General features: G+C 41.4%; 4 protein-coding genes, 1 long non-coding RNA gene, 1 other non-coding gene and 3 pseudogenes across 23 annotated transcripts; 3 read left to right on the top strand and 6 right to left on the bottom strand.

The window, feature by feature from the left end:
• Positions 1-433: 433 nt before the first annotated feature.
• Positions 434-1200, bottom strand: LOC129042789 (small ribosomal subunit protein eS1-like; annotated as a pseudogene).
• A 7124-nt stretch (positions 1201-8324) lies between these two features.
• On the bottom strand, positions 8325-8432 carry LOC129043253 (U6 spliceosomal RNA). Its single transcript, XR_008504358.1, has one exon. It is a non-coding gene; the product is annotated as a U6 spliceosomal RNA (small nuclear RNA).
• Positions 8433-31166: 22734 nt separating this feature from the next.
• LY96 (lymphocyte antigen 96) lies at positions 31167-76975 on the bottom strand. The gene is made up of 5 exons (XM_054499603.2): positions 76750-76975; positions 63523-63612; positions 58287-58415; positions 33401-33453; positions 31167-31289 (listed from the first exon to the last, which is right to left on the bottom strand). The coding sequence occupies exons 1-5, from the start codon at positions 76859-76861 to the stop codon at positions 31191-31193; spliced, it is 483 nt and encodes a 160-aa protein (XP_054355578.1). The 5' UTR covers positions 76862-76975; the 3' UTR covers positions 31167-31190.
• Positions 76976-83725: 6750 nt separating this feature from the next.
• On the bottom strand, positions 83726-86621 carry LOC129042798 (small ribosomal subunit protein uS10-like; annotated as a pseudogene).
• Positions 86622-86759: 138 nt separating this feature from the next.
• Positions 86760-92566, bottom strand: TMEM70 (transmembrane protein 70). Its single transcript, XM_054499109.2, has 3 exons — positions 92127-92566; positions 89760-89865; positions 86760-87468 (listed from the first exon to the last, which is right to left on the bottom strand). Exons 1-3 carry the CDS (start codon positions 92334-92336, stop codon positions 87002-87004), a joined length of 783 nt encoding a protein of 260 aa, XP_054355084.1. The 5' UTR covers positions 92337-92566; the 3' UTR covers positions 86760-87001.
• A 3490-nt stretch (positions 92567-96056) lies between these two features.
• On the top strand, positions 96057-122961 carry ELOC (elongin C). Of its 11 annotated transcripts, none has more exons than XM_063668897.1 (5): positions 96630-96682; positions 97971-97995; positions 108802-108855; positions 112542-112685; positions 121756-122961. In XM_063668897.1, exons 3-5 carry the CDS (start codon positions 108852-108854, stop codon positions 121944-121946), a joined length of 339 nt encoding a protein of 112 aa, XP_063524967.1. In that variant the 5' UTR covers positions 96630-96682; positions 97971-97995; positions 108802-108851; the 3' UTR covers positions 121947-122961. The 11 variants fall into 11 exon arrangements, with proteins under 11 accessions (XP_054354896.1, XP_054354895.1, XP_054354894.1 ...); XM_063668896.1 differs by having other exon boundaries at positions 96637-96682; positions 97943-97995; XM_054498916.2 differs by having other exon boundaries at positions 96637-96682; positions 97940-97995.
• A 34037-nt stretch (positions 122962-156998) lies between these two features.
• LOC129042366 (glycogenin-1-like) lies at positions 156999-166697 on the top strand (annotated as a pseudogene).
• Positions 166698-167296: 599 nt separating this feature from the next.
• Positions 167297-194262, bottom strand: LOC129042365 (uncharacterized). The gene is made up of 3 exons (XR_008504113.2): positions 191678-194262; positions 190278-190413; positions 167297-167368 (listed from the first exon to the last, which is right to left on the bottom strand). It is a non-coding gene; the product is annotated as an uncharacterized LOC129042365 (long non-coding RNA).
• UBE2W (ubiquitin conjugating enzyme E2 W) lies at positions 193331-281778 on the top strand. Of its 8 annotated transcripts, none has more exons than XM_054498264.2 (7): positions 193518-193574; positions 202098-202130; positions 238866-238957; positions 244094-244196; positions 258697-258852; positions 263584-263659; positions 275125-278641. In XM_054498264.2, the coding sequence occupies exons 1-7, from the start codon at positions 193560-193562 to the stop codon at positions 275136-275138; spliced, it is 489 nt and encodes a 162-aa protein (XP_054354239.1). In that variant the 5' UTR covers positions 193518-193559; the 3' UTR covers positions 275139-278641. The 8 variants fall into 8 exon arrangements, with proteins under 8 accessions (XP_054354241.1, XP_063524962.1, XP_063524964.1 ...); XM_063668891.1 differs by lacking the exon at positions 275125-278641 and adding an exon at positions 281633-281778 and having other exon boundaries at positions 193526-193574; XM_063668893.1 differs by lacking the exon at positions 275125-278641 and adding an exon at positions 281327-281626 and having other exon boundaries at positions 193526-193574.
• Positions 281779-288358: the final 6580 nt, after the last annotated feature.

The following is a 288358-nucleotide window of genomic DNA, read 5'->3' as shown; positions in this document are numbered from 1 at the left end:
TCTCCTTTTGATCCCTGCCATGTTTGTTAGCTAGGAGTCTGTGCTTGGGGCAAATGGAAGTGATGATGATGCTACCATAGAAAGCTAATGCTTACATAATAACTTAGTTGTCTATCGCTGCCATAACAAGTTACCACAAAACTAGCAGCTTAAAACAACACAGACTTATTACCTTGCAGTTTTGTGGGGTCAGAAATCCAGTGAGCTCAACTAGTTCCACACTCAGAGTCTTACAAGGGCAAAATCAAGTTGTCCACCTGCCTGGACTCTTCTCTGGAAGGCTTAGGGGGAAAATCCACTTCAAAACTTATTCAGGCCCCTGTTTCCTCACTGACTGCCAGCCAGTGTTGCCTTTAGCTCCTAGGGGACTCTCTCCAGTTCTCCTCCTCACACACAACAAGCAAGACTTTTGTCACCATTAAAAGTCTGAATATTAAACAGGTTCTTGAACTGGTGGCTCATATCTATCTGCTCATTCAGCTTTCCCACCTGTCTCATCCCCAGTAGCTTTTCCAGAACTGCTCCCTTCACCGTGAAGCTCCCTGAGTTTTCTCAACTCAAACTTGAGCTTTTTTAGCATGTTTACTTTTCTAATGAAGACCTCATGGACAGGGTAACTAGACTGGCAAGGCTTTCTATGTCTTTCTAGTGCTGTCTAAAATCAATTTATTGATTGTCTTTTTTAAGACATCTGTCTGCACCTCTGGGATCATGATTTCCATCATCTTCTTCTGGATTTGTCAGACCTGTTGGTGCTGAGCATAAGCAAAATGCAAACTGATTGCTGGCTCAACACAGAACAAATGAAGCAAATAACCACAGGTAGCCTGAACATCAACATGAGCTTCAGTCATGAACTACCATGGAACACATTTTGTCACGGATAAGATTCATACCATGAAAGCTGGGCAGGTGGTTTTTGCCCTGAACATTCTCAGTAATTAGTTTGAATTTTCTAAATGCAGCTTCATCATTCTCCAACTCAGCAAGACTTACCTCAATATTCCAACCCTTGAGGCCAACAGATGCAGTTTTTGTTCCTTGTATCCCTGGGACTAGTGTTCTACCAATATTTCTTACATTGAACATAGCTGGTGCTTTCACATTGTACCAGTCTTCTTAGAAAATGTTATCAACCACTTTCTTCTTGGCTTCCTTTTTGCTGCTTTTTGTAAAGCACTTATTCTTGCCAACCACCATCATGCTGCTTAGAGAGCCAAAAGAGGCCAGTCCTTGCAGATGGCCACATGGCCTCCTACATCTTAGGGCCGGCAGTGCTGACGCAAATGCTTCTCATGCTTGGAATCTGACTTCTCTTTCTGCTCCATCACTTTTGCTGCCAGCCAGCAAAAGTCTTCTGCTCTTAAGGGATCATGTGATTAGATTGTGCCACCTGGATGACCTAGGGTAATCTTCCCTGTCTTAAGACCTATGACGTTGATTATAACTGCAAAGTCCCTTTTGCTGTGTAACATAACATATTCACAGACTCTAGGCTTAGGATGTGGGTATCTTTGAGGGACCATTCTGTCTACTATGCATAGTGTGTCTCGTGTTTGTGCCACATAATGTCCTGGGTGCTCTACAGACAGCAATTGATTTAAACTTCACAAAAACCTTATGACTGGCACTTTGAATATCATAACAATCTTACAGATAGGGACCAAGGTAAAAAGCTTAAATAACTTGCCCAAGGTCATGCAATTTTTAACTAGCACTAGTGAGCTTCAAATGCAGAGAGACAGAGGGAGACCCTGTCTCAATAAATAAATAAATAAATAATTAGCATACAGGCTTTACCATCTATGTATAAACAGGACATAAAAATTCAGCCAGCCATAGTATCTGTGCCCTTAAGAATGATACATGATGGCCGGGTATGGTGGCTCACACTTGTAATCCCAGCACGTTGGGAGGCTAAGGCGAGCAGATTGCTTGAGCCCAGGAGTTTGAGGCCAACCTGGGAAACATGGCAGAACTCTATCTCTAGACAAAGTAGAAAAATTAGCCAGGCATGGTGGTGCTGGCCTGTAGTGCCAGCTACTCAGGAGGCTGAGGTGGGAGGATCACCTGAGCCTGAGGAGGTCAAGGGTGCAGTAGGTCATGATCAGGCCACTGCACTCCAGCCTAGGCAACAGAATGAGACCCTGCATCAAAAATTTTTTATAAATAGAGTGGTGCATGAATTTTTTATACTCCCAAGTTTAGAGACCAGCCTGGGCAACATAGAAAACAATTTTTTAAAAAATTAGCTGGGCGTGGTGGCACATGCCTGTGGTCCTAGCTACTCAGGAGGCTGAGGTAAGAGGATTACTTGAGCCCAGGAGGTTGAGGCTGTGGTGAGCCATGATCGCGTCATTGCACTCCAGCCTAGGTGACAGAGTGAAACCCCATCTCAAATAAAAAGAAAGAAAGAAAGAAGGAAAAGGAAAGAAGAAAGAAAGAGAGAGAGAGAAAGAAAGAAAGAAAGAAGGAAAGGAGGGAGGGAGGGAGGAAAAGAAGGAAGGAAGGAAGGAAGGAAGGAAGAAAGGAAGGAAAGAAAAGAAAGAAAAGAAAGAAAAGAAAAGAAAAGAAAAGAAAAGAAAAGAAAAGAAAAGAAAAGAAAAGGAGGAACCTCGGTTCCAGGTGACATCACTGAGTCACTGAATCAGACCAACCCTGAAGCCTGCCCTACCACTTTTGCATAAGATAATAAGCCTCCTTAGTCCATTTTCTGCTACTATAACTGAGTACTACTGACTGGGTAATTTATTTAAAAAGAAGTTAGCCAAGCACGATTGCTCATGCCTGTAATCTCAGTACTTTGGAAGGCTTGGGGTAGGAAGACTGCTTGAGCCCAGGAGTTTGAGACTAGCTTGACCAATGTGGTGAGACCCCATTTCTACAAAAAATCTTGTAAATAGTTGGGCATGGTGGCACACACCAGTGGTCCCAGCTACTCAGGAGCCTGAGATGGGAGAATCACTTGAGCCCAGAATGTTGAGGCTGCAGACAGCCCTGTTCACAGCACTGCACTCTAGCCTGGATGACAGAACAAGACCCTGTCTAAATAAATAAATAAGAAGTTTGTTTAGCTCACAATTCTGGAGAGTCCACAGTCACAATTCTGAAGTCCAAAAGCACAGCACCAGCATCTGGTGAGGGCCTTCTTGCTGCATCATAAAATGGTGGAAGACATCACATGGCAAGAGGGAAAGTCCATGCAAATCAAATCAGATCTCTCTTCTTCTTATAAAGCCACCAGTCTCATCATGGGGGTCTTACCCTGACATCCTTATTTAATTCTACACTCCTCCCAAAAGGCTTACCTCCAATCAACCTATGAATTCTGAGATTAAGTTTCCAACACATGAAATTTGGCAGACACATTCAAATCATAGCATTAGTTAAGTCCATTTGAGTTGGGGTTTGTGTTATTTACAACTGAACACATCCTAATACAGAAAGGAAAGCGTATTCATTCTAGGTAAGAAGAGCAATGAGAGTAAAGATAGAGAGTAATGAAATAGTATGACCCCTAGAGGAGCTGTGGATGATTCAGTATCTGAAGCATAGACAAGGAGGAAGGCACTGCAAGGAATGAGGCTGAAGTTGCAGGCAGAAGTCAGTATATGGAGCTAAACATGCTAAATCACACTGATTTTATTCTATAGGGAGTGGGGGAAGATGGGAATTTAGAAGGCAGGGCTTCAATGCAATGACTTGCTTCAATTTTTATTTTAGACAGGTCACTAAAGGATTAGAAATGGGTGAGAAGTGACTGAGATATGGGTTAGATCAGCAAAGAAATTGTGAAAATCTAAAAGACATTGAGAGTAGGAATAAAAAAAGGGGACAAATATAAGAGACAGAGATTTCAGGAGGCTAAATCCACATGGCGAAGTCATGTATCAAAAGTAAGGAGTGGAGTAGAGGAGGAGTCAGGGCTCATGCCCACCTTCCTAGCTTGGGTTCCTGGCAGTCTGTGGCACCACTTGCTGAAATAGGGACTACAGATGGAGTTCCATTTTTGACATGTGGAGTTTCAGGGGCCGTGGGATGTGCAAGGGTTGCTTGGCAGGTACAATAATGTCCCACATGGTGCTGTTAAACTTTTAAAATCAATTGCCAACATTTTATGATTAAATTTTCACATAAAAATCTAATTTACCCCTTCTTTTCGAAAATCAGAAGATCTGACAGCATTGGTTCAATATTCCCACATGGTAAATGTAAACTCTGCGTGTGTTCTTCTATTCACCACAATCGTACCCGTCCTTACTATCCAGCTATTATCCATCCTACTGTATCTGGTCCCCTTAGATCTGAATTTGCAGTCCTTCTAATGTATGCAATTGATGTGCTGGAATTAAGCATCATCCCCTGAATCAAGTTCCCATCACTCACATATACCTTACTTCCTAGGTGCATTTCTAGAAGCATATGGAGCTCCTGCCACCAGCTTACCAACACCAAAATCTCTGGTCACCATGCCACCAACAGGCCACAGTTCCCTTCTTCTATAGTTGGGCTTGCTGCTACAACTCTGTCCCAAAAGGAGTCTCCAGTTTCCAGGTCTCATGCCTATAATATCTGAGCCTTAATCTAGTATTTTTCTCTTCCTTTGTCTATTTTTCCTCTTCCTACTTCCAATAAAAGAAAAGTAGGTCTATATTAGATGAGGAAAGGAAGAGTCAGAAACAGACCAGCCTAGACAAGGCCAACAGGCTAAACTGGGGGAAACTAAAGGTTACAGCCTTTCTTCCAAGTATCTGTGTGCACACAGGGTTGCCTGGCACCCTAACTGAAACTGTGACGGAGGCAGTTATGTCACACTTCTACCTTCTTTTCTTAGCCCCTGTTGTCTAGCACTCCCACCAGCCCCTGTGGGCCTCCCACATGCACACTCATGGCACGTGCTGACATACACAGTTCCCTTCTACTGGCAAAAACCTTCCATCCACCAAAACCTCCTTCTCTTCTCCAAAATAACCTCTTCTCTCCCCAACATATTGCCAAGTATTTTTCTTTTTCTTTTATTTTTCCTTTCTTTTTTCTTGTTTTACACCTTCAGCTGCACTAAACATCTGTAGGAATAAATTTTACTTATACAGCTGCACTAAACATGTATAGGAATAAATTTTACTTATACAGGAGTTGAACTTGAAAATTCAATAATTTGAATTAAGGAGTGAAATTGAACCCCACTGTCTTAGTATGTAAGAACTGCTATAATAGGATACCATAGACTGGGCGGCTCAAGCAACAAACATTTATTTCTCCCAATTCTGGAGCTAGGAAATCCAAGATCAAGCCACCAGCAAATTCGGTGTCTGTTGAAGGCCGACTACCTCATTCACAGACAGCCAACTTTTCACTATACCCTCATGTGCTGGAAAGGGAAGAGCACTCTCTGAGGTCTCTTTTATAAGGCACTAATCCCATTCAAAAAGGCTCCACCCTCACGACTTCATTACCTCCCCAAGACCCTGCCACCTAATACCATACAGTGGGGATTAGGATTGCAACACAGGAATTTTGGGGAAGCCACACAAATGAATTTGGGGGTACATTCAGTCCATGGTACCTGCTAAAAATTTCAGCATCATGAGAGAGAAGCAGGAATTACTAAGATAATTACTAAGAAGTATATATGGATTGGAGAACCTAACTACAGTCAAATGCATTTCTGAGCAGTCACTGGACAATTTAAGAAGCTACTCTCAGTCTTTTATCTCATGCCCAAGTTACACCAAGAGCAAAACAACTGAATTCTCGAGCACTAATCCTTGGTTATCTGCACACCAAAGCCTGGTGTGTACTTTTTGCCTGAAAACATGTTGTTCTCATTAGCAGTTATATCCAGATCGGGCCGACTCATGAACATTAAGGAAACAGAAGCTCTTCCCTTGCTTTGAATTACCGCTTCCTCTCTTGGCTCTGAGAATTATAAATGAATCTTATACAGGAGAATGTGTCTTCTGTCCATTGGCCACATTCGTGCTTATGTTTAGAACAACCCCATCTTCTTTCCTCTACTACTAATAGTATCTTATGGGTCTTAGGTAATTTTTTTTTTTTTTTTTTTTTTGAGACAGAGTCTCACTCTGTCGCTCAGGCTGGAGTGCAGTGGCACGATCTCAGCTCACTGCAACCTCCACCTCCTAGGTTCAAGCGATTCTCCTGCCTCAGCCTCCTGAGTAGCTGGGATTACAGGTGCGTGCCACTACGTCTGGCTAATTTTTGTATTTTTAGTAGAGACAGGGCTTCACCATGTTGGTCAGGCTGGCCTCAAACTCCTGACCTCGTGATCCACCCGCCTCGGCCTCCCAAAGTACTGGGATTACAGGCATGAGCCCCTGTGCCCAGCCGAGTCTTAGATAACGTTTAAAAGAGCATTGCTAACAGGATTGGTGGTGGTAATTATGTTTTGGTGATGGTAATAGTGATATAATTTCATTTAATTAGCAACAATATGAAAACAACGTTAAAGAAGAAATGTTAAAATAACAATAGTAAAATTGAAAGCCCACCACTTTCACATACTGTTTCCATTTTTCATATGGCTTCATTAAGAGTGTCCATATTAAATACAATATTTTATATTCTTATTATTACAATATGGTAATGATAAGCAAAACATCTGTACCTGGTGACGGATGGTGGAGTGGATGGGTGGGTATGTGTTATGGGTGAGGTGGCCATCATTCACACCAAGTCTTTTTTTTAAATATTTTAATTCATACTTAATTTATTTTAACTTTTTTTTTTAATTGAGATAGAGTCTCACTCTGTTACCCAGGCTGAAGTACAGTGATGCTATCTCAGCTCACTGCAACCTCTGCCTCACCTGTTCAAGCAATTCTCGTGTCTCAGCCTCCTGAGTTGCTGGGATTACAGGTGCCCATCACCATGCCCACCTAATTTTTGTATTTTTAGTAGAGATGGGGTTTCACCATGTTGGCCAGGCTGGTCTCTAGCTCCTGACCTCAGGTGATCCATCTGCCTCAGCCTCCCAAAGTGCTGGCATTACAGGCATGAACCACCATGCCTGGTCATACTTAATTTATTTAATTGCATTTATTTATTTATTTAAAAGATGGAGTCTTGCTCTGTTGCCCAGGCTGGAGTTCAGTGGTGCAATCATAGCTCACTGCAGTCTCAAATTCCTGGGCTCAAGCCACCCTCCTGCCTCAGCCAGCAGAGTAGCTGGGACTACAGATGCACACCACGATGCCGGGCTCCACCAAGTCTAAATTAAACTTATTAATTGATCAATACAATATTAATCTCTATTGACAGCTGCAAGTCATGGATAGTCCATTAATTAGCAACTTAAAATACCATCCTTCTAGATTCTAGACAGCGATTATAACATTTAACTCTTTACTTCCTAACTCTCATGGAAGGCTGAGGTTTGAGAAACAGCACTCATGTAGAATTGCATGAATGCCCTAATTCAAGTATCTATTTCACTCCTCAGCAAGCAAGTCCCTGGGTGTGCTGCCTAACTTGGTCCTTTTTGTTTGTTTGCTTTTTTCTTTTTGCACTTTTTTTCCTTTTGCCCTTATTTTTTGATTGAAATCAGCCGCATCAACCTCTTCATGTACCTCGGTTGATGTTATCAGAATTGACATGCTATCATGTCAAATCTCAAAATGAGAAGTATAAATAAAGACGTGAAAATGTGTATCAGCTGAAAACTCACCAAAGAAATGTAAGCAACAGTGAGATGACTATGTTTGTTTACTGGATTAGCAGTGATTTCTTTTTAATTGATAATGAATACATTACTAGGCAATCACAAGTGGTGTGGTCTGGCTGGAGTGTCAAGCATGACAGGGATAGCAAGAGGGAGGAACCTGATCCATTCACTCATGTATTCAACAAATATTTGTTAAGATCCTACTGTGTACCAGGCACTGGAATAGATGGTAAGGATACAATGGTGAGCAAAAACACATACGGTTCCTGCTCTTGTGGAGATACAGTCTAGTGGGGTAGATAGCTATTAATCAATAATCACACTAATTAATCTAAGCTGGGCGTTCTGCTCCAGGGACCACTAGGTGTCCTCATATCCACTCACTCTATCTACAATAACAGAGCTCCAGGTACACAGCTACGCACAAGGCAGCTAAAATAAAGGCTAATTTTCTGAGCCTCCCTTACAGCTGAGTGTAGCCACGTGACCAAGTTCATTCATTCGTTCATTCTTTTTCTTTCCTGCTTTCTTTCTCCTTTTCTTTCTTTCTTTCTCCTTTTCTTTCTCCTTTTCTTCTTTCTTTCTTTCTCTCTCTCTCTCTTTTTTTCTTTCTTTCTTTCTTTTTCTCCTTCCTTCCTTCCTTCATATGGACCACTTCACGAATTTGCATGTCATCCTTGCACTGGGGCTGTAGCTAATCTTCTCTGTATGGTTCCAATTTTAGTATATGTGCTACAGAAGCAAGCACGTGACCAAGTTCTGGTGAGTAAAAGTAATGAGTGCAATTCCTGGGTCATGCTCTTATAAGGAGTAACTGTTTCCTCCCTTTTCTCTTTCTTCCTTCCACTGTCTGGAATGTGGATGTGGCAGAGCATTCTCCCAAAGCATGCTAGGGAGCCCAACAAGGCAGAAGGGTCCTGGGTTCCCAACACTGGAGCCTCCAGACAAGTCCTGGGCTGCTTAGGCCCACCTGGATTTAAAAAAATTACCTGGGCACAAAAATTACCTGGGCATGGTGGCAGATGCCTGTAATCCCAGCTACTCAGAAGGCTGAGGCAGGAAAATTGCTTGAACCTAGGAGGTGGAGGTTGCAGTGAGCCAAGATTGCACCACTGTACTCCAGCCTAGGTGACAAGAGTGAAACTCTGTCTCAACAACAACAACAACAAAAAAAGAACTAAAAGAAGCCCACTGTGGCTTAGAACCTAGAGTAACAATGTATTAAAATAATGGTGGGAGGTGATGCCAGGCTTCAAGGACTTGAAGGCTATATCAGAGATGTGAGTCTTCATTCTAAGACCAGAGGGGCTTGAGCCCAAGGAGTTCAAGACCAGCCTGAGCAACATAGGCAGACCCTCACCCAAAAGAAAAGTTAGCTGTGTGGTGGTGTGTACCTGTGGTGCCAAACACTCAGGAGGCTGAGGTGGGAGGATTTTTTGAGCCAAGGAAGTCAAAGCTGCAGTGAGCTGTAAGCTGTGATTATGCCACTGCCCTCCAGCCTGGGAGACAGAATGAGACCCTGTCTCATTAAAAAATAAAATAAAACAGTGGGAAATGGTTAAAATATTTTAAGCAGGATAATGATATTATCAGATTTGTGTTTCAGATACATTGCTCTAGTTGGGATTAGGGTTAGGATTGTGGTTTGGATAATACTGCAGCAGTCTAGAAAAAAAATTCACAACCACCCGTGGTGGTATTATTATTAACTGTATTTTAGAGATGTGAAAACTCTGGCTCTAGGCACACAATTAGTGGCTGAGCCAGGACGCAAAGCCAGGTCAGAGAGTGTTCTACCAGCATTGCCATAATTTATTTACCAGTCCCCTGGCATTGCACTAGGGTAGCAGAATAGCTTTTCTCTTGTATCTTGTGCACAAGAATTATATTACTGGGCATGATGCTTTACCCAACTTTCAAAGTAGACAGCCAACTTAATCTGCTAAGATGTTCTTCCTCCTGTACCCTGATTCTGGTGGAGAAATGCTCCTGAACCCTCTGCCTCCACGTCTACCCATAAGTTGTGGGGACAGAAGCACAGTGTGAGAAACAGACTCCACCACACCTTCTTGGCTGTGCAAAGAAGTCAGATGATGTTCGAGTCTGTGCTATTGTGCCAGAAAGCATATTAAGGAAGAAATAGTCCCTCTAGTGCAGAAAACGGGCTCTTCCACGAATTCAGGACCAAATCTTTTTATATAGAAAATCCATGTAGAATGAATGGGTCAGGACCGGGCGCTGTGGCTCACGCCTGTAATCCCAACACTTCGGGAGGCCGAGGTGGGCAGATCACTTGAGACCAGCCTGGCCAACATGGTGAAACCCTGTCTCAACTAAAAATACAAAAATTACCTGGGTGTGGTGGCGTGCACCTGTAATCCCAGCTACTCAGGAGGCTGAGGCAGGATAATGGCTTGAACCCAGGAAATGGAGGTTGCAATGAGCCAAGATCGTGCATCTGCACTCCAGCCTGGGCGACAGAGCAAGACTCAGTCTCAAAAAAAAAAAAAAAGAATGAGAATGAGAATGGGTGGGTCAGGAAAAATGTTCACCTCCCCCAAAAAGCCATAAGAGATAAGTTCTAATTTAGAAAAACATTCATGTAGGAAAGAGAAGGGGGATTGCTGGAAGAGAAGGTGAAGGATTATGAAGATAAATTCATAGTTTACCCTTCACAATTAGCAGAGGGTGCATTATTTAAGAATAGCCTTTGTTTATTAGTATAGCCTTCTTGGTCTTTGTTATTGATCATATGCCACCAAAAAACAAGTTCAGGATGGCTTTCTGTTTATTGTTAATAGCAGAAAATGTTCATGTATCCTGTCTGGGGTTTTTCTGTGTGGGGGCTGTGCATATTTATATTCTGTTTTGAAAAAACACAGAAGAGTACTTTTTGGTATGCAGAATTTTCTTCTTCCACTTACACTGCCTTACTAACTTGAAAAATGTGTTCCTAATAATAGCAAGATTTTTGGTGGGTGTGCTGTTAAGGTTTTGCTATCCACATTCGGTAACCATTAAATTACCAGTTCTAAGAGTTGTCAAATATTGACTGGAAAGGTGTTGCAAAGGTCTTTGCGAACACTTGACTATCAGATTTTTGGTCACTTAGTTGTTCTAGGCATCTTCTTTTTTTGAGAAGGAGTCTCACTCTGTCACCCAGGCCTGAGTGCAGTGGCACAATCTCAGTTCACTGCAACCTCTGCCTCCCGGGTTTAAGTGATTCTTGTGCCTCAGCCTCCCAAGTAGCTGGGACTACAGGTGCATGCCACCATACCCAGCTAATTTTTGTATTTTTAGTAGAGACAGGGTTTCACTGTGTTGTCCAGCCTTGTCTCGAACTCCTGACCTCAGGTGATCCACCCGCATTGACCTCTGAAAGTGCTGGGATTTCAGGCACGAGCCACTGTGCCCAGCCTAGTTCTGGACATCTTCCATTCACCCCTCAAGATGCTCTCTACCCTTCTCCACTGTCCTCTGTGCTCTGGGAAGCTGACCACTATAGACTAGGTCAGCTGGCTTCCTTGTCTTCTGGTTACTGCGGGTCCAGCAATGGGGAGACCAGCAGGAGATCTGAGGGTTTAGCAGTGTGATCCCTCCCTGTAGGGTTACTTCCAGCTGGTCTAGTTACATAAAGGAGGTGAGAGGGGGCGGTCTTTGCTTTTCGCTTCCATCAGACAGGCCCCTGTCTCCTGGTTCCCCCCGACCCTTGACCCTTTAGACTTAGAGCAATAATGGGGCCCCACTGCTACTAGCCCTGGGGGACTGCACTATTCATGGTTTCCTACACCTGGTCCACACCTCTGTAAACATTCCCTTTATTAAACTCTCCTTAAGTAATCCCAGTTTAAATGTGTCTTCTGTTTTCTTCAAGGTCTCTGACTGACACAGTAATAATACCTTACAGCTAAAAGCTTTTACAGTGTCTCGCTAATGTATTCAGACTTGGATAACATTTTTTGGATTTTTTAAACAGTAGACCTAGAACCTTAAAATGTGTCAGGGTTTGATTCCTAATCTGTCTGCTGTTAAGTAGAACCGAACAGTGCCTTTGTTTTTGTCACTGGCATTTATTGTAGCCTTCATGTTTTTATTTTCATCTGTTGTTCCCTGTATGGTTTTTATATTTATGTCATGTTAAGGCATGAAACAGCTTTTTCCCTTTGATTATTGTTGGTTCATTTTTTATCCTCTCTAATGCCCAGACTGACAAGCCTGTGAATGCCCAGAAGACAAGGATCAAGTGTTCTTCTGTTTGTATCCTCTGCATGAAGCACAGGACAGACATTTTGAATGAATGGAGAATATCATCTATTCTGGATTTCAGTTATTAGGGAGCAAAGATTATCAGACAGTGCTCTGCCCACCTGGGCACTACCCAGTTATGCTCTGAAGCGCCAGCAATGGCTGACAGGAATTTTATACATTCTCACAGCTTAACCACAGAGGTTGTATAATGTGAATCAAAAATCAGAGATGAACCCAAACCTACTTTCCACTTCGAAGTAAAGTTTCTTTCACAGAGAATAAGGGATTCATAGGAATGTAAAAGAAATCCTTCAACTTGACAACCCACTGACAAGACAGCTGAAATGTATGAGACAGAAACCATTTTTCTTCTTTGTATTGAAAGTAGGTTAATGTGGTTAATTCATGAATGTTTAAATGGGATAATTTGCTCAGAGAAAAAAAAATTGTTCATCTTTGAATTTTTGAAGGAGAAAAGAATGAAAAGGTAATGTGAGTCTGTGAGCCCCTCAGCTTCCGAAGGTCCCTCACCACCGTCTCCATTTGCTTTGCCCTCTTCCCATGCTCTGATCAGCTCTAATTTTTTTTTTTACACTGCCAGCATCTTGATTTTATCTAATTTTTGACTCACATTATACAGCCTCTCTGGCTAAGCTGTAAGAACATATTACATACATTGGGATGGGTACAGTGGCTCACAGCTATAATCCCAGCTTTAAGAAGCCAAGGCAGAAGGATTGCCTGAGCTCAGGAATTCGAGACCAGCCTGGGCAACTTATCAAGACCCCATTTCTACAAAATAATTTTTTTTTAATTAGCTGTGCATGGTGGTACATGCCTGTAGTCTCAGCTACTGAGGAGGCTGAGGCAGAAGAATCGCCTGAGCCTAGGAGTTGGAGGTTACATTGAGATATAATTGTGCCACTGCACTCCAGCCTGGGCGACAGTGAGACCCTAAAAAAAAAAAAGAAAAAGAAATAAAATTTTTTTTAATGTGCAAAAAAAAATAACATACATGTTTCCACCTTGCTTACTAAGTGTTGTTTACCTTTCTCCTGTTTGCTCTGGCACTGACCATTGTTTTAAACTTTACAATGCTGGTCTGGCTTGGTGGCTTATGCTTGTAATCCCAGCACTTTAAGGTGGAGGCAGGAGGATCCCTTTAGCCCGTGAGTTTGAGATCAGCCTGGGCAACCTCCCAACTACTTGGAGGGCTGAGATGGGAAGATCGCTTGAGCCTGTGAGGTCGAGGCTGCAGTGAGCCATGATGGCACCATCTCTTTTCAGCCTGGGTAACAGCCAGACCATGTCTCAAAGATAAAAATAAAACAATATTAGAATGCTAAAACTTTCATTTTTAATTTTACATGCCTAAGTATCCTCCTTTAATTAATTAGGCATTCATCAACTTTTATCATCTCAATTAAATGATGAAAGAGTTAATTTACATCATTAATTTTTTAAGTTAATTTATATTAAGATCTTCATAGTATTATTTATATTTTCAACCAGTGTATGTAATCCGAGTATCCAACAATAAGTAGATATGCCAACTGAAGCAGATAAGGCCAATTAAAAAATGACAAATATACATGTGTCAACCTCCTTGGCAACTAATACGAGCAAATTCCAGTCAACCTCAACCTGGAAAAAGACCACTGGCAATGGCAGTGTCCCCACTGCTGCTGTGTGGTCTATCCCAGCTGCAGTCCCTGGCTGAGTATTCCAGTTCACTGCTTTTGGGTCTAAGCTTGCATCTTACCTCTCAAAAGCCCTGAATAAAGCCCTACAGAATTCTGACAGCCAGAACACAATCTTCACACATCTGTGGCACACAGGACTTCAGAATTAGTTCCAATTGACAACCTCTTCATTCACTGAGAATCACTTCAGCTAACTTATCTCACTGGCCCACACCTCCCTACCCCTGTTCCTGTATTGCCCTGTAGACTTATTTTGAGTTACTGATCCTAATCATACAATATTTACTGGCACCTGCTATGTGCCAGACGTTAAGCATTGGTGAATGACAGGATGTGGTTGCTGTATCAACCCTCCTGTGGGCCTTTTCTTCTTTAAAAGGTAACAAACCAGCCAGGTGCAGTGGCTTACGCCTGTAATCCCAGCACTTTGGGAGGCTGAAGCGGGTGAATCATGAGGTCAAGAGATTGAGACCATCCTGGCCAACATGGTGAACCCTGTCTCTACTAAAAATACAAAAAATTAGCAGGGCATGGTGGCACACGCCTGTAGTCCCAGCTACTCGGGAGGCTGAGGCAGGAGAATCTCTTGAACCTGGGAGGTGGAGGTTGCAGTGAGCCGAGATCACACCACTGCACTCCAGCCTGGCAAGAGAGCAAGACTCCATCTCGAAAAAAACAGAGATAACAAACCAAAAGTTCTCCAGATCCTAAAGGCTAAATCTTAACAAACTCTTAAGGACTACTAAAGACTAGAACCTAGACCTCTGTACAAACAGGTTTTGTTTGGTTTGTCTAAAATTAAGAAACTGCCTCTACGAGATTCCAGCACTCATTCATTCCTAACATAACCTCTTACCTCAGTGCTATGCTTGTGTTGGAAGAGTTGGTGCTCTTGTGTAAAAAAGCAGAATTTTGAGTGAGTCCAATCCCAAATTTTTTTTTTTTTTGAGATGGAGTTTCGCTCTTGTCACCCAGGCTGGAGTGAACGATCTCGGCTCACTGCAACCTCCACCTCCCGGGTTCAAGCAATTCTCCTGTCTCAGCCTCCTAAGTAGCTGAGACTACAGGCACCCGCCACCACGTCTGACTAATTTTTTGTATTTTTAGTAGAGACGGGGTTTCACCATGTTGGCCAGGCCAGTCTCGAACTCTTGACCTCAGGAGATCCACCCGCCTTAGCCTCCCAAAGTGCTGGGATTACAGGCGTGAGCCTCTGTGCCCAGCCCCAGTCTCAAATTCTGTTAGTTTGACTGGAAAGTTACACAGTAATGCATGCATGCCTCTGTTATTTTTAATTAACTTAAAAATGTTTATTTTTAGCTAATTTATTGGGGGAACCTGCCCCCAATATTTCAGTGTAGGTTCTTTCTATTTTCCATAAGTGTCGGCCAGCTGAGAAATAAAGAGAAAGAGTATAAAGAGAGGAATTTTACAGCTGGGACTCCAGGGGTGACATCACATATCGGTAGGACCGTGATGGCCACCTGAGCCGCAAAACCAGCAAGTTTTATTAAGGATTTCAAAAGGGGAGGGGGTGCAAGAACAGGGAGTAGGTCACAAGATCACATGCTTCAAAGGGCAAAAAGAAGAACAAAGATCACATGCTTCTGAGGAAACAGGACAAAAGGCAAAACAAAACTACTGATAAGGGTCTATGTTCAGCTGTGCATGTATTGTCTTGATAAACATCTTAAACAACAGAAAACAGGGTTCGAGAACACGGAACCAGTCTTACCTCAAATTTACTAGTGGGGGTTTTTTTCCCCAACCTAATAAGCCCGACGATACTGCAGGAGACCAGTGCATATTTCAGTCCTCATCTCAACCGCATAAGACAGACACTCCCAGAGTGGCCGTTTATAGACCTCCCCCTAGGAATGCATTCCTTTCTCATGGTCTTAATTATTAATATTCCTTGCTAGGAAAAGAATTTAGTGATATCTTCCCTACTTGCACATCCATTTATAGGCTCTCTGCAGGAAGAAAAATATGGCTCTATTCTGCCCAACCCCAAAGGCAGTCAGACCTTATGGTTGTCTTCCCTTGTTCTCTGAAAATTGCTGTTATTCTGTTCTTTTTCAAGGTGCACTGATTTCATATTGTTCAAACACACATGTTTTACAATCAATTTGTACAGTTAACATAATAGTGGTCCTGAGGTGACGTACATTCTCAGCTTATGATGATAACAGGATTAAGAGATTAAAGACAGGCATAAGAAATTATAAAAGTATTAATTTTGGGAACTGATAAATGCCCATATTAAAATGAAATCTTCACAATTTATGTTCAGAGATTGAAGTAAAGACAGGCATAAGAAATTATAAAAGTATAATTTGGGAACTGATATATGTCCATATTAAAATGAAATCTTCACAATTTATGTTCTTTTGCCGTGGCTCCAGCCGGTCCCTCCGTTTGGGGTCCCTCACTTCCCGCAACACTAATTTTAAATAAATATTTAAATAATTTCAGATTCATAATAGTTTCAAATTTATAGAAAAGTTGCAAGAAGGTAGGTGGATCATGAGATCAGGAGATTGAGACCATCCTGGCTAACTTGGTGAAACCCCATCTCTACTAAAAATACAAAAAATTAGCCAGGTGTGATGACATGTGCCTGTAGTCCCAGCTACGCAGGAGGCTGAGGCAGGAGAGTCACTTGAACCCGGGAGGTAGAGGTTGCAGTGAGCTGAGATCACGCCACTGCACTCCAGCCTGGGCGAAAGAGCAAGATTTCATCTCAAAAAAAAAAACAGACACATAGAGTAATGGAATAGAATAGAGAACCCAGAAATAAATTCATACATCTACAGTGAACTGATTTTTGACAAGGCTACCAAGAGCATACATGGGGATAGAACAGTCTCTTCAATAAATGGTGCTGGGAAAACTGGATATCCATAAGCAGAAAAATGAAGCTAGACCTCTATCTCTCATTATGCACACAAATCAAATCAAAATAGATTAAAGACAAATCTAAGACCTCAAACTATGAAACTACTACAAGAAAACATTGAAGAAACTCTCTAAGACACTGGCCTAGGCAAAGATTTCTTGAGTAATATCCCACAAGCCCAGGAAACCAAACCAAAAATGGACAAATAGGATTGCAGGTGAAAGATTACCTAGGTGCCAAGGCAAGAGACTAAAGGCACAAACTCTTTCAGTATAATAAAGAAAATAGTTAGAATAAGAATAGTTATAATACAAATTAGATATAGAGATGATCATGGACATTATCAATCATTAGTATAATCATTATTAATCATTAGCTTTTAATATTACTCTTTGTTGCATTACTAATATAACCTAGGAATAACCAGTGGGTATAGGGTCAGGTACTGAAGGGACATTGTGAGAAGAAGTGACCTAGAAGGCAAGGGGTGAGCCTTCTGTCATGCCCGCATAATGGCCGATTGAGGGCTCCTTGGTCAAGCGGTAATGCCAGTGCCTGGGAAGACACCCATTACTTAGCAGACTGCAAAAGGGAGTCTCCTTTCCTTGGAGGAGTCAGGGAACACTCTGCTCCACCAGCTTCTTGTGGGAGGCTGGATATTATCCAGGCTTGCCCGCGGTCATCCAGAGGCCTAAACCCCTCCCTGTGGTGCTGTGCTTCAATACTCATGCTCCTTGTCCACTTTCATGTTCCTCCCATACTCCTAGTTCCTCTTTGAAGTTCACAGTAGATAGCGGTAGAAGAAATAGTGAAAGTCTTAAAAGTCTTTGATCTTTCTTATAAGTGCATAGAAGAAAACGCTGATGTATGCTGCCTTCTATCTCTGCTTCAGCTACCTAAAAGGGAAGGGCCCCCTGTCCTATGATCACGTGACTTGCTTTACCTTATCAATCACTTAGAAGATCCACCCTCCTTATCCTGCCTGCCTTGTCTTGTATGCAATAAATATCAGCGCGCCCAGCCATTCAGAGCCACTACCGGTCTCCGCGTCTTGATGGTAGTGGTCCCCTGGGCCCAGCTGTTTTCTCTTTATCTCTTTGTATTGTGTCTTTATTTATTACAATCTCTCATCGCCGCACACAAGGAGAACACCCATTAACGCCCCTAGGGCTGAACCCTACCTAGGATCACATCAAGTTAAAAAGATCTGCACAGCAAAGGAAACAATCAACAAAATGAAGTGACAACCCACAGAATGAAAGAAAATATTTGCAAACTACCCATCTAACCAGAATATATAAGGAGCTCAAATAACTCTACAGGAAAAAAATTTAATAATTTAATTTTTAAATGAACAAAAGACTTTAATAGACATTTCTCAAAAGAAGACATACAGATGTTAAACAGGCCATATGAAAAGGTATTCAACATCATTGATCATCAGAGAAATGCAAATCAAAACTACAATGAGATATCATCTCACCCCAGTTAAATGGCTTTTATCTAAATGTCAGGCAATAACAAATGCTGGCAAGGATGTAGAGAAAAGGGAACCTTCATATACTGTTGGCGTGAATGTAAATTAGTTGGTGTGAATGTAAGTTTAGTATAACCACTATGGAGAACAGTTTTGAGTTCCTCCAAAAACTAAAAATAGAGCTACAGTACAATCCAGCAATGCCACTGGATTACTCAAAAGAAAGGAAATCAGTATATCAAAAAGATATCTGCACGCCCATGTTTATTACAGCACTATTTACAAAAGCCAAGATTTGAAAGCAACATAAATGTCCATCAACAGATGAATGGATAAAGAAAATATGGTACATTTACACAATAGAATACTATTTAGCCACAAAAAAGAATGAGAGTCTGGGTGCACTGTCTCATGCCTATAATCCCAGCACTTTGGGAAGCCAAGACAGTAGGCCTCCCTTGAGGCCAAGAGTTCAAGACCAGCCTGGTCAATATAGTAAGACCCCATCTCTATGTAAAAATAAAATTAAATTAAAAATTAAAAAACAAGAGCAAGAATAAGATCCTATTATTTGAAACAACACGAATGGAACTGGAGGTCATTATGCTAATTGAAATAATCCAGGCACAGAAAGACAAACTTCACATGTTCTCACTTATTTATAGGAGCTAAAATTAAAACAACTGAACTCATGGAGATAGAGAGTAGAAGGATGGCTACCAGAGGCTAGGAACGGGGGGTGGCACAGAGGAGTGGGGTTGGTTAATGGGTACAAAAAAAATAGTTTAAAAGATGAACAATACCTAATATTTGGTAGCACAGCAGAGTGACTACAATAAAAAATAATTTAATTGTATACTTTAAAATGACAAAAAGTATAATTCGATTGTTTGTAACAAAAAGGATAAATGATTGAGGTGATGGATACCCCATTTACCCTGATGTGATTATTACACATTGCATATCTGTATCAAAATACCTTTCTTGGAAGTCTATTTTGATTTAAAAAAAATTTCTCATGTAAACCATAAATATATATACCCACTATGTACCCACAAGAATTAAAAATTAAAATTTTTTTTAAACAAAACATTTTTGAGGACCCTAGGCACGGTGCTTACTCTACCTAATGGATAAGTTAGCCCTGCAACCATTAGCAAGAGAAGGGCTGAAAGCAATGGGAAAACTCAGAAGGGAATGGTGGGAGGGCTAGAATCTGAAATTAGCCTAAGTTATGAGATGAAGCAGACAATTTAGCTGTGAATCAACAAAAATGCTCTCAGGTGCAAGTAACAAAATTCTGACTCCAACTCACTAAAGCAATAACCAGAAAGTCCAGAAGTATGGCAAGACCCAGGCTTGGGTGATTCAATGACTCCACAGTATCTGCAATTTGAGTTATTATTTTTTTAATTTTTTAAAATTATTTTAAATTTTATTTTTGAAACAGAGTCTCACTCTGTTGCCCCAGCTGGAGTGCAGTGGCACAATCTCAGCTCACTGAAGCTTCAAACTTCTGGGCTCAAGCTATCATCTCACCTCAGCCTCCTGAGTAGCTGGGACTACAGGAAGGTGCTGCCATGCTTGGCTAATTTTTATTTTATTTTTTGTACAGACAGGGTCTCACAGTGTTGCCCAGGCTGGTCTTGAATTCTTGGGCTCAAGCAATTCTCCCACCTCAGCCTCCCAAAATGCTGGGTTTACAGGCATGACCCACCATGCCAGGCTCTTATTTTTTTAGACTCACCATTCTTCTGTTCACAGTATCATCTTCATCCAGAGGCTAATCCCCTTTTATGGTCATCAGATGATTGTCCACAGAAATGCAGGCAACACTCTGTTTACATCTAGTCAGACAACCAAGGAATTTGAATCCATCCCTTCTGATTGAGCCAACCTCAGTCATGTGGCAAATCAGACCAATAACCATACCCTGGGAATACTTCACATGGCTGACCTAGCAAATCAAGATCCACCCTAGAGTAGAAATGTGTTGTACATCAGAACAAGAGCAGGAAACAGGACATGTCTGATAACACATTTCACAGCTCTGAACCCTGTCCTAACATCAAGTATATAAGAAAATCAAAGAATCTTTTAATCCAAGAGAAAATCTAAGAGAGAGGATTTGCAGAGGATATTTTGAGAGAAAGCTATGCTGTGAGTCCTGTTTCCAAACCCCTCCCCATAAGGAATGAAACAGGGTTGGGTAAAAACCAGCTCTACCTCAAAGCTAAGTGAAGGGGTACTCCACAGAGCTACTCAGAGAGCTTAATGTGTAATCAATTGCCTGATGGGTTCTTCTTGCCCACTGCAATTCACTGAGACCATGGCACTGCAGTAAGGAAAGTTTAATTAATATGAAGGAGAACTGGAGTTACCATTCAAATCAGTCACCCCAAAGGCACAGACGCTAGAGTTTTTATGGACAATTTGGTGGGCTTGGGGCTAAGGAATGGGTGCTGCTGATTGGTTGAAGATGAAAGTATAGAAGTGTAAAAAATAATTCTCATGAGCTGAGTCTACATCTGGGTGGGGACACAGGACCAGTTGAGTAATGAGTCATGAGTCTGGGTGGGGTCAGTCTGAAAGATATCTCAAAAAAAACATCTTAGGTTCTATAATAGTGATATTACCTATAGGATCAACCGGGGAAGACACAAACCTTGTGATCTCTGGCCATGTAACTCCTTAGCAGTACAGGATTACAGAACTACACCTATCCTGTGACCTCTGACCCCGCTACTCCTGAGTAGTAAGGGATTACAGAAACTACATCTATCTCTTAGCAGAATTCAGGCACCTCCCATAATTCTAATCTTGTGGACTTTCATTAATTTTACAAAGATGGCTTCAGCTCCTGAACCAGGGAGGTGATTTGTTTTGGGGAAGGACTATTATCATCCTTACTTCAAAGTTAAACTATAACCTAAATTCCTCCCAAAGTTAACTTGGCTTACACCCAGGAATAAACAAGGACAGCTTGGAGGTGTGAACCCAAAAGTATCCCTGAGACGAGTCTCAATTTCGAAAGTTTATTTTGCCAAGGTTAAGGATGCACACATGACACAGCCTCAGGAGGTCCTGATGACATGCGCCCTAGGTAATCAGGATACAGCTTGCTTTTATACATTGTAGGGAGACATAATACATCTATCAGTACACGTAAGATGTACACTGATTTGATCTAGAAGGGCAGAACAACCCAAAGAGGTTGAGGGGCTTCCAGGTCATAGGTAGATTTTAAATTTTTCTGATTGGCAATTGGTTGAAAGAGTTATTGTCTCTCCCTCTCCCTCTCCCTCCTTTCTTTGGTCTCCCTCTCCTTCTTTTTTCGGTCTCCCTCTGTTGCCGAAGCTGGACTGTACTGCCGTGATCTCGGCTCACTGCAACCTCCCTGCCTCGGGCTCTTGTGACTCTCCTGCCTCGGCCTGCCGAGTGCCTGGGATTGCAGGCGAGCGCCGCCAAGCCTGAGTGGTTTTTGTATTTTTGGTGGAGACGGGGTTTCGCCGTGTTGACCGGGTTGGTCTCCAGCTCCTGGCCTCGAGTGATCTGCCTGCCTCGGCCTCCCGAGGTGCTGGGATTGCAGACGGAGTCTCGCTCACTCAATGCTCAATGGTGCTGAGGCTGGAGTGCAGTGGCATGATCTCGGCTCGCTACAACCTCCACCTACCAGCCTCCTGCCTTGGCCTCTTAAAGTGCTAAGATTACAGCCTCTGCCCGGCTGCCACCCCGTCTGGGAGGAAGTGAGGAGCACCTCTTCCCGGCCACCACCCCATATGGGAAGTGAGGAGCCCCTCTGCCTGGCCACCCCATCTGGGAGGTGAGGAGTGCCTCTGCCCGGCCGCCACCCCGTCTGGGAGGAAGTGAGGAGCGCCTCTGCCCAGCCGCCCCGTCTGGGAGATGAGGAGCGCCTCTGCCCAGCCGCCCCGTCTGGGAGGTGAGGAGCACCTCTGCCCAGCCGCCCCGTCTGGGAGGTGAGGAGCGCCTCTGCCTGGCAGCCAGCCCGTCTGGGAGGAAGTGAGGAGCGCCTCTGCCCGGCTGCCCCATCTGGGAGGTGAGGAGTGCCTCTGCCCGGCCGCCACCCTGTCTGGGAGGAAGTGAGGAGCGCCTCTGCCCAGCCGCCCCGTCTGGGAGATGAGGAGCGCCTCTGCCCAGCCTCCCTGTCTGGGAGGTGAGGAGCACCTCTGCCCAGCCGCCCCGTCTGGGAGGTGAGGAGCGCCTCTGCCTGGCCGCCAGCCCGTCTGGGAGGAAGTGAGGAGCGCCTCTGCCCGGCTGCCCCATCTGGGAAGTGAGGAGCGCCTCTGCCCGGCTGCCCCATCTGGGAAGTGAGGAGCGCCTCTGCCCGGCTGCCCCATCTGGGAAGTGAGGAGCGCCTCTGCCCGGCTGCCCCATCTGGGAAGTGGGGAGCGCCTCTGCCTGGCCACCCCGTCTGGGAGGTGAGGAGCGCCTCTGCCCGGCCGCCGCATCTGGGAGGTGAGGAGTGCCTCTGCCTGGCCGCCACCCCGTCTGGGAGGAAGTGAGGAGCACCTCTGCTTGGCTGCCCCATCTGGGAAGTGAGGAGCGCCTCTGCCTGGCCGCCACCCCGTATGGGAAGTGAGGAGCGCCTCTACCTGGCCACCCCGTCTGGGAGGTGAGGAGCGCCTCTGCCTGGCCGCCATCCCATCTGGGAGGAAGTGGGGAGCACCTCTGCCCGGCTGCCCCGTCTGGGAAGTGAGGAGCGCCTCTGCCTGGCCGCCACCCCGTATGGGAAGTGAGGAGCGCCTCTGCCTGGCCACCCCGTCTGGGAGGTGAGGAGCGCCTCTGCCCGGCCGCCACCCCATCTGGGAGGAAGTGAGGAGCACCTCTGCCCGGCCGCCCCGTCTGGGAAGTGAGGAGTGCCTCTGCCTGGCTGCCACCCCGTCTGGGAGGAAGTGAGGAGCGCCTCTGCCTGGCCGCCCCGTCTGGGAAGTGAGGAGTGCCTCTGCCTGGCCGCCACCCCGTCTGGGAGGAAGTGAGGAGCACCTCTGCCCGGCTGCCCCGTCTGGGAAGTGAGGAGCGCCTCTGCCTGGCCGCCACCCCGTATGGGAAGTGAGGAGCGCCTCTACCTGGCCACCCCGTCTGGGAGGTGAGGAGCGCCTCTGCCCGGCCGCCACCCCATCTGGGAGGAAGTGAGGAGCACCTCTGCCCGGCCGCCCCGTCTGGGAAGTGAGGAGTGCCTCTGCCTGGCTGCCACCCCGTCTGGGAGGAAGTGAGGAGCGCCTCTGCCTGGCTGCCCCATCTGGGAAGTGAGGAGCGCCTCTGCCTGGCCACCCCGTCTGGGAGGTGAGGAGCACCTCTGCCCCGCCGCCCAGTCTGGGAAGTGAGGAGCGCCTCTGCCCGGCCGCCCTGTCTGGGAGGTGAGGAGCGCCTCTGCCCGGCCGCCACCCCATCTGGGAGGAAGTGAGGAGCGCCTCTGCCTGGCTGCCCCATCTGGGAAGTGAGGAGCGCCTCTGCCCAGCCGCCACACCGTCTGGGAAGTGAGGAGCACCTCTGCCCGGCCGCCCCGTCTGGGAAGTGAGGAGCGCCTCTGCCCGGCCACCCCGTCTGGGAAGTGAGGAGTGCCTCTGCCTGGCCGCCCCATCTGGGAAGTGAGGAGCGCCTCTGCCTGGCTGCCCCATCTGGGAAGTGAGGAGCGCCTCTGCCCGGCCACCACACCGTCTGGGAAGTGAGGAGCGCCTCTGCCTGGCCACCCGGTCTGGGAGGTGAGGAGTGCCTCTGCCCCGCCACCCAGTCTGGGAAGTGAGGAGTGCCTCTGCCCGGCCGCCCTGTCTGGGAGGTGAGGAGTGCCTCTGCCCGGCCGCCCTGTCTGGGAGGTGTACCCAACAGCTCCGAAGAGACAGCGACCATCGGGAGCGGGCCATGAGGATGATGGCAGTTTTGTTGAAAAGAAGGGGGGGAAGTGTGGGGAAAGGAAGGGGAGATCAGATTGTTGCTGTGTCTGTGTAGAAAGAAGTGGACATAGGAGACTCCATTTTGTTCTGACTAGGAGAAATTCTTCTGCCTTGGGATGCTGTTGATCTATGGCCTTTCCCTCAGCCCCGTGCTCTCTGAAACATGTGCTGTGTGAACTCAGGGTTAAATGGATTAAGGGCGGTGCAAGATGTGCTTTGTTAAACAGATGCTTGAAGGCAGCATGCTCTTTAAGAGTCATCACCACTCCCTAATCTCAAGTACCCAGGGACACAAACACTGCAGAAGGCCGCAGGGACCTCTGCCTAGGAAAACCAGAGACCTTTGTTCATGTGTTTATCTCCTGACCTTCTCTCCACTATTATCCTATGACCCTCCCATATCCCCCTCTCCGAGAAACACCCAAGAATGATCAATAAATACTTCATAAATTAAAAAAATAATAATAAATAAAAAAATAAAATAAATGGTATCTAAAAAAAAAAAAAAGAAAGAAAGAATTATTATCAATAGAAGGGAATGTCTGGGTTATGACAACAGGTTGTGGAAACCAAAGTTTTTATCACACAGATGAAGCCTCCAGGTAGCAGGCTTCAAAGACAATAGTAGATTGTAAATGTTTTTTATCAGACTTAAGGTCTATGTTGCTGTTAAATGTTGGTTGGCATTTCCTGAATTCCAAAAGGGAGGAGGGCATACTGAGGCATGTCTGATCCCCTCTTCCTGTCATTGCCTGAACCAGTTTTTCAGGTTATCTTTGGAGTACCCTGGCTGAGAGGAGGGAGTTCATTCAGGTGGTTGGAGGTGGGCTTTAGAATTTTATTTTTGGCTTACATTCTCCCTCTTATGACCAAGATTTGCCAGAGGCAACATCGATGGCCACCAAATCTTTATTTTGCCCCATAACATTGCCAGGGTGGCGTGGCTGCCTGCTCTGGGTCCATCCTGTCCCTTGGTATGGCCAAGGGACTTAGTCAAAGGGACTCTAAGCCAAGGGACTTAGAGTCAAAAGACTTATAGCCAATTGAAGGGCCAGATGGGAATGGATGTGGACAGGCATTCATTATCCCTTAAAAAAAAAGTTTTTACATAAAAAGCCAATAAACAAAAAGCCAAAGGGAAGGTTACAAAACTGACTTACCTTTAACTTCTATGCCTTGAGTACAGTAATCTTGGGTTTAGTTACAGACTTTTAGCAATTAGCTATACAAAATATAAACATTGTTCTGAAACAGAAAGTTTTTAAATATATATCTATCTTCGCAACTCATAACTGGGAGTTTTGTACCCAGGAGGCTTTGTCACAAGGTATCTTTATCCTGTCAGTAATTATCTTCCTTTAATTCTACAGGAATTAGAAAATGTGTCACATAACAGCTCAGAAGGCAAAGTCCCTTGTTTTACTGGCTGTTTAGGCATCTTTGTACCCATCCTTGATTTGGAGGATCTGACCTTGACTTAATTCTATCCCTCAAAACTGGCCCTTACAATCTCACATGCTCACCCCTTCTGTGACAGTCCCCGGGCCTAGAAGGAGGGTGTTTGTATAGTCTTAACAGCAGGGCATTTTCAGTGAAAAACAAATTGGACCCAGTGTGATGCCAAATGAGGGAGATTCGCATCTCTACTCTTCAGAATACCACGATTCTGGTTTCCTTGGAGGTAAAACAAGGAAAAATAAATAACAATATTTTTGAAAATCAAAAGAGTATTTGTGTGTCAGAATAGAAAAAGGAACCTATTCCATTAAGGCACCAACTAAAAATATGAAGAAAAATTATAACCTGGCACTCTTTAGAGGATTATATAATTCATGATTCAATCTGCACTCAAAAACAAAAGTTGGGGCTGAAATCTAATAAAAAGTGTTACACTTCTCCTTTGAAACAACCTCTCTCTCTAGTTCTCCTTTTCTATTAAAGAATTTTTTTTTTTTAGGGCACAGAGTCTTGCTTTATCACCCAGGCTGGAGTGCAGTGACAGGATCTTGGCTCACTGCAACCTCCATCTCCCAGGCTCAAACAATTCTCATGCCTCAGCCTCCCGAGTAGCTGGGATTACAGGCATGCACCACCACACCTGGCTAATTTTTGTATTTTCTAGTAGAGACGAGGTTTCTCCATGTTGGCCAGGCTGATCAAACTTCTGGCCTCAAGTGATCCACCCACTTTGACCTATGAAAGTGCTGGGATTACAGGTGTGAGCCACTGCACCCAGCCTAAAGAGAAATTATAGTAAGACCAATTTAAGTGCAAAATAAGTTTTAGGCTTATTATACTTGGCCTGATTATTCACATAAAGTGCAGCAAGAATTAATTGGCCACATAGGCTCCTTTTAAGTTGGCTTTGCTGGAAATTTACCTAAAAATATGTTATTCTAGTCAAAGCCCTGGTTTGAAAAAAAAAAAAAAAAGGTGTCTCCAATTGTCCTGTTTTGAAAGAAATGAATCTTACTACACTTATGCAAATAACTATATTGTCATAAAATCAGAATACCCATGAACAGTTTCTGAATTCTAGAGAGCTCAGAGAGAAAAGTAAACTTGCTCACAAAAACATTCTTCACTTAATTGCGCTAAACTATAAATAATTCAAAAGAAAAAGATTTGCTTGACTCCTATTTAACCACAGCAGCAGCCTTCCAAACAAGATGTCCTTTGTTCACCTTCGAACTTCACAACTGAAACAGCTCTGGTTAGATGGGAGCTGTCTATCAGGCACTGCAGAATCTAGCAGCTCCTATATAGTTAGAATCAGTCCTAGGGGAAAAAGAGGCCCCCTGCTCATAAGTATTCTCCTCCTTGCATTCGTCAGGTAGCAAGACCCTATATCAAAAGGATATGGGCCCCCAGCAGGGGGTTGGGCCAAGGGACTCAGTCCCTTTTGTCAATCTTTATCTTAAATTGCCCCAGTATTGCCCCAGGCAACGTAGCATTCTCATTATAACCACTGTCTTTGGATTTTTCTTAAATTTTCCAATATGGGGCAAATAGTGTTTTAAAGTCCTTTGTTTTAACTCCCTCAATTTTCATTTTATTTATTTCATTTCTTAATAACCATCCAAAAAATTCTATCACACTTCTGGGGTAAGCTCTTTTAATCCTTTTCTCCTTGCCCATCTTTTTTTTTTTAATTACCCCTGATATTTTATTAAGCATCTGTAAGACCCACAAGAGACAGCAAACTTCATAAGGCTTCTCAAATAGTCATATGATTCTGCCGGAGTAATGTCACCCAGGTGCCCATGTAAAAAGGGCCCCCTAAACCCCAAAATTTACCATGACGTGGGTAATAGAAATTTTTATGGGAGAATATTTGGGTCATCATAAAGCCAGTCCCCCATGGCTTGCATATGAAGCATATCAACTGCTTCATCTGGGGTGTTCCACTTGGCATTTTATAGGGAGAGTCGGGCAGTCTCCTTCTCAGGATAAACACTAGGCTGGTTGTTCTCTCAGGAATCACCTCCTGTGTATTTGGATCACATATATTCACCAGCAATTGTTTAATATTGAGCTGTGGGTCCTGCATCAACCCAATCAAGCTCTTTCATTCTGTAGCATTTAACATTAAGGATTCTATCCTTATAGTAGTTATTTTTACAATGTATTGTGTAGCAGGATGAGCCGCAGACAAGAAACCCTCAAACACCAAGTTGTGGAAGGAAAGGGCTTTATTCAGCTGGGAGCACGAGGCAGACTCACGTCTCCAAAAACCGAGCTCTCCAAGTGAGCAATTCCTGTCCCTTTTAAGGGCTTACAGCTCTAAGGGGGTCCACGTAAGAGGGTCATGATTGATTGAGCAGGCAGGGGGTACATGACAGGGGGCTGCATGCACAGGTAATCAGAACACAACAGAACAGGACAGGGATTTTCACGCTTTTCCATACAATGTCTGGAATCGGTCAAGGGTTGATCTTTAACTACCAGGCCCAGTGCGTGGCACGCTGGGCTGTCTGCCTGTGGATTTCATTTCTGCCTTTTAGTTTTTACTTCTTCTTCCTTTGGAGGCAGAAATTGGGCATAAGACAATATGAGGGGTGGTCTCCTCCCTTAATTGTAGTAAAGGTTTCTCAGGGAGATGATGATACCAATCTACAAAATGGAACAATTCCTTTACACGATACTCTGTGGCTTTTCGGGTTTTTTGTTTGGCTGGTTGGTTGTTTTTTTGTTTTGTTTTGTTTTGTTTTTTGAGACAGGATCTTGCTCTGCCACCCACGCTGGAGTGCAGTGGCACAATTTCGGCTCACTGCAACCTCCGTCTCCCAGGTGCAAGAGATTCTCACACCTCAGCATCCAAAGTAGCTGGGATTATAAGCGTGCGCCACCACTACCAGATAATTTTTGTATTTTTAGTAGAGATGAGGGTTTCACCATGTTGGCCAGGCTAGTCTGGAACTCCTGACCTCAGGTGACCCACCCACCTCGGCCTCCCAAAGTGGTGCGATTACAGGCAGAAGCCACCATGCCTGGCTACCCTCTGGTTTTAATGGTTGCTTCATTTTGCCCTTCCTCCACATTGACTGTCTTCTTGGTAACCACAGGTCTCAGAGGTAACTTTGTTGCCCGGGCTCAGTTTTTCTCTTTATCCATTTAGTCTTATCTGTGTAATTTTTCCTTTACTCTAAAGCAATTCTTAAATAGTCACTTAACTGAAAAAAATTACTTTTTTTTTTTCTCACTCTGTCGCCCAGGCTGGAGTGCAGTAGTGGCATGATCTCAGCTCACCGCAACCTCCGCCTCCTGGGTTCAAACAATTCTCTTGCCTCAGCCTCAGCCTCCTGAGTAGCTGGGACTACAGGTGCCCACCACCACACCCGGCTAATTTTTGTATTTTCAGTAGAGACGGGGTTTCACCATACTGGCCAGGCTGCTCTCGAACTCCTAACCTTGTGATCCACCCGCTTTGGATTCCCAAAGTGCTGGGATTACAGGTGTGAGCCACCACACCCAGCAAAACTACATGTTCTTTAGCAAAAAACACAACCTTGTGTCTTTTTGTTTTTTGTTTTTTTGGAGCAGAGGTTTAATAGGCAGAAGAGAAAAGAAAGAGAAATAGTCTCCAAGCGGAAAAGACCAGCAGGCGGCATATACTCCGGATTTTACACAGAGAGGATGAGAGATATGGTGGTCGTGGACAGGAAAGGAGGAAATTACAATAGGAAAGGTGGAGATCCTATTACTGACACCCTATCAGGTGGTCAGAAGCTGGGGTCAGTCCAGAAGCCTTTGGATGACACCAGGGGTAGCCCCAGCCAGAAATCCTCAGTTGCTCCAAAACCTCTTCCAGCCCCATGCAACAGCTAAGTCCTCTCTAAAAGTAAGCCGGTTCAAACAGGGCCAATATGCCCAGCAACCCATGGGTACTCAGGGATTCTCCATGTTCTCTCCAGAAAGCCTGTCCTCCAAGTCTTATAAGGCTGGCAGCCATGCTAATCATTTTTAAATGGCTGAAGGTGGCCCAGTAGTTGGTTTGATTTGGTTCTTAAATGGAGGCTGACAGCCTTGAAATGAAAGGACAGAGTTGGAGTCTGCTCCTCTGCTCACCGTTTCAATGAATGTTGTACTTTGGTATCCCAGATGAACCTCCAATATGAAGCTGCTACGTTGTCTGGAGTATAAACCCAGGGTTTATCATCTTGCACCAGGAAAACTTAGGACACAAACACACACGAGGAGTTTAGGAGTGGAGGTTTAGTAGGCAGAAGAGAAGAGAAAGAGAAACAGCTTTCTCTATATAGACAGAGGGGTCTCCAACAGAAAAGACCCCATCCTTTTGTTTTTATAAACTTCACCAAAAACACCTCTGTCGCCAGGCTGGAGTGCAGTGGCACAATCTTGGCTCACTACAACCTCTGCCTCCCGGGTTCAAGTGATTCTCCTGCCTCAGCCTTCAGAGTAGCTGGGATTACAGGCGCATGCCACCAGGCCCAGCTAATTTCTGTATTTTTAGAAGAGACAGGATTTCGCCATGTTGGCCAGGCTGGTCTCAAACTCCTGACCTCAGGTGATCCGCCTGCCTCAGCCTCCCAAAGTGATGGGATTACAGGTGTGAGCCACTGCACCCAGCCTTTTTAATGTAAATTCTTGGTAAACAACGCAGAAACTCCCTCTTCTTTCCCTTTAAAAACTCTCTTGTAACTGCTGCTAATTTATGGAGTATATATTCAGGGCAACTCAAGTTGCCATGCTCCCAGGATGCAGTCCTCAAGCTTGGCCCAAATAAACTCTCTACTTACACTAATTCTGTCTCAGCTTCTTCCTTTTAGGTCAACGCTGCTGTATTAGTCCATTCTCACGCTACTATGAAGAAATACCCAAGACTGGGTAATCTATAAAGGAAAGAGGTTTAGGCTGGGCACGGTGGCTCATGCCTGTAATCCCAGCACTTTGGGAGGCTGATCACCTGAGGTCAGGAGTTCAAGACCAGCCTGACCAATATGGTGAAACCCCATCGCTACTAAAAATACAAAAATTAGCCAGGTGTGATGGCAGGCGCCTGTAATCCCAGCTACTTGGGAGGCTGAGGCAGAAGAATCACTTGAACCTGGAAGGCAGAGGTTGCAGTGAGTTGAGATGGCGCCACTGCACTCCAGCCTGGGTGACAGAATGAGACTCCATCTCAAAACAATAAATAAAATAAAGGAAAGAGGTTTAACTGACTCACGGCTCTGCGGGGCTGAGGAGGCCTCAGGAAACAATCGTGGCAGAAGGGGAAGCAAACGCATCCTTCTTCGTATGGTAGCAGGAAGGTGAAGTGCAGAGCAAAAGGGTGGGTGGGGAAGGCTCCTTATAAAACCATCAGATCTCATGAGAACTCATTCACTATCAGGAGAACAGCATGGAGGTAACTGCCCCCATGATTCAAATACCTCCCACTGGGTCCCCCACGACATGTGGGGATTATGGGAACTACAATTCAAGATGAGATTTCAATGGGGACACAGCCAAACCATATCAATTACTTACCCTACCTTGCCCATTGCTTCCTATGGAAAACATAATAAACACTCTTGCCCACATTTTTCCCCTCCCTCCACGTTCTCACAGACACTGGTGCTTCCCCAGGTGGCTCTGCATGGTGCACCATGCCTCCGTTTCCTAGAGATCTGTGAGGATAAGCTTCTTTCTTCATGACAGTCATTTCTGTGTCTTCCTATCCTACCATATCTGATTAAAACAAATCCTGGGTACCCTTAAAACAGGAACAATACCTTTAAAATTTTTTTTAAATACTCAATTTATTCTAATTTGAATTAGGTTGGTGTAGGATGACAAACTCCAAGCAAAAGAGCATTTCTTCTGGGCTCCCAGAAATAGCTTCAACAACACATTTGTATTTTCCCTAAAATGAAGTATAAGAAATACAAGTAATACAAAATGTTAGATGCTACTATTTCAGAGGCTTTGTAAGAACTTTCTCTTACTCGCAGAAAGCCATTTAAATTGGATTGATTTTATTAGTTTTCCAATGAGACGAAATTTTCCATGTCTTTGAATTAAATGAGCATAAAGCCCATTTATTTCCCAATTATAAGATTATGTTATTTTTAAAAACTAACCTGAGGTTTTGAAATATTAGATATTAGTTTATAACAAAATAATGAAAGAATATGCATTATTAAATTTTATTTTAAAATGGTCACCAAAAGTAAAACGCATAAAATTTCATTACTAGATATGTCACGCAAATATCTAAAATCACAATGGTATTATTCATTGAGGCAGCAATTATTTTTACAAAGGCATGGATGACCAGACTAAGTTGCCAAAAAAATCTTGAACAAAATAAGTCTGTAATTTATGTGATTTTTATTCTCCTAAACAATGTTCACATTATATTTACATGAATAGTTATAGAGATTTACTGGCTTATACACAGTGGTCATCCAGTGCTTTCATCTGAAGACTGTTCAGCAGATTAGTAATGAGCACTTGCATTCAAATTACTTTTGCCCATGTATGTTAGAGGGAAAAAAATGAAGTGGAAAAAAATGCTATCTTTTGTGCAATTTTTCCATAGTCTACAGAAAGAAAAAATACCAAAAGACCTAATACTAAGACTGGGTGCGGTGGCTCACACCTATAATCCCAGCAGTTTGGGAGGCCAAGGCCAGGTCTCACTAACAACTGTTTCAGTACTGACTGAGTGGTTAAGTTAAATATTTAAAGCCAGCGCCCTTATGCAAAGGATGGGATGTAACAAAAGCCCATCAGGAGTTTTGCCCAGCCCTTTCCTTTAAGACTTTCTTAAAGCATAACAAAATAACTAAGAAATTCTTAATAGGACCCATTTAGGATCAATCAAGTTTTACTGTGGGTCCGAAGAAACTCCCCAGGCTTCCACAACCAAGTTTACTGGGGGTCTGAAGGAACCCCTCAAACCTCCATGATTTAACAGGAGACAAGATAAAGGTAATCACCCCAGCACCCAGACCCATTTAGATTAAGTAGTTACTGAGGCTCCAGAGGAAGGTCTTCAGAACTCAAATCTTAGTTATAGATTAAAAGAAGTTCATCACTTGTGTCTTCAGATGAATGCACATTTACACATAGACATATACCTTAGAATGTATATAAGCTCTGAAAACTTTGTAATTTTGAGTTGGTCTGGCGATAATTTCCAGACCTTCTCCCTGTAACCAGTTACAGAAATAAAAGCTCTCTTCCTCCCCGGTTCATCTGCATCTTGTTATTGGGCTGCAAGAAATGGCAGCCCGACCCTCAGTTTGGTCCAGGAAAAAAGGTAGGTGGATCACATGAGGCCAGGAGTTTGAGACCAGCCTGGGCAACATGGTGAAACCCCATCTCTACTAAAAATAAAAAAATTAGCTGGGCATGGTGGCATGTGCCTGTAATCCCAGCTGCTCGGGTGCCTGAGGCACAGAATCACCTGAACCTGGGAGGCGGAAGTTGCAGTGAGCCCAGAACACACTTCACTCCAGCCTGGGCAACAGAGCAAGACTCAGTTAAAAAAAAAAAAAAGCTAATTCTAAATAAAAGTAAAAGAAAAAACCCTGAACATCTTAATCTTGAATTGCTATTCATGAAATTGTCAGCTGGGCACAACTGCCCATACTTGTAATCCCAGCACTTTGGGAGGCTAAGCGGAGTGGATCACTTGAGCTCAGGAGTTCAAGACCAACCTGGGCAACATGGTGAAACCGCGTCTCTTCCAAAAGTACAAAACATTAGCTGGCATTGTGGCGTGTACATGTAGTCCCAGCTAGTCAGGAGGCTAAGTAAGGCAGGAGGATTGCTTGGGGTGGGGTTGGCGGGTGGAGGTTGCAGTGAGCAGAGATCGTGCCACTGCACTCCAGCCTGGGTGACAGACTGAGATCCCATTTAAAAAAAAAAAAAAAAAAGAAGAAGAAGTTGTGAATTGCTTGTTTCAAATGCTTAACATGTCTATTACTGCTAAAGGTTAGACAGTACAAAATAAATATTGAACAATACCTTAGAAAATTTTATTCCCTTGAAGGAGAATGATACTGTTGTATTCACAGTCTCTGCAAACAAAATATAAAATACAAAACGTTATTGGTCACGGTTAGGTGATTTTTTTCTTGGTAGCATGGAGTATAACTTTATGGCATACACTTAACTACTGACAGAGGCAGTCCCAAGCAAAACTGTAGAAAAGTAATGAACCTTTTATACCCTGGCTGCTGTTCTCCTGTGGCTTCCTTTCTCCGCCCCTAGAGCCTCTCTGTACACCTGCCCCTACCTTATCCCTTAGGGGACACAAACTATTAAGACCTGCTGGTCTCAATAATTAATAAACGATGAACAAGCTAGTGCTAATATGCTTCAGATCAAGTTACATATGTGCATTGTAAACTAGTTTTCAGAGATATTGATGCACATTAAGCTGGGTATAATAGAGAACAATCTTGCCAAAGACAGATGAGATATTTTGGAGGCAGCCAGAATACTGAAGCTCCTCCCAATTACACCACGGAGAAGCTCAAGTTAGCTTCTGTTTAAGTGCATAGCCATGGGCCTGGCCCCACACAAGCTGTGGAGCACAGAGTCAAAAGTGCAGGAAAATCCACATCCTACTGTTCCAGTCAGAACAAAGTAGTGAATGTGGTGGGGTAAAGATAGAAATGTATGTTTTGAATCTCAAACAAAAGAAACAGTGGCCAAAAATATTTTTAATATAAATAGTTAAATCAAAAACCATAATATTATTCTCAGAAGTAAGTAAATAATGTCTGCATGTATACTTCTAGTCTCACAAATAAGCATTCATTTATTTACTTCTGGGTGTATCCTTTTTCTGCTTTTGTTTGTTTGTTTGTTTTGAGATGGAGTCTCACTCTGTTGCCCAGGCTGGAGTACAATGGCGTGATCTCAGCTCACTGCAACCTCTGCCTCACGGGTTCAAGAGATTCTCCTGCCTCGGCTTCCTGAGTAGCTGAGATTACAGGCGCCTGCCACCACGCCCGATTAATTTTTGTATTTTTAGTAGAGACGGGGTTTCATCATGTTGACTAGGCTGGTCTCAAACTCCCGACTTCAGGCGATCCGCCCGCCTTGGCCTTTCAAAGTGCTGGGATTATAGGCATGAGCCACTGCGCCCGGCTGTTTTTCCTTTTCTTTTTGCTCTTTCTTTAAAGCAGATAAAGGGTGTATCTTTTTTTTTTTTTTTTTTTTTTGAGGCAGAGTCTCGCTCTGTTGCCCAAGCTGGAGTGCAGTGGCGCAATCTCGGCTCACTGCAAGCTCCGCCTCCTGGGTTCACGCCATTCTCCTGCCTCAGCCTCCCAGTAGCTGGGATTACAGACACCCACCACTATGCCTGGCGAATTTTTGTATTTTTAGTAGAGATAGAGTTTCTCTATGTTGGCCAAGCTGGTATTGAACTCCTAACCTCAGGTGATCTGCCTGCCTCGGCCTTCCAAAGTGCTGGGATTACAGACATGAGCCACCACACCTAGCCGGGTGTATCCTTACTAAAGGAGTTGATACCTGAGGTGTTTCTTGAGCTCAGTAAAGTGATCATGTCTTCATAATCTTATGATCTTTCATTCAAGGCCAATCCAATTCAAAATTTAACAGTTCAACAGCTACTTATTGAAAGCCTACTACCCAACAGGGCCTGGGAAGACAATGGTAGTACAACTCTGTCCCTTCTCTTGAAGAGCTAAAGTCTATTGGAGATATAGATATTTAAGAAACCATTCCAGCTGTGAGCGGTGGCTCACGCCTGTAATCACAACATTTTGGGAAGCCAAAGAGGGTAGATCCCTTGAGCTCAGAAGTTCAAGACCAGCCTGGGCAACATGGTGGAGCCTTATCTGTACAAAATATAAAAAAGAAAGATGGGTGTGGTGCTTGTGCCTATAATCCCAGTTACTCGAGAGGCTGGGGTGGGAGGATCACTTGATCCCAGTAGGTAGATACTACAGTGAGCTGTGTTCGTGCCACTTCACTCCAGCCTGGGTGACAGGGAGACCTTGTCTCAAAATAAATAAATTAATTAAATTAAATTAAAATTAAAATTTTTAAAAACCAAAAAAAGACCCCCAGAATGATAAGAAGAAACCATTGCAAATACAACATGCAATGGGAAAGATGCAGTAAGGATAAAGATAACATCTTTGTAAGAGTGATGGCTCTGGGGCCAGACGGCTTGGGTTTGAATCCCAGCTCCTCTACTTGGTGTGTAACTTTGGGCCAGTCACTTAATTTTTCTATGCCTCAGTAAAATGCTGGTGGGTGATAACACGTATCTCATAGGATTATTACAAGGGCTATACCAGTTAATACATGTTAAGTGCTAAGAACAATGCCTTATTTTTATTTTTTTATTATATAATAATAAATTATATATATATATTTTATATATATATAAAATATTATATAATAATTTTTATTATATTATATAATAAAAAATTTTTATTAATATTTAATAAGGACATAGCACTTATTAAATATTATTACCATTAAATGTTACTTATAACATTTAATATTATTCCTTCTCCCTTCTAGACCCTCCTTCCAATGGCATCTTGTGAATAATAACATATTCATACCTTGTGAATATTAATGCATTAATATATTAGTCATATACGTATATATTATATAATAATATAATAATAATAGGCTCTATCTCATTAACTTGCTTGTTTCTTTGAGAGTATTTGTCACAAATTGAATCATATTTCATTTTTCTGCTTTTTTTTATTTTATTACTTCATTAGGATCTTGTTTTCTCCACTAGTCTATAATCTCCATGAGGACAGGGGTTTTGCTTTGGATATTTTTGAATCTGGCTCCTAGCACCTAATTCTCAGTACCCAGCTTCAGGATCAACTATTAGGTTGGTGTAAAAGTAATTGCAGTTTTTGCCATGAAAAGTAATGCAATACATCATTACATAATTAAATACATAATTTGCAAGGCCCAGCACAAAATGACGATATGAGGCTGCTTATTCAAAAGATGGGGGAAACCTGTTAAAGTTACTAGAACATAAAACTTTTTCCTTTCTTCTGTGTGTTTCTCTCTCTAGACTTACCATAATGTTTTTATTGCAATTTAATATCATTTGTAATAAAGAGAACATTTTAAACTATTTGTATGAATTTCACTATTCATCTTTTTATAATACAATGCCAATTTTAAATGCAAATATTAAAGCATTTAACTTCAAGGTAGAATCACGGAGATTACATAATTTGTCTTTCCCTGCTCATCCCCAGAGGGTGCCTCGAGCTGGCCAGAGGAAACCAACACAAGCCAGAGGCAGGAAGTTTGAACGGAAAAAGAGAAGGTCCCCAAGACATGGAACAGCCTGAGGGAATGCCCCCTCAGCAAGCAGCATAGGTGAGTGCAGAAACACCCAGGGGCTCCTCCACGACTGGGGGCTCCTGTGCAAGCTTGGGCCTGAGAGTTGCCTGTCAAGGTCCTCCTTCCACGTTGCCAGATGCCCCATGCCCCAGTGAGAGGCAGGAAGTCCAAGCGAGTACCTTTCTTTCCCACAGGTCTTCCCACTGTTGAGAGTCAACAGTGACTCTCAATGCACTGCAACCTCCATGCAATACCTCCACACACTACCTGTTTTGGGGTGGGGCAGGGGATGGTGTGCCCAACTAGTCAGCTGCTGAACAGGGCTGTGGTGCTGCCAGCCCAGGTAGGGCAGCCACTGTCATGCCCACCCAAGATACTGCAGAGCACCCACACTGGATCCTGACCCTCCCTGTAGCCAGGATTTAACCAGGAGCAGAGAGTAGCAGGTTGCACTGGACAGAAGAGGGGAGGGGATCCCAGGGTGCCAGCAGGGAAGTGGGCAGCGGGAACCAAGAACCAGTCCAGGGAAGGTGGGTTCATACTCCATCATCTCATTAGATTTCACTTACACAAAACACACACTCAAAGATAAAATTATTAAGAATTTCAAGACTATGATCACAGGGCATTAAACCCCAAGCACGGGGCCCTTCTGTATATGGGGCCCTGGACTCTGGTCATAAAGCCAACTCTGTCAACTTTGTGTAAGGGGCAGGAGAGGAAGATGGATGAGACTTGAGGATTTGAGAAAGAAATTAAGAAGAACCACTAAACCAGGCGCAGTGGCTCACGCCTGTAATCCCAGCACTTTGGGAGGCCAAGGTGGGCTGATCATGAGGTGAGGAGTTCGAGACCAGCCTGGCCAACATGGGGAAACTCCATCTCTATTAAACATACAAAAAAATTTGTTGGTCATGGTGGCGTGCACCTGTAATCCCAGCTACTGGAGAGGCTGGGGCAGGAGAATCTCTTGAACCTGGGAGGCAGAGGTTGCGGTGAGCTGAGATTGCGCCATTGCACTTCAGCCTGGGCGACAGGGCGAGACCCCATCTCAAAAAAAAAGAAAAAAGAAAAAAAGAAAAAACCCTAGATTTCTATTAAGGGAGACTGTCCTAACACTTAGCAGTTCAGGTAGGTGGAAAGAGTTCTAACCTCTTCTGTTGGATAGACCCCTTTTTTTTTGTTTTTCAATTGTTTTGTCTGTCTTAGAAAGCTATCTTTTTTTTTTTTGGTTTTTCTTTTTTTGAGACTGGAGTCTCACTGTGTAGCCCAGGCTGGAGTGCAGTGGTGGGATCTTGGCTCACTGCAACCTCTGCCTTCATTCAAGTGATTCTCCTGCCTCAGCCTCCCGGGTGGTAGCTGGGAGTACAAACTTGTGCTACCACACCTGCCTACTTTTGTATTTTTAGTACAGACTGGGTTTCACCATGTACGCCAGGCTGGTCTGGAACTCCTGACCTCAAGTGATCTGCCTGCCTCCGCCTCCTAAAGTGCTGGGATTACAGATGTGAGCCACCATGCCTGCCAAGAAAGCTCATATCTTGCTCATACCTTCCATTCTTTTCTTTTTTTTTTAAATTATACTTTAAGTTCTAGGGTCCATGTGCACAGTGTGCAGATTTGTTACATATGTATACATGTGCCATGTTGGTTTGCTGCACCAATTAATTAGTCATTTACATTAGGTATTTCTCCTAATGCTATCCCTCCTCCAGCCCCCCACCCCATGACAGGCCCTGGTGTGTGATGTTCTCCACCCTGTGTCCAAGTGTTCTCATTGTTCAATTCCCATCTATGAGTGAGAATCTGCGGTGTTTGGTTTTCTGTCCTTACAATAGTTTGCTCAGAATGATGGTTTCCAGCTTCATCCATGTCCCTACAAAGGACATGAACTCATCCTTTTTTATGGCTGCATAGTATTCCATGGTGTATATGTGCCACATTTTCTTAATCCAGTCTATCATTGATGGACATTTGGGTTGGTTCCAAGTCTTTGCTGTTGTGAATAGTGCCACAATAAACATACGTGTGCATGTGTCTTCATAGTAGCATGATTTATAACCCTTTGGGTACATACCCAGTAATGGGATGGCTGGGTCAAATGGTATTTCTAGTTCTAGATCCTTGAGGAATTGCCACAATGTCTTCCACAATGGTTGAACTGGTTTATACTCCCACCAACAGTGTAAAAGCATTCCTATTTATCCACATCCTCTGCAGCACCTATTGTTTCTTGACTTTTTAATGATCGCCTTTCTAACCGGTGTGAGATGGTATCTCACTGTGGTTTTGATTTTCATTTCTCTGATGACCAGTGATAATGAGCATTTTTTCATGTGTCTCTTGGCTGCATAAATGTCTTCTTTTGAGAAGTGTCTGTTCATATCTTTTGCCCACTTTTTGATGGGGTTGTTTGATTTTTTCTTGTAAATTTGTTTAAGTTCTTTGTAGATTCTGGATATCAGCCCTTTGTCAGATGGGTAGATTGCAAAAATTTTCTCCCATTCTATAGGTTGCCTGTTCAATCTGATGACAGTTTCTTTTGTTATGCAGAAGCTCTTGAGTTTAATCAGATCCCATTTGTCTATTTTGGCTTTTGTTGACATTGTTTTTGGTGTTTTAGTCATAAAGTCCTCACCCATGCCTATGTCCTGAATCACATTGCCTAGGTTTTCTTATAGGGCTTTTATGGTTTTAGGTCTAACATTTAAGTCTTTAATCCATCTTGAATTAATTTTTGTATAAGATTTAAGGAAGGGATCCAGTTTCAGCTTTCTACATATGGCTAGCCAGTTTTCCCAGCACCATTTATTAAATAGGGAATCCTTTCCCCATTGCTTGTTTTTCTCAGGTTTGTCAAAGATCAAATGATTGTAGATGTGTGGTGTTATTTCTGAGGTCTCTGTTCTATTCCATTGGTCTATATCTCTGTTTTGGTAGCAGTACCATGCTGTTTTGGTTACTGTAGCCTTGTAGTATAGTTTGAAGTCAGGTAGCATGATGCCTCCAGCTTTGCTCTTTTGGTTTAGGATTGTCGTGGCAATGTGGGGTCTTTTTTGGTTCCATACGAACTTTAAAGTAGTTTTTCCAATTCTGTGAAGAAAGTCATTGGTAGCTTGATGAGGATGGCATTGAATCTATAAATTACCTTGGGAAGTATGGCCATTTTCACAATATTGATTCCTCCCATCCATGAGCATGGAATGTTCTTCCATTTGTTTGTGTCCTCTTTTATTTCGTTGAGCAGTGGTTTGTAATTCTCCTTGAAGAGGTCCTTCACAACCCTTGTAAGCTGGATTCCTAGGTGTTTTATTCTCTTTGTAGCAATTGTGAATGGGAGTTCATTCATGATTTGGCTCTCTGTTTGTCTGTTATTGGTGTATAGGAATGCTTGTGATTTTTGCACATTATTTTATATCCTGAGGCTTTGCTGAAGTTGCTTATCAGCTTAAGGAGATTTTGGGCTGAGACGATGGGGTTTTCCAAATATACAATCATGTCATCTGCAAACAGGGACAATTTGACTTCCTCTTTTCCTAATTGAATACCCTTTATTTCTTTCTCTTGCCTGATTGTCCTGGCCAGAACTTCCAACACTATGTTGAGTAGGAGTGGTGAGAGAGAGCATCCCTGTCTTGTGCCAGTTTTCAAAGGGAATGCTTCCAGTTTTTGCCCATTCAGTATGATATTGGCTGTTGGTTTGTCATAAATAGCTCTTATTATTTTGAGATACGTTCCATCAATACCTAGTTTATTGAGAGTTTGTAGCATGAAAGGCTGTTGAATTTTGTCGAAGGCCTTTTCTGCATCTAGTGACACAATTGTGTGATTTTTGTCTTTGATTTTGTTTATGTGATGGATTACGTATATTGATTTGTGTATGTTGAACCAGCCTTGCATCCCAAGGATGAAGCCAACTTGATCTTGGTGCATAAGCTTTTTGATGTGTTGCTGGATTCGGTTTGCCAGTATTTTATTGAGGATTTTCTCATCAATGTTCATTAGGAATATTGGTCTAAAATTCTCTTTTTTTGTTGTGTCTCTGCCAGGCTTTGGTATCAGGATGATGCTGGCCTCATAAAATGAGTTAGGGAGGATTCCCTCCTTTTCTATTGATTGGAATAGTTTCAGAAGGAATGGTACCAGCTCCTCTTTGTACCTCTGGTAGAATTTGGCTGTGAATCTGTCTGGTCCTGGACTTTTTTTGGGTGGTAGGCTATTAATTATTGCCTCAATTTCAGAACTTGTTATTGGTCTATTCAGGGATTCAAATTCTTCCTGGTTTAGTCTTGGGAGGGTGTATGTGTCCAGGAATTTATCCATTTCTTCTAAATTTTCTAGTTTATTTGCGTAGAGGTGTTTATACTATTCTCTGATGGTAGTTTGTATTTCTGTGGGATCAGTGGTGATATCCCCTTTATCATTTTTTATGGTGTCTATTTGATTCTTCTCTCTTTTCTTCTTTATTAGTCTTGCTAGCAGTCTATCTATTTTGTTAATCTTTTCAAAAAATCAGCTCCTGGATTCATTGATTTTTTGAAGGGTTTTTTTGTCTCTATCTCGTTCAATTCTGCTCTGATCTTAGTTATTTCTTTCCTTCTGCTAGCTTTTGAATGTGTTTGCTCTTGCTTCTCTAGTTCTTTTAATTGTGATGTTAGGGTGTCGATTTTAGATCTTTCCTGCTTTCTCTTGTGGGCATTTAGTGCTATAAATTTCCCTCTACACACTGCTTTAAATGTGTCCCAGAGATTCTGGTACGTTATGTCTTTGTTCTCATTGGTTTCAAAGAATATCTTTATTTCTGCCTTCATTTCGTTATGTACCCAGTAGTCACTCAGGAGCAGGTTGTTCAGTTTCCATGTAGTTGTGTAATTTTTAGTGAGTTTCTTAATCCTGAGTTCTAATTTGATTGCACTGTGGTCTGAAAGACAGTTTGTTGTGATTTCTGTTCTTTTACATTTGCTGAGGAGTGCTTTACTTCCAACTATGTGGTCAATTTTGGAATAAGTGCAGTGTGGTGCTGAGGAGAATGTACATTCTGTTGATTTGGGGTGGAGAGTTCTGTAGATGTCTATTAGGTCTGCTTCATGCAGAACTGAGTTCAAGTCCTGGATATCCTTGTTAACCTTCTGTCTCATTGATCTAATATTGACAGTGGAGTGTTAAAGTATCCCATTATTATTGTGTGGGAGTCTAAGTCTCTTTGTAGGTTTCTAAGGACTTGCTTTATGAATCTGGGTGTTCCTGTATTGGGTGCATATATATTTAGGATAGTTAGCTCTTCTTGTTGAATTGATCCCTTTACCTTTATGTAATTGTCTTCTTTGTTTCTTTTGATCTTTGTTGGTTTAAAGTCTGTTTTATCAGAGACTAGGATTGCAACCCCTGCTTTTTTTTTTTTTTTTTGCTTTCCATTTGCTTGGTAGATCTTCCTCCATCCCTTTATTTTGAGCCTATATGTGTCTCCGCATGTGAGATGGGTCTCCTGAATACAGCACACTGATAGGTCTTGACTCTTTATCCAACTTGCCAGTCTGTGTCTTTTAATTGGGGTATTTAGCCCATTTAGATTTAAGGTTAATATTGTTATGTGTGAATTTGATCCTGTCATTATGATGTTAGCTGGTTATTTTGCTCATTAATTTATGCAGTTTCTTCCTAGCATCAGTAGTCTTTACAATTTGGCATATTTTTGCAGTGGCTGGTACCGATTGTTCCTTTCCATGTTTAGTGCTTCCTTCAGGAGCTCTTGTAAGGCAGGCCTGGTGGTGACAAAATCTCTCAGCATTTGCTTGTCTGTAAAGGATTTTATTTCTCCTTCACTTATGAAGCTTAGTTTGGCTGGATATGAAATTCTGGGTTGAAAATTCTTTTCTTTAAGAATGGTGAATATTGGCCCCCACTCTCTTCTGGCTTGTAGAGTTTCTGCCGAGAGACCCGCTGTTAGTCTGATGGGTTTCCCTTTGTGGGTAACCTGACCTTTCTGTCTGGCTGCCCTTAACATTTTTTCCCCCATTTCAACCTTGGTGAATCTGACAATTATCTGTCTTGGAGTTGCTCTTCTCGAGGAGTACCTTGTGGTGTTCTCTGTATTTCCTGAATTTGAATGTTGGCCTGCCTTGCTAGATTGGGGAAGTTCTCCTGGATAATATCCTGAAGAGTGTTTTCCAGCTTGGTTCCATTCTCCCCATCACTTTCAGGTACACCAATCAAATGTAGATTTGGTCTTTTCACATAGTATCATGTTTCTTGGAGGCTTTGTTCATTTCTTATTACTCTTTTTTCTCTAAACTTCTCTTCTCACTTCATTTCACTAATCTGGTCTTCAATCACTGATACCCTTTCTTCCACTTGATCAAATTGGCTACTGAAGCTTCTGCATGTGTCACGTAGTTCTCGTGCCACGGTTTGCATCTCCATCAGGTCATTTAAGGTCTTCTCTACACTGTTTATTCTAGTTAGCCATTCATCTAATCTTTTTTCAAGGTTTTTAGCTTCCTTGTGATGGGTTCGAACATCCTCCTTTAGCTCAGAGAAGTTTGTTATTACTGACCTTCTAAAGCCTTCTTCTGTCAACTCATCAAAGTCATTCTCCATCCAGCTTTGTTCCATTGCTGGCGAGGAGCTGTGATCCTTTGGAGAAGAGACACTCTGGTTTTTAGAATTTTCAGCTTTTCTGCTCTGGTTTCTCCCCATCTTTGTGGTTTTATCTACCTTTGGTCTTTGATGATGGTGACCACACCAAATGGGGTTTTGGTGTGGATGCCCTTTTTGTTGATGTTGATGCTATTCCTTTCTGTTTGTTAGCTTTCCTTCTAAGAGTCAGGACCCTCAGTTGCAGGTCTGTTGGAGTTCGCTGGAGGTCCACTCCAGGCCCTGTTTGCCTGGGTATCACCAGTGGAGGCTGCAGAACAGTAAATATTGCAGAACAGTAAATATTGCAGATCAGCAAATATTGCTGCCTTATCCTTCCTCTGGAAGCTTCATCTCAGAGGGGCACCGGCTGTATGAGGTGTCAGTCAGCCCCTACTGGGAGGTGTCTCTGAGTTAGGCTACACAGGGGTCAGGGACCTACTTGAGGAGACAGTCTGTCCAATCTCAGAGCTCAAACACCATGCTGGGAGAACCACTGCTCTCTTCAGAGCTGTCAGACAGGGACCTTTAAGTCTGCAGAAGTTTCTGCTGCCTTTTGTTCAGCTATACCCTGCCCCCAGAGGTGGAGTCTACAGAGGCAGGCAGGCCTCGTTGAGCTGTAGTGGGCTCCACCCAGTTCGATCTTCCCGGCCTCTTTGTTTACCTACTCAAGCCTCAGCAATGGCAGACGCCCCTTCCCAAGCCAGGCTGCTGCCTTGCATTTCAATCTTGGACTGCTGTGCTAGCAGTGAGCAAGGCTCTGTGGGCATGGGACCCACTGAGCCAGGCATGCGATACAATCTCCTGGTGTGCTGTTTGCTAAGAGCATTGGAAAAGCACAGTGTTAAGGTAGGAGTGTCCCGATTTTCCTGGTACAGTCTGTCAAAGCTTCCTTTGGCTAGGAAAGGGAAATCCCCTGACCCCTTGCACTTCCTGGGTGAGGCAATGCCCCACGCTGCTTCAGCTTGCCCTCCGTGGGCTGCACCCACTGTCCAACTAGTCCCAGTGAGACGAACCAGGTACCTCAGTTGGAAGTGCAGAAAACACCCGTCTTCTGTGTCAATCACGCTGGGAGCTGCAGACCGGAGCTGTTCCTATTCAGCCATCTTGGAACGGACACTTCCATTCTTTTCTTAGGAAGTTAGCTTGAAGCTTTGCCCACATTGAAGAAGGCAAGAGGGAACTGAGGCAGGGCGAGGGAGAACAGAATCCCTTCTTAGGCTCTCCTCTCCTCTTCCCAAAAGGTATCCATGCAGCTCACTCATGGTCCAGTCTAGTTTTCCTGGCTGCTACGCAGGGGGCAGGATCTGAGCCTCAGATGGTATTGTACATTGAATTGTGTCCCCCGAAAAGATATGTTGAAGCCCTAACCTCCAGTGCCTGTGAACATGACCTTATTTAGAAACAGGATCTTTGCAGATAATCAAGTTAAAATGAGGTCATTAGGGTGGGCCCTAGTCCAATATCCAAGTGTCCTTATTAAGAAGGGGAAATTTGGACACTGAGATAGACAAACATAGGAGGGAAGACCACAGTGAAAGGACCCAGGAAGAAGATGACCATCTACAAGGCAAGACATGCCTTAGGCCACCAGAAACTAGGAGAGAGGCCTGGAACAGATCCATGCCTAGCTCCTGCAGAGGGAGCATGGCCTCGTTATCTTGGTTTCAGACTTCTGGACTTCAGAGCTGTTACATGATAAATTTATGTTTTTCTAAGGTATTCAGTTTATGGTACTTAGTAACAGCAGCAAAATCCCAGTAACAGAACTTACAGGCTTATGAATTTTTTTTTAAACAGGATCTTGCTCTGTTGCCCAGGCTGGAGTGCAGTGGTGCAATCACAGCTCACTGCAGCCTCCACTGCCCAAGCTCCAGTGATCCTCCCACCTCAGCCTCTCAAGTATCTGGGACCACAGGCATGCACCACCAGACCCAGCTAATTTTTGTATTTTTGGTAGAGACGGCATTTTACCATGTTTCCCAGGCTGTTCTCAAACTCCTGATGTCAAGCAACCCACCTGCCTTGGCCTCACAAAGTGCTGGGATTGCAGGCATGAGCTACCGTGCCCAGCCCAGGCTTATTAAATTTAAGATGCTTTGAAATATCCATCCATTGATTCATAAATGTGTGTTTGAGAGAAACAGATATATATATATGTGTGTGTGTGTGTGTGTGTGTGTAAAAACTGGTGAGATTATGGGTAACTTTTACTTTATAATTGCTTGTCCATATTTTCTAAATATCATATCATAAAGATGTATAACTTTTATAACAACCAAAAGGAAAATTATTTTAAACATAGATATGTATGGTACTTGCAAATTTGACTCCCAAATTTCAAGGGTCTCTTGATACGTCAATGCTTCTTAAATCAGAAAGTCCTAAGTTCTGGGCCCACATACTCAGCTGCCAGATGGCCATGTTTATTTGAATGTTCCAAAATTACCTTGAGCTTAACATGCCCAAGCCAGAACTCATTATGTTTCCCTTTAAATAAAAAAACCTGCCTGTTCTTTTGTACACATCATCTCAGATAATGGCACTTCCATACATCCAGTCACTGACCCTCAAGTGTGGTGCTTTTTTTTTTCTTTTTTTTTCTTTAAGTCAGGGAGTGCAGTGGTGGATCACAGCTAGCCAAGACCTCCTGGGCGCAAGTGATCCTCCCACCTCAGTCCCAAGTAGCTGGACTAAAGGCTGGTACCACCACACCCAGCTAATTTTTTTTTTTTTCAGAGATGGGGTTTCACCTCCTTGCCCAGGCTGGCCCCAAACTCCTAGCCTCAGCCTCCCAAAGTGCTGGGATTACAGGCACCCAGCCCAAGAGGGTCTTGATTTTACCTAATCCTTGCCTGCCACATTAAATCAGTGTATCCTGCCTATTCTGTCTCCCAAAAATCTCTCTTTCATCTCCTCCCTGCTACTCCCTGGCCACCGTCTCGTTCAGCCCTCATGGTCTCTCACAGAGCCTCCTGGATGCTCTTCCTTCCACCCAAGTTTCCTGCCTCAGCCTACCCCCACCTCCTGCCATATGGATGCTAGTTATCTGTAAAAATGGAAATCTCAGTGGGTCATCCCTGCCCACTGACTATAGGATACAGGCCAATATTTTGCGCATGACTTACATGCTCACACTGCCCCCTTTTCCAGGCTCATCTCCAGCAATTCCCCACAAGCACATTCTGCTCCAACTACAAAAAAACTACTCTCCAAATAAACCATACTCTTTCATGACTAGATGTGTTTGTATATGCTGTTTCCTCTCCAGGGAATGTTTTTCCCCTCACCCTCTGATGTTCTCAGATTCAAGACTCTAATAAAATATTCTACTGAAGGCTTGTCTGACCAGCCTGGGCAACATAGTGAGACCCTGTCTCTACAAAAAAAATTTTAAAATGGCCAGGAGCAATGGCTCACACCTGTAATCCGAGCACTCTGGGAAGCTGAGGCAGGAGGATTGCTTGAGCCCAGGAGTTCAAGACCAGCCTGGGCAAGATGGTGAGACCTTATCTCTATTTTTTAATTAAAATAAAATTAAATTTAAAATTAGGGCCAGGTGCGGTGGCTCGCACCTGTAATCTCAGCACTTTGGGAGGCACTTTGGGAGGCCGAGGCAGGCAGATGGCCTGAGGTCAGGAGTTTGAGACCAGCCTGGCTAACATGATGAAAACCTGTCTCTACTAAAAATACAAAAATTAGCTGGGCATGGTGATCTGTGCCTGTAGTCCTTGCTACTCAGGAGGCTGTGACTAGACGATGACTTCAGCCCAGGAGTTTGAGGCTGCAGTGAGCTATGACTGCACCACTGCACTCCAATCTGGGTGACAGAGCAAGATCTTGTCTCAAAAAAAAAACCTTATCCCAGTTTTCCTGCCACAGTTATTTAGTAACTATATAGTTTAAACCAATAACATATAGTTCTATTGCTAGTAAAACTATATGTTATTTACATATACCTTTTTACAATAAATTTACAATGTAAAATGTAATGTATGTACAATGCCAAATGTAATGTATGTACAATGTAAAATGTAATGTATGTACAATGCCAAATGTAAATGTATGGCAATGGCTCATACCTGTAATCAATTTACAATAAAATTACATGTAATTTTATTATAAATTTTGTTCCTATAACTGTCTTTCCCAGAACGGAGTGACTTTTTTTTTTATTTATTTATACTGATTTACCAGGTACATGTGCAGTCTCATTACCTGCATAGGTTGTGTAGTGGTCAAGTCAGGGCTTTTAGGGTGCCCATCACCCAAGTAACATATACCCATTAACTAATTTTACATCATCCACCCCCTCACCCTTCCAACTCTTCACTATCATTCCACTCTGTAGTACATGTGTACACATTTTTTAGCACCCACTTACGAGTGGGAACATGCAATATTTGACTTTCTGTGCCTGGTTTGTTTCAGTTAAGATAATGGCCTCCAGTTCCATCCATGTTGCTGAAAAATACATGATTTCATTTTTTTAATGGCTTAATAGTATTCCATTGTGTAAATATACCACATTTTATTTACCCATTCGTCTGTTGATGGACACTTGGTAAATTCCATATCTTTGCTATTGTGACTAGTGCAATAAACATATGAGTGCAGGTATCTTTTTGATATATTGATTTCTTTTCCCTTGAGTAGATACCTAGTAGTGAAATTGCTAGATGGAATGGTGGTTCTATTTTTAGTTCTTTGATAAATCTCCATATTGCTTTCCATAGAGACTATACTAATTTACATTCCCACCAAAAGTGGATGAGTTCTCTTTTCTCCATATTCTTGCTAACTATCTGTTACTTTTTGTCTTTTTAGTAATAGCCATTCTGGCTGGGGTAAGATGACATCTCATTGCAACTTTTTTTTTTTTTAATTTATTTATTTATTTTTTTATTTTTTTTCTTTTATTATTATTATTATTATTATTATACTTTAGGTTTTATGGTACATGTGCGCAATGTGCAGGTAAGTTACATATGTATACATGTGCCATGCTGGTGCGCTGCACCCACCAACTCGTCATCTAGCATTAGGTATATCTCCCAATGCTATCCCTCCCCTCTCCCCCCACCCCACAACAGTCCCCGAAGTGTGATGTTCCCCTTCCTGTGTCCATGTGTTCTCATTGTTCAATTCCCACCTATGAGTGAGAATATGCGGTGTTTGGTTTTTTGTTCTTGCGATAGTTTACTGAGAATGATGATTTCCAATTTCATCCATGTCCCTATAAAGGACATGAACTCATCATTTTTTATGGCTGCATAGTATTCCATGGTGTATATGTGCCACATTTTCTTAATCCAGTCTATCATTGTTGGACATTTGGGTTGGTTCCAAGTCTTTGCTATTGTGAATAATGCCGCAATAAACATACGTGTGCATGTGTCTTTATAGCAGCATGATTTATAGTCCTTTGGATATATAGCCAGTAATGGGATGGCTGGGTCGAATGGAATTTCTAGTTCTAGATCCCTGAGGAATCGCCACACTGACTTCCACAAGGGTTGAACTAGTTTACAGTCCCACCAACAGTGTAAAAGTGTTCCTATTTCTCCACATCCTCTCCAGCACCTGTTGTTTCCTGACTTTTTAATGATTGCCATTCTAACTGGTGTGAGATGGTATCTCATTGTGGTTTTGATTTGCATTTCTCTGATGGCCAGTGATGGTGAGCATTTTTTCATGTGTTTTTTGGCTGCATAAATGTCTTCTTTTGAGAAGTGTCTGTTCATGTCCTTCGCCCACTTTTTGATGGGGTTGTTTGTTTTTTTCTTGTAAATTTGTTGGAGTTCATTGTAGATTCTGGATATTAGCCTTTTGTCAGATGAGTAGGTTGTGAAAATTTTCTCCCATTTTGTAGGTTGCCTGTTCACTCTGATGGTAGTTTCTTTTGCTGTGCAGAGGCTCTTGAGTTTAATTAGATCCCATTTGTCAATTGTGGCTTTTGTTGCCATTGCTTTTGGTGTTTTAGACATGAAGTCCTTGCCCATGCCTATGTCCTGAATGGTAATGCCTAGGTTTTCTTCTAGGGTTTTTATGGTTTTAGGTCTAACATTTAAGTCTTTAATCCATCTTGAATTGATTTTTGTATAAGGTGTAAGGAAGGGATCCAGTTTCAGCTTTCTACATATGGCTAGCCAGTTTTCCCAGCACCATTTATTAAATAGGGAATCCTTTCCCCATTTCTTGTTTTTGTCAGGTTTGTCAAAGATCAGATAGTTGTAGATATGTGGCATTATTTCTGACGGCTCTGTTCTGTTCCATTGATCTATATCTCTGTTTTGGTACCAGTACCATGCTGTTTTGGTTACTGTAGCCTTGTAGTATAGTTTGAAGTCAGGTAGTGTGATGCCTCCAGCTTTGTTCTTTTGGCTTAGGATTGACTTGGCGATGCGGGCTCTTTTTTGGTTCCATATGAACTTTAAAGTAGTTTTTTCCAATTCTGTGAAGAAAGTCATTGGTAGCTTAATGGGGATGGCATTGAATCTGTAAATTACCTTGGGAAGGATGGCCATTTTCATGATATTGATTCTTCCTACCCATGAGCATGGAATGTTCTTCCATTTGTTTGTATCCTCTTTTATTTCCTTGAGCAGTGGTTTGTAGTTCTCCTTGAAGAGGTCTTTCACATCCCTTGTAAGTTGGATTCCTAGGTATTTTATTCTCTTTGAAGCAATTGTGAATGGGAGTTCACTCATGATTTGGCTCTCTGTTTGTCTGTTATTGATGTATAAGAATGCTTGTGATTTTTGCACATTGATTTTGTATCCTGAGACTTTGCTGAAGTTTCTTATCAGCTTAAGGAGATTTTGGGCTGAGACAATGGGGTTTTCTAGATATACTATCATGTCATCTGCAAACAGGGACAATTTGACTTCCTCTTTTCCTAATTGAATACCCTTGATTTCCTTCTCCTGCCTAATTGCCCTGGCCAGAACTTCCAACACTATGTTGAATAGAAGTGGTGAGAGAGGGCATCCCTGTCTTGTGCCAGTTTTCAAAGGGAATGCTTCCAGTTTTTGCCCATTCAGTATGATATTGGCTGTGGGTTTGTCATAAATAGCTCTTATTATTTTGAGATACGTCCCATCAATTCCTAATTTATTGAGAGTTTTTAGCATGAAGGGTTGTTGAATTTTGTCAAAGGCCTTTTCTGCATCTATTGAGATAATCATGTGGTTTTTGTCTTTGGTTCTGTTTATATGCTGGATTACATTTATTGATTTGCGTATATTGAACCAGCCTTGCATCCCAGGGATGAAGCCCACTTGATCATGGTGGATAAGCTTTTTGATGTGCTGCTGGATTCTGTTTGCCAGTATTTTATTGAGGATTTTTGCATCAATGTTCATCAAGGATATTGGTCTAAAATTCTCTTTTTTTGTTGTGTCTCTGCCAGGCTTTGGTATCAGGATGATGCTGGCCTCATAAAATGAGTTAGGGAGGATTCCCTCTTTTTCTATTGATTGGAATAGTTTCAGAAGGAATGGTACCAGCTCCTCCTTGTACCTCTGGTAGAATTCGGCTGTGAACCCATCTGGTCCTGGACTTTTTTTGGTTGGTAAGCTATTGATTATTGCCACAATTTCAGCTCCTGTTATTGGTCTATTCAGAGATTCAACTTCTTCCTGGTTTAGTCTTGGGAGGGTGTATGTGTTGAGGAATTTATCCATTTCTTCTAGATTTTCTAGTTTATTTGCGTAGAGGTGTTTGTAATATTCTCTGATGGTAGTTTGTATTTCTGTGGGATCAGTGGTGATATCCCCTTTATCATTTTTTATTGCATCTATTTGATTCTTCTCTCTTTTTTTCTTTATTAATCTTGCTAGTGGTCTATCAATTTTGTTGATCCTCTCAAAAAACCAGCTCCTGGATTCATTTATTTTTTGAAGGGTTTTTTGTGTCTCTATTTCCTTCAGTTCTGCTCTGATTTTAGTTATTTCTTGCCTTCTGCTAGCTTTTGAATGTGTTTGCTCTTGCTTTTCTAGTTCTTTTAATTGTGATGTTAGGGTGTCAATTTTGGATCTTTCCTGCTTTCTCTTGTGGGCATTTAGTGCTATAAATTTCCCTCTACACACTGCTTTGAATGCATCCCAGAGATTCTGGTATGTGTGTCTTGGTTCTTGTTGGTTTCAAAGAACATCTTTATTTCTGCCTTCATTTCGTTATGTACCCAGTAGTCATTCAGGAGCAGGTTGTTCAGTTTCCACGTAGTTGAGCGGTTTTGAGTGAGATTCTTAATCCTGAGTTCTAGCTTGATTGCACTGTGATCTGAGAGACAGTTTGTTACAATTTCTGTTCTTTTACATTTATTGAGGAGAGCTTTACTTCCAAGTATATGGTCAATTTTGGAATAGGTGTGGTGTGGTGCTGAAAAAAATGTATATTCTGTTGATTTGGGGTGGAGAGTTCTGTAGATGTCTATCAGTTCCGCTTGGTGCAGAGCTGAGTTCAATTCCTGGGTATCCTTGTTGACTTTCTGTCTCGTTGATCTGTCTAATGTTGACAGTGGGGTGTTAAAGTCTCCCATTATTAATGTGTGGGAGTCTAAGTCTCTTTGTAGGTCACTCAGGACTTGCTTTATGAATCTGGGTGCTCCTGTATTGGGTGCATATATATTTAGGATAGTTAGCTCTTCTTGTTGAATTAATCCCTTTACCATTATGTAATGGCCTTCTTTGTCTCTTTTGATCTTTGTTGGTTTAAAGTCTGTTTTATCAGAGACTAGGATTGCAACCCCTGCCTTTTTTTGTTTTCCATTTGCTTGGTAGATCTTCCTCCATCCTTTTATTTTGAGCCTATGTGTGTCTCTGCACGTGAGATGGGTTTCCTGAATACAGCACACTGATGGGTCTTGAGTCTTTATCCAATTTGCCAGTCTGTGTCTTTTAATTGGAGCATTTAGTCCATTTACATTTAAAGTTAATATTGTTATGTGTGAATCTGATCCTGTCATTATGACGTTAGCTGGTTATTTTGCTCGTTAGTTGATGCAGTCCCTTCCTAGTCTCGATGGTCTTTACAATTCGGTATGATTTTGCAGTGGCTGGTACCGGTTGTGCCTTTCCATGTTTAGCACTTCCTTCAGGAGCTCTTTTAGGGCAGGCCTGGTGGTGACAAAATCTCTTAGCATTTGCTTGTCTGTAAAGTATTTTATTTCTCCTTCACTTATGAAGCTTAGTTTGGCAGGATATGAAATTCTGGGTTGAAAATTCTTTTCTTTAAGAATGTTGAATATTGGCCCCCACTCTCTTCTGGCTTGTAGGGTTTCTGCCGAGAGATCCGCTGTTAGTCTGATGGGCTTCCCTTTGATGGTAACCCGACCTTTCTCTCTGGCTGCCCTTAACATTTTTTCCTTCATTTCAACTTTGGTGAATCTGACAATTATGTGTCTTGGAGTTGCTCTTCTCGAGGAGTATCTCTGTGGCGTTCTCTGTATTTCCTGAATCTGAATGTTGGCCTGCCTTGCTAGATTGGGGAAGTTCTCCTGGATAATATCCTGCAGAATGTTTTCCAACTTGTTTCCATTCTCCCCGTCACTTTCAGGTACACCAATCAGACGTAGATTTGGTCTTTTCACATAGTCCCACATTTCTTGGAGGCTTTGCTCATTTCTTTTTATTCTTTTTTCTTTAAACTTCCCTTCTCGCTTCATTTCATTCACTTCATCTTCCAGGGCTGATACCCTTTCTTCCATTTGATTGCATCGGCTCCTGAGGCTTCTGCATTCTTCACGTAGTTCTCGAGCCTTGGTTTTCAGCTCCATCAGCTCCTTTAAGCACTTCTCTGTATTGGTTATTCTAGTTATACATTCTTCTGAATTTTTTTCAAAGTTTTCAACTTCTTTGCCTTTGGTTTGAATATCCTCCCGTAGCTCGGAGTAATTTGATTGTCTGAAGCCTTCTTCTCTCAGCTCGTCAAAGTCATTCTCCGTCCAGCTTTGTTCCGTTGCTGGTGAGGAACTGCGTTCCTTTGGAGGAGGAGAGGTGCTCTGCATTTTAGAGTTTCCAGTTTTTCTGCTCTGTTTTTTCCCCATCTTTGTGGTTTTATCTACTTTTGGTCTTTGATGATAGTGATGTACAGATGGGTTTTTGGTGTGGATGTCCTTTCTGCTAGTTTTCCTTCTAACAGACAGGACCCTCAGCTGCAGGTCTGTTGGAGTACCTGGCCGGCCGTGTGAGGTGTCAGTCTGCCCCTGCTGGGGGGTGCCTCCCAGTTAGGCTGCTCGGGGGTCAGGGGTCAGGGACCCACTTGAGGAGGCAGTCAGCCCGTTCTCAGATCTCCAGCTGCGTGCTGGGAGAACCACTGCTCTCCTCAAAGCTGTCAGACATGGACATTTAAGTCTGCAGAGGTTACTGCTGTCTTTTTGTTTGTCTGTGCCCTGCCCCCAGAGGTGGAGCCTACAGAGGCAGGCAGGCCTCCTTGAGCTGTGGTGGGCTCCACCCAGTTCAAGCTTCCAGGCTGCTTTGTTTACCTAAGCGAGCCTGGGCAATGGCGGGCGCCCCTCCCCCAGCCTCGCTGCCGACTTGCTGTTTGGTCTCTGACTGCTGTGCTAGCAATCAGCGAGACTCCGTGGGCATAGGACCCTCTGAGCCAGGTGCGGGCTATACTCTCCTGGGGCACCGTTTCCTAAGCCTGTTGGAAAAACATAGTATTCGGGTGGGAGTGGCCCGACTTTCCAGGTGCCATCTGTCACCCCTGGAAAGGGAACTCCCTGACCCCTTGCGCTTCCCGAGTGAGGCAATGCCTCGCCCCTGCTTCGGCTGGCGCACGGTGCACTCACCCACTGACCTGCGCCCACTGTCTGGCACTCCCTAGTGAGATGAACACGGTACCTCAGATGGAAATGCAGAAATCACCCGTCTTCTGCGTCGCTCGCGCTGGGAGCTGTAGACCGGAGCTGTTCCTATTCGGCCATCTTGGCTCCTCCCCCGTGGGTCTTGAGTCTTTATCCAATTTGCCAGTCTGTGTCTTTTAATTGGAGCATTTAGTCCATTTACATTTAAAGTTAATATTGTTATGTGTGCATTTGATCCTGTCATTATGATGTTAGCTGGATATTTTGCTCATTAGTTGATGCAGTCTCTTCCTAGTCTCGATGGTCTTTACATTTCGGTATGATTTTGCAGTGGCTGGTACCGGTTGTGCCTTTCCATGTTTAGTGCTTCCTTCAGGAGCTCTTTTAGGGCAGGCCTGGTGGTGACAAAATCTCTCAGCATTTGCTTGTCTGTAAAGGATTTTATTTCTCCTTCACTTATGAAGCTTAGTTTGGCAGGATATGAAATTCTGGGTTGAAAATTCTTTTCTTTAAGAATGTTGAATATTGGCCCCCACTCTCTTCTGGCTTGTAGGGTTTCTGCCGAGAGATCCGCTGTTAGTCTGATGGGCTTCCCTTTGATGGTAACCCGACCTTTCTCTCTGGCTGCCCTTAACATTTTTTCCTTCATTTCAACTTTGGTGAATCTGACAATTATGTGTCTTGGAGTTGCTCTTCTCGAGGAGTTTCTCTGTGGCGTTCTCTGTATTTCCTGAATCTGAATGTTGGCCTGCCTTGCTAGATTGGGGAAGTTCTCCTGGATAATATCCTGCAGAGTGTTTTCCAACTTGTTTCCATTCTCCCCGTCACTTTCAGGTACACCAATCAGACGTAGATTTGGTCTTTTCACATAGTCCCACATTTCTTGGAGGCTTTGCTCGTTTCTTTTTATTCTTTTTTCTCTAAACTTCCCTTCTCGCTTCATTTCATTCATTTCATCTTCTAGGGCTGATACCCTTTCTTCCATTTGATTGCATCGGCTCCTGAGGCTTCTGCATTCTTCACGTAGTTCTCGAGCCTTGGTTTTCAGCTCCATCAGCTCTTTAAGCACTTCTCTGTATTGGTTATTCTAGTTATACATTCTTCTAAATTTTTTTCAAAGTTTTCAACTTCTTTGCCTTTGGTTTGAATATCCTCCCGTAGCTCGGAGTAATTTGATCGTCTGAAGCCTTCTTCTCTCAGCTCGTCAAAGTCATTCTCCGTCCAGCTTTGTTCCGTTGCTGGTGAGGAACTGCGTTCCTTTGGAGGAGGAGAGGTACTCTGGTTTTTAGAGTTTCCAGTTTTTCTGCTCTGTTTTTTCCCCATCTTTGTGGTTTTATCTACTTTTGGTCTTTGATGATGGTGATGTACAGATGGGTTTTTGGTGTGGATGTCCTTTCTGTTAGCTTTCCTTCTAACAGACAGAACCCTCAGCTGCAGGTCTGTTGGAGTACCTGGCCGGCCGTGTGAGGTGTCAGTCTGCCCCTGCTGGGGGTTGCCTCCCAGTTAGGCTGCTCGGGGGTCAGGGGTCAGGGACCCACTTGAGGAGGCAGTCAGCCCGTTCTCAGATCTCCAGCTGCGTGCTGGGAGAACCACTGCTCTCCTCACAGCTGTCAGACAGGGACATTTAAGTCTGCAGAGGTTACTGCTGTCTTTTTGTTTGTCTGTGCCCTGCCCCCAGAGGTGGAGCCTACAGAGGCAGGCAGGCCTCCTTGAGCTGTGGTGGGCTCCACCCAGTTCAAGCTTCCAGGCTGCTTTGTTTACCTAAGCGAGCCTGGGCAATGGCGGCGCCCCTCCCCCAGCCTCGCTGCCGACTTGCTGTTTGATCTCAGACTGCTGTGCTAGCAATCAGCGAGACTCCGTGGGCGTAGGACCCTCTGAGCCAGGTGCGGGCTATACTCTCCTGGGGCACCATTTCCTAAGCCCGTCGGAAAAGCACAGTATTCGGGTGGGAGTGGCCCGATTTTCTAGGTGCTGTCTGTCACCCCTGGAAGGGGAACTCCCTGACCCCTTGCGCTTCCCGAGTGAGGCAATGCCTCGCCCCTGCTTCGGCTGGCGCACGGTGCGCTCACCCACTGACCTGCGCCCACTGTCTGGCACTCCCTAGTGAGATGAACACGGTACCTCAGATGGAAATGCAGAAATCACCCGTCTTCTGCGTCGCTCGCGCTGGGAGCTGTAGACCAGAGCTGTTCCTATTCGGCCATCTTGGCTCCTGGAAATAAGAACCTCATTGCAACTTTAATTTGCATTTCTCTGATGATTAGTGATGTTGAGCATGTTTTAATATATCTATTGGCAATTTCTATCTGTTCTTTTGAAAAGTATTTATAAATGTCTATTCATGTCCTTTTCTCACTTTTTTTTTTTTTTTTTTTGAGATGGAGTCTCACTCTGTCACCTGGGCTGGCATGCAATGGCATGGTCTTGCCTCACTGCAACCCCCACCTCCCTGGTTCAAGTGATTCTCCTGCCTCAGCCTCTCAAGTAGCTGGGACTACAGGCACATGCCACCACACCTGGATAATTTTTGTAGCTTTAGTAGAGATGGGGTTTCACTATGTTGGCCAGGCTGGTCTCGAACTCCTGACCTCGTGATCCACCTGCCTTGGTATTCCAAAGTGCTGGGATTACAGGCGTGAGCCACTGCGCCCAGCCACTCTTCCCACTTTTTAATGGGGTTATTTGTTTCTGTTGTTGTTGTTGAGTTGTTTGAGTTCCTTGTACATTCTGAATATTAGTCCCCTGTTGGATGAATAGTTTGCGAATTTTTTCTCATATACTACAGGTTGTCTGTTCACTCCGTTGATTATTTCTTTTGCTATGCAGAAGCTTTTTGATGTAATTAAATCCCATTTGTCTACTTTTGTCTTTATTGCCTGTGCTTTTGAGATCTTTGTCATAAATTCTTTGCCTAGACCAATGTCCAGAAGAATCTTTCCTAGGTTTCTTCTAGTATGTTTATAATTGCAGATCTTATGCTTAAGTTGTTCATCCATCTTGAGTTGATTTTTGTATGTGGTTGAGAGCTAGGGGTCCAGTTTCATTCTTCTGCAAATGGCAATCCAGTTTTCCCCAGAGTGACTTTCTGAGGAAGGAGATCCTACCATTCAACTTCAGATAACCAGAACGTAAATCATGACTTGCTCAAATTAGTTTCAATAGATGTTTATGGAAGAAAGTGGGAGGAGAGAGAGAAGAAGTAGACAAGCTGATTTGAGTCTGACACCTCTGAGGTCTCAAGAAAGAGAAACTTTGAAGATTCAGGTAAAATATCAATGTAATTCCACAGAGATTGTGTAAAAGAAATGCACAGTTTAAAAAAAACAGTAATCTGCTAACGGATTTTTTTTTTCCAAAGAGAAAGCATGACACAGTAGGAGAGTCATGTCTTAGAGTTAGGAGGATGCTCTGTTACTAGTTCTCCAAATGACCATGGACACATTACTGAGCCACTGCAAACATCAGTTCCCTCATTATAAAGATGACAGAACTGGAAAATTCGTAACAAAAGAAGGATTCTTATTATGAACACTGTAGTAGGCTTTTCTTTTTAACAAACATTCTCTAATTTAATTCTTAAAACTATGTATGATGTGTTTTACTTTCCCATTTTATAGCTGAGGAAAATGAGGCCAAGAAAGGTTAAATATTAATAACATCCCAAAAGTCACGTTGTTGGTAAATGGAAAAGGTGGAATATAGCTCTAAAGTGGTAATTCCTTTTTTTAATTCATTTTTATTTTTTATTTTTTTATCTCTTGGTGCAAGATCTCTGTAAGGGTCCTAATTTCTGAATGTTATTATTCTGTAAATAATTCCAAGGAGAAATATAAAGGCAGAAGTCACTGAAGAAACCGATGACTGTATAGAAAATCTGGTGTGTTACTAAGAAAAATATTAATAATACAAATCATATAAGTGTCATCCTAACAGTTCAAGTATATAGTTATAAAATGTTATTTAAGCTGCTAAAAGTAAAAACTTTGGATCGAAAAAGAATTATTAGCAGAAAAGGAACTTCCCATTTTCAATGTATTTAATTTTCATAACATTTTCATAAAGAATTATTTCCTATTCTAAAAGTAATATGAACTGAATACTTACCTCCCTTCAGAGCTCTGCAAAAAGAGTAATCGTCATCAGATCCTCGGCAGATAACTTCTTTGCGCTTTGGAAGATTCATGGTATTGACAGTTATATACAGATTGAAATATAATTGCTTTAAATCTCTCCCTTTAAAAGAAAAAATCCCATTAGGCCCTCAAATAGTAGATTCTTTTATACATAGTAATTAACATTTATTGTATAGTTAAAAGGGGCCCTGTGCTTTTCTTACATTATTTCATTTAATCATCACAACTATCTACAAGATGTGTATTATTACTCTTCTTCTGCAGATGAGAAAACTGAAGTTCTGAGAGGGCAACTAGTAAATCATAATCAAATACAATGTTCCACGGTAAAACTATGCATGCTCTGCCTAAAAACAGAAGAGCCTTCATAACTTCATTGAGAAAACTATCAAATAAAGACATAAAATGTCTGGTTCTATGGTTCTCCTAGAAAATTCAAAAGAAAAGAAAAGGAAAGGAAGGACAGTGAGACAATCAACTTTCTAGGAGTTCTGATGAAATATTTCTTGAGAATAAAATAGAATCTTTTCATGAAAAATTAAATGTATGCCTATTTTTTAATTTCCTCATGATCTCCCTATTTCCAACTACCATGAAAAATTCCAGTAATCAATGCATTTTTCTCAACTCTTCCAACTTATTCAGTTGGCCCAAATGAAAAAGAGGCACAATCCTTTTCTTTCTTTTCTTTTCTTTTCTTTTCTTCTTTTTTTTTGAGACAGACCGGAGTGCAGTGGCATAATCTTGGCTCACTGCAACCTCCGCTGCCCAGGTTCAAGCAATTCTCCTGCCTCAGCCTCCCGAGTAGCTGGGATTACAGGCGCCTGCCACCGTGCCCAGCTAATTTTTGTATTTTTAGTAGAGATGGGGTTTCACCATCTTGGCCAGGCTGGTCGTGAACTCCTGACCTCGTGATCCACCCACCTCAGCCTCCCAAAGTGCTGGGATTACAGGCATGAGCCACCATGCCTGGCCAAAAAAGATGCACAATCCTTTTCATAATGAAAACAATTTTGCAACCACGACCTCACTGAAAATATTTTCCTAGTAAGATCACCATGACTCATTGTAACCATAATCAAAAGACAACTTTTCTAACTTTAATTTGAACTTGGCTATGCTTAACAGAACTGCCTGCTCCTTTCCCTAAACCTTCTTTGGTGTTGGTGCAACCACTCTCTTCCAGGTGTCCTCCAATCTCTCTGACTCCTCTTCCTCAGTCTATTTCATCAACTCCTGGATTTCTCCAGGATCTATCCTCAGTTCTCCTCAGTTTTCACTCTGCACACTCTCTCAGGCCAAGTACCACATAAGGTGACAATTCTCAAGTCAACTTTAGTCTCAGCCTTCCTCCTGAGCATTGATCACATGTATTTATTCAATATCTCTACTCAAATGTTGCCCAGTTACCTCACCCAACAGGTCTAAAAGTGATTTCCTCCTCTTCATCACCAAGTTGGCACTAGAATTCCCAGTCCCAGTAAATCTTTCTAACCTCCTTTTCATCCCCATTACCGCGCTGCCTTCATGCAGGCCCTCATTGCTCTGAACCTGAAGCACCACCAACTTTCCTAATTTGTCTTCACTTCTCAACTTTCAGGGTAGGGTGTGGAGAAGAATATCATGGGGTCTGTTTCAAACAGTGATCCCATGGCCTACTCCATGGACTTGGGCTTGAACTTCTCCAAAAGCAGTGCTGTGTGTAGAAGTTGAAAGACCATTTTCACAAGGAATTCCTGGAGACACAGAAGCACAAGACAGCACCACTGTGGTGTCCAGTGACAATGCAGGGCAAAGGACCTTCTTCCATTTCTTCGTGAAACACAGCATGATTCCAGTCTTCAATAACTCCAGGAAGGGAAGTCCTGCTTTGACAACTCAATAGTTTACTTTGTGAGAAACTCCTTGGCCTTGGACACCACTGTGGTCATGTTAAGAACACGAACAACGGCAACAATGAGACACCACTTCTGTGGCTCAGCAGGCCGGGGATGTCAATATGGGTGTCGGAGTGAGAGACAAGAAACACGGGCTGGGCGCGGTGGCTCACGCCTGTAATCCTAGCACTTTGAGAGGCTGAGGCGGGCAGATCACCTGAGGTCAGGAGTTCGAGACCATCCTGGCCAACATGGCGAAACCCCATCTCTGCTAAAAATACAAAAATTAGCTGGGTGCAGTGGCAGGCACCTGTAATCCCAGCTACTAGGGGTGCTGAGGCAGGAGAATCGTTGGAACCCAGGAGGCGAAGGCTGCAGTGAGGCGAGATCACGCCACTGCACTCCAGCCTGGGTGACAGAGTGAGACTCTGTCTCAAAAAAAGAAAAGAAACACGGTGGCTGTCACGTGGTATAAAAGAGGACTATTTTTTAGCTTACCAAAGACAATTCCAGGAACTTCCAGAAATAACCTTGAAGGAAGCTTATGCTCCAGTTTTATTTGTCAATCAGTTAATAATATACAAATAATTTACTAGCAAGGCTATGACATCTCAAAAGATATCATTTCCATTCTCAACCTATTTTTGGTTCAAGTTTGTACTTGTATCTCTTCCTGAATTCAAGCAGAAATGAGGCCATAAAAATAAGATTGATTTCCATGAATGTGGTCTCACACTTTATACCAACATTATAGTATACTCTATGGAAACATAATTGCGCTATAAAAATATGACTGAATAATTATTTTGTTACTGAATTAATATAATTTGTTATATAAATGTCATATTTAGTGAGAAATTATAAAACATTTGTGATGGCCATTGAGGTATGTCCCTCAAATTTCCCTTCAAAAGCAGCTGCTGTGAGGAGAGTAGCTGGCAGACAGCCTGCAGCTGCCGTACCTTCACATCTATCTCAGCACTCAGCCAGAGGCCACCCTCTCGTAGGCTGCTCTTATAATGATCCAGCACTGCAAGGACCCTAGAGCCAGGCTACTCCTGCCTGTCATGGGACTACGACAGTCATTCTGCCCTGGGGCTTCCTATTTTGCCCAGGCCAAGAGTGTCTCAGGGATGCATTCTGGTCTGAGGATTATCCTACTTAATTCTCCTTCCTCCCTACTCTCTTTTCAAAGGTATCAGACCTGCACCCCAATCTGAATTTTCTCCTAGCCTACTCTGGCTTCCTCTCCCCTTTATTGTTCACAAGCGTTTCCTCCAAGAAATCTCTAGCCTAATTCCTTCTTAGTGTCTGCTTTTCAGAGAACTCTAAATGATTTCATACTGTCTTATTATCTTGGCCTGGAAAGATACAACCTGTTTCCTGTGTGTAAAGGCAAGGGATTCACTTGAAAGTGAGATTATTCATTGTGTAAATCATCCTTTATGCCAATTGTGTAGGGGTAAAACCTGCCAACAGACCAGAAAACAGAACCTAGGAAAAAAGAAGAAACTGTAGAGCCTTAGCCAAGCAAAACTTTAGATTATTTATTTTATCTTTGGCCAGGAAAGTGGAGGAAATAGAGTTAATCATCGTTTGCTCTGTGCTGTCACTAAGCCCTGTTGCTATCACTTCACTTATACCATACTATCTGCAGTATACCATACTATCTCCTATTGCACTGATGGATTCCTGAAGATCAAGAGAATGTCTTATTGGCTGGGCACAGTGGCTCGCGCCTGTAATCCCAGCACTTTGGGAGGCCTAGGCGGGTGGATCACTTGAGGTTAGGAGTTCAAGACCAGCCTGGTCAACATGGTGAAATCCCTTCTCTACTAAAAATACAAAAATTAGCCAGGCGTAGTTGTGGGCGCCTGTAATCCCAGCTATCCGGGAGGCTGAGGCAGGAGAATGGATTGAACCCGGGAGGCAGAGGCTGCAGTGAGCCAAGATCATGCCACTGTACTCCAGCCTGGGCAACAGACAGAGACTCCATCTCAAAAGAAAAAAAGAGAGAGAGAGAGAGAATATCTTATCAATGAATTCACAGTGCCTAGCATGATACTTACAATTTACTAAGCATTTTTTTAGTGAATAAATGAATGCAGATACAGAGTGTCAAAAAAACAGGTTGAACAACTGGAATCATGAAAATTAAAACACAAGTTTGTTGTCTACCATTCCTGGGTTCTCAGTTTTGGGGATTTTGTTGTTGCTGTTTTTCATTTTTCTGGTAAGCCAGAGAACTAAAATCAGGGGGAAAATGTTTAAGCTTATTTATGTAAAACTACTCTGTAAAGTATTAATCTAAAACAAGCTCCAAATCTAAACTAGGTTGTAAATTATGGTGATAATGATGATGATAAAGATTAAAACTAAAGTTTTCTGGGATTCTAGAGCTTACAGGCAATAAACAATGTTGGGTAACTGGTAGGAGAGGAAAAAGTTTTGTGTCTGCACAGAGGCTGAGATACAGCCCCATGCTATCACCCCACCTGCGTTAGTTTTTTCTAAGCTGATAACAAGCAAAGTCATAGAGAGGAAAACCAAGACACAACACAAAGCAAAACAAAACACATGGCCTTCTGTCATCCCATTATTACTGTATTTTTCTCTAGAAAGACCATCTTTAAAAAATATTAAAGTCCTGGCTTGCTCACACACAGATCTTTGACTAATGGAAACCCAATATTACTTATAGCTAATGATTGACGAAAGATATACCTGTAAGATTGTTGGACAGCTGAAGTTATTTCCATTTCTACCCACATGTTCTTGTGTAATCCTCTCCCAATAGTATGGGCTAGCCTAGTGACTTGCTTCTAACCAACAGAACACAGCAAAGATGATGGAGTGCTACTTCCATGATTATGCTATGTAAGATTGTGACTTGCCTAGTTAGCTGACTGTCCCCTTTGCTGGCTTTGAAAAAGCAAGCAGCCATATTGCAAATGCCCATGTGGTAGGGAACTGACGGGTGGCCAACAGCCAGCAAGGGACTGAATACTAACAACTGAATACTGACAACAGCTACGTGAGCTTAGAAGTATATATTTCCTAGTTGAGCCTCAGAAGGGACTCCAGCCTGGCAAACACCTTGATTGTAGCCTTATGGGAGACCTTGAAACAGACACAGGTAAGCCATGCCCAGAATACTGATCAACAAAGATGATGAGATAATAAAGGTGTGCTGTGTTAAGCCACAAAGATCGTGGTAATTTGTTACGTAGCAATAGATAACGAATACAAGTATATTTGAAACACAATCATTTATCACTGATATTTCTTAACTCCTTTGATTGGTCTATAAAAGCAAAAATTTGAACTTACTTGGAATGTAGAAAATGTGCAACAATCCTTTGGATCCTTTCAATTCTATACACGGGTTAATATTAATTGAAATTGGGTATTGCATTTTATCTAAAAGCAATAAAGATAATGTCAATAAATTACTACAAATCATCTCCAATAAGTATAGTATTCTGAATATCAGCCTTTTAAGATGAATCTTGCATTAAAATTATAAAATAAGAAAAATTGATGACGATTGAAAATATCTCCCCAGAAGAATGACATCAGCAACGTGGCAGAATCAGAAGCCCTGAACTCTTCTTGCCTCCACTAACACAACAATTTACAGAAAAATTCCGTTTATGAGAAATCAAACTAATTGAAAGACTCCTGCACCCAAGAAGAACACAAAACCAGATTCAACAAAGCCAGTAGGGAGACTTGGGACATTCTCTAACCAGAGGTTATTACCCTGGTGTGGTGTCATACAATCAGGAAGAGACCCCCCCGACCAGCTCCTAGCTCCACCCATGGGAGGATAGAAGTTGTTTCACATGTCCAGGACCCCAACTTTTTCACGAGGGCTCCCCAGAGGACTGGCTCCTGTCTTGCCAGTCTTGAAGCTCTGATGAGTCTGGCACAGTCTACCACCCAGGGGAGAATAAAGGCAGTGGCTTGCACAGATAGGCATCATTAATCCTCCCCTCTGCTCAGCACAGAGTGAGCAGATGAAAAATCTTAGCTCTCAGCTTTCTCCTGGGAAGGGAAAGAGTTAATCCATGCATCCAGCATCCCAATTTCTCTGGGGATTCCCAAAGAACTTACATCTTTCTCATCAGTCCTAGAGTTCTGACAGGTCTGGCATAGTCTCTAGCTGCCTGGCAGGGGAATGGAAAAAACAGCTTGGGCTGGTAGATGCCACAGTTCCCTCCACCACCCCATCTCTGGCTCAGCACAGAATAGGTGGACAAAAAAACACAGCTGCCTGCATCTCCCTGAAGTGAGAAAGAGTTGGTAGAGGACCCTGGAATCTCTAACCAGGCTAATAGTGAAGTGGGAAATTAAAGAAAGAAAGAAAAAGAAAATTAAAAAGAGAAAGAAATAAGCTTTTCTGTATTAGGCTGACTCATCTCAAAGGCAGTAGCAGGCAAGGCCCAGACCCAGGAAAAGTCTTGATAAACACTATCTGAGAAGATAGGACACAAAGGAATGTGCTCTGGAGACTCTCCCAGCACTCCCTCAACATAGGGAGAGGAAAAACAAATTTTCCTTTCTTTTATGATATGAGTTTATAGATTCTTGTTCTCTCTAACTAGAAACTTCAAGTATTCTGTATTACCTAAGAAGTACAGTGAAGGTCGTGAGAAGCCTGAGCAGGCCTGAACTACAGCCGTCTGGGCACCATGGTGAAGGTTATGAGATAAACCAGTGTAAGGCTCTTTTGAGCAAAACCTAGATAACAGACATCTGGGTTGCATAGCAATGTTCATGTATAGTCCTGAGTTATGAACCTGTCACAATTGGATTAATTGTTCCACCTCTGTATCCTTGCTTTCATGCCACTGTAAGCCTGCTTCAAGCTAGCCCACCCCCTTTTAGAAGTGTGTATAAAAGTCAAGTGCTGTCCTTGTTCAGGGCCCAGTTTTTGGATTTTAAGTCCACTGGGTCTGAGTGCATTCAATAAAGATCCTCTTGCTTTCCCCAAGGTCTCTCTCGTCCTCCTGATTCCCACAACAATAGGTGTGGGTATGTTCCTGTGTGAGACCAATTTGTGAAGACTGAAAAAGATGTCTGCTTTGTAATGTGTAGATGCCAAACAGAGAGACAAGGAAAATGAAAGATCAGGCAAAGATGTTTCAAACAAAGGAGCAAGACAAATCTTCCTCACTTACGCTAAGGAAATGAAGTTATATGATTTACCTTACAGACAATTTAAAATACCTCTCATAAAGATGCTCACTGAGGTCAAGAGAACAATACATGAATGCAGTGAGAATTTCAACAAGAAGAAAGAAAACATTTAAAGGACCACACAGAAATCATGGAGCTGGAGGCTGGGCACGGTGACTCATGCCTGTAATCCCAGCACTCTGGGAGGCCGAGGTGGGCGGATCACCTGAGGTCAGGAGTTCTAGACCAGCCTGGCCAACATGGTGAAATCCCATCTCTATGAAAAAAAATACAAAAATTAGCTGGGCGTGGTGGCATGTGCCTGTAATCCTAGCTACTTGGGAGGCTGAGGCTGGAGAATCACTTGAACCCAGGAGGCGGAGGTTGCAGTGAGCCGAGATTGTGCCACTACACTCCAGCCTGGGCAACAGAACAAGACTCTGTCTCAAAAAAAAAAAAAAAAAGAAATCAGGGAGCTGAGGAACACAATAACTTAACTAAAAAGTTCACTGGAGGGGTTCAGCAGCAGACTAGACCAAGTAGATGAAAGGATCAGTGAACTCAGAGAGAGGTCACTGGAAAAGAATTCAATCAGAGGAACAAAAGGAAAAAATAATTTAAAAGAGTGAAGAAAACTTAAGGTAATGGTGAGACACCACCAACCAGAACCATATATGCGTTATGAGAGTTCCAGAAGTGGAAGAAAAAAAGAACAGACTACAGAAAGTTTATTCAAAGAAATAATGGTTATAATCCCAGCTACTCAGGAGGCTGAGGCATGAGAATCAGTTGAGCCTGGGAGGCAGAGGTTGCAGTGAGCCGAGATCATGCCACTGCACTCCAGCCTGGGTGAAAGAGCAAGACTCTGTCTCAAAAAGAAAGAAAAAGAAAGAAAGAAAGAAAGAGAGAGAGAGAGAAAGAAAGGAGGGAGGGAGGGAAGGAAGGAAGGAAGGAAGGAAGGAAGGAAGGAAGGAAGGAAGGAAGGAAGGAAGGAAGGAAGGAAGGAAGGAAGGAAGGAAGGAAGGAAGGAAGGAAGGAAGGAAGGGTTGAAAACTTCCCAAATCTAGGGAAGAAAATGGAAATACAAATCCAAGAAGCCCAATGAAATAGTTTTGTTTGTTGGTTTGTTTTTAAATATGGCGGTCTGCTCTGTCACACAAGCTGGAGTACAGTGATGCAATCATAGCTCATTGCAGCTTCTAACTCCTGGGCTCAAGTGATCCTCTTGCCGATAGCTGAGACTACAGGTGCATACTACCACACTCAGCTAATTTCTTTTTTTTTTTTTGTAGAGATGAGGTCTCACTATGTTGCCCAGGCTGGTCTTGAACTCCTGGACTCAAGTGATCTTCCTGCCTCAGCATCCCAAAATGTTGGCATTACAGGCATAAGTCACCACATGTGGCCTGTTTTTTGTTTTGTTTTTAATTAAAAAAAATTTGTAGAGGCCAAGTGTGCTGGCTCATGCCTGTAAGCCCAGCACTTTGGGAGGCCAAGGTGGACCGATGGTTTGAGGTCAGGAGTTCAAGACCAGCCTGGCCAACATAGCAAAACCCCATCTCCACAAAAAATACAAAAATTATCTGAGCATGTCAGCACAGCATGTGCCTGTCATCCCAGCTATTCGGGAGGCTGAGGCACAAGAATCACTCAAACCCAGGATGTGGAGGTTGCAGTGAACTGAGATCACACCTCTGCACTCCAGCCTGTATGACAGAGCAAGACTGTCTCAAAAAAAAAAAAAAAAAAAAATTTTTTTTTTTTTTAGAGATAGAGGCTTTCTTTGTTGCCCAGGCTGGTCTCCAACTCCTAAAGTGTAGAGTTGTTGTATGTGATTCAATTTAAGTTGTTATTAGCTTAAAACAGACTGTCATAACTATAAGGTGTTGCTGTGGTTTGAATGCATTCCCTGAAGTTCATGCATTGGAAATTTAATCCCCAATGCAAGAGTGTTGAGGGGTGGAACCTCCAAGAGGTGATCAGTTCATGAGGGCTCTGCCCTTGTGAATGAATTAATGCTGTTGTTGCAGGAGTGGATTACTTATTGTGGGTGTGGATTCCTGATGAAAGGATGAGTATAGCCTCCTTCCCCACCCCTGACAAGTGCCCTTTTGGCCTTCTGCCCTTCTGCCATGAGATGATGCAGCAAGAAGACCATTGCTAGATGCAATGCCTCAATGTTGGATTTCTCAACAACCAGAACCATAAGCCAAATAAATTTCTGTTTATTATAAATTACCCAGTCTTATGTATTCTGTTATAGCAGCAAAAAACAGATGAAGATAGAAAATTGGTGCCAGAGAGGTGAGGTGTTGCTATAACAGGTACCTAAAAATATGGAAGCAGCTTTGAAACTGGATAAAAGGCAGAGGCTGGAAGAGTTTGGAGGAACAGGCTAGAAAAAAGTTCATATTGCCATGAACAGAGCATTAAGGGCAATTCTGATGCGGGCTCAGAAGAAGGGAAGAAATATAGAGAAAGTGTGGAAATTCCTAGCAATTACTTAAGTGGTCATAATCAGAATGTTGGTAGAAATGTGGAGGGTAAAGGCAATTCTGATGAGGCCTCAGACACAAATGAAAAATAGGTATTGGAAACTGCAGTAAAGGCCATCCTTGCTACACAGTTGCAAACAACTTGATGGACTTGTGTCTGTTCCCTAAAACTGTGTGAAAAGTGGAACTTAAGAGCAAGGATCTACACTATCTGGTAGAAGAAATAGATAAGCAGGAAAGTGCTCAAGGTGCTGCATGGCTTCTTTTGGCCACTTATAGTAAAATTCAATGACAAAATTAGTATGGATAGAAGGGAGCCAAGTGTTCTTCTACATCAAGACAATGGGAGAATGACCTGAAAGGCATTTCATAGATCATTAAGATAGGCTAGGACTTTGAGGACAAGGTCATATGTGAAAAACCCACAGTCAACATCATACTCAATGGTGAAAAACTGAAAGGTTTTCCTTTAAGATCAGGAACAAGGCAGTGATGTCCATTCTCACCACTCTTGGTCAACATAGTACTAGAAGTCCTAGCCACAGCAATTAGTCAAGAAAAAAAAAAGGCATCCAAATTGGAAGGGAAGAAGTAAAATTATCTTTTTGCAGATGACATAGTCTTATATATAGAAATCCCTAAAGACTTCATTAAAAATTGTTACAGCTGGCTGGACATGGTGGCTCATGCCTATAATCTCAGCACCTTGGGAGGCAGAGGTGGAAGGATCACATAAGGCCAGGAGTTCAAGACTAGCCTGGGCAACATAGAAAGACCCTGTCTCTATTACAAACTTTAAAAAATTTTAAAGAAAATAAAAATGTAAAAAGGTTGTTAGAACTAATAAATGAATTCTGCAAAATTGCAGGAAATAAAATGAACCTACAAAAATCAGTAATGTTACTATATACTGTCAACAAGCTATCAGGCCTGGTGCAGTGGCTCACACCTGTAACCCCAGGACTTTGGGAGGCCAAGAGAGCAGAATCGCTTGAGTCCAGGAATTCAAGACCAGCCTGGACAACATGGCAAAACCCCGTCCGTACAAAAAATACAAAAATTAGCTGGATGTGATGGTGCATACCTGTAGCTACGCAGGAGGCTGAGGTGGGAGGATCACTTGAGCCCAGAAGGTCAAGACAGCAGTGAGCCAAGATTGTGCCACTGCTCTCCATCCTGGGCAACAGATTGAGACTTTGTTTCAAAAAAATTAAAATTGCCAGGTGTGGTGGCTCACACCTGTAATCCCAACATTTTGGGAGGCCGAGGAGGGTGGATCACCTGAGGTCAGGAGTGTGAGACCAGCCTGGCCAACATGGTAAAATCCCATCTCTACTAAAAATAAAAAATTAGCCGGGTGTGGTGGTGGGTGCCTGTTGTCCCAACTACTCGGGAGGCTGAAGCATGAGAATTGCTTGAGCCCAAGAGGTGGAGGCTACAATGAACTGAGATCACGCCACTGCATTCCAGCCTGGGCAACAGAGCAAGACTCTGCCTCAAAAAAAAAAAGTATAACAAGCTATCTGGAAAAGAAATTAGAAAAACAATCAAATTTACAATAGTACTGGAGGAATACAATAAACTTCACTAAGGAAGTTAAAGACTTGTATAGTAAAAACAATAAAATAAATTGATCAAAGAAATTAACAGGACAAAAAGAAACAGAACGATATCCCTTGCTCATAGATTGGAAGACAATGTTGCTAAAATGTTCATACCATTCAAAGTGTCCTACAGATCCAGATTTGAAGCAATCTCTATCAAAATCCTAATGGCATTTTTTTTTTTTTTTTTGAGAGAGAGAGAGACAGGATTTCACTCTGTCACCCCGGATAAAGTGTAGTGGCACAATCATAGCTCAGGGCAACCTCAAACTCCTGGGCTCAAGTGATCCTCCCACCTCAGTCTCCTGAGTAGCTAGTACTACAGGTGCATGCCACCACATCCAGTGATTTTTTTTTTTTTTCATTTTTTTGTAGAGATGGGGCCTCACTATATTGCTTAGGCTGGTCTTGAACTCCTGGCCTCAAGTGATCCTCTCACTTCAGCCTCTCAAAGCACTAGGATTATAGGCATGAGACACCATGCCTGGCACCAATGACATTTTTTACAGAACTAGAAAAAAATAACTATAACATGTATACAGAATTTGTGATATTGTGATATAATAAGAAATATATATTTTGTCTCTGCCCCAGTTTCTGGCACAGAGATCCTAAAACCCTTGTAGTTTACAGAACAATGGGAGTGGTAAGAGAATTTTTTGTCATAACATTTGGTTTTTGATCCCAATTTCTTGCCCAGAGCTTCTAGTCCCTTGGACTGTCCTGGGCAATAGCAGCATCTTTTTTTCTAATGGTAACTCTTGGTGGGTTCCTGGATAAGGGCCAGTTACAAGAAAGACCAAGCCATGATGAGAGGCTTGGAACTTTTAGCCCCACCTCCCATCCTGCAGGAAGGGGAGAGGGGCTACAGACAGAGTTAACATTCGGTTATGCCTACATGATGAACCCCGCCATAAAAATTTCTGAACGACAGGGTTAGGAGAGCTTCTGGGTTGATGAACACATGGAGATGCTAGGAGGATGGTGCGACCAGAGAGGACATGGACACTCTGGTCCCCTTATCCTGCACCTTACCTTATGTATCTCTTTCATCTGGCTATTCGTCTGTATCCTTTGTATTAATAATATCCTTTATAATAAACCAGTAAACATAAATGAGTGTTTCCTTATGTTCTGAGAGCTAGTCTAACAATGATCAAACCCAAGAAAGGGGAACCTCCAATTTATAGCCAGTGAGAACCACAGGTGTCAACCTAGGGCTTGCACATGGCATCTGATGTGGGAAGAAAACTTGTGGGAAGGACCCCCTAATGGTTGGGATCTGACTGTAACTCTAGGTAGTGTTAGTATTGCTTCAAGATCCTGAGGAGCCTTGGAGGTCTTGGTATAAAGTTGAGATTTCACTCTAATTGTAGTGAAAAGCTACTGGAGGATTTTCAGCAGGAGGGGTCACATTATCTAACTTATTTTCATTTTGCAAAGATCTCTCTGGCCTCTGTGTCAAGAATAGATTGTATGGTGGCAAGAACTGAAGCAGAGGGAGGGCAATTTAAGAGGTTTTTGTAGAGGCCAAGGAGAAACAAATGTGGCATGAGTGTTAGAGAGCAGTGAGAAGCACTTGGATATGGAATAGAATCTGGAGATCATGAAAACAGGAATGACTAATACAATAATGTAATAGGTGAGGGAAAGAGATACTTAAGGATACTTCTGGTTTGGGGCCTAACGAATTAGGTGGATGATGAGATGGAGAAGACTTAGACAGAAACAGGTTTAAGGCCAGACATGGTGTCTCATGCCTGTAATCCCAACACGTTGGGAGGCCAAGGCAGGCTGATCACCTAAAATCAGGAGTTCAAGATCAGCCTGGTCTCTACTAAAAAGTACAGACCGGGCATGGTGGCTCATGCCTGTAATCCCAGCACTTTGGGAGGCCCAGGCGGGTGGATTGCCTGAGGTCAGAAGTTCGAGACCAGCCTGACCAACATGATGAAACCCCGTCTCTACTAAAAACACAAAAATTAGCCGGGCATGGTGGTGCACGCCTGTAATCCCTGCTACTCAGAAGGCTGAGGCAGGAGAATCGCTTCATGCCAACCCAGGAGGCAGAGACTGCTGTGAGCCAAGATCGCGCCACTGCACTCCAGCCTGGGTGACAGAGCAAGACCCCATATCAAAAAAATAAATCCCATCCCAAAAAAAATACAAAAATTAGCCAGGACCAGGCACAGTGGCTCACACCTGTAATTCCAGCACTTTAGGAGGCCAAGGTGGGTGGATCATTTGAGGTCAGGAGTTCAAGACCAGCCTGACCAACATGGTGAAACCCCATCTCTACTAAAAACGAAAAAAATAGCCAGGCATGGTGATGCATGCCTGTAGTCCCAGCTACTTGGGAGGCTGAGGCACGAAAATTGCTTGAACCTGGGAAGTTGCAATGAGCTGAGATCGCGCCACTGCACTCCAGCCTGGGTGACACAGCAAGACTCTGTCTCAGAAAAAGAAAGAAAGAAAGGAAGGAAGGAAGGAAGGAAGGAAGGAAGGAAGGAAGGAAGGGGAAAGAAACAGGTTTTAGGCCTAGTGTGGTGGCTCATGCATGTAATTCCAGCACTTTGGAAGGCCAAGGCAGGAGAATCACTTGAGCCCAGGGGTTGGGACTGGCCTGGGCAGCACAGCAAGACACTGTCTCTACAAAAAATTTAAAAATTAGCCAGGTTCGGTCTTGCTCTGTTGCCCAGACTGGAGTGCAGTGGCACAAACATGGCTCACTGCAGTCTTGACCTCCTGGGCTCAAGCTATCCTCCTGCCTCGGCCTCCTGAGTAGCTGGGCTATACTACTGGTGAGTGCCATCACATCTGGCTGGCCATCCTGATTTAAAATGCAACCCCCTAGCTTCTCCATCTTTGCATCTTTGCACCCTCTACCCCGCACCCCCCAGCCTTATTTTTCTTTCACAGCAATTACCACCATCTGACATGCTGAATATTTTACTGAATCCATAAGGGCAGGGACTTTTGTCTTTGTTGTTAATTCACTTATCTCCTCAGTTCCTAGAGTAGGTGCATGCTAAATGCTCAGAGAATATTGGTTTCATTAAATAATCTATTAATTCCTTGGATTTTCTAACCATCTGTAGCAAAAAATAAATAAATAAAGATTAGAACTGAGACCAATGACTCAGGATCATAGGAGAGCATATGCCTAAGACCCTGGGAACCAACTCACCCACCCAATTTTTTGCCTTTTCCAAAATTGGGAGAATAAATCAGCTAATTTTTGCCATTTTTGTATGTTATGGACTGACAGAAATGTGTCCTCATTCCCCTCATCCCCATTCACATGTTGAGGCTCCAGTACCTCAGAATGTGACTGCATTTGGAGACAGTGCCTTTAAAGAGGTAATTAAGTTAAAATGAGGCTGTTAGGATGGGCCCTAATCCAATCTTGTTGGTGTCCTTATAAGAAGAGGAAATTTGGACACACAAAGAAATGCCAGGGATGTGAACACACAGAGGAAAGGCCATGTGAGGACACAGTGAGAAAGCAGCCAGCTGCGAGTGTCTTAGTCCACTTTGTGCTGCTAGAACAGATTATTGGTGTCTGAGTACTTCATAAAGAACAGAAATTTATTTCTCACAGTTCCGGAGGCTGGTAAGTTCCATGTCAAGGTGCTGGTATCTGACAAGGGCATTCTTGCTGTTTCATCCCATGGTGGAAGAGCAGAAGGGCAAGAGGGGGCAAAAGCAGGAGACATAAGGGGGCTAAACTTGTCCTTTTATAAGAAACTCACTCCCTCAATAATGACATTAATTTATTCACGAGAGAAGAGCCTTCATGGCTTAATCACCTCTTAAAAGTCCCACCTCTTAATATCATCACAATGGCAATTAAATTTCAATATGAGTTTGCAAGGGCACAAAATTCAAAACACAGCAGCAAGCCAAGGAGAGAGGCCTCAGGAGAACCCAATTATGCAGACACCTTGATCTTGGACTTCCAGCCTCCAGAACTGTGAAAAAATAAATTTTTGTTGTTTAAGCCATCCAGTCTGTGGTATTTTGTTACGGCACCTGAACTAATTAAGACACTGTAGCCCAGAATCAATGGCTCAGGCCTGTAATCCCAGCACTTTGGGAAGCTGAGGCAGTAAGACTGCTTGAGTTCAGGAGTTCAAAACCAGCATGGACAACATGGCAAAACCCCATCACTACAAAAAACTTAAAAATTAGCCAGACATGGTGGTGCACACCTGTAGTCCCAGCTACTTGGGAGGCTGAAGCAGGAAAATCACTGGAACCTCAGAGTTTGAGGCTGCAGTGAGCCATGATTCCACCATTGCACTCCAGCCTGGCTGACAGAGCAAGACTCTGTGTTTAAAAAAACATACACTTAGATGCCCAGCAGCTTGACCAAATGGAAATCTATCTCTTCTTTTTCATGGAAATCATCATCACAGTGAATCAGAGGTTGTTGTCACCAACACCCTCACAATAGTACCTAGAGGAATCAGTGCTTCCCACAGGTGATGCATTTTTGGCCGGGCAGGATGGATTCTCTCAGGCCGGGAAGGCAGTCATATGGCAGTGGGGATGGCAGCAAGCAGCATCTTGCTGTAGATGTGTATTCCAGTGGCTTGCCCACAGTCCCTTTGTCAGTGGGGCAGCAGGAAAGGACCACAGGTTTCTCAGAGAGAAACAAGGAAGATCCTCCTTCATAAAGTCAAATCAAATTAGCCAGGCATGGTGGTGCACACCTGTAATCTCAGCTATTTAGGAGGCTGAGGCATGAGAATCGCTTGAACCCAGGAGGCAGAGGTTGCAGTGAGCTGAGATTGTACCACTGCACTCCAGCCTAGACGACAGAATGAGATTCTGTCTCAAAGAAAAAAGAAAACTAGAAAGTCAAATCAAAAGATACACCAACAGTGACGGTTTCACAGCAATGTGCATATACTTAACACAATTGAGCCAAATACTCAAAAATGATTAAAATGTGAAATTTTAGGCCAGGTGCAGTGGCTCATATCTGTAATCCCAGCACTTTGGGAGGCCAAGGTGGGAGAATCACTTGAGCCCAGGAGTTCCAGACCAGCCTGGGCAATATAGCAAGACTTCATCTCTACAAAAAAATTAATAATTAGGCCAGCTGCTGTGGCTCACGCCTGTAATCCCAACACTTTGGGAGGCCAAGGTGGGCGGATCACCTGAGGTCAGGGGTTGGAGGCCAGCCTGGTCGACATTGCAAAACCCTGTCTCTACTAAAAATACAAAAATTAGCCGGGTGTGGTGGTGGGCACCTATAATCCCAGCTACTCGGGAGGCTGCAGCAGGAGAATTGCTTGAACCCAGGAGGCGGTTGTTGCAGTGAGCCAAGATCATGCCATTGCACTCCAGCCTGGGCAATAAGAGCGAAACTCAAAAAAAAAAAATTATTTAATTAATAATTAGACAACTGTGGTGGCACGTGACTGTAGTCCCAGCTACTTGGAAGGCTGAGCTGGGAGGATGGCTTGAGCCAGGGAGGTGGAGGTTGCAATGAGTGGAGATCATGCCATTTACTCCAGCCTGCACAACAGAGCAAAACCCTGTCTCAAAAATAAATGATAAAATAAGATAAAATGTGAAATGTTTTAAAAAGATAAATTGAGTTATTGTTAAGAAAAGATTGAAAGCTAAATAATAATGCAAAATGTTATATCCATAAAGACCATATAAAGAGTGGTATAAGCCGGGTGAGGTGGCACACGCCTGTAATCCTAGCACTTTGGGAGGCCGGGGCGGGCGGATCACAAGATCAGAAGATTGAGACCATCCTGGTCAACATGGTGAAACCCTGTCTCTACTAAAATACAAAAAAAAATTAGCTGGGTGTGGTGGTGTGCACCTGTAGTCCCAGCTACTCAGGAGGCTGAGGCATGGGAATCATTTGAACCTGGGAGGCAGAAGTTGCAGTGAGCCGAAATCACGCCACTGCACTCCAGCCTGGCAACAGAGCGAAATGCTGTCACACACACACACACACACAAAGAGTGGCATAATTCGCACATGGTACAAAAGAGCCAAAGGAGGAGAGGGAAGTGGGGGCCAAGTAGAGTAGGAGGCTTGCTGGAAGAGGGGAATGCAAAAGGATCTTGTAGCATGGAGAGATTTTAGAGATACGTTTGGACGGAATTCAGTGCAACCCACCAGGAGAAGAAGGGCCACGGTGTGTGACTGGCCACACTCCTAAGTCTCCTCCTCACATGTGGCAATTATCCCAATTTCCCGAAAGTCACTTTATATTAGCATTTGGCAGAGCATGTTTCTCAAGAGAGTTAACATACACTCCAGACTAAAACACAAACAAATAACAAATGAAATTGAAAATGGGATTAAACAGGTGCCTTTATTGCAGAACTTCTCAGAACCCAAAGTACATCTGTAAATCTCTCCCAGATGATTAGGTCATAGATCCTATTTTCCCAAAAGAATCTCAAAGAACTGGTATTTTGGGAAGCACCACTTTAAACCTCCCAGATATTGCTAGTGGGTGGAAAAGGGCAGCCAACCCATGGTAAGCAGCACGGTGGAAAGTACCGAACCAAAACAGCTGTGAAGCCTGACACTGTGCCTTCAGACCCGAGGACACTTGCTAATGAGCAGCTGGGGCAGGGGACAGTGATACAGCCAGTGAATAGTATTAGCCAGTGAATAGTATGACTGACTCCAAAAAAAAATTTAGAGTATTGTCTCTATGTGACCCTATGCTAAAAAACTTCACCTCACAACACTCTTATCAAGTAGACTATAAAATCACTTTCACTTCAGTGCTAAAAAGGCTGGAGTACTTTGCTTAAGGTCACACAGCTAGTGACAGAACCAGGCTTTCATCCAGTTAGGGAGATGATTCCAAGAGCACTCAAGAGTCACAGCTTAGAGGAGAAATCAACTCCAGGAAGCAGCTGGGACTGCTCTACCATCTCAAGAAGAAGAACTAGTAAGTGTCGAGGCTGAGGTGAAAGCTCAGAAGCAGATGGTTTTATTAAAAATTGGCAGAACACAAAACTGGGCTCAGGGTAGAGAAAGATGACGCAGGGAACAGAAGCACTTGGAGGTCAAGCACAACACAGTTTAGAGACTCACAAGCTCTGTGAGTAGTCAAGAACATTCTCACAGGGCAGCTGCCAGCTATTGCTTTTCCTGCTGGTGGCGTCCGCCACAGCAGCTGGAACACACTGATGTTTCCTGTGTTCCAGCCACAACAGTGTAAGGTTCTTGTGAAAACTTACCCTCAAAATAGTTGATGCTACAATTATTTGTTTTGCGGTTTTACTTACCACAGTAGGTGTATGAAATACTTGCATCGGATGAGTTGCAGACCCAATACTGCTTCTGAGCTTCAGTAAATATGGAAGAAAACAGGGTGGAAAAAAACAGAAATGGTAACATGATTCAATATCTCCAAAGCTTTACAAATGCAAAGAGGATCAGTAACTAATCATCAGACTCTTCCTTTTCAGTAAGCAGAAAAGATTTAACTTAGTCATCAGTCACATGATTTCTGAGTTCCTATCCAACTGTTTCCTCTTTTTTTGTGTGTGTGTGCTTAACATTTGAGCACTTCCTGTAAAGGAAGAGAGAAAAATGATTTAGAATGTACTCTTCAAACACTTACTGTAAATGAGAGTGATCAAAGGCTTAAAAACAAAACAAGACACTTTGGCCAGGCACGGTGGCTTATGCCTGTAATCTCAGTATTTTGGGAGGCCGAGGCAGGTGGATCACTTGAGGTCAGGAGTTCAAGACCAGCCTGGCTGACATGGTGAAACACATCTCTACTAAAAATACAAAAATTAGCCAGGTGTGGTGGTGCATGCATGTAATCCCAGCTATTCAGGAGGCTAAGGCAGGAGAATCACTTGTATCTGGGAGGCAGAGGTTGCAGTGAGCCAAGATGGCACCACTGCACTCCAGCCTGGGCAACAGAGCAGGACTCCATTTCAAAAAAAATTTTTTAATGAAAAATAAAATAAAATAAAATAAACAAGACAATTCCCAGTCAACTGTAACAAAACCAGTCCCTAGGTCCCCCTGAAAGTCTCAACAGACAGGCACTCCTTTTCCCTCTGCATTGTTCTTCTTTCCCACAGCTCTGTATACCAGCAGTCCCCAACATTTTTGGCCTCAGGGACCAGTTTCATGGAAGACAATTTTTCCACGGACTGAGGGGATGGGGAGGGATGGTTTCAAGGTGAAACTGTTCCACCTCAGAACATCAGGCATTAGATTCTTGTAAGGAGCACACAACCTAGATCCCTCGCTTGTTTACTTCATAACAAGGTTCCTGCTCCCATGGGAATCTAATGCTGCTGCTGGTCTGACAGGAGCTGGAGCTCAGGTGGTAATGCTCGCTCACCTGCTGTTAACCTCCAGCTGTGCAGCCTAGTTCCTAACAAGCCACAGCCAGATTCCTAATAGGCCATGGACTGGTACTGGTCCACGGCCCCCAGAGGATGGGGCCTCCTGCTTTATAAAACAAATTCTCAGCTGGGCATGGTGGCTCATGCCTGTCATCCCAGCATTTTGGGATACCAAGGCGGGTGGATCACTTGAGGTCAGGAGTTCAAGACCAGCCTGGCCAACATGGTGAAATTCCATCTCTACTAAAAATATAAAAATTAGGCCGGGCGCGGTGGCTCACGCCTGTAATCCCAGCACTTTGGGAGGCCGAGGTGGGCGGATCATGAGATCAGGAGATCAAGACCATCCTGGCTAACATGGTGAAACCCCGTCTCCACTAAAAATACAAAAAATTAGCCGGGCGTGGTGGCGGGCACCTGTAGTCCCAGCTACTGGGGAGGCTGAGGCAGGAGAATGGTGAGAACCCGGGAGGCGGAGCTTGCAGTGAGCCAAGATTATGCCACTGAACTCCAGCCTGGGGGACAGCGAGACTCTGTCTCAAAAAAAAAAAAAAAATTAGCCAGGCATGGTGGTGCACACCTGTAATCCCAGCTACTCGGGATGCTGAGGCAGGAGAATCACTTGAACCCAGGAAGCAGAGGTTGCAGTGAGCCAAGATTGGGCCACTACACTCCAGCCTGGGCGACAGAGTGAGACTCGGTCTCAAAAACAAACAAACAGGCCAGGCGCAGTGGCTCACCTCTGTAAATCCCAGCACTTTGGGAGGCCAAGGTGGGCGGATTACCTGAGGTCAGGAGTTTGAAACCAGCTTGGCCGACGTAGTGAAACCCTGTCTCTACTAAAAATACAAAAATTAGCTAGGCATGGTGGCAAGTACCTGTAGTCCCAGCTACTCAGGAGGCTGAGGCAAGAGAATTGCTTGAACCCAGGAGGTGGAGGTTGCAGTGAGCCAAGATCATGTCACTGCACTCCAGGCTGGGAGACAGAGCGAGACTCCATCTCAAAAAACAACAATAACAACAACAAATCAAATTATCATGGCCCAGAGAGCTGCACCTATAGATCTGAAGTGAACAGTCTCATTGAAACTATTTCTTTTCAGCAGCAGGTTTAGTTACAGGACAGAACAGGGCCAGATAAGACCTCAAACAGGGGACACTAGTTGTAATTCTGTGCTGTGGGCAGGGACTCCACCAGTCTTAATAATGCATTCACCTACAACAAGCTAGAGCTAAAGAGAACATTTCGAGTCCTAATAATGAAATGTCATCATTTTGTTATGGCATGTATTTCATTTCAAAACTCTCACTCCATTTTAGAAAGACAGCTATTCCTTTAGATATTTTGCTACTTGAAATCCCTTATAGGATATAGTTTAGGGTTAGTAGCCAAAAATGGCATGGAGTTTTGGCCTAAAAATCTGCACACTTAAGAAGAAAATAATCATATGTTGATAAAAATATTTTACAACAGAAGTGTGCTTCTTTCCATTTTTTTAGAGACAAAGTCTCACTGTGTTGCCCATGCTGGGGTGCAGTGGCTATTCTTAGGTGTGATTATAACACACTGCAGCCTCAAATTCCTGGGCTCAGCTGGGACCACAGGTTTGAGCCATGGCTCTTGGCCCTGCCATTTTCAAAAAGGCAAAAGTCCAAGGGAGGAGGGGGAAATGGGGAGTTGTTCAATGGGCATAGAGTCTCAGGCTGAGAAGATGAAAGAGTTCTAGAGATCTGTTGCACAACAAGGTGAATATAGTTAACACCACTGAACTCTATGCTTAAAACTGGGTAAGGTGGTAAATTCTTTAAAAAACACAATTTTAAAATAAATTTAAAAGATGGAAAAACAAGACAAAAACCCATGAATACCCTTAGTGGTCTCAAAATACCATTTCCCACTATAAGCAACCAGGACTCCTTGGAGTCTGGGGTAGAAAATGTACAAAATGAGCCTAAAACACTTTGTTATATTAGATAACCAATTTGAAGATGGTTCCACTGATCAAAGATAGGTGTTTCTAGTTTCCTATAATGGCTGTAACAAATTGCCAAAAGATTTTGTGGCTTAAAACAACATAGGCTGGGCACAGTGGCTCATGCCTGTAATCCCAGCACTTTGGGAGGCCAAAGCAGGCGGATCACCTGAGGTCAGGAGTTCGAGACCAACCTGGCCAACATGGTGAAACCCCATCTCTACTAAAAATACAAGAAATGAGCCAAGCATGGTGGTTGGCATCTATAATCCCAGCTACTCTGGAGGCTGAGGCAGGAGAATTGCTTGAACCCAGGAGGCGGAGGTTGTAGTGAACCGAGATTGCACCACCGCACTCCAGTCTGGACGACACAACAAGACTCCATCTCAAAAAACAAACAAAAAACCGTAAATGTATTCTCTTACAGTTCTGGAGGTCTGAAGTCTGAAATCAGTTTCACTGTACTACAGTCAAGGTGTCAACAGAGGTGGTTCCTTCTGGAGACTAAGGGGAAGAATCTGTTTTCTTGCTTTTTTCAGCTTTTGGAGCTACAATCCTTGTATTTCTCCATCTTCAAAATGCATTGCTTCAATCTCTGCAATCTCTGCTTCCATCATCCCATCATCTCTTCCTTTTTTTTTTTTTTTTTTGAGATGGAGTCTCCCTCTGTCACCAAGCCTGGAGTGCAGTGATGCAATCTCAGCTCACTGCAACCTCTGCCTCCCGGGTTCAAGTGATTCTCCTGCCTCAGCCTCCTGAGTAGCTGGGACTACAGGTACGCACCACCACGCCCAGCTACTTTTTGTATTTTTAGTAGAGACGGGGTTTCACCATATTGGTCAGGCTGGTCTTGAACTCCTGACCTTGTGATCCACCTGCCTCCTCCTCCCAAAGTGCTGGGATTACAGGCCTTAGCCACTGCACCCAGCCCATTTCCTCACCTTCTGCTCTGATTTCATGCCTCCTTCTTATAGGGACCCCAGTGATTATAATGGACCCAGCTGGGTAATTCAGCACAATCCAAATTAAAATCCTCAATTTAATCACATCTGCAAAATTCCTTTTGCCATGTAAGGTAATATTCACAGCTTCCAGTGATTAGAAGATGAACATTTTGTGCCATTATTTAGCCTATCTATATAACTATATTAACATTAATAAGATAGTAACTGCAATAAGTTGAAATACTTTAATATATTTAAATCCATAAGCTCATAACATTATATTTATTTATCGTTTTTGTGAGACAGGATCTACCTCTTTCACCCAGGCTGGAGGGCAGTGGCATGATCACAGCTCACTGCAACCTTAAACTCCTAAGCTCAAGCGATCCTCCCTCCTGAGCCTCCAAGTAGCTGGGACTACAGGCATATATCCCTATACCCAGCTAATTTTTTAAGTTTTTTCTTAGAGACAGGGTTTCACTGTGTTGCCAGGGCCAGTCGCGAACTTGTGGCCTTAAGCAATCCTCCCCTCAGCCTCCCAAAGTGGTGGGATTACAGGCGTGAACCACCGTGCCCCGCCTCATAACATATTTTTTAAGTCTACTTATCAATAGATGATGCTAGGAAACCAAATCTATTTTTAAAACTGGCAAATAAAAGGACAGAATCAAGCATTTATACTGACTTTTCTATACAAACTGAACTGCTCGGTTACCAAATAGCAGAGAGGGGCAAATTTCTCTTGTCTTCTTGTGCTTTTAGCTCTATTTTTAGAAGTATTTCAGTTAATAAGTGAAAAGGGAATAATAGAATATAACCATTTTTCAACATCTAATGAATTGGTGGACTTAGGCATTGAGCATCAATGGTTGCTACCATCACAAAGAGACAAAACAATATTACGTACGTTTTAATGGGAGAACACTATGGTGACTGGCCTCCAAATAGCTCCCAATGAGCCTTGCCTCCTGGTGTACATGTCCTTCTGAATCCCCTCCAACATCAAATAAGGCTGACTGTGTAACCAATAAAGTATTGTGCAATGACAGTGTGCAAATTTCACGTAGGTCACACAACACATTGTATAACCTTACTCTCTTGGATCACTTACTCTGGGAGAAACAAACAGTGCTAAAGAGAGATCCATGTGGTGAGAAGCAGAGGCCTCCTGCCAAAGAGCTAGTACCACACTGTCAGTCATGTAAGTGAGCCATCTTGGAAGTGGGGGTTCCTCATGCCCCAGTCCAGCCTTCAGATGACAGCAGCACCAGCTACCTCCTGAGAGAGCTAAAGCCAAAACCACTCAGCTAAGCCACTCCTCATTTCCAGACCTACAGACACTGTGCAGTGTTAGAGATGTTTATTGTGGCTTTAAGCCTATAAGTTTCAGGGGTAATTCATTATGCAGCAAGATAACAAATGTGATCATCTATAAAAGTAGTTTTGTCCAAAATAATCAAACCTCACTCTGATGAAGTTTTAAGATCTACTTACCTATTTATAGGAAGTATAGAAGACAGAGAAACATGTTAAAATACAGCTCAGGGATACAAGTAGAAAATCTAGACCATGAGAAGATCTAAGTGACAAACAACTATTTCTTCAACAGATAATTTGCAAGGGAAAAAAAAAATGAAAATGGAAAGGCCTGGCCAGATGCAGTGGCTCACATCTGTAATCCCAATACTTTAGGAGGCCGAGACGAGTGGATCACTTGAAACCAGGAGTTCAAGATCAGCCTGGGCAACATGGTAAAACCCTGTCTCTACAAAAAAATACAAAGATTAGCCAGGTATGGTGGCACACGCCTGTAGTCCCAAATACCCTCGAGGCTTGAGGTGGGAGGATTGCTTGAGTCTAGGGGGTGGACTCAACATCTAAATGTCTTCTAAATGTCTTTTAGAAGAGCCTTGAAAACCATTTAAACAATTGGTGTGTGTAAGGTATGAAACTTATTTGGAGATATATATATACATGTATATATATATATATTTTTTTAACCAACTCTTCATTCTGTTCTGATTATTTGAATCCTAAATCAAACCAAATGTGGGAAAAATTATGAAGCAATTGGAAATTTAAACAGACTGATAGATTGATGACATTAGGGCTGTGGGGTTGTTTTGTTTTTGTAGATCTGATCATTGTATTGTGGCTACATTTTTTAAAGAAGTCCTCATCTTGTAGAGTTACAAAAGTAAATATTTAAGAAAGAAATATTATTATGACTGGAATTTGCTTTCCCCAAAAAGTAGAGGGCAAATGATTAGGGTCTAGATGAAACAATAGTGACTATAAATTGGTCATTGTTGAATCTGGATGATAGAGTCAGGCAGGTTCACTGTACTCTTTTGTGTTTGAAATTCTCAATAAAAATAAAAGCAAGTTCAAGGTGTTCTAAAAGAATCAGAATAAAATTTTTACGAATACATTCAAGCTAAGACTGTCATTCATATCTAATGGCCATCTTGTTACTTTTGCTTCCAAAAGCCTTTCAGTACAGTGAAATCTACATTAGAGAAAAGGATTGCAATATTTTATTGTTAACGGGGTTATTACCTGATGTAACCCAGATGTCAGCTAGGATCACCCTGCCTTTTCACACGCAAATTGGTGACTTTTGTGATGCAAATAAGTGATTCACCTTCGCTAGACAGTGAGAGATTCATTACCTTCCCAGTCTTCCTGAGATTACTCTGCCTGGGGTAGAGTAGCAAAGTGGCATGAGGGAGGTGCCTATGTTTCTCCTCCTAACCTTGGCCTGAGTTGGTTCCGCTGATTATTTCAGTGATGAATCATCCTATTATCCTATGCATGCTGATCCTTTCTCTGTCCTAGTTTCTCACTCCAGATCATGCCCTTGAGATGTCACCTTTCCCACTTAGTGTAAGCATATTTTTCCCCTAGACTACCAAGTTGTCTTCTGAAGAATTATTCTGATATCAACCAATAAAAACAAGTTTTTCACTCCACTACACAGTGATAAAATGCCTTGAAATTTCTTTTTAATTGCATCCTTGGATGTTGCACAGATCATTTTACTTTTCAGAGGTGCTAGTTCTCATGCCTACAAAAAAAAAACCCAACTCTTCTGTTCTGGATTCTTTTGTTTCAAAGCTTGCATCGTACAAAGCATAGCGATAATCTTTTTCAGGAAGCATTCCCACAAAATGCTTGGAAGGACCAGTTATGGTTACACCAACATCTCCAACCAAGATCTCTTTGCCTTCTTCTACAACGATGCACTTTTTGTCTGCACTGAGACAAAAAATGACAGCCTTCTTTCTTTTCTTGATTTCTTCTGGTGTAGAGCAATTACGAACTTTCATGTCATAAAAAATGCGACATACTTCATCAGCTACTTGCACTCCTGAGGCCATCTTTGCCTCGGGGGTCACAGGGATGCAGGGGAGGGCGCCAGTGGGCAGTGAGTCTGCAGGGCATCCTCTTCACAGCTGCGGGACCGAGAGCACAGTGATAAAATGATCACATGGATATACAACATGTAAATGTTAGATATGAGTTCTAAATTTCTCTTCAAAGAATCAGTATGTATGTTCAATTCTTTGCCTTCTACTTTTAAACTTAACTTCCTCGTAAAGCAACCTTTTCTGATTACCTGCTCCACCCTGACTCATTCCAATTACCTGCTCATTCTCCACAACCATTTTTCCCGCCAAACCACTCACCCTATCACTCTCTTTAAATTAGCCAGTCGGAATTAGTTTAGCCTGTGCGGTCTAACCCTAGCCAATGGGAGAACAACAGAGCAGCAGGGGCCACGTGCATCAGGAATAAGACCCCCTTTTCCTCCCTTGTCCAAGTGTGCACTCACCATTGCTCCATCTGTGAGGGTGCACTCTTCTGTAGAAGTAAACTGCCTTGCTGAGAAGAAAAAAATAAAATTTTATATTTGAGTGCTATTTCTTTTGCAGCACTGAAACTTTATTTATAACATAAAGAAATATATTGCACTTAAAACAAGTTATGAAGACAGGTAATATTGGAAGAGATCTTTAAAATGTAAACAATGCTATTTTTTCTAGGGGAAACTAGGAGTGATTTTTTCCTTTTTTGTTTTTGAGATGGAGTTTTGCTCTGTCACCCTGGATGGAGTGCAGTGGTGTGATCCCAGCTCACTGCAGTCTTGATCTCCCAGGTTCAAGCAAGTCTCCCACCTCAGCCCCCCAAGTAGCTGGGATTACAGGCAAGAGCCACCACACCCAGCCTCTTTCTTCCTTCTACTTTCTAATGTATCCATAATAAACATTTGATCATGGAGTAACTTTTTACAGAAAGATATCTCTTATCTTAGGGGTGTCCAATCTTTTGGCTTCCCTGGGCCACGTTGGAAGAACTGTCTTGGGCCACACATAAAATATACTAATGATAGTGATGAGCTTAAAAAAAAAAAAATCTCAAAAATAAAATGTAAGTTTACGAATTTGTGTTGGGCCACATTCAAAGCTGTCCTGGGCTGCAGGCTGGACAAGCTTCCCTTATCTACTAGGTTGCTATGAAAAAAAAAAGACATCTCTCATTCACTGCTAGGATACATCTAGGGGACAAAGGACAGAGGAGCAAGCAGGCAAAAACCCACCTTGAGCAGAAGATGGCACAGAGGAATGGTGGTGGGAATTCTCAGTCTGGTGAGCTGGACAATCCAAGCAGAGGGCAGGCTCTAGGTCTCAGAAACAGCTTTTCTGTCTTATCTCCTATGAATAAGTTTTGAGCAGCCTGGGAGTTGAATGATCTCTTTGAACAGATATTCCTGCTGCTTCCCCATCAACCTCCCTCATACACATGTACACCATAAAGTTTAAATTTACTATCATGGTGGCCATAGACAATGTTAGGTAGCTCCATAAAGACAGACGGGGTGTTTCGTTCTTAACTGTGATCTTAGTAACTAGCACAGTACTGGGCACTTAGTAAATATCGACTGATCTAAATAGTGTGGTTTGAGGGATCTTGTTCCTGGCTAAAAATCCTTGGCAAGAGTCAATCTCCATTTTACAATAGAGGTAAAAATCTTACAATGGATATTCTTGACAAAGCTAGCATAGAGACAGCAATTTTACACAAGGTATTTTTCACCTGTTTAATTAACAGTGGTTTTCCTACACCCATAGGGTGCCACCAAGGGAGGAGTGCACAGTTGGAGAAACAAATTAAGAGTACTGAAGACAACACTACTTACCATTTCCCTTATAGCTAACCACCAGTTCAACTGTACATGAATGTTCTTACGGGCAATCATGCCAGGGGTTAGGCAAAAACCTGTGTTCTGAACCAAAGAAGAGTTAAAACTGCTCCCATAATTTGTGAATTTCTTGAAATTTGGGGGTTTTTAAAAAATTTTTTAACAACTGGTAATCAATTTATGAAAACAGTTGACTTAAGCATTTGCAATGGCAACTTCCATCTCAACTCCTGGCTCAATACTGATGGAAGTAATCTGCTTAACTATCTGAGGACTGTGCAAGTCCATGAGTCGCTTGTGGATTCTCATCTGGAAACGATCCCATGTCTTAGAACCTTCACCATAAGTTTTTCTTGTAGTGATTCTCAAAGTCTTGGTAGGCATTCAAACTGGTCCTTTCACTGATTCTTTCCTTTGCTCCTCAGATCAAGTCAGCACACACCTTATCCAGGGATTTTACGTTGCAGCTCGTTAGAGTGATATGAATTCGGTGAATTGCCACCTCTGACTCCACGGGTGTTTTTCTGGTATCTTTAAAAGCCATGGCTGCTGCAAGCCTTCCCAGCCAGCTTCCTGACAGACTTGTTCCTTAGGCAAGAGCAAACAGCAGTGAGTCAGGAGCAGGAGCAGGTGGACCACAGCTCCGCACCACCTATGACTGTGTCTTCCTCAAAGAGAAAATGTCTTTTAATGTCAGAAAATATTTATACACTTAGAAAAATCCATACACAAAGAATAAAGCAACTCTCCCATTTGCTACTCACATCAGATCCCCAGTTCAGAGTCAACCACAGTAACACAGAACTCTTATACTAGCATGAACATATTTATTCACATACCTTTTTCTAAAACACAAATGGCAGATACTACATTTTGGTTTTCAAACATAGCTTGTTTTATCATAAACAAACATCATTCTCTGGAAATTAAAAGCTTTGATAATTTCAAATTATTTTTAACAATCAGTCACTAACAGAATGCAAAAGGCAATTTTATTATTATACATTAAAACGTAAATCACATTTAAGCACGAACACTAAAAAATAGGCTCATTTCTCATCTTTATGCCGTTTCTCTTCACTGGCTTCTTCCATATACAAAATAAATTCTTCTTTGTCATAACCCATTAGATGGATATAGTCTTCGCGGTTTGGAAAGAGCACTGGATTAACTAACAGTGATTTTGTTTTAGCATAAAATGTGGTAAACACATGTTTAGCATCTGGAATCTTCACATCATTCTGGTGAAACACTGTACTCGTTTCTGCAAGCATAGCATTGTAGGTAATGGCTTTATAAGTGTCTGTTGTGGCCTCATGGTACAATCGAATGACATAGCCTTTTGTAATGAAGTGAAGCAGCACTGGGGTGATCACCGTAAAGCTTCCCATGATGCCATAAAATATGATTTGAACAGGCAGAGGCATACTTTCAAAAATAGCATTATTTTGTGTAAAAAAGTATGGCAGAAATGTAAGGCCAATCAGACTCGTAGAATAAGAGAAACATTTCACACCTAAATGGGAAAAAAAGAGAGAGGATCAATACTTTTAAATTTTATAAAAGAATCAATCTATCCCACTAATTCTTCCATTTTTCTTCTTACTGTATCAGCTCAAGACAACAAAATCAAACCATAAATACAGTGCTTATTATATTCCAAGCTCTGTTTTAAGGACTTTACATATTTTGATCTCAATGTCCCTGCCACTGACCATTAGAATGCACTCCCTCTCCAGGCAGGGAATCTGCTTTAGGGTTTAAGTGGCCCTACCTCAGTTCCACAATAAAGTAGTTAATATTACTTAAAGATCCTTACTAATACTGTACTATAAAAGTTGATTCAGATAGCAGATTATCAAACAAAACTCTCTATTAACAAGCACTCCAGTATATCTAACATAAAATATTCAAACATGGGAAATTCTATCAGGCTAAGTGCCCAGGATTAAAACAGCAAATCACCAGAGAAATAAAACCAGTGGTTAAAAAACATATAGGACGGCCAGGCGCATTGGCTCATGCCTGTAATCCCAGCACTTTGGGAGGCTGAGGCGGGTGGGTCATTTGAGGTTAGGAGTTCGAGACCAGCCTGGCGAACATAGTGAAACTCCATCTCTACTAACAATACAAAAATCAGCTGGGCATGGTGGCACGTGCCTGTAGTTCCAGCTATTCAGGAGGCTGAGGCAGGAGAATCCTTGAACCCAGGAAGTAGAGGCTGCAGTGAGCCAAGACTGCACACTGCACTCCAGCTGGGGAGACAAAGTGAGACTCCATCTCAAAAAGAGAAACATATGGAAAAGGTATTCAACTTCTTTAGTAAGGAAAGACATTCAAGTTAAAACAATGAGATAAGCAGCCTGGCCAACATGGCGAAATCCTGTCTCTACTAAAAATACAAAAATTAGCCAGGCTTGGTGGCATGCACCTATAATCCCAGCTACTGGGGGTGCTGAGGCAGGAGAATTGCTTGAACCTGGGAGGTGGAGGTTGCAGTGAGCCCAGATTGTGTCACTGCACTCCAGCCTGGGCAACAAGAGCGAAACTCCATCTCAATAAATAAATAATAAAAAATACAAAAAAAACACTAAGATACCACTTTTACCTATTACCTTAGAAAGATTAAAAATAAATGACTTCTAGTGGAGTGCAGTGGCTCATGCCTGTAATCTCAGTACTTTGGAAGGTGTAGGCAGAAGGACTGCTTGAGACCAGTTTGAGACCAGCCTAGGCACCATAGGAAGACCTATCTCTACAAAAAAATTGTTTTAAATTAGCCAAGGTTGGTCTGATGGTAATGAGTTATCAGAACTTAACACTGGCATCACTAAAGTTGGTATACAATGTCCCCACTGCTAAATTTGACTAGCTTAAAAAAAAAAAATCAGCCAGGTGTAGTGGCACATGTCTGTAGTCCTAGCTATTTGGGAGGCTGAGGTGGGAGGATCACTCGAGCCCACAAGTTTGAGGCTGCAGTGAAATATGACCACACCACTGCACTCCAGCCTAGATGACAGAGACCCTGTCTCTAAAAAATAAAAATTATTTTTGAAAAATGGCTTCTAAACTGTATACTTCAAAATGATTAAAGTGAAAAATTTTATGTTTATCTAACCACAATAAAAAATGACTTAAAATATAAATTTACCTTACCTTTAATTTATAATTTTAATATGATCCTAATAAAAAATACCATCTGTTTGGAAAATAAAGATGAGATCCTAAACAAGTTGATTATAAAGTTTATTTGAAAAAACAAAAGCAGCAAAAAATAAAAAAATAAATAAAGCAATGAGAGGAAGTTACCCCTTCCAAATATTAAAACGTAATAGAGGCCGGGCGTGGTGGCTCACGCCTGTAATCCCAATACTTTGGGAGGCCGAGGTGGGTGGGTTACTTGAAGTGAGGAGTTCAAGACCAGCCTGACCAACACGGTGAAACCCTGTCTCTACTAAAAATACAAAAATTCGCCAAGTGTGGTGGTGCATACCTGTAATCCCAGCTACTCAGGAGGCTGAGCCAGGAGAATCGCTTGAACATGGGAGGCGAAGAGTATGGTGAACCAAGATCATGCCACTGCACTCCAGCCTGGACAACAGAGTGAGACTCTGTCTCAAATAAAAATCTAAAAATGCAAAGGTCTCTACATCTTATCAACACACCTCAAGAAAAAAAATGAAAATCTAATTTTCCTCATGTCTTGTAATTAAGGGATGCCATAACAACAAGTAAGATATGGTAAGGATATTTTTACAATTAAAAGAGAAAAAAACAAAGTAAGTACCCCCACCTCCAATTACTTACCAAACACTGCTCGGGCCATATTGCCAGTATAAATTAGCCTTCCATCTTCTGATTTGCCAGATGGCGTATGTAAGCATCGAACATATCCTTCCCAATAAACAGGGATCTATTGAAACAGGGATCATTATGGTCGACCAACCTTCTTAAATTTTTTTAAGTTTTTTTTTTTGAGACAGAGTCTTGCTTTGTCTCCCAGACTGGAGGGCAGTGGTGCGATCTCAGCTCACCACTGCAACCTCTGCTTCCCAGGTTCAAGCAATTCTCCTGTCTCAGTCTCCTGAGTAGCTGGGATTACAGGCGCCCACCACCACACCCGGCTAATTTCTGTATTTTTAGTAGAGACAGGGTTTCACCATGTTAGCCATACTGGTCTTGAACTCCTGACCTCAAGTGATCTGCCACCTTGGCCTCCCAAAGTGCCGGGATTACAGGCATGAGCCACCATGCCCAGCTTAAGTTTATTTTTAAAATTGTAATGCAGGTGCAGTGGCTCATGCCTGTAATCCCAGCACTTTGGGAGGCCGAGGTGGGCGGATCACTTGAGGTCAGGAGTTCAAAACCAGTCTGGCCAACATGGTGAAACCCCGTCTCTACTAAAAATGCAAACAATTAGCCAGGCATGGTGTCTGGCGCCTGTAATCCAGCTACTCTGGAGGCTGAGGCAGGAGAATCGCTTGAACCTGGGAGGCGGAGGTTGCAGTGGTCCGAGATCACACCACTGTACTCCAACCTGAGCAACAGAGCGCAACTCCATCTCAAAAAAATAAAATAAAATTGTAATGAAGAGAACTTGTCACATGAGGTGACATAAGGAATTCTCCCAAATAATGTACAGAGTTAAAGAAATCAATTGGCTGATAGAATGGCTTGCCTTAATTCTAGTCACAAGTAGAAAACTGCAGAGTTGGAGTTTGTTAGCTTTGCATCCCAGCTCTCAGGTTTCTAGGTCTAGTGTGACCTTGAACAAGTAAAAATAGTAACAGTTTCTTCTACTCCACTGTTAATGAGGACATCATTTCCATTCTATTTAAATGCAACACCTTTTCAAAAAATAAACACATTTAGCTGGTGTAATGGAACATGTCTATAGCCCCAGCTACTGGGGAGGCTGAGGTGGATCACTTGAGCCCAGGAGTTTAAGGCCAGCCTGGGCAACATGGCAAGACCCCATCTCTAAGAAATAAAATTTAATTTTACTAAAATAATTTAAGTAAAATACTCCGCAAACTCAGATTATATTTAAAGTCCAGGCCTTTTACAAATACTTCTAAAATATTTATATGATAGTATTAAAGAGATCAATTCTTTCTCTAAAGACCTTGTAAATACCGTGTATCCCCTGGTCCTCTTATTTCTTGACAAGAAATAAAATTTGGCTGGGCACAGCGGCTCACGCCTGTAATCCCAACCCTTTGACAGGCCGAGGCAGGAGGATCATTTGAGGTCAGGAGTTTAAGACCAGCCTGGCCAACACGGTGAAACCCCGTCTCTACTAAAAATACAAAAAAATCAGCCAGGGTGTGGTGGAGCGCGCCTGTAATCCCAACTACTGGGGAGGCTGAGGCAGGTGAATCACTTGAACCCGGAAGGCGGAGGTTGCAGTGAGCCAAGATCATGTCACTGCACTCCAGCCAGGGTGACTGAGCGAGACTTCACCTCCAAAAAAGAAGAAATAAAATTTACTTGAAATCCTACATCAAATTTCAAGGGAACAGAAGAGTTCCCCAAACATCTGAAAATGAGTTTCACAGTGTATACACTTCAAAATGTAAAAGGCACGCCTAATTCCTCAATGCTGAAATGTAATTAGATTCCAATTTCCATTTTAAGCATTTCTTCCAAGTTTTAACCAGGTTTGCCAATCCTGATATTTTACAGAGCAGAATTAGAAGACAATTTATTCAGATCAAAATAAAAGAATTAACAACTGCATCCCCCTTTTCCTAGGAACCAAAGTAATTCTTAAAAGTACAGCCACCTCATAAAAGTAGAACAAGCTCAAAGTCAGGTTAACCTGGCTCTTTCGGTTCTATTTCCAGGTGCTGCATCCAATTTTTTGCAAATTAACACTTCTAAGCTTCTACTCAAGGGCAGAAAAGGAACTGCATATAGTTGTCACCACAAACCCTCTGGATTTGGAACCACCATAAAAGTAAGCAGTTTCCAGCCGTTCTCCTGGACTCGCGGAGGCTGAGGACCCCGGGGCCCTCGGCCTGCTACTTTTGCAAGCCCCGCAGAGGGGGCTCCTCCCGCGCTCCAGCCACGGACACCTGGGAGAGGTCGCGAAGAGCTGCTGGGGCTCCCCAGGCCCGAGGCGACGCCCGCCCTCCCCGCCTCACTCGGGACACCAGACCTCGGACACCCTACCTGCGCTCGACCCGGACGCCGGAGAAGGCGCGCGGCTCCCCAGGGCCCCGTACTCCAGCCGGCTACCGGCCCCGAAGGCCCGCTGCAGGAGGACGCTCGGGAGACAGAGGCCCGGGGACCTCGGAGCGCGGCGGCCGCACACAATGCAGTCCTCCTTCCGCAGAGGGAAGGTTCGACCGCCCACGGGCGGCCCAACGCCAGAAACAGCATCCCGCGGGTGATGAGCGGCTGCGGGCGCCCCAGCTGCAGGAGCCCACGACTGCGAGACACGGCTTCCCACCCGACTACGGCACAAGTGGCGCATGCCCAGCTCGGGACGCCTGACGGGCAGCTCGGCTGCCCGCGCGTGCGCAGAATCTGCCGCCCGCCTGCCGCCTTCCCGGCCGCGCGCGTTATCAGCCAGCTGAGCTGAGAGGCCGCCGCTCTGTCCTTGGCTGAGCGGCTCCTCCTTCCTAGAATTTTACCTTCTTTATAACAGTGTGGAGGGGCAGAGGGCTGTACGAGAATGACAAAGCCCAGAAGCCAGGGTTAAATCTTTTTTTTTCTCGTGGACGACATCACTAAAAACTGTTTCCTTTGCGGAAAATGATTCTAGCCTGTTGGCACAGAAGGAAGAATATACGATTTGAACAAAAATGAATGATAACTTAATTGAATCATCGGGTTGGAGGAAAATAAATGGAATTTGTTCATGTAATATTGATAGGTGTTATCAGATTTGTCTTCGGAAATCATTCACATCCATATACACATTGATTCATTACTTGTTAAAGAGGTACTGAGTCTATTGCCAGGACTGAGCTAGGAGCAGAGGATACAAAATACTAGATTAAACTGGGAATCCACAGTGCTTAAACAGTGGAGGAAATCACCTGAAAATTGGCTAGAATACAATGTAATATAATTGAGACACCGCAATATACAAAATGTGGCCAGCCGTGGTGGCTTGCACCTGAAATCCCAGCGCTTTGGGAGGTTTAGGCAGGAAGATCTCTTGAGGCCAGGAGTTTGAGACCAGCCTGAGCAATACAGGGAGACCCCATCTCTACAAAAAAAAAAAAAAACCAACCTAAAACAAAAATAAGCCACACATGGTAAGTGTGTGTCTGTGGTCCCACCTACCCAGGAGGCGGATATGGTAGGACTGCTTGAACCCAAAGTCGAGGCTTCAGTGAGCCAAGACCACACTACTGCACTCCAGCCTGGACCACAAAGTGACAGCATGTCTCAAAAAAAAGAACAAACAAATGCCACAGAAGTACAAACAAGAACATGATTAATTTTGCCTCAGAATGTCTTCAGACTGGCTTCACATTTAGCTCAGTCTTGAAGGATGAGCATCTTAGTAATAGAGACACATTTTTGTTTACCACTGCAGAACTATACATGTTTTTGATTTGACATGTTATTTGCACCGGAGAGGAACAAATTCATAGTCTAAAATAATGTGTGGCCAGGGGCGGGAGCTCATGCCTGCAATTCCAATACTACATGGAGGCCCAGGTGAGAGGATCCCTTGATTCCAGGAGTTTGAGACCAGCCTGGGCAACAAAGTGAGACCCTGTCTCTACAAAAAATTTTTAAATTAGCTGGGCATGGTGGCACCTGCCTGTAGTCCCAGCTACTTGGGAGGCTGAGGTGGAAGGATCACTTGAGCCCAAGAGGTTGAGGCTGCAGTGAGCCCTGATTGCACCACTGCACTGGGTGACACAGCTAGACCCTGTCTCAAAAATAAAAATAAAAATAAATCAATAGAACAATATGATCATGTTGGCAACTCCAAATACTGTCTATTGGGGGGAGTATTCAGAAGGAGATAATGATAATACCTATATAAAGATAACTTTATTTTATAAAAAGTTAGCTTCTACTTACATTTTGTTTTTTTATTTTAATATTTGTTTTAATAGTAGAGATGGAGTTTCACCATATAGCCCAGGTTGGTCTCAAACTCCTGAGGCTCAAGCTATCCGCCCACCTCAGCCTCCCAAAGTGCTGGAATTACAAGGGTGAGCCACTGTGCCCACCTTTTATTTTGTTTTTGAGACAGGGTCTTGCTCTGTCGCCCAGGCTGGAGTGAGTGGCACCATCATAGCTCACTGCAGCCTTGACCTCCCAGGCTCAAGTGTTCCTCTCACTTCAGCCTCCCAGGTACCTGGGACTACAGGCCACATCACCACGCCCAGCTAATTTTTGTATTTTTAGTGGATACAGGGTCTCCTTTTGTTGCTCAGGCTGGTCTTGAGCTCCTGGAATCAAGGGATCCTCCCATCGGGGCCTCCCAAAGTGTCGGATGAACCTGAGCTACCACACCTGGCCTATTTACATTTTAAAAACTCTTCTGTTTAGGGTAATTCACTCACAATCAATATTCACTCTACTATTTTGCTGATATATTTAAAATCTTCATATAAAAATGTTTTTCTTAACTATATTGAGAGAACTCAAATTTTTTATCTTCTGTAAAGCTGTTCCCCCTACAAATACTGTAAGTAAATGAAAATAAAAACATTTGTTTGATCTATTTCTCAAAATTTCTAAATAGATAAAATGCGATTATATTCTGAAAACTCTGTACCACAGGTTTACATAGAATTGTTATTTATGTTACATGGATTTTCCAGTTCCAGTAAGTTGGAGACATTTGTTAAATATAAACTAATGGGATTTTAGAATGATTTTAAGGATGTTTTTAGGCCGCTCGCAGTGGCTCACGGCTGTAATCCCAGCACTTTGGGAGGCCAAGGTGGGCGGATCACTTGTGGTCAGGAGTTTGAGACCAGCCTGGCCAACATGGTGAAACCCCGTCTTCACTAAAAACACAGAAAAAAATCGCCCGGCGTGGTGGAGCACACCCGTAATCCCAGCTACTCAGGGGGCTGAGGCACGAGAATTGCTTGGGCCTGGGAGGTGGAGGCTGCAGTGAGCCGAGATTGCGCCACTGCACTCCAGCCTGGGAGACAGAGCGAGACACCCTCTCAATAAAAAAGAAGGAAAGAAAAGAGAAGATAAAAGAAAAGGGGCCTACAGCCTCCTCATCTGCACCTCCATGCCTGTCCTCCCCACCAAACTCTACTTCGAGCTACCATTACAGCCAAAAAATCTTTGTTCTGATTTCTGTAAAGGCTTTGAAAAATTTATCCAAGACAATCTCCTTGATTATTGCAATTAATTATAAAAAACCAATGTCTTTTATCTACCAAATCAACTAAATTAAAAAAAAAAAAGCCTTTCTGGTAAGTCCTCAGTTAGTTCAACAAACTCTAGATAGCCTGTTATCTATTTTTTGAGCACACAAAGTGCCTCGTTGAGCAACTTGTAATGTTGTCTTGGTCCTACATACATTCTCTTCATGCCACACTCCTGGAAAACAGTAGAAGGTGAACTTTATTTAGCTGTTTCAGCCTTCCTGGAAAGGTGCCTGTATATCTTACCATAGGAAACGCGGGGGGTGGGAAGCGGGGCGTGGAATGAGAAAGAAGGTCCCAAAAACTGAGTAACGGTGTTGGCAGGCGCCTGGATTTTCTGTGCGTGAGCTCGGGATCCAGGATAGCTGAGCTAACCCAGAGCCAGAGGCAGGACCCTCGGGGGTGGAGTGGCGGGCGTGGTTAGTTTTCAGTTAACATTGAATTCTACCGGGAAGAGAGGAAATGAGGCCAGCCTATTGCGCTAGTCGTTGCTGTGCTGGCTCTTCAGCATGCACAGCAACTTTTCACCAGGGACAGATGCTGCTTCATAAAGAGCACGATCTCGTTAGCAAAGAAACCGCCCTCCCACGTTTCAATCTTTCCTCAGCAGTCTCCCACCTCCAGGCGTACCCCTAAATGAGAGGCACGGACAATCTCTAAAACCACCAAAATCTTAACACGCAGTGCGAGAAACTACAAGTCCCAGGATGCAGGGCTGCCTCGGTCCCAACGCCGACAGTATCCACCAGAGAAACTACAAATCCCAGAATGCAGTGCTCTCTCGGACTCCCGAGAGCCTCTAAGGATGCGTCTTTACAGCAATTGGATCAGGGTCTGCGCTGCATGCTGGGAATCCAGAAGAGCTAGACTCGGATTGGTCGAAATTTGCCGGTTGCGTTCATAGGCTGGTCTACTATAGGGGAAAAGAGTAGGGCGCTACGCACTACCTCCAGACGGAAGTGAGCGACACACTCTGCGTCCTCGCCTCACCAGGTCTGGATCTCCCGCGCGTCGCAGAAAGCGGCTCTGACCCAGCGGAAGTAATTCTTTCGACCGCCCCGGAACCCACGGGAGCAGGCAGCTGGGGGCGGGGGGGCGGCCCTGGGATAGGGGCTGTGGCAGTACGCGGGGACCCGGCTGCGGTGGCTGCGGGACCGACGAGTGAGTCTCGGGCTGGGGCGGAAACGGAGCTCCGGGTAAGGGTGGAGGGCGAGGGAGGCCGAGACGGGACGAGCTCGCAATCCCACTTCCCACCCCTTCCCTTCTGGGCGGGGAAGGAACGGAAGCTGTTAACCTCCCTGGGCCTCCCCAGCCCCTAGTTTGGGGGAGGGGAGAAGAGGGCGGCGGGACCTTTCCTGGCGCCGCTCGGTGGGTTTGGAAAGAGGTGGAAGGAGGGGCAGCAGCCAGCGAGACTGGGCCTTCTCCGGGCTGAGCGCGGGAGGGTGGAGTTAGGAGCATGGTAGCCCTGTCGCTTTTCCTTTCTGCTTGTTCCTCGTGTCCGCTCAGATTAGTTATTTTCTTGAAGTCAGTCCCTAGCCCAAGGAGAGGTCTCTCGCTTCTTCTAGATGCAGTACCCGAGAAGTTTACCTTCTGGGTAACTCGTTGGGTGATCTGTGCTCGACTTCATGAGTTGGGGGTTTCGTGCATCTACTGCCCGTCCAGTCTTGTCTGAAAGGAGGTATCTAGTGTGAAATACTGTGCCCATTGAGTTTCTCTTAAGGAACTGAGATCTGTTTAGTAACATAAAACTGTGGAGTTTGTGCCATTTAGAGTGAGCATTTCTACTCCACGTTGCTTTTAGTGTAGAAAACCGAAATTGTTTTTTAGGGGACCGGGGGAGACAGACCTGCTGTTGTTGTCCAGGCTAGAGTGCAGTGGTTCGTTTTCAGCTTGCTGCAACCTCTGCCTCCCAGGTTCAAGTGATTCTCCTGCCTCAGCCTCCCAAGTAGCTGGGACCAAGGCTCATGCCACCACGCCTGACTAATCTATTATTAGTAGAGACGGGGTTTCGACATGTTGGCCAGGCTGGTCTGGAACTCCTGACCTCAAGTGATCCGCCGCCTGTCGGCCTCCCAAAGTGCTGGGATTACAGGCGTGAGCCACTGCGCCTGGCCTTGAAATTCTTTAGTGTCTTAAAACCTCACTTTCTCACTTTTTAACTGCCATATTTGCTTTTTTTTCTTTTTCTTTCTTTCTTTTTTTTTTTTTTGAGACGGAGTCTCGCTCTGTCCTGAGGCTGGAGTGCAGTGACTTGATCTCGGCTCACTGCAACCTCCGCATCCGGGGTTCAAGCCATTCTCCTGCCTCAGCCTCTGGAGCAGCTGGGATTACAGGTTCGCACCACCACTCCCGGCTAATTTTGGTTTTTTGTTGTTTTTTTTGTTGTTGTTTTGTTTTTTTTTTTAGTAGAGACGGGGTTTCACCATGTTGCTCAGGCTGGACTCCTGACCTCAGGTGATCCGCCCGCCTCCGCCTCCCAAAGAGCTAGGATTACAGGCGTGAGCCACCGCGCTCGGCTCCATATTTGCTTTTTGATCCCCGAAAGTTGTTTCCTTTTCTATTCAGTGACCTAAAATGACATATGTCTGATCTCATTTACATTATAATCATGTTGTTGAAACGTAGCAGTTTACATGTGGATTTATTCATTCTGGAGATACAATGGCAAGGAAACAGCTGTGGTACGTACTATAATGGATATTTATTGTTTCTTGCCAATGATGATTTGGGGTCCCTGTTTAATATTAAGTGACCGTTTCTCTTTTTCTTAAATATGAAATTTGATAACTACCATTCAAAAAATACACGTGTATGCATTGCCAGATGGTAATTCTGTAATATAATAGGCACTAGTTTACAGCCAGAAGTTACAGTCAGTCCTATACATCAAGTTCTAAAGTCATATTTAATTCTTTAAATATTCTAAAATGTTTATCTTGGTTTTTTTGGTAGATTTTTTAGTACTGGAGAATAATCAGGGAAATCTTTGCTATTATGCTTATATTTATTTTTGAGTCACAGTCTCACTCTGTTCTGCACTCCCAGGCTGGAGTGCAGTAGCACTATCACAGCTCACTCTAGCCTCAACCTCCTGGGCTCAAACCATCCACCTGCCTCAGCCTCCCTAGTAGTTGGGACTATAGGTGCCCACCACGACACCTAGCTAATTTTTTGTTTTGGGGGCCCAAGTAGTCTTCCTGCCTTGGCCTCCCAAAGTGCTGGAATTACAGGCATGAGCCACCAAATCTGGCCAGCTATGGTCATATTTATGTGTTAATGCATTTCAGCTAAACTGCTATCCTAAATTCTTTATTATTCTGTTATTAAGTAAGAGCAGAAAAAGCCCATCCAGTAATGCCTGAATTTCAAGCCTCAGCGATTAGGAAAATAATAGTACATTCACTCAAGAAATATTTATTGAGCATCTACTAAGTGCCAGGCACTATTGTAGGCCTGCTGTCAAGGAACTTGAGGAAAGAAAGGATATGTGTAAGTAAGCAAGCGTAGTTTCAGGAAGTGATAAATGTGAAAAAAAATACAGCAAGGTTAAGGGTTAGAGTGACTGGGATGGGGGGTGTCTAATTTTGGTAGGATCATCAGGGAAGGAAGACCTCTCTGAGGAGTTGATGTTTTACCTGGAGACCTAAATGATGAGGATTTAAAAGCTTTTCGGACAACAGCAATTACAAATGCAAAGACCTTGAGGGAAGAGTGAACTTGACCGATTTCGAGGAATACCAAAAAGGCCAGTGTAACTGGAGCATAGTGAAGGAAGAGTGGTGGGAGACAAGATCAGAGTGGTAAGTAGGGAAGTAAATCAAATGTCCAGTTGAGACATGGTAGCTTGAACTAGAAGTGTAGAGTTGAAAGTGAGTAGTAGTCTGATTTGGAATGTAATTTGAAGCTGGAGCCAAATGGGTTTTGCTTTCTTCCCAGGAACAAAACGAACAAAAAAAATGTTTTTTGAATAACCAATCACTTTTCCAAGAATCTGGGTAAACAGCAGTGCATGTACTGAAATGGGGAAGACTAGGAAGGGAGCATCAGCTTCTGAGATTGATAAATCAGAAGTTCTATATGGGACTTACTGAGTTCGATAACTAGTAGACACCTGAGAATATGTGCAGTAGAAAAGTTGGACATTCACGACTGGCACTCGGGAGAAAAACTAGGGAGATGATCTGGGAGTTATATTTTATAGATGATAACCTGTGGTCTGGAGGACATCAAATAGAGAATGTTAAATGGAGAAGAAGGCAGATGACTGGGAGCACTGCAGTCAGAAGAGGAGCATACAGTAATGGAAGCAGAAAAGCCAGGAGTGTGTGACATCTGGAGTACTAAGGAAGAAATGTTTCAAGATGGAGGGAGTAGGCAATTGTATAAAACACTGCTAAATGAGGATTAAAAATTGACAGTGTGACCAAGTGAAGTAGTTGAAATTTGTTAAGAACCCCTGAAATGGACTGGTGGGCCAAAGGGCTGATCAGAATAGGCTAAGAAGTAGGTGGTAGATTGGTGTGTGGATGGGATAATGGCCATAGCAGAGTCTTTAGTTAAGTGAGGGAATATCAATCATTGCTTAAGTGGAAAGGTTGACCTTTAGTAGGAAGGACAGTTTTTATTCAATATTTGAAATAGCAGGGTGGGCAAAATATATAAATACAGTAATGCTGAAGATGGAGAGACAAGGCAGCTGAAGTGATTGGTTTCAGTTTATTTTTAGCCTATCTTTCGAAAGGTTCTGTTAATTATAATATGTAGAATCTATGATTAATACACATTGTATGTTGGGAATATCTGCTCATAATTTTAAAACTGAAACAAGGGAGTTTGGAGATATTATTTGAGAGAATAATTAGGTCATTTGCAGGGGTGAGGCAGACAGACTCAACATGCAGCGCTCTGGAGCCCTTAAGTTCTGTGTTGTGGGAGGGCGACTCTGGGTAATAAACATGGGAAGCTGAGTTATAGGTGGTTGTCTGGGAAGGAGGAATTTCAGATGGATTTAGTCATGAAATAGTAGAGCCAGAATGGACTTTTGGACATAATTGAGTCCAATTCTCTCATTTGGAAGATGAAGAAACAGAAGTCCTATCACTTAATTTATCCGAGTCTCAAGATAGAAATGTCTAACAGAGTAGAAATTCAGATGTGGAGATGGGCTCGGGTTTATATAAGGTAGCCATTGATTTTCATTCAACCGGGCTAGTTCTTAATTTATGATAAGAGATAAAAGCTGTGGACCTTCTCATGCCTCTTACTCTGAACTGCACATAGGCACAAAATTGTGCTTACAGATTCAAGGGTTTGGGATTCTACTGCTTATCTGTGAACCTCGAGGAGTGGGGGACTGCAGATTAAGAACCTGCTAGAACAGAGTCAACAAGTTAGAACCACAGGCCACATCTGGCCCACTACCTGCTTTTATACTACCCACAAGCCAAGAATGGTCTTTAAATTTTTTAATAGTTGGACAAAAATTCAAAGTAAATGTGTATTTTATAACATGAAAATTATAGGCCAGATGCAGTGGCTCACGCCTGTAATCCCAGCACTTTAGGAGACCAAGGTGGGCGGATTACCTGAGGTCAGGAGTTTCAGACCAGCCTGACCAAATGGTGAAACCCTGTCTCCACTAAAAATACAAAAAATTGGCTAGGTATGATGATGCATGCCTGTAATCCCAGCTACTCGGGAGGCTGAGGCAGGAGAATCACTTGAACCCAGAAAGTGGAGGTTGCAGTGAGCCAAGGTTGCACCACTGCACTCCAGCCTGGGCAACAAGAGCGAAACTCTGTCTCAAAAAAAAAAAAAAAAAAAAAAAAAAAAGCAAATTTTATAAAATGTACTCTTTTTTGCCCATAAATAAAGTTTTGTTGGATCATAGCCACACTCAATCATTTACATCTTGTCTGTGGCTGCTTTTGCACTCCAGTGGCAGAGTTGGAGTAGTTGTAACAGAGACCTTACGGCCTGCTAAGCAAAAAATACTTACTTTCTGGCCCTTTAATGTGTGAACTCCCACACTAAAAATGTAAATTCCAGGATACGGGTGGAGGAGAGGTTGTTGGATTTATTTTGTCCACAGATTCCTCCCAAGCATGTAGAGTAGTGCCTGGCACATGGTAGGCCCTTGATACATATAGAAATGAACCTCTGGTTCAAAAATAGCATAATGGCCAATGTTTTAATGTGTGCTAGGCAGTATTCTGAGTGCTTTTATATGTAAAGCCATTTATTCTTCAGAACAGCTCTGTGAGGTAGATGCTGTATTATCCTCATTTTACCGTTGAAGAAACTAGGCAAGGAAAGATTAGGTTAGTTCTTCCACAGTGACATAGTAGGAATTGACTGATTTTAAGCACTACATTATATGGAGGGCTGAAATCAAGTCTTCAGAAATGATAGAAAGCAGCAAAAGGATAGATAGGAGTGATGAAACAGGGTAATGTAGCAAAGAAGGAATACATTCTTCTGTAGTGTTGTTTACTATTATATTAGGCATTCAAGACCCATGTCTTGGGCTATGTGTGGTGGCTCACACCTGTAATCGCAGCACTTTGGGAGGTCAAGGCAGGAGGTTTACTCGAGCTCAAGTTGGAGACCAGCTTGGGCAACACAGGGAGACCTCTACTAAAAAAAAAAAAAAAAAAAAATTTTAGCCGGGCTTGGTAGCAGGCTACTCAGGAGGAAGGTGGGAGAATCCTTTGAGCTCAGGAGGTTGAGGCTGCACTGAGCCAGGATTGCACCACTGTACTTCAACCTGCGTGACAGAGCAAGAACTTGTCTCAAAAAAAAAAAAAAAAGACCCATGGCTTGGTCAGTATCTCAATGTGTGCTCCTTATGTATCACTGTTCCCCTCTTTGATAAAGTCCAACTCCCCAAACTCTCACCTCTTTTCCTATCTTCCTACACTCTTCTTGACTCACTCCTCTGGCCAGACTGTTCTCTTTGCCATTCTCCCTCCATAAAAAGCTCTTCTTTCAGATATCTGTGACTCATTCCCTTGCTTTCTTCAGATCTCTGTTAATGTTAGTTCTTCACCATGCCATATGTATTATTTTGTTTTGGTTTTCTGTCCCTACCATTCTTCCCATTAGGTTGGAATCTTTGTTATGTTCATCTCTGTCCCCAGTGCCTAGGTGAGCAATCTAGCATCCTAACCCTTGGTAAATATTTATTGAATGAATGAATTTGTAAACTGATTTCCAACAACACTGAGTTACATTGTGTGCCCCAAGCTGTCTGACTCAGATCATACTGTTCACTTTGCCTGGATCTCCCTCCTTTCCAGTTTTGCCTGGTAAAAATACCTCTACCCATTGAGACCCAGATCAAAAGCTACTTTCCTTTTATAACTGTTCACTTAACAGATCTTCTGTTACAGATTTGTAGTCTCATATTACCTTTCTTTGGGACGACCAACTCTTATTCCTCCTCTGTTAGCATTTGCATAGCTAGAAAATTTGGGTTAATTTTATTACCGATGGCACTTTCAAAAGCTTAATTAGGCAGAAAACCATCCTAGAGTGCTGATATCTTTGGAGTTAAGGTAAAATAAACTTCAGAAATGCTATCATTTTTTAAAAATTCTAGCTTTAATATAACCTACATATGGTGAAATGCTAATTGTACCATTTAGTTTTGACAAACGTATAGCAAGACATTTTTATCACTCCAGAATGTTCCTCTCTAATCACCTGCTGAGCTATCACCATTGGTTTGTTTTGCCTGTTCTATAATTTTATATAAATCAGATAATACAGTGTATACTTTTTTGTTTGGCTTGTCCACTTAGTGTAGTATTTTTATATTCTTCCATGTTGTATCAGTAGATCATCCCTTTTTGTGAATAGTACTGCTCTGTATGAATGTACCACAGCTTATTTATCCATTCTCCTATTATGATGGACTCCCCATCAGCAGTGTATGAGAGTTCATTTGCACCACATCCTCTGCAGCCTTTAATGTTCACAGTCTTTTTAATTTTAGCTATACTGGTGGCTGTATAGTAGTAGTATTTCGTTGCAGTTTTGAGTTTCACTGGTAAGTAATAATGTTGAGCACTTTTTAATGTGTTCATTCAATTCTTCTGCCCAACTTTAATTGGATTTTTTTTTTTATTGACACACAGGAATTTTTAAATTTACTCTAGATGCAAATCCATTGTCAGATATGCGTTGTGAATATTTTTTTCCAGTTCGTGGCTTGACTTCATTTTTTTCATTTTTCTTTTTGGTTTTTGAGGGTTTTTCTTTTTTTTTTTTTTTTTTTTTTTTGGTTTGTTTTTGAGACAATGTCTTACTCTTGCTCAGGCTGGAATGCAGTGGAACCATCATGGCCTGCTGCAGCCTTAACCTCCTCGGGCTCAGGTGATTCTCCCATCTCAGCCTCCCAAATACCTGGGACTACAGGTATGCACCACCATGCCCCGCTAATTTTTCTATTTTTTATAGAAACGGGGTTTCACCACCATATTGCCCAGGCTGGTCTCAGACTCTTGGGTTCAAACAGTTGGCTTGCCTTGGCCTCCCAAAGTGCTGAGATTATACGTGTGAGCCACAGTGCCCAGCTATGGTATTTGATAAACAGAAGTTTTGTTTTGGAGAAATCCAGTTTATCAAGTTTTTCATTTACAATTTGTGCTTTTTGCATCTTTTCTGAGATTTTTGTTTTGTTTTGTTTTGTTTTTTGAGACAGAGTCTTGCTCTGTGGCCCAGGCTGGAGTGCCTGGCTGGTCACAAATTCCTAACCTCAAGTGATCTCCCTCCCAAAGTGCTGCGATTGCAGGTGTGAGCCACTGCACCTGGCCGCTGAGAAGTCTTTGCCTACAGTGAGGGTATGAAAATAATTTGTTTTCTTCTAGTAGCCTTATTTTGCATTTTAAGTTGAATTCTGTGAGCCATCTGAAATTGATTTTTGTGTATGGTTTAACAGTGAGCTTCTTATCCATATGGATATTGTTCCAGCTTCCTTTGTTGAAGAGACTGTCCTTTCTCGCCATACACTTTGACTCACTTTTCCATATAAGGATTCAGGAAATCTGTGCTTATCTTTTTTTTTTTTTTTTTTTTGGCCATTTATAAGTTGACATGAAACAACTGTAGCCCACCAAAATATAAATAACTGAGAACCATCATTCACTATCCAGGGACCACTTAACATACTGTGATTACCTGTTGCAATCCACACTACCATATGTAATACTTCTTTTTTTTTTTTTTTTTTTTTGGAGACGGAATTTCGCTCTTGTCGCCCAGGCTGGAGTGCAGTGGCGCAATCTCGGCTCACTGCAACCTCTGCCTCCTGGATTCAAGCCATTCTCCTGCCTCAGCCTCCCGAGTAGCTGGGATTACAGGCACCCACGACTACACCCGACTAATTATTGTGTTTTTCGTGGAGACAGGGTTTCACCATGTTGGTCAAGCTGGTCTCGAACTCCTGACCTCAGGTGATCCACCCCCTTCGGCCTCCCAAAGTGCTGGGATTACAGGCGTGAGCCATCACACCCAGCCCCATCAAGCATTTTTATACCTGTCTAAGCTAGTTGTGTTCTTTTTTCTGCTATTTTTCCAGAGTTCATGGATTTTTTACATTTGGCTCTTTAATCTGTAGTGTATTTTTGTGAGTGATCTGTTCTAACCTTATTTTATCCAAGTAAATAGCCAATGTAAAAAGACAAAAAGATGTAAAGAACAGATTTTGCAGCAGTGTCTGTTATCTACTTAGGTAATTCAAGTAAATCAACTGAAAAACTATTAAAACTAATATGAGTTCTGCAAAAAAAATAATGGGATGCAAAATCAGCTTAGGACATTTTAAAGCTTTTAACAACACCAGCAATAGCCTTTCAGAAAATATCATAGTAAAACAGACACCATTCATAATGGAAACTTAAAAGTACCTAAAAGTAGACCTAACAAGAAACATGTGAGAACAAAATGGAGACTTACCCAACTATTCCTGTACAGAATATAGTCTAGAAATTCATGTAGCAATATAGAATATGATAAAGGTAATATTTCAAATCAAAGAAAAGATAGGCTATTCAAATATCTTATAAATATTCACTGATACTAGATTCAACACTTAATTTCAGTGTAGGCCCTAGGCTCACCTAGATTTTTAAGTATTTGTTATTAAACACAAACATACACAAAAAAACTTTAAGAGATTAATGTTTATATGTAACACCCTAAAAGCATAATGACGTCTCAGGCCATTGTTCATGCTCTTTCTTCTGCCTAGAACTATTCTCAATCCAACGGTTCCCCTACGACTGGCTTTTACCTGCCCAATTCATATTTTCAGAATTCAGCTCTGTCATGGAATAGATGTTCAAGCTGAAATTTTTGTCTCCTCAAACTTAGATTTCTTTAGATAACTTATGGATTCGGTCCAAACTTAATCATATTTTAAATATTTCTAACTTCTACCTAAGAATTAGGAATTTTAACTCTTAATGTTGATTTTCCCTTTCAATGTTGGGAGAAAGGGTGGGTCTCTTCTTCCTCTCCTTAATCTCTGTTATATAAAATGATGGAATTGATTTGCTACATGAACTCTATAGAGAAACAGTTGCTACCCAAAGGGCTTCTAAGATGTGAGTTTGCATTGTTGCTTAGCTACTGCTAGTTAAATAAACATCCTAAATGTTTTATTCTAGAGATTTTACAGATAGAAGAGTTGGCCCTTGAAATTCTTGTACTTCAAGCTTTCTAGCATTTTTTCTTTTTTTGTTTTTTAAAAGAGTATTTACAAAGCAGTATAATGAAAAGAAAATAATAATGGCTTCATGAATTTTTAAATTGCGTAGTATCATAAAATGACAGTACTATTTTTAAATTTTAGAGAACTATTTGAGGATTTACATCAGTAGCTGTTGGGAATTGTGGCAATTGAGTTTAACTGGAGCCAGAATTTTTTACTGTGGTAGTAGGCAATAATGGAAGGAGTGGAATGTGGGCTGTGAAGTCAGACCTACCTAGGTTTAAATCCTAACGCTGCCACTTAGGCTGTAGAAGCCTTCAGCAAGTAGCGGGCTCTTCCAGTGTTTCTCATCTCTAAAATCAGAATAATTCCCTTGTGGAAGAGTTGTTTTTAAATAAGATAGGCCAGGCACAGTGGCTCACACCTGTACTCCCAGCACTTTGGGAGGCTGAGTTGGGTGGATCACTTGAGGTCAGGAGCTCAAGACCAGCCTGGCCAACATGGTGAAACCCTGTCTCTACTGAAAATACAAAAATTAGCCGGACATGGTCCCATGCACCTGTAGTCCCAGCTACTTGAGAGGCTGAGGCACAAGAATCGTTTGAACCTGGAAGGCAGAGGTTGCAGTGAGCCAGGATCACACCACTGCACTCCAGCCTGGGCCAAAGAGTGAGACTCTGTCTCAAAAAATAAATAAACAAGATAATGTATGTAAGGCATTTAGTACAGTGTTTACCACTTATTAGGCCTGCAAAATGTTCATCAGATTTAATTGTTACTGCTGACTGTTTTCTCTGCTTTATCTCAAATTAAAAATGGTACTTTGGGAGGCTGGGGCAAGTGGATCACCTGAGGTCAGGAGTTCGAGACCAGCCTGGCCAACATGGCGAAATGTGGTCTCTACTAAAATACAAAAATTAGCCAGGCACGGTGACAGATGCCTGTAATCCCAGCTACTGGGGAGGCTGAGGCAAATCATTTGAACCTGGGAGGCAGAGGTTGCTGTGAGCTGAGATCGTGCTTCTGCACTCCAGCCTGGGCAACAGAGCGAGACTCCCTCTCAAAAAAAAAAAAAAAAAAAAAGAGAGAGTGATGGTACTTTGAACATCTGTCTGCATGCTTAGCAAGTGTTCTAGACTAAGATTTGATTTCTGCTCCTGCTCTACTACCTGAAACAAATTATTTATCCTCTCTACATGGATGACATTATTCAAACCTGAGGCATTAGAGAGGTTACCTGCAAGTTCCTTTTCTGCGTTGAAGTGTTATGGTTCATTTTCTTGACCCTTCTCTTGAGGCCAGAACTAAATTTGTCAGGAATTTCTTAGAGCACGATAGTTAGGAAATGCTTTTTTCCTGCTAATGACATAAAAAAGAGTATCAGTATAAATGAGCTCCTCTGAGTAAATGCTGTAGTATGTTACTAAAATACAATTACTGAGAAAGTGAAACCGTTTCCTTTAGCAATCATCTTATTTTGTCAAATTTATAATTTCTCAAAAAATTGTACATTTTTAACCACTTTATTGTTAAATTTCAAAACTTAGCCTGTATATGGAAGAGATGGAAGCATAAAAATATGTATGTGTACTTACCTAAGTAAAGAGCAAGACTTCTCTTTTTTCTTATTTGTTTATTTATTTTAGAGATAGGATCTCACTGTGTTGTCCAGGCTGGTCTCAATCTCCTGGGTTCAGGCAGTGCTCCTGCCTCGGCCACCCAAAGTGCTGGGATTATAGGTGTGAGCCACTGCACCCAGCCCTGTCTTTTTTTATTCTCATGGAAGTTACTTCATGTCCTTGGTTATATCATGCCATTCATTCACGCAAATATTTGCTTATTGTCTACCACTGTGTACTAAATACAAGATCCAGAACTTGCTGTGTCCTCACTGTTTTAAGTCAGTATGCATCATCCTTCCAGCATGTGTACCATAGCAAGGTGTACAGAGCATTGCTAACCTCAAAAGCTCACTTGAGCTTTGGTGTCCAGGGATTTTCTTGGGGTTTCATTCTGTAGACGTGATTGATGAGTCATAAGCAACAAGGCTGAGCTCAGTCTTCAGCACCCCTCCAACTGGAGGTCATGTTGATATCAAAAAAGACACCTCAAAGCTTTTTGTCCTGAGTCCTTTTGTTAGTTTAAACTATCCAAAGGCCCACTATGAGTTACCTGGTTAACATAAACTACCAGGACCCATGAAGAATAGCAGAGACTTGTATCACTAGGGAAATTCCAAGGATTTAGAGGCCACCTCTCAAAACGAGGATCAAAAACCAGCCAAATTCTTTATTATACAACAGGACCCATAGTTTTGTTTGGATTTTCAACAGAGGCCTTTATCCAGAAAAAGAATAAAGGACATCTGCGTTAAAACACCTCAGTATGGCAGTTTTTTCTTGATAATTATGTTCCGTGTATGTATTTTAATGTAATGAACATTTTTACACATCTGTTACTTTTAACATGTCACACTTTACAACCTCTTCAACAACCCCCCCCAATCAATTTATAATGATTATATGTTATGTTTCTATTTTAAGTAATCTTTCTCCGATTCAAAAGTGCCAACTGATCAAGCTCACAAAGCATTTTGGTATTCTTCAATTGATTTTATAAAAGTACAGTGTTTTTGTTGTAGGAATGGTGAGCTCGTAATGTAACCAGGAGGGAGAGTTTTTAAACTTCTAACACCAAGGACATATTAAATAACAGTGAGTGAAAACTTGTCTCTTGCAACATTAATCTTAATATGATATTGTTATATTTTCAGGAAACTACTAAAGTTCCTGGGGAAGCAAAGTAGAATTTCATAAGAACAAAATGGGTAAGCTAAAGATAATTAATTTTGTGTTTTAACTAGTAGAAACTGGACTTTGTTTCAAAGATCTTTAAAATTCAGTGAACACAAGTAAAATTTCAGTAGACTGAAATTAGTTGTCCACATCAACAGCTTATGTTTACTACACAGTCATGCCCTGCATAATGATGTTTCTTTCGGTCAGTGTTGGACCACATGTGTGACATGGTTTCATAAAGATTATAATAGAGCTGAAAAATTCTTGTGGCCTACGGTGACATCTTGATGACCTTGTCCTTGTGTAGGCCTAGGCTAATGTGTGATTGTATCTTAGTTTTTAACAAAAAAAATTTAAAAAGAACAAAAATTACAATTTTTTAAAATAGAAAAAAGCATATAGAATAAGGATATAAAGAAAAATAGTGCTGGGTGCAGTGGCTTATGCTTATAGTCCAGCTGCCTGGGAGGCTGAGACCAGAGAGTTGCTTGAATGAGCCCAGGAGTTCGAGGCAGAAATAAGCTATGATTGCACGACTGCGCTCCAGCCTGGGCAACAGGTAAATTTACTGTAGCCTAAGTGTACAATATTTATGAAGTCTGTAGTAGTATAGTAATGCGTTAGGCCTTCACATTCACTCACCACTCAGCAACTCACACAGAGCAATTTCCAGTCCTGCAGACTCCATTCATGGTGAGTGCCCTATACAGGTATACCTTTTTAACTCTTTTATGCTATATTTCTACTGTACCTTTTCTATGTTTAGATACACAAATACTTACCATCATGTTACAGTTGCTTATAGTATTCATACAGTAACATACCGTACAGGTTTGTAGCCTAGGAGCAGTAGGCTACACCATATAGCCTAGGTGTAAGTACACTCTAGATTTAGTAAGTACACTCTTAGGATGTTTGCATCATGACAAGATTGCCTAATGATGCATTTCTTGTCTTGGAAGGTATCTCCATCGTTAAGCAATGCATGACTGTATATTCCCGACAGGCAGATCAGTAATAATATCATGCTAACCCCACTTTGTGATTTTTAGTGAGTAATTTTACCTTAAGAAATTTGGAACTCTCCCAACAAACATAAAATGGTTTCTGTTGCCAAAAATATTAGAAGCATAAATTGAAATAATAACCATTTTTATTTTTCTTTTTTGAGGATGGCAAAAACTGCTAAAAATCTATATGCTTGAATAGTCTGTAATTTAGAAGCTACCTACATCTTTATGGGTCCTCCCGCTTTTTATGAAAAATTAGACAAAAAAAGATACTAACATAGCTTTCACCAGATTGTTAATGTTTTACCAAATTTGCTTTCGTGTGTGTGTATGTGTGTGTGTTCATATTGTAGAGTTGGCAAAACTCCATCTCAGTCCTCTTAGGGTCCTGGCTGCGTCTGAGAATTAAATCGATATAACATAGATGAACATTTATTACATAACATAAGATGACATAACATAGATGAATATTTATTACAAGTTTTACATGGAACAGAAGCCCTTTTTTAAAAAACAAAGACCAAAGCCAGGCATGGTGGTGCACACTTATTTCCCAGCTACTTTGGAGGCTGAGGCAAAAGGATCTCTTGAACCCAGGAGTTGCAGGTTACTGTGAGCCATGATTGCGCCACTGCACTCCAGCCTGGGTAACAGAGCAAGGCCCTGTCTCTAAAAAAAAAAAAAAAAAAAAACCATAAATAAGTAAGTAGTCCGGGTGCAGCGGCTCATGCCTGTAATCCCAGCACTTTGGGAGGCCAAGGCAGGTGGATCACTTGAGGTCAGGAGTTCGAGACATCCTGGCCAACATGGTGAAACCCCGTCTCTACTAAATACAAAAATTAGCCAGGCGTGGTGGTGGGCGCCTGTAATCCCAGCTGCTCGGGAGGCTGAGGCAGGAGAACCTCTTGAACCTGGGAGGTGGAAGTTGCAGTGAGCCGAGATTGTGCCACTGTACTCCACAACAAGAGTGAGACTCCATCTCAAAAAATAAAAATAAATAAATAAATAGGTGGGTGGGTGGGTGGATGGATGGATAAAAATTTTAAATGATCATAATGCATTAACTTGTCTCTTTAGTCTCCTTTAAATAGTTTTCTACTTCAAAGACTATTCCTCAATTTTAATTTGTCTGGTTGTTTTCTTGTGATTTGATTCAAATTAAACATTTTTGGCAGTGGGAGCACATGAGCGATTTTGATATTAATTTTAATTTTAGAGATTTCTGAATTAATTGTTTAACAAATGGATATTTGTGGCTGAACAGTACTTCAGCTTCATCCTTGTTTCTAGGGCTTCCTAAGTTTTTAGAACAAACCTTAAGTTATTTTATTTCACATGTTAATAATTATAAAAATTAAAATTCTGTTACAGTACAAAATTGTAAAAATTAAGGAGATTTTTACTTGCATATGTAACTTTTACTCTATATATATCTGGCTACTGTGGCTGAAGCCGGTACAGCAGCAATGCGGTAGCAGAGTAACATCTGTGCACTCTGTCTCCTCATGTCAGCTTTGGGTTTTTTTTAAAGACCAATATTTTGTCCATATTAATTACTTTTAATGCATGCATTTAAACTGAGTATTGTTTAAATGCATACTTTTTTTTTTTTTTTTTTTTGAGGTAGGGTCTTGCTCTGTTGCCCGGGCTGGAGTGCAGTGGCGCAATCTCGGCTCACTGCAAGCTCTGCCGCCTGTGTTCACGCCATTCTCCTGCCTCAGCTTCCTGAGTAGCTGGGACTACAGGCGCCCGCCACCACACCCAGCTAATTTTTTTTGTACTTTTAGTAGAGACATGGTTTCACCGTGTTAGCTGGGATGGTCTCGATCTCCTGACCTCGTGATCCACCTGCCTTGGCCTCCCAAAGTGCTGGGATTACAGGTGTGAGCCACCACACTCAGCCTAAATACATACTTGATCATTATTTTTAACTATCACGTGTGAAATGCTGAGTAAAAGAAGTCTTAACTTTTAGAACTTAGGGCTTGTCAAAGGAAATCGTGCTCTCATGGCATATAAACACTGATTTATAAATCTGCTATACATCTCATTTCTAAAAATGAATATTTCAGGTGATAGAATTAAAGTCATACTATTTAAATATTTTGTCTTAGTCTTCAAATTTGAATGGGCTGCTTTGGTTACAAAACAACTGTTAATACCTCCTTGAAAAATACTAGTGAATTTTCACTGAAGTAGCATTCTTAAATCTACAGTTTATTCTGATATTGGAAGGTGTTGATAGAGAAGTATAAAACAAGGAGTTAAAAACTGTTAATGTCTTGGTGACTATTATAATACCTTCTGGAAATGTTTCTGGTGTGAATTCTTCAAATATTAACCTTGTTAATAAACCTGTTTTTTTTTTTATTTTTTTGAGATGGAGCTTTGCTCTGTCGCCCCGGCTGGACTACAGTGGCGTGATCTTGGCTCACTGCAACCTCCACCTCCGAGGTTCAAGTGATTCTCCTGCCTCAGCCTCCCGAGTAGCTGAGATTACATGTGTGCGCCACCACACGCAGCTAATTTTTGTATTTTTAGTAGAGACGGGCTTTTTTGACCAGGCTGGTCTTGAACTCCTGACCTCAGGTGATAGGCCTGCCAAAGTGCTGGGATTACAGGCGTGAGCCACTGCACTCAGCCAAACCTGTTTAGTTAGTACATTGTGTGATTCAAAAATTGTTTCACTACTTACTTTACTTTAGATGGAGAGGAGAAAACCTATGGTGGCTGTGAAGGCCCTGATGCCATGTATGTCAAATTGATATCATCTGATGGCCATGAATTTATTGTAAAAAGAGAACATGCATTAACATCAGGCACGATAAAAGCCATGTTGAGTGGCCCAGGTAAGCACAGTTCTGTCTTTTTCTTCATATATTCACTTTTAATGTTTGATGGATGTTTTTAAGTTGAATTAATGATTCAGCATTTAAAGAGAGAATAAGTCTTCTAACATTGTTGTATGATTATGTTTTGTTCTTTTGTTTGAGAGAGACAGAGTCTCATTCTGTTGCCCAGGCTGGAGTGCAATGGTGCGGTCTCAGCTCACTGCAACCTCCGCCTCCTGGGTTCAGGCAATTCTCCTGCCTCAGACTAGCTGGAATTACAGGTGTGTACCACCACCCCTGGCTAACTTTTTTGTTTTTTTGGAGACAGAGTCTTGCTCTGTTGCCCAGGCTGGAGTGCAATGGCACAATCTTGGCTCACTGCAACCTCCACATCCCGAGTTCAAGCGATTCTCCTGCCTCAGCCTCCTGAGTATCTGGGATTACAAGCACCCGCCACCATGCCTGGCTAATTTTTGTATTTTTAGTAGAGACGGGGTTTCACCATGTTGGCCAGGCTGGCCTCGAACTCCTGACCTCAAGTGATCCACCCGCCTCAGCCTCCCAAAGTGCTGAGATTACAAGAGTGAACCACCACGCCCGGCTTTAACTTTTGTATTTTTAGTAGAGATGGGGTTTCACCATGCTGGCCAGGCTGGTCTTGAACTCCTGACCTCAGGTGATCCGCCTGCCTCAGCCTCGCAAAGTGCGGGGATTACAGGCATGAGCCTTTTGCATGCCTGGCCTTTTGCATGATTATGTTGCATTGGGAAAAAAATTGATTTCTGCCATTTTCTGTTTTCAGTTATTTATCCTATAAGTTTCAACAAGACTGAATTGATTTCCCTACATTAGGTTCCATAGTCAGCCTTTTTTTTTTTTTTTGAGATGGAGTCTCACTCTGTCACCCAGGCTGGAGTGCAATGGTGCCATCTCGGCTCGCTGCAACTTCCGCCTCCCAGGTTCAAGAGATTCTTCTGTCTCAGCCTCCCGAGTAGCTGGGATTACAGGCGCCTACCACCACCATGCCTGGCTAATTTTTTGTATTTTTAGTAGAGACAGGGTTTTCACCATATTGGTCGGGACTGGTCTTGATCTCCTGACCTCAGGCAGTGCACCCGCCTCAGCCTCCCAAAGTGCAGGGATTATAGGTGTGAGCCACTGTGCCCGGCCCATAGTCAGCCTTTTAACTACAGACTGGTGATTTGTGTTCCTAGCTAGATAAAACAAGTTGCTACCTTCCAAGTCTCTATTCTTTTTTTTTTTTTTTTTGAGACAGAGTCTTGGTCTGCCACCCAGGCTGGAGTGCAGTGGCACGATCTTGGCTCACTGCAACCTTCACCTCCCGGGTTCAAGTGATTCTCGTGCCTCAGCCTGCCGACTAGCTGGGACTACAGGCGTCCACCACCACGCCAGGCTAATCTTTTGTACTTTTAGTAGAGACGGGGTTTCACCGTGTTAGCCAGGATGGTCTCGATCTGACCTCGTGATCCACATGCCTCAGCCTCCCAAAGTGCTGGGATTATAGGCGTGAGCCACCACACCCAGCGCAAATCTCTATTCTTAAAATTTTTTTCTTGAAGTAAAATTCACATAATGTAAAAGCAGCTGTTTTAAAGTGTACAATTTAGTGGCGTTTACTACATTCACAGTATTTTGCAGCCATCACCTCTATCTAGTTCCAAAACATTTTATTACTCCAAAAGCAAGCTCCATACTCATTAGCTGTCACTATCCCTTCCCATTCTCTACCCTCAGTGTCTAACCACCACCAGTCTGCTTTCTAATTTACCTATTCTGGACATTTTGTATAAATTAAATCATACAGTATATGGCCTTTTGTATCTGGCTTTTGTTATTTCTCATGTTTTCAAGGTTCATTTATGTGCTGCATGTACAGCACTTCATTCTTTTTTATGGCTGAATAATATTTCATTCAGCCAGATGTGAGTACACCACAATTTGTTTATTCATCAGTTGATAAATATTTGGGTTGTTGACACATTTTGGCTACCATGAATAGTTCTGTTAACATTTGTGTACAAACAATTGTTAGAATACCTGCTTTCAGTTCTTTTGGGTGTCTTCTTAGAAGTGCAGTTGCTTGATCATATGACAATTCTCTTTAACTTTTGGAGGAGCCACAGAACTGTTCCACAGTGGCTGAATTGTTTTACATTTCTACCAACGATGTCCTAGGGTTCCAGTTTGTATACATCTTGGCCAATATTTGTTATTGTTTTTTTTTTTTTTTTTTTTTTTTTTTTTTGAGACAGAGTTTCACTCTCGTTGCCCAGGCTGGAGTGCAATGGTGCAATCTTGGCTCACTGCAACCTCCACCTCCCAGGTTCAGGCGATTCTCCTGCAGCTGGGATTACAGGCATGCGCCCCCACGCCGCCCAGCTAATTTTGTATTTTAGTAGAGACGGGGTTTCTCCATGTTGGTCAGGCTGTTCTCGAATTCCCGGCCTCAGGTGATCCGCCCGCCTCAGCCTCCCAAAGTGCTGGGATTAGAGGCGTGAGCCACTGTGCCTGGCCACGGTCTTTTTTTTATTACTGCTATCTTAATGGGTGTGACATGGTTATCTGGTGGGTTTTTGTTTGTTTGTTTGGTGGTGGTGGTGGTTTTTTGAGATAGCCTCACTCTGTTACCCAGGCTAGAATGCAGTGGCACAATCTCCACTCACCGCAACCTCCACCTCCCAGGTTCAAACGATTCTCATGCCTCAGCCTCCTGAGTACCTGGGGTTATAGGTGCACACCACCATGCCAAGCTAATTTTTTGTATATTTGGTAGAAATGGTATCTCACTATGTTGGCCAGGCTGGTCTTGAACTCCTGGCTTCAAGTGATCAGCCCACCTTGGCCTCACAAAGTGCTGGGATTACAGACGTGAGCCAACACACCCAGCCTATCTGGTGGTTTTGATTTGCATTTCCTTAATGACTAATGATGTTGAACATTATTTAATACACTTCCTAGTCATTTTTGTATCTCCTTTGGAGAAATGTCTATTCAAGTCTTTTGCCCATTTTTGAATTGGGTGGTTTGTATTTTTGTTGTTGAATTGTGAGAGTTCCTTATTAATTCTCAGTAGTAGACCCTTATCAGATACATGTTTTGCTAATATTTTCTCCCATTCCATATATTTTTTTTTTTTTTTTTTTTTTTTTTGAGACTCCTGTTGCCCAGGCTGGAGTGCAGTGGTGCAACCTCGGCTCACTGCAAGCTCCACCTCCCGGTTTCATGCCATTCTCCTGCCTCAGCCTCCCGAGTAGCTGGGACCACAGGCGCCTGCCACCACGCCCAGCTAATTTTTTTGTATTTTTAGTAGAGATGGGGTTTCACTGTCTTAGCTGGGAAGGTCCTGATCTCCTGACCTCATGATCCGCCCATCTCAGCCTCCCAAAATGCTGGGATTACAAGCATGAGCCACCGCGCCTGGCCGGTCTTTTTTTTTTTTTTTTTTATGGTGTCATTTGAAGCACATTTTTATTTTTATTTATTTATTTTTAATTAACATATTTATTTATTTTGAGACAGAGTCTTGCTGTGTCGCCCAGGCTGGAGTGCAGTGGCGCAATCTCGTCTCACTGCACCCTCCACCTCCCGGGTTCAACCAATTCTCCTGTCTCAGCCTCCTGAATAGCTGGGATTACAGGTGCCCACCACCACACCTGGCTAATTTTTGTGTTTTTAGTGGAGACGGAGTTTCACCGTGTTGGCCAGGCTGATCTCGAAATCCTAGCCTCAAGTGATCCACTCACCTTGGCCTCCTAAAGTTTCAATTTTGAAGTGTGATTTATTTTTCCTTTGGTTTTTGTGTCATATATAAGAATCTGTTGTCAAATCTAACCCTATGTTTTCCCTTGTGTTTTCTTATAGGCGTTTTATGGGTTTGGCTCTTAAATTTAGGTCTTTGGTCTTAAGTTAATTTTTGTTTATGCTGTGAGGTAAGAGATCAGCTTCATTCTTTTGCATGTGGCTATCCCACTACCATTTATTGAAGAGACCGTTTCCCCATAGCACCCTTGTTGAAAGTCAGTTTACTGTAGATTTGTGTATTTCTGGGCTCTCAATTCTATTCCATTGATGTATATGTCTGTCCTTATGCCGGTACCACACTGTTTTGATTACTGTAGCTTTGTAGTAAGTTTCAAAATCAGAAAGTATGAGGCCTCCAACTTTGTTTTTCTGCTTCAAGATTGTTTGGGCTATTTGGGATCCCTTGCAGCTCTTTCTGGTTTTGTCTGTTGTTTTGTTGTTGTTGTTGTGGGGTGTTTTGTTTGTTTGTTTTTGAGATAGGGTCTTGCTCTGTTGCCCAGGCTGGAGTGTAGTGGCACAAGCCTTCCTAGGCTCAAGCAATCCTCCCACCTCAACCTCCTGAGTAGCTGGAACCACAGGCATGCACCTTTTTTTAAATTGTATTTTCTGTAGCGATGTTGCCCAGGTTGGTCTTGAACTCCTGGGCTCAAGCAGTCCTCCCAACTTGGCCTCCCAAAGTGCTGGGGTTACAGGTGTGAGCCACTGTGTGTGGCCACAGTTCTTTTTCTATGTTTTTACTATGGAGATTTTAAAACCTACTCAGAAGTAAAGAGAACTGTGTAATACACCTCCACGTGCCCATCATCCAGCTTCAATAGTTATTAACATTTTGCCAGTCTTTCGCTCTATCTCCCAGGCGGGAGTGCAGTGGCGCAACCCCAGTTCACAGCAACCTCTGCCTCCCGGGTTCAAATGATTCTCCTCCCTCAGCATCCTGAGTAGCTGGTATTACAGGCATGCCGCCACCACGCCCAGCTAATTTTAGTATTTTTAGTAGAGACGGGGTTTCACCGTGTTGGTCGGGCTGTTCTTGAACTCCCGACCTCAAGCAATCCACCTGCCTCGGCCTCCCAAAGTGTTGGGATTACAGGCATGAGCCGCCATGCCCAGCCCATTTTGCCAATCTTAAGTTGTGTCATTATCCCTACTTTTTTGGAGTATTTCAAGCACATGCCTGATGTTGTGCCATTTCACTTGCAAAATCTGCAATAGTTCCCCTGCACCTTTTCTTTTATTTCCAGGCAGGCCATTAATTTTACAGAGAAGCAAGGTCATTTGTATGCTGTCCATATTTCATATTGAATTACATTTGAGTTTTATTCTGTAAACTCATAGTTAAAATTCCAGAGACGATTAGACTCCGATACATTTTTCTAAGCAAAGGATACTTTGTAGGTAGCACTCTTGTATTCCTGTTGTATCACGTCTTTTAGCAGTGTCAAGCTTGATCAGTGGGTTCCAGGTTGTCAGGCTGATTCATCCATTAAAAATTCCCCACTATGATTTAGCATTCATTGTGATTATTGTTGAGATTTACTTTGAGATTACAAAACAGTGACTTTCCAATTCTATAAAATTTTTTGCATTTATTAGCTAAAATTTTCCTATAAGATATTATTTGATTACATTGAAATATAGTCTATATGGGAAAGACGATAAAGACTTAATTTTTTTCCTTTTAAATATAATTTTTCAGAGTCATGAATTGGTTCTTCAGCATCATCCAGTAGTAAAGAGTGTTTTGTTTTTGTTTTTGAGTGCATGTCATCATGAACTCATGACTTATATTTCATGTTTTTCAGTCTGTTGCAGTCGTTCTTACTGGTGCTCAGATTGTTCCATTTGCTTCATTTTTATGTCAGAAAGAGCCACATTGTGTTAGCTTCTGTGTCCTTTTGACATGGCTCCGTTAGTCTTGAATAGTTATACTACTTTCTGTAATGAGATTTCTTAGGCGTGTCATGAACATTGTTCCCCGATCCCGAAAACAGCTGTTTCTCCAAAAATCCCTGTTTTTAGTAGAAAATGGTATTTAGGGGCCCCAATCTGGATGCTAAAGATACTCATTGCTCCTTGGTTGAATTGTACCCCCCACTCCTCATACACACACACAACATGGCTCTGATGAACCTGATGAATTGCTTTTGGGCTTTTCCACAGGACAATGCAAGGAAGTACTTTAAGGGGAAAAAAAAATCACAAATGCCAACAGAATTTTAATTAAAAATTAATTTTATTTTATAACAGCAGGCTAGAAACAAAGAGCTTTTGCTTTTTTATAAATTTGATCTTTAATTTAAACACAAGATTTTTATCTTAGAAAGATCAGAAAACATTCAGCCTCAAACTACTATTTGCATGAAAAGGAGTGAAGTACTGATAACATGCTACAGTGCGTATGCACCTTGACAGCATGCTAAGTAAAAGAACTCAGACACAAAATGTCATATTTGTATGATTCCATTTATATGAAATATCCAGAATAGGTAAATCCATAGAGACAGAAGGCAGATTGGTGTTTGCCAGAGGCTGGGGGGATGGGGAAGATAAGGAATAACTGCTTAATGGATTACCCGGTTTTAATTTGGGATGATGAAAATGTTTTGGAACTAAATAGAAGGGATAGTTGCATAACATTGTAAATATACTAAATGCCACTGAATTGTACACTTTAAAATGGTTAATTTTATGTTATGTAAATCTCACCTTTTAGAAAAATCACTGATGTTTGTCTAGTATCAAAGTCTTAGTAAGTGCCTATAGGCAATATTTCAGGCATGTATTTAAGAAAAGGAGTTCTAGTTATTGGCAAACCAAAATTTACCTCATTGTTGTGAATTATTTGCTGAGTCCTGCAGTACTCCTTTCTCCCTGCTACAGTATACCTCCAACCAACAGATATATAAAAGGCATTTTGTATGTATTGTAGTATTTTAAAATGCTGTATTCTCAAAGTATATTTGTAGATGTGAAATGCCTTTTATATTCAGCACACAGTGCTAGTACTAGACTGCTAAGAAAATATTTTATCCCTATGTGTAAAGGCTAAATTATACAACCTTTGTGTAGCTACAGAAATTTTGAAGAATGACTGAAAAACTGTTTATGAAATGCTGTTAAACAGAGGAAAATGTCTTGTGAAGAGATCTCGTTAACATGATCATATTTTTAAAAAAACTAAAGGAGGAAACAATGGAATTCCTTTCCTGAAATGTTGCTTTTGCTTTCTTGCTTGCTTGCTTGCTTGTTTGTGACAGGGTCTCTGTCTGTTGCCCAGGCTGGAGTACAGTGGCGCCATCATGGTGCACTGCACCCTTGAACTCCCGGGCTCAAGCAGTCCTCCCACCTGAGCCTCCCCAGTAGCTGAGACTACAAGTAGGTCTCCCAAAGTGCTGTGATTACAGGCACGAGCCACCATGCTCAGCCCATTTCTTTTAAGTAGTATTTTTCTTATTGTTTTAGGTAAACAGTTAAATAGTTTAAATAGGTTTTTTGTTTGTTTGTTTTGTTTTATCTTTTAAGACGGAGTCTTGCTCTGTCACCCAGGCTGGAGTGCAGTGGTATGATCTCAGCTCACTGCAACTTCCACCTCCTGGATTCAAGTGATTTTATATACTCACTAATTCTCAGAAAAGCCAAATCAGAAAACCTGTTATTTGCCCTGACTTTATTTTTACATTGCAGTTCAGTACAACACAGGGATCCTGATGATCCATAAAGACTTGATTACCTGGATTGATCTTTTTTAAAAATGATTTTACTTTTTCATCCTGCTCGCCAATCATACCACAAAGATTCTTAGGAAAAGCTACTTAAGTTTCCAACCCACAGGGAGAGAATTAGAATTTTAAAATTCAGTCTTGATGAATCTCAAGTACTATCTTTTTTTTTTTTTTTTTTTGAGACGGAGTTTTCTTCTTGTCGCCCAGGCTGGAGTGCAATGGCACAATCTTGGCTCACTGCAACCTCTGCCTCCTGGGTTCAAGAAATTCTCCTGCCTCAGCCTCCTTGAGTACCTGGGATTACTGGCACTCGCCACCATGCCCGGTTAATTTTGTATTTTCAGTAGAAACGGGGTTTCACTATGTTGGTCAGGCTGGTCTCAAACTCTTGACCTCAAATGATCGCCCACCTCAGCCTCCCAAAGTGCTGGGATTACAGGCGTGAGCCACCCCACCCAGCCCTCAAGTACTATTTCAGTAAAGGTTTTTTTAATGTTGGCCAGGTGCAAGTGGCCAAGCGTGTAATCTTAGCACTTTGGGATTCTGAGGTAGGGGGATCACTTGAGTCCAGTAGTTCAAGACCAGCCTGGGCAACATGGCAAAACTCTGTCTCTACAAAAAATACAAGAATTATCCAGACATGGTGGCACTCACCTGTGGTCCCAGCTACTCGAGGAGGCTGAGGTGGGAGGATCACTTGAGCCCAGGAGGCAGGGGTTACAGTGAGCCGCAACCATGCCACTGCACTCCAGCCTGGGCAACAGATCAAGACTCTATGTCAAAAAAAGAAAAAAAATTTATGTTAATACTAAAAAAATCAGAATTCCATAATTCATTTGGTGCTAATTGAGGTTATTTTAATGATGATTAGTTTTCTAGGGCTGCCATAACAAAGTGCCACCCCTGGATGGCTTGAACAACAGAACTTTATTTTCTCACAATTCTGGAGTGTAGAGGTTGAAAGTAGAGTTGGTCTCTTCTGAGGCTCTCTTCTTGTCTTGTACATGGCCATCTTCTTCCTGTCTTCACACAGTTTTCCCTGTGTGCCCATCTCTGTCCGGATCTCTTACGAGAATACCAATCATGGCCGGGCACGGTGGCTCATGCCTGTAGTCCCAGCACTTTGGGAGGCTGAGGTGGGTGGATCACAAGGTCAGGAGTTTGAGACCAGCCTGACCAACATGGTGAAACCCCGTCTCTACTAAAAATACAAAAATTAGCTGGTTGTGGTGCTGCACACCTGTAATCCCAGCTACTCAGGAGGCTGAGGCAGGAAAATCGCTTGAACCTGGGAGGTGGAGGTTGCAGTGAGCCGAGATCCCGCCATTGCACTTCAGCCTGGGTGACAGCGCGACTCCGTCTCAAACAAAAAAAAGACACCAATCATATTGGATTGCCACCCTAATGACCTCTTTTAATTACCTCTTTAAAGAACTTATCTCTAAATACAGCCACATTCTGTGGTACAAGGGGTTAAGACTTCAACATATGAATTTGGAGGACACATTTCAGCCAATAACATACATAATTCTTTTGTTTTACAGGTCAGTTTGCTGAGAACGAAACCAATGAGGTCAATTTTAGAGAGATACCTTCACATGTGCTATCGAAAGTATGCATGTATTTTACGTACAAGGTTCGCTACACTAACAGCTCCACCGAGATTCCTGAATTCCCAATTGCACCTGAAATTGCACTGGAACTGCTGATGGCTGCGAACTTCCTAGATTGTTAAATAAAATAAATTATAATAAACTGTTAACTCTTTTCAGTATTTAATACCTGTAGTTCAGTTAGTAACTTTTTCATATATAGCATGTTGCCTGTATGCAGTTGAACTATATAAAGTTCATTGCAAAGCAGATTATCTTCTGTTTTTTTGCATAGCAATCAAAGTTGAAATTTGTTTGCTACATCAACAAATTAAGGACATTTTCACAAACTGAGAAATAAACAAATATGCCAATTCGTAGGTGGTTTTGCCTTATCCTTTGAATGTGACTTAAAATCAGCAATGATGATATAGTAAATACTGAAATTTAGGCGTAAATGAATACGTTCTACAGGGAAATAATGAGGCTAAGTATTTTTATGTTTTTAGTGGTTTTTTAGAAACCTAATCTTATAGCCGCCATTAGCATTACTAGAGTTATGCAAATAATTGCATTATAAACATGTTTATAACTTAGCCAAAACATTGATTTTTATAACTCCAAGTATGAGTTGAAATTTCTTATGTCTTTTGATAAACTGCCGTATTCTTTAAGTGTACTTTGTCCTTTTGTTTATTGCTACAATTTAAGAACTTTATTTAAAAACAATTTTGGAAGGTTACTAGGTACAGCTTTTGCAGAAGAAACTTAACTGTAGCCAGATGGTCAACAAGTAAACTACATGACTTAGAGTTCTTGTGCATTATACATTTTGGGTAATTCAAAGTACTGTATTTGCATTGACTATAAAGCGTCGTTTGCAATATTTATTCTTCCTTCATAGTCCCTTGTTGTGATTATACTTCCAGTTGTTTAAATGTGTTTTAAAAGACTCACTATTAACTTTATTCAGATCTTAAAAGCTACACCTTTCTGAACTATTCCAGTCTTTCTCCATCCAATTAGAATGTTATGGAATAACATGTGAAGAGATATAGTGAAAATCTTAGAATGCATTGAAGATATCCTACATGAATTATCTTCTATTAAAATATGTCCCAATAAATATACCCATAATCAGTGGGTCTTCTACTGAAATCAAGCTCATTCAGCTTTTCTATTAAGCAGCCAAAAAAATTTTCAAAAAATTTTGACAGCATCATTCTTTATGCATGGGAAAAGAAGCACTGGAGATGGGTTTAGTATTGTCTTTACCTCAGAGGTGGAACAAAGTTGTCATTATAGGGTCTGTAAACTTAAGTCTTCAGATTATTCGAGACTGGCTTAATATGGCTGAGCCCGGTGGCTCATGCCTGTAATCCCAGCACGTTCGGAGGACGAGGCGGGTAGATCACTTGAGGCCAGGAGTTTGAGACCAGCCTGGCCAACATGGCAAAACCCCGTCTCTACCAAAAATGCAAAAATTAGCTAGGCCATGGTGGCACACACTTGTAATCCCAGCTACTTGTGAGGCTGAGGCATGAGAATCACTTGAACCTGGGAGGTGGAGGTGGCAGTGAGCTGAGATAGCACCACTGCACTCCAGCCTGGGTGACAGAGCCAGACTGTCTCCAAAAAAAAAAAAAGACTGGCCTAATATGGACCAGCTTTTCTGGAAACTGCAAAAACCATACACAAAAGTAATTTTTCTTCTTATACCTAAACCTTATACATTCCAGCTTATTGAAAGAAGTTAAATATAAATTATATATTTTTAGTAACTTTTTTTTAAGCTGCTCCTTGCAGAGCAGGGCTAACTTCTAGGCAGCGCGCCCAGAGCCGCCTTAGTAACTTCTTAAGCTATAATGGTACATATTTTAGTATAGAAGATTATTTATCAAGTACAAGAATTATATTCTGCCACTTGGTGACAAATAATGCCAAGTGTAAACCTGAATGGTGATTTCAAAAGTCAAGGTCAGACATGGTGGCTCATGCCTATAATCCGAGCACTTTGGGAGGCTGAGGCGGGTGGATCACTTGAGGTTAGGAGTTCGAGAGCAGCCTGGCCAACATGGTGAAACCCCATCTCTACTAAAAATAGAAAAATTAGCCGGCTGTGGTGGCATGCGCCTGTGATCCCAGCTACTTGGGAGGCTGAGGCAGGAGAATTGCTTGAACCTGGGAGGCAGAGGTTGCAATGAGCCAAGATCGTGCCACTGCACTCCAGCGTGGGCAACAAGAACAAAACTCAGTCTCAAACAAAGAAAAAAGAAATAAAGTTTAACTTTGACCAGTTTTTATAGGTCATTTTATGTATTGGAATCAGAAGTAACCTTAAGTTTAAGACATTAAAACTGAATCAAAGACTAGGCAATCCTGTTTATCTTGAAGCACATGGTACTTGCATGTTAATAAAGGCTGAGGTGACTGAAAGGTGTGATGAACACTTGGTGTTTGATTTTTTTTAGCCTTAATTTACTTTTGCCTTAATTTTCTGTTTTTTTCTATATTTATTTTAGCCATTTTTTTTTTTAAGCCTTAATTTTCTGAGGATTCGTTAAACTTTGCCTCACGACATCTCTGCCATGTGTTTGAATATCGGAAATTTTTACTTGGTTAAATTTAAGACGTAACACTGAAATCTTAACAGTTTTCTGACACTTGGTAATTTACTTTTCAAATTATGTGCAGATTCTATATTATTTTTTCTACATAAAAAACATTACCACAAAATTCTTTGTATTCAGTTATTTCATTTTTACACTAGGTTATGCTTTTTAAGTTGCTTATCTTTTATGCAGTTATTATCAAGATAATCTTCCTTGTTTAATTTTTTTCATTTTGTTTTTTAGAGTCTTGCTCTGTTGCCCACACTGGAGTGCAGTGTGATCACTGCTCACTGCAGCCTTGGCCTCCTGGGCTCAAGTGATCCTCCCAGCCTCCCAAGTAGCTAGAACTACAGGCATGCACTACCACGCCTGGCTAATTTTTTTTCTTTTTAATCTTTTGTAGTTAGAGTCTCACTTTGTTGCCCAGGTTTATCTCAAACTCCTGGGTTCAAGCAGTCCTCCCGTCTCAGCCTCCCAAAGTGCTGGGATTACAAGTGTGAGTCACCATGCCCAGCTAATCTCTCTGCTTAGAAAGTGGGGAGATACTTGTTGATACTGTGAAAAAGAATTTCTCTTAGGTGGCAAATTCAGCTCCTGCTAACAGAGAAATACATTTAGAGACATCTTACTATGCATAGAGCTGTCATCTTAGTATAATTTTGCTAAGCTTATCAATATTATTTGAAAATAGTGCACATAGTCTAAGAAATAATATAAAATTATTGTTTAATGGCCAGGTGCAGTGGCTCATGCCTGTTTTCCCAGCACTTTGGGAAGCTGAGGTGGGAGGGTCACTTGAGGCCAGGAGTTCAAGACCAGCCTGGGGAACATAGTGAAACCCCATCTGTACTAAAAATACAAAAATTAACTGGGTGCAGTGGCATGTGCCTGTAGTTCCAGCTACTCAGGAGTCTGAGGCAGGAGGATCACTTGAGCCACAGAGGTGGAGGTTGCAGTTAACTGAGATCACACTGCAGCACTCCAGCAGGGTGACACAGCAAGATCATGCCTCTGAAAAAAATATTCTTGACCGGGCACAGTGCCTCACGCCCGTAATCCAGCTCTTTGAGAGGCTGAGGTGAGCAGATCACTTGTGGTCAGGAGTTCAAGACCAGCCTGGCCAACATAGTGAAACCTTGTCTCTACTAAAAATATAAAAATTAGCCAGGCATGGTGGTGCATGTCTAATCCCAGCTACTCGGGAGGCTGAAGCAGGAGAATCACTTGAACCCAAGAGGTGGAGGTTGCAGTTAGCCAAGATCACGCCATTGCACTCCAGCCTGGGAGACAGCGAGACTCCATCTCAAAAAAATTAATTCTTTTTTAAATTGCTGTTTAAAAGTGAAGAGTGTTTACATAGATTATATTGATAAAACACTTAATGTCTGGTAGTCAGAGATGCCATTAATCTTTTGTGTATTGTGTTTTATTTGCAATATATAAAACTGGTTTATTTCCAGACCAGTCATATTTGTCGTAAGGTTTTATATTCCTATTAGGCTTAACTCTTAAGTATTAAACCTAATGGTGTATTAATTAATTTATTTATTTTTGAGATGGAGTCTTGCTCTGCCGCCAGGCTGGAGTGTAGTGGTGTGATCTCGGCTCACTGCAACCTCCACCTCCCAGGTTCAAGTGATTCTCCTGCCTCAGCCTCCCGAATAGCTGGGACTACAGGCACGTGCCACCACGCCCAGCTAATTTTTTTGTATTTTTAACAGGATGGAGTTTCACCGTGTTGGCCAGGATGGTCTTCTCGATCTCCTGACTTTGCGATCCGCCCGCCTTGGCCTCCCAAAGTGCTAAGATTACAGGCATGAGCCAGCCACCACGCCCAGCAATGGTGTATTTAAACAAATATTTATTAGCCTAGAAATATTGTGGTATGTTAGCGTACCAACCTGAGAGTGAGAAAGTTGGGGATCTTGTGTTGATAGCCATGTGACCTTGAACAAGCCCCTGGGCGTCCATTTTACATCTATAGAATTAGGAGGTTGCACATCTATCTGTAAGGTAATGTTTACCAACTTTTAGAAAATTAATGAACAAGATTGTGTTTGTGGATGTTGCTTAAGCCTAAAATTGTATAACATTGCAGATGGTCAGATTAGAATTATGAACTAGAGAGAAAATGGGGCTTTTTGCTGCCTCTGGATTAGGCACGAAATATTACAGTCATTACTAAATATGTCAGCTAGATGAATTTAGAATTCTTGTAGTTGTTTTTATTGCCTGCTATATAGAGAGAAAATCCTGTTTTAGCTCTGGTTGTCAGTAACTGCTGATATAAAGGAAAATTTATGTGCTGTGATTTCATACCAATATATTTAATGCCAGGTGAACCTCCAACTTATTTTGCATTCATGTACTAATGTGGTAAGTTATCCTGAATTAGGCACATACATGATTTATCTCCTTTGTGGATCTCTAGCTGAAAACAGAAGATGAATTTTTAATGCCCTGTGGAGTATTCAGTTTACATCCTCCTTATTCTGTAGTTTGGTTCCTTCACCCTCAGGTTTTTTTGATTGGTAATTTTTTTTTTTTTTTAACAGACATGGTCTCCACTATGTTGCCCAGGCTGAAGTGCAGTGGCTGTTCATAGGCACAATCATAGCACACTGCAGCCTTCCACTCATGGCCTCAAGCAGTCATCCTGCCTCAGCCTCCCATAGCTGGAACTAAAGGTACACACAACTGCACCCAGCTGGGGAAATTTTAAAGTTGCTTTGAGATAAATCTCATGGTCTTAATCATCAAATTATTCTATAAATCTTGTATTTTTGTGTGATGGTACTCTCGTATAGGACAGACACAGGTACATCAGAATTATATTTTTTCCTCTCTGTATTAGTCCATTTTCTGCTCATAAAGGCATACCCGAGACCAGGCAATTTACAAAAGAAAGGTTTCATCGACTTACAGTTCCACGTGGCTGGGGAGGCCTCACAATCATGGTGGAAGGTGAAAGGCACAAAGAGGAGAGCTTGTACAGAGAAACTCCCCATTTTTAAAACCATCAGATCTGAGACTTACTCACTATCACAAGGACAGCACAGGAAAGACCTGCCCCTTATGATTCAATTACCTCCCGCTGAGTCCCTCCCACAACGTGGGAATTCAAGATTTGGATGGGGACACAGCCAAACCATATCATTCCACTCCTGGCCCCTCCCAAACTCGTGTCCTCACATTTCAATACCACTCATGGGCCAGGTGTGGTGGCTCACGCCTGTAATCCCAGCGCTTTGGGCGGCTAAGCTGGGAGGATCACTTGAGGTCAGGAGTTTGAGACCAACCTGGCCAACACGGCAAAACCCCATTTTTACTAAAAATACCAAATTAGCCAGACGTGGTGGCAGACACCTGTGATCCCAGCCACTAGGGAGGCTAAGACAGGAGAATTGCTTGAACCCAGGAGGCAGAGGTTGCAGTGAACTGAGATTGTACCACTGCACTCCAGCCTGGTCGACAGAGAAGACGCTGTCTCAAAAAAAAACAACGAAAAAGAATCATGCCTTCCCAACAGTCCCCCTATGTCTTAACTCATTTTTCAGCATTCAGAAGTCCACAGTCCAAAGTCTCATCTGAGACAAGGCAAGTCCCTTCCACCTATGAGCCTGTAAAATCAAGAGCAAGTTAGTTACTTCCTAGATACAATGGGGGAATGGGCATTGGGTAAATACAACCATTCCAAATGGGAGAAATTGGCCAAAACAAAGGGGCTACAGGCCCCATGCAAGTCAGAAATCCAGTGGGGTAGCCAAAGTTCCAAAATGATCTTTGACTCCATGTCTCACATCCACATCATGTTGATGCAAGAGGTGAGTTCGCGTGGGCAGCTCCACACCTGTGGCTTTGCAGGGTACAGCCTCCCTTCTGGCTGCTTTCATGGGCTGGTGTTGAGTGTCTGCAACTTTTTCAGGCACATGCTGCAAGCTGTCAGTGGATCTACCATTCTGGGGTCTGGAGGATGGCCTTCTCACAGCTACTCTAGGAGTGCCCCAGTAGGGACTCCGTATGGGGGCTCTGACCCCACATTTTTCTTTTTTTTTTGAGACAGAGTTTCACTCTCCAGGTTGGAGTGCAATGGTGCAATCTCAGCTCACTGCAGCCTCCACCTCCCGGGTTCAAGCAATTCTGCCTCAGCCTCCCAAGTAGCTGGGATTACAGGCATGTGCCACCATGCCCGGCTAATGTTTTTGTATTTTTAGTAGAGATGGGGTTTCACCATGTTGGCCAGGCTGGTCTCAAACTCCTGACCTCAGGTGATCCTTCTCGGCCTCCCAAAGTGCTGGGATTACAGGAGGGAGCCCCCATGCCTGACTCTGACTTCACATTTTTCTTCCACACTGCCCTATCAGAGGGTCCCCATGAGAGCCCTGACCTGCAGCAAACTTCTGCCTGGACATCCAGGCATTTCAATATATCTTCTGAAATCTAGGCAGAGGTTCCCAAACCTCAATTCTTGACATCTGTGCACTCACAGGCTCAACACCATGTGAAAGCTGCCAAGGATTGAGGCTTGCACCCTCTGAAGCCATGGCCCAAACTCTATGTTGGCCCCTTTCAGCCATGGCTGGAGTGGCTAGGATGCATGGCACCAAGTGCCTAGGCTTCACACAGCATGGGGACCCTGAGCCCAGTCCCCAAAACCAGTTTTTTGTGACAGAGTCACTCTGTTGCCGAGGCTGGAGTGCAGTGGCACGATCTCGACTCACTGCAACCTCTGCCTCCCAGATTCAAGCGATTCTCCTGCCTCAGCCTCCTGAGTAGCTAGGATGACGGGCATATGCTGTGCTGACACAGCTATCTAATTTTTGTATTTTTTGTAGAAATGGGATTTTGCTATGTTGGCCAGGCTGGTTTCGAACTCCTGACCTCAAGTGATCCGCCCACCTTGGCCTCCCAAAGTGCTGAGATTACTGGCATGAGCCACTGTGCCCACCCTGAAACCACTTTTTCCTCCTAGGCCTCCAGGCCTGTGATGAGAGGGGCTGCCATGAAGACCTCTGACATGCCCTGGAGACGACATTTTTCCCATTGTCGGGGATTAACATCCACTCCTTGTTACTTGTTACTGCAAATTTCTGCCGCAGGCTTAGATTTCTCCTCAGAAAATGGAATTTTCTTTTCTATTGCATTTTCAGGCTGCAAATTTTCCAAACTTTTATGCTCTGCCTCCCTTATAAAACTGAATGCCTTAAAAAAAAAAAAAAAAAAAAAAAACTGCCTTTAACAGCACCCAAGTCACCTCTTGAATGCTTTGCTGCTTAGAAATTTCTTCCACTAAATACCCTAAATCATCTCTCTCAAGTTCAAAGTTCCACAAATCTCTAGTGCAGGGGCAAAATGCTACCAGTCTCTTTGCTAAAACATGTCAAGAGTCTCCTTTACTCTAGTTCCCAACAAGTTCCTCATCTCCATCTGAGACCACCTCAGCTGGACTTTATTGTCCATATTGCTATCAGCATTTTGGGCAACGCCATTCAACAAGTCTCTAGGAAGTTCCAAACTTTACCACATTTTTCTGTCTTCTTCTGAGCCCTCCAAACTCTTCCAGCCTCTGCCTGTTACCCAGTTCAAAGTCACTTCCACATTTTCGGGTACCTTTTCAGCAGCACCCCACTCTCCTGGTACCAATTTACTGTATTAGTCCATTTTCGTGCTGCTGATAAAGACATACCCGACACTGTGCAATTTACCAAAAAAAAAAAAAAAAACCATGCGGCTGGGGAGGCCTCACAATCATGGTGGAAGGTGAAAGGCACATCTCACATGCCAGCAGACCAGAGAAGAGATCTTGTGCAGAGAAACTCCCCTTTTCTAAAATCATCAGCTCTCATGAGACTTATTTACTCATGAGAACAACATGGGAAAGACCTGCCCCCTATGATTCAGTTACCTCCCCACCGGGTTCCTCCCGCAACACATGGGAATTCAAGATGAGATTTGGGTGGGGACACAGCCAAACCATATCACCCTCTTTATAGTATTAGATGCTTGCAGTTATTTTAATATAAATATAAATACTTTTATATTTATATTTTAATATATTTTAATAAAATATAAATACTTTGTTACATTTGACCTACATATATTTTATATGCTAAGACTTGAGATATGTTTAGTTGCTTCGTTATTTAGAAAAGCATGCATAAGATGACAGGTGAGGATAAGAATTCAAATTTGGTGACTTTTTAATCAGAATTATCTAAGATCTCATCAGAGCCTCCTTTTTACATGAAGTAAAGCTTGTGGTTAATCCTGCCTATACATACTAACTGGCTCCAATCCACTGTTAGTTTTTTGTTTTTGTTTTTGTTTTTTTTAATACATCAGTAGGATTTTAACTATAGGCATTTTGATGTCGATTTATCAAATGTCTTTTAAATCAGTGTAGTGTAATTTCTGCTGTAGAAAACGGCAAGAATGTGCTTCCATGAAGTATAATTTTGAATTGGAAAGTGCATTTTCTTCAGACCATCAAGAGCAATTTTTGTCTTTCCATAATTTCATTCAACAATTTGTGAAAATTCAGCTTTCTTTAGTTTCTTAAAGCCACCATTTGTATCCCATTATGTTCCCTTTTGATTTTCAGTGTGGAGGTTTCTTTTAAAAAACAAGGGTCCAAGACAAAACCATGAGAGCTTAAGGTCACAAGCTAACTTGCAGTGAGATTCTAGATCCAGATTGTAGTTCAGGTTAATTAGAACAAACATGGTGCTTAGATTTTAGAGAACCACTCCAAGAAGTGAAAGTCATCTTTGTTAAAGTATTCAAATACACAATATACAGAATATTAAAATGGCAAACTGAGGCCAGGAATTAATGCATGAGCTGTGCCTATAACATAAATACTTTAAGAAATATATATGTATAATATTTCTATGTAAATGAACATCATCCTTCATTTAATAAGGCTATTGTTGCTCAAAATGTTTCTGGATCTGCCTTTAGAGCTTATAATAAATGTTCTTTTGAATAGCCTCAGTGGTGGGAGATACTTTTCTTTCAGTGTTTTGCAATAGTCAGTAAAATATTTTTTGTCCACACCTTCTGAATAAAGGTGAGTGGCCAGGCTGGGTTGGAAGAAGATGCACAACCAAAGGAATTAGAGTAGCTTTCTCACATAGCCAGTAACTGGCTCAGATAGCCATCACGTCACAAAACAAAATTTAAAGTTGCAAGCCTAACCTTGGAAATAAAAGTAATTAATCAAATTGTCTTTAACATGACTTCAAATATTTCTTTCTGGTATATTTGTGAAAACACTAATTTCACAAGGTGCCAGCACACGGCACGGGACTGGCAGGCAGCTCCATCTGCAGCCCTGGTGCGGGATCCACTAGGTGAAGCCAGCTGGGCTCCTGAGTCTGGTGAGGACGTGGAGAGTCTTTATATCTAACTCAGGGATTGTAAACACACCAATCGGCACTCTGTATTTAGCTCAAGGTCTGTGAGTGCACCAATCGACACTCTGTAGCTGGCTGCTCTGGTGGGGCCTTGGAGAACCTTTATGTCTAGCTCAGGGATTGTAAACACACCAATCGGCACTCTGTATTTAGCTCAAGGTCTGTGAGTGCACCAATCGACGCTGTAGCTAGCTGCCCTGGTGGGGCCTTGGAGAACCTTTATGTCTAGCTCAGGGATTGTAAACACACCAATCGGCACTCTGTATTTAGCTCAAGGTCTGTGAGTGCACCAATCGACACTCTGTATCTAGCTGCTTTGGTGGGGCCTTGGAGAACCTTTATGTCTAGCTCAGGGATTGTAAACACACCAATCGGCACTCTGTATTTAGCTCAAGGTCTGTGAGTGCACCAATCGACACTCTGTAGCTAGCTGCTCTGGTGGGGCCTTGGAGAACCTTTATGTCTAGCTCAGGGATTGTAAACACACCAATCGGCACTCTGTATCCAGCTCAAGGTTTGTAAACACACCAATCAGCACCCTGTGTTTAGCTCAAGGTTTGTGAGTGCACCAATCGATACTCTGTATCTAGCTGCTCTGGTGGGGCCTTAGAGAACCTGCGTGTCGAAACTCTGTATCTAGCTAATCTGATGGGAACATGGAGAACCTTTGTATCTAGCTCAGGGATTGTAAACGCACCAATCAGCACCCTGTCAAATCAGGCCACTCAGCTCTACCAATCAGCAGGATATGGGTGGGGCCAAATAAGAGAATAAAAGCAGGCTGCCCAAGCCAGCATTGGCAACCTGCTCCGGTCCCCTTCCGCACTGTGGAAGCTTTGTTCTTTCGTTCTTTGCAATAAATCTTGCTACTGCTCACTCTTTGGGTCCACGCTGCTTTTATGAGCTGTAACACTCACTGCGAAGATCTGCAGCTTCACTCCTGAACCCAGCGAGACCACGAGCCCACCAGGAGGAACGAACAACTCCAGACGCGCTGCCTTAAGAGCTGTTAACACTCACCGCAAAGGTCTGCAGCTTCACTCCTCAGCCAGCGAGACTACGAAACCACCAGAAGGAAGAAACTCCGAACACATCCGAACATCAGAAGGAACAAACTGCAGACGCGCCACCTTAAGAGCTGTAACACTCACCTCGAGGGTCCGCGGCTTCATTCTTGAAGTCAGTGAGACCAAGAACCCACCAATTCCGGACACAAAGGTAGCCTCTATTAATTTTCTTTGGTAAAGAAGTTACCAAGCATTTGCTTTTTGAAGAAAGAAGCTGCATCAAAATTGTAATTCAAATGGATTTTATGAAACTGCTGTCGTACAATGCAAAACATTATCTCTGTTACTCCACTCAAAGTGGACAGGATTTAAGCATTGTGCTTCCAACGTGTTGGTATTTTTGCAACATCACACTGAAAGATTATCTTCATCTTCTGGACAAGAATAGGATCTACCTGATAAAGTACCACCACAATAGTGGTGGTATTGTCTGATGAAAACCTACTCCTAAAGATTTGGGTCCATGAAGTGACATGGACTGGTGGAATGGCTGTACTTTGAGTCATAAAAGGCCAAAAGCTTATGAAATCACAATTTAAAGTTACATGATTTGTTTTCAAATGTAACTACATTTTCATTATTTTCCTAATGGCAGTTTTTGTCCTATGTATATCTTCTAAAGACTAGATTGTAAGACAGCAGGAATGAGAGCAGGAGTGGGGTTTGTTTGTTTGTTGTTAAGACGGAGTCTCACTCCATTGCCCCGGCTGAAGTGCAGTGGTGCGATCTCCACTCACTGCAACCTTTGCCTCCTGGGTGCAGGCAGTTCTCTCTGCCTCAGCTTCCCGAGTAGCTGGGATTACAGGCGCCCACCACCACACCCAGCTAATTTGTGTCTTGTTTTTTGGTGTGTGTAATTTTGAGACGGAGTCTCACTCTGTTGCCCAGGCTGGAGTGCAGTGGCACGATCTCGGCTCACTGCAACCTCCGCCACCCAGGTTCAAGAGATTCTTCTGCATCAGCCTCCTGAGTAGCTGGGACTACGGGTGCACACTGCCACACTCAGTTAATTTTTGTATTTTTCGTAGAGATGGGATTTCACCGTATTGTCCAGGCTGGTCTCGAACTCATGACCTCGTGATCTTCCTGCTTCAGCCTCCCAAAGTGCTGGGATTACAGGTGTGAGCCACCACGCCTGGCCTTTGTTTGTTTGTTTGCTTGAAGTAGCGTTTATCTCAGTATCTCCTCCAGTGCCGAGCACAGATGCTTTACACATAGTGAGCATTCAGTAAATGTTTATGGGGTTAAATTAAACTTATTGATGTGTAAGGGTAGTGTCTCAATTATATTCCTCTGGGTCTTTTGGTGTTACATCTTAACTATCTGTGTATAAGTGCTGAAATAAAAGATTTGGGCTTAAGTAGCCTAACTGGGGATGTCTACACATCATCCAGTCCCCCCACTTTCAGGAAAGGATACTGAATGGGAAGCAGGAAAGCTGAGTTCTAGATTGTTAGTTGCTAATCTAGATACTTGGCATTCTATGAAAAATGATAGTGGCTTCTGAATAGTCATTTCTCCAGAAAAGATATACAAATAACCTCAACAATACATGAAAAGATGCTCAAGTCATGAGTCATCAGGGAAATTCTAATCAAAACCACAATGAGATACCATAGCTGCAATAGCAAATATTGTCCAGGATATATGCATTGCTGGTGGGAATGTAAAATAGTCCAGCTGCTGTGATAAAGGTTGGCAGTTCTTTTAAAAGTTAAATAGAATTAGCATATGATCAGCAATTTTGCTAGGTATAAACTCAAAAGACCCCATTGAACATTTAAACACCAAAATAACTAGTAAGGAAAAGTGACTAAATTCAAAAAAATCTGAAGAAAATGCTAAGGAAAGTAGGATAAAAGAATTAGCAAAAACAGAAACAATTAGAAAATAGGACTCAGTAAATCAGCAGAATATAAGAGAGCTGGTTCAAAACAGTAGATGAACTTGTAGGACATACCAAGGGAAAAATAAGAAAGCAAAAATGCATAGACATGTTGCTATGAGAAAGGTTATATACCCAGAAATAGAGAAAAGTTTAAGAGATCTCTTCCAAAGAGGCATGAGATGACTATTTTATGGTTGAGTGTATTTTAATCTTTAAGTAACATGATTCCCACACTAAACTGTTCTAGCATATAGAAAAAAATGGCAAATTTCCAAGTCAATGTTATGAAGCTGACATAATCCTGATAAACCATGAGAATGCTACCCTCTAAAAAAGAGGTCCACAGGCGAATAGAAGCAATAATCCTGAATAAAATACTAACAAATCAAACCCAGACTGTAGTCAAGGACCATTACACCATGATTAAGTAATTTTTATCCTAAGAAAGCAATGATGGGCCTGGCGCGGTTGTTCATACCTGTAATCCCAGCACTTTGGGAGGCCAAGGCCGGTGGATCACCTGAGGTCGGGAGTTCCAGACCAGCCTAAATAACATGGTGAAACCCCTTCTCTACTAAAAATACAAAAATTAGCCAGGCGTCGTGGCGCACATCTGTAATCCCAGCTATTCGGCAGGCTGAGGCAGAAGAATTGCTTGAACCAGCGAGGCAGAGGTTGCAGTGAGCTGAGATCGCGACACTGCATTCCAGCCTGGGTGACAGAGCAAGACTCTGAAAAAAAAAAAAAAAAAGGGAAGGAAGGAAGAGAGGGAGGGAGGGAGGGAGGGAGGAATGCCGGGCACGGTGACTCATGCCTGTAATCCCAGCACCTAGGAAGGCTGAGGCGGGCGGATCACAAGGTCAGGAGATTGAGACCATCCTGGCTAACACGGTGAAACTCCGTCTCTACTAAAAATACAAAAAAAAAAAAAAAAAATTAGCCGGGCGTGGTGGCGGGTGCCTGTAGTCCCAGCTACTCAGGAGGCTGAGGCAGGAGAATGGCATGAACCTGGGAGGCAGAGCTTGCAGTGAGCCGAGATCGCGCCACTGCACTCCAGCCTGGGCAACAGCTACTCCGTCTCAAAAAAAAAAAAAAAAAATATATATATACATATATATAGTGCCCATTGAGGGCAGAGCTTTGGATGCTTGCAATGCACCTATCAAAACACAGGATGGGGCTGAGTGCGTAGCTCATGCCTGTAATCTCAGCACTTTGAGAAGCCGTGGCAGGCAGATCACTTGAGCTCAGGAGTTTGAGACTAGCCTAGGCAACATGGCGAAACCCCATATCTACAAAAAATACAAAAATTAGCCAGAGCCAGGCATGGTAGCGCACCCCGGAAATACCAGCTACTTGGAGGCTGAGGTGGGAGGATTGCTTGAGCGCAGCAGGCAGAGGTTGCAGTGAGCAGAGATTGTGCCACTGCACTCCAGCCTCCAGCCTGGGCAACAGAGCAAGACCCTGTCTCAAAAAAATAATAATAACATAAATAAATAAAACAGGATGGGGGTGGGGGAGGGAGAGCATCAGGAAGAATAGCTAATGGATGCTGGGCTTAATAACTAGGTATTGGGATGATCTGTGCAGCAAACCACCATGGCACATATTTACCTGTGTGCACATCCTGCACATGTACCCTTGAACTTAAAAGTTTAAAAAAAAAAAAAGATAATCATCCTCCCCAAAACTAAACTGCCCTCATGAAACTAATAAAAGGCCACCAAGTTAGGTGAATGAGAATGGCCTGAATTCAGCCATTATTCTAGAGGTCATAGATTTGCAATTTTCCCAATTACTCCTGTAGATAACATCACCACTGTAGAAATGAAGATTGGCCTTTGGAGATGTCTTTTCAGGCTTTTGCATTTCTAACAACCGGATGGCCCCATCTGGACCTGTGACTCCACTGGTCCTGTGGCTTCCACCCAGAAGCAGACTCAGTGCATGAGGACCATTTTTCACACCCCTATGATTGCATCCCCAACCAATCAGTAGCACCCATACACTAGCCAGCTGCCCATCAAACTGTTTTTGAAAAACCTCTAACCTTTGAGCCTTCAGCGAGGTTGATTTGAGTAATAACTCCATCTCCCACGTGGTGTGGCTGATCTTGCTTCAATGAAACTCTTATTTAATGAAAAAAAAAAAAAAAAACCCAGGATGGAAAATGGAAAATGTGAAGAATTAACTTTCATAATTTATAGCCTGAGAAGTGAAATGGTTGCTTTTCATGGTACTGGATGGATTAAAGAAAGAGCACAACCTTAAATCTCTGAGTCTCATTGCCAGGCACAGTCAGAATCTTCCTAGGAAATTTCTAGTACTCTTCTTCAGCCACAGACAACTTTCTGATAATTGAAAAAGCAAACTTGAAGTTTAATCAAATAAGAAGCTGAATTAAAGTGTCAGTTGAGTTGACACTTGCCATGTAAAATATGGCACATTGATGGAGAAAAGAGTGGAAACCTCAAAAGTTAAACAGGACTCATTTTCCCAACCCCAGTGACTCTCCTCAACGGCTAAATCTGCTGCCATCTTCTTGGAGTGAAGAAGCAGGAACACCCTTACCTGGAGTTACCCGCAGGGTGAGCTCATTACCATGCAGGGAGAGCCCCAGCTACTTAGGGGGCTAAGGTGGGAGAATCACTAAGGTGAGGTTGAGGCTGAAGTTAGCCATTATTGCCCCACTACGCTCAAGCCTGGGCGACAGAGTGAGACCCTGTCTCAAAAAAATAAATAATTTTTTAAAATTTAATAATTGGCCGGGCGAGGTGGCTCACACCTGTAAGCCCAGCACTTTGGGAGGCCAGGGCAGGTGGATCACCGGAGGTCAGGAGTCCGAGACCAGCCTGGCCAACATGGTGAAACCCTGTCTCTACTAAAAATACAAAAATTAGCTGGATGTGGTGGTGCAACCGTGTAATCCCCACTACTCAGGAGGCTGAGATAGCGCAATCACTTGAACCCGGGAGGCAGAGGTTGCAGTGAGCAGAGATCACACCACTGCACTCCAGCCAGGGAAACAGAGCAAGACTCTATCTCAAAAAAAAAAAAAAAAATTTAATAATTGCCAAGACATTCAGTTGCTCCTCTGTGGGGGTATGGCTAGTGCATTATTTATTACACAAGAATCACTGCATTATTTTAGGCAGTAGCCTTTTTTTTTTCCAGAAGTGCAAGTCTGCAAGGGGTGAACTGTATTTGATATAGGAGAGAAACTTTGCTATCAGGCAGCTGAATGCTCTTTTTTTTTTTTTTTTTTTTGAGACAGGATCTCACTCTCGCCCAGGCTGGAGTGCAGTGGCGCAATCATGACTCACTGCAGCCTTGACCTCCCAAGCTCAAGTGATCCTCCCACCTCAGCCTCTCGAGTAGCTGGGACTTGTGTGGCACCTACCACCATGCCTGGCTAATTTTTGTATTTTTTGTAGAGATGGGGTCTCACCATGCTGCCCAAATTTGGTCTTGAACTCCTGGCTTCAAGCAGTCTGACTGCCTCAGCCTCCCAAAGTGCTGGGATTACAAGCATAAGCCCCCATTCGCAGCCATTTCTGGCATTTTTTGCTCAGCGTTGTTTGTGAGATTCATGTCTGTGGCATTTAGAAGTAGTTTTTTTGCACTGCTGTGAAGTATTTCATTGTGTGTGTGTGCGTGTGTGCGTGTGCATGTGTGTGACACAAGTTTATCAATTCTACTGTTGATAGACATTTAGGTTGTTTCCAGTTTGGAGCTGTTATGCATAAAGCTACCGTGAACATTTTTGTACATGACGTTTGGTGCTCAAATTATATGCATTTTGTGTAAATACTCAGAAATACCCAGAAGTAAAATTGCTGATTCATAGGGAATGCATATGTTCAGCTTTTTTTTTTTTTGGCAGGGTCTCCTGTCTCCCAGGCTGGAATGCAGTGCTGTGATCTCGGCTCCCTTCAACCTCCGCCTCCTGGGCTCAAGCAATCCTCCCACCTCAACCTCCCAAGTAGCTGGGAACACAGGTGCACACCACCACAGCTGGCTAATTTTTGTATTTTTTGTAGAGCTGGGGCATCTCACTATGTTGCCCAAGCTGGTTTCAAACTCCTGGGCTCAAGCAATCCACTGGCCTCAGCCTCCCAAAGTGCTGGGATTACAGGCATGAGCCACCATACCAGACCACTTTCCTGGTTTTCCGTTGGGTTGCCTGTCTCTTTCTCATTGGTTTATAGGACTTCTTTATATATATACTTTTTTTTTTACTATATGTATTAAAATATATTCTATCAGTCTGTGGTTTGGCTTTCACTCTGTTAATGTTGAATTTTTGTGAACAAAAGTTCTTAATTATAAGATCATTTAGATTATTTTTGTCTAGGCCTGGCATGGTGGCTCATGCCTGTAATCCCAGCAATTTGGAAGGTCAAGACAGGCAGATCACTGAAGGTCAGGAGTTTGAGACCAACCTGGCCAACCTGGTGAAAACCCATGTCTACTAAAAATGCAAAAATTAGCCGGTCATGGTGATGGCGTGCCTGTAATCTCAACTGCGTGGGAGGCCGAGGCAGGAGAATCACTTGAACCTGGGAGGCGGAGGTTGCAGTGAGCTGAGAAGGGGCCACTGAACTCCAGCCTGGATGACAGAGTGAGACTCCATCTCAAAAAATAATAATAAAAATAAATAAATAAATAATTTTTTTAGGCTGGGCACGGTGGCTCATGCCTGTAATCTTAGCACTGTGGGAGGCTGAGGCGGCAGATCACCTGAGGTCAGGAGTTCAAGACCAGCCTGACCAACATGAAGAAGCGCCATCTCTACTAAAAAAATACAAAATTAGCTGGGTGCGGTGATGCATCCCTGTAATCCCAGCTACTTGGGAGGCTGAAGCAGGAGAATTGCTTGAACCCAGGAGGTGGAGGTTGCAGTGAGCCAAGATCACGCCACTGTACTTCAGCCTGGGCAACAAGAGCAAAACTCTGTCTCAAGAAATACAAATAAATACAAATAAATATTTTTTTTTCTTTCTGTTGAGTGCTTTGTTTGTTCTGTTTAAGAAATCTTTGTTTACCTGAAGGTCACAGAGCTATTCTCTTATGTTTTCTTCTAGAAAGTGTAGTTTTCCCTTTCACATTTAGAATTACAATCCATCTAGAATTAATGTTTCTATATGGTATTAGAGGTTGGCTAAGATTTATTTTCTTTGATATTAATATCCAGTCGACCCAGTATCACTGACTGAAAAGGCCATTCTTTCCCTGCTGTACTGCAGAGGTGCCTTAGGTTACTGCGTATGTGTAGGGCTCAATCTGGACTCCTTCAATTCTCATGGACTAGGGAACTGAGGCCCCTGCATCCTGTAGCAGCCCGTTTCTATCATTCCTTATTATTTCTTTCAGAATTATCTTGTTGGAGCAAATATGAAGGTGAGGTACTGGGATTGCTCACTTGATTTTGGGGTTTTTTTCTTTTCTTTTCTTTTCTTTTTTTTGAGACGAGTCTCTCTGTAGCCCAGGCTGGAGTGCAGTGGCGCGATAATTCGAGCAGCTGGGATTACAGGCGCCCACCACGCCTGGCTAATTTTTGTATTTTTAGTAGAGATGGGGTTTCACCATGTTGGTCAGTCTGGTCTCGATCTCCTGACCTCATGATCCACCCACCTCAGCCTCCCCAAGTGCTGGGATTACAGCCGTGAGCCACCACGCCTGGCCCACGTTAAAATCTTCAATTAAATACCCCTACTGTAACACTGTAGGATACTTTTTTATCAGGCAGAAAATGATGGAAAATTTAGCATTCATTTATTTCCCAATTATTTATTTTTGGGAAGCTCAGGTTATTTAATATGTATTAATTTTTTTTTTTCCTGAGACAGAGTCTTGCTCTGTCGCCCAGAGCTGGAGTGCAATGGCTCACTGCAACCTCCACCTCCCAGGTTCAAGCAATTCTCCTGCCTCAACCTCCCGAGTAGCTGGGATTACAGGCACGCGCCACCACGCTCAGCTAATTTTGTATGTTTAGTAGATACAGGGTTTCACTATGTTGGTCAGGCTGGTCTTGAACTCCTGACCTCTGGTGATCTGCCTGCCTTGGCCTCCCAAAGTGCTGGGATTACAGGCATAAGCCACCGCGCCCGGACAATATGTGTTAATTCTATGTTCCTTTTTGTAGTTAAGAAAACTTTCTATTTAAAAAACTGTACTCTGAGACCACTCTGTGCTAGGTGCCCTTATATATATTATGTCATGTAATCATAAACTAGAAGGTATTTAACAATTCTCCTACCCCACCCTCCTTTGTTGAGGCAGGGTCTTACTCTGTTGCGCAGGCTGGAGTGGCATGATAATAGCTCACTGTAGCCTCGAACTCTTGGGTTCAGGCAATCATCTTTCCTCAGCCTCCTGAGTAGCTCAGACTACAGGCACGTGCCACCACACCCAGATAACTAACTATTCCCATGTTTTGCTGTTGAGGAAACAAACTCAGAAATTAAATGACTTGGCCAAGGTCACACAGCAGGTAAATAAGTGGTACAGCCAATATTCAATCATGTCTTTTTCTCTAAATCACACAGCCCCATGGATATGCAATCTATAGGGTTCAACTTAGTTAAAGAGAGTAAATATTTATCAACTTGGCTATGTACAAGTCTCTGTGCTAGGATTTATGGGAAATAAAAATGTCTAGTGTGCCACAATCTGTAAGAGAAACAGGCAAATGCAACTATGCAATGATATAGACACACATAATTGTAATTACTTATGATCTAAAGCTAATAGCGATACATGCTAAAATTGATGTACAAATAAAAGCAAATGAGAAGACCAGGCACAGTGACTCACGCCTGTAATCCCTGCACTTTGGGAGGCTGAGGCAGGCAGATCACATGAAGTCAGGAGTTGGAGAGCAGCCTGGCCAATATAGCGAAACCCCGTCTCTACTAAAAATTAAAAAATGCCAGGTGTGGTGGCTCACACCTGTAATCCCAGCACTTTGCGAGGCCAAGGCTGGTGGATTACCTAAGGTAAGGAGTTCAGGACCAGCCCGGCCAACATGGCGAAACCTCGTCTTTACTAAAAAATACAAAGATTAGCCGGGCGTGGTGGTGGGTGCCTGTACTCCCAGTGACTCGGAAGGTTGAGACAGGAGAATTGCTTGAGCCCGGGAGGCAGAGGTTGCAATGAGCGGAGATTGCACCATTGCACTCCAGCCTGGGCAACAAGAGCAAAACTCCGTCTCAAAAAAAAAGAAAAAAAAAATATATATATATATATATATATATATACACACACACAAAAATTAGTCGGCATGGTGGTGCACGCTTGTAATCCCAGCTACTTGGGAGACTATGGCAGGAGGATCACTTGAAACCAGGAGGTAGATGGAGGTTGCAGTGAGCCAAGATCACACCACTACCTCCAGCCTAGGCAACAGCGAGACTCTGTCTCAAAGATGATGTTTTTTCTTTTTTTAGTTGGTTATAAAAGGGCTCTGAAACTAAATTCCATGAGCTTTTGCTTAGAGGGTTTTAAATTTGGGGTCACATTATTCTTTCTTTGAAGAATTTCCTTTAGATACTGGTTAACCGTTTTCTAGTAATACAATGGAGAATTTCTTTCTTTTTCTTTCTTTCTTTTTTTTTTTTTTTGAGTCAGTGTCTCACTCTGTCACCTAGGCTGAAGTGCAGTGGCATAATCTTGGCTCACTGCAGCCTCTTTCTCCCAGGCTCAAGCAATTCTTTTGCCTCAGCCTCCCAAGGAGCTGGGACTACAGGCATGCGCCACCACGCCCAGCTAATTTTGTGTTTTTAGTAGAGATGGTGTTTCGCCATGTTGACCAGGCTGGTCTAGAACTCCTGACCTCATGTGATCTGCCTGCCTCGGCATCCCAAAATGCTGGGATTACAGGCATGAGCCACCGAACCCAGCTACAGTGGAGAATTCTGATGCCAGACTGATTTGTTCTTGATTTTTTTAAAGTCAGTATCTATAGGAGTTTTCACTTATATTTAAATTTTAGTATTTTCATTAGGATAAGTTTCTGAGCTGATTGATCAGTATTATCGTAACAAAAAATTTTATTAAATTACTTTTTTTTTGAGACAGACTCTCCCTCTGTCACCTCTGAACTGAATGATCAGTATTACCCTAACAAACAATTTTATTAAATTACATTTTTTTTTTTTGGAGACAAAGTCTTGCTCTGTTGCCCAGGCTGGAGTACAGTGGCATGATCTTGGGTCACTGCAATCTCCCCCTCCCAGGTTCAAGCAATTCCCCTGCCTCAGCCTCCCAAGTAGCTGGGATTATAGGCGCCGCCACCACGCCTGGCTAATTTTGTGATTTTAGTAGAGATGGGCTTTCACCATGTTGGCCAGGATGGTCTCGAACTCCTGACCTCAGGTAATCCTCCCGCTTCGGCCTCCCAAAGTGCTGAGATTACAGGCGTGAGCCACCTTGCCAGGCCTAAATTACATTTTTTAATCTTTTCTCCCAATTTTTTATTATAAAAATTTTCATACCTTGAAAAATTTAAAAGAACAATACAATGAATACTCTTCACTTACGTGTGTCAGTTAACATTTTTTTTCTTTTTTATTATTATTATTATACTTTAAGTTTTAGGGTACATGTGCACAATGTGCAGGTTAGTTACATATGTATACATGTGCCATGCTGGTGTGCTGCACCCATTAACTCGCCATTTAGCATTAGGTATATCTCCTAATGCTATCCCACCCCCCTCCCCCTACCCCACAATGGTCCCCAGAGTGTGATGTTCCCCTTCCTGTGTCCATGTGTTCTCATTGTTCAATTCCCATCTATGAGTGAGAACATGCGGTGTTTGGTTTTTTGTCCTTGAGATAGTTTACTGAGAATGACGATTTCCAATTTCATCCATGTCCCTACATTTGCTGTATGTCTGTCTTTATATATACATATATGTATCTGTTATGTATATATGTATCTATATTATTCTATCAGTCAAGATTTTCCAAAAAAACAGAGCCAAGAGACTGTATCTATATCAATATCTATCATCTATCTGTATCTCTATATAGAAATAATTCTCTCTCTCAATCTGCATATATGTTTTAAGGAATTGGCTCATGCAATGTGGGGGCTGGCAAGTCTGAAATCTGGTGGGTAGGGTGGCAAGCTGGCAACTCAGGAAGGAGTTGATGCTGCAATCTTAAGGGAGATTATTCTCCAGGAAAAACCTGTTTTTGCTCTTAAAGCCTTCAACTGATTGAATGAGGCCTCACACACATTACTAAGGGTAAATTTTACAAAGGTCAACAGATTATACGTGTTAACTAGGTTTACAAAATACCTTCACAGCATCACCTAAATTAGTGTTTGATTATAAGTTAGGTACTATAGCCTGGAAGAATTGATACTTGAAATTAACTATCAGGCCAGGTACAGTGGCTCACACTGGTAATCCCAGCACTTTGGAAAGCCAAAGCAGACGGATTGCTTGAGCCCAGGAGTTTGAGACCAGCCTTGGCAACATGGTGAAACCCCGTCTCTACTAAAAATACAAAAATTAACTCAGTATGGTGGCATGTGCCTGTAGTCCCAGCTTCTTGGGAGGCTAAAGTTGGAGAATCACTCAAGCCTGGGAGATCAAGGCTGCAGTGAGCAGTGATCGAGACAACACACTCTAACCTAGGCAACAGAGTTAGAATTTGTTTCAAAAAAAAAAAAAGCAAGAAATTAACCATCAAAATTATCTATAGAGGCCGGGCATGGTGGCTCATGCCTGTAATCCCAGCATTTTGGGAGGCCGAGGCGGGTGGATCACCTGAGGTCGGGAGTTCAAGACCATCCTGGCCAACATGGTGAAACCTCATCTCTACTAAAAATACAAAAATTAGCCAGGTGTGGTGGCAGGCACCTGTAATCCCAGCTACTTGGGAGGCTGAGGCAGGAGAATCGCTTGAACCTGGGAAGCGGAGGTTGCAGTGAGCCGAGATTACGCCATTGCACTCCCGCCTGGGGGACAAGAGCAAGACTTCTCTCAAAAAAAAAAAAAAATATATATATTTCTCTATGTATTTCTCCATCTCTCATTGTATATAATATAAATACATATATCTGTGCATGTGTTCACGAAATTTGTATTTTTTTTTCTGAGACAGAGTCTCGCTCTGTCACCCAGGCTGTAGTGCAGTTGTGCGATCTCGGCTCACTGCAACCTCCGCCTCCTGGGTTCAAGTGATTCTTCTACCTCAGCCTCCAGAGTAGCTAGGATTATAGGCACCCACCACCACGCCCGGCTAATTTTTGTAATTTTAGTAGAGATGGGGTTTCGCCATGTTGGCCAGGCTAGTCTCCAACTCCTGACCTCAAGTGATCCACCCGCCTCAGCCTTCCAAAGTGCTGGAATCACAGGGCTGAGGCACTATGCCCAGCCACAAAATTTGTATTTTTAATGGATCATTTGTCAGTAAATTGCAGAATCCTCACACTTCATCCATAAATATGTTAGCATATTTCTACTAGGGACTGGGACTTTCTTTATAACTACTGTACAGTTGGTACAATAAGGTAATTTAATTTTCATACAACAACATTACTATTTCCCCAATTATCCCAATACTTTTTTTAAACTGGAATTTACTGAAGATTAATTATTGCCTTTAATGGTTGTCTCTTAAATCTTTTCATTATAGAGCAATCCTCCACCTTTTTTTTTTTCATCATACTGAATTTTTTTCTTCTTTCTTTTTTTTTCTTCTTTTTGAGACTGAGTCTCACTCTGCCGCACAGGCTGGAGTGCAATGACGCAATCTTGGCTCACTGCAACCTCCGCCTCCCAGGTTCAAGCAATTCTCCTGCCTCAGCCTCCTGAGTAATTGGGACTACAGGCCTGCGCCATCACGCCTAGCTAATTTTTGTATTTTTACTAGAGACGGGGTTTCACCATGTTGGCCTGACTGGCCTCGAACTCCTTGCCTCAAGTGATCTGCCCGCCTCAGCCTCCCAAAGTGCTGAGATTACAGGCATGAGCCACCGCACCTGGACTTTCTTTCTTTTTTTTTTGATACAGTCTTGCTGTCATCCAGGCTGGAGTGCAGTGGCAAAATCATGGCACACTGCAGCCTCCAACTGCTGAGCTTAGGCAATACCCCGGCCTTGGCCTCCTAAAGTGCCTGGCCTTATACTGACATTTTTGAAGAGCCCAGGCCAACTGTGTTATAGAATCTCTCACAATCTGGGTTTGAGTGATTTTTCCTTTATGATTGATTCAGGTTAAAACTTTAGTCAACGAATACTAAATAAGCAATGCTGTATACTATCCCATCAAGAGGCACATAATATCAGTCCTATCATTAGTAATACTAAGTTTGATCACTTGGGTCACGTTCTATTTGCCAGATCTTTCTATTAATAAAGATATGTTTCTGGCTTTGAAATGTGTAAGTGATCAGAGAGTTGATACTTTGATACTTTGTGACTATTTTGTTTTTCAACAACATTTTATCTAATGGTATTAGTGTCCATTGATAATCTTTGTACTGCATCAGAGTTTGCACAATGGTAATTTTCTAATTCTATAATTGTTTCTTCATTTATTAGCTACATTCTTCTGTAAAAAAGAACTTTCCCCTCTCCTCTTTCTTTTGGATTATTGCTATGATTTACAATTTTTTATAAATCAGTGTTTTATAATCCATTACCATTTTTTTCTTTTTTCTTTTTTTTTTGAGATGGAGTCTCGCCCTATCACCCAGGGTGGAGTAAATGGCGCGATCTCGGCTCACTGCAACTTCCGTCTCCCAGGTTCAAGTGATTCTCCTGCCTCAGCCTCCCAAGTAGCTGGGATTACAGGCACCTGCCACCAGGCTCGGCTAATTTTTTTGTATCTTTAGTAGAGACGGGGTTTCATCATGTTGACCAGGTTGCTCTCGAACTCCTGACCTCAGGTGATCCGCCCGCCTCGGCCTCCCAAAGTGCTGGGATTACAGGCGTGAGCTACTGTGCCTGGCAATCCATTACCATCATTATTGCTTTGAATATCCAAAGCGTCTCAATATGGCCAATGGGAATCCCTTGAAGAGAGATCATGGGTCCTTTTTATATGTCCTCATTATTTTGTGAGCAATTTCCTACTTTCTGGCACAGAAACCATCAAGTAGTTTCTCCTGAGGGTAGGCCCTGTTAAAAAAGAACGGAATTGACTGGGCGTGGTGGCTCACGTGTGTAAGCCACACAAGACTCTGTCTTCCCTCCCCCCAAAAAATAGAAAAAAAATAATGGCTATTTGTTCAAGCTTACTTTTGTGTCTTTCAGGAATGTTTTAACATTTTCCTCATATAGGTTTTCACATTTCTCTTTAAATATATGTTCAAGTGTTTTTTCTTGTTTGTTGCTGTGTACATGCATCTTTCTCTTTCTTTATATCATTTGACTAGTTTTTTTCAATATTTTATACTGCAGTTAATGCACATAACACAAAATTTACCATCTTAACCATTTTTAATTGTATAGTTCTGTGGTATTAAGTGCATTCATATTGTGCAACCATCACCACCCTGTATCTCCAGAACTCTTTAAATCTTGCAAAACTGAAACAATATTCCCATTAAACAATAACTCTCTATTTCCCACTCCACCTGGCCCCTGAAAACCATCATTCTACTTTTTGTCTTAATTTATGATTTTTACCATTCTAAGTACTTTATTTAAGTGTAGTCACAGTAAGTCATCTGTCACTTAATGACAAGGATACATTCTGAGATATGTATAGTTAGGCAATTTGTTGTGTGAATATCATAGAGTGTACTTACACAAACCTAGATGGTCTAGCCTACTATACAACTAGGTTATATTGTACAGCCTATTGCGCCTAGGCTGCAAACCTATATAGCATATTACTATACTGAATACTGTAGGCAATTATAGCACAATAGTAGGTGTCTGTGTATCTGACTCTGTCTAACCATAAAAAAGGTGCAGTGCAAATGTGCTATAAAAGATTAAAAAAAAATTGGCTGGGCACGGTGGCTCACGCCTGTAATCCCAGAACTTTGGGAGGCCAAGGCGGGTGGATCACCTGTGGTCGGGAGTTCGAGACAAGCCTGGCCAACATGATGAAACCCCGTCTCTACTAAAAAAATACAAAAAATTAGCCGGGTGTGATGGCAGGCGCCTGTAATCCCAGCTACTCGGGAGGCTGAGTCAGGAGAATCGCTTGAACCTGGCAGGCAGAGGTTGCAGTGAGCCCAGACTGCGCCACTGCACTCCAGTCTGAGTGACAAGAGTGAAACTCTGTCTCAAAAAACAAACAAACAAACAAACAAAAATCAGGGCTTGGTGCGATGTCTCACACCTGTCATCTCAGCACTTTGAGGGCCCAAGGTCGGAGGATTGCTTGAGCCCAGGTGTTTGAGACCAGCCTGGGCAACAGAGTGAGCGAATCTCTACAAACAAACAAACAAAAAATTCACAAGAAAAAAATAAAATGAAATGAAAGACTGCAGCTTAAAAAAAAAAGATGGGCTGGCACAGTAGCTCATGCCTGTAATCCCAGCACTTTGGGAGGCTGAGGCGGGCGGAGCACTTGAGGTCAGGAGTTTGAGACCAGCCTGGCCAACATAGAGAAACCCCGTTTCTACTAAAAATACAAAAATTAGCCAGGCATGGTGGTGCACGCCTGTAGTCCCAGCTACTAGGGAGGCTGAGGCACGAGAATCACTTGAACCTGGGAGGAGAAGGTTGCAGTGAGCCAAGATTGTGCCACTGCCCTGCAGCCTGGGCGACAGAGCAAGACTCTGGCTCAAAGAAAAAGAAGAAGGAATCAGCAATTCTTGGAATCAGTGTGTAGTACTCACTTGAGCTCTTTGAGCTCCCTGCTTCCATAGCTCACCTTTTCCACCCTGGTGAATCTTCTCCCAAGCCAAACCTTCCTTTTTTAGTAGAGGCACTTTGACTTCATTCCGGATTTGTTTTGGATATAAGGCAGCCTTAATATAAAACTTTACATTTCTCCTGGGATGATTAAAGACTTTTTGTGTTTTCTGGCAAATCCATTCTGGTATAAAGACAAAAGTTGGCTGGGCACGGTGGTGCACACCTGTAATCCCAGCACTCTGGGAGGCTGAGGCAGGTGGATCACTTGAGGTCAGGAGTTCAAGACCAGCCTGGCCAACATGGTGAAACCCCATCTCTACTAAAAATACAAAAATTAGCCAGGTGTGATGGTGCACGCCTCTAATCCCAGCTACACGGGAGGCTGAGGCAGGAGAATCACTTAAGCCCAGGAGGCAGAGATTGCAGTGAGCCGAGATGGCACCACTGTGCTTTAGCCTGGGTGACAGAGTGAGACTCTGTCTCAAACAAACAAACAAACAAACGAAACAAAACAAAAAATAGACAAAAGTTCTTATCTGAATACTCTGTTTACAGAATTTACATTCTGTCTCTGACACATGTCTTTTCTGGTAAATTTATTTTTGTTTCTACCTTCACATCTGATTTAATATTTTGATCTGCATGCCTGGATTAAATTTTTTATGAGCACTCTGATTTTGGTTTCATTTTGGTTTATGTGTGCCTCTAAATTATTTGTTTCTTTTTCCTTCCTTGTTTCTAATAATCTCCCAAGAGCAAAAACAAACATTCTCAATGGTGGGTGCAGTATGGCTAATTAAAAATGACTAGGATGATTGCCACCATCTAAAACATTGGTCCAAACTTCTGACATTCTCTAAAAGGATTTAAAGGATTTTCCTTGCTCTTGAGAACTTACAAGAAATAGGATGAGATTTTCAAACATTAAGGCATACTAGGTTTTCTGAGACTCCGGCTTGCTATATTACAGCTCATTCTCATGCACATTTTAAAACTGATGGGTAGGCCAGGCACAGTAATCCCAGCACTTTGGGAGGCCAAGGTGGGTGGATCACGAGGTCAGGAGTTCGAGACCAGCCTGACCAACATGGTGAAGCCCCGTCTCTACTAAAAAATTTTAAAAAAAATACAAAAATTAGCCAGGCATGGTGGCACGCGCCTATAATCCCAGCTACTCAGGAAGCTGAGGCAGGAGAATCACTTGAATCCAGGAGGTGGAGGTTGCAGTGAGCCGAGATGGCACCACTGCACTCCAGCCTGGGCAACAGAGCGAGACTCTGTCTCAAAAACAAACAAACAAAAAACAAACAAACAAACAAACAAACAAACAAAACTGACGGGTAAATTACATCAGTGAAAATTCAGAGCTCATATGATCATTATTTGAATGCTCTAAAGAAAGTCCTGCAACTACAGAGTTGGGCCTTCAAAGTTCTCTGTCTCTTTATTTCTTTATTTTTTTCTGCCTGCTTTGAATCAGCTGACTCTTCCTCAGGTGTTCAGGTGAAACTCACTGCTTATGGCATTCTAGCCAAGATTTTTTTTTTTTTTTTTTTTTTTTGAGATGGAGTCTTGCTCAGTCTCCCAGGCTGGAGTGCAGTGGCACAATCTCGGCTCAGTGCAACCTCCCACTCCCGGGTTCAAGTGATTCTCCCGCCTCAGCTTCCCACGTAGCTGGAATTACAGGCATGCGCCACCACGCCTGGCTAATTTTTGTATTTTTAGTAGAGATGGGGTTTCACCATGTTGCCCAGGCTGGTATTGTACTCCTGACCTCAAGAGACCTGCCTGCCTTGGCCTCCCAAAGTGCTGGGATTACAGGCGTGAGCCACTGTGCCCGGCCCCATTTTTTTTTTTTTTTTTTTGGAGATGTAGTCTCACTCTGTCACTCAGGCTGGAGTGCAGTGGCAGGATCATGGCTCACTGCAGCCTTGACCTCCCAGGCACAAGCAATCCTCTCACCTCAGCTCCCAAGTAGCTAGGACTACAGGCGTGTGCTACCACACCCAGCTAATTTCTGTTTTTTGGTTTTTGTTTGGTTTGGTGGAGTGGCATCTCCCCCATGTTGCCCAGGCTGGTCTTGAACTCCAAGGCTCAAGCAATCCATTCACCTTGTCTTCCCAAAGTGTTGGAATTACAGACATGAGCCACCATGCCTGGCTTAAAAGTCTTAAAGTGCTTTGAAATTAATGGCTTTATAAATTGCAACAACTCCATGACAACCAACAACCAGGAGACTGTTTGAAAATGTAAAAGTAGGTTTGCCTGACTAACAATTGCTTAGGGTAATAGAACAGTTAATTGAAGGATTGATATCCTTAAAAAAAAAAAAAGAACTAGATAAATATTTATAAAAGTTAGAATCTTAGATTAAACAGGTTGAAATCTTGAGTTCAGAGCAATAATAATAAATCTCTGTCCAGCATAAACATTATTTTGTCTGCCACACAGAGGCTAAAACAAGCAAAAGCCAATGGAAAAAAACTGCTAAAATGTTTCCCTGCCTGCATTGACTAGTCAAGTAAGCCAGACCAGTAAACAAAAGAAAGATTTGTTACGAATTCAAGGCCACTTGGAGATTTTGTTTTTCTTACACAATTCAGCCAGTTTCAACTAAAATGTAAACATTTAAATATTTAACCCTAAACTCATTTGAAACTGTAAAAAGAGTAAAAAGTGTTTGTTTTTAATTGAAACTTCCATGGGAACTGTTTTGCCCAAAATTTTGGTTCACAGCCTTCATTAGATTACCTTTCAGGTCAAATAAAAACTTAGCCATGTGAACAGGTCCAATTTTGTCAAAAAGTAATTTGGATCCAACTGTCTTTTTTAAACTCGTGTTTGTTTTACTATCTTATGACTAAAATTCTAAAATGAAAACTATAAGAGCCTTGTGTGTGTATATGTGTTTAGGTATGTTTATTTACATGCATATGTATTATGTTATATGTTGTGTTTACATGGTAAAATATGGCATTATCAACCAAAGTTCCCTTAAGAAATTCTATTCCGATTGGCTTAGATAAATGAGCATTCATGTAACATATATAATAATTAACTCAATGCCTTTTAGTTAATGTGACTTAAGTAAATTTTGACAAAGAAGCTGATTTTAAATTTGGTAGTAGAATAAAAATTAAAATGTCTTCAGAATTTTTGGTATACATTTTTGCCTGGATTTACTGGTCAGACAGTTTTATATTTGTGCCCACTAGATGTTTTAACTGTAAGGGTTTGTCACAAAGGTTATCAAACTATAAATTCAACCTAAAAACAGAATAGTCTTGTTCAATATTGTTGGTATAATGAAAATAACTGTATCAGGCCAGGCATGGTGGCTCACACCTATAATCCCAGCACTTTGGGAGGCCAAGGTGGGCGGATCACCTGAGATTGGGAGTTCGAGACCAGCCTGACCAACATGGAGAAACCCCGTCTCTACTAAAAATACAAAATTAGCTGGGCATGGTGGCACATTCCGGTAATCCCAGCTACTCGGGAGGCTGAGGCAGGAGAATCACTTGAACCCAGGAGGCGGAGGTTGCAGTGAGCCGAGATCATGCCATTGCACACCAGCATAGGCAATAAGGGCAAAACTCCATCTCAAAAAAAAAAAGAAAGAAAGAAAAGAAAAGAAAAGAACTGTATCTTCTGAGTTGTAGGCAAAATACCTATATATTTAAATTTAAGGTTCTTAGGTGAACACCTGATGGTCACACTCTATAAAAATGGTTAACAGGGAAATAACTTGAAAAGATGACTAGTTTTATCTAATATATCAGTTTTCCTAACTAATCTAGGTATAATTGTTATAACAATTACAAATAGATTAATTAGGTAAAGGTAAATGAGATAAATGTTAATAAATAAAGTTTCCATGTAACTTGAAATCTTAATGTTATGTTAAATTAAGTGATAGGTACTCATAAATATCCAGATCATTTCCAAGTTTTGGGGCTCAAGCAATCCTCCTACTTAGCCTCCTGAGTAGCTGGGACTAAGGCATGTGCCACCATGCCTGGCTAATTTTTAAATTTTTTGTAAAGATGGGGTCTCATTTTGTTATCCAGGCTGGTCTTAAACTCCTGGCTTTAAGCAATCCTCCCACCTTGTCCTCCCACAGTGCTGGGATTATAGGAATGAGCCATTATGCCCAGCTGAGAAACATGTTTCTAAAAATTATGAAATGGTGGCTCATACCTGTAATCCCAGTGCTTTGGGAGGCTAGGTCAGGAGTTCAAGATTAGCCTGGCCAACATAGTGATACCCCATCTCTACTAAAAATACAAAAAAAAAAAAAAATTGGCCGGGCATGGTGGCACATGCTTGTAATCCCAGCTATTTGGGAGGCTGAGACAGGAGAATCGCTTGAACCTGGGAGGCAGAGGCTGCAGTGAGCCGAGATCACACCACTGCACTTCAGCCTGAGTGGCAAGAGCGAAACTCTGTCTCAAATAAATAAATACATAAATAAAAATAAAAATTATGAAATGGTTCTCATCTATGAAATACTGATATGTGACAGTTCGAAATCTCTTGCTAGAAAAGAAAAAACAGATAGCTGGCGTGGTGGCAGGCACCTGTAATCTCAGCTACTTGGGAGGCTGAGGCAGGACAATTGCTTGAACCCAGGAGGCGGAGGTTACAGTGAGCTAAGATCATGCCACTGCACTCCAGCCTGGGTGACAGAGTGAAACTCCATCTAAAAAAAAAAAAAAATTATTGCTAGAAACTGAGGTTACTAAGAATTAAAAATTCATATATGTATATATGTGTGTGTATTATAGATACAGATAGATAGATAGATAGATATAATTCTGTATATAAAACATACCAAAAAAATTAGACTCTTTTTTTTTAGTTAAAGTCTCTTTGTGTCACCCAGGCTGGAGTCCAATGGCACGATCTTGGCTCACTGCAACCTCCACCTCTCAGGTTCAAATGATTCTCCTGCCTCAGCTTCCTGAATAGCTGGGACTACAGGTGCCTGCCACCATGCCTGGCTAATTTTGTATTTTTAGTAGACACAGGGTTTCATCACGTTGGCCAGGCTGGTCTTGAACTCCTGACCTCTAGCAATCCGCCTGCCTCAGCCTCCTAAAGTGGGATTACAGGCATGAGCCACTGCACCTGGCCAGATGTGTTTTTAATTATAAAACTTATAATAAAGGCATTAAAAACTGAGTTTGTCGTTGTTGTTGTTGTTGTTGTTGTTGTTGTTTCTTGAGATGAAGTCTTGCTTTGTTGCCCAGACTGGAGTAGAGTCGTGTGATCACAGCTCACTGCAACTTCTGCCTCCTAGGTCCAGGCGCTTCTCCTGCCTCAGCCTCCTGAGTAGCTGGGATTACAGGCACCTGCCACCATACCTAGCTAGTTTTTGTATTTTTTGTACAGACAGGGTTTTGCTATGTTGGCCAGGCTGATCTCGAACTCCTGACCTCAAGTGATCCACCTGCCTTGGCCTCCCAAAGTGCTGGGATTACAGGCCTGAGCCACAACACCCAGCCAAAACTGTGTTCTTTATTGAGAAAACTAACACTCTTTTCAAATCAGAGTTTATTTAAAAGTTGTTTCAAAATATGTGCTTAGGAAAGGAATAGAAACAAGATAGAAAGAAAGCAGTTAAGTAGGAGGGAAATGTAAAGAAAGTTATAGGTAGGAAAAAGTATTTTGGGTGAGGAAGGTTAAAAAGAAAAGAGGATAATTTTGTATGAGAAAGAATCTTATGTGGTCAGTTTTTGTCCTAAAGTAAAATGACCAGTTATTTAGAAAAGAGGAAGTATTGGAAAAAGCAGAAATTCTAAGCATGTCATTTAAGGTCTGTGCAGGTTGTAAAATATCACAAATAATGGATTTATGAAAGAAATTTTGTGTGTAATCAAGTTGACTACAATAAGAAGGGAATTATTTGTCTTTTAAAGATTGAACTTTAATATTAAAAATACGCTGGGCCAGGTGTGGTGGCTCACACTTGTAATCCCAGCACTTTGGGAAGGTGAGGTAGGTAGATCACCTGAGGTCGGGAGTTTGAGACCAGCCTGACCAACATGGAGAAACCCCATCACTACTAAGATACAAAATTAGCCAGACGCATTGGTACATGCCTGTAATCCCAGATACTCGGGAGGCTGAGGCAGGAGAATTGCTTGAACCCGGGAGGCGGAGGTTGCGGTGAGCAGAGATCACCCCATTGTACTCCAGCCTGGGCAACAAAAGCGAAACTCCATCACACACACATACAAACACACACACGCACACATGAAAACACTGATACAACTAAAAATTTGGTCTCCTATGTTAAAACAATAAACTTTTCTTGAAATACTGATCTGCTGTTAGTAAAATTTGCAAGAGCCTTTGATTTTTAATTCTCTGCACATTTTTTCTGTTTTACATTTACATTTAATTTTCTTAATTCAAGGTTTAAAGTGCTGTCTTTTTCATTTAAAATGGTAATTTCCACTTTGGGAGGCTGAGGCAGGTGGATCACTTGAGGTTAGGAGTTCGAGACCAGCCTGGCCAACATGGTGAAACCCCATCTCTACTAAAACTACAAAAAATTAGCCAAGCATGGTGGTGGGTGCCTGCAGCTACTCAAGAGGCTGAGGCAGGAGAATCGCTTTAACCTGGGAGGCAGATATTGCAGTGAGCTGATATTGCACCACTGCACTCCAGCCTGGGTGACAGAGCGAGACTCTGTCTCAAAATAATAATAATAATAATAATAATGAAATAGTAATTTCATTTCTTGGGGTGGAGTTTTCCTCTTGGAGTTCCTCAAATTCATACCTCAGAAGTTCAAAGTTTGTGGTATCCTGCTACACAATTTGCAGGTCATGCATCATTGCCATCAGCTCTTCTTTCTCCCCTTCAGAAGCTGTATATTTTTGCTCAACTTGGGTAATAACTCTCTTTTAACTCTTTAGTCAGCTCATGTAACTTTTTTCTCCAGTTCTAACTCTGCTGTTATAACCCAACACTGAAATTTCTGATGTTCTGTCTTAAAGTCCTAGAAAAGCAATATTTTTCTTCACTGTAAGTTCGTTTGTGTACTCTTGGCTTTTTTCTTTCTTTCTTTCTTTCTTTCTTTCTTTCTTTTTTTTGAGACAGAGTTTCCCTCTTGTCACCCAGACTGGAGTGCAGTGGTGCGATCTCAGCTCATGCAACTCTGCCTTCCAGTTTCAAGTGATTCTCCTGACTTAGCTTCCTGAGTACCTGGGATTACAGGTGCCCGCCACCACGCCTGGCTAATTTTTGTATTTTTAGTAGAGACGGGGTTTTACCATGTTGGCCAGGCTGGTCTCGAACTCCTGACCTCATGATCCGCCCACCTTAGGCTGCCAAAGTGTTGGGATTACAGGCATGAGCCACTGCTCCCAGCCCTCTCGGCTTTTTTTGATGTATCTAAATTGTTTCATGTAACCAAGAAATTTCTCATGGTTTTACTAAGAGCCATGTATTCCTCTGCTCAAGATACTAGTTCTTATTTACATTTTTCTTTCTTTCTTTTTTTTTTTTTTTTTTTGAGATGGAGTCTCGCCTTGTCACCCAGGCTGAAGTGCAATGGCGAGATCTCAACTCACTGCAACCTCTGCCTCCCAGGTTCAAACAGTTCTCCTGCCTCAGCCTGCTGAGTAGCTGGAATTACAGGTGCCCGCCACCTAGCCCAGCTAATTTTTGTATTTTCAGTAAAGATGGGGTTGACCCCATGTTGGTCAGGCTGGTCTCGAACTCCTGACCTCAGGTGATCCACCTTCCTCAGCCTCCCAAAATGCTGAGCTTACAGGCGCGAGCCACCACACCCGGCCACATTTTTGTATAATATGGTGTATACATATAACCTTGGACACATATGTTTCCTGTGTTTGATTGAATTCAAGTACCTTCTCATCAGGTATGACTTTCAGGTTGTTGCAAGCTCGGATAAATGAGCTTCCAATAAGGAGAAGCCTTTAAAAACAAAGATTTTACATTTTGTCAAGATAATTTCCTGTTATATTTATCAGATTTTTTTGAACTTTGAAAGGGTTAAGGATTTTACATCCACGTTATTTTCTGTATTGCTTTTTAAGTCTTTGATATCACTCTGGTTAAATGAATGAGTATTATTTCACAATGGCCTGTGGTCATGTTTTCATCAAGTGTTTTGAAGCTTTTGAATCCTTGGCGGACTTCTCTAAGATCAAAATTCTAAAGTTTCTTTTTGATCTAGAGTTAACTTTGGCACCTTCCAGTTGAACCCCTGCAGAGTTTTAAAGGATCATCCCACTGTGCCTCCTCCCTGCCCTTGCTCTCTCCTCGCTGCCCTTGCTCTCTCCTCGCTGCCCTTGCTCCCTCCCACCCTGCAGCTGCCCCAGCTGCCTGCACCCCCAGCAGCACCATGACAGATCAAGCCTTTGTGACACTGACCACAAATGATGCCTACACCAAAGGTGTCCTGGCCCTGGGGTCATCTCTGAAACAGCACAGGACCACCAAGAGACTGGTCATACTCACCACCCCGCGGGTCTCAGACTCCATGAGAAAAGTTTTAGAGACAGTCTTTGATGAAGTCTTCATGGTAGATGTCTCAGACGGCACAATTCTGCTCATCTAACCTTAATGAAGAGGCCAGAGTTGGATATCATACTGACAAAGCTCCACTGCTGGTTGCTTACACAGTATTCAAAATGTGTATTTATGGATGCAGATACTCTGGTCCTAACAAATGTTGATGATCTTTTTGAGAGAGAAGAATTTTCAGCAGGACCAGACCCAAGGTGGCCTGACTGCTTCAATTCCGAAGTCTTCGTTTATCAGCCTTCAGTTTAAATATATAATCAGCTGTTGCATCTTGCTTCTGACCAAGGTAGTTTTGATGGTAGGGACCAAGGCTTACCGAACACATTTTTTTCTTTTCTTTTCTTTTCTTTTGAGACTGAGTCTCGCTCTGTTTCCCAGGCTGCAGTGCAATGGCGCAATCTCAGCTCACTGCAACCTCCACCTCCCAGGTTCAAGCGATTCTCCTGCCTCAGCCTCCCAAGTAGCTAGTATTAAAGGCACCTGCCATCATGCCTGGCTAATTTTTGTATTTTCTTTTTTCTTTTTTTTTGAGACAGAATCTCACTCTGTTGCCCAGGCTGGAGTGCAGTAGTGCAATCTTTGCTCACTGCAACCTCTGCCCCCTGGGTTCAAGCAATTCTCCTGCCTCAGCCTCCTGAGTAGCTGGGATTACAGGCGCCTGCCACCGCTCTCAGCTAATTTTTGTATTTTTAGTAGAGACGGGGTTTCACCATCTTGGCCAGGCTGGTCTTGAACTCCTGACCTCATGATCCATCCGCCTCAGCCTCTCAAAGCACTGGTGTGTCCAGAGTTGGTTCCCGCCGTTGGGTTTGTGTCCTTGCTGACTTTAAGAATGAAGTCATGGACTTTCGCAGTGAGTGTTACAGCTCTTAAAGATGGCACAGACCCAATGAATGAGCAGTAGCAAGGTTTGCTGTGAAGAGCAAAAGAACAAAGCTTCCACAGCATGGAAGGGGACCCGAGTGGGTTCCACCACTGGCTAGGGTGGCCAGCTTTTATTCCCTTATGGCCCCTCCCATGTTCCATTTCTGTCCTATCAGAATGCCCTTTTTTCAATCCTCCCTGCAACTGGCTACTTTTAGAATCCTGCTGATTGGTGCATTTTACAGAGTGCTGATTGGTGAGTTTTACAGAGCACTGATTGGTGCATTTTATAATCCTCTTGTAAGACAGCAAAGTTCCCCAAGTCCCCACTTGACCCAGGAAGTCCAGCTGGCCTCATCTCTCAATCCCCCCTCTAAACAGGATACCTCAACTGCTGCTGGGAATTAGGCAATAACCACTCTAGCTACTTCCTGCTAGATAGGGGCGAAGAAGGGACCCTGCAGTTGTAGTGTCCTCCAGAGGGGAACTCTCTAGGCCAGTCAAAGGGCCAGTGGGTTGATCCAGGGGTCCTTGGTAGAAGTTGTGAGTTGAGCTCATTTGGGGTTCCATTTGTAAGACCATCTGTAGCTTGATGGCCTCAATCCTGGAGGAAACAAATTTGACAAGGAGGTTAAAAATACAGCGCCCAAAGGCGAGTAATAGCAAGAAGGCTGTCACAGGACCTAGAAAGGGGAGAAGCCATGTTGCCCAACTCCAGAGGTTGGTATAAGAGTTTGAAAGGCATTGTCTGATTTCAGAAGCCTTTTCCTGTAAATGCCAGGCAGTGTCTCATACTATCCCAGACTGGTTAGTGTAAAAACAATACTCTTCCCCTAAGAAGGTGCAAAGTCCTCCTTTCTCAGCAGCGAGGTCTAGGCCTTGGCAGTTTTGGAGAGTCACTGCTGCCAAAGAGTCTATTTGGGATTGTAGAGTAAGGATAGATTCTGTTATTTCTTGCAAACTGTCTGAGAAATCCTTTGAGAGTGTGTGGTAGTAGGATAGTGAAGTAGATAAACTGGCTATTCTGGTTTCTGTAGCAGTGGCCATTCCTAACCCTATAAGTAGGGGTATTAGTTGTATGGCCCTGCACTGATGGGCTTGGGCCTTGAGGGGCACTGATAGGGTCTGATTTCCTGGGGCAATGTCAATGTTGGGACTTAGGAAGACTAAGGTGCAGGTGCCTGTCCAGTTGGTGGGGAGGCAGATATAGGTTGAAGTTCCACATAAGAGGAATATGCCTTGGCTGGTTGTGTATGTTAAAAAAGTGTGTGAGTTTGTTGTTTTCATTTTCCCGTACTCCTAGAGTACTTGCCAAGGTAGCTTTGGTGAGCAGCGAGAAAGGGTTGTTGGGAGCAAACTGAGTGACTCCCTGTGTTCTATTTTCCCATTGGAGAAAAAACCATTTTGTATCTACTAGGAACCATTCAAGAGAGTTATTGAAAGAGGGGATAAGAAGACATTCACTAGTGGTGGGGGTGCTGCTGCAGGGGCTCCAGGGGTGAATGGTCATGCAGGGAGTATGTTTGCCACTACGAAACCCAGGTTGTTAAGCAGGGAGGTGGTGATGATTTTGGGGGGAACTGAGAAGTGGACAAGCCATCTGAATGGAGCTGTTTGGGTGACTCAGAAGTTACTATGATCAGTTGGGGCTTAAAGTTGTAGGGTGCAGTTATACTGATGGGATAGTAGGTGCCCCACTTTGTGAGGAGAATTTTGGTTTCTCAACAAGGCCATGGGCAAGAGAGTAGGCCACGGGAGATGAGTTTCTTGTGTTAGTTTCCTTAAGTGCCTCTTGAGTGTTTCATTTGCCTTGTCAACCTTCCCTGAGGATTGTGGCCTCCAGATGCAGTGAAGGTGATATTGTATCCCTAGCGCCCTGGAAATTCCCTGAGTTATCATGGCTTTAAAGGCTGGACCATTGTCACTTTCTAAGCTTTGGGGAAGCCCAAATCTAGGAATTATTTCATGAATTAGGACTTTAACCATTTCCTGAGCCTTTCTCTGTCTTGCAGAGGAAGGCTTGTATCCATCCAATTTGTAAAGGTAACAACACAGACCAACAAGTATTGAAATCCCCTTGACTTACGCATATGGGTGAAGTCTAACTGCCAGTCCTCTGCAGGATAGCACCCTATTCTTTGTTTCCCCAGAGGGGCCTTGTGATGGACCAAGGGATTATTCCTTTGTCACATTTCATAGGCTTTGACTACTTACTGGATGGTCTGGAGGAGATTTGGCCCTATAATTAGGGATTTGGCCCTTTGATGAGTATTCTCAATACCCATATGAAAAGTTTGGTGGAGGGACTTAAGTATTTTCCACTGGCTGGCTTCAGGTATGAGTACCTTTCCCTCTTCTGTCATTAACCACCCAGAAGGGAGAAAACTGTGGCCCCGTGAAAGTCCTCATTCTGTTTTGGTCAGGGAATATTGCAGCTTAATATCTTGGAGAGGGTTGTTCCATACCAAGGGTCCTTCTGTAGGTATTTCTAATGGGAGGCTCTGCTTGGCAGCAATTTTGGCCTCAGCGTCTGCCCAACAGTTTCCTTCTGCCTTTTCTCCTTCACCTTCTTGATGGCTTTGGCACTGTAAGACGGCCACCTCCTTGGGTTTTTGCACTGCATGCAATAAGTCCATGATTTCCTTGTGGTATTTAATGGGGGTTCCCCCAGAGGTTAGGAACTCCCTTTCTTTCCATATTGCAGCATGGCATGTAGGATTAGATAAGCATATTTGCTATCTGTATACACATTTATTCTTTTTTTCTTTCCCAGTTCTAAGGCTTGGGTAAGTTCTAAGGCTTGGGTAAGTGCCACTAGTTCTGCTAACTGGACACTGGTCCCTGGGGGAAGAGGCTTACTTTCAAGTACTGTTACATCACTAACTATGGCATAACTTGCCCTTTGTATCCTATTCTCCACAAATGAACTTCCATCAGTATATAGATTAAGGTCAGGATTAGCTAAGGGGACTTCTAAGAGATCCTCTCAGATGGCATAAGTCTGGGCTACAATTTGTTGGCAGTCGTGCTCGATTGATTCCCCATCCTCTGGGAGAAAAGTGGCAGGGTTGAGGGCCACACACGTGCATATTTGAAGCACTGGTCCCTCAAGGAGTAGTGCCTGGTATCTAAGCAGGCAGTTAAACTTCTTTTGGCACCTAGTATGCCATTTACATCATGAGTAGTCCAGATGGTGAGATCCTTTCCTTGTATTATTTTGATAGCCTCTGATACTAAGATGGCCTCCGCTGCAACTACCCATAAACAGAGAGGCCAGCCTTTTGCTACTACATCAATTTCCTTACTTAGGTATGCCACTGGTTGTGGGGTTGTCCCACCAGGCTGAGTAAGGACTCCAAGAGCTATCCCTGCTCTCTCTGTGATGTATAAAGAGAAGTTTTGTCATGTGGGAAGGCTTAAGGCTGGAGTTTGTACTAGGGCCTGATTTAAGGTTTTGAAGGCTGTTTCTGCCTCTGGTTCCCATTCTCCTAGATGAGTATTTGCCCTCTGGGTCTCCTTGATTAGAGAATAGAGTGGTCTGGCCATCTCATTGTATCCAGGGATCCATAGTTGGCAAAAGCCAGTGATTCCAAGGAACCCCCGCAACTGTTTTAATGTCTTAGGGCAAGGATAAGCCAGTATAGGCTGAATTCATTATTTGCTGAGGGCCCTGGTTCCTCTGGCTAAGATTAGGCCTAGATATTTGACTTGTAGGCAGATCTGGGCCTTCAATTTAGATAGCTTGTACCCTTGATTAGCTAGAAAGTTCAAGAGATCTAGAGTAGCCTGCTGGCATGAGGCTTCCGAACTGGTAGCCAAATGTAAATCATCCACATACTGAAGGACCAGAGTACCTGGACTTGAGAAGTGGCCTAGATCTTGGGCCAGTGCCTGACCAAACAGATGAGAGCTTTCCCTAAACCCTTGAAGCAGGACCGTCCACATAAGTTGGGATGTGTGGTCTGTGGGATCCTCAAAGGCAAAGAGAAACTGGGAGTCAGAGTGCAGGGGAATGCAGAAGAAGGCATCATTGAGGTCCAGAACAGTGAACCATTCTCCTTCCTCTGGTGTTTGAGAGAGTAGGGTATAAGGGTTGGATACAGCTGGACATAGAGGAATTACTGCCTCATAGATGAGTCTGAGATCTTGCACTAGTCTCCATTGACCATTCAGTTTTTGTACTCCTAAAATTGGGGTTGCAGGAACTGCTGCATTTTCTTACTAAGCCTTGAGCTTTTAAATGTCTAAAAATATCCTGTAATCCTTTATGAGCTTCAGGCCGGAAGGGTATTGCCTTTGATAAGGAAAAGTGTTGAGGTCTTTATCCTGATTTGAACTGGGCGGGAATTTTTTGCCCTTCCATATTGTCCTTTCAATGCCCAGACATCAGGGTTGATTCCCTCCTCCAGTAGGGGACAATTAATGGGTAACTTGTCCCCCATATTCATGTAGACAATAGCTCCAGCTTTGGCCTAATAAGGGTGTGGTACTTTCAGGCATAAAAAGAAAGGCATGTGAAAAGAGCAAAGTCTCCCAATCACAACTGAGGAGGTGGGAGAAATACCTGGTTACAGGCTGTCCCAGGATTCCTCAGATTGTAACGGACTGTGAGGACAGCTGTCTGGGGCAGGAGATTAACACTGAGAAGGCTGTGACAGTGTCCAAGAGGAAGTCAATTTCCTGGCCCTCAAAGGTTAAACTTACCCAGGGCTCAGTGAGGGTGATGACATGAGCTGGCGCTTGCCCCAGGCACCTTCAGTCCTGTTGTTGGATCATCTGGTTTGGGGCTTCTGGCCCAGAGAACTCTTGTCCTCTGGGGCAGTATGCCTTCTAGTGATTGCATTAACATACTGGACATGGGTGAGGGGGTGGCTTGTTTCTCGTTGGAGAATCTTTTTTAAAGTGTCCCTGCAAACCATAATGATAACAAGCCCTACTGGGTGATTGGCCTGCTCCATTTTCTGTCCTATCTGAACCACCAAGGTCTGTTTGTCTGGGGGCCATGACTAAGGCTGCAGCCTTTCTCTTATCTTGCTTTTCCTTTTTGGCCTGTTCCTTTTGGTCCCTGTTATAGAACACTGAGATTGTCAGGTTTAATAATGCCTCCAAATTTTGTTCAGGGCCTAGGGCTAGCTTTTGTAGCTTTCTCCTTATATCTGTGGTTGATTGGGTAATAAACTTGTTTTTTAGGATCAATTGACCCTTGAGGAAGTCGGCTGACAGGGGAGTATATTTTCTTGAGGCCTCCCATAGCCACTCGAGAAAGGCAGTAGGATTTTCTTCCTTTCCCTGAGTTGTGGCAGACATCATTAAATAATTCATGGGCTTTTTCCTAATTCTTCTTAGTCCTTCTAGAACACAGGTCAACAGATGTTTGCAAATCCAGTCCCCATGATCTGAGTCAAGGTCCCAGTGGGGATTCATACTGGGGACAGCTTGGTGATCGGTAGGGAATTTGTCCCTTTCTTCAGCTGTCATTCTATCATTTACTTGACTAAGATACCAGGTATCTTCAAACTCTCAGGCTGCAGCTAAAGCCGCATTCTTTTCATTAAAGGCCAGAGTTTGATCTAACAGTAGCATGATATCTCTCCAAGTGAGGTCAAAGGTTTGCCCTAGACCCTGTAGGACATCTATATACCTATCAGGATCATTTGAAAACTTCCCCAGATCTACCTTGATCTGCTTTAAATCAGAGGGGGAGAAGGGGACGTGTACCCGGGTTGGGCCAAATTCCCCTCCCCCTACAGCTTGAAGGACACATAACCAATAGCCCAGGGGTTTTTGTGGTCCCTTGGAGATTTCTTTGCTTGTTTCCTTCTGGGTGGGGGAGATTAGAGGAGGCTGATCATTAATAGGAAGGGGACCTGTAGGGAGGGTAGGATGTAGGGGTAAGCTGAGAGGTCCTCCTGTGGGATGTAGATTGCAAGCTTTGTGTAGTTGTGGATTATCCTTCAATGAAAAGAAAGTTTGGACATAAGGTATTTCACTCCATTCGCTTTCCCTCTTACAGAAAAGGTCAAGCTGCAGGATAGTATTGTAATTTATACTTCCCTCAGGTGGCCATTTTTCCCCATCAGAGAGAGAATATTGGGGCCAGGCCACAGTGCAGAAAAAAATAAGCCACTTCTTTTTCAGGGTTTATGGGCCAAATTGGTGCCAATGGCTTAGGATGCATTTCAAGGGTGAGCTTGTTGATGCCTGAGTGTTTCCCATCTAAAACAGAAAGAAAAAACCACTGTGGTTTTTGTCTGTTTTTTCCCCCACCCAAGAACCTGCAATAGTCCACGGACCCTGCTGTTCGGAATAGTTGCGCTCACTAAAGCAGCAGTGGAAACACTTGTTTTCCTCCTACAAAGAGGACCGATGAAGGTCAGATTTAGTGGCCCTTACTGACACATTCTTGAAAACCTGTACACTTGCCTTTCCTCCTACAAAGAGGACCGAGGAAGGTCAGATTTAGTGGCCCTTACTGACACATTCTTGAAAACCTGTACACTTGCCTTTCCTCTTAGACCACAAGAGGACTGAGAAAGGTCAGGTTTAGTGGCCCTTACTGACACATTCTCAAAAACCTGTTAGAGTTCTAAGTGTTTTTTCCTGTTGGTATTGGGACCTTACCCTTGTCCTATAAAGATGATATGCCTCAAAATGGAGTGGAGGGCCATACCTTGAGGGAGGGAAGGGATCTCCAGGGTTGGAAGGGTGATGCCTTTTGTCCTCACTTCTCATCATATGAATAGGAAGGATATCCCCCTAATTTAGGAGTCTGTAATTTCTGAGGCTCCCCATATCCTAGCTTTGGGAATAGCCTTTGTTAGTTCTGCTAGTCTGAGGAGGGATCCTAAAAGGATAGATGGTATTCCAGATAGTACCCCCTGACGGGGCTCCAGTCAAAAATTATTTGCCCCAGGGTGCCTATTTCCCATTGAACAATTTGCGTTCTTTCTGATTGGTGAGCCCGGGTGCCTAAAGAAGGGAACAGAGTCCCAAAATCTATATTAGAAATCATCCTTATAGAAGAAACTAGGGAGTGGTCTTCAGAAGCAGGACTAGCCTCAGAGAAGAGAGGCAACAGGAAGTTTGTCTGACAGGCGTTAGGACCCAGGAGGCAAAGGTCAGGATAGATAGGATAGATAGGCGAGTCTCATATCTATGAGTTGGGTGACATAACTTTGAGAGCTCTGCTCATGGCTGCAGGGACAACCAACTTTTTCTTGGGACCCCAGAGCTGAATGGCTTTCCTCTCTATTGACCCTCAGCTCAGCCCAGAAGTGCAGGAAAAGTGGAAGCTGGTTCCAGGCAAACCAATGCTCCTGATTCTGAAGAGTCGGGGGTTGTTGAAGAGCCCTTTCCCAGAAAGCCTGAAACCCATGTCTTTAGTCTGGCAGTCGTGCTAGTCACTTTTAGCTGGCCAACAGGTGCCCGGTGTTTAGCCCCTGAATTGTAAGGAAAAAAAGGACAGAATAACAAGTGAAAGGGGTCCGATGGTACTCACTGCATTGCAACATCCCGGACGAGCCCCCAAGATGTGTCCAGAGTTAGTTCCTGCCAGTGGGTTCGTGGTCTCACTGACTTCAAGAATGAAGCTGTGGACCTTCGCAGTGAGTGTCACAGCCCTTAAAGATGGCACGGACACAAAGAGTGAGCGGTAGCAAGATTTATTGTGAAGAGCAAAAGAACAAGGCTTCCACGGCGTGGAAGGGGACCCAAGTGGGTTGCCACTGCTGGCTGGGGTGGCCAGCCCTTATTCCCTTATTGTCCCCTCCCATGTTCCATTTCTGTCCTATCAGAGTGCCCTTTTTCCAATCCTCCCCGTGATTGGCTACTTTTAGAATCCTGCTGATTGGTGCATTTTACAGAGCGCTCATTGGTGCGTTTTATAGAGCACTGATTGGTGCATTTTACAATCCTCTTGCAAGATAGGAAAGTTCCCCAAGTCCCCACTCGACCCAGGAAGTCCAGCTGGCCTCACCTCTCACTGGGATTACAGGTGTGAGCCACCGTGCCCGGCCAAATTTTGTATATTTGTAGAGACTGGGTTTCATCATGTTGGCCAGGCTGGTCTTGAACTTCTGACCTCAGGTGATCTGCCCACCTTGGCCTCCCAAAGTGCTGGGATTACAGACAGGAGCCACTGCACCCAGACTGAACATATTTTTTAGCAGCTGGGCAACAACAGATATCAGAAAACACTTGCCATTTATTTATAACCTAAGCAGCATCTCTATATACTCCCATCTCCCAGCATTTAAAGTGTTTGGTGTAAGTGCCAAAGTTGTGCATTTCCGGGGACAAGTCAAACCATGGAATTATATATATGATCCCAAAACAAAAAGTGTCAAAAGTGATTCCCATGAACCCAACATAACTTATCCAGAGTTTCTCATCCTGTGGTGGAACATCTTTATCAGCAACGTTTTACCTCTGCTTCAACAATTTGGCCTTGTCAAAGACAGGTGCTCATATGTAAATGTGGAAGATGTCTCTAGAGCCATATCACATCTGTCCCAGCTATGGCACAGCCTTTTGTATCCTCGGAAGAACGGAAGGAGCAGTGGGAACAGGGCCAGGCTGATTATATGGGAGCAGATTCCTTTGACAACATAAAGAGGAAATTTGACACCTACCTCCAGTAGAAACACTGCATTTTCCTGTGGATGCTTCCACTTCACAAGCCTTGTTTCAAATACTAAGTATCTAGAGCTGGGCTGAGAAAAGTCTGTTACAGTTGGCAGAGGTTTTCACTAAAATTTATCAGATGAGAGGTTTTTGTAGGACAATAGGTGAGAACTGGGCAAAAGTTGTGAAGCAGCAATTCTGTTATATGGACAGTGTTCTGCTTTTTAATCCTATTTAGCTCATTTCAGAAATTCTCACTTTTGTTGATTGCCAACATACAAGGTGAGGGAAACTTAATATTAAGCTGTTAAGATGACTATATCAATTCTTAAAATCTGCAGAGCCTGGTTCCAAATCAGTGACGCCCTTTGGAAGCAGACATGGCATCTGTCCCTTGCTTGCTTGCTGGTTGTACCTACTTTTCATTAGACCTGCATTTTAGAATTGTCCAGTGCTGCCAGAGTCAGTAATTGTAGTTCTGCTTTCAGGTAAAGATAGCCTATATTAACACTATTGAGTGATTCATAAACGTATCGACAAATAGCATTCATTCATTTCATTTCCTGGTCTTAGTGTCTGAAGATGTTCACCAGTTTTCTATGTACAGTAAGACACCATAGACACCATGCTAAAATGCTTTTGTTCAGTTCTGTTTATTTGAAAATAGCAGTGTGTTCTCTGATGATTACCCGCCATGGCACCCTGTATGAAAAATGAAGAAAAATAAAATAAAGGATATATCTCTCATTTTGTAGAGATGCTAAATAATTAAGCTTGTTTGATGTATTAAATTTATAGAAAGTCATTATTACTGTCAAATAATAAGTCATACTAGATTTTTTTCAGTTACATTTATGGGTATATTATTGATATAAATTTTCTAGAGTAATATAGAATCCTTAAAAGTCTAGTATATCATCAGTCATAATTTTGGTTATTAGGTTGTATGTCTCAAAAATGAGTACATTTACTTGTCAACTGCTGATTATAATGAATGTTTATCAGATTTTAAACATGGCTAGTCTGTCTCTATCATCCATGGTTTTGATTTTTCTCTAGTGGCATCTAATCAGATTCATGGAAAAGATTCTAACAAGTACTCCTAAAACAAGTTTCTAACAACTTTAAGATCAATAGACTAAATAAAAGTTTTCCAAAACCCTGATAAATTCACAAAACTGCTAATTAAGATCAAAGGAAACAAAAATTAATTTCATGAAATTGAATAACTGATGAAGATAATGTTTTTATGACTTTTATTTTAAAACCTGGTTTTTTACTTAAATGTTTTGTTTTCCAGATTTAGAGAAATTTTCTTTTAAGCTATCTATAGTTTACAGCAATTTGGTAAAGTATACTTTTTGTGAACAAAGGTGGAAGCATGTGCTTTTTCTCCCTACTTGATCCCTCCAAAATTCAGAAGTTATTTGTGAGTTTTCTTATGGCAATATGGTTATTTGCATAAGTTCAGTAAAAATCTGTTCTCTCTTTATAACAGGATACAATTGGAAATATGGGTTATATTACCAATACCTTGACTAAAATATCATATTTAAAAGCGTGAATAGAATACCTGGTTTCAAGAGTTCTCAGCCTTACAGTAACATGAGTAAACTCTTCTCACTTCCTGGCAGGCCCAGGAACATTCACACTGGAGGAAAATCTAAAGTCTTCCTTGGTTTTGGCTTCTTAGCCCCAAGAAGTTTTTAAATCTGACATTTCTATGTGATCAATGTAGAGAGAAAATATTTCTAAAAGAAAAACTATAATACACCTTTTATTAGATTGTAGCCCTGTGCATTGTTTTTGAGTTCTTATTATCTACCTATAGCCAAGATTAGATTCTAAATTCTTCTACATTCCTCCAATCCAACTTTCTTCCATGAAAATACTAAGAACAGGGCCGGGTGTGGTGGTTCATGCCTGTAATCCCAGCACTTTGTGAGGCCAAGGCAGGTGGATCACTTGAGGTCAGGAGTTCAAGACCAGCCTGGCCAACATGGTGAAACCCCATCTTGACTAAAAAAAAAAAAAAAAAGCAATTAGCAGGGCATGGTGGTGTGTGTCTGTAATTCCAACAGCTACTTGGGAAGCTGAGGCAGAAGAATCGCTTGAGCCCAGAAGGCAGACATTTCAGTGAGCCGAGATTGCGCCACTGCTCCAGCCTGGGAGACAAAGCAACACTCTGTCTCAAAAAAAAAAAAAAAAAAAAAGAGAAAATACTAAAAATGGGAACTGTTCTGTTCCTGAAGCCCTATAATTCAAAACTAGATGAATTTTAAGAATAAGTCTTATGACTGATACATGGACCACATAAAAAGTTCACCACACTGCTCAATGCCATCATCAGAGATATTCGTACTGCAAACCAGGACATTTTCATGCTATAGACCGCTTTTCTCAAGAGGTCAGAACAAGACTCCATATCATGAGACTCTTTTCTTTTTTCTTTTTCTTTTTTTTTTTTTTTTTTTTTTGAGACAGGGTCTCATTCTGTAGCCCAGGCTGGAATGCTGTGATGTGGTGTGATCTTGGCTCACTGCAACCTCATTGTCGGGCTCAGGTGATCCTCCCACCTCAGCCTCCAAGTAGCTGAGACTACAGGTGTGCACCACCACGCCCTGCTAATTTTTCTATTTTTAGTAGAGATGGGGTTTCTCTATGTTGCCCAGGCTGGTCTTGAACTCCTGGGCTCAAGCGATTCACCTACCTTGGCCTCACAAAATGCTGGGATTACAGGTGTGAGCCAGTGTGCCCGGCCCATGAGACTCTTAATGCTTACCTTTCCACTTGACAGGATAACAGTCGTTTGATTCATTCAATTGGTTGCTTTTAAGCCTAGTTCATAGCTCAAAATCATTATGCTAACTAGGATTGTCATAACACTATTAGTTTTACTTTATATTTTACCTTTTAAAATTTGTATCTGTTACCTGTTAAACTTTTGCAGAAGTACAACCCCTAACAGAATAATTCTGGTCCTGAACTTTGAGATTATAGCAAAAACTATAGAACAGACAAAATTGGATTTAACAATAAACTCCAGGTACACTTAGCCTGACAGCCACTCTTTTCAAACCTCCGTTGTTGCTCAAATGTGCCTTCAAAGGTTTTGACACTGACTTCTAGTCACCAATCTCTTCTTCAACATGGGACCAGACCAGCAACCTGGGGCAGGTCCATCCTGGCACCAAGGGACAATCAAAACCTACCTACAGGATGATTGATCAGCGATGCTTTTGGAGAAAGATCTTTCTCAAAGAGGTGAATGTAAAAGTTCTCAGAATTAAAATAGAGTCACTTATGTTAAAACAAAACAAAGCCCTGACAAATAGAGCCAGGGAAGGCCATGAAGGGAGGGTTCTCATGTACATATGCCTAACTACAGCAGGGTGCAATGGCTCATGCCTGTAATCTAATCCCAGCACTTTGGGAGGCCGAGGCAGGCGGATCACGAGGTCAGGAGATGGAGACCATCCTGGCTAGCACAGTGAAACCCCATCTCTACTAAAAATACAAAAAAATTAGCCAGGCATGGTGTCAGGCGCCTGTAGTCCCAGCTACTCGGGAGGCTGAGGCAGCAGAATGGTGTGAACCCAGGAGGCGGAGCTTGCAGTGATCTGAGATTGCAGCCACTGCACTCCAGCCTGGGCAACAGAGCAAGACTCGGTCTAAAAAAAAAAAAAAAAAAATTGCCTAACTACAAGAATTACCACAAAAGGCTGCCAAACCCACAACCCTACACAAAGGCCATCACAACTTTACACAAAAATATACTTCTGTGAGGCTATCTGCTCAGCAACTGCCTATCCATTTGCAGGCATCACCCTGGTTATCGATCAGACTGGCATCACCCTTGTTATTGATTCTTGTAGCCAAGGATAATTATCTCAAAACTATTAAGTAATCATCTTCTTCATTTTTCCTTTACCCCTTTTACCACTTAGGAATAAAAGGTGCAGCTTGCTGCCAGCACTCATTTAATTTTACATAAACACGCTCATTGAAGCTGAAGCAAATCTGACTGATTTTCAATGTGAAAATAAAACATTAAAAGTATTCTTAGAGTTATTTCTAAACAGAACTAACATCAGAATTGTCTGAATCACCAGAATTGTCTATTTAGGAAAAATCAGATTCATCAAATAACTCTTCGGCCAACAACTGTTTGAGAACAACTAACATAATGTATAGGAATGCTACGTTTTCTAGGATTTGATTTTCAGCCATTGAGAATTACTGTTGTGTAAATCGAACTACCACTGTTAAAAACAGAATGCTACAAATAGAATGATGTCTTTTGTTTCCAAAATCAATACACTGGAGTGATGCAAATGTAATAATATTAATAAAAGCCAGATACTTTGTGGCATAGTTGTCTTCGGGTATGCTGCAGCCACAAGCACTGCTGATGAGTATTCTTGGGCCAAATGGGAAAAGAGTTAAAAAACCTTTGTCTTCCTTTACCTCCCTGAATACACACATAGTTTACTCTGGTACATGTATTCCCATTGCAATGCCCTATTCCAAAATAAACATTTTCTTTTCTTTTCTTTTTTTTTTTTTTTTTTTTTTTTTTTTGAGACAAAGTTTTGCTCTTGTTGCCCAGGCTGGAGTACAATAGCACAATCTTGACTCACGGCAACCCCCACCTCCTGGGTTCAAGCAATTGTCCTGCCTTGGCCTCCGGAGTAGCTGGGATTACAGGCATGCACCACCACGCCCAGCTAACTTTTGTATTTTTAGTAGAGATGGTGTTTCTTCATGTTGGTCAGGCTGGTCTCGAACTCCCGACCTCAGGTGATCTGCCCACTTTGGCCTCCCAAAGGGCTGAGATTACAGGCATGAGCCACCATGCCCGGCCACATTTTCTTTTAAAGAACTTCTCTCTGTTTATTATTTACATTGATAGCATTTACCATGAATGGAATTTGCAGGATTGAAAGTTGCTCTGTGTGAGTCAGTGAGTGTTGAGTGAATGTGAAGGCCTAGGGCATTGCTATACATGTTTTTTTTTTTTTAATTTTTGACACAGAGTCTCACTCTGTTGTCCAGGCTGGATTGCAGTGGCATGATCTCGGCTCACTACAACTTCCACCTCCTGGTTTCAAGTGATTCTCCTGCCTTAGCCTCCCAAGTAGCTGGGATTATAGGCACGTGCCATCATGCCCGGCTAATTTTTGTATTTTTAGTAGAGACAGGGTTTTGCCATGTTGGCCAGGCTGGTCTCGAACCCCTGACCTCAAGTGATCCGCTCACCTCAGCCTCCCAAAGTGCTGGGATTACAGGCATGAGCCACTGCACCTGGCCTGGCTACTATACATTTTTATTTTATTTATTTATTTATTTGTTTGTTTGTTTGTTTGTTTGTTTATTTTGAGACAGAGTCTTGCTTTGTCGCTCAGGCTGGAGTGCAGTGGCGCGATCTTGGCTCACTGCAAGCTCTGCCTCCTGGGTTCACGCCATTATCCTGCCTCAGCCTCCCGAGTAGCTGGGACTACTGGTGCCCACCACCATGCCTGGCTAATTTTTTGTATTTTTAGTAGAGATGCGGTTTCCCTGTGTTAGCCAGGATGGTCTTAATCTCCTGACCTCGTGATCTGCCCACCTTGGCTCCCAAAGTGCTGGGATTACAGGCGTGAGCCACCGTGCCGGGACTACTATACACTTTTATATGACTGATAGCACAATAGATTTATTTATACTAGCATCACCACAAACATGAGTAATCCATTGAGCTACAAAGTTACAATGGCTACAACATCACTAGGTGCTAGGAATTTTTCAGCTTCATTATAATCTTATGGGACCATGATCATTCATGCAGTTCATCATTAACCAAAACGTTATGCAGCACATAACTGTCTTTTTGTAATTGGCTTATTTCGCTTAGCATAATGCCTTCAAGGTTTATCCATGTTGTAGCATTTGTCAGAATTTCCTGTCTTTTTAGGGCTAAATAATATTCCATTGTATGTGTACACCACATTTTCCTTGTCTATTCATCTGTTAATGAACGCCTGGGTTGCTTCTACATTTTAGTTACTGTGAATAATGCTGCTACGAACATGAGCATACAACTTATCTTTGAGACCCTGCTTTCAACAATTCTTTTTTTTTTTTTTTTGACACGGGGGTCTCACTCTGTCACCCAGGCTAGAGTGCAGTGATGCAATCTCTGCTCACTGCAACCTCCACCAGCCTGGGCTCAAGCAATCCTCCCACCTCAGCCTCCCAAGTGACTGGGACTACAAGGATATGCCAACATATGCAGCTAAATTTTTGTATGTTTTGGTAGAGACAGGGTCTTGCCATTTTGCCCAGGCTGGTCTCGAACTCATGAGCTCAAGCAGTCTACCCACTTTGGCCTCCCAAAGTGCTGGGATTATAGACATGAGCCACTGCATCCGGCCTGAGACCCTGCTTTCAATTCTTCTGGGTGTATATCCAGAAGCCTAGTAGCTGTATCATATGGTAATTTTATGTATGTATATAAATATATATATACACACATATGTATTTATGTATGTATATAAATATATATATACACACATATGTATTTATGTATGTATATAAATATATATATACATATATATGTATGTTTTTTTTAATAGAGACAGGTTCTTGCTCTGTTGCCCAGGCTAGAGTGCAGTGATGAGGTCGTAGCTCACGGTACCTTGATTCCCAGGCTCATGTAATCTTCCGGCCTCAGCCTCCTGAGTAGGTAGTACTACATGGGCATGCCATCACACTCAGCTAATTTTTTAAATTTTTTGTAGAAATGGGGTCTCACTATGTCGGCCAGACTGGTCTTGATCTCTTTGCTTCAAGCGACTCTTCTGCCTCCACCTCCCAAAGTGCTGGGACTACAGGCACAAGCTGCTGCACTTGGCCTATATTTTTCATTTATGGAAAAACCATCATATTGTTTTCCGAAGTTAACTAACTATTTTTTGCATATGTGAAGGTATTAATAGTTGTATGTTGATCTTCTATCCTTCTAGCTTACTAAATTACTTTATTCTGCTTTATCTTGAATTATCTTGGGTTGTTGGGGATGCCGTTATATCATCTACACATAGAAAGCTTAAACTTTTTCTATTCAATTATTATGCATAATTAGGACGGGCGAGGTGACTCACGCCTGTAATCCCAGCATTTTGGGAGGCCAAAGCAGGCAGATCACGAGTTCAGGAGTTTGAGACCGGCCTGGCCAATGCGGCAAAATCCCATCTCTACTAAAAACACAAAAACTAGCCGGGCATGGTGGCAGGCACCTGTAATCCCAGCTACTTAGAAGGCTGAGGCAGGAGAATCACCTGAACCCAGGAGGCGGAGGTTGCAGTGAGCTGAGATCATGCCATTGCACTCCAGCCTGAGTGACAACAGTGAAACTTAGTCTCAAAAAAAAAAATTATGCAAAATTAAAACAATTAGAATTGCCTTCTTGTCTGATTAAACTGGCTAATACCTCAAATACAATGTTAAGTAGTAATAGAGATGGGTGCACCTTGTACCTGTTCCAGATCTTGGTGGGACTCCTGCTAGCATTTTTCCCATTTCCTTGGGTGCTAGTTTTATGACTAAGGGATATATAATTTATTAGGTTGCTCTGGGATGTTTTCTGGTACCAACAACTAATTCTCCGATTCTTTGGGCACCAAGCAAATATTCAACAACTCAATTTTGAGTCACTATCCTGAGTTAGTGCAGACACCACAGATTGAAGCCTCAGTCCCATGACACGGCCCCCACTTCTAATGCCAGACACACATCCCAGGCCTCCTGTCCTTCTGACCAACTGACTGTAAATCAGGGGGTCCCATGACCCCCCTTTCATGTTTTCATTTTCTTTTTCTTTTTTTCTTCTTTTCAGAGACAGGGTCTTGCTTTGTTACCCAGGCTGGAGTGCATTGGTACGACTATAGCTCACTGCAGCCTCAAACTCCTGAACTCAAGCAATTCTCCGGCTTCAGCCTTCCTGAGTACTGGGATTACAGGCATAAGCCACCTCCCCTGGCCTCCGTTCATGTTTTATAATTTGCTATAAGGACTCACAGAATTCAGAACATATCTTAATTATGTTTACCAATTTATTACAAAGTATACAAATGAACAGCCAGATGGCAAGGTCCGGAATGGTCCAGAGAACAGGAGCCTTTGTTCCTGTGGAGTTGGGGTGTGCCATCTTCCAAGCATATGGATGAAAATTTGGAAGTTCTCTGATCCCCATTGTTTAGGACTTTTTATGGAGGTTTAATCACGCAGCCATAATCAATTATTAACTCCATCTCCAGCTTCTCTCCTCTCCCCATAGGTTTGGGGGTGAAGGGGGCTGAAAATTCCAGGATTCTAATCAAAGTGCCATCTTTCTTTCTTTTTTTTTGAGACAGAGTCTTGCTCTGTCGCCCAGGCTGGAGTGCAGTGATGCCATCTTGGCTCACTACAACCTCTACCTCCCAGGTTCAATTGATTCTCCTGCCTCAGCCTCTCGGGATCACAGGTGCACACCACCACGCCCAGCTAATTTTTGTATTTTTAGTATAGACGGGGTTTCACCCTGTTGGCCAGGATGGTCTCGATCTCCTGACCTCGTGATCTGCCCACTTCGGCCTCCCAAAGTGCTGGGATTACAGGCATCAGCCACCGCACCCAGCCAAGGTGCCATCTTTCTAGCCTCCAACCTGAAGCTAGCTATCTAGGGGCCTACTAAGAGTCACAATATTAGAACAAAAGGTGCTCCTATCACTCAGGAAATTAGGAGTTTTAGGAGCTCTGTGTCAGGAACTGAGGACAAAGACCAAATATATATTTCTCATTATGCCACAAATCTTTTATATATTTTTTCTGTTCCATTCATGTTATTTTTCTGCAGAAACCATCATCTATGCCTATATATTTAATAACACTTTTATGACTTCCATATCTAGCATATCTAATGTTATTTTACTCTGTCTTTTCAAACTATATCCAGTCTGTGTTGAAATTTCTCCTGTTGGCCAGGTGCAGTGGCTCACGCCTGTAATGCCAGCATTTTGGGAGTCCAAGGCGGGTGAATCATTTCAGGTGAGGAGTTCGCAACCAGCCTGACCAACATGGTGAAACCCCGTTTCTACCAAAAATACAAAAACATTAGCCGGGCATGGTGGCGCATGCCTGTAGTCCCAGCTACTCGGAAGGCTGAGGCAGGAGAATCGTTTGAACCCAGGAGGCGGAGGTTGCAGTGAGCCGAGATCACACCGCTGCCCTTCAGCCTGGGTGACAGAGTGAGACTCCATCTCAGAAAAATAAAAAATAAAAAAATTTCTCCTGTTGTTTTAAAAATGTATTTTTCCAGTTAGTTCTTTGAGTCAGGATCCAAACGAGGTTAACATATACTGCATTTGTTTAATATGTCTCTTGGGTATCTTTTAATCTATGAGAGTTTCCCTCGATCTCCCTTTTATACCATTTATTGAGAAACTAAGTCATTTGTTCTGTAGAATTTCCTATAATCTGACTTTGGCTGTTTGCAGCCTCTTGATGCGGTTTTACAAGTTCCTCTATTTTGCACTTCACTCACTCTGTATCTCCTATAAACTGATCATGAGATATAGGTCTTGATTACATTCTTTTGGCAAGAGTGCTTAATCTGGTACTTCCTATCGTACCACCTTCAGGAAGCACATAATATCTGGCTGTCCCACTTTTACTGACATTAAAATTAATCGATAAATTTATGTGTATCCGTGTGATTCATCCATTATTAGACTCTTCCTCAACTTTTCATTGAAGATCAATGCCAGACTCCATTATTTTACTAGTGTTTGCAAAGTTATTATTCTTTAAATCTCTCATTGCTTTTATGTGTAATACATATTTATATTATGTATAGATACGTCTATGTATATAGTTATGTGTTTCATTTTGTCACATTCCTTACTTATTTTGTTGTTCAAACTTATCTTCAGCCAGTAAGATCCCTCTTCAAGGCTGGCTTCTCTAATCCTTTTAAACTGTTATTTTTCATTTCATTTGATACAGCCAATTAAGTAAAAGGAAGCAATATGATGAAGTTTAACATCTACCTCAATGATTCTCAATTTCCACTGGAGTAATCCTAAGTGTGAACTTGAATTCCAGAGTCTGAAGAACACTCTGTTTTTTTGTTTTCTTTTGTTTTCTTTTGTTTGAGACGGAGTCTCGCTCTGTCCCCCAGGCTGGAGTGCAGTGGCTCGATCTCGGCTGCAAGCTCCGCCTCCCGGGTTCGTGCCATTCTCTTGCCTCAGCCTCCCCAGTAACTGGGACTACAGGCGCCTGCTACCGCGCCCTGCTGTTTTTTTTTTTTTTTTGTATTTTCAGTAGAGACGGGGTTTCACCGTGTTAGCCAGGATGGTTTCGATCTCCTGACCTTGTGATCCGCCCGCCTTGGCCTCCCAAAGTGCTGGGATTACAGGAGTGAGCCACCGCGCCCGGCCCACTCTGTTTTAAATAACTTACCAAACAGCAAAATTCTTGTTCTACAGAGATGTACCATGTCTATCTTGTGGTTTTATAATTCCTATGTCATATCATAGGAGAATATGTCCTTCAGTCCGATGGTATTATAACATAAAAAGCTATTAGGAGTCTTCCTCCACCTCAAAACCAATGTACATCACCCACACAGCCTTCCATCTTCAAACTCCTAGCATTTTGAAACACTTCTGTCTCTCCTGTCTTTGACCTCTCAGACTCTCTTTAGGCAATGAAAATGCTCAAATCTCTTTCTAAAATAAGCAAATAAAAAACTAAACTGTTCCCTACTCTTGACTTTGCATTTATCTCATTTCCCACTTTCTTTTCTCAGATTAAGCTTTTTTTTTTTTTTTTTTGAGACAAAGTCTTGCTCTGTTCCCGGGGCTGGAGAGCAGTGAGGTGCCCTGGTGCAAACCTAGCTCACTGCAGCCTTAAATACCTAGGCTCAAGGGAGCCTCCTAACTCAGCCTCTAAAGTAGCTAGGACTACAGGTACGCACCACCATGCCCAGCTAATTTTTTTATTTGTTGTAGATAGAGATGGGGAGAGGGGCCCTCCCTGTGTTGCCCAGGCTGGTCTCAAACTCTTGGCCTCAAGCAATCCCAATCCTCCCCTCCCAGCTGCTTCTTCTTTTTTTTTAGACAGAGTCTTGCTCTGTCGCCCAGGCTGGAGTGCAATGGCAAGATCTCGCTCACTACTGTAATCCCCGCCTCCCAGATTCAAGCGATTCTCCTGCCTTAGCCTCCCCCATAGCTGGGATTTCTGGCTCTCGCCACCATGCCCAGCTAATTTTTGTACCGTTTTAATACAGACGGGGTTTCCCCATGTTGTCCAGGCTGGTCTCAAACTACTGACCTCAAGTGATCCGTCCACCTTGGCCTCCCAAAGTGCTGGGATTACAGACACGAGCCACTGCACCTCGCCCCCTCCCTGCTTCTTAAACTGTTGAATTTTAGGTGTGAGCCACCGCACCTGGCTTCAGTTAAGCTTCTTGATGTATCTATTTCTTCAGTTACCAGTTCACTCCACAACTCATTCCAACAGAAAATATGGTACTCACTACTGAGTACTGACTCCTGAGGACCTTTTTTTGGCTTCTAAATGCTGATGTTCCCCTAGCTTCTGACTTCAGCATCATGTTCTTCTCTTTCCTAATCTGCATTAGGGTGATCTCTTTATTTTCCTGGTTTAAATGTAATCATTTTACTGAAAGTGCTGGACTCCATGTGGTGCTGTTGCCTGTTGTCCTTTCAAACCTGCTTGATGGGCTTTCTCTGCCCTGGATGAAATCTCAGAAAGTTGACAGAACTGTTCTAGTCCCTCTGTCACAAGAACAGCCTCTTATCAGACATTAAAATGTTCAAGCCATCTAATGTTATCACAATCAAAAACTTCCACTTAAATGAGAGTTTCTCCCCACCTTCTCTCAGCTTAAGGCCCGGAAACTTGTGGTGTAGAATTGTCTGCTGAATATACTGAATATATTCCTTGTAGTAGTGGACATCTGTAGTTTATGTTTCTCTGGCATCTCTTATCTCCTCCCATTTTAGTTTAAGAAGCTTCCTCCTTCTGGGATGTCTCATTACATGTGACCTGGGCGGGGCTGACCACCCCCGCCCTGCAGCCACAATGCTGTAAGAGTCAGCCAAGACCTAACCAATCAGGGTAAATACCTCACTTCCTTCATCACTATGATGATTAGTTGAGAGATGGAGCTGATTAAAGCCAATCAGATCTTTGTAGCTAGAACTATCCCTGGGGCTGCTGAGCAGGTAGGAGGGATATGAGCCTGGAGACTGGGGGTTATTTTGTTCACCACAGAGACACAGAAAAAGTGGCCCTCCACTTCAGCTAAGCTTCTGTTCCCACAATTTCTTAAGAAATTTATTTTCCCCTCCCTGTTTGAATTCATTTGAGATAGCTTTTACAACTTACACTTGAAAAATACCTGACCGAAATAGATGACCTATAGGAAACTTGAAAATCTCAAACATGTCCAAAAGGGAATTCTTTTTTCTTCCTCTTCTACTTTCATTGCCTCCATTTCTACAAACTCCTCTATTTTCAAACCAGAAATCTAGCACTCAACTCTTTCCTCCTCCTCCTCTCCTACAAACAACAGATCTCTCAGTCCTGTCTGCTCTCCTTCCTGTCGCTAGAGCCCTTCCCTTCCTTTCCATACATGTCCTAGTCCATCCTCACTTTCTCACTCCTTGGCAATAGCTTACTTTCCTGATTTTTCTTTGCTGACTTTACCTGATCAAATCTGTTCATCCACCAGAACAATCATTCTAAAACACAAGTCTAGTTTACTGTTTTTGTTTTTGTTGTTGTTGTTTGTTTGTTTTTTGAGACGGAGTCTCGCTCTGTCACCCAGGCTGGGATACAGTGGCACGATCTCGGCTCACTGCACCCTCCGCTTCCTGGGTTCAAGCGATTCTCCTGCCTCAGTCTCCCAAGTAGCTGGGATTACAGGCACGCACCACTATGCCTGGCTAATTTTTGTAGTTTTAGTAGAGACGGGGTTTCACCATGTTGGCCAGGCTGGTCTCAAACTCCTGACCTCAGGTGGTCCATCCGCCTCAGCCTCCCAAAGTGCTGGGATTACAGGCGTGAGCCATTGCACCCAGCCTGGTTTACCACTTTCTATTTGGAAATACCTTGAATGTGCCAAATGATCTCTAAGATCAAGTCCAGACCCCTCATTAGCCAACAGAACCTTCCATGAAGGGCGCATGCTCTGAGAATCACCTCAAGGCTGTGTCACAGGCTAAATAAATAAATCCTTCCATGACCTGGTCTTACTTGCCTCTTTGGTCACATCTTCCACTCTGTCTTTACAATTTCTGTTAGGCAATACCAATCTGTTCGTCATGCCTTGTAAACACCAATCACCTAGTTATGCTTCCTCTCCCAATTCCTTTCCCCTACCCCTTTGCACCTCTGCTCAGATGTCGGCTCTTCCAGACACGTGTTCTTAGCTCCCAGGTGGGGTCAAATGCTCCTACCGTTTGCTTCCATCATAGCCAGTAAGTAACTTTTCCCATATTCTGTTAAATCCTTTCTTAGATCCATCTTCCTGAGTATAAGCAATGTGAGGGCAGGAACTGTATCTTATTCATCTCCATATCTCTAGTGTCTGGCATTCAATATAGGCTTGTTGGACAAAATTACATTTTTAAGAATTTTGTTGAACTGAAAATTCACCAATTATATATATTTGGGGGCATAGATATCCTTGGTAAAATGTAAAATCCATCCGACCTTAAGTTTAACTTAAGTTTCATAGTTCAAAATGAATAAACTTGATCAGTATTACTTTCTTTCCAAAACCTATTGATATGGGTCATTAAATGAAAGGATTCTGAAAGATAATATGTGCACTGGTTGGAAAATTCGATTTTTAGAGTCCTAGAGTTAGAATTCCCAAGGTAGATCCTTTGTGTGGACATCATTACAAACAAAAAGCAACATTAAAAAAAATAGAATTCTCAAGATAAAATTTGGATTTTTCTATTCATAAACTGGGTGACTTTGGCAAATTATTTAGCCTCTCTAAGCCTGTTTCCTTATTTGTAAGAAGGAAATCATTTTATGTACTTCATTGTACTGTTTTAAATATAAAATAATTGGCTGGGACAGTGGCTCAGGCCTGTAATCCCAGCACTTTGGGAAGCCTAGGCGGGCTGATTGCTTGAGCTTAGGAAGTTCGAGACCAGCCTGGGCAACACGGAGAAACCCTGTCTCTACCAAAAATACAAAAACTTATCTGGGTGTGGTAGTGCACCCTGTAGTCCCAGCTACTTGGGAGGTTGAGGCAGGAAAATTGCTTGAACCTGGGAGGGAGAGGTGGAGGTTGCAGTGAGCAGAGATGGCACCACTGCACTCCAGCCTGGGCGACAAGGCGAGACTCCATCTCAAAAAAAATAAAAAATAGGCCGGGCGTGGTGGCTCACACCTGTAATCCCAGCACTTTGGGAGGCAGAGGCGGATGGATCACCTGAGGTCAGGAGTTTGAGACCAGCCTGGTCAACATGGTGAAACCCCGTCTCTACTAAAAAAGCAAAAAATTAGACAGGCATGGTGGTGGGCGCCTGTAATCCTAGCTACTCAGGAGGCTGAGGCAGGAGAATTGCTTGAACCTGGGAGGTGGAGGTTATAGTAACCTGAGATCATGCCACTGCACCCCAGCCTTGGCAACAGTGAAACTCTGTCTCAAAAAAATTAATTTATTTATTAATTAAAGATAAAATAATTCAAGTGATAGGGTTCAGGACCCGCGACTCTGAAATATGACTGTAGAAGACCAGAATATGCCACCCTAAAATAGACTGTGGTTTTTGTTTTTTGTTTGTTTGTTTAGCATATTATTTTGGAGAACTGCAGACACAGAAGTTCTGAAAGGTTACCACTTGGTAAAGGAAATATAAAGTAAATTTTCATTTATAAAGTCATCTGTATCAGGAAGAGAGCTACTCTGAAACAACTTTTATCACCTGAGAGACTTAGCTGTATAACAAGGCAACCTTTATTCATCAGTTTCCTCCCTTCACCCTCCCATAATTTGTCTCCACTGTCCCCACCAACCCCCAGAAACCTCAAACCCTTTTTGTAGCTCAGCATTACAGATAAGCCTCAATCATCTGGCCACTTCTTTAAGCCTCATTTTTGCAGGACTCCTGCGTGCAGGTGTGTAATTAAAATGGTTTTCTGACCAGGTGAGGTGGCTCACGCCTGTAATCACAGCATTTTGGGAGGCCGAGGCGGGCAGATCACCTGAGGTCAGGAGTTCGAGACCAGCCTGGCCAACATGGTGAAAACCCCATCTCTACTAAAAATACAAAAATTAGCTGGGTATGGTGGCGGATGCCTGTAATCCAAGCTACTCGGGGGGCTGAGGGAGGAGACTCTCTTGAACCCGGGAGGTGGAGGTTACAGTGAGCCCATATCTCGCCATTGCACTGCACCCTAGGCGACAAGAGTGAAACTCCATCTCAAAAAATAAAGAAATAAATATAAAATAAAATGGTTTTTTTCTGTTAATCTGCCTTATGTCCATTTAATTTGTAGACCAACCAAAGAATCTGAACCTAGGAGGGTAAAAGGAAGCACTTTTTTCCCCCTACACAAGAAATACAAAGTGCCTCTCACAGTGCTTATGTGGCATATATAAATATTCAATCCAAGTTTGCTTTTATCATTTCCATTAATAAAGGCGGGTCTGGGAAGATGCCATATGTAGGGAAGGTAGAACAATCATTAGGCCACCTTTGCACACTGGTGGGTAAGGAGAGGCAACATCCCAACCTTAAATTTTTTTGTTTTGTTTTACTGTATTCTTTATTTATTTTTGAGATGAGGTCTCTCTCTGTCACCCGGGCTGGAGTAGGGTGGCACAATCTTGGCTCACTGCAACCGCCATCTTTCAGGCTGAAGCAATCCTCCCACTGCAGCCTTCTTGGTAGCTGGGACTACAGGCACACACCACCACACCTGGCTAATTTTTGTATTTTTAGTAGAGACAAGGTTTTGCCATGTTGCCTAGGCTGGTCTCAAAGTCCAGAGCTCAAACGATCCTCCCATCTTGGCCTCCCAAACTGCTGGGATCACAGGCACAAGACACCACATCTGGCCTGTTTGTTTTATTGGGTTTTTTAAATTGACAAATAATAATTGCACATATACATGGAGTACATAGTGATGTTTTAATACATGTACGGCATGGTGATCAGATCATAGTAATTTGCATATCCATCTTCTCAAACATCTATCCTTTTTTGTGTTGAGAACACTTAATATCCTCCTCCTAGCTATCTGAAACTGTTAGCAGTGGAGAATCCATAAGGGTTTGCAGCAACCTCAATTCTTACCTCCTCAGAATAAAGAATTCAGTTGAGGGGCATAAGGCAGAGTGAGAGCCTGAGGCAAGTTTTATTTTATTTTTGTTTCATTTTATTTTTTGAGACAGTCTCACCCTGTCGCTTAGGGTGGAGTGCAGTGGCGCGATCTCGGCTCACTGCAGCCTCCACCTCCTGGGTTCATGCGATTCTCATGCCTCAGCCTCCTGAGTAGCTGGAATTACAGGCACCCACCACCATGCCTGGCTAATTTTTGTATTTTTAGTAGAGATGGGGTTTCACCATGTTGACCAGGCTGGTTTCAAACTCCTGACCTCAAGTGATCCACCCACCTCCGCCTCCCAAAGGGCTGGGATTGGAGGTGTGAGCTACCGTGCCTGGCCCTTCCTTCTATTTTTTTTTTGCGAGGCAAATTTTAGACCAGGAGTGAAAGTTTATGTAAAGGTTTTAGAGCAGGAACAAAAGGAAGTAAAGTACACTTGGAAGAGGACCAAGCAGGCGACTTGAGAGATTCAAGTGCATGGTTTGACCTTTGACTAGGGGTTTTTTACATTGACATTCTCCGGGAGGGTTGCATCTTTCTCCTGATTCTTCCCTTGGGATGGACTGTCCACATGTACAGTAGCCTGCCAGCACTTGGGAGGGGCCACATACACAGTGTTTACTGAAATTGTGCACATGCTCCCTTGAGGCATTTTTGCCTTACCAGTCAAGTGTTCCTAGAAGAAGGTCATATACCAGTTAAATACTCCCATTTTGCCTCTTAGTGTGCATGCTTGAGCCTACTTGCCCAGCTCCTGAGATCTTATCAAGAAGCTACTGATCACCAGTTTCAGGTGTTTCTATCTATTGGGAGGCTGCCTTTCCCTGGTGCTGGCTGTGACCAATTGTTGGTTTAGAGAGACAGTTTAACAATGGCCTGACCATCACCTGATGGTTGCCTGACATTCCTGGTGGGGGTTGGGGGCACTTTCCTGCCTTGCTCATGTCTGACTACACTGTAACAAAACTATATAATATTGTTAACTATAGTCACCCTACAGTGTTATAGAACACAAGAATGTATTCCTCCTATTGAGCTGTAATTTTGTATCTTTTAACAGATCTCTCCCTCCTTTCCTCCTACCCTTCCCAGTCTCTAGTATCCTCTGTTCTACTTTCTACTTCTGAAATCAATTTTTTTAGCTTCCACATATGAGTGAGAACATGCATTGTTTAACATTCTGTTCCTGGCTTAATTCACTTAACATAATTTCCTTCAGTTCTATCCATGTTGCCATGAATGACAGGATTTCATTCTTTTTTATGGCCGAATAGTATTCTGTGGTATATATGTACCATATTTTCTTTATCCAGTCGTCTGTTGTTGGACACCTAGGTTGATTCCCTATTTGGGCTTTGGTGAATAGTGCTGCAATAAACATGGGGGTGCAGATGTCTCTTTGCTGGAATGACTTCCTTTCTTTTGGATAAATTCCCAGAAGAGGGATTGCTGGATCATATGTTAGTTCTATTTTTGTTTTTTTGAGGGACTTCCAGCCTGTTCTCCATAGTGGTTATATTAGTTTGTATTCCCACCAACAGTGTATAAAAGTTTCCCTTTCTCTGCATTTTTACTAGTGTTTGTTACTTTTTGTCTTTGATAGCCATTGTAACTGTGGTGAGTTGATACTTCATTGTGGTTTTGATTTGCGTTTCCCTGATCATTAATGATGCTAAGCATTTTTTCATATATGTGTTGGCCATTTCTTCTTTTGTGAAATGTTTGTTTAGATCATTTGCCCATTTTAAAAATCAGATTATTTGGGGGTTTTTTGCTGTTGAGATGTTTCCATCCCTGCTGGGCGTGGTAGCTCACACCTGTAATCCCAGCACTTTGGGAGGCTGAGGCAGGAGGATTGCTTGTGTCAAGGAGTTAAAGATCAGCCTTGGCAACACAGTGAGACTTCTCTCTACAAAAAAAACAAAAAATTAGCCAGGTGCAGCAGTGTGCACCTGTAGTCTCAGCTCCTCAAGAGGCTGAGGTGGGAGGATTGCTTGATCCTGGGAGGTTGAGGTGGTAAGCCGTGATCGTGCCACTACACTCCAGCTTGGATGAGAAAGTGAGACCCTGTCTCAAAAAATAAAATTAAGTTAAAAAATTTGTTTCTTGTATATTCTAGATATTAATGTCCTGTCAGATGATTAGTTTGCAAATATTTTCTCCCATTCTGTAGGTTGTCTTTTAACTCTGTTGATTGCTTTCTTTGCTGTGCAGAAGCTTTGTAGTTTATATAATCCCATTTGTTTATTTTTGCTTTTGTTACCTGTGCTTTTGAGGTCTTACTCATAAAACCTTCTCCCAGACCAATGTTCTGAAGCAGTTCCCCTATGTCTTCTTCTAGTAGTTTTATGATATTGAATCTTACATTTTGGTCTCTGATCCATTTTGAGTTAATTTTTTATTCACTCATTTACTTTTTTTTCTTTTTCTTTTTGAGACAGGGTCTCACTCTGTTGCCCAGGCTGGAATGCAGTGGCACAGTCATGGCTCACTGCAGCCTCAACTTCCTGGGCCCAAGCCATCCTCCCACCTCAGCTTCCCAAGTAGCTGAGACCACAGACATGTGCCACCATGCCTGGCTGGTTTTTTTATTTTTGTGGTGACAGGGTCTTGCTGTGTTGCCCAGCCTGGTCTCAAACTCTTGGGCTCGACTGATCCTCCTGTCTCAGCCTTTCAAAGTGCTGGGATTACAGGTGTGAGCCACTGTGCCCAGCCTAGTTTCATTTTTTTGCATGTGGATATCCAGTTTTCCCAGCACCATTTACTGAAGAGACTGGCCTTTCCTTGGTGAATATTCTTGGCACCTTTGTCAAGAATAAGTTGGTTGTAGATATGTGGATTAATTTCTGGGTTCTCTATTCTGTTCCATTGGTCTGTGTGTCTGTTTTTATGCCAGTACCATGCTGTTTTCGTTACTACAACTTTGTAGTACATTTTGAGGTCTGGTAGGATGGATACTTCCAGCTTTGTTCTTTTTGCTCAAGATTCCCTTGGTATTTAGGGTCTTTTGTGGTTCCATACAAATTTTAGAGATTTTCCCCCTATTTTTGTGAAGAATGCCATTGGGATTTTGATAGGGATTGCACTAACTCTGAAGATTGCTTTGAGTAGTATGGTTATTTCAATAATATTAACTCTTCTGATCCATGAGAGCATGGGATGTCTCTCAATTTGTATTCTCTTCAGTTTCTTCTATTTGTTTTTTGTAGTTTTCCTCACTCATTGGTTAAATTTATTCCTAGGTATTTTATTTTTTTTTTTTGTAGCTACTGTAAATGGGATTGCTTTCTTGACTTCCTTTTCAGCTAGTTGATTGTTCATGTATAGAAACACTCCTGATTTTTGTATATTTATTTTGTGTCCTATAACTTTAATTTACCAGTTCTAAGAGTTTTTTGGTAGAGTCTTTAGGTTTTTTTGATATATAAGATCATGTCATCTGCAAACAGGGACAATTTGACTTCCTCTTTTCCAATTTGGATGCCTTTTTTTTATTTCTCTTGCCCAACTGCTCTGGCTCCAACCTTGAAATTTTGTCTATAGCAAGCTCCGTTCAAAGTGTCTCAGTTCATTCGAGCTGTTATAACAAAATATCATCAACTAGGCAGCCTATAAACAACAGAAACTTATTTCTCACTGTTCTAGAGGCTGGGAAATCTAAGATCAAGGCACTGGAAGGTTCAGTGTCTAATGAAGGCTCACTTACTGGTTCATTGACAGCTATCTTTCCGCTGTGCCTCACACAGTGGGAATTATGAGGGTCTTTATGAGGTCTTTTTTTTTTTTTTGAAATGGAGTTTCCCTCTTGTTGCCCAGGCTAGAGTGCAGTGGCACGATTTCAGCTCACTGCAACCTCCGCCTCCTGGGTTCAAGCGATTTTCCTGCCTCAGCCTCCCGTGTAGCTGGGATTACAGGCTTGCGCCACCATGCTGGCTAATTTTGTATTTTTAGTAGAGACGGGGTTTCTCCATGTTGGCCAGGCTGGTCTTGAACTCCTGACCTCAGGTGATCGCCCACCTCGGCCTCTCAAAGTGCTGGGATTACAAGCGGGAGCCACCGCGCCTGGCCTGCCCAGACATTTCTATGTTCACAAATGATACGAAATTTGAGAATATTGGCAGAGGTATTTCTCAGTCACTGTCATATACCCTATTTCTTATCTCCAGTCAACATTGCACCTGCTTACTGGACAGAGAGCACTGAGTAATGAGGAAGGAAAACTAGATATCGCTTCTCGTCAATGTGGTGCTATGCAATTCACAAAGATCCTTCACATCCATGATCTTATTTAGACCCCACCATAAACCATGTGTTGGAAATTTTGTTCTCACTTTATAAATAAGGAAGCTAAAGTTTAAAGAAGTTAAATGACCAACTCATTTGGTATGATATTTCCATCACACCAAAAAGAAAACATTGAAATCGTTCTACAGTGGTGAGTAAATAGCTATTGGCCTCAGACTCCCAAAGAACCTCCTATCTATCCATAGCCTCTCAATCGCCCCTGCAACATGGAATTCCCCATGGTCTGACTAAAGATACCCAGCCCACTCAGCAGAGACTTTTCAGGACCCCACACCAGTAATAAGCAGCCTCGTTCTGAATGGTTGGCACCTGTGCCACACCTGTTGTTAAACAAGTTTAGTATCACTCGTGGGAATGATCAAGATGAGCACTCAACTCTTCTGGTTCCCAATCCAGGGTTTTTCGCACAGCATCTTGGTTTTCAGGAAGACCAGAAAACAAACAACTGAACAAGAAGAGAACGAGTGTTACGAAATTATGTCTTCAAAAAAAAAAAATAAGAAAAGAAAATTTTAGAAGGGCAAGCGATTGAGCTGGTATCTATCTTCATCTCTTCATGAAAAGTGTTTTTTTCCCCTATAATCCAGCTTTTTTTTGTTTTGTTTTATTTTTGTTTGTTTTTTGTTTTGAGATGGAGTCTCACTCTGTCACCCAGGCTGGAGTGCAGTGGCACCATCTTGGCTCACTGCAATCTCCACTTCCTAGGTTCAAGCCATTCTCCTGTCTCAGCCTCCCGAGTAGCTGGGATTACAAGTGCTCTCACCATGCCTGGCTAATTTTTTGTAATTTTAGTACAGATGGAGTTTCAGTGTGTTGCCCAGGCTGGTCTCGAACTCCTGACCTCAAGTGATCTGCCTGCCTTGGCCTCCCAAAGTGCTGGGATTACAGGCGTTAGCCACCATGCCTGGCCTAAAATCCAGCTTCCACACAAAGGAAAAGTGGTCTTATCTTTTTTTTTTTTTTTTTTTTTGAGACAGAGTCTCCCTCTGTCACTCAGGCTGGAGTGCAGTGGCGTGATCTCGGCTCACTGTAACCTCTGCCTCCCAGCTTCAAGCTATCCTCCTGCCTTAGCCACCCTAGTAGCTGGGATTACAGGTGCATGCCACCATGTCTGGCTAATTTTGGTATTTTTAGTAGAGGCAGGGTTTCACCATGTTGGCCAGGCTGGTCTCGACCTCCTGACCTCAGGTGATCTGCACCCCGCCCCCCCACCCCCAGCCTCCCAAAGTGCTGGGATTATGGGTGTGAGCCCCCAAGCCCAGCCTTATCTTGAGGTTTATATACCTATGCTGCTGATCTGGTGGATACACTTTTTTTTTTTTTTGGGTCAGGGGACAGGGCCTCACTCTCACCTAGGCTGGAGTACAGTAGCATGATCACAGTTCACTGCAGCCTTGATGCCCTTGGCTCAAGTGATCATCTCAGCTCAGCCTCCCAAGTAGTAGGCATGTGCCACCATGCCCAGCTAATTTTTTTGTAGAGATGGGGTCTTGCTATGTTGCCCAGGCTAGTCTCAAACTCCTGCGCATAAGTGATCCTCCTGCCTCAGCATCCCAGAATGCTGGAATTATAGGCATGAGCCACCATGACTGACCCTGATGGATGAACTTCTAAGGGTGAGGAAGCTTCCTGAAATACAAATTTTCATGGGTATACGTATTTTTCTGTGGAGTGGGTCCATGGCTTTCATTTGATTTTTAATGAGATCCATGGCAAAAATAAATAAATAAAAGGAACCATAGTCTTTTCAAGTAACGGCTTGCTATAAACATGTTTGGTAAGAGGTTTAGGTGAGAAATAAGCAAGGAATATCAAGGGCTGCAGACATGGGTAAAAGAACTCTTGCTAGAGAAGGACAAAGATGGGGAATAAAGTAAAAGTTTTCCTGATTCACAATTTTCTTTGCAAACTATATGTGTATATAAATCAACTATTTTTGACATGTAGAATAAGTCACACTCAAAATAAGCCACACTTACAAACCATTGTTATTTTGTTCGTTTTCTTCATCCTTTATTAGAAGACTTAAATGAAATGACTGGTTGGGATATAAAATTATTTTTAAAAACACACTTTTGCTTTATAGATATGCATTTGTTATCACTCTGAATTATGAATATAGAATTTTTGCTACTTTATGAAATCCCATCTATATTTCGACTGGATTGCATTAGCATTTTAAAATTGTTAATCAAAGCCCCCTCTACTTCCCAGTATTTCTACATAAATTGCAATAAAACCAAGTTCATTCCTTAATATATTTACAAAAGCGATTTTTAAACTCAAAATGGTATGTAATTCCCATTTCATTTTATCTTAGACTTTTTAACATGGTATTTTAGACAAATCATGCACAATTTTGATTCTCTTTAATAGATGCATGGAATTTGAAATTTGGAAGAAACCATAAAGATGATGCATAAAGACTTGCTCATTTTATTGATGAGGAAAGAAACCCAGAAAGATTAGAAGCCTTACCTAAGCTTGTTAATCACAGAGCTAAGATAAGAATACAAGCCTTGGATTCTTAGTTTGGTGCCTTTTCCAAAATCCAGTAACAAACTGTTGGTGACTGAACTGTCTCCATTTCTCTGCTGAGATCAGCCCCTAGGAGACTAAGAACAAACTACTAGGTGGAGGCATAGACTCAAGCAAGGATTCATCAACTCTGCCTTTTCATGCTTCAACAAACAAATGTTCACAGGACTGCTTCTGACTTTCCAGTTTAATAAATCACTAGAACAAAAGCATTCATAAATCACATTACATTATCCATTGTAGCAGTTACCCAGTAGTCCCTTTGTGGGTCCTTTAATGTTACTAGACTATTTAGTTTCCCATATTTCCTTTTCTTTACTAGCAGAAAGTCCAGATGCTAATTTAGACCTGTCTCAGGCTCTCTCTTTACCTTGGAAGGGAAGATCTCAGGCACATACACAGCTTGGGTATGTCCAGATTTTTTTTTTCTTCCAGGGAAGTGGAGATGCAGGTAGTTTGTGAGATGAGGGAGAATCTCCTCGTAAGCTGATGGACATTTCTAATGGCTGTGGAAATGAAAAAGTGAACATCATTATCAAATCTAACAAAAATAACAATTCCTTAATATCCTCTAATATCTACTCTATATTTAATTTTCTCCAGGTGTCTCAAAAATATCTTTTTTACAGTTTGTTTGAATCTAGATCCAAACAATGTTAACATATGCATTTGTTCAATATATCTCTTATGTGGCCAAGCATGGCCTGTAATCCCTGTAATGCCAGCACTTTAGAAGGCCAAGGCAGGTGGATCACTTGAGGCCAGGAGTTCGAGACCAGCCTGGGCAACATGATGAAACCCCGTCTCTACTAAAAATACAAAAAATTAGCCAGGTGTGGTGGCACATGTCTGTAGTCCCAGCTACTAGGGAGGCTGAGGCAGGAGAATCACTTGAGCCCGGGAGGCTGCAGTTGCAGTGGGCCAAGATCGCGCCATTGCACTCTAGCCTGGGTGACAGAGTGAGACTCCGTTTCAAAAAAAAAAAAAAATTATATATATATATATATATATATAAAACTACATATGATGCTATTAAGAAGATCCAGTAAGGATATGGGAAACTTTAACTTCATTATTGCCGAACTGTTTTCCAAAGTGATTGCACTAGTGTCACTCCTATAGAGTTTATGAGAGCTCCACCTCCTCTCTCACTTTTGGTATTGTCAGATATTTTTTTTGAGACGACAAGGTCTTGCTCTGTCACCTAGACTGGAGTGTACTGGCATTATCCTGTCAGACATTTTAACTTTTGCCTATCTGATAGTAATGATAGTAAGCCTTGCTCTGTAGAAATATGAGCCTAGTCTTCAAACATGGCATAATATAGTGTTTTAGATATTAACATTACATGCTCACTGGAGATAATTATATAACCCCCATACCATCTGTAAGTCACTGTTTTGGCTCCTATGTCAGGATCTTTTTATTAAATATTAACAAAAGAATGGCTGGGCGCAGTGGCTCACACCTGTAATCCCAGCACTTTGGGAGGCTGAGGCGGGTGGATCACGAGGTCAGGAGTTTGAGACAAGCCTGGCCAACATGGTGGAACCCCATCTCTACAAAATATACCAAAAAATTAGCAGAGCGTGGCGGTGTGCGCCTGTAATCCCACCTACTCGAATCACTTGAACCTGGGAGGCAGAGGCTGCAGTGAGCCAAGATCATGCCATTGCACTCCAGCCTGGGTGAGACTGAGACTCTGTCTCAAAGAAAAAAAAAAAAAAAAAAGAAGACGACGACAGGTTATTATGTGCTATTTAGTATTACCTGGAAAGGATATGACTGGCATTGACTTTTCCCTCCTGAGAAGATACTTCTAACATATATGAAACCCAAGGGACTAGATATTGGATCCACTGTGATGAGTGTCAGAATTCTTGTAACCTCTTTTTTCCTTATTAGTATCTGTCATGCCAGGTTGCTGGCTCTGATGATGTCATAATGCTTTGTTTGCAGGGTCATCCGATGCTACTTTTTCCATAAGAATAATCAGCTTTTAGGCAAAGTGAACCTTGGACGGTAAAAGCTGATCTTCTGAGGTCATAGGAATAAAGATATCTCAAAGAAAATATACTGGAAACTTCTTCTTTAAGTTTTCCTCTTTCATTGGAATATGTGGGTTTCCTCACTGTTGTAATGTTGATGACACAACAAGGCTAACACCGGATATGCTTCTGGTTGATTCCGGTTTACCAAGAGCATCCAAACATCCCTCAAGGACACAGTCATTTTGCACAACAAACGGAAACTCCGCTCATTTCTGGCATTAGGGTGGACATCTGAGAAAGGGGAGGGTATACCACCATAACTTCTCTAGTGATGAATAGTGTTTAATATTATACCATAGACTAACTGGCGTATTTTAAAGATCTTTTTCCTTTTTGAACACATTTCAGATTAGAGAAGTTCCAGAGACCGTAATCTATTTTAAGAGTGTGAAAGAGTGATATTCCACATTGCTTTTATATCTTAAAGAAATTTCTAAAAAGAAAGCCGAGTCAATAAAATGACAGATTTTAAGCCTTCCTTCTGGTAACATAAAAGCCTTCTACTCATTGTGTCTGCCACCTTAATTTTTAAAGATAGAGCATGAGGTGCAAGCTTTTGGCTTCCATTTCCCTCGTATAAACCAATGACATCTTCAGTTCCAGAATAGCTTTTTAAAAACGTGACTTCTGATAAATGTTGGCAGAACTGGTGCATTCCTAAAATAAATTATGTATGCTCAGCTTTCCCTACCCAAGTTCATCCCCAAATGACCACAAAACTGCCCACCACGAAATAGGCTTAAGAGAAATCTGGACATAATGGCATAAGTGTATATAACACGACATTGGTATATTTAAAAAAAATTCATGCCTAGGGTCAACTCTGATAATCAAATTTAGACTGCTGCAACAACCGTAACTATTGTTGATACATGCGAAGTTTAAAACTGAAGGGCTGGGGTAAGGTGCAGAAACTGCACACAACAAACTTCCAAATTTTGTCTCCCTTTTCAGACAAGTTTCAGCTCCACAAATCTAAATACCCTCGCCTTTAAAATATCAGTGTCGTTCTGCTCTTAAATCCTCATCCCGTTGTACAAGGAAACCTATGTCTCTCTTCCCCAAATTAAGAATACGAGAAGCCTTCCAGGTCTGCAAAGACCAGAAAGCAGCTGCGCGTGAAGTTTTATGGGGCCCCAAGGCTCTGAGAGTGGGCTTGGAGATATGGAAAACACATCCCAAGGGAAAAAACTGTGAACTGCACAACTGTGGTTGGAAAAACAAAACGAAATAGGAAAAAAACTGCGCGGAACTGGACGTCATCAGCATTTCGCGGTACACACGAAGAAAACAATCGTAGTCGGGTCAAAACTGGAGCCGTGTCTCCTCAGTAACGAGAATAAATGGGGGACCGACGCGGGAGCGGCCAGTCGAACTGAGACGGAAAGTACTCAGAGCGCCATCTACCGCGTCCTCGCCCCGCCCCGTAGCCCCTCCTCCCGTCTGCCCTGCGTGCCAGCCAATCCCCTCGCGCCATCCCCTTCCCATCGCAGGCCCCGCCCCCGCGCCCGGGATGTTGAGCCCCCGCGGCGTGACGCGAGCACGGCAGCTCCTCCCCCTGCGTCTGTGGCCTCGCCGGTCTTGGGGGGGATGGTTCCATCATGGCGTCAATGCAGGTGAGAGGAGTTTGCTGCATCTGGGCGGGCCAGGGAGCCGCCGAGAGAGTGCCAGCGTTCGGGCGGGGGTGGCGTCCGCGATTCGGGGACACCCGGGCGGGTTCGGGATCGGTCCGGGTGGCCTGTTTTCCCTCAGCTCAGGGCGTCGGGGGAGGGGTAAGAGGCGGCGAGAGGCGTTGTGGGGGGTGCGGTATCCGTCGGTCGAAGCGGACACCAGCCGGCCGGGAAGTTGGGTGATAAAGGAGGCTGGGGGGAGAAAGGGCAAAATCTGGCGTTGGCGGTCTCAGAATCGGCTCCCCGCACACACGGCCGCTGCCAGTCTGCTGCCCGCCAGCCCCAGGGTTGCCTTTACCCCCGCTGTCCCTGGCCCGACGGAAACAGCTGCGCCTGCGGTTGTTGCCGGGGCAGGGGCGGTGGGGGGCTGAGTGTGCGGGAGCCGAGAATGCGTCTCCGGAGAAGGCGGCTGGCTGCGGACGGCGCTTAGGGGCCTCTGCTCCGGCCTTCCACGCCGGGCCCCCCAGACTCCTCGGCCCCGTCCCTCTTTTCTTCCCTTTGACTCTTAATCCTGTGCCCGTGGGTATCTTCTGTTTCCATTAGCCTCGGTATTCTCGCAGACATTCCTCCAGCAGTCCACTGTCTCCTTCCTCTCGAAGCTGCCCCATGTCCACCGCCTGATGGGCGATCTCCCGAGAGCCGAGTCCTCAGCCCCCTTAAACCTCTCGGGATAGCTTGCCCTCTATTTTGTTTCCCCCTACAAGGCCCCACCCTTGCGGTCGCGATAAGGCTATACATCTCTTTGCCCTTATTCCCAGACCTTTAGTGGAACCTTAGTTTGGTAGGAGGCGTTTGTTAACCTGTGCCATATCCACCCGACTTAGCAAGGCGTGGTTTTCTGGCTTTCCAACTTAATTTACTCCTTTTTCCCGAATCTAGGGAGTTGTGGGTTTTTTGTTTTTTGTTTCCAGGCAAAGATGGCAACCACAATTGTAGTTTGGTAGGGATTGACTGCGTTATCTATAGCCTGCATTTAATTCACAGGTGGAGACTAGCGGCATCAAAGACATTGGAAGAGAAAGTGGAACGCTCAATAGGAGTGTCAGTCAGCTGAATACCCTTTTAGCGTTTTCATAATATCCCCTTGGGTAAAGAGACCACGTTTTCTTAGAAGTGTTTTTTGCTTTTGTTTCTGGAAGAAGCAAGTCTCTGTTCCTCCTCCATTTTTTTTTCTTTTCTCTGCTAAAAGTGTTTTTCTTCCCTTTTCTGCATCTTCTTCCTCTTTTGTACAAATATAGCTTTGCTTCACATTTACTCCTGTGCTTTTATGTTATTCCCCTTTCAACCTGTTTTCCTTACAATATTCTCTTTACCTTGCTTCTCCTTCTGGACTTGCCTGCAGAACAGAAAAGTTTTATGTAACATTTCTAGTTGAAGAGATGTCACGAATGGTGCAGGGAAAAAACAGGAACAATTTCAGGAAACATTATACTTTACACTAGTCTCACCAGAGACGTTAGAGAAGTTTCGTCATTTGAGGCCAAAAAAGGAACTGTAGAATGCTAGTTGAACAGTAGATGCAATAGGCTACATTACCACTTAAAGATTTTTATCTGTTAAGATTAAAACATTTTTTATGACAAGTTTAAGATTATTATCTGTATTAAGATTAAAACATTATTTGAGGCTAAACATTAAGATTAAAATCCACAACACTTGTATTTGACAAGAGAACATAGTGTGTCATCTGGTTAGATTTAGTATCTGGAAAAGGCAGATTTGTTTGTAAGAGAGAGGCTGGTAATCTTGAACTTGAACTTTACATGGTGTCTTTTTTTTTTTTTTTTTTTTGAGACAGAGTTTCGCTCTTGTTGCCCAGGCTGGAGTGCAATGGGGCGAACTTGGCTCACCGCAGCCTCCACCTCCCGAATTCAAGCGATTCTCCCACCTCAGCCTCCTGAGTAGCTGGGATTACAGGCATGAACCACCACACCCAGCTAATTTTGTATTTTAGTAGAGACGGGTTTTCTCCATGTTGGTCAGGCTGATCTTGAACTCCCGAACTCAGGTGATCCGCCCGCCTCGGCCTCCCAAAGTGCTGGGATTACAGGTGTAAGCCACCGTGCCTGGCCTACATGATGTCTTAAGAATTGGAAACAAATACTTGATTGACAGTGCAATAGTGCATTTTTCTGTGCCCTAACTATCACTATCTCAGACTGTCTTACCACTCTTTTAAGTTTTTCCTTCACCTTGTTCCATCAAAATCTTATCACTCTCTATTCTGTGTTTTCTGGTTAGAGGAATGGAAAACGGATGCTTCCTATTTTTATTAAAATAAAAAGTCTTTCCCTTTTATTTGTATTTTAAAATATCTAGTGCAGATTTGCTGGTAGTATCTTTAAGAATATTTTAATATATGTAAGTCAAGCTTTTTGAAAGACAACCCTACTTTCTGTGTGGTTATTCTGTATCTTTGTTATACAGAATTTATATCCTGACTATCTTAATGGCAACATTTGGCTCTTTTAAGACAACTAGATTGTACAGAAATCTTCAATCAAATTATCAAATTTGTTTATTCACTGAGCCAGTTATCTTTTGGGGGACCTCTATGTGTCAGACACTTATTTAGGTGCTGTGGTTATAGCAATGAACAAAAGCAGACAAGATTTCTGCCCTCGTGGATTTAATAATAAATAGTCTGGTAAGAAGAGACAGATAAGAACAACATATTTAAGTTAATTGTGTTTTGTTTTTGTTTTTTGTGTTGAGATGGAGTCTTGCTGTGTTGCTCAGGCTGGAGTGCAGTGGTGCGATCTTGGCTCACTGCAACCTCCGCTCCCAGGGTTCTAGCAATTCTTCTTACTCAGTCTTCTGAGTAGCTGGGATTACAGGCGCTGGCCACCACGCCCAGGTAATTTTTTTGTGTTTTTAGTGGAGACTGGGTTTTGCTATGTTGGCCAGGCTGGTCTTGAACTCCTGACCTCAGGTGATCCACTCACCTCGGCCTCCCAAAGTACTAGAATTACAGGTGTGCGCCACTGCACCCAACCAAGTGTGTTATTATATTAGAAGGTGATAGTGCAGTGGAGAAAAAACATGGAAGAAGGCTAGGAAATTGATCATTTGGGGATTTCGATTAGGAAAAAATAAGCTGTAACATGGAATGACCATGTCCTTAACCCAAAAAGCTTTTAGTAGATTTCTTTATCTTACCCACACCAGGATGTTGCTGCTGCTGAAGAAGTTACTTAAGCTCTAAGAGGAACTGTATTTTTTTTTTAAATGCTATATTATACAAATGTAACATGGGATTTCATTACTTGATAATGAGTAAAACAAGTAAGGGTAGACTTTGAATTTCTTATTGGAGAGTATGTATTTTAAAGTTGAGCTAGTAACTGCTTTAATGTATTCTGTCAGTGCGTCTCAAACATCTTTTAGGTTCTGCCCACATAGCAAGTAAGTTTTGATAGTACGCTAAAGTAGGTGAGATTGGGAGGCTAGAAGCACCTGGCAGGCAGCTCCTCATGATGGGAGATCAATATTCTGGCCCACCTGTAAATGCTGGGGACGCTCTACTCCCTAATATTGCTAGAGTTCTGCCATATACAATTCAAGATAGTGGTTTTCAGACGTATGTGATCCCTTTGAGACATTCTTTACTCATTTTCTTTTTTTCTTTTCCTTCCTATTGTTTCTTCCTAGAAAAAAGTAATGTATCACCAAGTAAGATTACAGTTAAATTATGTTTTAAGAAACCTTTTCTTTTTTGGAGACAGGGTCTCACTGTGCCACCCAGGCTGGAGTACAGTGGCGCCGTCTCGGCTTGCTGCAGTTTCAACCTTCCTGGGCTCAAGGGATCTTTTCCATCTCAGCCTCCTGAGTAGCTGTGACTACAGGTTTTTGTATTTTGTAGAGACAAGTTTCACTTTGTTGCCCAGGCTGGTCTGGAACTCCTGGGCTCAAGCAGTCATCTGCCTTGGCTTCCCCAAATCCTGGCATTACAGGCGTGAGCTGATGTGCCCAGTCTTAAGAAACCATCATTAAGAGAATGTTATATTTGTGGCGATACCTAAAATTGACAGGAGTTAAACAGATCTACATTTAATTTTGGTAATTCTAAAAATCTTAAAATATTACATGAAAAGTTTCTTGTGGCAAATTTTTAGTTTCAGCATTTTAGGGACTCTGATTATTTGGTAGAAACTTTTATCCCCAAACTGCAGAAGCATTCTTTTATTGAAGTGAATTTTTATATGATTCTAAACATTTTTAAAAGTGTAGCAGTATTGAGGTATTCTTTTCTCAGGTGAATCCTAAAATTGAATTTTTTGTGTGTGTGAAATGCTTTTTTTAAATTTTATTTTATTTTATTTTTTGAGACGGAGTCTCGCTGTCACCCAGGCTGGAGTGCAGTGGCGCAATCTCGGCTCACTGCAGGCTCCGACCCCCAGGGTTCACGCCGTTCTCCTGCCTCAGCCTCCCGTGTAGCTGGGACTACAGGCGCCTGCCACCTCGCCTGGCTAATTTTTTGTATTTTTAGTAGAGACGGGGTTTCACCGTGTTAGCCAGGATGGTCTCGATCTCCTGACCTCGTGATCTGCCCGCCTCGGCCTCCCAAAGTGCTGGGATTACAGGCGTGAGCCACCGCGCCCGGCCATTTTTTGAAATTTTATAACCTTTTTTTCTTTCCTATGGATTATTTAATGTTATGAAATACTTGACCTCCTGGATATAATTTCTGATTTTAGAATTTAACTGCTTCATTCAGACTTCTCCTAAATTAGCAATTTTAATGTATACCCTGTATAATTTTCTAATTTGACATTCTAGAATTGTTAATTTTAGATACAACCTCCTGTTACGTTGTGTCTTAAGATCTTAGAAAGTCAGTGCATAGTAGTTGATGTTTGTCAACTCTAAAAACAGTGATATAATTGAGAGAAATGGTCAGTTGAATTACCCTTGTGAATTTTCTGCATTTACTTCCTCTCTTACCTAGCTGGGTCTTAGACTGTTACTGTCAATTTGGAGGGATGGAAGGAGATTGAGATTTAATAACAGGAGATAAAGTATGAATGTGTGCTTATTTTCAGACTTAGAAATAATGCATTATTTTGGATCATTCACAGCTTTTAAAATTTTTTCTTTCTGAGACGGGGTCTCACTCTGTCACCCAGGCTGGAGTGCAGTGATGCGGTCTTGGCTCACTGCACCCTTGTCGTCCCAGGCTCAGGTGATCTTACCACTTCAGACTCCCAAGCAGCTGGGACTATAGACACGCCACCATGCCTGGCTAATTTTTGTATTTTTTGTAGAGATGGGTTTTTTCGCTGTTGCTCAAGTTGGCCTTGAACTCCGGGACTCAGCCATCTGCCCACCTTGGCCTCCTAAAGTGCTGGGATTATTACAGGATGAGCCATTGCCCCCAGCCCACCGCTCTTTGCTAAAGTAATTGGCTATAGTGATTGAGAGAGATGGAATATGGACTCTTACAGACATTACTGTTACAGTAGTCATGTTGTCTTGACAGTTAGATACCTCTGTTTGTTGATGTCAGTATGAAAGGGTTACAACATAATGAAAAGTTAGAAAATGGGCCAGCATGGTGGCTCAAGCCTATAATGCCAGCACTTTGGGAGGCTGAGGTGAGTGGATCACCTGAGGTCAGGAGATCGAGACAGCCCGGCCAACATGGTGAAACCTAGTCTCTACTAAAAATACAAAAAAAATTAGCCAGGCGTGGTAGAGCGCATCTGTAATCACAGTTATTTGAGAAGCTGAGGCAGGAGAATCCCCTGAGCCCAGGAGGCGGAGGCGCCTCGCAGTGAGTGGAGATCATGCCACTGCACTCCAGCCTGGGCGACAGAGTGAGACTCCAGCTAAAAAAAAAAAAGGAAAAAAAAAAGGATTATCTTTGAACAGTAAAAATTTACCATTATAATTTTACTCAGTACACAAGTATACACATGAGAACATCTTTTTAAAATTTGATACATAAAGTAACCTTGTGTTATAAACTCAGGAATATTTCTTCTTCTTTTTTTTTAAGCTATAAAAACTATAAAGTAGTTTAGTAAATGCTTAATTCTTGACTGAAAAGTTACATAATTACACCAGTGATTTCTCTGTGATGCCAAACTGTGTTCATTACTTACACCTTCACAGCATCAACAGATTTCAGAGCTTAGTTTCTAATCCTAGCTTCACTACTCAGTTACTGTGTAATTTTGAGTAAGTCACTTTCCAAATAAGTACATACTTACCAGCAGTTACTGCTACGTCTCTATTAGAATGAACTTAGGTTAGTTGACTTCCTCTTTTATAAAGAATATGAAGATACTATGAAGAACATTACAGTTATGGCAAACACATGCAGCAAGAAAATAAGCCACTTTTTTGGTATATTATATAAATATGAATTTTAAATTATTCCTTTATAGGTACTGAACCTTACTATTATAGAATTGCTTAATAGACTGACCTAAAATAGAATTAAACTAATGCAGAATTTGCTATTTAGGAATGCTTTTTGAAGTGTTAAGTAATGGACAAATATTTACTGTAGTCACTGTGTGCACATTTAAGGGATAGAGGGAAAGTATTTTTTCCTGCCTTAATGAAGCAGGAAATCTAAATGAGAAAGTAATATCAGATTATCCTTCAAGGCCGGCCACCGCGCCTGGCCTTCAAAGATAATCTTCATTATCAAGGAGAGTTTTTAAGGTGGGATGATCCCAGCGTGGGACAAAAATTAACTGGGTGTGGTAGCACATGCCTGTACAGGTCCCAGCTACTTGGGGGTCTGAGGTGGGAGGATCACCTGAGCTCAGGGAGTTCGAGGCTACAGTGAGCCAGGATTGTGCCACTCTACTCCAGCATGGGTGACAGAGTGAGACCCTGTCTCAAAAAATTTATATAAAAATAAAAAATAAAGTGCCACTGCACTCCAGCATGGCTGACAGAGTGAGACCCTGTCTCAAAAAATATATATAAAAATAAAAAAGTGGGATGATCTGGCATCTCTCTGAAAATATAGTTCTCCTTAGTATTTACCTAAATTAAGCATTTGTTAGATGAATTTTATTCCATCTTTATATTATTGCTGTCTGCTTCATTATGAGTAGTATCTGCAAAATACTTGTTCATGTTTATCAGGTATTAAAGTGTCCTCATTTGAAAGCCTTTATTTGTGAATGTAGTTGGATCACCAAGAAACAGTGCATGCTTTTGAGTTGTTTTATTCTAAGAAAAGACTCTACTTTCATTTAGCTGCTTTTTTAAAACTTCATTAGAGATAAAGAACACAGGCTCTGTAATCAAAAGACCCAAATTCAGGTCCTGTTTCACTACTTTTTAAAAAGCTATATTGCACAAAAATCATTATGGAGTGTAGTGGGTAAGACAAAAACAGATTAGCAGATAGATAGACATATAAAACTGCATTTTTTATTTATCTTACCCAAACTTGTTTTCTGTAGTATTTATTGCCCATGTTGGTATATAGGCAACTACATTCCATTTGCTCAGCCAGAAACCTTGGGTTCATTCCACCCTACAGTCAAACCATTAGCAAATTTCTATCTGCTCTGCTTTCAAAATATATCCAGAATTCAACTGTTTTTCTGAATTCCTGATGTAAATACAGATGACATCCTCATTTCTTGCCTGGATTATATTAGCAGTGTCATACTGGTTTTCCTACTTCTGCCCTCATCCGTTTACTTATCTCTTTAGATTCCCAATAGATTCTTTCTAAACAAAAGTCATGTCATTTCACTCATAATCCTACTATGACTTCCCTCTCTTCCTCAGAATATAATCCAAAATTCATGTTATAGCCTAGGAGGCCTTAACCTCTCCCAGGTACTCATGTCTCTGTAGCCTTATTGGCCTCCTTGCTACTTCTGCTTGTTGTTTTCTCTGTTTGGAATGCTCTTCTCACACATCTGGATGATCTGGATGGCTTCCTTTTTTTTTTTTTTTTTCTTTTCACTCAGAGCTTTGTTCAAATATCTTTTTTTTTTTTTTTTAAGAGAGCCCTTCCTGACTACCCAATATAAAATAGCTCTCCCATCCCAGCACTAATAATTTCCTTTACCTTGATAAATTCTTCATACCTTTGGCTATTTATTAATTAGCTTATTTACTATTTTCTTGGATGTAACCTAGTGCCTGACATGTAGGAGGGTTCAGTAAATGTTGAATAAATGAATAAGTGAGCACAGCTTTTGGAATCAGATAACCTTGGGTTTGAATTCTAGTTTTGTTGTTTAATAGCTGTGTAACCTCCCACCCCCAAATATAAAATAGGGATGATAAAAACAGGCTATTTCATTTCCTGGATCTTTGGAATTGGTGAGTTATCTTTTAATGCTATGTTTCCCATTTTAAGCTAACTCTACTAGATGCTTTTGTCTTTTTTTTTTTCCCCGATTTCTAGTCCCTGCACTAGCTATCAATGGAAAAAATAGATTTCCTTTATGACCATGTGTTACATGAGGTCTTTCTTTGTATTTTCAGACCACAGGAAGGAGGGTGGAAGTATGGTTTCCAGTAAGTGTGTGTTTTTTGCCAATCCTCTTCAAAACTTGAGAATTAGTCAAATAAAATTGTGAGCTATTAACATCCATTTTGACATCCTTTTAATGCACAGTTTTTCCAATTGAAATATAATCCACATGTCATAAAACTTACCCTTTTGAAGTATACAATTCAGTGGATTTTAGTACGTTCAGAACCATCACTGCTGTTTGCAGAACATTTTCATCACCCTAGAAAGAAACTCCTTATCCATTAGCAGTCACTTCCTATTTCCCCCTTTCCCCAGTGTCTGGAAACCACTCTTCTATTTTTTGTTTCTGGATTGGTCTATTCTGGGTATTTTGTGAGAGTGGCTTCTTTTCACTTAGCTGTTTGTTTGAGACAGGTGAGGCAGGGTCTCATTTTGTCACCCAGGCTGGAGTGCAGTGGCACCATAGGCTCATTGCAACCTCTGCCTCCTGGGTTCAAGCGATCCTCCTGCCTCAGCCTCCCTAGTAGCTGGTACTACAGGCATGCACCACCATACCCGGCTAATTTTTGTAGTTTTTTTTTTTTTTTTTCCCCTGAGACAAGAGTCTTGCCCAGTCTCCCAGACTGGAGTGCAGTGGCACCATCCCGGCTCACTGCAACCTCCATCTCCCAGGTTCAAGCGATTCTTCTGCCTCAGCCTCCCGAGTAGCTGGGACTGCAGGCGTGCGCCACCACACCCAGCTAATTTTTGTATTTTTAGTAGAGACGGGGTTTCACCATGTTGGCCAATCTGATCTCTTACTTCTGACCTCCAGAGATCCACCTGTCTCGGCCTCTTAAAGTGCTGGGATTACAGGTGTGAGCCACTGTGCCCAGCTAATTTTTGTATTTTTGTAGAGACGGGGTTTAACCATGTTGGCCAGGCTGGTCTTGAACTAGACCTCGTGATCCGCCCACCTCGGCCTCACAAAGTGCTGGGATTAGAGGCATGAGCCACTGTGCCTGGCCTTAAAAAAACTTTTATATAGACAGTTTCACTGTGTTGCCGAGGCTGATCTTGAAACTCCCAGTCTCAGCACCCCTCCTGCCTAGGCTTCCCAAAGTGTTGCGATGACTGGCCTGAGCCACCATGCCCAGTTCATAATGTTTCTGAGGTTCATCCATGTTGTAGCTTGTATGAATACTTATTCCTTTTCGTAGCCAAGAATGGCCCATTTTTTGGTTATACCGCAGTTTATCCATTCACCAGTTATTTAAATATCAGATATTTGTGTTTCCTGTTTTCATTCATCAATGGATTAATTGACAGTTTGGATTGTTTCCCCTTTTTAGTTAGTATGAATAATGCCGTGAACATATATGTACAAATTTTTATGTAGGCTTGTGTTTTAATTTGTTTTTGTTAATATACCTTGCTTGTAGAAGGACCTCAGTAAATGTTGAACAAATGGGTCATACAGTAACTCTGTGTTTTAACTAAGTCTATAGAGAAAAAACAATGATTTTTCTTATGTACTCGCCCACAACACTTGATTCTCCTTTTCTGACACCAGATATGGGGGTTTTTTTTTCCACACCAAGCAATTTTTCAACACCAGCTGGGTGTTCTGCAATTCATTTCTGGCACTAACCAGAGTTAAGGGCTCAGTTTCACAGGACTGGCCCCCACTTTAGACACCAGTCACAAGTTGTAGGTTCCCAGGTTACCCACAACTTGTGTCCGACTTGGCTACAAATTGGAGGTTCCCACAACCCCCTTCTTGGGTTCATTAATTTGCTAGATCGGCTCACAGAAACCGGGGAAGACAGTATACTCACAATTGCCAGTGTATTACAAAGGATATTTTAAAGGATACAATTGAACAGACAGATGAAGCTATGCATATGTGAGATTTGTAAGGGTCATGAACCCAGGAGCCTTTGGCCTCGTGGGGTATGTGGCTATGTTCTTATTCACCAATTCAAAAGTTCTCCAAACTGTCCTTTTGGGTTTTTATAAGGCTTCATTACTTAGGCATGATTGATTAAATCATTGGCTATTGGTGTTCGATTCAACCCTGAGCCCCTCCCTTCTTCCCCAAAGATTGATGGGGTGGGGCCGAATGTTTCCACCCTCTAATCACATGGTTGGTTCCTTTGGCTGCCAGTCCCCATTCTGAGGCTCTCCAGGAGCCCCAGCCACCAGTCATGGTATTAACATATAAAAGGATATTTATAACTTCCAAGATTCCAAGGGTTTTAAGAGCTAGATGAAGACCAAATATATATTTCTTGTTGTAAATCGCAATACCACACTAAGGAATTGCCAAACTTTTCCACAGCAACTGCAGCATTATGCATTCCTGTGAGCAGTGTGCTAGAACTCCAATTTCTGTGTTTGACCAGTGTTTATTGTGGTGATTTTTTGATGATAGCATCCTAGTGTGAAGTGGCATCTCATTGTGGTTTTGGTTTGCATTTCACTAATGACTAATGATGTATTAAGTGTCTTGTCTTGTGCATATTGGTATTTCAGTGGAGAAATATCTATTCACATTTTTTGCCCATTAAAAATTTTTTTCTTTTTTTTTTTTCTGAGACGGAGCCTCACTCTGTCACTCACGCTGGAGTGGCTGTGGCATGATCTTGGCTCACTGAAACCTTCACCTCCCAGGTTCAAGCAATTCTCCTGCCCTAGCCTCCTGAGTAGCTGGGAATACAGGCACGTGCTACCACGCCTGGCTAATTTTTTCGTTTTTGTTTTTTGTTTTTTTTTTTGAGACAGAGTCTCACCCTGTTGCCAGGCTGGAGTGCAGTGGCGTGATCTCGGCTCACTGCAACCTCTGCCTCCCAGGTTCAAGCGATTCTCCTGCTTCAGCCTCCCGAGTAGCTGGGACTACAGGCGTGTGCCACCATGCCCAGCTAATTTTTGTATTTTTAGTAGAGACGGGGTTTCACTGTGTTGGCCAGGATAGTCTCTATCTCTTGAGATCGTGATCCGTCCGCCTCAGTCTCCCAAAGTGCTGGGATTACAGGCGTGAGCCACTGCACCCGGCCCTAGTTTTTATATTTTAGTAGAGATGGGGTTTTGCATATTGGCCAGGCTGGTCTCAAACTCCTGGCCTTAAGTGATCCACCCGCCTCAGCCTCCCAACATGCTGAGATCACAGGTGTGAGCCACCACACCTGGTCCTTTTGTTGTCATTTTGTTGAATTATAAGAATTCTTTATATATTTAGACTACATGTCCTTTATTAGACATTATTTATTACATTTGCAAAAATTTCCTCTTTTTTTTTTTTTTGAGATGGAGCCTCGCTCTGTCGCCAGGCTGGAGTGCAGTGGCGTGATCTCGGCTCACTGCAACCTCTGCCTCATGGGTTCAAGCGATTCTCTTGCCTCAGCCTCTTGAGTAGCTGGGACTACAGGTGCCTGCCACCACACCTAGCTGATTTTGGTCTCGATTTCCTGACCTCATGATCTGCCCACCTCTGCCTCCCAAAGTGCTGGGATTACAGGCATGAGCCACCGCACCCAGCCAATTTCCTTTTTTTCTGTGGGCTGTGTTTTCATTTTCTTGATAGTGTCATTTGAAGCACAGAAATTAATTTTGGCAAAATTTATGTTTTTTTCTTTGTGTATTTGGTGTCATATCTAAGAAATCATTGCCTAATCCAGGGGGTGATGGAGATTTGCATCTGTTTTTTTCTGAAAATATAATAATTCTAGCTTTTACATTTGGGTCTTTGATTCATTTTGAATTCATTTTTGCATATAATGTAGGGATTATTTAGTTTCATAGTATTAATATGACAACTTGTTTTCCATTTGAAGTTGTATAGGACCAAGCTGAGAGTCCATCAGGTTTGATAGTATCAAGTTGGATTCAGGTTCTCTGGGTGAGTGGAGAGCTGTTCCTCAGATAAGAATTTATATTGCAGTCCTACTACTAAAAAATGTGATTGTAGTATAAAATATTACTAAGTGTATATATATATATATATATATATATTTTTTTTTTTTTTTTAAGACCAAGGCTCGCTTTGTCACCAGGCTGGAGTGCAGTGGTACGATCTTGGGTCACTGCAACCTCCGCCTCCCGGGTTCAAGCAATTCTCCTGCTTCAGCCTCCCGAGTAGCTGGGACTACAGGCGCGTGCTGCCACACTCGGCTAATTTTTGTATTTTTAGTAGAGACGGGGTTTCACCATGTCGGCCAGGATGGTCTTGATCTCTTGACCTCATGATCCGCCTGCCTTGGCCTTCCAAAGTGCTGGGATTACAGGCGTGAGCCACCGCTCCTGGTCTGCTGAGAATATTTTTGTGTTCACCTGTAAGCCTTTATTGTAATTGAAAGAGGCGTTATCAACTTCAGTCTTTAGACTTACAAAATCTTTGAGCCAGAGGGCATCTCAGGTGTCATCTAGTCTAACCACCTTGCCTTTTCTTTAAATATTGCTGCATTTTATGATTAGTGATAGTCCATAAGATAAAATTTTAAAAATTTTAAAATTAAAATAGTCTTTTGTACTACATGAAAGGAACATATATATTAAGGAAATCGAGTAATAGGTTTTAAAAATATAGAGAGAGATCTGATAAAAGAAAACTTGTTACATTCTTAGGAAAACCAATTTAAGGATTCTAGTGGAGAAAATTACCTTGTTGGGCATATTTTTTGTTCGTTTTGAGACAAGGTTTCACTCTCATCCAGGCTAGGGTATGCAGTAGCGCAGTCACGGCTCACTGCAGCCTTGGCCTCCTGGACCCAAGCGATTCTCCCACCTCAGCCTTCTGAGTAACTGAGACTACAGGTGCACACCACTACGCCTGGCTAATTTTTGTATTTTTGGTAGAGATGAGGTTTTGCCATGTTGCCTAGGCTGGTCTTGAACTCCTGGGCTCAAGCAGTCCTCCTGCCTCAGCCTCCCAAAGTGCTGGGGTTACAGACATAGAATTCATTTCTTTATAACAATTAGTTTAGGTTACCTTGATTTGTTTCTATAGTCCAGCCTCATTATTCACGAATTCCGTATTTGTGAATTCACGTCTTCGTAACACTTATTTGTAACCCTAAAATTGATACTTGCAGTGCTTTTTTTTGTTTGTTTTTTGTTTTTTGTTTTTGCCGTTTGCACACTTAAAGAGCAGTGAAGAATTTGTCATTCTATGCACACACTCCTAGCTGAGGTCAAACAAGACTTTTTGAGGTCTATTTTGTGCCACATTATTTCACTTTTTTGTGCTTTTTGTTGGTAATTTCGCTTTAACTTATGTGCTGTCTAGTGTTCCTTTGTATACGTGAAGGCTGTGCTGTGCCTTTTGGAGAAAATTTGTTCAGGCATGTGTTATAGTGCTTTTGGCTGTGAGTTTGATATTAATCAACAATATATAGTAAATAAGAAGCCGGGCATGGTGGCTCATTCCTGTAATCTCAGCACTTTGAGAGGCTGAGGTAGGTGGATCACTTGTCAGGAGTTTGAGACCAGCCTGAACATGACGAAACCTCATCTCTACTAAAAATATCCCCTCGCCCCCACCCCCCCAAAAAAAATATCTGCTGGGCATGGTGGCATGCACCTGTAATCCCAGCTACTCAGGAGGCTGAGGCAGGAGAATTGTTTGAACCCAGGAGGTGGAGGCTGGGTTGCAGTGAGCCAAGATCATGCCATTGCACTCCATCCTGGGCCATAGAGCGAGACTGTGTCTCAAAAAAGAAAGTCTTTAGACAAACACAAACAAGTTACTTTTGATTGGTTGAAGAAAATAATGTGACCAGAAGCTGGCAGGAATCTAACCCTATATTTCCTCTAACTATGGATTCCATATTTACTAATTTAGTGTTTGCCACAACTTTGTAGAGAGCTTAACTACTGTGAATAATGAGAAATGACTGTATTTTAATTTAAAAAAAATTTTTTTAGAGACAGTCTCACTCTGTCACCCAGTGCAGTGGCATGATCTTTTCTCTCTGCAACCTCCCAGGTTCAAGTGATTCTCATGCCTTAGCCTTCCAAATAGCTGGGATTACAGTCATGCGCCACCATGCCTGGCTAATTTTTGTATTTTTAGTAGAGACGAGGTTTCGCCATGTTGGCCAGGCTAGTCTTGAACTCCTGACCTCAAGCAATCTGCCTGTCTCAGCCTCCCAAAGTGCTGGAATTACAGGCGTGAGCCACTGTGCCCAACTGTATTTTGATTTAAGTTTCAGTATACTTTTGATTTGGAAGTATTGAAGTCCAGTTAAAACTAGTAAAAGGTAATGTTGATACATCCAGGTTTCTTGTTTGATTCTGCTTTCATTTTCTACTGTAGATCATACCGTCCTCCTTTTTTTTTTTTTTTTTTTTTTTTTTTTGAGTTAACCATGCAGTTCCAACCAGTGGTTTCCAACTTTGATATCACATCGAAATCACCTGGGAAACTTTAAAGAAATACCATCCCCAGGTTATGATTTAATTGCTCTGGAATGCATCCTGGGTATTGTAATTTTTCTTAGCTCTTCAGGTAATTCTTTTTGTTGTTGTTGTTGAGATGATGTCTCTGTCACCCAGGCTGGAGTGCCCTGGCATGATCTCGGCTCACTGCACCCTCCGCCTCTCAGGTTCAAGTGAGTCTTTTGCCTCAGCCTCCCAAGTAGCTGGGATTACAGGCACTCACCACAATGCCTGGCTATTTTTTGTATTTTTAATAGAGACGGGTTTCACCATGTTGGCCAGGCTGGTCTCGAATCCTGACCTCACATGGTCTGCCCGTCTTGGCCTCCCAAAGTGCTAGGATTACAGGCATGAGCCACTGCACCTGGCCTTCAGGTAATTTTAATGTGCAGCCAAAGTTGTAGATTCATCTTCACTACAATGCAGGAATTTAGGTGTGCCAATTATGTAAATTGGGTAAGTTGTAATACATCTCCTTGTACCTGTTTTAGAGTTCAGGAGACATTTCAAAGTTTAATCCTCTTGAAAGATTTAAGAATCAAATTCGAGATTGGAAATATCTATATTGGTTTTGTTCCTACATAATCATAGTTCTGTCAAAGACCACCCATTTCCTGTACATATCTGAGCACTTATTGACTGTCTTATCAGCTTTAGTAAAATGTTTTGTTTGATGGCTATTTTATACAACAAACAAAGTGTCTGTCATGAGAGTTTTTTGTGGAGCAGTTTTAGTGAACTGAGTACATTAAGATGTGGCTATGGGGCGGTTCCATAGGCTCAGTTATGAGCTCAGTGATTCTTTAATGGCCAGAGTCCACCTAAACAAAATTTAAAAATATTTTATTATATCATGAATCGTTGGAGTTGAATATGCATAAAAATCTCATTTAAAACATAATCTGGGCTGGTCATGACGGCTCATGCCTGGGATCTCAGCACTTTGGGAGGCCCAGGTGGGAGGATTGCTTGGAGTCAGGAGTTGAGACCATCCTGAGCAATGGAAGGACTCCATCTCTACAAAAAATAACAGCAGAAGTAATCTTAGGGGCCTGTATCAAACCATATCAGGGCCCAGTACCAAGAGTAGTCCTTTCTAGGTACTTGGAATGATATTCTTGTTTTTAAGTCTTTTTGCCCTTCATTGGGGTCATTATTATTGCTAGTCCTTGTATCTCTCATTCTACAACCTATGCTGAACTTACCAGTCCACTAAAATTCTTGAGAATCAAGTTGTTTATGACTCTGGCCCCTGGGCTTATATGTCTCTTGTCCTTATGGATATTGCTGCATATGTGGAGATTCTGTCAGTATCCTTTACTTGCTAGGAATATTTACCAACTATTATTAGTGACTTTTTATGTTGAATTTCCATTTTATTTTTATTATTTTTTTAGAAATAGGACCTCACTCTGTTGCCCAGGATGGAATGCAGTAGTACAACTGTACCTTAACTGTAACCTTGAACTTCTAGGATCAAGGGATCCTTCTGCCTCAGTCTTCCAAGTAGCTAGGACTACAGGTACATGCCACCATGCTCAGCTAATTTCTAAAATTTTTTGTGATGTTGCCCAGGTTGGTCTCAAACTCTGCCTCAAGCGATCCTCCTCCCTTGGCCTCCTGAGGTGCTAGGGTTACAGGCGTGAGCCACCATGTCTAGCCTGAACTTTCATTTTGAATTCTGGGCAGTTTCGATAGCTCCCCGTCTTGTTTTTTTGTTGTTCCTAGGTTTTTTGTTTGTTTTTAAAACTTACCTAGCAGGTAATGTAGTTAGCCCCTCCACTCTTTGAACTTTCTTCCTGAATTCAAATTTTACTCAAAATCCATTTTAGTTCTTTGTAACTCAATACTTTGACATCATAAATCCACCAACCTTAGCCTCATCCTCACAGCTGTACATACTTTTTAGTACCTTGTGTGCCCCCATATCATGTTTTACCTCTTTCATAGGGTTTTTCACTTCTGCCTTGTAGCTATTATAAAGACACTTTGTCTTTATTAGATTTTTAACTCAATGAGGGCAGTGCTTACTGGCAATCATCACTCAAATGTTTTCTGGGTTAATAAATAGAACAAAGATAAATAGTACTGTTTTCAAAATAGGCCAGAAGTGATAGGAAAACACAGTTGAGTATATTGCCTTCTTGCCTTATCTCTGATTCCATTGCTGTCTATCTTTTGCTTCTGCCTTGTCCCAGTTAGAGAAAGTAAAGAATTGGGTTGAAAAGGAAAATTTATACAGCATTTAAAAATCAGGGTAAGCTTCCTGTTAATGATACACGTCTTTCAGCCCAGTTAATATTTGGTTGGTAATTCTTTCACTTTGCAGATAATGCTTCAATGAGAGTATCTTTTCTTCCCCAGCCCCCTGCCCCCGGTAGTAGATTTTTTCTTAAGCTTCCTGTATGTAACCCTTACTGACAGCAAGTAATTTAGCAAGTAATTTTAGGTTTGCTTCATTGATAGTAAGATTATGTGATTGCTTTCTTTCCAAACTCAAATGTGTTGTGTCTTTGTATACTTTTCCTCATTTCTGAAATGGTATTCCTTTTCCAAATGTTTTATTTTTAAGGTGTGTCTGAGAGTAGAACTGTGTGTGCTTAGGGGAGATGGGAGTATTTTGGTATAGGGAGTTTGTGTTTGGTTCTTTTAGATGTTGCAGAGGACAGAACATCTGTTAATGTCTATGAAATACAGATTGGGTTTCTGAAACATAGTTACAGCTTTTGCATGATGACAGAGCTTACTTCAGATTCTTCTAATTTACAGTTAACCCTTGAACAACAGGAAGCCAACCACCTGTGCAGTCAAAAATCCATATATAACTTTACTTCCCAAAAACTTAAGTACTAATAGCTTACTGTTAACTGGAAACCTAACCTATAAGATAAACAGTTGATTAACACATATTTTGTGTGATATATGTATTATATACTCTATTCTTACAATAAAATAAGATAGAGAAAAAATGTTATTAAGAAAATCGTGAGCGAAAATATATTTACTGTTCATTAAGTACTCTGTCACCCAGGCTGGAGTGCAGTGGTGCAATCTCAGCTCACTGCAGCCTCCACCTCCTGGGTTCAAGTGATTCTCCTGCTTCAGCCTCCCCAGTAGCTGGGATTACAGGCTCGCGCCACCATGCCCAGCTAATTTTTGTATTTTTAGTAGAGATGAGGTTTCACCATGTTGGCCAGGCTGGTCTCAAACTCTGGCCTTCAAGTGATCCCCCTGCCTCAGCCTCCCAAAGTGCTGGGATTACAGGCATGAGCCACCATTCCCAGCTAGTCACAAAAATCTTTATCGTTGTTGTAGGCTGAGAAGAGGAAGAGGAGGGTTTGGTCTTGCTGTCTCAGGAGTGACAAAGGCAGAAGAAAATCCACGTATAAGTGGACCTGTGCAGTTCAAACCTGTGTTGTTGAGGGTCAGCTGTGCTTGAAGAAATTGCTCAGTTTAGAAGACTCTCACCAAAGAGAAAGCAAAAAAACCACCACACACACACACACACACACACACACACACACACACACACACACACACACACACACACACACACACACACACACACACACACACACACACACACACACACACACACACACACACACACACACACACCCCACCCCCCCCCCCCCCCAATGATAGGGAAGGTTGGTTCAGTCCTTGCAAGCCTTGCAAGTTTGTGATGAAAATAAGTATAAGTAACAGAAAGTTAAGACAGTTAATGGTGATGGCTTGGAAAGGATTACCCATGATCCTGAATAGTAAAAATAGTGTTAAAAGGTACTAGCTGATGCTTTTTTTTTTTTTTTTTTTTTTTAGCACTTTTTCTAACGACTTTTTTTTTGTATCTGTTTATGACTGAAGTCAGATTTTTCTTTTAAAAATATATTTTTAAATTATTTTAAATCTTCATGAACTGGCAACAGTTAATATACTGAATTTTTTAAAATTCAGCTGCTGTAGTTTTAATAATTGAAAATGATTGAAAGTTTAACTGATAATTTCTTGAATTGGCAACATAGGATGTCAAAATTGATTTTATAAATCAGTATTTGTACTTTTCATATTTCTTAATTCCTTCTTAGAATGAAACTTGTCATAAATATATTTTATGTTCTCTTTTTTTTTTTTTTGAGACGAAGTCTTGCTCTGTCACCCAGGCTGGAGTGCAATGGCATAATCTTGGCTTACTGCAGCCTCCGCCTCCCAGGTTCAAGCAGCTCTCCTGCCTCAGCCTCCAAAGTAGCTGGAACTGTAGGCGTGCACCACCATACCCGACTAATTTTTGTATTTTTATTAGAGACTGGGTTTCACCATGTTGGCCAGGCTGGTCTTGAACCCCTGACCTCAGGTGATCCACCCACCTCGGCCTCCCAAAGTGCTGGGATTACAGGCGTGAGCCACTATGCCTTGCCTAATTTTTGGATTTTTAGTAGAGATGGGGTTTCACCATGTTGGCCATGCTGGTCTCAATCACCTGACCTCAGGTGATCTGCCTGCCTTAGCCTTCCAAAGTGGTGAGATTACAGACATGAGCCACCATGCCCAGCCGCTTAAAGGTATTCTGAAAATCTCAGAATCATTCTATGGCTACTTTTGGCAACTGAGGCCCAAATTTATGTAAACTTTGAAGCAAACTTTTTTTTATTTTTATTTTTATTTATTATTATTTTTTAAGACAGGGAGTCTCACTCTGTCACCCAGGCTGGAGTGCAGTGGCTTGATCTCCGCTCATTGCAACCTCCACCTCCCAGGTTCAAGCAGTTTTCCTGCCTCAGCTTCCTGAGTAGCTGGGACTACAGGCGCCTGCCACCATACCTGGCTAATTTTTGTATTTTTAGTAGCGACAGGATTTCACTATCTTGGCCAGGCTGGTCTCGAACTCCTGACCTTGTGATCCGCCCATCTCGGCCTCACAAAGCGCTGGGATTACAGGTGTGAGCCACTGCACCCGGCCCAAAAGTTGTTTTTAAGAAGGCTTAGAAGATTGAACTTGCTCTTTATCAAAATACTGATCTTACATACTCTTACATACTTGGCAATCTTTTATAATACATCATTATATTTTAGAATACATACATTGAAACTATTCTAGTGAAAAAAGTTGGTATTTTTATTGTGGTCAGTTCTCTATGTATGAGATACTTTAGTTTGCTATCTACCTTAAGTGCCAGGGTTTAAACATTTTTGCTGTATTTTTCAGCTTAGAAAATCTTCCTATAAGAATTAAATGTGATTTTTTTTCCTACTTGTTGATGACTCTGACCAGCATATACAAGTTTCCTCCTAGTATGTCAGGAGAAAGTATTGGTAAAATCCCTAAAATCACAGTATAGTATACCTGAGCATGATAAAGAAGAAAACAAATCACTTTCTTCCTTGAATTAAAAAGTTTCCCAAACTGTCTTGTTATTATGTGTGTATTTGGGCTTGACAAAGTAACTACCCTGGAACCATAAAGTTAGCAGTTCATTTTAAGATTTTAGGCTGGGCATGGTGGCTCACGTCTATAATCTTAGCACTTTGGGAGGCCAAGGTGGGCGGATCACTTGAGGCCAGGAGTTTGAGACCAGTCTGGCCAACATGGCAAAACCCCCTTTCTACTAAAAATACAAAAATTAGCCAGGTGTGGTGGCACATGCCAATAGTCCCAGCTACTTGGGAGGCTGAGGCACAAGAGTGGCTTGAACCCGGGAGGCAGAGGCTGCAGTGAGCTGAGATCGCACCACTGCACTCCAGTCTGGGCAATAGAGCAAGACCCTGTCTCAAAAAAAAAATTTATTCCTGCTGATGGAAATCTTCTGTGTAAATAGTGCTTAGAAATGCATAAGTGTGGCCAGACACAGTGGCTTACGCCTGTAATCTCAGCATTTTGGGAGGCCAGGGTGGGCAGATCACTTGAGGTCAGGAGTTTGAGACCAGACCGGTGAGACCCTGTCTCTACTAAAAATACAAAAATTAGTCGGGCCTGGTGGCACATGCCTGTAATCCCAGCTACTGGGGAGGCTGAGGCAGGAGAATTGCTTGAACCTGAGAGGTGGAGGTTGCAGTGAGCCAAGATCGCGCTACTGCACTCCAGCCTGGGTGACAGAGCAAGGCTCCATCTCAAAAAAAAAAAAAAAAATGTAAGTGTATATAATTTGTCTATGTTTAAGTGGGTGTTTAAAGATAGCAAGCGGGGAGGGGGGAATTGTTTATACTGAGTAGCGTTTCCTACAATGTTAAATTGAAAATGGTAATCTATTAGGACAAGATACAAGGTAATGATTACATGAGTTTTAATTTATTTGTTATGAAACAGTTTGTACTAAAACCAAATTTATTACTTAGTTTTTTTGGAACATTTTAAACCATTATAGTTGTTTAGGGATCTGGATATATGGAAATAACAATAGCATTAGACGAAGGTAATATAGAAAAGTACTAAAATATAATGAGAATATAAACTATGTATAAAACTATAGAAAAGTAATTACAGATACATGATTGAATTAGGCTGAACAATATGTAAAAAGACTTCTGATAAAGCTTTAACTTGTGAAAATGAGTAGAATAACCTAGGTTCTGGGATTTTTAAACTAAAAGGAACTTTAAGAATCATTTAATAAATAATGATTTAATTAATAATTAAATGATTTTTTTATTAACCAAAAAAATGGGTCCAGAAGGTAACAAAACTTTCATACCTACACACTTACAGACCATATACAGCACTGTTCACAGTCAAGAAATGTAAACAGGACTGGGTGCTGTGGCTCACGCCTGTAATCCTAGCACTTTGGGAGGCCGAGGTGGGCAGATTACTTGAGGTCAGGAGTTTGAGACCAGCCTGGTCAACGTGGTGAAACTCCGTCTCTACCAAAAAATACAAAAAAAATTAGCTGGGTGTGGTGGCATGCATCTGTAAGCCCAGCTACTTGGGAGGCTGAGGCAGGACAATTGCTTGAACCCGTGAGGCGGAGGTTGCAGTGAGCCACGATAGCACCACTGCACTCCAGCATGGGTGACAGAGTGAGACCTTGTCTCAAAAAAAAAAAAAAAAAAGTAGAATATAAAGATGAAGTATCAAATCATAACTGCATAGAATTTCATAATCACCTTCTGTTGCTATTGCTGTGAGCTCAAGTGTTGGGAATATCCACTTAACATGCTGTATGACCCTCTGCATGAGCAGTTTGTCTCGCCTTTATATTGAATATTGCAGTAAAAAGTGATCTCTCGCTATTCTGGTGTATTTTTCATTGTGTTTTAGTGCAATACTGCAAACTTTGAATCAAACACCATGGAATCCATACAAAATGCCACTAGTGATGCTGGAAGTACTCCAGAGAAGCAGAGCAAAGTCATGACATTGCCAGAAAAAGTTGAACTGCTTGATACATACTGTAGATTTACGGTTGTGGTTGCCCACCATTTCAGATAGATGATTCCATCTTATAAATAGATGACATAAATTCACAGTATTGATAAATACAGCCCAGTGCTGTAAATGTATTTTCTCTTCCTTATGATTTTCTTAACATTTTATTTTCTCTAGCTCACTTTATTGTAAGAACGCAGTATATAATATACAAAACATGTTAATCGACTTTATGTAACCGACAAATAACATAAGGCTTCTGGTCAACAGGTTTATTAGTAGCTAAGTTTTGGGGGAGTTGGAAGTTACATGTGAGTTTTCGACTGCTTGGGGCTTGGTTCCCCAACTCTCAAATTATTCAAGGGTTAACTGTATTTGTAATTCATACTTTTCAGAGAACTCTACTTGACAGAAGAAAAATGTTCTCAGAGAATCTATGGTACCAATTTTATCCATCTGAGATGAGTTTATTAGAAAACTAGATTTTATGTTCACTGGAAAATATTGACCTCAGCAATAAAAATGGCAGTGACAATGCAGTACATCTTTTCTAAAAAATAGATTTATTAGAAGAGTGTTCTAACAATAATGCTCATTATATTACAAATAACCAGATGTTTATTCCTTTGAGACTAAATCTACTAGAAGGAAAGATCTAACCTAGATTTCTTTTTAAGTCATAGAACTTAAAAGCTCTGGAAGCTGCCTTTTGGTGTAAAGAGTTGAGCATCAATATTTATTCTAACAATACGCCATGATCTACTTAGCTGTATAGCTGTTGTTTCTTTTTTTTTTTTTTTTTTTTTTTTTTTACTCCTAGGCATTTGTATTGCCTCCCCCAATTTTATGGTATTCTTTAGTATAAATTTTTAAGAATGGTGTTACTAAGTCATAGAATCAATGTTTTTCTTTCTTTCTTTCTTTTTTGAGACAGAGTCTCATGCTGTCACCCATGCTGGAGTGCAGTGGCACAGTCAGGGTTCACTACAGCTTTGACCTCTCAGGCTCAAGTGATCCTCCCTCCTCAGCCTCCTGTGTAGCTGGGACTACAAGCGTGCACCACCACGCCCAGCTAATTTTTTATTTTTTGTAAAGATGGGGGTCTTACTATGTTGCCCTGGATGACCTTGAACTCCTAGACTCAAGCGATCTTCTCACCTTGGCCTCCCAAAATGCTGGGATTACAGGCATGACCCACCATGCCGGCTTTATTTACTTTATAAGAAAGTTGGTTAGGGTAAACTGTTTTAGGATCATCTTTTATTTCTTTTTATTTCCCATTTTATTTTTTTCCTTATTGTCATCTGTGAATATTAATACTACTTTAATGTGTTTATTTGGAACTTTAAACTTGAAAATAGTTGTATCTGCCAGCCCATCTCATTGTATTCTTTCAAAAACAATCTGAGGTATTTGATTATGAAGATACTAAGGTACACATTGTTACTTATCCAAAGTTGCATGTGTTATACACTCCCACAAATCAGAGATTGAGTTTCCAATTAAATACATCTTGTTGGGTCAGGTGCAATGGTTCACACCTCTAATCCCAGTGCATTTTGAGGCCGAGGCAGGAGGATCACTTAAGGCCAGGAGTTACATTCCAAACCTGGGCAATATAGCAAGACCCTGTCTCTATAAAAAATAAACTAGCTGGGCATGGTGGCACCCACCTGTAGCCCAGTTGCTCGGGAGGCTGAGGCGGGAGCATTGCGGGGAGCTATGATTGTACCACTGTATTCCATCCTGGGCAACTGAGACTTTGCCAAATAAATAATCCGTCTAACCAACTATTTTATCTTTCTTGTCAGGCTGTTATACCTCAGTACCTTAGACCGAGTAATTATAAACAACAGAAATTTAATCCTTACAGTTCTGGAGGCTGGGAAGTCCAAGATCCAGGGTGCCAGCAGATTCAGTAGTCCAGAATGGCACCTTCTGACTGTGTCTTCACATGGCAGCAAGGCAAATTAGCTCTCTGCCTTCTTATAGGCACTAATCCCATTCACCAGTTTTCCACCCTTATGACCTAATCACCTCGCAAAGGCTCCACCTCTTAATTCTAATACCTTGGGAATTAGATTTTAGCATATGAATTTTGGAGGGACATAAATGTTCAGACCATAGAATATCCCTTACAGCACCTAACTCACAGTCTTAAAGTATGCATTTTGGTTACATTTTGAAGAAATACATGACATGACATACCCTAGTATACTAATACATAGTTTACATAGTTATTTTGTGAGATTTGTAGTTCAATTTGTTGGTCAAATCAAACTTCCCACCTTTTGAAGGTGGCATTATCAGTCATTTTATTCAGTGTATTTAATACTTTGTGCTAGACCCTGGCTGTAGATTTTTCACCGCATAACATGCTTTATGACATTTATGTAACTCTTAATTTATATATATCAGAATCTTTGAAGGTAGCTAAGCCTGCCGAAACCTGGAAGGTAAAAAAATTTGAATTGTATTTTTTACAAGAAAAAAAATTTATTCTTTCAAAGTAAAATAAAAATGGTTGGCTTAAATGAAACATTAACTCCGTCAGGGTTAGTGCTAATTACTGCTTTTCATCTATGGCATGAAATGCAGGGATCAATGAGAGAAAGATACAGAACTGTATTTTATTTCATTCTGAGTCAAGGTTTCCAGAAAACAAATATTTTATTTGGAGTGTTCATTTCCTGAATACTAGACAGGTAACTTCTGAACTAGCTTGAGAAATTAAAATTTGATTCTAGGGTTGTAAACTCTGCCTCTTGGAGCCAAGCAGGTTTAAGGTACATGTACATACATTGGATTCTTGGTAGACAGCATACCCACCCTAAAGAGGGCAGCTCTATTTAAAGGGAATAGTCATTGTTCATTTCTGGCTGGTTCCGTTGTTTTGTTCTGTCAATCTGAATGTTCACAGGAAACTTGAACTGGTCAGGTCCACTTAATCTAAGTTGCCTCCAACCCTTCATAAACAGACCAGCTATCTGTATTGCTCCTCTTTCCTCTCCCCTCCCTCTCCTTTCTTCTTTCTCCCCATCCGTCCTTTTTCCTTCCCCCTTTCTTTTTATCTTCCCTTCCTCCACCTTTTCTTTTTTTTTTTTTTTTTAAAAAAAAAAAAAAAAAAAAGACTGGGTCTTACTGTGTTGCCCAGACTGGTCTTGAACTCCTGCCTCAGCCTCTCAAGTACTTGGGATTACAGGCCAAGAAGCCACCATGTCTAGCTTCTTCCTGTGTTTCTTTTATAGTTAGGAACACTGTCATCGATCCAGACTAATACTCTGGGGTCAGCCTCATTTCTTCTCTTTCTCACTTTGCACATCCAGTTGTCACCAAATCTCGTTCATTCTGCATCCTAAGTAAGTCCTTTGATTCCTCCAGTTGTTCATTAGTAATGTCTCAAATGTAATTTTTTTCTAGTAGTTTTCAGCCTGTCTTCCCTGCCTTCAGTCTTAACTTCTCCAGTACATCTGCCACATTGTTGTCAGCATGATCATATTTTTATTTAAAAAAATACTTTACACATGTTTATTGTTGAATATTAGAAAATACAGATTCATGGAAAGAAAAATCACAGCCCCAAGGAGATCACTGCATGGTGAGATTAAGGGGTGATTTTAATTTTTAAAAATGTATGTTTTTTCCTGTACAGAGTAACACCCATTGAAAACACAATCCCTTGTAAAGTCTCTAATTCTGTACTCAGCATCTAGCTGATCTGTTCTTTCTCAGATATTTTACAATTTCATTTATCACCACCTTTCTCTCACCTTTATCCTTCTCTTCAATATTTACATATGCAGAAGTTTCTCCTAACAAACACCTGCCTCTGCCTCAGTTCTGCTACCACCCTGTTGCTTTCTTTCCCTTCACAATCAAATTTAAGAGTGTCCAAAAAAAAAGATAATGAAACATGCATACAGAAGAATTTAAAAATCATAGGTGAGGCTGGGCATGATGTCTTACACCTAAAATTTCAGCACTTTGGGAGGCTAAGGTGGAAGGATCACTTGAGCCCAGGAGTTCAAGACCAGCCTGGGCAACATGGCGCAACCCTATCTCTACAAAAATTAGCACCACCACAGGCGTGGTGGTGCGTGCCTGTGTTTCCAGCTACTTGGGAGGCTAAGGTGGGAAGATTACCTGAGCCCAGGAAGCAGAGGTTGCATTAAGCCGAGATTGCGCCACTGTACTCCAGCCTGGGCAACAAAGTGAGACCGTGTCTCAAAAAAAGTTAAATAAAAATATAAAAATGGAAATCATAGGCGAATATTTTAAAGAATGTTTATAAAATATTCACATTGCTTAAGGAATAAAAGTTGCCATTACCTTTGAAGCCCCTTCTGTGTCCTGTTTTCTTTTTTTTCTTTTTTTTTTTTTTTTAATCCTGCTGATTGTACCTCACTACTTCCTTCCCACAGTAAATTGCTGTCCTTTCCACAGTAAATTGCTGTCTTGGATTTTATGTTTGTGATCCTTTATTTTTCCTTGTATTTACTTTAAACAATATATTTTGTTTGTTTTTAAACTTCAGGTAAATGGACTCATACTGTTAGTAATTCTTTCTAACTTTTATCATTTCAAGATTAATCCATCTTTGTAGCAGTATATTTTTAAAGCTAAATAAGTAGTATTTCATGGTATAAACTATCACACTTGATCAGTTTTACTCCTAACATGTTATGAACAGTGCTAGTTTAAATGTTGTAACACATTTTCATGGTTTTCTCTTAGGGTATTGACCTACAAATGCAGGTGCTAGGTTATGGCATGTCTGTTCCATTTTACTAGATAATGCCATCCTGTTCCAAAGTAATTATATCAGTTTGTGCTCTTACTGGTAGTACATGAGTTCCAGGGATACCACATTCTCCCCAACACTTGACTTATTTTGGTGAAAGATACTCCTTACGGTTCTATTATATTTCCTTAGCTAATAAGAATAACTGAGTATAATTGTATGTGTTTTGGGGCATTTGTGGCTCTTCTATTAAATGCCTATTCTTAACTTTTGACTGTTTCTCGATTCGGTTATCCTTTTGTTTGCTTTTTGGTCTGCTTGAGCTGTTCATTACTTTGAGAGGTGTTACTAAAATCTTCTATGAAGATAGACTTGTAGATTGTCCTTTGCTTACCTATTTTGAGGTTGTTATTAAGTGTATACAGGTTTTATGCTGATGATGACTATATCATTATATAGTTATTCTCTATCTTTTATTATTTTTGGCCTTAACGTTTGTTTCACTTGATATTAACATAACAATGCCAGCTTTGTTTCTTAAAACTTATCCTAGTATCTTTTTTCTATCCTTTGACTCTGAACCTTTCTGTGCTCTTAACATTTTAGTAATATCTTTTAAAAAATCTCAAATAACTATACTTTTTAACCAATCTAATATTCTTTACTGTTTACTAAAGAAGTTAGTCCAATTTTTAATGAGTAACTGATATAATAGGATTTATTTCTTTCCTTTTAAGTGCTTTTCATTTGTCTTTTCTTCCTATGTGTGTGTCTTTCCTTATTTTGGATTGATTTCTTTTTCTGTTTTCTCATTCTATTTTTCCTATCTCTACTAGTTTGGAAGTTACACACAATTTTTTTTTTTTTTTTTTGACATGGAGTTTCACTCTTATTGCCCAGGCTGGAGTGCAGTGGCGAGATCTTGGCTCACTACAATCTCTGCCTCCGGGGTTCAAGCGATTCTCCTGTCTCAGCCTCCCAAGTAGCTGGAATTACAGGCGCCTGCCACCATGCCTAGCTGATTTTTGTATTTTTAGTAGAGACAGGGTTTCACCACGTTGGCCAGGCTGGTCTCGAACTCCTGACCTCAGGTGATCCACCTGCGTTGGCCTCCCAAAGTGCTGGGATTACATGAGTGAGCCACTGCTCCTGGCCTACAATTTTTTTTAGATGTTACTTTAGCTGTTTTTTTGCATTTATTTTCCTGTTATTTTTTATTGAAAACTTTTTATGAAAAATCTCAAGCATGCAGAAAAGTAGAAAGAAACAGTGTAACACCTCTGTAGCTTTTGTGTAGATTCAACAATAAACATTTTCCATATTTGCTTTTTCTTTTTTTTGTTTAATAAACTTTTTTTGCTTTTGTTGACAGCTTTATTGTGACCAATTCACATAACATACTCATCCATTTAAAATGACTTTTAATATATTCATGGAGTTATGGAACTATCACCACAGTCAATTTTAGATCAGTTTGATACATGTTTTTACTGAAATACAACAAACAGGAAAATGCACAAATGTACATGTAAAGTTCATATATTCACAAAGTGAATACACCTTCGTAATCACCATACATGAAAAAATAAAATGGTAGCTCCACCTTGGAAGCCTCCCTTATGTCCGTTCCTAAGCACTACTTCCTCCCTTTCCTAAAGGTAATCACATCCTGATTTCTTTTTTGTTTTACTTTTGAGACAGCATCTCGCTCTGTCACCCCTGTTGGTGTGCAGTGGTGAGATCACGGCTCATGGCAACCTCCAATTCCTAGATTCAGGTGTTCCTCCCACCTTAGTCTCCTGTCCCCTGAGTAATTGAGACCACAGGCACACACCAGCATACCTGGCTAATTTTTTTATTATTTGTAGAAACATGGTCTCCCTGTGTTGCCAAGGCTAGTTTCAAACTCCTGGAAAGCGATCCTCCCACCTCAGCCACCCAGAGATCACAGGCATGAGCCACCATGCCCAGCTTACATTGTGATTCTAATACTATAGATTGCTTTTGCCTGTTTGTGAGCTTTACATAAATGAAATTATACTGTATATTTATTTTTCTGTCTGACTTCATTTGGTCATATTAATTTGTGTGATCTGTGATCTGTGTTGTAGTAATTCACTTTTATTGCCATGTATGAATATACAATTTACCATTTATTTATTTATTTATTTATTTATTTATTTATTTATTTTGAGACAGAGTTTTGCCCAGGCTGGAGTGCAATGGCACGATCTTGGCTCACTGCAACCTTGGCCTCCCGGGTTCAAGTGATTCTCTTGCCTCAGCCTCCCGAGTAGCTAGGATTACAGGCATGCGCCACGACACCCATCTAATTTTGTATTTTTAGTAGAGACGTGGTTTCTCCGTATTGGTCAGGCTGGTCTCAAACTCCCGGCCTCAGGTGATCCACCCGCCTCAGCCTCCCAAAGTGCTGGGATTACAGGCATGAGCCATGGTGCCCGGCTATTTTTATTTTTATTTTTTGAGACAGAGTTTCACTCTTGTTGCCTAGGCTGGAGTTCAATGGCACGATCTTGGCTCATGGCAACCTCCACCTCCTGGGTTCAAGCAATTCTCCTGCCTCAGCCTCCCGAGTAGCTGGGATTACAGGTGCCTGCCACCATGCCCGGCTAATTTTTGTATTTTTAGTAGAGATGGGATTTCACCACGTTGGCCAGGCTGGTCTTGAACTCCTGACCTCAGGTGATCCACCTGCCTTGGCCTCCCAAAGTGCTGGGATTACAGGTGTGAGCCACAGCGCCCGGCCGCAATACACCCATTTTACTGTTGATGATGGACATTTGAGTTTTTTCTTGTTTGGGCCTGGTCACATATAATGCTGCTATAAACATCCTCCTTGTATACCTGTGTTTTGTTGAACGTATATGCTGGGTATACCTTGGAATGGAATTGGTGGGTGAGAGCGTATTTCTATATCCAAGTTTACAAAAAAATAGCAAGTAGTTTTATAAAATTGTTTACCAGTTTACACTTCTACCAGCCATGTATGAGAGCTTCAGTTCCTGTACATACCTACCAAGCTGGTCTTACCAGTTTGTTGAATGTTAACCATTACTTATTGTAGTGTGGCTTTAATTTGCATTTATCTGATAACCAGTGAGGTTGCATTTCTTTTCCTGTTTTTATTGGCCATTATGGTGTTTTTGTGAATTGTGAATTCTAGACTTTTGCTTATTTTTCTGTTTGGTTAGTTGTTTTTTGAGACAGCCTCACTCTGTCGCCCAGGCTGGAATGCCGTGGCACAATCTTGGCTCACTGCAACCTCTGCTTCCTTGGTTCGAGCAATTCTCCTGCCTCAGCCTCCCAAGTAGCTGGGATTACAGGTGCGTGCCACCACGCCCAGCTAATTTTTTGTATTTTTAGTAGAAATGGAGTTTTGTTAGCCGGGATGGTCTCAATCTCCTGAGACTTCGTGATCCACCCAGATCCTCCCAAAGTTCTGGGATTACAGGCTTGAGCCACTGCACTTGGCCCAGTTAGTTTTTTATGTTAATGATTTGTAGCCATTATGGTAGCTAATTTAACATACTACTTATTATAATCTAAAGTTTATCTGCATGTTTGCACTCTTCTTAAACAGTACGACCTTAAAATGCTTTAACTCCCCATCACCTGCTTCCAAATTTATGTGTTGAATGCCTTGTAATTTCGTTCTGTCTTGTTTTGTTTTACAAATTAGACATTTTGTGCTCATATTTTTATCACATCCAAAATTTAAAAAAGATGTGAAAACCAAAATTTTTTTTGTAAGTTGGTCACAAACTTTCCTGGTGGCAAAGCCTGTGACCTTGGGGCATTAGATTGCAGTATTCCTAAAAATCCTGTATATTGTAAGTACTCACATATTTTAGTGCTGAGTACTAATGTGTTTGGTGGTGTGCTGCTTTATAAACTTTTTTTTTAATCTAAAAAATTTTTAATTTTGAAACATCTGCCCCAAAGAGTTTTTTCTTTTTCTTTTTCTTTTTTTGAGATGGAGTTTTGCTCTTGTTGCCTAGGCTGGAGTGCAGTGGCTCAATATTGACTCAATGCAACCTCTGCCTCCCAGGTTCAAGCGATTCTCCTGCCTCAGCCTCCTGAGTAGCTGGGACTACAGACATCAGTCACAACGCCTGGCTAATTTTGTATTTTTAGTAGAGGCGAGGTTTCACCATGTTGGTCATGCTGGTCTCAAATTCCTGACCTCAGGTGATCTACCCGCCTCAGCCTCCCAAAGTGCTGGGATTATAGGTGTGAGCCACTGTGCCCATCCAAGAGCTGTTTCATAAGGAACTGTGGGCCTGTATTGTTTTATTCATTGTTTAGATGTACACACTTTAAGTATCTGCCCACCATTCTTTCATCTCAGATCTGTCCCTTGGGATCATTTTCCAGAAGGAATTCAGGGTTTAATCTTTTGTTGGTTACTGTTAGTAGTAAACTCTTTTGTCTGCACATATCTTTATTTCATCCATTTTTTTTTTAAACTTAGTTTTGCTTGGTATAGGAGTTTAAATTGGCGGTTTTACTTACATAAAATATATTTTTACTGATTTCTAGTGCTGACATCATTGTTCTTAAAATGGTAGCCTTCTAATTTCTATAACTTTGTAGGTAATCTATCTTTTGTGTATGGCATTAGAATTAGCTCTTTTTAATTGGTGTTTTATGCTTTCACAGTGATGTTTAAGTTTGGATTTCTTCTGTTTATGCTGCTTAGAATTAATTGGGCTTCATTGACCTGAAGGCTGATGTCTTTAACAATTCTGGGAGATTCTCAGGCATTATTATTGTTGTTACTATTATTTTTTTTGAGATGGAGTCTTGCTCTGTCGCCAGGCTGAAGTGCAGTTGCTCAATCTTGACTCACTGCAACCTCCGTCTCCCGCGTTCAAGCGATTTCCCTGCCTCAGCCTCACGAGTAGATGGGACTACAGGCGTGCACCACCACGCATTATTAAGAAACATTTATAGAAAATGTTGCTTTCTGTTCTCTAATTTTTTTTTTTTTTGGTGTCTCTACCTTTCTTTCATATTTTCATTATCTATTTCTCTGAGTTATATCCTGGGTAATTTCTTCAGACCATCTTCCTAAGTAGAAATTCTTTCTTCACCTGTGTTTAGTTTCTTTACTCAGAGGTTTTCCTTTTTTCTTTTAAAGAGACAGGGTCTCTCTCTCACTCAGGCTGGAGTGCAGTGGCTAGATCATAGCTCACTATAACCTGAACTCCTGGGCTCAAGAAATCTTTCTGCCTCAGTTTCCGGAGTAGCTAGGACTACAGGCGCATACTACCACCATGCCGGGCAAATTTTTTATTTTTTTATAGAGATGTCTCGCTGTGTGGCCCAGGTTGGTATTATACACCTGGCTGCAAGTGATCTTCCTGCCTTGGCCTCCCAAAGTGTTTGGATTACAGGCACAAGCCATTGTGCTCGGTGAAAAAATTTTTATTTAGATGTAATTTACATGTCATAAAATAGTCCCATTTCTACACTCGATAATTTAAATTTATTTACTCTGTTGTGCAGCCATACCCATAATCTAACTTTAGAACATCTTTATCATGCCCAAAAAGCAACCTTTGTGTCCGTAAGTAGTCACTCTCCATTCTCCTTTCCCCAGCCCCTGGCAACCACCAGCTTACCTTCCGTCTCTACAGATTTGCCTATTATAGACATTTCATGTCAGTGATATCATACAATATGTGGTCTTTTGTGACTGGCTTCATTCAAAAACATCATAATGTTTTCGAGGTTCATTTGTGCTGTAAAATGAGTCAGTACTTCATTCTTTTTGAAGGCGAAATAAAATTCCGTTGCATGGTTGTAACATTTTGTTCATTCTTCAGTTAGTGGGCATTTGGGTTGTTTTTTGGCATTATGAATAATGCTGCTATAAATGTTTGTATATATGTTTTTGTGTGAATGTGTTTTCATCATCCATTGAGTTATTTTTTAATTATACAAAAAATACACTTCTACATTTTTGTAAAACAGCCAAATAATATAAAGGTATGTAGTGCAAACAGTATCTCCTCTTTCTCCACTGCCATTTCCAAGTACAAAATAATTGAATGTGTTTTTGGTCCTTTGTGTGCATTTATATGTTTGTGTAATTACACCTCTTTTATTTTAACAAACTACATGTATTTTTCAGGCTTGCTTTTTCTTTATTTCAGTAGGTTTTGGAGTTCTTTATTATTTTTTTGTCAGTACTCACGTCCACGTCTTTTTTTTTTTTTTTTTTTTTTTTTTGAGACGGAGTCTCCCTCTGTTGCCCAGGCTGGAGTGCAGTGGCACCATCTCAGCTCACTGCAAGCTCTGCCTCCCGGGTTCACGCCATTCTCCTGCCTAAGCCTCCCAAGTAGCTGGGACTACAGGTGCCCGCCACCACGCCCAGCTCATTTTTTGTATTTTTAGTAGAGACGGGGTTTCACCATGTTAGCCAGGATGGTCTCAATCTCCTGACCTCGTAATCCACCCGCCTCGGCCTCCCAGAGTGCTGGGATTACAGGCGTGAGCCACTGTGCCCGGCCCCACGTCATTCTTAACGGTTGCATAGTCTTAGTTTGCTATGCTATAATTTGTGTAATTTACCTATTGATAGAAATATATTTCTAGATTTTGTTTACAGTGAAGCTATTTTATATATATCTTTTACGATTCTGAGTAGTGAAATTGTTGCCTCAAAGGATAGAACTTGGATTTCTCCAGGATTTATATTTGTGTTCGTTTCTGCCAGTTGCCTTGAGGCCACCACTTCCTGGACTACTTTTGATTAAATCCTTGCTTAATGTTCTCAGGTAGCAGGAATTCAGGCTATGAATCCATGTTGGTTGAGGTTATGAAATTTCAGGGGAGAATTTTTTTCTTCCTTCACCCATTGCTAAGTTTAAGTAGGCAAATTTCATTGTTGTCTCTTTGCCCATTTTCTTGTTCACCTTTACATTGAGGGATCATAGTTTCAGGTAGCTCATCTGTTAGCATCTTCACTTTGGTTTTGCTATTGGATTTGTTTGATGGCAAAATCCAGTCCTAATCCTTACATTTCAGAGTTCCTGCATTCACTTTGTCTTTGTTTTCTCTGTAATTATCCGGGGTATATACTCTGCCATTGTGCTGGAAAAGAAAGTCTGGTTAGTCCTTGAAACATATTCTTCCTTGGCTTTGTACATACCACAGTCCCGGTTTTTCTCCTCTCACCACTCTTCTTTTGGACACTACTGTACTCTGAAAGCATGGAGAAATTATTGGCACATTTGTCTCCTTTTGTGGGCTGTGGGCTCTTAATAGCAGAAATCATTAAGTCTTGACACTTTTTTCATTTCTGTCAGACTTTTAAAAAGTTTAGCTTAAACTAAGAATGAATACCTACATTGCATTCTCTTTCCTGAAAGGGAAAACAGTTTTAATAAGTAACTGTTAGAAATGTCGTCAGAATTCAGTAGGAGGGAAAATGCTTCCTTACTCTGTGTGAGTTTAGTTCTGTTTAAAAAGAAAATAGTAAAGCTAATACGTTGCCTCACATTTCCCTCTGAAAGGAGAAATGGCCACTGTTAGAATTGTTTCTTAATGTTGTTAGGGAAAAATAATATCTACTTATTAGTGCAGTGCTATTAATTTTAATCTGTATGGTGTTCCTATTTTTTCCATCATGCGCTCCTATTTTTAACCTTCCATCTTTAGTTGGTTGTTAGATGAAATTGGAGAAAACATTCTTGGTCATTTTATATACAGTTGTATTAGCAACCATTATATATTCCCACATTTTTAATGTTTTTTCTTCTCCTGTTTGTGCTTTTAACTTCCCTGAATGAGGATATCTACCCTTTAGGATAGTTTCTCAAAATGTCAAGTTGAGATAAAACTTTACAAAATGTGAGACCTCTATACCTCCCCCATCCCCTTAATTTGCTTTATTTTTCTTCATATTTTAATATATCATATAGTACAGTAGAGCCTTGAAACAACACGAGTTTGAACTCTGTGCGTCTATTTCTATGTAGATTTTTTTCTCCCAATTGCTAGCATTTTATACCTGAGTATCGGAGAGTTGACTTTTATCTATATGCAGGTTCAGGCCCTGGGATATGTGGATTTTGGTATGCAAAAGGGGCAGGGCTGGAATCAAGCTCCTGAGGATACAAAAGAACAACTGGATACATACTTGCTTTGTTTTTATTTATTGACTATCTCTTCCCTCACTGGAAAGTAAGTTTTACAAAGTAAGGAATTTTATCAATTTCTTGGTTGATATTTTGCCATTATTAGCATCTCAGAAGGATATATTCTGTTCTTCCAGTTTTGATTCATAACCACAAGAGTATCATTTGAATTTTTTGTGCTTTAATTTTCAACATATGTTAATGTGGGATAAGACTTTCAGAAATGAATTAGCTTAGAAGCCAAACTAATTTAGAAATGAATGAGCTTTGGCGGGGTGTGGTGGCTCATGCTTGTAATCCCAGCACTTGGGGAGGCCAAGGTGGGCGGATCACGAGGTCAGGAGATAGAGACCATCCTGGCTAACATTGTGAAACCCCGTCTCTACTAAAAATACAAAAAATTAGCCGGGCGCAGTGGCAGGCACCTGTATCCCAGCTACTCGGGAGGCTGAGGCAGGAGGATGGTGTGAACCTGGGAGGCAGAGCTTGCAGTGAGCCGAGATCATGCCACTGCACTCCAGCCTGGGCAACAGAGCAGGACTCCTTCTTGGGGGGAAAAAAAAGAAAAGAAAAACGAATGAGCTTTTGGCCAGGCACGGTGGCTGACACCTGTATTCCCAGTGCTTTGGGAGGCCAAGGCAAGTGGATCACTTGAGGCCAGGAGTTCGAGACCAGCTTGGCCAACATGGTGAAACCCCGTCTCACCATGTTTAAAATACAAAATTCAGCCAGGTGTGGTGATGCATGCCTGGAGTCCCACCTACTCGGGAGGCTGAGGCATGAGAATCGCTTGAGCCGGGGAAGTAGAGGCTGCAGTGAGCCGAGATTGCACTGCTGTACTCCATCCAGCCTGGGTGGCAGAGCAAGATTCTGTCTCAAAAAAAAAAAAAAAAAACCAAACCAAAAAAGAAATAAATGAGCTTTTTAGGATGCTATTTTAAATACTTGTGGGTTTTTTGTTTTTTTTTTTTTTGAGATGGAGTCTTGCGCTGTCGCCCAGGCTGGAGTGCAGTGGCGCGATCTCGGCTCACTGCAACCTCTGTTTCCTGGATTCAAGAGATTCTCCTGCCTCAGCCTCCCGAGTAGAGAAATTACAGGCATGTGCCACCATGCCCGGCTGATTTTTTGTAATTTTGTTTAGTAGAGATGGGGTTTCACCATGTTGGTCAGGTTGGTCTCAAACTCCTGACCTCAAATGATTCACCCACCTTGGCATCTCAAAGTGCTGGGATTACAGGTGTGACCCAATGTGCCAAAATACTTTTTTTTTTTTTTAACTAGGAGCATTTTTTAAAAATGTCTTCCATGATTCAAAATAACCAGGATCATTTCATTTGATGCAGTATTCATTCTAAACAGTAATGTTCCCTACTGAAGAACCAAGTAGTAGTGCTTTTTCAGTACTGACGTACCTATCATCTCAGCTCTCTGAAATAGCAAACTTAAACTAATATGTAAATATGGGCATTTGTTACCGGTGGAGGGTGTCCAGGTTCTTGGCGTTTTGAAGAAAGAATTGGACAAAATACACAAACAAAGCAAGGAAAGAATGAAACAACAAAAGCAGAGCTTTATTGAAAATGAGAGTACACTCCACAGGGTTGGAGTGGCCAGAGCAGCCGCTCAAGGGCCCCAGATACAGAATCTTCTTGGGTTCAAATACCCGCTAGAGGTTTCCCATTGGCCACTTGGTGTTCACTTCATGTAATGAAGTGGTGGCCCACAATCAGTCTGATTAGTTGCAGAAAGCAGTCAATCAGAGGCTGAAGTGATGTTACAAAAGTTACAGTCCTGTGCAAACATCTGATTGACCTTTGATGTGAAGCAACCTTTACAGTGATTCTTGGAGAGGTGACAGTGCAAAATAGGGAGAAGTGGGTATGTTAATCTCTTGAGCATCCTTTTGATGTTACATAAATTTTCTCAACCCCTGTGGTAAGTCCCAGTCATAGAGGAGAGTAAATTTCAGGAATAGTCCTTCACATGCATTCAAGCAGAAAAAAGTTTTAGGAACTGAACCCGTGTCATCTCTTTTTCTTTCCCTAGAGACGTGGTCTCACTCTGTTGTGCAGGCTGGTCTCGAATTCCTGGGCTTAAGTAATTCTCCTGCCTTGGCCTCCTAAAGTGCTGGGATTACAGGTGTGAGCCACTGTGCCTGGGCTGGTGTCACTCTTAAGTTCAGGGTCACATATCCCAGGCTGTTGTAGTGATCTAGAGTAGAGATTTTCAACCAAGGTATTATGACCTACAGATCTGGCATTCCTTTTTGTGGTATGTCCCAATACATTGACATTGACAATAGTTAATTATGGAATTTGTCAATGGTTTTCTTACCGGGGGAAAAAAAAGGAATAAATTAATGTGGTTTCATATCATTTATTTTTATGATGAGGAAGGAGAGAAAGGGAGCTGGCTGCTAGCTGGACTATAAAATCACTGAAAAGCCGAGCCAGTTCCGAAAGTATGTAATCGTTTATCTCTTGTATTTAGATGTATCAGAATCCTTCTTACTGAATTTGTAAACCTTCTTGGGTATCTTAGAAGAGCTCAGATTCTTGGGTGCTTTGCAGACTTGAACCAACACAAGATAAGGGCTAGAGTTTTCAGGTTTTCTCCAGATTTGAGATGCTTCAAAACATTCACATTCTGGACCTGACTGGCTTTTTTGGATGGAAGAATAAAAAAAAGGAAACAGTCTCTTCTGGAATCAGATTCTTTTGCAAATAACTTTAGGCCTTTTCGCCCTGGGAAGATAGATGTCTGTGTACTCCTATGCAAATTCTGGGAATAAAGTGCATATTTAAAGATTTGCTGAAGTCATGTGTTTTGGGGTAGGTGTTAAATACCAAGATAAGAATCAGTTATTAAATTTACTCAGGGCTGGGGGTGCAATGGCTCGCGCCTGTCATCCTAGCTCTTTGGGAGGCTGGGGTGGGAGGATCACTTGAGACCAGCCCAGGCAGCCCAGCTAAAACCTGTCTCTACAAAGTCTATATTTTTAAATCAATTTTTAAAAGTTACTCAGAAACATACTCGAAGTTTTATTTTTCAGTAGACTTAGGAAAATTAAACTCTTTAATACCACTTCATAGATTTTTTTTTTTTTTTTTAAGACAAGAGTCTCACTCTGTTGGCCCAAGCTTGAGTGCAGTGGCACGACCTTGGCTCACTGGAACGTCCGCCTCCTGGGTTCAAACATTTCTCCTGCCTCAGCCTCCTGAGTAGCTGGGATTACAGACACATGCCACCACGCCTGGCTAATTTTTATGTTTTTAGTAGAGACAGGGTTTCACTATGTTGGCCAGGCTGATCTCGAACTCCTGACCTCAGGTGATGCACCTGCCTCGGCCTCCCAGAGTGCTGGGATTACAGGCATGAGCCACCGCACCCGACCCACTTCATTTTTTTAAATGCACTTTTTCCATATTTTAACATCTTTCAAATCAGGATATGTGTTATTGATGGTGTGTCATTGTTTAATTGGCAGCAGTTTTTCTTTCCTAGTGACGCATAAAATGATGATGCATCTTACAATTGATGGCGTGTCTTAGATTCAGATGAGAGTGGTATATTAGTAGTTAATTTTCCCATACCTCACCAATTTAGGGACAGACAAGGGTAATATTTGGCTATGAACCACTGGAACACTAATTTCTCATGTCCTCTTCTCCCTTTTCCCCCATGGTTTCTGGGTGTTTCTGCTGCTTTACTTACGGTACTTAACATTCTGCAGTTATTTTCCATTTTGTAGTTATCTCAATCTGTAGCTGTCATTTTCCCTACCACTTGGGAAAGCAGGCCAGTATGGCCATGATGGTTTTATAAGCCAGTGGTGTCATACCTTTAGCAAGTGTTCTGTCCTGAATACTAGTGTTTCTTACCAAATTTGTTAATACTTTGTCTTCATTTATAGGTGAATGCAGCCTCATGTGATTATAGCTTTCTGGATTGTGTGACCTCTAAAAGGTCATACTAGTTCTTCATATTTACAAACAAAATGTAAATTTTCATTTATCTTTACATGCAGCTCTTTAAATCATTTTCTTTCAACTCTTCTATGTCTACATTTGAAACTTAGAACTAGTTTTTTAGAATCACGACTTCAGGATTTTTCCTGCCCTGTCTAATGAACTGTTGTTCTGGAAGAATACAACTAAGGGTGAATTCCCTGTTTTTGTGAATATGCAGAACAGATACTACACATTGCTTGACCTTTCACTCTTTGTATCTTTTTAAAAAATGTTTTATTTGTGAGTGTAGTATGTACTCATTTAACCGCCCAAATGCTGGCCCTTCTCTCTCACTATTTCAGGGGATGTGAATATGCAAGGCAGTTTATTGCCTAGTAGCTAAGAAGGCTGGGGGCTGGCATGAATTGTCTTTTTTTAATGTAATAATTCCACCCCCTCAGTAAAAAACATGGTCCAATGAATGTCTTAGATTGTGACTTAGTGATATTGATGAGGAAGCAGATGACAGTCCCTTCTGGGATGGAGGGGAGGATGGAGCAGTGGTCCTGTATTATCTATCAGTGCATAACAAACCCTTAAACTTAGCAATTTAAAACAACAAATGTTATTTCACAGTTCCGAGAGTCAGGAATCAGAGGCGTAGTTGTTTGATTCTGGCTTAGGGTCCCTCTTGAGTTTGCAGGTAAGGTACTGGCTAAGGCAGTAGTCATCTGAAAGCTTGACTTGAATTGAAGGATCTGCCTACAAATCATTCACATGGTTATTGGTAGGAGGTTTCAGTTCCTCACTATGAAGGCCTCTGAATTAGGCTGTTCTCAACATGATAGCTTGATTCCTCCAGAGCAAGTGATTTGAGAGAGAGAACTACCAAGACAGAAACCATAATTTTTTGTTTTGTTTTGTTTGTTTTTTGAGGCACAGTCTTGCTCTCTCGCCCAGGCTGGAGTGCAGCGGCTTGATCTCTACTCACTGCAACCTCCGCCTCCCGGGTACAAGCAATTCTTCTGTCTCAGCCTCCCGAGTAGCCGAGATTACAGACGCATGCCACCACGCCCAGCTGATTTTTTGTATTTTTAGTAGAGACGGGTTTTCACCATATTGGTCAGGCTGGTCCCGAACTCCTGACCTCAGGTGATTCACCCGCCTCGGCCTCCCAAAGTACTGGGATTACAGGCGTGAGCCACCGCGCCCGGCCACAGAAACCATAGTTTTAAACATAATCTAATCTTGGGAATGACACACCATTTCTGCTGTATTCCATTGGTCACACAGATCAGCTTTGAGGGAGGGAACTACACAAGGGTGTGAATATTAGGACCTTTAGAGTTTGTTGGGAATTATCTTGAAAGTTGGCTATCACAGGTCCCTTCCTTTGTGGAGATGAAAGAAGTCTAAGGGTAAGGAGAAACTTTTTTTTTTTTTTTTCTATAGAACCCTTTTCCATTATGTTCAGGAGACCAGGGATAATATACCAATAAAGCGCTTTTTTAGTTTAGTTTGCTTTTGTTGTCTTGTGTTTCGCTTGGTAGTTATGCAGATTGATTCTCCTTTATATTCTTGCTGCTTCTACTAAGAAGGATTATCCTTCTTGACTTAGTAAAGTTCTCAAGATCTGGAAGATTTCTGCAGCAGTGTTGCCCAAAATACGGTCCTTGAAACAAGGCTTGAGATGCTCTACACTCTAAGGGTTCTATTATCTTTGGAAACCTCTTTTTTGTTGTTGTTGGGAGTTTTTTGTTTATTTTATTTTATCGAGATGGAGTCTCGCTCTATAGCCCAGGCTGCAGTGCATTCGCGTGATCTAGGCTCACTGCAACCTCCGCCTCCCCAGTTCGAGCTATTCTTGTGCCTCAGCCTCCCGAGTAGCTGGGATTACAGGTGCATGCCACCATTCCTAGCTAATTTTTGTTATTTGTAGTAGAGACCTGGTTTCGCCATGTTGCCCAGGCTAGTCTTGAACTCCTGACCTCAGGCATTACATGCTCCTTGACCTTCCAAAGTGCTGGAATTACAGGCTTGAGCCACTGTGCCTGGCCTTATTTAATGTTATTAGAGACAAGTTCTTGCTGTGTTGCCCAGGCTGGACTCCAACTTCTAGACTCAAACAATTCTCCTGCCTCAGCCCCCTGAGTAGCTGGGACTACAGGCATGCATCACTGTGCCCAGCTATTTTTGGAAACCTCTGATGTCATCTTCTTGCCTTTGGACGATGACTGTACAAGTTAGTATGTGGAAAGTTCTGTTGAAGAAACCAGTTTTTTGTTGGACCCAGTTTTTAAAAAAATGTACGTGATCACAGAACCCTCATTTGTAAATATCAGTAGAAAATAATTAAAACCTTGTTCTAACATAGAAATTTGCATAAATTTGTCTTTATTCAAAACAAATTATTTAAGCAAATTTAAAGTCCATTACAGTGATTCACAACACAGTTTTCTATCTGTAGTGGTGTTGGATGGCTAAGCTTATTTTAAGTGTCATAAATTGAAAAGACCTAGAAACATTACTTACTGATAGTAATATTTCATTGTCCAGAAAAAACAGAAACCAATTTTTAAGCAGAGAACTCTTAAGAAATGAATAGATATCCATACTTGTCTTCTTCACTTTAAGAAAAGACTGACGCTGGGTGTAGTGTAGGTGCCTGTTGTCCCAGCTATTTGGAAAGCTGCGGCAGGAGTTCTGGGCTGTCATGCAGTGTGTCGATTGGGTGTCCACATTGAGTTCGGCATCAATATGGTGACCTCTCGGGAGCGAGGGATCACGAGGTTGTCTCAGGAGGAGGGGTGAATGATCCAGGTCAGAAACAGAGCAAGTCAAAACTCCTATGCCAATCAATAGTGGGATTGCACCTGTGTACTCCAGCTTGGGCAACATAGTGAGACCCTGTCTCTGAAAAAAAAGTCATATTAAGACTCTTTATAATCTTGCATGCAATTTTAATAACATTAGTTATTTGGTTTTAAAATTCATAAATTAGGGACTACTGTGTTTTGTTTTGTTTTGTTTTGTTTTTGTTTTTGCCTGATTGTACACTGAAAAAGCATGTCCACTGATGATAACAAGGGAAGAGGTATACAATAAAAGCCGTACAAATAAGTGTGCAAAATACATAGCCATTTTAGGATACCTAGTATGCAGGAAGAAAACCTTAACATATCTCAGATCATAATACGTTGTATTCTGATGTTCTACTATAAATGATGTTCGTTAACAGTAACTTTGAAATATTAAACTATGTGCAGGTGATCATTATATATTAAAATTACTGTAAAAAATTTTTTAAATCATACATATAAAATCGTTTAAAATTTTATTAATATTTTCTTTTTTCTTATTTCATTCTTGTCACAAGGCATAAAATTTTCGAAAGGCTTTTTGCATAAAGGGTTACTTTTAGGGTTTCTCTGGAAAGCTTGTCTGTGAAATGACATTCTTTAAGGATTATGGAGAACTATGGCTCTTTTTTGAGATGGAGTCTCACTCTGTCGCCCAGGCTAGAGTGCAGTGGCGCAATCTCAGCTCACTGCAACCTCTGCCTCCCGGGTTCAAGCAATTCTTCTGCCTCTGCCTGCCGAGTAGCTGGGACTACAGGCACGCGCCACCACGCCTGGCTAATTTTTTTAGTATTTTTAGTAGGGTTTCACCATATCGGCCAGGCTGGTCTCAAACTCTTGACCTTGTGATCCTCCCGCCTTGGCCTCCCAAAGGGCTGGGATTACAGGCGTAAGCCGCCATGCCCAGCCGAACTATGGCTTTTATAATTAGAAAGCAGCAAAGGAAGCACTGCTAAAACTTTTAAGCACTTTTAACTCAAGCTGTTAAGACCTTATGCAGATTGATCATCCCCAATCTGAAATGTGAAATGCTCCAAAATCTGTAACATTTTGAGTAGCAACATGACACTCAAAGGTAATGTTCATTGAAGCATTTCAGATTCTGGCCTTTTAGATTTGGGATGCTCAACCAGTAAATCCGAAACAGTTCTGGTCACAAGCAGTTCAGATAATGGCTACTCAACCTATAACCTCAATATAGTAGCTATGATGTCTTGATGTTGTATAGGTAACTGCCTATTCGTCATAACTGCTTTACAGCATCAGTGTTGAAATATTTTTTCCAGTGTGGAAGAAATCGATTTGTTGTGTGAACCGAAACTTCAAAGCTATTTTTTTAATGTAAGATTAGCCATTATGCAAAACTTACTGGTCAAGCAGTTAATAAAATACACATATCCCATTGAAGAGTTTTGCACCTTTCAGTTTTTGTACATAACAAGGCAATTACAAACCCTGAAAGTTTGCTTCTTTTTGTTATGATTTTTTATTCTAATTTTTGTTTTATTTTTGAGACAGAATCTCACTCTGTAACTTAGGCTGGAGTGCAGTGGTACAACTATAGTCCACTGCAGCCTTGGCCTCCTGGGCTCAAAAGATCCTCCTACCTTATCCTCTGAAGTACCTGGGAGTACAGGTTCATGCCCCTACACCTGGCTAATTTTTTTTTTTTTTTTTTTTTGTAGAGACAGGGTCTCACTATGTTACCCAAGCTGGTCTCAAACTGCTGGGCTCAAGCATTTTTCCCGCCTCTCCCTCCCAAAGTGCTGAGATTGTATTCATGAGCCACCACACGCAGCCTACTCTCTTTCCTTCATAAATCTGCCAGTCTTTGGGAACTCTTGTTAAAAATTCTAGAAGCTTTTCTAGCTGTAGTTTGAGCATCAGGTTGAACTTTCTCTTCTTTTGCAGTTTGCTTGTATTTTAAAAGCAAATCAGGGCTGGCACAGTGGCTCACACCTGTAATCCTTTGAGAAAGCAGGGTGGAAGGAGCACTTGAGGCCAGGAGTTTAAGACCAGCCTGTGCAACATAGTGAGACCCTGTCTCTAAAAAAAAAAAAATTTTTTTTTAAATTAGCCAAGCATGATGTTGCACACCTGTAGTCCTAGCTACTCAGGAGACTCAGGCAGAAGGACGGCTGGAGCCCAGAAGTTTCAGGCTGCAGTGAGCTAGAATCGTGCCACTGCATGCCTGCTGGAGTGACAGAGTGAGGCCCTGTCTCTTAAAAAATAAACAACAACAAACCTAGTCAAACTTTAAGCAGCTACTGTAGCTGTTGTACTTCGTGAGATTGAAAATCCAGTCCTGGAGTTCCTGGAACATCAGAGGATGTGGTTCTTCCAGGATCTTTTCGTTGAGTGAAGACTGCCTCTTTTTGACTTGTGACGAGGCCTTACTGGAAAGAAAGGTCATGTAGACCTCCTTTGCCTTTTCCTGCATCTGCTTATCTTGCATTAAAAAAAGAAATCTTTACATGCTAGCCAAAACAAAATATTTTCTTCATTGAATATCTTTTTAAAAAATTTCCTTAATCTTTTCATGCCTTCTAGGTGTTCCAGCAGATTCTCCAGGAAAGCCACCCATTTGGCTGTGCTCTTGAGGCTCTGGTGGCTGCTGCCAGAACTACTATTACTGTTATGGATGTATTTACTGGTTTATAGGAAAGAATATTATAATGCATACAGATGAAGAGATACGTGAGGGAAGGGATGTGGAGCTTCCATGTTCCTTTCCAGATGTGCCACCCTCCAGGAAACTTCAGCTGGAAGCTCTAGTGTTGAAATAGTTTGACAATAGATTGTGAATTATAGGACAGGCTATTCAAATTTTGAGCAATATGTATATAGAATATATAAGGGGCTAGTAAAGAGAAAGGTATGAACATTTGGAGGAAATTTAATGATTTCAGATTGTAGAAGGATATTATCAAGGATAACTGGAAGGATGTTATGTTGTTTTTTTAAAAGTACAGGCCGAGTGTCGTAGCTCACACTTGTAATCTGAGCACTTTGGGAAGCTGAGTTTGGGAGAATTGCTTGAGGCCAGGAGTTCAGTACCAGCCTGAGCAACAAAGTGAGAACCCCATCTCTACCAAAAAAAAAAATTAGCTGGGCATTGTGTTGTGCGCCTGTAATCTCAAGCTACTTGGGAGGCTGAGGTGGGAGGATTCCTTGAGCCCAGGAGTTTGAGGATATGGTGAGCTGTGATCACACCACTGTACTCCAACCTGGGTGACACAGACCTAGTCTCAAAAAGGACAAATTATTATTGATGTTCTTTTCTAGAAACGACTACAAAAAGAACTGTTGGCTTTGCAAAATGACCCACCTCCTGGGATGACCTTAAATGAAAAGAGTGTTCAAAATTCAATTACACAGTAAGTATTTAATTTTTAAAGTGCTCTTTGTTTTATTACCAATAATGTATGAATGTTCACCCACTTTTTAAAACTACAAAATTATTTTCACATTTCATTCTCTTTCACCAAGAGGTAAATACAGTAAACAGATCTTATTCTGTGCATTTATATATATAATCAGTTTTGTTTTACGATGTTATAAACATTGTTGCATAATTTGTAAAGCTGTTTTTAAACTATCTTTGGTACATTTTTTAAAAGTTTTGTTTAACTGAGTAGCACTGACTTTGTTTATGAAGTGATCCTCATCTATAATATTAAAGAACTGTTTGGTGTGAGGTTTTACCAAATTAAAAATATGTATCTATTTAGGCATATGAAGAGAGTAATAGTCAAGAGGTATCCCATGCCCTAAAAACATCAATTGCATCCTGTACAGAAGGGCAACAAAGTGAAAGTGTGACTCAGCAGTCATTTAATAATTTTGTTAGACAGTGGTAAATGTTCTGAAATCGTGGAGAAATCTAAAATAATTTATCCTCCACTTAAAAAAAACCTCTAAAAAGAAAAGGAAAAGTAGCCAATAAGATAAAAATTGACTGTAAACCAACTTGTAGGACAAATGAGCCAATTCAAATATTTAGTGTAGTCTAGGTCCAGGGAGTAAAAGTGACCAAAATTCATATAACTTACCCTTTCAGAGGAAACAGTTTTGGGTACCTTTGACTTTGGCATTTGTATCAATACCTAAGACAGGGGTCAAAGCTTTAAGAACAAGCATATTATGAATGGATGTATAGACTCTTTTGAAAAAAAAATGTAATACACATCTTTAACTCTCTAACAATCACTTAAAAATATTGTTGAGTTCTAAACTGATTTTTTGTATATATCATACATAGAAAATATTAAACTCTTGTTCTAAAACAACCAAAAATGGAGCATACATTTAGAGTGGTATTTGTTGCATATTATTAAACAAATGAAACTGACTCTTTTTTCATCCTGATGCAGATTATATCCCATTTTAATCTTTTTCCTCTCTCCTTTTATTAACCTACCTCAGAGTATCCTGTAACAGCTGTCCCTATAGTTCTCAAGGAAAGTGATAATAATGAGATTACTTCTTCTTTCATCCTTTTTTTTTTTTGGGAGGATGGGGAAACCACACAACACAATAATTTATAAAAAGTTAAAGGACTGTTTTAAATTTTTACAAATGGAAACATTTTAATAGATTACCAGGTAGTTATACCACAAATTATAACAGCCAAAGCAACAATACTTTTGTTGTAAAGTAAATCCTATCATATCGAGATATTGGTCAGGCAAGAATTTTTCTTTTAAAATAATTTATTGTAAATGAACCATAAAATTCTTACCTTTGTGCCATCTTCTAGGCTATGAAAATAGTCTTATAAAGAATCAGATTGTTAAGAGTATATGAAATGTGGATATGGATGTGGAAGATCCATAAAGAGGATGATGAAAGCACATTAAGAAGCTTTCTGATGGGTACAAAAAATAGAATGAAGAAGATCTAGTATTTGAGAGCACAACAGGGTGACTATAGTCAACAATAATTTATTGTGCATTTTCAAATAACTAAAAGTATAATTGGATTGTAACAGAAAGGATGACTGCTTGAGGTGATGGATACCCCATTTACCCTGGTGTGATTATTATGCATTGTGTGCTTGTATCAAAATATCTCATGTGCCCCATAGATATATACAGCTACTTTGTACCCACAAAAACAATTTTTTTAATTTTCTGGAAGAAATTTGGTAGCATATATTGAGACCTTAAAAAATATGAATACTATTCTGTTTGACCTACCACACACCATCCTAGGAAAGTAACAGATCTAGAAAAAGACTTAGAACTAACTATACTCATTTCAACATTGCTAATTCTAGGGATAATTTGTGAATAGTGTAAATGTCAATAATATGGAAAAGGTTTGTCAAGGCAGTGCAGTGAAATGGCATCACTTGAATTATAGTCTGTAGTCAGCATGTAAGGTAAAAATTTTGTATAGTTATAATTACCTTTGAAAAATCCTTTAGGAAGACCTTACTGGTATGTATCCTCTTTTAATAAATCCACCAAAGCCAGTTTTTCCTCCAGAGTGGAATAGATGGTTGTGTCTTTGATTAAGAGCCATGATGTGTGAAGAAATAAAAAAAATTCTAATACTTAAACATTAGAATTACAGAGCACTAGGTACTCACAGGTGTTAAAGAACTGAGACTAATTGAGAGAACAACACGTGTAATCTCATCGCATCCTTACTCTGGGGCATATGCTTGTGATTGGAATCATAAACCCTGATGGTTTAAATTGATGTAATTTAAGTGTGCGCAAAATGCAGCTACTGGGCTGCCATTTCATATAGGCTTCAGTGGTATAGGAAACAGCAAAATGACTAGAATGAAATATACCCCCAAAAACTTTAACAGTGGTTATCACTGGGTGATTTTTATTTATACTTTTCTGAAGTTTCTACGATGAACATATCTTACTTTTTTAACTAATACAAACTTATTAGGCCTGGCATGGTGGCTCATGCCTGTAATCTCAATGCTTTGAGAGGCTGAGGTGGGGCAGGAGGATCCCTTGAGCCCAGGAGTTCAAGACCAGCCTGGGCAACATAGGGAGATCCCATCTCTACTGAAAAAAAGAAAAAATTTAAAAGTTGGCTGGGCATGGTGGTGTGCACCTGTGGTCCCAGCTACTTGGGAGTCTGAGGTGGGAGTCATTTGAGCCCAGGAGGTCAAGGCTGCAGTGAGCCCTGATTGCACCACAGTACTCCAGCCTGGGTGACAGAGTGAGACCCTGTCTGAAAACAAAAGGGTTATTAGAAAGTACCATGCACAGGCTGGGTGCGGTGGTTCACACCTGTAATCCCAGCACTTTGGGAGGCCAAGGCGGGCAGATCACCCGAGTTCGGCAGTTCGAGACCAGCCTGAAAAACATGGAGAAACACCCTGTCTACAAAAATACAAAAAATTATCTGGGTGTGGTGGCTCATGCCTATAATCCCAGCTGCTTGGGAGGCTGAGGCAGGAGAATCGCTTGAACCCAGGAGGCGGAGGTTGCAGTGAACTGAGATCACGCCATTGCACTCCAGCCTGGGCAACAAGAGCAAAACTCTGTACCAAAAAAAAAGGAAAGTACCATGCACCATGTTGAAAGTTATGCTGCCTTTGACCTCATGTCAGTATCTGCATGTCATGCAGATACTACAAGGATTGATGAGATACTTGCTTAGCTCTTTATTTTTAAAAGCTGTGCTTGTTTGTATAGGTTACATGTTAATTTATGTTGTGTGTCCTAAAATTACCATATAAACAGAATGAAAGACCACTATTTTTCCTGGGAATATCACTGTGCCTAGTGGATGTGGGTGGAAAAATAAGAAAGGAATTTCGAAGATTAAGAAGGACCTAATATATAAAGAGATAGTTTTTTGTTTTGTATGCAGCTTTTGCATTGCATTTAATTTACCATGTATTGACTCTGAGTCAGGAATGTGCTAGGTTTTTTACATATGTAGGGTCATTTATCTTTCCAACAACACTATGAGGTGATTATCTTCTGTTTTATTATTGAGGTAGTTAAAACTGGAGAGATAACATAACTTGCTCACACAATAAGTTAAGATTAACTATAACTGCCACTTCAGTATAACTTCAGTTATAACTGTCTAATTTCACTATAAAATATTGTCTCTTGGGTCTATGGTTGTATCTTTTATTACCATGTATGGTACTCAGCGTGCATTCTTAAAATGAATAGCCATGCTCTTAAGAGTCTGTATACTGTAGCTGATTTCTTTTAGAGAATAGGTACATTTATTATTTTACATAATCCTAAGTTCATAGTATGCGTGGTGATGACTAGAATCGCAACACTGTATTTCCTGTCTTCCTTTTGTTTTCTTGTATTTTAAATACAAGAAAGTTTAATAACTGAAAAGTTCAAGAGAATTGCCCAGGTGTACAAGAATTATAAGTGACAGAGCTATAATTAGGAACACATTGTTAATGACTTCAATTCACTTTTGCTTCTAATGCTGCCCTGTTATCTTTGCTGTCATTATCCCTTATTCTTCCCCCCATCTTAAAGAAAATAACAAGAATAGTATATAAACCATAAATAACACATTTATGTTTATGATTGTTATATATGAAACAAAGTAGGCTTGCATAGATGCCGTAGAAATGGGCTTTATTAAACAATTGAAACATAGTGAGAGATAAAGGAAAGTCAGTACAAAGCCTTGCTTAATCATCAGAGTAAGTGGAATGATGTCAATTTAGCTCCCCTTACCCTGTTAATCTTCTCTAGAATGTTGATGAAAAAAATAAGTCTGGCAGCTACAGTTCTCTGTGGTCATTGTCTATACGTATTTCTCCATGGCTTCCACCAGTAATAATCAGAAAGGCAGTTGCTTAGTTTGATGTTATGTATAGAATACGTAATATCAGCATTGTAGAAATGGTACTTTGAAAAAATAAGGTATAAATCAATTAGGAAGAGCACAGGCTTTGGTGTCAGTGTACCTTAGTTTGAGGTTTGTTTGTTTGTTTGTTTGTTTATTTTGAGACATTCTTGCTCTATAGCCCAGGCTGGAGTGCAGTGGCGCGATCTTGGCTCACTGCAATCTCTGCCTCCCGGGTTCAAGCGATTCTCCTGCCTCAGCCTCCTGAGTAGCTGGGATTACAGGTGCACACCACCATGCCCGGCTAATTTTTGTATTTTTAGTAGAGACTGGTTTCACCATGTTGGTCAGGCTAGTCTTGAACTCCTGACCTCATGATCCGCCTGCCTTGGCCTCCCAAAGTTCTGGGATTACAGGCGTGAGCCACCACATCCGGCCTTGGGTTTTTATTTAGTTTGCTTTTTTAGACCTGGCTCTGTCTTTTGCTAGCTGTCTGACCTTGATCTGGGTATTTCACCCCTGAGTGTCAGAGAAGGGGGTCATGAGAATTAACAGTAAGAGAGTTATTGGGAGGCTGGCATGTGCTGTTACACATAACCAACTCTTGTCCTAGTGCTTAGTGTATAGGAAGTACTTGGTGTCCTCTTTTCTCCTCCTTACCCCAGTCTCTATTTTCTTAAGTTTTTAATTTGCCTTTTCTATTCTAGGTGGATTGTAGACATGGAAGGTGCACCAGGTACCTTATATGAAGGGGAAAAATTTCAACTTCTATTTAAATTTAGTAGTCGATATCCTTTTGACTCTCCTCAGGTAATTGCCTTGCTTTAAATTTTTTTTTTTGTATTTTTAGATAGCTAAATGCCAGAGATGTTTGACTCAGTAAAAACATATAAATCAGTTATACGTATGTAGATGGATTTGTTATTTCATTATCTTATTTGTAATATAATCAAAATATGAACATTACACTTTATTGGGATTAGGGCTTTACTGCATTTTGCTTCTAAAATTGTTTCATTTGTTGCTTATCCATAAATGCTAACAGAAAAGGGAATAGAAATCTAACCAGGCCTCTAGGCCAGGGGTCCCCAACCCCCATGCTGTGGACTGGTACTAGTCCATGGCCTGTTAGGAGTCGGGCCACACAGGAGGTGAGCAGCATTACCGCCTGAGCTCTGCCTCCTGTCAGATCAGCGATGGCATTAGATTCTCATAGGAGTACGAGCCTTATTGTGAACTGCGCATGCGAGGGATCTAGATAGCACACTTCTTATGAGAATCTAATGCCTGATGATCTGAGATGGAACAGTTTCATCCCAGAACCATCATCCAACCCCCAACCCCATCCATGGAAAAATTGTCTTCCACCAAACCGGTCCACCAACCCCAAAAAGATCGGGGACCACTGCTCTAGGCCGTCGGAGAAGTTGGCATTTTGGAATAACTGGAGGCACTTCTCCTAGGTCAGATGGTAGAATCACATGGGGAAGAGAAAAGTTCTCTGTTGGAAGGAGTACTATGATTTTGCATTGACCTGCTGTCCTTGCAGCCTTTTAGTACTGGAAGGGCAGAGTACATCATCAGATATTAAATATCTAAACATCAGCACAAAGTCTGATTATTATAATTTGATGCCCAGTGAGTTTAGGTAATAGCTTAATACTTAGACAAGGGATAATGGTGGTAGAGAAATGTTTTTTGAGAGCTATTTAACTATGGTAAATGATTAGAGGTTAGAGAAAGGAAGACTCTAGGATGACTTCCAGGTTTCTGGCTTGGTAAGATAAGTAAATGAGTTACTATAATTACTTATTCTTCAGAGAATTATTATAACAAAGCACTTCATTTTTAAAATTTGAGGCTTGTGAGATCCGTTGGCTAAAATGGTAAGACGTAATGCCAACTCTCTCTAGTATTGCTAGCAAATGAGCTATTCTGGAAAATACAACCAAATACCTGAAGTATTTCCCAGATAGTGAAAATTTAGCTTGTTAGGTGCTGAAGTGTACTATTTGGAGGAAAATCATATTTCATTGTCTCTTTAAATAATATACCAAATACAGCTTAATCTTTTCTTAGTTATGTAAGAGAAGAGATAGAAGTCAGTTATTGTATCATGCTATAAGTAAAGATAATTGTTTTAAAGCATAGATTTAAATGGATACTGACTCCTTAAGTTCTAAAATTTTCATGTGAGCAGAAAACTACCCAGATTTTTAGGACTTATTTTTATCATTTTCATAAAAGTTAAAGTGAAAGGGTATGTGCTATTGTGACCTCTAGATGTCTGTAATAAGCATTTGTAGACTATAATAAAAAGTCAGAACAAACATCTTCTCTCCAGAAAATTGTCATCACTTTTGTTGCTTTCTGGCTGGCCAGCATCATTTCTGACTATAAATGTGTGGAGACAACAGGATCTCAGTCTGTTTTCATCATCAGCCTATTTGTCTACCTTCAACTAAGTTCATTGATGATATGGGAAGGAAGAATATTTCACACCAATTCAAAAGCTTTTGGCTAGGGAGATATTGGGGGAAGGCTTACTCTGGGAGCTTACAGATTTTTCACCAGAGGAAAATAATATTTCTCTAAGCATGAAACCAAGTCAAAAATGTGTTCTCTAAACTCTTTCCTTAATATTTAATTCTAAATCAAATATCAAACTTAAACATTATGTTGAATTTCTTCTTTAATATTTCTGTAAGTTACAGCATTTGTAATAAATTCTCTCTATTGTCCTACTTCAAATTCATTTTATCTTCCTTCCCTGATTTTATTTCTGCCTGCTCTTCTAACATTGGTGTTATCCAGGTTCTTTATTCAGCACTGTGTTACTCTTCTCACTCTTCTTTCACCTTCAGTCATCTTAAGCAGCTAACTCCCAGTACAGCTCTGGGAACACCTCTTTTTTTAAGGCTTAGTTTCACACCCTTGTTGGAATACTTGAGTACCTCCAGACATCTCAAATTTAACACAACTAAACTTGACCTTTCCAATAACAAAGAACATTTTGTTTTTCTTTATCCTGGGTTACTGTCCACCTATCTATTTTTGTGTTCAGTTTTTCTCTTTTCCACACTCCTCCCTCCTACATTTGAAAGGTAGCCCATTCTTTTCTTGATGTCAGTGCTGTAGTCTGGTTTTTTGTTTATTCATTTGTTTTTGTTTTGTTTTTTTGGAGACAGCATCTCGCTTTGTCACCCAGGTTGGAGTGCAGTGGTGCAATCTTGGCTCACTGCAACTGCTGCCGCCTGGGCTCAAGTGATCCTCCCATATCAGCCTCCGAAGCAGCTGGGACTACAGGTGCATGCCACCACACCCAGCTAATTTTTTTTTTTTTTTTTTTTTGCAGTTGCAAGATTTAATAGAGTGAAAACAGAGCTCCCATACAAAGGGAGGGGACCCAAAGTGGGTTGACGTTGCCGGCTCGAATGTCTGGGTTTATTTCCTGATCATTGTCCCTCCCTCTGTGCTCTCAGGAAACAGATGATTGGCTATTTCTTTACCTCCTGTTTTTGCCTAATTAGCGTTTTAGTGAGCTCTCTTTACTATCTGATTGGTCAGGTGTGAGCTAAGTTGCAAACCCTGTGTTTAAAGGTGGAAGTGGTCACCTTCCCAGCTAGGCTTAGGGATTCTTCGTCGGCCTAGGAAATCCAGCTAGTCCTGTCTCTCAGTCCCCACTCTCAACAGGAAAACCTAAGTGCTATTGGGGAGGTTGGCCGACGACTGCTCTAACTGCTTCCCGCTGAATTGGGGCTTAGTAGGGGTTGTGCATTGAGATTTCCTCAGGAGGGGTGCCTTCAATGTAATTAACATCGGAGCATGGGCTAGCAGGCCAGTCCAGGGGTCTGTGGTAGATTTTAGTCATGGACTGTCTGGGGCTCCATTTGAAGAACCATTTGTAGTTTTACAGCTTCACTTCTGGAAGAGACAAACTTAACAAGGAGGTTAAAGATAGAGGGATTGAAATGTATGGCCTGCAGTGCAGGGGATTATTTCTTTGGCACACTTTACAAGCCTTGACTATCTGCTTGATAGTTTTGAAAAGGTCTGGTCCAGTAAATAATGATTTGGCCATCTGATGGCACACCCAGCTGATTTTTATATTTTTTGTAGAGATGGGGTCTTGCCATGTTGCCCAGACTAGTCTCGAGCTCCTGGGCTCAAGCAATCAGCCCACCTCCTTGGCCTCCCAAAGTGCTGGGATTACATGTGTGAGCCACCATGCCTGGCGTAGTCCAGGTTTTTATCTTTTAATTGAACCATTACAATAGCCTTTAGTTCTTTGAATTCCTATGCATCCTTTCACGGTGCCATTAGATTTCTTTGAAGGCACAGTTATCTCATTGGTTACATACCACACACATGGACATGCACACACATCCCCCCCCCCACACACACACACACACTCCCACACCCCACTCCAGCCCCCCACCACACACAGACACACACACACTGTCTCACTCCACCATCCCCAGAATTCCCCACCCCCTGACAGTAAAACCTCTTAATGTTTCTTTATTTCCTATGGAATCAAGTTTTTAGCCTGGCATTCAAGTCCCTGTGTAGTCACATCCATCCAAACTTAACTTTTTCTGCACCTGCATGCATTCTGTATGGTAATATTTCTATAGTACTTCATAATTTAACTTCCATTCTGATTTTGTTTTCTAACATCTTTTAATGAAGTGGTTAGGGGAGGTAGATTTATCCTCATTTTATATGTGAAGAAATTGAAACTTGTAGAAGTGAAGTGCCTTGTTCACGTTTTAATACCTAGTTTATAGAACAGTCAAGACCCAAACCCAAGTCTTTCCTTTCCTCCTTTGCCATACTGCCAATTAGATGTGAGTACCGGTGTGGAAAAAATGCCTATTTATCTATGTAATAATTTTCTCTCTGAAAGTGAAAGATTATATGTGGAATGAATGGTACCTTTGAAAGCTCTAGGCCAGTTATTCTCACTGTTTTTGAAATATAAGGATTCCTTTTTTAATTTACTTTTTGGTGGGGTGGGGGTGCGGAGACAGAGTCTCCCTCTGTCATCTACTTATGCTGTGGTGTAATCATAGCTCACTGCAGCCTCCAACTCCTGGGCTCAAGTGATCCTTCCACCTCAGCCTCCAGAGTAGCAGGGACTACAGCCATGTGCCGCCATGCTTAGCTTGGTTTTTTTATTTTGTTTTGTTTGTTTGTTTGTTTTTTATTTTTTTGAGACAGAGTCTCGCTCTGTTGCCCAGGCTGGAGTGCACTGGTGCGATCTCTGCTCACTGCAACCTCTGCCTCCTGGGCTTAAACCATCCTCCCACCTCAGCCTCTCTGAGTAGTTGGAACTACAGGTATGCACCACCATGCCTGGCTAATTTTTTTTTGTATTTTTGGTAGAAACAAGGTTTCACCATGTTGGTCCAGCTGGTCTTGAACTCCTGTCCTAAAGTGATCTGCCCGCCTCGGCCTGTCAAAGTACTGGGATCATAGGCACGCCCAGTGAGGATTCCTTTTTAATATCAGTTAATTCTGTAGTCCCTCACATGGCATAGAGGTTGTATATTCTAATATCCATTGATTGGGAAAATGGCAGAACTACTCAGGCCAGTAATACTTTAAAATTTTTTAAAATGTATTTATACATAATCTATGTAGTTTTAACATAATTATAATGGGTCAAACATCGATACTTGATGTACTTATAGACTTCAAGATTTTTCCAATAACTGAAACTTTCCAGAGATCCACTGCCCTGAGAAAGTGGCTAGAACCAGTCCTCTAGGGCAGTAAAATTCCCCCAAAATTTTATTTGATGAAACTCTATAGCATTAGCACTTGTTACATAAATTAGTCTTTCATTCTTTCTGGCTGGGCATGGTACTCATGCCTGTAATCCAAGCACTTTGAGAGGCCAAGGCAGCCCAGGAGTTTGAGACCAGCCTGGGCAACGTAGGGCAACTCCATCTCTAAAAAAAAAAGAAAGAAAAGTCTTTCATCTTTCTATGCAATGAACAGTACTGAGTTTATCACTAGTTACAAGAGTAGAATTTGGAAAATATTTCTAGAATAGATCAATCTCATTGTGAAATTACTGCTTTTGTACCTGTAAATGAGATTAGTAAGACTGTTACACACCATTATGGTTTGTTGTGTTTTTCTTCCTACCAGTTATATTTTATGTCTCATGTTGTGTCCTGCCTTATAATGAAAAAGTTACCTATCTAAAATATGTTTGGCTCAGTCATTTGCCTTAAAAGAAAGAATAACAACAAACAATTTGTCAGTTAATATGGAAACAGAGATGAGGCATCTTTTCATCACTGCTTGCCACTAATGTACATTTACTGTCAGCCATACAGAAAATATCTTTCTATGTACATATTCTGCTTTTTTATGCTAGGATACAGGTAAATGGTTGGTTAATTCAACATGTATTGGGCATGAATTGTGTATCAAATACTGTTTCTTGAGAGAGGGGAGAGAATACAGAGATTTAAAAGGCATTGGGCCTGCCTTTAAACAGTTTATAATCTGTTTAGTATTTGGATAGGTAAATATTCATTCCGTATTTCTTGAGGATGTATCATGGGACAGACACTGTGCTGGGTGCTGGTGATTCATTGATGACCAAAACTGCAGCAGCAACAGAAACTCTGCTTACATGGAGTTTGCATTCTTGTGGGGAGAGACAGTAAGCAATGAGTAAAATACATATAGTATGGAAGATGGTGAGGGAAAAGTACAGAAGGGGAGATGAGGGTGTTGAAATATTGGATAGAGTCATTGGGAAAGATTTCACTGAGAAGGTGACATTGGAGGAGAGATCTGAAAGATTTGCAGGAGTAAGCCATTTGAAAGAGTTGAGAGAAAGAACAGATGAAGATAAAATGCAAAGGCTCTAAATCTGGAATATGTAGGACGGGTCCCTGGAGTGGTGTATAAACAGGAAGGGGAGTGTAAGGCCTAGGTCAGTGTATTAGGCCATTTTTGCACTGCTATAAAGAAATACCTGAGGCTGGGTAATTTATAAAGAAAAGAGGTTTAATTGGCTCACAGTTCTGCAGGCTGTACAAGAAGCATAGTGCCACCATCTGCTTCTGGTGATGGCCTCAGGACGCTTACCATCATGGCAGAAGGTGAAGAGGGAGCAGGTGTCTCACATGGCGAGAGTGGGAGCAAGAGTCAGTGGCGAGGTGCCACACATTTTGAAACAACCAGATCTCACGAGAACTCATTCACTGTTGAGGACATCACCAAGCCATTCATGAGAGCACACACCCCGAGTGACCCACACACCTCCCACGAGGCCCCACCTCCAACACTGGGGGTTACATTTCAACATGAGATTTGGAGGGAACAAACATCCGAACTGTATTAGTCAGAGAGATCATTTGGGCTGGAGGGGTCATCACAGATTATATAGGACATTTATAGCCCCTTGTAAGAATTTTGACTTTTTACTCTTAGTGAGATGGGGAAGCCTTTGGAAAGTTTTGAGCAGAGGAACGATGTAGTCCTATTTAAAGTTAAAAGGAACAGTCTGGCTGTTGTGTGGCATATAAACCGTTCAGGGCATAAAGGTGTAGGGAGATCAGATAGGCCATTAAAGTAACCCAGGTGAGAGATGATGGTGACTTGCACCAGAAAGGTAGCAGTGGACGTTTTGGAAGGTGGTCATGTTTTGGACCTGTTTTAAAGGTTGAATCAACAGGATTTGCTAATGGATTAATTTGGAGTATGATTGAAGGAGGAGTCAAGGAAGACTCCATGATTTTTGGCATATGCAACTGTACAGACAACTGAAGTGTGAATTGTATGCTTTGGGGGCAAAAGGGAAAGCAACCAATTTAGAATATTCTAAGGGGGCAAAGAAAAACCTATTTGAACTGGTAGAACTGGGCCTTAAAGGACAAAAAGAGTTTATGTGAAAAGTATAGGGCAATGTGTGAAAGGACTTGGCCTCCTTACATTTGTGAGCATAGGCTCATGTAGTTTTATGTGTCGATACATGGGGGATTACAGCAGGAGATGAGAGTGGAAGGTTATTTTGGGGCTCACCAAAAAGGGTCTTGCAGTGTGAAAGAAGTTTGACGTTTCTATCATAGGTATTAGAAGGGATGGCCCATCTCCATCAAAACTCTGAAGTCCACAACTGGGCGTGGTGGCTCATACCTCTAATCCCAGCACTTTGGGAGGCCAAGGCAGGCAGATCAGTTGAGGTCAGGAGTTTGAGACCAACCTGGCCAACATGGTGAAACCCGTACTAAAAATGCAAAAATCAGCTGGGCATGGTGGTGTGCACCTGTAGTCCCAGCTATTCGGCAGGCTGAGGCAGGAGAATTGCTTGAACCTGGAAGGTGGAGGTTGCAGAGTCAAGATTGTGCCACTGCATTCCAGCCTGGCGACAGAGCGAGACTCCATCTCAAAACAAAACAAAAAAAACCTCTGAAGTCCTCAAGCTTAGTATCTTGACTCTATTACTACTTTTCCTTTCTATATCCAAGAGAAAGTTCTTCCATTCCTTTACATATCCAGTATTTGTACCCCTTTCCTCTGTTAGAGCATTCTATTTGAGTGAAACAAATCTGAAATACATCTGCATTACATTGATTTATTATCATTATTATTTTTGAGACGAAGTCTCGCCCTGTCACCCAGGCTGTAGTGCAGTGGCACAATCTTGGCTCATCTCAACCTCTGCCTTCTGGGTTCAAGCGATTCCCCTGCCTCAGCCTCCTGAGTAGCTGGGATTACAGGCATGCACCACCACACCCAGCTAATTTTTTTTGTATCTTTAGTTAGAAATGGGGTTTCACCATGTTGGCCAGGCTGGTCTCGAACTCCTGACCTTGTGATCTGCCCGCCTCAGCCTCCCAAAGTGCTGGGATTATAGGTGTGAGCCACCATGCCTGGGCACTTTTATTTATTTTTTTATTGAGACAGAGTCTCACTCTGTTGCCCAGGCTGGAGCGAAGTGGCGCAATCTTGGCTCACTGCAACCTCTGCCTCCCGGGTTCAATCGATTCTCCTGCCTCAGCCTCCACAGGAGCTGGGATTACAGGCACGCACCACAACGCCCGGCTAATTTTTGTGTTTTTAGTAGAGACAAGGTTTTGCCATGTTGGCCAGGCTGGTCTGGAACTCCTAACCCCCAGTGAACCGCCCATTTCGGCCTCCCAAACTGCTGGGATTACAGGCTTGAGCCTCCGTGCCCAGCCTTGTTTTAGAGACTTTTAGCTAATTTTTGATGAAGACATTTTCAGTATTTTAGAAATAGGGAAAATGTTTATTTTAGAGGGAAGGGGACAGTGTCTCTTTGATTTGAAGCCATTTTGTTGCTAAGAGTGGTGCTGAAAGTACAATTGCCTTGATTATAAAGCTTTAAAAGTACTGAGGCAAAAGAGTAATTACCTTCCTCTTCATCCTCATTCCCCCCTCCTATTCATGCCTCCTTACCATGGACCCTTTTCTGTTGCTCAAAACTCATTCTTTGCAGAGATCCAGAACCTATGTTCATGATGTCCTCATCTTGTCTTTTTTTCCTGGTCTGATTTTCCATCCTCTTTCAATGGGGTGATGTTCAAGCTTTCCAAAGTCTTTGAATAACAATTTTTATTGCCTTAAATTGTCAAGCATCTTGGACACCTGACAAGAAGGTTAACAGTGAACCCTATTCACTGAAGCCTTGGGGGTCAAGGGGAAGGAAGATAGAGGATTAGACTAGTAGGCTAAAAGAACATAGAGTATAAAGGGAAGAGAATGATTACCATCCAAGGCAATCCAGGTTTAGTTTCGTTGTGTCCAATAATTTTGTCTTTGCACTATAGCTACATGGTACTAGTTATTACAGAGTATCAGGGAACACTTATGGATGCTTGCTGTGTATGAGAGGACTAAAAAGGGAGAATTGAATTGAAAGCTATGCTAAGTTCCAATCTCCGGTCATTTTTATCAAATACCATGTATGGTAGACTACCTATATTGTATGTTATACATAAATATCTGATTTAGTTTGCTTTACAACAATAAACTGATTGCTTGTATGTTCAGTTTATGTAGTTACACATTAAGTACTGTCGTCTGCATTAAGTACTATCTTATAATAATTGTAATCAGAGAACATATTTTCCTCATACTGTCCCTGGAAAAACCTTGGTATCCATATTGTAGATTGGCTTTTATAATTCTGTTTTTTACTGCTCGTTTATATACACTGTGTTTTGGCCTAGCTTGACACCATGTTAGGTTATTGACTTTCTAACTACCTCTGCACCTCTAATCTGAACAGTAGTGTGCCTCCTTTGTGGTAAGATCTCAGTACCATAAGGTCTTTCAGTATTGGGCTTGATGTTTGAAAATTCTTGAATTTCATATCAGAAAGTTATCTGATATCCATCCTTTATTTTGTTCTTAGCAATAATGCAGAGGTTTTTGGTAAACTGTATAAACATATAGAAGTGTACAATGACAAGTCTACTTTCAATTATTGATTTTTATTAAGTCATTGTAAATATTGGTAGCTATAATATTGAACTATTTATTTCTCTGACTACACCAACTTTGAGTGAGGTTTTTTTTTTTTTTTTTTTTTTTCAAGACAGGGTCTCACTGTGTTGCCCAGGCTGAAGTGCCATGGGCTGTCATAGCTCAACTGCAACCTCAGACTCCTGGCTCAAACAATCCTCTCACCTTAGCCTCCTGAGTAGCTGGGACTACAGGAGCATGCCACCACACGTGGCTAGTTACTATTTTTTTTAGAGATGGGTTCTTACTTTGTTGCCCAGGCTGGTCTTGAGCTCCAGGGCTCAAGTGATCCTCCCACACTGACCTCCCAAAGTGCTAGGATTACGGGTGTGAGTCACCATCCCCAGCCCCTGTTCATTCTTATTTTTGATTTTTATCACTATGGTGGCTTTCAGTGTAGATTTTAGTAGTTTTATGAAAGGCACTACATTCACAGTACCCAAAAGTTACCCAGAGATTGGCCTGCTTAAAATTTTAGGTTGGTTGTGGGATAAACATACTTATCTCCAAAATGATACATACCCTGAGCATAATTATTTCTCTCTTAGCTCTCACTTGCTTTTGAATAAGCCATACTGCTTGGGAGATGTTTGGAAATGTAGTAATAATTAAAGACTGCTTCCAGTCTGGGTGCAGTGGCTCACGCCTGTAATCCCAGCGCTCTGGGAAGCCGAGGAGGGCGGATCACGAGGTCAGGAGTTCAAGACCAGTCTGGCCAGCATATAGTGAAACCCCATCTCTACTAAAAATACAAAAAATTAGCTGGGCGTGGTGTTGTGCGCCTGTAATCCCAGCTACTTGGGAGGCTGAGGCAGGAGAATCATGTAAACCCAGGAGACGGAGCTTGCAGTGAGCAGAGATCGGGCCATTGCACTCCAGCCTGGGCAACAGTGCGAGACTCCATCTCAAAAAAAAAAGACTGTTTCTAATGCAACTTCAAACTTGATTCATGTACATTCGGTCTAAGATCCTTTTCTAAAACTGTATTTCCATCAAATAGTTCTTTAAAAATCTGTAATTCCATTTTACTTAGTGTAATTTATGCAGCAAGGAATGTCTGTGGTCTCCATCGTTGGCTGTTCATATGACTATTTTGAATACATTTGCAAAGTTCCTATGGTTTCAAATTTATTGTGTTCAGTTGTTTTGTCACATCAGTTCTAGTTAGTTTTATCAGCTACTTGAAACTCCAAAAAAAATTTTTTGAACCTTAGAAACAACTTAATAATTTCTTGTTTGTAGAAACTACTTGACTGCGTTAAAAAACTGAAATGTTCACTTTCTCCTTTGGCTTGTAGTGAGTATTAAATAAATGAGGATGGCTAACAGTATGCAGTTGAAGAAATTCTGCCTTGGTTACTCTCCCCATGCAGAGAACCAGATTAGCAAAGTTTACATTAGAACAATCTGTGGGCCGGTGCGTGACTCATGCCTGTAACCCCAGCACTTTGGGTGGCTGAGGTGGGTGGATCACCTGAGATCAGGAGTTCGAGACCAGCTTGGCCAACGTGGTAAAACCCCATCTCTACTAAAAATACAAAATATTAGCTGAGTGTGGTGGTAGGCAGAGGCTGAGGCAGGAGAATCACTTGAACCTGGGAGGCGGGGATTGCAGAGAGCCAAGGTCATACCATTGCACTCCAGCCTGGGCAACAAGAGCAAAACTCTATCTGGGGAAAGAAAAAAAAAAACATCTGTGGAAACTATGCGTATTTGCCCCTTATGTGAATGAACTATTGAAAAAAATTTCCTTTTATTTCAGAAATTCACCTCTGGCATGTAAATTCACCCTTTGTATGTTTAGACAAACTTCTAAAATTCTGTGTCTGGAAGGTTAGGCCCTAAGGGTTACCTATTATATGCAAGTAATTAATTCCCCTGGTTTTGGTTGCTAAAAGTTTTAGGGTGGCTGCATTTGCCCTGCATGTAGTATGTTAAAGAGCCCCTGCTGTTTTATTTAAAGGTTATTGAGATCTGAATTATTTTTATCTCAGTCCTCTTCTACTTCACAGTTGTTTCTGTCTTCTTCATTACTGGTTCTCTTTGCTTACAGAATGTCTGCTGCATCTGCTGTAGGTGTTTTCTACTGCTACTCATCGCTTTTCTTTCTCTTCTCTCCTGAGTACCTTTTGGTTCATGCCTACTTACTGGCTCTCAGGCCAAGTGATTTAGTTTATAACCATTTCTCTTTAGGAAAAATACTGTTTTCCTTGTGCTCTGAATTGGCTGGGCGAAACATGATGTAGTAACCTTCGTGTTGCTATTTTCTTTAAAGGTTGCTGATTCAGTTTTGCCAAAGAAGATAATTTGGCAGTTTTTTTTTTTTTTTTTTTTTTGTGGCACTTTCAGATCACTATTCTTCTTGACTTCTTGATAGAGACCTTACTGGGAAAAATATCTTTTTTTTTTTTTTTTAAGGCCGAGTTTCACTCTTGTCGCCCAGGCTGGGGTGCAGTAGTGCGATCTCAGCTTACTGCAACCTCTGCCTCCCGGGTTCAAGTGATTCTCCTGCCTCAGCCTCCCAAATAGCTGGAATGACAGGTGCTTGCCACTGCTCCCAACTAATTTTTTGTATTTTTTAGCAGAGACGGGTTTTCGCCATGTTGGCCAGGCTGGTCTCAAACTCCTGACCTCAGGTGATCCACCCACCTCAGCCTGCCAAAGTGCTGGGATTACAGGCATGAGCCACACCGAAAAATATCTTTAAAAAAAAAAAAATAATCGTGGCCAAAGAAGAAACTCTTGGGTATTGCTTGTGTTTTAATGAAAATATCCTACTGGTCAAATGGCTTTTTATGGCAAAATGAATACCTCGAGGCAGATGTCCATAAGATTTGTAAACTCCCATTCTGTACATCTACAACACATGGGAATATCAGATGCATATGATGTAATAAACTATAGTTCATATTTATTAAAAATAAAATTTCATTAAAAAACAATTGTGGACAGACTCCAGTGTGGAACTATAAGACCATGTAAGCATTTGTTTTCTTTTACAGAGCAATACTTTTTTTTTAGCAAAAAGTAATGAAGAGGGTACTAGCACCGATAGATGTAACTGAGATAAATGTCATGCTTAGAGCATAGCCATTACAAAGTCAAAGTCTTTTCAGGGAGTCTTCTGCAATTAGGTAGGATAAGTGACTTGATTTCTCTTATTTTGAGACTTTACTTTTGTTTTTTAGCTTTTTTTTTTTTAATTAGTGGGAATGGAGGGTTGATGTCCAGAATTTAAAGAAAAAAAAAAAAAGAAATATATGCAAGTATGGAAAATCGTTCCTTTGGGAAAAAAATGCCTTTTGCTGTCTTATCTAGTCTTAGCCAAGGAAATGTGTCCCATATGTTAGTTAATATATTTGAAATATTAGAAGACTACTCATATGAAAGACTGCTTTATTCACATGTAAATCTTCGTAAAATTGTAACAAAATCAGATTCATAGCTAGATATGTAAAATATATATAAAACCTTAGCTTATGGTAATTTCCTGTAACATATTCCATATTAAAACTATAGCATACCTTATTCTATTCATATTTACCTCACTGGTTCTTTTTTCTGCTCTATAAAGAGAAAAAAGGGTATGCCTAAAGCAATACTGTATGTCTTTTATCAGTTTCTGCTATAACTTAAGGTAAGATTTCTCCTTACTGATATTGTGCTGTACTTGGGTATGAGGCAGTTTGCAGGGCTGAGATACTGTAAATCTGATTTAGGAATTGTTGGTTTATATCTGATGGGTTTTATAAAAATCTAATCATACTTACTAAGTTAGAATCTGTGAAAGTAGGACACTTGAATTTGTATTTTTAAGCAGATCTTCCAGCTATGTGGTTTTTTGTTTGTTTGTTTTTTTGGCGAGGTCAGGAATTAGGAATTACTGCTAACCTGTAGAATAAATACAGTACACAGTGTAAACATAAGACTTCTGCTTTCTTTGAGCAACTTTGGACTATGCTTACAGATTCCTCAGGATATATGAATTTATTCTCCTGCCTGTTTGCTTAGGTAAATAAGTTTAAGAAAAACTACTTTAAGATATTTGTTGAATTATTAGAGCAAAGGAAGGAAATAATAGATTTATTACCATTCAAAACATTGCTGAGACAAGATAGAGAAAGGAAAAACAGTGTTAAAGAAGAATTGAGTAAAAGGGAAAGGAGAGTAAAACTGCAAATTGAGAGACTTGGTCAACTTTTGTATTTTTCGTCTAGGCACATAGTTATTTACTGATTAACAGCTAGTAACTTGTGCCCATCATAATGGATGTGTAAGTTTAGAGGAGATGGAATATATAACAGTCATTTCCCTTTGCACATGCACCTTAGAGCTAACATTGTTAACAGGTAGTAGTAGTAGGAGTGTTCCTACCACCTGTCATTCATATTTTCCCAAAATTGAATATTTTTGTTTGGAATTTTAACATACTTGATTGATTTTTATATGCAGAGAGCAATAAGCAGAATCTGAAAAGTCATTCTTATAAATGTAGTTGTCTTTCACTAGTAAAAAATACATAGTAGTTTAGAATTTCTAAGGAGAATTTATCAAAAATAACCGAAATAAAAAATAATTTGGCTTCTTTACCCTACTGCATGGTTATTTGTTCAGTGAAACCAATACTTACTGAGTTAATGAGAGTAAACAAATAAGCAGTTGTTTATCATGTTCCTGGCACTGATTTTGGTGATTTTTTGTTTTTTTATAATCAATATTTGTTATATGTGGAGAATATTTTAGTTTTTGGTAATAGAGAATATTTGAGTTTTAATGGAATTTTATTCTCTCTTAGGTCATGTTTACTGGTGAAAATATTCCTGTTCATCCTCATGTTTATAGCAATGGTCATATCTGTTTATCCATTCTAACAGAAGACTGGTCCCCAGCGCTCTCAGTCCAATCAGTTTGTCTTAGCATTATTAGCATGCTTTCCAGCTGCAAGGAAAAGGTAGGACTTTTCAGAATTATTCCAGATAATCTCTCTTCTTTCAGTTAGGTAGATAAACAATTTTAATATGTAATTATTTTTATTTGGAGGAAGGATTTATGCTTTTTATTTGAAAATTATAGGGAATTTCATGTTTAGTATAAATTGGAAAGTTATTTTGATACCTTTCATTCCAAATAGAAGTTTTACATGTTGAATGGGGTAGAAGCCAGACTTACTGTTTTATATTCTTTTAAACAGGAAATGTACGGTATTTTCTTAAATCTGATTTTATTCCCAAAAGCATGCACAGGTAACAGTGTACAAGAAATTCTTTTTGTAGATTGCACAGTGGAAAGCCTCAGAAAAGTGCATCATAGCTTCCTTCTCCCCTCTGCCAGCTCCCACCCGATCAACCTGTTTCAGGGAATTTTTTAGGAACCAGAGCTTTCCTGTCCTAATGATTAGGTTGAAGGAGGAAGACCAGTTTACCAGTCGAATTTTCAGGACGTTTCTTCCTGTTCTCCTTTATTAATCCACAGATTCTATGTCTGATGGAAGTGGGGCGGGGCGGGAAACAGAAAGAAAAAAATCACTTAATTAAACTTAAAATGTAGGCCGGGCACGGTGGCTTACACCTGTAATCCCAGCACTTTAGAAGGCCTAGGCAGGTGAATCACCTGCGGTCAGGAGTTCGAGACCAGCTGGCCAACATGGTGAAACCCTGTCTCTACTAAAAATAAAAAAATTAACTGGGTGTGATGGTGTATGCCTGTAATCCCAGCTACTCAGGAGACTGAGGTAGGAGAATTGCTTGAACCCGGGAGGTTGCAGTGAGCCAAGATCATGCCACTACACTACAGCCTGGGCGACAGAGCGAGACTGCATCTCAAGAAAATAATAATGAAATAAATTTAAAATATACATATAAATTTAGGATACCCTTTAAATGTATCTGAATCCCCTGTACACTTCTGACACTCTTGTCATTCCTGCTTAAGGGTTAGTATAGCATAACATTTATGTATTTCTACATTTTAAAACCCCTCTTAAATCCCCATGAGGGTTTTCCTTTTGCATTCTGTTTAAAGGAGAAACAGCTTTGCCCTAGAGGTTAGGGAGCTATTTCATGACAGTTTTCTTTCCTTTTCTCCAAATTGAACTGATTGTCATTTTTATTAAATTAGTATTTGGAGAACTTTTAAGATAATAGTTCATTTTTTAATGATAGGTTATTTAGAATCTGAAGCACTCTAAGCCACAGCATGTGAAATAATAGGTTAAATTGGTTTGGTTTTGTTTTTTTACTCATTTGTTGCTTATTGCTGTTATATTTTCTCCTCTCACCCACCCCCAACACACACACACGTTTTAAACTTTTATGTGTAGAGCAAAGCAGTTTGTGGGTACAAGGCCTTCTATGTTCCTGTTATGCTTAAAGACTGTAGAAAGGTGAGATGGTAACAACAGTATTTAATAAGAAAGTTATTAAGAGATGAATGTCAGCGACATCTGTACATAGTCTTGCATGTGCCTCATGATTATTAGATTTTGTTTACATTTAAATATGATTTATTATTAAAAACTAGAGAATGACTATATTCTATATTCTTCCTTCACCTTCCTCTAACCCTCACCATTCCCCTTACATTCTAGTTGTCTGCTACTAGTGTTTCTTGTATACTTAGTATAAGACTAATCATTCCATTTAAAGCACTAATAAACTATATTTTTACTGTAATAGTTGTATAATATTTAACCAAGATGATAATATGGAAATCAAGATTTCCATGAAATACGATAAAATTCAAAAGCCATTTACTAGGTACCTGGTTTGTGCTACTTTTACTGTGCTAAGTGATAAGTTACAAAGATGAAGAGGAAATTTGCTTTGGCATTGAGAGGATCTGGCACTACAGAGATCTAAGCTCCAAAGAAACCTTAAAAAGTGTTTTAGGCCAGGTGCAGTGGCTCACGCCTGTAATCCTACTACTTTGGGAGGCCGAGAAGGGTGGAGCACTTGAGGCCAGGAGTTCAGGACCAGCCTAGGCAAAATGGCTAAACCCTGTCTACTAAAAATAGAAAAATTATCTGGGCATGGTGGCGCATGCCTGTAGTCCCAGCTACTTGGGAGGCTGATGCACAAGACTTGCTTAAACCCAGGAGGCTGAACTTGCAGTAAGCTGATATCACGCCACTGCACTCCAACCTGCGTAATAGAGCAAGACTGTCTCTAAAAAGAAAAAAGAAAAGTATTTTAAATACCCATCTACACGTTTTACTATTAAAACAGGTAAATTTTATTCCGTAGTGGACATAGTTCTATGGGCTTTACTTTGTTAATTCTGCTACTATTAAAATATTTTACTTTAGGTGTTTGGGACTTTAGTCATAATTCTTTTATTCCAATTTCCTTTTACACAATCAGGAGTGGTTCCATAAGCTGAAGGTATTTAAATCCAGTATGTCATTAGATTGCAGTGGATTAAAGATAATTTCTGATATTGAGATCACAGGCCTTTCAGTAAATTCCACTTTATTCGCATGCCTTTGTAATATATTTACATTGTTCAAACTTTTCAGTTTGTATTCCATTCCTAAAACAATTTCGTAAGACTTCTTTTGTATAGTTTCTTTTCCAAGAACTGTATCTCCCTGATCATTTGTCAGGGAGATAAATGATTTAAGCAAATAGAATTGAGTATTTCTCTTTTCTGAATATGTATTTTTTGAAGACTTTTCTGATGATTCTTGGGTTCTAATCAACATATACATAAAATGAGTTTGTGAAAGTATCTGCTCTAGTAGTACCAATTCCATATGAACATAGATTTAACTGTGTAGAATCATCCCTTCCTTGAAGTAGTCAGGCGTCTAATTTCATAATATTCATTTTTTAGGAATTTTCTCAAATTGTTTCCACAGATTAACTTGGAATACCTAAATGTCTTGACTGTCTTATGCTCTAATGTTTCTTTTTGTTAAATGAAATTACTACAATATTAACACATAAGAGCATTGTGAGGCTCAACTAGGCTGATAGCTATATATAGGAGTTTTAGAAGTGCCAAATGGACTGTTTTCCTTCCTGCTATCACAGAGTCCTAGTCACCATTGCTTTCTGGTTAGACTTTCCTTAAATGATGTTATACCAAATTCACTTATTTTCATTAGCCTCAGGTAGAGGAAAGGATTCCCTTAATCTCTCATTTTCATTAGCTTAGCTAAGCAGATTTAAGTCTGAAAATAAATCCTGCATATACACTATACAATAGTTAATGATAGGAAAATAATCAGGTTATTGGAATGATTCTGAAAGGCATAAAGGAGACTAAAGGATAAGGATATCTATCATAGTATCTATAAACTTTAATATAGCTTTAATATAAATTTGATGTTTCCAAGTCTTTGTAGAGGGTAACGTTTTCTTTTGTCTAGGCAGTATCCAACAAATTTCAGGAAAAGTCTCTTCCATAATATATCTTCAGTGTTGTTGGCATCACTTTATCTGAGGTAGCTCCCTTGCAGAGCTGTCATATATTTCTCATATATTGTTCTAGTCAGGGCATATGTTCAGCAGAAAGGCCAATTATAGCAGAAATGCCAATATATATTTTTCCCATTTTTTCTCGTAAATATTGTTTAGAAACTGAATCTTCTGGTCTATCTTTGATGGTATTCCAATACCGTAAAAACATAGTTCTTTGTGGAGGTTTGTACATTGCTATACTTCTCCCGACAAATCTAGTTTAGTAGACTTTTCTGTTTCGTTTTGAGATGAAGTCTGGTTCTGTCGCCCAGGCTGGAGTGCAGTGGCGCAATCTCGGCTCACTGCAAGCTCCGCCTCCCAGTCTCATGCCATTCTCCTGCCTCTGCCTCCTGACTTAGCTGGGACTACAGGCGCCCGCCACCACACCCGGCTTTTTTTTTTTTTTTTTTTTTGTATTTTTAGCAGACAGGGTTTCACTGTGTTAGCCAGGATGGTCTCAATCTCCTGGCCTCGTGATCCACCCGCCTCGGCCTCCCAAAGTGCTGGGATTACAGGCGTGAGCCACCGTGCCTGGCCCTTTGTTTTATTATTTATTTATTTTTTGAGATGGAGTCTCACTGTCACCCAGGCTGGAGTGCAGTGGCACCATCTCGGCTCACTGCAACCTCCACCTTCTGGGTTCAAGCAAGTCTCCTGCCTCAGCCTTCCAAGTACCTGAGATTACAGATGCCCACCACTGTGCCCGGCTATGTTTAAATTATTATGTGAATTTGACTTTTCTCATCAGTCCTTCTTCATTCCCCTTATAATTTATTTAATTTTTTGTTTGTTTGTTTTGAGACGAGAGTCTTGCTCTGTTGTCAGGCTGGAGTGCAATGGCACAGTCTTGGCTCACTGCAACCTCTGCCTCCCGGGTTCAGTCGATTCTCCTGCCTCAGCCTCCCAAGTAGCTGGGATTACAGGCACGCACCATGCCCAGCTAATTTTTTTGTATTTTTAGTAGATACTGGGTTTCACCATGTTGGCCAGGCTAGAACCTAACACAGACTACACTCAAACACCCTTATTATTCCTTTTTTAAATTTAGGTGTTAAGCATATACATTTCCTGGAATACATTTATAGTTTTTATTCTTTTAGATATACTATTCATGTTTATATTGTTTTTTATGCATTCTGTTAATTTTTCTTAAGCTTTTATTAAAACTGTCACCCTCTTAGTTTTTCTGTTTTTCAACCTATTTAAATTATTTTTTGTTTTAGAGACGACCACCAGATAATTCATTTTACGTGCGAACATGTAACAAGAATCCAAAGAAAACAAAATGGTGGTATCATGGTAAGGAATTTGAATTTGTAATAACTTTTTAGCATTTTGATTTGAAGATTATATATATTTGCTATAAGACTTGGGAAAAAGAAGAGAAGCTATAATTGGTGTTATATTTATGTTATATGAAGAAAATTCTTTAAAATATTCTAATATATTTAATGGATGAATTACCCTAGATTTATTTATTTATTTATTTTTGAGATGGAGTTTTGCTCTTGTTGCCCAGGCTGGAGTGCAATGGTGTGATTCTCGGCTCACCACAACCTCTGCCTCTTGGGTTCAAGCGATTGTCCTTCCTCAGCTTCCCAAGTAGCTGAGATTACAGGCATGTGCAACCACACCCAGCGAATTTTGTATTTTTAGTAGAGACAGGGTTTCTGTGTGTTGATGAGTCTGGTCTTGAATTCCTGACCTCAGGTGATCTGCCCACGTGGGCCTCCCAAAGTTCTGGGATTACAGGCATGAGCCACCACGCCCAGCACTACACTAGATTTTTAATGGGGCAAACCAAATCATAGCCATCATAAAAGTAAAATGTAAAATTACTTTGACATTCGGAGACTCTACCATTGTATTACAAAAAAGAAGTTTTTAATAATCTTAGGATCAAATTAGAACTATTTACTGGGAGCCCAGGCATGGTGGCCTATGCCTGTAATCCCAGCACTTTGGGAGGCAGAGGCGGGCAGATCACTTGAGGTCAGGAGTTCAAGACTAGCTTGGTCAACATGGTGAAACTCCATCTCTACTAAAAATACAAAAATTAGATGGGCGTGGTGGCGTGCAGCTAATTCCACCGGAGGCTGATGCATGAGAATCACTTGAACCCTGGTGGCGAAGGTTGAAGTGAGCTGAGATCACGCCACTGTACTCCAGCCTGGGTGACAGTGATGGAATGAGACTCTGTCTCCAAAGGAAAAAAAAAAGGACTAGTTACTGGGAAATCTGTTGTTTGAAATAGAAGTTTTGATGCCTTGTGTGTTCATTTAGTTCTGGTAGTGTTCATGGCTGGGAGGAGGGGGGAGTCACAGTAAAGGGTACCTCATTAAATTAGAAAGCTCTCTATTCTAATCATTATCCCTTAAAAAAAAAAATGAGATTCTGCTGATTGTAGTTTTATTAATAAAGTACTCTCTAATTTTAAATTTCTGTTGTATTTGTTGGGATGGTAATGATATTTCAGAGCTGCTAGCATTTCTAAACTAACCTTAATGCTTCCCTGAAGAGTTATTTGAAATTAAAAACAAAAAGTCTGTATTCTTCAGTGTACTTTTTGAAGCAAGTAAACAAAAACCATCCCCTGTGATTTTTATATACATAAGAGTATTGCCTTTGGGGTTTTTTTGTGTGTGGGTTTGTTGTTTTTTTTTTTTTTTTAATGTTAACCTGATAAGAAATTAGAACTAGCAAAAACTAATTGAACTATGACCTTCTCCCCGTATCTTCTATCCAGTGTGAAGCCTTCTGTATCCTCACCTAAATTGAGTGAATTAAAAACTTAAAAGTTCCCCAGGTGTTGAACGAAAAGATGACCCGAGTCAGTGCAATAGAACTATGCCAGTAGTTACAAATTAGAAAACACAAAGAAGTGGCCTGGCGTGGTGGCTCATGCCTGTAATCCCAGCACTTTGGGAGGCTGAGGTGGGTGGATCACAAGACCAGGAGATTGAGACCATCCTGGCTAACACGGTGAAACCCTGTCTCTACTAAAAATACAAAAAATTAGCTGGGCGTGGTGGCAGGCACCTGTAGTCCCAGCTACTCGGGAGGCTGAGGCAGGAGAATGGCATGAACCCAGGAGGCGGAGCTCATAGTGAGCGGAGATCGCGCCACTGCACTCCAGCCTGGGCAACAAAGCAAGGCTCTGTCTCAAAAAAAAAGAAAGAAAAGAAAAAAGAAATATGCTGTTCCTGAGAGACAGAAATGTGAAAATTTGGGGTAATATCAATAAGAAATACATATGACTTAGAAGAAGAAGAAAATGGCAAAACTTTAAGAGCTGTGAAATAAAAATAAGTATATTTTACAAACTGTAGGTTCGATGGAGTTCATTACAAATCCAGTGAATGATTGTGGGGGGTGGGAAAGGAGATAGTTGTTTGAAAAGTTTGGGAAAAAAATATTAGATGAGAAGAGCAAAGTTTGAATTTTGAGCCATAAAGGTAATGGAGGAGAATTAATCTACCAGACAGGACACTAAAACATACTAATAGAAGAACAGATCATTGAAATACAGTTCCTCTTATTTAGGCGCAGTTGAATATAACATTTGAATATATCATAAGGCATTACAAATCAGTGATAAGGGGAAGGATTATTTAGTAAGTAATCATCTTGGAAAATCTGTAATCCTTTGGAGAAGGAATATTTTCACTGCATAAAATATTTCCTGTGGGTTCAGTATTTGTATTTATTTATTTTTTATTTATTTTTTGAGATGGAGTCTTGCTCTGTTGCCCAGGCTGGAGTGCAGTGACGTGATCTAGGCTCACTGCATCCTCCGCCTCCTGGGTTCAAGCGATTCTCCTGCCTCAGCCTCCCTAATAGCTGGAATTACAGGTGCGCCACCATGCCCAGCTGATTTTTTTATTTTTATTTATTTATTTATTTATTTATTTATTTATTTATTTATTTTTGAGACGGAGTCTCGCTGTTGCCCAGGCTAGAGGTGCAGTGGCGTGATCGCGGCTCACTGCAGGCTCCGCCCCCCGGGGTTCATGCCATTCTCCTGCCTCAGCCTCCCGGGTAGCTGGGACTACAGGCGCCCGCCACCTCGCCTGGCTAATTTTTTGTATTTTTAGTAGAGACGGGGTTTCACTGTGTTAGCCAGGATGGTCTCAATCTCCTGACCTCGTGATCCTCCCACCTCGGCCTCCCAAAGTGCTGGGATTACAGGCATGAGCCATCGCGCCCTGCCGATTTGTGTATTTTTAGTAGAGATGGGGGTTTTGCCGTGTTGGCCAGGCTGGTCTCAAACTCCTGACCTCAGGGTGATCTGCCTGCCTCAGCCTCCAAAAGTGCTGGGATCACAGGCGTGAGCCACTGCACCTGGCCTATTTTTAAAATACAACCAAAAAAAATGTTTTTTTTTTCAATGTTGGGTATTGCTCTCTGGAGAAAGGAAGAATTTCTGTATTTAAAAGGAATCACAAAGAAATTAAACATTCAATTATATGAAAATGTACAGCTTCTTTAACTTTAAAGCACTATCGTTATAAAGTTTGAAAAAATTGTGAAATGTTTATAGCTTATTAAAAATAAACTGTTTATGAAAGTTACTTAAGGATAAAAAACAAAATAGGCAAACAAGTGCAGCTCAGTAAAATAATTACCAGTTTAAGATTTTGAAACAGTTTCTGAATCTGCAGAGTTTTATAAAACAAATGCAATACTGAAGGGGAGAGTAAAGGGTAGAATAAAATTGTTTTCATACTTGCTGGTGGTATGTAGCAAGTTAGTGTAATCCTTTAAGGAAGCAGTTTAGCAGTATTTAGCAAGCTTAAAATTCAAGAGCAAACATTTGTCTTAGTTATTAAACTTCAGAGAATCTGTCCTAAAAAAAATCCTTAACACAAGAAAAGTTTTATGAAATATTCAGTGTAGTACTTTATTATTATATACTCAATTTCTTAGTCTGCCATCTGTTACCTCTACATGTGCTATTTGCCTGGAATTAATTCTACTACACACACAACTCCTCTCTTCTTAGGAGCTCTTTCACCAAAGCCTTGTTAAGTACTCCCTCCTTTGAGGAACCTAATAAACTTGAATGCTGGTTTTGTTTACATTAGGATACCCTCAGATAATTCTGATGTAGCTAGTCATCTGAGAACTATTGTTTCTGAGATTATTTGACAAGGTTTCCAAATAGACTCATTAATAAACAGGCTTAATTCTTTCTTACATTCTTTTGCCTTTTAGGACCAAACACTAAGCCGCTTCTTCATGCCTTTACAAAAAAGCCTTAAAAAACAAACAAAAAAAATCCTTGAGTGTCAGAAACTCCTTTATCTTACTATAGTGAGTTCCCACATTCATCAAAAATTAAGATTAGCCAATTAGGAATATTGACAAACATAATTATTTTTAAGTGTCAGCGTTTTAATTTAAGACTCTAGTAATTCTGGTTCAGATAGATTCAGTCTCACTACTAATAGAAAGATTCTTCTTTTTTTACAAGTATTTTTAAACCACCTTGAGGTTTTTCATGCAACTTCAGGGGACATTGTGTTTTAGAAGATGAGTTTTTTTTAAAGTACACATTTTTTAAAGTACAACCCTCTCCTACTTTCTCATGCCATTATTAGAGGGTATTCCTATTTTTTCCTTATTTACTACTCCCTAGTGGAGAAAGTTCAAAAAGATAATTGGTTTTCTAGCCCCTCTAATGCTGGGTTATATGGTTGAAAGGATTTATGAGAAGTCTTTCATCTAAGAATACTTCAGAGTTTCTTCTTACCTGCTTTTGAATAAGAAATGGGGAAAGATAAAACCAGAAATATAAGGATTAATTCTTTAAATTATAATTTATAATAGAAATAGAAGTTCTTATTCTTTTTCTTTTTCTTTTTTTTTGACGGAGTTTTGTTCTTGTTGCCCAGGCTGGAGTGTAGTGGTGCCACCTTGGCTCACCGCACCTCTGCCTCCCGGGTTCAAGAGATTCTCCTGCCTCAGCTTCCCGAATAGCTGGGATTACAGGCATGTGCCACCATGCCCGGCTAATTTTGTATTTTTAATAGAGATGAGGTTTCTCCATGTTGGTCAGGCTGGTCTCGAACTCCCAACCTCAGGTGATCTGCCCCCTCAGCCTCCCAAAGTGCTGGGATTACAGGTGTGAGCCACTGCGCCCAGCCAATAGAAGTTATTTTTCTTAGAGTTAACAGTTTTTATGTTACTGAGAAATCCATACTTTGATGACTGAAGTAGAAAGTTTGGAGACATAATCTCCAAGTAAGCCGAGAAGTACCAAAAAAATAGCCTTTCAAACCAAATTAACTTTTCACATAATATAAAATAGTCTGAAGTTCATACAGTAATTCGTTTTTCCGATAAACAGATTAAAGTTATCCTTTCCTCTTTGACCTCTCCCCGCCCCCCCCAATGCAAATGAGCTATTTTTAAAAGGCACTGGATTCTTACTAACCTGAATTACGACTGTTCTAGTCCAGTCCCCAATCCTGGGTACATAAAAATTTTTTTTTTTTCATTTACAGATAATTTTGTTTAAAATATCCTTGGTTCATTGACTTGTGATGACCATTCTTATCTCTTAATATATTTTCTCCTCTTGCTTGAATGCTGAATGTTTGACTCATTCTCCACCATTCTCCTTTTAAGGGACAACTTTGTTTTGAAAGTGAGTTTCATAGCAATCAAGGAATGGAAATATTTGTTATACATTGAGATGGTAAAGCAGCTGTTCTGTCATCCAACTAGGATGGCTGCAGAGAATCTTCTTTGAACTTTTTCTTGTTTTTTTTTTTTCCTTCACTTTTAAAAAGCTAATGCATTTCAGCTGTGTAGCACATACTGTCTTCTCCTTTATATGTATCAGAATAGCAGTCACAGGCAATGTGAATAATAGCTTGTCCTGGCATTATAGGTAAATTTGGGTAATCTTATCAAAGATAATCATATGCTTGTAAAAAGTATAACATTAATTTTCTTATTAGAACTTTCCACAAGTCAGCGTATCTTTTTCTGCTTAGCTCTAGGTGTTATACTGCTTTGTTCCAGTATAACACCTAGTTACCAAGACATATGGACTCTTGATGTTTCTTAGCATCATCTAATTTTCAAAGGATTACAGAACAGGCCAGTTTCCTTATGTGACTTTCAAGGCTAGGCAGAAAGATCAGAAACTGAACCAAGGCTTACTAAGAATTGGATAAACTCACTGAAACACTTAGCATTTCAGTTTCTAGAAACGAAGTGGAATTGTATGCCTCAGGTCTCAAGCTCCACAGTCCTCTTGTGTGGTGCTTCCTGACATACTTGGGTCAAGGTGAGTCAGTGTTTGTCAGATCTAAGCAAAGAGGCAAGAGAGGTTTGGTTTAGATTAGTGATTGTATATATACTTCCTGGATGCTGGATGCAGGATGGAGGCACAGTTAATGAAAAACAACAAATCTGAAATTCGCTTCATTTCCTGGTTTTATAAGAGGAGGACTCTGCTGACATGCTAAAGCTGAGCTGCCAAATGCCAGTGTTAAAGTTCTTGGAAGAGACCTATCTCAGCTTAAATTTGTGGTTTTCTACATTATTAGTTAGAATCCCTCAAGAATTAGGCCAGTCACTATTTACCCCACTGTTATTGTCTTTGTTTGCATCATAGCTTATATTTATTTCTTCTGAGGTTCTTATTTACCACACAGTTATTTATTACCATGTAAAAAGTCACCTCATTAGTGTTTAGAGGTCTTTGGATATATTAAATAAAAAGTTGTATTGATAGTGACTGCACATTTCTTTATTACTTACTTGAAGTTGACTATCAATGTGTTTTCCAGAATTCCTTTATAGTTTCTATTCACTAAGAAATTGAAGTCATACCTGCTTTGAAATGCAAATTTATTCATTGCCAGTTAAGGCAGTGCGGGAGTGGGAGGGGATTCTTATGCTTTGAATAATCAATTGAGCAGGGAGAATAGGGTTAAAAAAAACAAGCCTAACCAAAATAGGTATGCAAAATAGACAACTCACCTCAGCATATAGATGGGCTAAGGAATTTTCTTATGATTCAGGGCTAGAATCTTCCTTAGAAAACAGATCTGCATACAGTTCCATGCACCAATAAATGAATGATTGAGGCCTCAGAGTTCTATATCATAAAACAGACATGATAATTGTTCTTGGGAAAGATAGAAAGTATCTTTTGAACGTGTCTCTTTGTGAGACCATAAAAATACTTTCAGTGAGGTAGCCAACTAAAGTCCATTAGTTGTATGGTCCATTTGTTTTCTGAGGTCAGTATCAGGCATATACAACTTAGTTTCATAAATGATTTGCTTTCCACAGCGGGGAGGACAGATCTGTGGCTGGCTGGAACCATTCTCCTTAAAGTGTTAGAAAATCGAATGGTTGGTTATAAACTGTAGGTTGAATATCCCTTATTTGAAATGGTTGGGACCAGAAGTGTTTTGGATTTCAATTTGTTTTTCTCGAATATTTGCATATACATAATGAGCTGTCTTGGGGATGGGAGCCAAGTCTAAACATGAAATTTATGTATGTTTCACGTATACCTTAAACACATATTCTGAGGGTAATTTTATACAAAACTTCATTTATTTTTTGAGACAGAATCTCACTCTGTCACTTAGGCTGGAGTGCAGTGGTGTGATCATGGCTCATTGCAGCCTCAACTTCCCAGGTTCAGGTGATCCTCCCACCTCAGTGTCCCGAGTAACTGGGACTGCAGACAATGTACCACCATGCCTAGCTAATTTTTGTATATTTTGTTGGGGGGTATAGATGGGATTTCACTGTGTTGCCCAGATTGGTCTCAAATTCCTAGACTCGAGCAATCTGCCCGCCTCAGCCTCCCAAAGTGCTGGGATTGCAGGCATGAGCCACCACACCAGACCTATACAGCATTTTAAATAATTTTTTGCATGAAACAGAGTTTTAACTGTTTAACATCATGAGGTCAAGTCTGGAATTTTCCACTTGTGGTGTCATGTTGATGCTTAAAAAGTTTCAGATTTTGGATTTAGGGACGCTCACCCCATGTAACTTAAGGCTTCTGTTTGTTGAAGATTGGTTTCAGAGACCTAAGCTCATAGGAAATGAATTGGCATAATGTTTAGATGGCATATCCAACAAAATGAGTCTGTAATTTGGAGAAGGTGTAGAGGAATATCGGTTTTTAAAAACCATGGACTGCATTCTGATTCTGTTCAGCTGGAACATTTCTATAGAAGTATAAAGACTACAAGAGGGCAGGAGCATAAAATTGTCTCAGACTAGTAGTATCAAACTCCTTTTCTTCCTGCCATATAGTTGCTGTCCACAGATTTACCTGTGTTGTGAACTTTTTTTATTTGTACTACCTTTTGGAATTATAAAACCGTTTACTAAATTCCTGAATCCAAACTTTTACTCAGTTTGTTTGTGCCTTCTGTTTCCTGCTGATTAACAAGTCTGTTGTCTGCCTACTTTGAAATATTTTTTGAATTGGTTCATTAAAGGAAAATTTTAATTCCCTAAATTGTTGAGAGACAAAACTAAATATTTTCTCTTTCTTGGAGGTAGCATCCACTTCATATCCACTGACCTATATTACTGTATTCCTTTTTTTTCTAGTCTTCTGTCCCTGGGGATATCCAAGGAGATGGGTTTCCATGATAGTTGGAAAACTATATGATAGTTTTTATTCTCAGGAGAAAACTAAATGACCTTCTTCTAATATAGTTCTTTCTCATTTATATTTCTCAGAAGCCCAGTGAAGTTAGCCATGGTAGGTGTCACCTCTTTGAAACTGGTAGTTTGTATGTTATATTTGAAAGTGTAATTTTAGTTGAGGCTTCTGAATTTCCAGGAAAAATATAAATGGTTAATCATTAGATTTTTCTTCAGGCCATTATCTTGTTACAAATGCTTTAGCCAAGAGATTAAATATACCATTCTTTTACCACCTTTTGTCGGCCTGTATTTGTCTTGACCCAAAATGGGTTTACTCTGATGTTTTTTTTATTTTTTATTTTTTATTTTTTGGTTGGGGGGTGTTTGTCCTGGTATCCAATAATACTTTCATCTGGCTTGCAAACTATGTTCTTTCTAGTAACGGATAAGTTTTTTGCTTCTTAGTTATGGCCATCCTATTTAGAAAAAGGATGGCGATGGCTTTGGCTCATACTTGTATCTATACTTAAAGTTTGCTTATAAACTCTTGATTACATATAGCCATCATGGATTTGTAATCCTGCAAGTCCCTGTTGATCTAGCTGTTATAGATCATTTGTTTCTTCAAAACTAGGGTATTCAAAGGTGGGTAGTATCATATCAGTCAAAAACAGGGATTGGGATCTGGAAAGTAGCTTCACAAAGATTTCTTAATCATTTTGGTTGCACATTCACATTTTGGTTGCAAAACCTACTATACTAAAAACCTTCTACAATGAACAAGCTAATAAATAAAGATGCATTTGTGCTACCACCTGTCAAAGATGGTGTGTCTTTGAAGATACAAGTTTATTGGTAGTTAACTGGATAACATTATGTTCAAATTGAATTTTATCTGTCACTTTTCTTATTGTATGTATTGTTATCTTGTATCACCTTAAAATTTATCCCCAGTAGTTTTACATATTAGGTAGAATTTAGTGCCATCTTTTAGCTTAGAGATTTGAGTATGATTAGTTTTAGTATTAGTTTCAGGGACCAACCCTATTGTTACTCTATTGCAGAAGCGATGTTTTAAGGAACTTATTAATATTCCTAAGTTTGTTTTATATCCATAACAAGTATATCTTCTCTGTTTTGAGTACCACAGTAATTTAAAGAACATCCCTTTTTTTTTTTTTGGAGACGGTGTTGCCTAGGGATTCACGGCTCACTGCAGCCTCAGCCTCTGAGACTCAAGTGATCCTCCCACCTCAGCCTCAGCCTCCCAAGTAGCTGGGACTACAGGCATGCACTACCATGCCAGGCTAATTTTTGTATTTTTTGTAGAGGCAATATTTTGCCATATTGCCTAGGCTGGTCTTGAACTCCTGGGCTCAAGCAGTCTATCCACCTCAGCCTCCCCAAATGCTAGAATTGCAGGCGTGAGCCACTTTGCATTGCCGAGAAAATTGTGAGTGAACCTTAGAGGATATAAACTACTTGTTTTCTTAAAGATACTGTTCTTATTTATTTTAAGGTGTCTAATGAATTAGGGATGATTTATTTTTAAACTCCAGTCTGTTTCCCCTTGAAATTACTGGATCATGGAATACTCTATGGGTTTGCCCAGCTTAGAAGTCAGATTTTATTGGTTTTTAATTAGCAGTATATCAATTCTAACATGAGACAGTGTATTAATCTGTTTTGCGTTGCTCTGAAGAAATACCTGAGACTAATTTATAAGAAGAGAAGTTTATTTGGCTCACAGTTTGGAAGACTGTACAGAAGCATAGTACTGGCATTTGCTTCTGGTGAGGCCTCAGGAAGCTTTTACTCATGGTGGAAGGTTGAAGGGAGAGCAGGCAAGTCACATGGCAAGAGAAGGGAGCAAGAGACAGGAAGGAGGTCCCAGACCCTTTAACAGCCAGATCTCATGTGAACTAATGACTGCAAGCAGGGCACCAAACCATTCCTGAGGGATCTGCCCTCATGACCCAAACACCTCCTCATTAGGCCCCTCTCCAGCATGGGGGATCACTCACTTCAACATGAGATTTGAAGGGGCAGATATCCAAACCGTATCAGACAGTTTCTAAAATATTTTGGCTAGGATTTCAGAATTTTCTCCTTGAGTGCTTTCACAACTCTTGGCCACCAGTCTTAGTTTCTTTATGTAGCTTCCTTCTGAAGAATAACTCATCCTCAGAATAAATCTTTCAGATATGTTTTGTGAAATAAATTTTGTAAAATAAATAATCCTAAAGTTGTCTGTTACATATATATGTGTTGAGGCTACCAGAAGTTATTATTAAATAATTTCATGAGTTTTTTTAATGACCCCATTTGCATATGTATCTATACTTGCTGAAAGCTTATTTTCTTTTTTTTTCTTTTTTTTTTTTTTTTATGAGACAGAGCCTCCCTCTGCCTCTCAGGTTCAAGCGATTCCCTTGCCTCAGCCTCCTGAGTAGCTGGGACTACCGGTGTGTGCCACGACGCCTGGCTAATTTTTTTATTTTTAGTAGAAAGAGGGTTTCACCATGTTGGCCAGGCTGGTCTCAAACTCCCGACCTCAAGTGATCCGCCCGCCTCGGCCTCCCAAAGTGCTGGGATTACAGGTGTGAGCCACGTGTCCGGCCTGAAAACTTATTTTCTAAAGGGAAATTAATCTTAAATGTTTATTGATTTGGAGATTGCATCTCATTGGTAAAGAACAGTTCCTTCCTTCACAGTCTAAAGACAAATTGTGTATTATTCTGTGTGAAATAGCATGGCACTGTTGATCAGGAGTTTACTTCTGTCTCATTACAATGTGAACTTGTTGCCCGTAAAATAATTCTCTTAAGATTGATACATCCTGAATATGTACTAACATGTCATATCAGTTTATTTTAAATAGAATGTACTAATAACATATCATTTTAAGGTTTATGTGAACTGTTTCTCTGAAAGAATAAAACTTAATTTGTTTGTCACTGTATAATTGAACATATTGCACTTTGTATTCACAGGTTTGGGGGAGGCAGATCAGACATGTAAACTGTGTACTTCTTGCTAATTGAAATTATTTCTACGTTAAACAGACTTGTAGAATTTACTTATACATGCTTGACTTTTTAATTATCTTTTTTCTCCTTTTCTTAAAGATGATACTTGTTGATGCCACTGTTATCATCCTCCTAGCAGAAGATAGTCCTACTGAGAAAATGAGCACTTTGATCATTCAGTCTTTGAACTTTAACCTTTGACTGGAAGTGACCTATAGGCAATGAAGACTACTTCCTTTTACTGCATTTTTACTCGTGTGCATTCTGGGCGCATGTTGATCGCTGGTTCAGTCCAGGCAACTGACATGCTTTTATTAGTCATACAGTATTAATGCAGGTGTCAGGAAATGTCAAATATAATTCCATTTTTTATTTTTATTTTTTTAAGCTTTTGGAAAAGCTCCAGGTCCTCATGTATTGTGCAATAACAATGACTTCCTTGGCGGTTTTGGTACGTTCATTGCCGGCAATGGACGTTGTAACAGGAAAAGTTTTCATTAACTCCTGCCACTCAATGATTAATGCATGATAGGGCCTATGAAATGAACTTATCGGTTATAGTGGGAATATAAATAAAGTGAGGGATCCAACATTACTTTAAAAGTTACCCCAACTGTTTATATTTGGATTCTATGCACTGTGATCCTAAGGTTAACAGCATGAATTAACATGCGTCTTTAAAGGACTGTAATGAAAGATCATTGCGTATTTATTGAATTGTTTATATCTACTGTCAAGTTGTTTTGACATGGAAGATTTTCAAGTAACATTGGCAGAGAGGTACAGTATGTTATCCCTATGGTGAAAATAAATTAATTTGTTGTATATAGTTCCTCAATCTCTGAAGCAAAGGTATGAGTAATATAGGGTATGAATGGTTTAATCAAGGCTTTATTTTGGAAGTAAGAAAAATGGCAGTGATGATTAAATTGCTGCAGTCCATAATTTGGGCTTGTTATTTGTACATTAAAGATTTTTTCCAAGTAGGTTACACTCTGTTAACTTCCTGCTAGCCATCAGCATGAGCCCTACTGCCTAAACACTATTTCATTTATTTATGTTTGGAAAACCCATAAACATTTTTGTTTGCAATCTTGTTTCTTTTGTTATAAGTCAAGTTTGAATGTTACAATACTTTTATTGAGACTTTTGTTAAGTTTTTTCTTGTAAATTTTCTTTACTTGTGAGTATCATCTTGTCCTTTAATCCTGTACCCTAAAATAAGAAATACATTTTTGACAGAGGCTTAATGTTTTAACAAAAGAGTGTGGACATTTTTATTTTAAAATTTAGGCAAAAATCACTATCAAATGGTTGCTTATTTGTCTCACACAGCCATATAGTTTTTCCTGGAGGGTTTTGTTTTGTTGTTGTTGAAAAGACTTTGCTTACAGCTAGATAAAACTTTCTATAGAAAAAAAATTGTTGAAAGGTCCAATTCTCAGTACCATGTGAGTTAATGATACTACAACTAAGTTCTTTTTAAAAAGTGATTAATGTATTTTATAAATTACCTTTTCACATATGCAAAATCTGTTTCTACTACAATGTTATTTTTACTAATGCCTTATTGTTGCACTCTTTTTGAAATATCCTGCAGTGAATATATGAATCAATTTGGGCTTAAAACTGAAAGCCAGTTGGCTGAAAGGTTTGAAATACGTACCCCAGTAAAACCATTCAATCAATAATTGGTAAATAATATTTTAAAATTGTTTTTAATCTGTATAGATGACATTTTGTAGCTTTGTACATGTTGTTAATTAAGGGCATATAATTTTACACTCTAAAAGTATAATTGCTGAACTCAGGGGTGGGTAGACTTCAAAAATATGTCTGCTATAGAAATAACTTGAAAAAAAAATTAAAACCGTGGCCAGCCACCAAATTGTGGACACTGTTTATATACCGCTAGTTAACAATTACCACTTTTAAAAAATTCGAACTATTTTTGTTCTATCTTGACTAGATAAATTCTCACAATGATCTCTGTCAGTTTTATTAGTTGGCCTGTTTAACCAAGACAGAAAGTCTTTGAATTACTCATAGTTTTAAACTGCTTTTAATATGAAAATTGCAGCTGTAAATTATGTATTTTCATATTTTACGTAACTGCTCTACACTACTGTTTGACTTGATCTTTTTCTGGGGGTTAGGGAGAAATCTGTCTCCATATTGCTGGTTCTCTTACTAAAATGCTTTTATAAAAAAATGACCGGTGACATTTATTCACCAAAGGAATTAATATACTGGGTCGAAGATTAACAATGCTATACTATAGAGTAATAGGTCATATATAGCCTCAATTGAGTTTTTTATAACAATATTTTAACATACCTCTCTCTCTACATATAAATACCATAAAGTAAACTAAAATGAAACAGAGGAAAGTAGAGGAAAATGAAACAATTTCGGTACATCTTATGGTTTAAAGAGTAGAAAATAAGATGAAATATCCTAAAATATAGGAGCACAAACATTTAAAATTCATAATCAGGCTAACAACACTCTCTTTAATTTAGGAATCATTGAAAACTCCTTGCACTTAGATTTAATTTATATGTTAGTTACATTATTAAAAGTCATAAGGCATTTATCTGAGTCATTGCTCTACAGAGAGCAATTAATGGCTTGTAATAATAAAAATAATATTTCTCTGTAATGCATTGTTGAAAGACAACCAGAATATCAAGAAAATGTATATAGGAATATGCTACTTGCCTCCTCCCTGCATTTCCTCGTGGGGCACTATTTGCTACATAGGCCTACCGAATTAGACTTTCATACTTAGAAGATAAGGTACACTCTTCTTCTTTTATTTATTTATTTATTTATTTTTAGGCCATTCTTCTGGTTTGCCAAATTCTATTAAGACAGTGATACATTTACTTCTTTATTTATGCATGCTTAGATCATGAACATGGGGCCCTTCCTTTTTTTTTTTTTTTTTTTTCTTTCTTTTCTGGTCAAGTAGGGATTAATGCCATAGGTTTTAAAGAGAAGGATTGTTTTCAGTTTTTAAGAGAATTTTTTTAAAATACATTTTATGGTTCTCTTAAGGAATTAATATTCACTTCCAAAGGACTTACTTGTAATATATAATTTATCATTTTAGCCAGCAGGGAAATAAATCGTTTTTAATCCCCAGAAGAAAGTGCTAGAAATAGCTTCTATATAATCAGCAGTTCACCTGGAGAAAGATCTTAATTCCTTATTGTTTTGACTAGGAATATCAATATTTGGTATAAAGTAACTAGAATAGTTTATTACCTTTTCCCTTATGAAATTTTAAATATATGCAAATATATATCATTAGATTCCTGTGGTGGATAATAATTTCTTCAGATTCTAAAACAGGTGTCTAGTGACTGCTTAATTGTTTCCAAGTTGCGTCAAAGATGAATTGGTAAATAATGGAAATGAGTAGTGATACGAAAATGGTTATGTAACTACATATTACTTGTTTCTGGTAATCAAGTCTTATTTTTTAAAAGCCTATTGTTTTTCAGAATTGAGATATTTAAAACTTGTTATAACTTCTTCCTAAAAATAGAAGAGGAGGTACTGTGTGTTACAAAAATTTTTTTAAATAAAAATTCAGTGTCACTAGTTCTAAGCCTTTATGGTTACTGCTGCTTATATTTCTTGATCTCACTTTCATTAATTTTTTTGTACATAGCTGAATGCTTAAAATTTGCGATTATTTGTAATTGTGTATGTAAATTGCTTTTCAAAAAGAACTGAAGCTTAACCATATTCTTCTTTTCTGAGTTTCTGAGGATTCATTATCAAAATCAGCTACTATACTGTTCTGTGTTATAGTAATGCCCTTACTGCCTGTGCATGATTGAGGTCTGTGAAGAAGGTGTCTTTTAATCTGCACCAACTGGCCCCAATCCTCTTTGTAGTCCTTTATTTTTCTTCCTATTTTTCTGTCTCTTCCCACAGATGTCCAATGTATCAGTCTTCCGCAGTTTCCTTTTCTCACTTCTAATTTATTCTCTCTTTTTTTTTTTTTTTCTGAAGTTAGGGAATCTACAGAAGGAAGATTATTAAAATTATGCCATGAATTTTTGAAAAATTTAAAATGGCTCTCCTACAAATAAAATACATGGAGTTTCTGGTACTAATTTCAGTTTGTCAGTAGATGGCTAAATTTGTTGAATAATTGACTACTTGGTAAATGAGCTGTTAGCTGTAATTAGTTCTTCAGTACTAATATTAAGGAAATTTTGTTATTTTTGGATGAGGACTCTCCAAAGCCAAATTATTGTCCAAGCAAATTATTTATTTTTTCCATTTAAATTTCTAAGTCATTTTGAGATGTGGAATGATTATTTTTATTTTTTATTTATTTATTTATTTATTTTTGAGACAGAGTCTTGCTCTGTCACCCGGGCTTTAGTGCAGTGCACGATCTTGGCTCATTTCAATCTCCACCCCCTGGGTCTAAGCGATTCTCCTGCCTCAGCCTCCTGAGTAGCTGGGATTACAGGCATGTGCTGCCACACCTGACTAATTTTTAATAGAGACAAGGTTTCACCATGTTGGCCAGGCTGGTGTCGAACTCCTAACTTCAAGTGATCTGCCCACCTCAGCCTCCCAAAGTGCTGCGATTACAGGCATGACCCACCGCACCCAGCCTGGAATCATTTTTTAAAAATAATTTGTGGGAGACTTGCTTTCTCAACATAAATTGTGTGTGGGTTTTTTGTTTTTTGAGACAGGGTCTTCCTCTGTTGCCCAGGCTGGAGTGTGCAGTGGAACAGTCATTACAGCCTTGAACACCTTGGCTCAAGCAATCCTCCTGCCTCCCGGGTAGCTGAGTCTACAGGTGTGTGCCAGCATGCCTGGATGGATTTTTTTTTTTTTTTTTTTTTTTTAAAGACACGAGGTCTCACATGTTGCCCAGGCTGATCTTGAATTCCTGGGCTCAAGCATTCCTCCTGCGTCAGCCTCCCAAAGTGCTGGGATTACAGGTGCAAGCCACCATGCCTCGTCTGTTTGCCGATTTAAGACAGGTTTATGTACATTATTATCGTTAGAGGCACATAGAATTTAGACATGTCCTTGAAACTTAGCTCTCTATCCTGAAAGTTGAAGTTAGGGTTCTTTGATCCTGGTGAGATGTTAATTGTAATTTTAATTTTCACGTGTTAATATTGTGACTTGTATTTTGTGATGAGTCTCTAGAATGATTAAATGACTTTTTTTATGAAAAATTTTTTGTTAATTAAATATCTGAGGGTATTTTGAGTATGTGGAAGGAATGTCTGAATAGAAGCTGATCTATCTTAACATACCTCAAGAACTCCAGTTTTAATATGCTGAGTGAGGAGTTGACTGGGAAAAGGAGAGATCCAATTCTTGTTCTAGTCCTTGGCACATATACTCTCTGGGTTTTGAGAAAAGGATGGTCCTACAACAATTCTAAGTTGTTTTCTCATTGGTCCTACAACAATTCTAAGTTGTTTTCTCAAAGGCAAAAGCATGATTTCAAAATGACATCACTTGTCAGATTTTCTGGTATATGGAAAGATTTAATAATCCTGTCTCTTTTGAAGCCTGAAACGTACAATTTAAAGCCTGAAATCTACCGTAAGGAACTTGGTAAATTGTGTCAGATACCATGAAAATGCATCTCTTCATAGTTAACCACAGATTGTTTATGTAAAGGCAAATTGGTGGTCAGGCTCAAGGTAAAATGGATTATTGGGTTGATTAGTAGCCAAAAACTAAATGCATGTTCAGGTCAAAATGAATTTGTTTGTTTTAGTTGGTACCATTTTCCTTTTATTATTCAGAACTACTGATTGTGCATTTTATTAATAGGAATGAAAGCTCATGCTTGAGGATTTGAATAGGGTGGATGTATATATTTTATAAACTCAAGTTGCAAAATATGTAAAGTCACTACTTTTTAAATAGAATATAAATGTTAAAACAGACAAATATGTGTTATATATTTTTTAATACATGTATCAGACTTGTTAGTTGAATGCAGATTACATTGCTTTATGGAATTTCATAACTTTTAATAATAAAGCAGTTGTCATTGGATTTTTTCTGTAGACTTGAATACTAAATGGGATAGATACCAGACCTCTTTTTGGTTTATGACGTAAAAGTTTATTTGTACAGTAGTTTCTCCTCACAAAAGACTGAATTTTAAAGGATTATAGAAACAGGAACATGTCCATTTCCAAAATGAGTGCAACAGAATGAAGATAGTCACTTAAACCATCTATTTAACACATCACCTTTATGTAATATATAGCTAGTTTTAGTGTTTATGTTTTAGGAAGTCCCAATTAAAGACTGAGTGTTTTCAGTGAAGATGGAAATGGAGACCCGGGCACTTGCTTAGAGTTACCGTGAGTCCGATGTTGCTGAACTTCAAGTTGTACAATTAAGGGCATACTCTAAGAACTTCTGGATGCTTTCTGGAGTATACAAACACATGAACTAATGACTTAAATGAGTGACTCTTGAAGCTGCAAGAAGAGGAAGGAAATAACCACAAGAAGGGGCTATCTCAGCATCTGTTATTTCTGACAGGAAGAATTAAATATGCTTTGCTGGTAATTCTAAGTGTTCTTTTCTGCAGGGGATCTGCTTGCCCCAGGAGCACCTTAGTCCTCATTGAGGCAGCCATTCTGCCATAAAAACGATCATGTCTCAAGCTGTTCCTGCGGTCCTACACAACTATGTTAGTAGATGGTTAGATAAATATATGAACCATCTTCTATTGTACTTTGATGGTGCACTTTTCCTTTATTATAATCCTTAAAGTAATTTCTACTTTCCATAGTAGGATTTGACTTTTCTCCATTAGTTTAAGCTACTCTGGATAAGTGACTCTGTTTATGTCCTCCCTATATTTCTTATTTTCACACTAACATAACACGTAACAAAATTAAACATAAGCTAAATTGAAGAAGCAAGTGACACAGCTAAGAGTTTTGTGTACTTGGATAATAAAGCTCAAAGCCACTGTGGTTATCTATCCTGTTGGGAGCCCCTTTCAACCATTTTTTTAGTTGCCTGTGAGATTTATTTTTAATGTTTGCCTGCATAATGCAAAATACATAAGTGGAAATCCCTACGCCCTTTACAGTTAAGTGGATTATGGAAATAATAAGGAAAGTTTATCAACTAAGGAAATATCTTCTCATGTCTGTACATGGCCTTCAAGGACTTAATGTGGGTGAATATATGTCATCAGACAAGATCCTAATACAGATGGCTGTATCCTGCAGATAGCCAATTCAACATTAAAATTTTATGTCTCCATACCCCAATGAAAACATATTTCTCTTATCCTGTTTTAATGACATTCCCATCCAACCTAATTAACCAAGCAATGATACTCAGTAGTCCTCTCCTCCTTGCATTTTTCAAGTCCTGTTGAGTGTAACTTTAAAATGTCTCTGAGATTTCTACCTTCTCTCCAGTCTCCTTACCATTAGGGCCTTTCACTACCTGGCCTTGGTGTCCCTATGCTGCTCTTCAGCTGTCCACAAACCTTGTTTCATAAGCAGTAGCAATGCAAGTCTCCACTGTCCTCTGCTAATGTTCTTCCCTCCTAGAATGTTCATGATCTGCATTTCTACCTGAAAGGTCTAGTTCAAAGGTAGCTGAAAGGTTATCATCCTTGTCCTTTCTTCTCTCCCTACCAGTCATCTATCCTGAACTTTTTAACAGTAGGGACAGTGTTGCAATTGTGTTTGTGTCCCCAGCACATAGCACACAGTACCTAGTATACAGTACCTGTAGCACAGGCGTTTAATAAGTGTGTATTGAATTAAGTTGGTTATGCTTGTATTTTTATCCTAGCTTTCTCAAAGAAACTTAGGTGCTAGCTATTTTGAAACATACATCCAGAACCACCACCTGAGTAAAATGTTATAACAGAACCCTGCTCTTTCTATCCCAGAGAGTTTGAGAAAACTACTTTTAAATAAATCATTAATCATTCTTCATTGGTTTTGGCTTCTTTTTTTGTAGGTGTTTCTCATCTTTATCTCTGAGGCAAATTGCTTGTCACAAATTAATTGTTTTAAACTAAATACATCTCAGGAACCATAAAATCATAAAGGTAAACCTGACGTAGAGTTTAAAAACCAACATTAAGTAGATAATTATTGTGTGCCTTTCATATGCCAAGAAGGATGGCAGATAAGGTATATATCTTCAAAGGGCCTTTGTAATAAGGGAGGTAATAAATAGAAAAGCATATCATAAAATGTGACAAGCCTTAAGAGGTGCAGCTAGTTTCTGATTATCAAAGAAATATGTCTGTGAAAAGTACTGTCATGCATAAAGATAGACGGACCAGACACAGTGGCTCACGCCTGTAATCCCAGTACTTTGGGCGGGTGGATCACGTCAGGAGCTTGAGACCAGCCTGGCCAACATGGTGAAACCCCATATCTACTAAAAATACAAAAATCAATGGCGTGGTGGTGGGCGCCTGTAATCTCGGCTACTTGGGAGGCTGAGGTAGGAGAATAGCTTGAATCCGGGAGGCGGAGGTTGCAGTGATCTAAGATCATGCCATTGCACTCCAGCCTGGGACACAGCGAGATTCCGTCTCCAAAAAAAAGACACGGGACTCCAAAAGAGAGTGGATGGGTGCCAGGGTTGGAAAAACTACCTATTAGGTACTGTGTTCGCTATTTGGGTGATGGGTTCAATAGAGCCCAAACCCCCAGCATTAGGCAATAGATCTGTGTAACCAACCAGCACGTGTACCCCCTGAATTTATTTTCTTTAATACTGTCATGGGCTAGGCATGATGGCTCACACCTGTAATCCCAGCACTTTGGGAGGCCAAGGCAGGCGGATCAGTGAGGCCAGGAGGTCGATACAAGCCTGGCCAACATGGAGAAACCCCATCTTTACTAAAAATACAAAAAAGCTAGGCATGGTGGCACATGCCTGTAATCCCAGCTGTTTGGGAGGCTGAGGCATAAGAATTGCTTGAACCCGGGAGGCAGAGTTTGCAGTGAGCTGAGACCACACACTGCACTCCAGCCTGGGTGACAGAGCAAGACTCCATCTAAAAAGAATAAAAATACTGTCATGACCTGAAAAATGTAAACTTTGTAGATGGGTTTCAGGCAAGAACAGAGTTCCCAAGTACAAAATGCTAGGACAGGAGAGGAGTTTGCGTGAAGATCAGTACAAAGGACTGTGTGACTGGTTCAGGATGAGCAGGGTATTTGGAAGGATGTAGGTCCTTGTGAATCAGGGTAAGATTGAAGTTATTTGGTCCTTCAGTTTCCACTAGCTGAGAGATGAGCCCAGCAACTAAGAGTTGCTTTTGTCCTCAGGGAATTTATCAATTGGGAAGAAATAGTTATGAAACTGGTGGGCGGTATCACAATGATAGTTGCCCAGGATATCCCTAAAACAAGCAGCTTGAAGTACTACCCCAGCATCCCACCCACCAAGAAATAATTTAAAGCTAGACCCAGTAGGTCTACTTCATAGTAAAGATCAGCTAAGTAAACCAGCCATCATTCAGACTTGCACCCACTCTAGGGTGGTTCAGGGAATGTCAAGCCTTGGACTTGGATTAAGGTGTGGTCCCTGACTGGCAGTGTCCTCAGGAGATGACATGCAGAAGCAAATGAATATCCACTCTGGAGGAAGATACTTTCTTCCTAGGACATAAAGTTATCACATTCTAGGAAATAAGACACCATGATTAACAGCCAGCAGAAATAATATAAACAGACCTAGAAAGCATTAGAGGAGTTTGACATGATCTGATATGGTTTGCTGATCTGCCTGGCTTAACTTGGGATCTTCTGAAGAATGAGAACCTATCTTGTTTGTCTTTATACTCATTTAAATACTGAATGCCTACTGAGTCTCAAGGAACTATGATCAGGCAGGGAAGGCTGACAGGTAATTGAAATACAGTTTGACACTTGGTGTCCTGGGGTAATCACAGAGTGCTGGGTGAGCATCAAGGCAGGAAAAATCAACACATGGAGTCCAAGAAAGAATTCAGGGAACGTGATGAACTGCAGGATGAGTATTTGCCAGGTAAATGTGGGAGAGTGAAGATGAGGGCTTGTGTAAGCACACACTGCAAAGGCCCAGGTATGATAAAGAACAGTGTGGTGGGAGCATTGAATTAGAGTGGTGAAAAACCATGTTATGGCCAGGTGCGGTGGCTCACACCTGTAATCCCAACACTTTGAGAGGCCGAGATGGGCGGATCATCTGCGGTGAGGAGTTTGAGATCAGCCTAGCCAACTTGTCTCTACTAAAAATACAAAAATTAGCCAGACCGGTGGCATGTGCCTGTAATCCCAGCTACTTGGGAGGCTGAGGTGGGAGAATCGCTTGAACCAGGAGACGGAGGTTGCAGTGAGCTGAGATCGCACCACTGCACTCCAGCCTGGGCAACCAAGCAAGCCTCCATGTCAAAAACAAAAACCATGTTATAAAGTTTTGACTTGATATTGTGGGCAAAGGGACTGGTGGAATGAGATTTGCACTTTGGACAAATTACCTTGGCCTTGGCTGTAGTCTGGAGAATGGATTGGAAGAGTCACAGAGCTGGGGATGTGGGGATGGGAGCAGAACCCAAGAAGCTTTTTCAGTAATCTAGACAAAGGATGATGGCTTGAATTGATTATAATATGAACTATTGGAATAAAGATAGACATAGTGGAACAGAATAGAGAGTCCAGAAATACGGCCAATTGATTTTCAAAAAAAGACGCCAAGGCACTTCTGGGTGAAGCAATACTCCATCCAACGAAAGGCATTAGAACATTTGGAAAGCCGTATGCAAAAAACAAAAATCTTACCTAACACTATATACAGAATTAGCCCAAAATGAATCATAGACCTAAATTGAGAGCAAAAATAATAAAACTTCAAAAAGGAGAAAATCTGAGGTCTTGGATTTGACAAAGATTTCTTAACTATGACACAAATTCTAAAAGAATGAGTTGGACTCATCAAAATTTAAAACAGGTTCTTCAAAAGACAAACTATAAAAACAAGACAATATCTTTGCAAATTATGTTGATATATCTGATAAAGGATATATTTATAGTTTTTTAAGAACTTAAAATTCAATAACAAAACCCAATGAAGTAATGGGTGATTTTGTTTTTTACTCGAACTGATATGTAACCAAAGAGAATATAGGAATGGCAAATAAACACGTGGAATGCTGCTCAACACCCTTAGTCCTTAGCAAAATACAAATAAAAACAATGATAAAAACGATGAGATACCACTACACACCCACTGCATTGACCATACCAAGTTGTGGCAAGGATGTGGAGCAATGGAAACTCTCATACACTGCAGGTGGGAATTTAGAATTGTATAACCACTTTGGAAAATAATTTGGCAGTTTCTTTAAAAGCTATGCACATACCTACTATACAAATCAGCCATTTCACACCTAGCTATTTGCCCAAGAGAAAAGAAAGCGTATGTCCACAAAAGGCCTTGTACACTAATGTTTATATGAAACAAAACATTTTATGTTGTATGTAATCTGCCCAAACTAGAAACATCCCGAATGTCCATCAATAGGTGAACAGATAAGCAACTCTCCATACAATGGAATAATATTCAGCAATAAAATAGGAACAAACTATTAATACATGTAATGAAGTTGATGAATCCTGATAAATCTTGGTTATGCTGAGTGAATATAGCCAGGCCAAAAAGCATACATCCTGTATGGCTTTATTTACATAAAATTCTAGAAAATGCATCCTTAGTTACAGTGACAGAATCAGATAAATGTTTGCATAGGGAAATGGGATGGCGGGAAGGGGAGATTACAAAGGGGAAGACACAAACTTTTGGGAATGATACATGTGTTCATTACCTTGATTGTCTTGGTTTCACAGATGCATATGTCAAACTCATCAAATTATACACTTTATTTGTAGATTATTGTACATTATACCTCAATTAAAAAAAAAAAATTGGCCAGGCACAGTGGCTCGTGTCTGTAATCCCAGTACTTTGGGAGGCCAAGGCAGGCAGATCACGACGTCAAGAGATCGAGACCATTCTGGCCAACATGGTGAAACACCGTCTCTTCTAAAAATACAAAAAAAATTAGCCGGGCCTAGTGGCGCATGCCTGTAGTTCCAGCTACTCAGGAGGCTGAGGCAGAAGAATTGCTTGAACCTGGGAGGTGGAGGTTGCAGTGAGCCAAGATCGTGCCACTGCACTCCAGCCTGGTGACAGAGCGAGACTCTGTCTCAAAAAAAAAAAAGGAGGCTTTTAGTAATAAAGACAGGAGGATGGCGGCCTGAAATAGGGTATGAGAAAGTGGACACATTCAGCCATAATCAAATTGTCCAAAATCACACACTTTAAATGTGAAGGAGCTAGAATTTAAAACCTGAGTCTAGCCTGGGCAACATGGTGAAACTCCATCTCTGCAAAAATATAAAAATTAGCTAAGCATGGTGGTCTGCACATGTGGTCCCAACTACTTGGGAGGCTGGGGTAAGAAGATCACTGCACTCCTGCCTGGATGACAGAGCGAGACACTGTTTTAAAAAAAAAAAAAAACCCAAACCTGAGTCGGACAAATTCCAACATCTATGCTGAAAGTCCGTACACTTATACTTGAGATAACCACTATGTTTTTGGCTTGGACAAATGAGTTGAGGGTGATAGTTTTCACCAAAGTGCAAAGAGAAGAAGCAGGTTTGGGAGAAAAGGAGATGTGTTTGCATTCCCCCATTGCACCGAGTATGGTAGCTTATACAGTCAATTAGTAAGTGGAGACAGGAGCTGAAGTTTTTAGGTAGCAATGATAGTGAAATATTTAGTGTGATGATTTTACTCAGTTTGTGGATTAATTGCCCATTAACTAATAGCTGGAAAGGAATGTAATACTTTTTTTTTTTTTTTTTTTTGAGACTGAGTCTCACTGTGTCGCCCAGGCTGGAGTGCAATGGTGCGATCTCGGCTCACTGCAACCTCCGCCTCCCAGGTTCAAGCGATTCTCCTGCCTCAGCCTCCTAAGTAGCTGGGATTACAGGCACATGCCACCATGCCTGGCTAATTTTTGTATTTTTAGTAGAGACGGGGTTTCACCATGTTGGCCAGGCTGGTCTTGAACTCCTGACCTCAAGAGATCCAACTGCCTCGGCCTCCCAAAGGGCTGGGATTACAGGCGTGAGCCACCGCACTCAGCCAGGAATTTAATACTTTCTAGTCCAAAAGCCTAATCAATGAATAAATTATTTCTGAATGTCTTTGAAGCGATCACCCTGATCACCTTCATTTACAGGGATTAACCTAACTCAGAAAATCATTGCACTTTTGA

This window comes from Pongo pygmaeus, chromosome 7 (assembly GCF_028885625.2).
Source record: "Pongo pygmaeus isolate AG05252 chromosome 7, NHGRI_mPonPyg2-v2.0_pri, whole genome shotgun sequence".
Taxonomy (NCBI): Eukaryota; Metazoa; Chordata; class Mammalia; order Primates; family Hominidae; genus Pongo; species Pongo pygmaeus.
The sequence above is the reverse complement of the archived record's forward strand: the minus strand, read 5'-3'. Positions and strand labels throughout refer to the sequence as shown.

Bases quoted from the DNA above. Each gene is read 5' to 3' on its own strand.
- LY96 (XM_054499603.2), bottom strand. From the start codon at position 76,861: ATGTTACCATTTCTGTTTTTTTCCACCCTGTTTTCTTCCATATTTACT. The intron at 58,416-63,522 runs GTAAGTTCAAAT...TTTCTTTTAAAG, and splicing joins GCACATTTTCTACATTCCAA to GGAGAGATTTAAAGCAATTA. The intron at 31,290-33,400 runs GTATTGTTCAAT...ACTTCATTTTAG, and splicing joins AGGGAATAAAATTTTCTAAG to GGAAAATACAAATGTGTTGT.
- TMEM70 (XM_054499109.2), bottom strand. From the start codon at position 92,336: ATGCTGTTTCTGGCGTTGGGCCGCCCGTGGGCGGTCGAACCTTCCCTC. The intron at 89,866-92,126 runs GTAGGGTGTCCG...CTGTTTCAATAG, and splicing joins GGCGTCCGGGTCGAGCGCAG to ATCCCTGTTTATTGGGAAGG. The intron at 87,469-89,759 runs GTAAGTAATTGG...TTTCCCATTTAG, and splicing joins TATGGCCCGAGCAGTGTTTG to GTGTGAAATGTTTCTCTTAT.
- ELOC (XM_054498921.2), top strand. The intron at 112,686-121,755 runs GTAAGCACAGTT...TTTGTTTTACAG, and splicing joins AGCCATGTTGAGTGGCCCAG to GTCAGTTTGCTGAGAACGAA.
- UBE2W (XM_063668890.1), top strand. The intron at 202,131-238,865 runs GTAAGTGTGTGT...GTTCTTTTCTAG, and splicing joins GGGTGGAAGTATGGTTTCCA to AAACGACTACAAAAAGAACT. The intron at 238,958-244,093 runs GTAAGTATTTAA...TTTCTATTCTAG, and splicing joins GTTCAAAATTCAATTACACA to GTGGATTGTAGACATGGAAG.